The 202,420-nt window shown below is 43.9% G+C and overlaps 2 protein-coding genes across 6 annotated transcripts; both read right to left on the bottom strand.

Annotated features, from left to right (window-relative positions):
• Nucleotides 1-41,586: 41,586 nt before the first annotated feature.
• EIF1AX (eukaryotic translation initiation factor 1A X-linked) lies at nt 41,587-51,857 on the bottom strand. Its single transcript, XM_006266300.4, has 7 exons — nt 51,645-51,857; nt 49,751-49,834; nt 48,493-48,596; nt 45,685-45,735; nt 44,671-44,752; nt 44,451-44,542; nt 41,587-42,946 (listed from the first exon to the last, which is right to left on the bottom strand). The coding sequence occupies exons 1-7, from the start codon at nt 51,658-51,660 to the stop codon at nt 42,941-42,943; spliced, it is 435 nt and encodes a 144-aa protein (XP_006266362.1). The 5' UTR covers nt 51,661-51,857; the 3' UTR covers nt 41,587-42,940.
• A 13,740-nt stretch (nt 51,858-65,597) lies between these two features.
• RPS6KA3 (ribosomal protein S6 kinase A3) lies at nt 65,598-181,034 on the bottom strand. Of its 5 annotated transcripts, none has more exons than XM_014608245.3 (22): nt 181,012-181,034; nt 159,450-159,506; nt 132,397-132,513; nt 127,639-127,720; nt 121,666-121,746; nt 119,929-120,008; nt 117,087-117,193; nt 106,740-106,777; nt 106,235-106,377; nt 102,821-102,891; nt 98,425-98,513; nt 98,059-98,123; nt 97,859-97,961; nt 95,814-95,938; nt 92,962-93,087; nt 90,726-90,815; nt 84,940-85,098; nt 79,552-79,713; nt 79,256-79,332; nt 77,936-78,053; nt 75,043-75,183; nt 65,598-73,098 (listed from the first exon to the last, which is right to left on the bottom strand). In XM_014608245.3, the coding sequence occupies exons 1-22, from the start codon at nt 181,015-181,017 to the stop codon at nt 72,976-72,978; spliced, it is 2,160 nt and encodes a 719-aa protein (XP_014463731.1). In that variant the 5' UTR covers nt 181,018-181,034; the 3' UTR covers nt 65,598-72,975. The 5 variants fall into 5 exon arrangements, with proteins under 5 accessions (XP_014463731.1, XP_014463728.1, XP_014463729.1 ...); XM_014608242.3 differs by lacking the exon at nt 181,012-181,034 and adding an exon at nt 180,749-180,987; XM_014608243.3 differs by lacking the exon at nt 181,012-181,034 and adding an exon at nt 180,749-180,987 and having other exon boundaries at nt 92,962-93,084.
• Nucleotides 181,035-202,420: the final 21,386 nt, after the last annotated feature.

Raw genomic sequence — 202,420 nt, 5'->3', positions numbered from 1 at the left:
GATGGGCACAAGGGGTGAGACCTCAAGTCTAGAGGAGCAGCGGTTCTCAACCTTTTGATGCTCCCCTTGTTAGATGCAAGGTAGCTCTTGGCAAATGCCAGCTCTTAGCTTCTATTTGAGGTTTTTTTTACCCCATCAAAATAATAAGGTCATTTTTTCTGTTGCAAACAGCACAGATCACAGCAGGTCAGGACATATTTAACACTGTTAGCTCCTATTTGAAATGTCTGGGTTTATCTTGTGAACCATGTTTGCACATCAAACAGTGCTAACGTTGTGTGGCACCCCTGCAGCACTCTTGAAAGTATTGCAAGTTTCCCCAGGGTAGTGCGGCACCCTGGTTGAGAATCGCTGGTCTAGAGAGCTGAGCTACGCTGCCTCATAGCTTCACACCCAAAGGCAGGTTCTCTGGGGCCACATGTCTCTTGCCTGCTTCCTACACTGGTAATTGGGTATGTAGAATGAGCACGCCTGGGAAAACTACACCAGATACAGCTTCCAGTGAGGTCTTCATTTAACTCATTTTTCCAGCTGAGCAGACTGAGATACAAAAAGGTGAAATGACTTGCTGGAACTCCGCAACTACTAAGTTCTGTCATTACACTAGATGAGTAGATGTGATGCCCTTTCTAAATATTCCTCAGCTCCATTTGTTCTACTGTTTATGTTGCAGAGGGCGGGGAAGGTTTTTCCACTGTACTTACTCTATAGTGGCAGCACAATTGTTTTCTTCATCTATGTCAAAGCAGGCTCCAAAGACAATGAGGAAAATGGATGTGACGGGCTAGCTGGCAGCGACCTAGCCCAGGGATTTTGAAAGGGCAAAAGATGATTAGAGGACTTGGGATTCCCTTTCTTCACCAGTCAGGCCCCAGAGACTCACCTTCCATGTCCCCTGATTGGCCCCTTGGGTCACCAGAAGTGGGATAAAAGGGACAGCGCAGCTGATTAAAGGGAGACCAGTGAGGGACCACAAGGAAGGAGCTTCAAAGAGCTGGCAAGAGCTGAGCCAGCGGGGTGGAAGCAGTTGCCCCAGAAGAGCCTGAAGAAGCAGGACCTGCAGGCAGCACTGGGGTCCTCAGCAGCACGGTGTGTGGCCAGCAGGAGAGGCTTCCTGCTGGGCTCCAGGATCCCCTACCAGAGGCTGTGGCCAGCAGGAGAGGCTTCCCACTTCAGCAAGGATCTGAGCAGCGACCTGAGGGGTTCCCAGCCCTGCTTCCAGCTCCTCCAATCAGAGACCAGACAGCTCGAGGTGAGGCTGGGGCTCCAGGAAAGTCAAGACCCCTAGCAGCTTAGAGCAGTACCAGCATTGGTGACTGTATGGCAGTGTTTCTGCCTACCACGTGGGAGATCCAAATTCAAGTCCCAGCTTTGGTGACTTGGGGTGAGTGAGCTAACAAGGAAAAATTCTTCTTGCGGTGGAAAGGGGCTATTGTGTTTTTTCCCCCCCTTTCTCCCCTTCCAGGTACCTAGGCCCTATATTTCTTTGTCCTTTGACAATTGTATTGTGTGCCTTTTTATATTTCCCCAACCAATATTGCTCTAATGTTTGTGTTTTATATTTTGTTAACCCTGTCTTTTGTCAATGATTATAAGTGTCTAACCTTTGTAGAATCCTGCCCCTTGGGGCACTGTAGTGTCCGCTATACCCCCTGATTATGCCTGTTTATGTTCCCAATATTGTTCCCTCATTAAAAGGTATATGGTTAAGTCCCCAGTGGTGGTCTGGCTCTGCTCTATAGGGGGAGGAGAGTCCCTACACCTCCCACAGCACTGGTGCACCTGCTTTGACCTCTTTAATTGGAGAGGGGGTACCTTTTGGAGTACCGCCCAGGTTACACTGCATTTTTGAAATCTGCTGCTGCTTTTATTTCCCACTGGCACTTGCATGCTTGTAGTCAAGAGACAGGACTGAGCACTGCATGCTGGTAGCTCAGTTAGCACATCTGCTTTGCCTTGGGTATCTGTTTGCAACCAATTCCTGTGAAAGTTTAAGCAAGTTGTGGGACCTAAGGTCATGCGCAAGGTCAGAGGAAAACTGGTACTCTGCCACCCAGTCAAGCTGCTTGGAAACATCCCGCAGAGCTGAGATCGGAACCCAGTTCTCTCAGGCCTTCACCTCTACCTACAAGACCAGGCAGCCTCAAGTTTCAACTTCAGGGGATGTCTTTAGTCCTCCATCTGCCCTGTCCTGCCTTTTGACACTACAACTGTACTCTCCATATAATCTTATGCACACAAAACTACATGACACAGTGAGCAATGGACTTATTCTGCCAGTATCTGTTTTAGTAGTTGAGGATAGCTCTACAAATAAATTGCAATTTTTTTGCTATGTGTGATTTTTTTTTCCCCCCAGTTAGAACTTGTTTGCCAATTATTTTTCTTTGTACCCTCAAAAGATGGCCTCAGTTTTAATTTATACATCCTACTAAAAATTTAGTAGACAGAACTGTGATTTCCAACCATGTCTTTCTAGGGGCAAATGTAGCTGTTTCTGTAAATTAAGGTCTTTGGATTACAAGACCCTGATTTCCGTTGTTTATAACTCTGCCAATCCTAAACTGTTTAGGCTGAAGTTTTCCATGCTGCATGCCTCCTTCCGGCTTAATTATACTAGAAAGTCTCATCTCAAGAACAACATTCATTACTTCCCACTTCTAAGCATGTTCTCGTCTGATATTCAGCAGTACAGTGCTGCTCCTGTGAAAATGCACAGATTTGGCCAGCTCAAAAGCTTCTGAAAGTTCACAGTACATGCACACACTCTGTGGACATGTCTTAACATTTGACAACTAAATTCTCTAAAGAGTCTATCTGTACGGGCAAGGCTGCATGCCCTTGTACAAATCCTATCTGCATAGAGGATGAGCCTCTGAGTACTTGAACGTGCTGTAGCCCAGGGCTGCAAGACTTCTGCAATGGTCCCTCCTGATCTCCAGGGGCTAGTGTGGCACTGGAACTAAACTCCAAATTAACAAAGACACCTAAACTGTGCTCTTAATGAATGGTCCTCCTTTTAGTACCCAGGGAATGTGGAATAGGAGGGAAGAGCTGTTTCAAATGCAAAAGGATTTTTGGAATGGAGGATAAGATGCAGACCAGGAAGATAATGAGAGGAGGAACCTGGTAACACTGGGAGAAGAAGCCAACAGGTAGAAGACAAGTACAGGGGATCAGGAAGGATAGAAGTAGATGGGGTGGAGAAAACGTGGGTAGCCTCGGCTGGAGATGACAGCTGGGAAAGTGGGCCACAAAAAAAACAAGCGCTAAAAATTACAAAATGACTGGTTTAAGGTTTCCTGTGCAACCTTGATTGCCCTTTGTATTTTTACATTATGATATAGTCTTTAATTACATGATTATGCAATATTTTTCATGCCTCCATGCACAGGATGGAGGACTGTGTGATCATTAAAAAAAAAAAAAAAAAAAAAAAAATTGACTAGGTACTTTTAGCCAGATGTAAGTAACTCTTACAAGGGAAAGGCAGTTACATGGGGGAAGACAGTAAGTGGAAGCTTGCTTTAGGATCTCTTCCAAGACATGGAAAGCATCTTAGAAAGACAGACCTGCATAAGACTTATTGTTTTAAAAATCTTATTCTATTATGTTCTGCCGTGTTCCTACTGTTGAGCTTAAACAATATTTGATTTTATTTCTTGTCTCATCAATTTATTTACCACTGGTCATAAGCTCTGGAAGGGCAGGTGCCAAATCCAGTTAGACCTGTTTGAGTAAGCCTGGTAGAGTCATTGTAGCTCAGGACCCTGTCTATAACTGGGAGAATCACAAAAGTCCACTACAGAAGTACAGGTATGAGACTTGTGGAGGGTGCAAAGTGAATAGAGAGGATTCAGAGATGCTGATTTATCTGTAACTGAGACAGACATTAAAGTTAAGATTCAAGTCAAAAGAGTAAATTAATTGTAGGTGCAGTGCACAATTTAAAAAACCAAACTAAACCCGGGGGTCAGATTTTTCAGACTACTTAGCATTTTATTGTACTTTATATATTCTCTTGTACCTGCCAATGTTCTGCATTTTTCCCAGACAAAGACCAGATTATTCAAGTTGGGCATCCCTCTGTGAAAATTTTGGTTTAAGTAATATAGGCACTGTGTGGCACGGGCAGATATAGATTCCACTTCTCTAGGAGAACATTAAAATTAATTATAAAAATATCTTTTCTCTCCTGGCAATACTCTGGCTATGGACTTTTCTCTTGCAGTTAATGAAACAAGAAACTATAGACAACAGCATCACTCAGTACACAGTTCTTATTTTCCCCCCAATAATCTCCATCCTTTACATTGAATGAAGCTTGAGTCCTATGGAAAAAAATGGAACATGAGCAAATAGTTAAAGCTGTATCATAACACATACATTCAAGTAGACTGAATCAGGGTTGCCTGTGAAACTTAGTTTTAGGATCTCCCAACTTAAAAGCTCTTAGGCTGCAACCTTAAAGTTTTAGCCTTGTTTAAAAATAATAAGCTGTTGTGAAAAACACTTGTATGTACATTTTGTCATATTGAATGAAATAGTTTGAATGTTTGTAAAGGTTGCCCATTAGCCAGTTTCAGGAATAAGATAAGATTTATCTCCTTATCTAGTTCATTGTTTTGGGACTACATGCAAAAGATCCTGACTTCGCTTAAAGTCTTAATTTAAATTTCATCTTTTAGAAATCTTTTACAAAGAGAGCAAATATCCTGAATTCCAAGAGATCAAACCCTGAGGCCTTTTGACCAGGTTGGTAAGAAAAGGGCATTTGCAGTGATATGGAAGTTTCCCAAAGGTAATTTAAAATGCTCAACAAAGGTAAAAGAATCTGTTGAGTAAGATCCGAGCCCAAATTTGGGAGCAACCATATATTGAATAGGAGGAGCCCGCTGACGGCAACTCGCTCAATAAAAACGGTAACTTGCTGTCCCAATTTGGAGGTGACTATACTTGTAGAACAACGAAGGAAAAATCGCAAGTATAGCCCGGTTCAGACTGATCACCTGAAACTACCCTCTCCGTGAACACGAATCTCTTAGTTCACGCTGAAGCCGCGGAGCACCTGAAAAGGACTGAAGGAAGGGGACTTAGTCCTATCACTGCTGAGGCCAGCCTATTGAATTGTATTGCTGAGCCCATTTCATTGAACCGTACTACTGAGGCCAACCCATTGAATCGTACTACTGAGGAATGAAACCATATTTTGGTATTTGGCTTCTTGGAATTCTAGGATTGTAAGTATAATATGAAAAATGATAGTATTGATTCAAATTTAACTTTTAGTTGTAATTGTAGTTGTTTTTGTAACACTAATTCTTATAGTATTGTTTGGGAAGGAAGTGCATTCGGAGCATTGTTTCTGATATATGTAATTATTGTGTTTTTAATGTTTGTGGTGTTTCTTAAAGCTAAGCAGTGTTATATACGTAGCAAAGAGTTTTAAAATAAAATTGTGTTGTATAAATTAAGTGTGTAATCATTGTGAAATCGTGCAATCAGTTAACTACTCCCCCAGCCAGTGCATCAAAACGAATCAGTAAATTGTGTGGGATTTTCTCTATTCCATAACCCACTAGAGACACATTTAATAAACTTACATTTTGTCCCCATTGGTCTCCTTGAATCAGTAATGGAAAAAAGGCTATTCACTTCTCAAGCACTGAATCAATAAAAGTTTGTGCATGTATTATTGTATGAAAGGTCCCAATTTTCATCCAGATATGTGAAAATTGACAGAAAATGGATGGTGGTGTCAATAAAGGTAACATTACAAAAAACACTGGATGGGATTTTAAAAAGCATCCATGTGACTTGGAAGTACAGATTCTATTGACTTTCAAAAGGCTTCTACTCTTAGATCACTAAGGCTTTTCAACATTCGCCTATTAGCACAACTGGCACTCTTTGTCAACAATATTAGAAGAGAAGCCAGGGATTCAGTGCCTACAGAGACCAAATTACTAACTTTGTCTTCCAGCTAGAATTGGGACTTTTTGTTGGTTAGAACAATTAAGCTCAAAATACTTCTGCTCATGTTATATTTGCTGTGTATTTGTCATAAGCAGACAATTAATTCACCAGTAGTATCAACAAGTTACTTTTCATGAGTGCAAAAAATCACTTTTACAAAGAATTGTAATAAAGCGTATACAGTTTGGAGTGATCAACTCAAAACCTGAATACCTGGGTATGCTTATTTTTAACTTTGACAAAAACTATAGTAAGTTAATGTATGCATTCTCACAGGATATCAAGTTTGCTTTCCTGTATTGGACAAAAAGCTGATGTACCGAAAAGTTCAACAAGACACCAGGGACTGTGGAGAATGTGCATAGTTGTTTAATGAATCTTCAAGTGCCCTCCAGGTCTTACCACCACCTAATAGATTGTTATGGAGCTGTGGTGCTTTTGATAGGTTGGCACTGTTTAGGTCAAGCCCACAAAGTACTAGTGACAACATGAAGCTAGAATAAAGCTTGTCTTCTAATGTACACTTTATTATTAACTAAGCAGTATAAACACACTGAGCTGAGCCATGTACAAACATAAACAGGTCCTGCCTTAAAGATCATATCCAAGTCATATGTAGACAACATAGTTTAAACATGCCTCAAATATTTGGTAGAAGTCTACTGTCTTAATCAATGGCACATATAAATATATTTATCAAATTCCCTCACAAACATAATTTACTTCCCTTCTATTTTCTGTTTCTTCCTTATTTAATCACTAGATATCTGCACTTCACAAAACTTTTCCAGTTAATGGCCCCCAAAAGATAGACATAACAAGGTCCAGCTTTGTTGACAGTCTTACAGGTTCATGGGTTTTCAGGGGTTGCAGTGCATAAATTAGGTTTTGAAGAGCTTTGGATTACTTCAGATTCTGGAATTAAATTAGATTCTTTGCTACAACAGTAGGCAAAGAAGAGGCAAAAGCTCTCTTAGCTTTTCATGCTTTAACAGGATGTGACAGTCCTCAGCATTTGTGGGGAGAGGTAAGAGAAGAAAAGCCCTGCCTAGGAAGGAAGGAATGTTTGCCCTGCGGTCATAGAAACATTTTTTAGGTTTCTCATCACCATCTGCTGAAATGATTGATATTTGCCTGAAGGTTATTAAGCTGTTTGTAGTATTTTTAAATAACTGCACCAGAGTACTTTTTCAGGCAGAAGAATGCCATTTCCCTAAGCAGTACATCCATCCATGTAAAAAAGTCACAGAAAAGCCTTTTGGCTACTATAATATTCATATGTTATAGAAAACTTGATATGAATCTGTATCAGCAGAAAAAAATTAAATAAGAATTTCGCCTGGATTTTGGATAATATACATACATACCTGAATTGCACAAAAATGGTAAAATGGACTCATGCAATTGATCCAGTTTTTGGATTGGTTTGGTTCACATTTGTTTAATGTTATTAAACTGCCATGTTGTGATTAAGAATTTAACCTTTCATTAGATAAAAATAAGGAAGCCTATGACTACATGTAGGAATTTCTGCCTTGGTGCAAACCCTGGAGCTTATGGGGTACACATGCTCCCTGATGGAGAAATGGGACAGTCACAGTGGCTTGAATAATGCTGCTGAATTCACCTGACAAAGAAACGATGATCAAGTCAGAAGAGTTAAAAACAATTGTTAGATATGTGGAAAATACTTAAGACCTGATTCTGCAAAGACTTGTATATGTTTAATGCCTACTTGATGCATACAGTTGAACAAGATGTCTCAAACAACTCCTTCCAATGCTATTTCATGTTGATAGTTTACATACACAGATTTTCTGTGGTTTGATCACAACCCCAATCAAGTACATGAAAAGACATACTGTATTTACTCAAAGATAAGACAAAGAAATCCCCCCCATGCCCTCAGTCAGCATGGAAAAGCCCCTGTTCTTACAATCACATACAAGGAAACCTCATTAAATACACTATTATTAAACTACTGCCAAAGCAGCATATGCTCAGTAATGGAAACCAACTATGAAGTTGATTAAATGCAGCCAACACTCAGCAGGACTATAAAACACATGACCCATACTAGACAAACATAGTCATAGAAAACTTTTTGTGTGTGTGTAGTCTGTCATGGCAGGGTCCTGAAGGAGGGCTGTGGTCTCCTCAAGGCCCCCTTCCTGTGCCAAGTTGGCCCAAGGGCACCCTCAGATTCTCTCCTGCCACGTCTTTGATGTTCCAATATATTAAGGAGGCTGCCTTATGTTTTCTTGGACACGGTCCACTGTAACTTCTGGCCCTGTGGACTCCCAGACCCCTCGTGGGTCTTGTCCTGCAAACGGGTGCTTTGGGGCACCCTAGCCTTATGGGCTATGCGTGGCTCCAGCCACCCTTTTTACCATGCCCCAAGCCTCGCAGCTGGAATAGACGTTGTTCAGTCTCTCTCTCTGTCTCCGCTCCCTCTCTGGCACTCAGGCTCTCAGCAGCCCTGTCTCTCTCTCTCTCTCTTTCTGCACCCCTCTCTCGGGGCCTTCTCTGTAAAGCCGCCCCTCTCTCGGGGCTCTCCTACAATGCCACCCTCTCTCGGGGCTCTCCCACAATGCTGCCCTCTCTCCAGGGCCTCCTCAGTAAGGCTGCCCCCTCTCTGGGGATCACCATGCCCGCACTGGGGCTTCTCAGCAATGCCCCCTCTGGGGCTGGGGTCTATGCACCCCCAATGTTGCGCCATCACTGGCGCTCGGGTCCCCACACTAGTGTGAGTCCCCTGTGAGGCCTCCTCCAACCCCTAATAGCCTCACCCAAATCACCGGTGATAAACAACAACACAAATGCAAGCCCTTCGGCTATAACTTAAACTGAAGCCGCTTGGCGATAACAACATTCCAGCCTACCGGGAAAAACTCCATTCTGCAGCTGTGTCAGCTGCTGCTCCTTTGATTAGGCTTTTCCTCTCTTTCATGGCAGAGAGCTCCTTCCTCCTGGGCTGCTGGCAGTGAACTGCCTCTGGCCCCAGCTCCTAGAGTTTATAAGGGAGCCAGGCCCTGCCCCTTTCTGTCAGCTGACCGCTGGCAGGTGTGGGTCGCTTGCTGGTTCCAGTTACCCTGGCAACCAACAGCTGGGCTCCTTATTCACTGCTAGGGCTCTTTCTGTAGCAGTTTCCCCTCTTTAGGAGCAGGGCACCTAAGTGCCCTGCGACATAGTCCTTTAAAAACTGGGTGGATGTTCCCCCCATAGGGAACTAGCCCCAGGGCCAGAGGTATTGCAATAACTAGCCCTGATATCCCACTCTTGGTGTAATAAATGCTACCTTTGATCTCAACCAAAAAGGTCAAAATGCTGTTGAGAACCTTCTACATTTGGGGGGTGAGGAATATATATATCGATATATATATATAGATATAGATATATATATGTGTGTGTGTGTGTGTGTGTATATCTATATATATAGATATCTATATATATAGATATAACTGTACCTCTAACAACCTCTCAAGTGACCACTATGGTTTACTTGATAGACAAAAACACACTTTGACAGTTAAAATATTTTAGTCCCATTACAAAGTTTGCACTGTGTGCACGCACACACCCATCACCATTCTAATGCTTTCATTTGTTGTATTTGTCATCATCGTTGTCATCATCATCACTGTCCTCACTGTTATCCTCCTCATTGTTCTCTTCGGAGGGTTTGCTTCTGAATAGTCTGTCAGTCCCCTTTCCACTATATGAGGTCTGCCATCTCTTTCCTGTTATCCTCTTATGTGTTCCTGGTACATTTCACTCAGCCCCATTTTAATTGACTGTAGGGTCTGAGTGCCTGTTTGTAAGCAGGTTCCTGGCTTTCCACAGGGCATACCTGAAGCAGGAGATGAACTGGTCTAAGTGAATTGTTGGTGTCCCTTGCTGTTTGGTCAGTGCCCGTAGAGGACCGCTTCTCTGGTCAGAACTCTGAAATCTGTTACCACCAAGAGGAGTGCATGTATTTTCTTCAAAACCTCTCTAACATGTGGGCTGTCCCAGAAAAGATTGTTTCTGCCTGCCACCGGCAGGTTGGCCTCAAGTAGTTCAATGGACCTCTTTGACTTGTGGGGTTTTTTTCATGCTCATATGGGGAGTGCCCAGTGTGCTGTCTCCCAATTCAGGTTTCTGTGCTCCTTCTGCAGTTCCTTGTGGAAGATTTGCTCCTGGTTTTTTTGTTTGTGTGTTTGTTTTTTAAGAATTTGTTTTGTGTTTCAAGCTAAATCAGCCAAATCAATCCCAAATCCATGAGTAATTCAAGAACCATATGCGGTCCTCCTACTGGCAAACTTCCTTCACCCCCGACTCCCCGGGAGTTCATACCATTTGGTGGGCATCCTACATGCAGGCTAGACAGAGGTTTGGATGCCCCCTGAGTTTCACTCGCCCTCAGCTGTACAGCCACAGGAGCAAGCAAGGGAGGAGTCTCCCATTTCCATAAAGTGGGTATAAAGCCAAGATCTTCCCACTGGAAGTGAAAGTGGGAGGCTAACTATACATTACCTCTTCCTGAATACTACCCTTTGCCAAAAAAGCAGTTAGCCCCAGTGACTAGGAAAACCACCCTAGTGATCGTGGTGTTTCCCCTGCCAGGTCCTGTCACCACATAGTACAGCCTACCTCAATAAGATATATGGTAATGCTCATTGCACTCAGTCCCCCCACAATTCTGACACTTTAAAAGGTCATGTTGAGCCACTACACTGAATACGTTTCAACTTCCTCTTCATTTCCCACAGCTGAGCTGTGCCTTTCTTTCCTATTTCTAGTGATTCCCGTTTCTTCGCCAGCCTTAAATGGCTGGCACACATCACCAAACGGGGCTCTAAACAGTTCACCCAGAATCCCTCTGTCACCCCCTCTCTTAGCCTGTCACATATGATTAGTGTGGCCCTGCCCTCCATGAGGCAGAGCCTGACAAATTTACCCTACAAGTCATCTGCATATCAATTTGTGGAGCATTCCAGGGCTCATGACAAGAACACCCAGTTCCAGTCATGAGTGGGGGGCTAATTAGCACATGGATCCTTTGTGGGGATATCTGGAGTGCACATACATGCTGAGGAGTGCTAAGCTGTGGAGTCACTATGGCTTGAAATACTGTTGACTCTGCTGGAGCCCCCGCTCAATGAATTATATAATAAATCATGAGCCTTTTGGTTTTGGACTAATATCATGCATAGTATGTACTATATATAATAGGTACAAAAGCACTGCTTAAAAGTGTGTTTATGGAGCACCTGTGTTAATAATCTTGCAGCAGTTTAAAAAAAAACAAAACAAAAGGTAAAATGCAAGAATTCTGGATGAACTAAGTCTATGGGTATCCACAGTAATTTGCCCATATGCATTTTCCAGTATAACTAATTTTTTGTTCACATTTTATCCACGTCTCCAACTTTGTTTCACTTAAACTACTTCACAATTACTGGGGAAGCTCTTTAATAAAGACAGGATTTTTTCCCTCTATTGTAATTATTATTGGAAAATTTTGGTACAGCCTACCCTGAGATTATAACTATTTATTTCATAGAAAAATAGATTGAAAGCAACCTCAGGAGGTCATCTAGTCCAACCTCCTGCTCAAAACAGGACCAACCCCAACTGTATCATCCCAGTCAAGGTTTTGTTTAGCCGGATCTTAAAAACCTCCAAGAATGTAAAATCGACAACCTCTACGGCTAACCTGTTCCAGTGCTTACTACCCTCTTTATGAAAAAGTTTTTCCTTATATTTAACTTAAACTTCCCTTGCTGCAACTTGAGACCATTGCTCCTTGTTTTGTCATCTGCCACCACTGAGAACAGTCTAGCTCCATCCTCTTTGGAACCACCCTTCAGGGAGTTGAAGGCTGCCATTAAATCCCCTCTCAGTCTTCTCTTTTCCAGACTGAATAAGCCCAACTCTCTCAGCCTCTCCTATTCAGTCATGTGCCCAAGCCTCCTAATTATTTTTGTTGCCCTCTGCTGGACTCTTTCCAATTTGTCCACATCCTTTCTGTAGTTGAGGGCCCCAAACCGGACACAGTACTCCAGATGTGGCCTCACCAGTGCTGAATAGAGGGGAATAATCACTTCCCTTGATCCAGTGGAAATGCTCCTAACGCAGCCTAGTATGTCATTAGCCTTCTTGAAAACAAGGTCACACTGTTGGCTCATATTCAGCTTGTTGTCCACTGTAACCCCCAGGTCCTTTTCCTTTTCCCCAGGCTGTAGTGGTGCATGGGATTCTTCCATCCTAAGTGCAGGACTTTGAACTTGGCCTTGCTGAACCTCATGAGATTCTTTTTGACTCAATCGTCCAATTTCTCTAGGTCTCTGAATTCGAACCCTACTGTCCAGTGTATCTGCTACTCCCCCTAGTTTGGCATCATCCACAAACTTGCTGAGGGTGTACAGGGGGTGAGGACAGCAGATTGTGGCTCTGCCCCAGCCCTGACCCTGTGCTGTCACTACTCCAAGATCCGAGTCTCATTGGGTGCCACTTCCAGGTGCCACTGCCCCAAGATCCATCTCGCCCCTGGGTGCCACTCCCTGCCTGCCTGTGGTCCTAACCCAGCCACCTGGCCGAGTGCCCTGTCCATGCAGGTCCCACCCCTGGCAGTGGGTGCAGGGTGGAAAGGCCAGGGTGCCTGGGCAGCACACCATGTCCGGCAGCAGCAGCTGGAAGGAGCCACTGTCATTGGGGCTGCCGGGAAATAGATTCATAGATTCATAGATGTTAGGGTCAGAAGGGACCTCAACAGATCATCGAGTCTGACCCCCTGCATAATCTGTCGCCAGGACCCCTCAGCACGAGAGGTATGTTGCCTCCCTGGAGCAAAGATTCAGGATGTGACGGAGGTAATCCAGGCCAGGATCAAGCCCACCGATTATTACCCCATGGTCCTAGTCCATGTGGGTACTAATGATGCGGCCAGGAGAACCCCCGATCACCTGATGGTGGACTACAGTGCTCTGGGTGGCGTGCTGAAGGAGTTCGGTGCACAGGTGGTATTCTCTTCCATCCTACCAGTGAACGGACGCGGAAGACGGCAGGAGAACTGCATCCAAGAGACCAACTGGCGGCTTCGGCAGTGGTGTCTCAAGGCAGGCTTCGGCTTCCTGGACAACGACCCGCACATCACGACGAGGGACATGCTCAGCTGGGATGGGCTCACCTGTCCCCCAAAGGTAAGCGTGTGTTTTCTTCTAGGTTGGCAGATCTCCTCCGACGGGCTTTAAACTAGGCTCGTCAGGGGGAGGGGAAGATGAGGGCGGGGAAAGCTGTGGTCCACCAAACCATGTGGCACCCACAAGGACAGCCCAGCCTGAAGAAAGAGAGCATTGGGAACCTGAAAGCCATGGGGAGGCCAGCACTACGGCACAGGTAAGAAACGAGAAGGTAAGAATCAAAGGGCCCCTTGGGACTCGGAGCTGGGGGGCAGCAAAGGCACCAGTCGCAGGGCTCAAGTGCCTATATACTAATGCTAGGAGCATGGGAAACAAGCAGGATGAACTAGCGCTCCTGCTTGCACTAAACACCTATGACTTAGTGGGGCTAACGGAAACCTGGTGGGATTCATCCCATGACTGGGCAGTACATATTGAGGGCTATAGATTGTACAGAAAGGACAGGGTGGGGAAGAAAGGGGGAGGGGTTGTGCTCTATGTCAGTGAGCAATATACGTCAACCCTCATCAAGACGGAATCCAAGGATGAGGAAGTAGAAGGATTGTGGGTTAGGCTACACGGGGGGCAAGGAGAAAGGGATTTGGTGGTAGGGGTCTGCTACAGACCCCCACATCAAGGGGAAGAAAGAGATTCGGGGCTCCTGAGGCAGCTCTCGGAGACCATAAAAGCTAAAGAGGCGGTAGTCATGGGGGACCTAAACTACCCGGACATCTGCTGGGAGTCACAGACAGCAAAGTCCCACCTCTCACGCAGGTTTCTAACCTGTGTACAGGACCTCCACCTGACTCAGGAGGTACACGGTCCCACTAGGGGGAATGCCATACTGGATCTGGTATTGGCAACGGGAGATGACATGGTAGCGGACCTCCAGATCGGTAGCCATCTGGGGGACAGTGATCACCTAATAATAGAATTCACCATAAGACGGCGAGTGGGTAAGGTAACTAGTAGGGTGAAAGTGCTAGACTTTAGGAAAGCTGATTTCCATGAACTCAGGCGATTAGTCAAGGTCGCACTGCAGAGTAGGAGATTTGAAGAGATGGAAGCCCAAGAAGGGTGGCTGTGCCTTAAGGAAACGATCCTTCGGGCACAAAGCGAGACGATCCCTGAGCGAGGCAAAAGAGGGAAAGGGGCCAGGAGGCTTCCCTGGCTGACCAGAGAAATCCAGAGCAGCCTAAGGGACAAAAGGGGAGCACATAAAAAGTGGAAACAGGGAGAGATCACCAAAGATGAATATACCTCCTCTGCTCGTGCTTGTAGGGAGGCAGTTAGACGGGCCAAAGCTACCATGGAGCTGAGTATGGCAACCCAAGTAAAAGACAACAAGAAATTGTTTTTTAGATATATAGGGAGTAAAAGGAAGGCCCAGGGAGGAATAGGACCCCTGCTAAATGGGCAGAATCAATTGGTGACAGACAGGGGGGACAAGGCTGAACTCTTCAACGAGTTCTTTGCCTCAGTGTTCCTAAGTGAGGGGCACGACAAGTCTCTCACTGGGGTTGTAGAGAGGCAGCAGCAAGGCGCCAGACTTCCATGCGTAGACCCTGAAATGGTGCAGAGTCATTTGGAAGAACTGGATGCCTTTAAGTCGGCAGGCCCGGATGAGCTCCATCCAAGGGTGCTGAAGGCACTGGCCGACATCATTGCAGAGCCACTGGCGGGAATATTTGAAAGCTCGTGGTGCACGGGCCAAGTCCCGGAGGACTGGAAAAGGGCCAACGTGGTCCCCATTTTCAAAAAGGGGAGGAAGGAGGACCCGGGCAACTATAGACCAGTCAGTCTCACCTCCATCCTTGGCAAAGTCTTTGAAAAAATTATCAAGGCTCACATTTGTGAGAGCCCGGCAGGACAAATTATGCTGAGGGGAAATCAGCATGGGTTTGTGGCAGGCAGATCGTGCCTGACCAATCTAGTTTCTTTTTATGACCAGGTTACGAAATGCCTGGACACAGGAGGAGGGGTGGATGTCGTATACTTAGACTTCAGGAAGGCCTTCGATACGGTATCCCACCCCATACTGGTGAACAAATTAAGAGGCTGTGACTTGGATGACTACACAGTCCGGTGGGTGGCGAATTGGCTGGAGGGTCGCACCCAGAGAGTCATGGTGGATGGGTCGGTTTCGACCTGGAAGGGTGTGGGCAGTGGGGTCCCGCAGGGCTCGGTCCTTGGACCGATACTCTTTAATGTCTTCATCAGTGACTTGAATGAGGGAGTGAAATGTACTCTGTCCAAGTTTGCAGAGGACACAAAGCTATGGGGAGATGTGGACACGCCGGAGGGCAGGGAACAGCTGCAAGCAGATCTGGACAGGTTGGACAAGTGGGCAGAAAACAACAGAATGCAGTTCAACAAGGAGAAATGCAAAGTGCTGCACCTAGGGAGGAAGAATGTCCAGCACACCTACAGCCTAGGGAATGACCTGCTGGGTGGCACGGAAGTGGAAAGGGATCTTGGAGTCCTAGTGGACTCCAAGATGAACATGAGTCGGCAGTGTGACGAAGCCATCAAAAAAGCCAATGGCACTTTATTGTGCATCAGCAGATGCATGACGAATAGGTCCAAGGAGGTGATACTTCCCCTCTATCAGGTGCTGGTCAGACTGCAGTTGGAGTACTGCGTGCAATTCTGGGCGCTGCAATTCAAGAGGGATGCGGATAACCTGGAGAGGGTCCAGAGAAGGGCCACTCTTATGGTTAAGGGCCTGAAGACCAAGCCCTACGAGGAGAGAATAGAGAAACTGGACCTTTTCAGCCTCTGCAAGAGAAGGTTGAGAGGCAACCTTGTGGCTGCCTATAAGTTCATCACGGGGGCACAGAAGGGAATTGGTGAGTATTTATTCACCAAGGCGCCCCCGGGGGTTACAAGAAAGAATGGCCACAAGCTAGCAGAGAGCAGGTTTAGATTGGACATTAGGAGGAACTTCTTCACAGTTCGAGTGGCCAGGGTCTGGAACGGGCTCCCAAGGGAGGTGGTGCTCTCCCCTACCCTGGGGGTCTTCAAGAAGAGGTTAGATGAGCATCTAGCTGGGGTCATCTAGACCCAGCACTCTTTCCTGCTTATGCAGGGGGTCGGACTCGATGATCTATTGAGGTCCCTTCCGACCCTAACATCTATGAATCTATGAATCTATAAGCAGGAAAGAGTGCTGGGTCTAGATGACCCCAGCTAGATACTCATCTAACCTCCTCTTGAAGACCCCCAGGGTAGGGGAGAGCACCACCTCCCTTGGGAGCCCGTTCCAGACCCTGGCCACTCTAACTGTGAAGAAGTTCCTCCTAATGTCCAATCTAAATCTGCTCTCTGCTAGCTTGTGGCCATTATTTCTTGTAACCCCTGGGGGCGCCTTGGTGAATAAATACTCACCAATTCCCTTCTGTGCCCCCGTGATGAACTCAGCACCATCTCAGGGTCTACGCATGGTAGTCTGGCGCCTTGCTGCTGCCTCTCTACAACCCCAGTGAGAGACTTGTCGTGCCCCTCACTTAGGAACACTGAGGCAAAGAACTCGTTGAAGAGTTCAGCCTTGTCCCCCCTGTCCGTCACCAATTGTTTCTGACCATTTAGCAGGGGTCCTATTCCTCCCTGGGCCTTCCTTTTACTCCCTATATATCTAAAAAACAATTTCTTGTTGTCTTTTACTTGGGTTGCCATCCTCAGCTCCATGGTAGCTTTGGCCCGTCTAACTGCCTCCCTACAAGCACGAGCAGAGGAGGTATATTCATCTTTGGTGATCTCTCCCTGTTTCCACTTTTTATGTGCTCCCCTTTTGTCCCTTAGGCTGCCCTGGATTTCTCTGGTCAGCCAGGGAAGCCTCCTGGCCCCTTTCCCTCTTTTGTCTCGCTCGGGGATCGTCTTGCTTTGTGCCCGAAGGATCGTTTCCTTAAGGCACAGCCACCCTTCTTGGGCTCCCATCACTTCAAAACTCCTACTCTGCAGTGCATCCTTGACTAATCGCCTGAGTTCATGGAAATCAGCTTTCCTAAAGTCTAGCACTTTCACCCTACTAGTTACCTTACCCACTCGAATAGAGTCCAGCCATTACACCACTCCAGCCCCACTGCACACCTGGGGCAGTGGGGCCAGCTGCATGTTCCATGGCCTGGGTTACTCCTTGTACCTGGACCAGGCAGGACCAAAGGTCATTCTGTAGGCTGGACAAAATCCATCAGCAGGTCGGATCCAGCCCACAGACCATATTTTGCCCACCCCTGTGTTCTTACCAAGTAAGATAATGTTCTTACCATGTATCTGAGGTATTACTTGTGCACCATGTGGATGGATATATAGAATGAGCATCTTTGCAGTATGAGAGCTATAAACTAATACTGAGTATTTAGTTATCATGACCTGGGCACAGATAGTCTGGATCAGTGGCCCGAGTCAAAATACAGGGTCTAAGCCAGAACCTATGTCCAAAGAGTGAACCGAGGGTTGGGAGCCAAAGATTCATACCAGAGAAAGATAACTGTTGAGAAGACTAGGCAGCCTTCAGAGCAGGAATTGGGACAGGAGCTGGAGACAAGATTGGACCTAAATGAGGTCACTCAATGCCTAGAAGAGATGTGCTGAACAGAAGTTTGCCAAAATTCCACTCAAATCTTTTTATGACCAAGGAGCAGGTAGAGCAGGTTTCCTGTAGGGCTTGGCCTTGCCTAGTTACATCATGCTAGAAGTATTATGCAGATGTTTGTTCATTATGCTAATAGGGGAGTTAAGAAGCTAGCATTACCATTGAGATATTAAGGTGTCTAAGGCCAGGTGTGAGCCATTAACCTTCTTCTTTGGGATACGAAAGTCATGGGAATACCTCCCAGGCTCCAGTAGCACCTCCTCTGCTTCCTGAGATCTTCTTGGTATATCCTAAAGACCAAAGTCATGCTGACTGTTTCATAGCTGTAGCATGGAACATTGTATATATGCCAGCATCCAGAACAGCCGGTAAGCAAGTGGAATGTTCTAGGTATGATGGTCCAGGAAATATGTAAGAAGGAAGGGGTTTTGAAAGTAAGTGGGTAGTCAGTTATTTCTCCCTGAGAGTAAACTTCTTTTTGTCTCAGTGTTCCTTTGAAAGTTTGTTTGAGATATTAGCTAAACTGAGAAAAGTTATCTGGAAAATATACCAGTCAGAATTAGCTGCTTACCTGGATGGTAGCTCACAAATACAGCATGTGGCTGTGCTACCTGTTTGCAACTCTAGGTAAGACAGAAACACTGAAGTGGCAGACATGTGGGAGGTGCCAGAAAGCATGACGCCTATGAGGTTGTCTACACTGCTTGCACACTGTGCCCATAACTAGGGGTGTATCCAGCTCGAGGAGGCAGTCAGTCAGTTTCATGGGGAGATTGCAGGGCAAGCTGCCATTTTTGTGGGCTGATCATGGCAAGGCCCCCTCCCCTGTATGCCTTGCCGCTGATTGGTTATGAGGGTTGTCCATCAGACAGCCCTACCCCTTGCTGCTGATTGGTTTTGAGGGTTGTCCGTCATGTGGAGAGGGATGGGGACACATGACAGGCAATCCTCTCAGCTAATCAGTGATGAGGCGTCGGGGCAGCAGCCCTCTTGGGCTCCCCTTTGTGCTGGCTGCTTCCTACCCTGCTTCCCCCCCAGCAGGCTGCACAGGTGTCCCTCAGTACCGTGAGAACTGCTGGCTCTCTCTGGAGAGCCAGCAATTTATTTTTGGTAATTTTTTTTTTCTTGAGGATTTCGTGGATATCACCCAATTTCACGGTCAAAGCTGGATTTTGCAATTTCTATGAAATATGCAAAATTACAATTTTGGTAGATCCCTACCTATTGCCTTGCCTTGAAACACACCCTACTTGGTTGCTTCTGCTCAACACATGCCATATCTCAGAAATAAAGCAGTGGAGGCAACTCAGAGTAACCTCAAAAATGTGCCGAGCACTGTCCTCAGGCTGTCCATCTCAGGCTTACTTCTTGGCATTACATCAAGAGTGGATCCATGTGGATAATCACTCAAAGAACTTTCTTTTCTCATCCTTGAAATTGCTTTGGAAGATCTGACCTGTAGAAGCATCTCCCTAGGACAGTGGTTTGCAATCTGTGGTCCATGGACTCTTGGGGGTTGGCAGATTAATTTAAGGGGGTCCACGAAAGATGACTATTATCAATCAAAAGTATGTGAATGCCCACATTTATGTTTCAAAGGGGTCCGCACCTCCATTTGAAATGTTAAAATGGTCCACACCTCCATTCAAAATTTTTTAGGGGTCCAAAAATGAAAAAAGGTTGAAAACCACTGCCCTAGGAGGACTGAGTACTAATTAAAAGGAGGTTTGAAGGACTTTCCTTCCAGGAATGAACATCTAAGCTGGCTGCAGATTGAACAATGTTTTGAAAAAAGCCCTAAGTAAATAGTCAAATTCTAATATCCCAACCCGAAGCAGGTATACCTTTCAGTTTTTCTGGTGCTAAGACTCCCTACAACCTTCAACAGGCTGGGATTAGTACACCTTTCCTGTGATTCCTTAGCCCTCTCAATTTTTCCTTAAAGCTATCTAACAACTGAAATAACTGAAACCACAGATAATAGCCCTTTCCAACCTATGGAGTCTGATCTCTCTTGGCAAATCTGAAGGTCAGAAAAAGAAAATTTAGTGTAATAGATTGACTTAACTACAACTCTGACAGCTACTTTTGGAAGAAATTGAAGAGGATGGTCTCAAGATAATTCAATTTTAGTTTAATAAGGAGCCCCATCCTATGCTTAAGGCACTGTATCAACATACACAAAGTCTGTTCTCTTATGGAAATTAGTACATATATCTATCTATGTATCAAAATATCAAAATCAACTATGACAGCTGGAATCTCGCTTACTCTTCAAGCAAATGTAATGGAAATTAGAAAAAGCCAACTTCAAAAGAATGTAGTTGGAAAAAAGACATTTCTGAAGAAGTTCAAAGGAGTCCATAAACTGTAAGAACTACATTTAATTCCCATGGCTTGCACTGGGTATAAAAGTAGTCAATCCCCAAATGAAAAGGGATGAAAGAAAATCCTTGTACAATAATCCAGTCAGTTGCAGTCACTACCACATACATATACTTTTACTTCAGATAAAGAAAAAAACCCCACAACACTGATTTTTCTAAAAATGGTCTATGATCCTATGGTCAAATTAATTTTCCTCCCTGGTATGACCATTTCTTCACAAAACATTTCCACTTAAAGCACAGAATAGGCAATTTTGAAATCCTAACTAAATGGCTGAGGTTTTAGAAGCCAATTTGCTAGCTGAAGAACATCTAGCTATAAATGCCAAATCTGAGCTTTCCTCTGAGAGGAGAACTTGAATAAGTACTAGGAAAAAATGAGATTCTGGCTGGAGGGTGGGGCATGCCTTGTTTTACATCTTTCAGGATCAAAGACCAGAATATGTGACAAAGAGACCAGATATGTCTTGTGTTCACTGAATGTTAATCTTAGCTTTACTTGAGTGCTTTCTGTACTTTTGTTTAAGAAGAAAACAAGAACTCCCCCCTCCACCCAGAACAGGGGCACAGGAGGTAGCTGGATTCTTATAAAGCAAATCACTTATGCCCCTAATGAAAAGAGGAGTTTGGGGGTTTTGGAATCTTGGATCTGAAAGCTTTAGTCTCAATACTGCAGAACCATAGATGAGACTTTAAGGTAAATATATGCTATAGCACAACATATTGTCAGCACTAGGACATGGGCAGCCAGGCCAGGGGGCTGATCAGGATTACCAGGTTGGAGGACCCTAGCATCAAAACCAAAGTCAGTTCCAGCAAGACAAGTCACAAACTGAGCTGTGGGTGGTCTGCCTCATGGCAAGTGCAAGCAGAAAATCAGATATCATTTGGAAACCAGCATTCCAAATGAGCTGAATCATGAGGCAGAGGCAGTGGTAAATCAGAGCAGAGTTGGCAATGAAACGTCAGGTCTGGGATTGACAGGCAGAGGGAGTGTCTACGCGTTGCCCTATGGCAGGGGCAGGCAATTATTTCGGATGGAGGGCCACTTACCCAGTTTTGGCAAGCTGTCGAGGGCCTCATGGGCAGCCCTGCCCCTTCACAGGTGCCCCACCCCCTGGTCATCATCTTGGGACCAATGTCCCAATGTCTTTGGTCCCAAGACATTGGGACATTGGTCCCATGTCCCAGGGCCAGCACTGGTGGAGCCCAAAGTGTGTCACAGGCTGGCAGGGGTTTCTGGAGCCAGGTTAGGCTGCACCACCAGGGAAAGATGGGAGCTGGTCCAGCTCTATAGAGCCCCTGCTGGCCGGGACCCTGTACTCCTGCCGCCCTGCTCTGGGCCCCACTGGTGCTGGCTCCAGGACACCGGTGTGGGCCCCATGCACCCACTCATTCCCAGTGTCCCCCAGCCCCACAGTACTGGCATGGGGCAGCGTGCCTCCCCAACTCACCAGCAGAGAATGAGCTGGTGCTGATTACGGGGAAAAACAGCCCCTCACCCGCCCCATGGCCAGTGCTCACTGATGCAGCCGCTCGCAGCCCATGTAGGGCTGTCCTGAGCAGGCACAGGCAGCCCCAGGCAGGCTGTCAGCCTGGGCCCTGTGCCAGCTCCAGGCTCACCTGTCAGGGCTGCACATGGAGGCAGCAGCTGCAGCCCCCCCACTTGCCGCACCGGGCAGTGTTTGCCACTGCTGCCTCTGGGCTGCCCAGCGCGAGCTCCAGGCGGGCAGCAGCAGCAAATGCTGCCCAGTGCTGCAAGCCGGGGGGCCACAGCTGCTGCTGCTGCGTGCAGCCCCAATGGGTGAGGCTGGAGCTGGCACGGGGCCCAGGCTGGCAGCGGGGGGTAGGTTACAAGCTGATGCTGAGTGTGGGGGAAAAGCAGCCCCTCCCCCAACCCGTGCCCAGCGCCCCATGCTGCAGACGCTTGCAGACTCCCTGGGGCTGCCTGTGCCTGCTCAGGACAGCCCCACACAGGCTGCAGCACGGAGTGCCAGCCACAGGGCAAGCAAGGGGCCGCTTTTCCCCGGGCTCAGCTTTTCCCCAGGCTCCTCCCCTGCCTCCCCCTCCCTTACCTGAGTTTTTGGCACTGGTGCAGCCACATAGTCCCAGGCTGGGGGGGCCGGAACGGGTGGGCCCTGCTGTTGCGGGAGCCCACCAGGCTTCCCCTGGGTCCTACTCTTCTGGTTTCTCTCATTTTTTACAGGAACCAAGGATAGATTAATATTAATTTTCTAAATTTTTGAGGGGCCCCGTGGGCCACATCTGGTCCGCGGGCTGTATTTTGCCCACACCTGCCCTATGTTGATGTAGCGATGCACTCCAGGGACACATAGACATACAGTGGATGGTTTGAGGCAGCAGGAGCCTATTTGCTCAGATGGCTTCCTGTTTGCTGTGCAAGTCTTATATAGGTGGAAAGAACCAATCAACTACCAGAAGTCCTGGCCAATCAGGGGCCAGCAGTGGGAGGCCTTCTCAAAGAGGATCTTCTTCCCTGCTGCTCCACCTTTGTTGACCAGCTATGCTCCAGGATCTCATAGTTGTGTTCCACTTCTTTGAGAAGCAGGCACAGGGATGTAAAAATGTACTCCAAGTCATGCCTTTGTGAGAGTACTACTGTGACTGAAGTGTGTGATGTGTCCATTTCCATGATGAAGGTGGAGATCAGCTCTGGGTGGACCAGTACAGGACCTGAAATGAAGGCTTTCTTCAACTGTTCAAAGTCACTCTGGCCCTCTGTTGACAAATGGAAAGGCAATTTTTTTTTTAGAGCAAGTGAGTGAGGGGTGCTGGTAACTCTGCAAAGTTTGTAATTAGTCTCCTGTAGAAGTTAGCGAAACCCAGGAATCATTGTATTTCTCATCAAATGTGGAGCCACCCAGCCACAGACTAACTTCCCTTCTTGGGAGAGGGAAGGTCCATCTTGATGCCATCTGGAGATAGCACCAATCCCAGAAATCCCAATGGTAGTTTGATTGAAGACACACCACTTTTCTAATTTAGTATATAATCCATGCCAATGTAATCTGATTAGGATAGTATGGGCATATTAAGTGTGCTGCTCCAGGTTTTCTGAGAAGATAAGGATATCACCATTTAGGTAGGCCACTATGAATGAGTTAAATAGTTCTCATAATGCACTGGCAATCAGGTGCTGGAATGTCATCAGGGCATTGGTAAGGGCAAGTGACATGACCAAATAGCCAAAGTGACCATAACGTGTTCAGAAAACAGTTTTCTATTAGTCTCCAGACTGGAGACATACTAGGTTTTAGGCCCCACAGAGGTCCAGTTTGGTAAATATCTGAGCTTCCCGCAGCCAGTCCAGTAGTTCCAGAATTAGGAGCAGAGGATATTGGTTCCAGGTGGTAATTTGGTTGAGCTCCCAGTAATCTATGTAGAGGCAGAGACTTGCATCTTTTTTCTTTACAAACAGGACCAGTGACACAGCAGGTGAAGTGGATTTCCTAATGAACCCTTTAGCCAGGTTCTCTTGTAGGTAATCTCATAATGCAGCTAGGTCAGATTCTGACATGCCATATATTTAACCCATGGGTATCTTTGCCCCAGGTTGAACAGTCTTAATCCCAGTGGGTATCTGCATTGATTTTTTTCAAAGACATTTGCCATAGTCCCCATACTTGGAGAGGAGGCCTGTGATTGTCTCAGAAGGCTGCTCCACCCTTGATGTCAAGCCCCAGACACTCCAAAGGGAACTTCCTGGGCAACTGGTTCCTGGTCATCCAGCAATGTCACTGGCTGTATTCCAAGATAAAACTGACCGCTTGCAACTTCCATAGCACAAAAGGATTGCGAAAAGGTCAGACAGGGTATCCTAAGGATCAGGGGAAAATATGGGGAATGGATTATCTTGAAACTTAGCATTTCCCCATGTCCTTGAATATCCACTCCCAGTGGGACTGTCTCCTGGGTTACTGGTCTGAAGGACAGAAGTGACCCATCAATGCTCTCTAACAGGTCTGGAGTGGCTCATGAAGACTTGCATAGTTTGGGTAGTTTCCCCATCCAGGTAGCAATCTTTGGACCCTGAGTCAAGCAGGGCTGCCAACTCTGGGACTTCTGAGATGAGCCAGGGATGTACAACCACACAAACAATTACAACTCAGGATCTTCCACATGAGGCATTGAGTGGGCCTCACTGAACCCTGAGGCAGGGGGTAATGGGTGAATCCCAGACCTATCCTCCTCAGCAGGCCTGGGTCTTGGTGTTTCCTAAGTCCCCTTGGTTACGGACAGAACAGGAGGCAACGGAGTGCCTGGGCTCACTGCAATAAAGGCACTGATGGTGCTGGTGGCTCTACTCTCATTCCTTAGGGCTAAGCCCTTGACAATTCCCCTTCATCTGCATAGACTTGGAGCAGGTGCATTGAAGACGGTGGCATGGCACTGTAGCAGAAAGCCCCCTTTTCCTCTTGCCTGCATTTGCTCTCCCCTCTTTGGATATGTTTCTCCTCTTCTACCTTTTCTCCCTTCCTTTTTCTTTCAGTATAAGATAAGGAATTGTGTTTTAAAGTTTGTATGTGTGTATTTTGTATCTCCCCTTGTATTTTGGTATTTTTATCTATTTGTGTGCCATGGCATTACTTTTGTAGCTTATATTTTATACTCCTCACCTTTCAACTAAATGTGTTTAGTTTCAGAAGTAAGTTATATATTGTAACAATGTTAACAAGGGCAGGAATCAAACTGCTACTTCCCTGTATCAGGTGGGCCCCTGAAAGAGCGAGTGAATCAGTGATTGAAAGCGTGACACAGTAGCAGGCAGCTATTAACACCTAGGAAAACCGCAGATCAACCAACGGAAGAAATCAATAGAAGACAATGTAGCAACTGGGAATTCTCTAAATGTCACTGTTCAAGGGCTAGAAGCCCTGGTCTGAGTTAATCAATGCCAGAGACCAACTTTTGGGCTGAATATCTCCAGATAGACCGCTCCCAGAGCCCGATTCAAAATTCATCAACGGACTCCCAAACCTGAACATACATGCGGACGACCCCTGGGGCTGACAGATGCCATCCAGTAGCCACTGAGGGGGAAGTCCCATGAGGGTCAACGACCCTGGAATGGGCAAACCTGAAAACTAGGGAGTCACCACAGTCTGCCAAGGACAGATAAAAAGCAGTGAAAAGTGACCCTCAGCGGCACTCTCTTGATCTCCAACTTGACCAGCACCCGACCTGTTCAGCCAGAAGGACCAGCCGGCGACCCCCTTCTGGAAGATAACACCATGCTGAAAGAAGCCTCAACGGCAGACTCCAGCACCTGTGGGATAGGTATACCTGACTCTTGTAGCTCACTACTGTGTGTGTGCATGTGTGTGTGTGTGTGTGTGTGTGTGTGTGTGTGTGGGGACCAGCCCCAAGGTTTATGATTTAACTTCATTACCGTGCTTCAATCCACCTAATAAACCAGAATTTTAAGGATCCCAAGTTGGACATTTGTAGCCAACAACACAGGGGCCCAAAAGGTGGTGAACTCTTCTTCTCCTGTCTTCCTTTAGCCAGTTGTCAATTTGGATAACCAAGTCAGTAAAATGTTGAAGCTGGAGGGTGCCACTCTGTGGGCCAGCTCACTTTGACTTCCTCTCAATGGCCTCATCAGAACTGGTACAGCTTCTGGGCAGCTTTGTTCCAGTCTGTCACCTGTGTAGCAACAAAAGTGTGCTGCATAGGAAGCAACTGTGCCGAATCCCTGGCAGAGGTTCCTTTCTGCTGTTTGGGCACTCTAGGAACAGTCACATATGAAGAGACAGCCCCAAGAATCACTTCCCAGTCTATAAACATTGGGCTATTCTTTTCCAGTACAGGTTTCCCTTGCTTTATGTGGTACATGCATGCATGGAAAAAGGGGCATAACTCAAATTCCCATAAAGGGAACCCACTTTACAATGTAATAAATACAGATATGTTCCAAGACTTTGACTGCACTGACCCCCAGACCTATTTTTACCACTTTTACAAGACAATTTAGGTACTCACCAACAGCAGATAGGGGTAGGAGATAAGCTAGTGGGATGCTTAGAAGCCATAATGGGGACATGTTGCAGACAATGAGTGAGAAGCACAGATCCACACGAGACTATATTTTGGTACATGTCACTCCCACAGTGCACTGCACAAAGCAGCTGACTGCAGGCTTCTACCACACCAATCGCATAATATTTACCTTGCATATAACAAATTTTTGGTATAAAAAGGGTTATTGCATAAGAGAATTTGCACGTACAGAACCCGCGTAAGGTGAGGGTAACCTGTATGACAAAGGCCCAGTCCAGTGTGTCCCACATCAACAGACTGATAATGATAACCAGGGCAAACATTGCTTGGTCATTCGTATAAATATGGGGGAAGGTCAGCCTGATTTCATAGATTTCATAGACATTAGGGCTTGAAGGGACCTCGGAAGATCATCGAGTCCAGCCCCTCACCCGAAGGGCAGGAAGTCAGCTGGGGTCATAGGATCCCAGCAAGATAAGCATCCAATTTTATCTTGAAGGTGTTCAGTGTAGGTGCTTGAACAACCTCCGATGGCAGGCTATTTCAGACCTTGGAGGCTCGGACAGTAAAGAAATTCTTCCTTATGTCCAGCCTGAAATGGTCTTGCAGTAGTTTATAACCATTCAACCTCGTCATCCCTTGGGGCGCTCTGGTGAACAAACATTTCCCCAGATGCTGGTGGTCACCCCTGATAAACTTATAGGTGGCCATCAGATCACCCCTGAGCCTGCGCTTTTCCAGGCTAAAGAGCCCCTTAGCTCTCAGCCTGTCGTCTTAAGGTCTGTTTTCCTGACCTCTGATCATGCACGTGGCTCTCCTCTGGACTCTTGCAAGCTTCTCCACATCCTTTTTGAATTGTGGAGCCCAAAACTGGATGCAGTACTCCAGCTGCAGCCTTACCAAGGCCAAATACAAGGGGAGAGGGACATCCTGGGATTTGCTTGAGAAGCATCTATGGATGCAAGCCAGCATTTTGGTCACTTTACTAGCCGCAGCATCACATTGCAGGCTCATGTTCATCTTGCCCCTTTTATCTACTCGATCTCTCCTGTACAGGGTATAGCCATCTATACGCGCGGTCCAGTCATGGAAGGAGTCCCACCTGGTCTCCGTTATCCCTATGACATCATAATTATTTGTGTTAAGCAGGAGGACAAGTTCCTCCTGCTTATTCCCCAAGCTCCTGGCATTTGTGTACAGGCATGCAAGTGTCCCCTTGGGGGCCCTTGCCTTGCCCACAGATTGTACCAGGGCTGGGGCTGGGGTGGGCTCCCTTAAGTGCCTTGGCCCGCTGGCTTTGCAAGTGTTGCTCAGTGGGCCAGCAGTGGCGGTAGTCCCCACGCCTCCAAGTGGCCTTAGTTTAAAGCCCGGTGGAGCAGGTCAGCCAGTCTGGCTGAGAAGAGAGGTGGAGAGAGGTGGAGGCCATCTCTTCCCAGCAGCTTGCTGCCTCTCTCGCCAAAGAGCAGGCTGTGGTCATGGAAACCAAAACCTTCCAATGACACCAGCGTGGCAGTCTTTGGTTAACTACCTGGATCCAACTCTCCTTCTACAGCCTGTAGCCCAAGACTGGGAGGATTGAAGAGAACTGTGTCTGAACCTGAGCTTATCTGCTTATCTCCTCACACTTTGTTTATCTCCTGACACCTCACAACACCCTTTAAAAGTTTAAAGGATCTCATGGCACCCTAATTGAGACTCACTGGTTTAAGAGCAGAGAGAACCCTATTGCCAGTTACTTCTGTTCCTCTTCCTGATCTTAAGTAGTGTGCCTAGTTATGTGTTGTGAACCAGCCAGCCAGGTCCCAAGGATGAAGGTGGAGCCACAGGCATTGACAGAGGTCTTAGACATTAGGACTGTGCGAAGCTTCGGTCTCTGATTTGATTCAGCGGAAATGCGGCACGGTTCAGTGGCTGAATCTGAATCAAATCAGAGGATCCTTTAATCTTGCCAAATCAAATTGGAACCCTCCAAATCGATTTGGAGAGATTTGGACATAGAGACAGCTTTAAATGTTTTTTCTACATACCTCTAGGTAGCAGGGGCTCATGAATGCTGCAATGCTAGGGTGGATGGAGCATCCCATGGGAGCATGAGGGGCTCCCCAGCACTCTCATCAGCAGACCCAGAAGTGCTTCTGGTCTACTTCCAGATCCACTGGGGAGTGCGCTGGAACCTGCCCCCTGCACCTCTCTAGTTTGGCGACTGGTGCCTCCTGGGTTCGGGGGGGTGGGGCACCTGGGGTTCCCCCCGTGGCTGATCGCTGAGCTGGGGGAACACAGAGGCGACTTTGGTCTACCCTCCACACCAGTGTGTTCCCTGGCAGACCTGGAAGTGGACTGGAAGCATGAATGGCACGTGCCCCCAGCAGCTGGCGGGGCACGGCTGTGTTGGCAGTGGTGGGAGCGCAGCAGCGGGAGCCCGGCGGCAGTAAGCTGGGAGCTCCTACAGATGCTGCCAGCACTGTTGGCGGTACAGGTGGGGGCAGGGGTGGTGAGCACCAATCAGGGGTTGACGACCACCTGCAGGTGCCACTGGCAGCGTCAGCCAGGGGCAATCACGGATCGCCCACAGACGCTGCCGGTGGTGTCAGCGGTGGGGTGGTGAGTAGCGACCACCTGCAGGTGCCGCTGACAGTGTCAGTGGTGCCTTTTTGCAGGGGGTGCACTGCCACACTCGGGGGGTGCACGTGCACCCGCATGCACCCCCTACGTGTCGCCCCTGACCAGAAGTACTTTCGGTTCACTTCCAGGTTTGCCGCCAAGCACATGGAGTGTCCCCCCACACTCCTGTGGGGTGCTCCATCTGCCCCAGCATCGTAGTGTTCACAAGCTGCACCTGCTACCTCAAGCTATGTAGAAAAAACTTTTAAAGATGTGTCCGTGTCCAAATCGCTGATTCTCTGAATCAGCATCGAATCTTCAGATTTGGATTTGACCGAATTGAATCAGGGACAATGATCCGAATCAACGAATCAAATCACTGTCCCTGATTCGGACCAAATCCAAATCGAATAGGGCCCACTTTGCACACCCCTATTAGGCATACTTTGCCCAGCCCCTGGGAGTTCCAAGTGGGTGTTGGGCTGTGGCTTGGGATAAGAGGCTGCTGTGCTGGTCAGGGCTTGAGGATGCAAGCTTGACAGACATGGATGTTCTTACATCTAGCAACCCACAGAAGAATGTTTCTTCTTAAGTCAATGGTCATGCTGACCTGCTACAGACGGCATTTTCAGAATACCTGCTTTTTGAAACCTAAGTGATTTTTGTTGTCCTGTTAGTAAACCTATGTCAACCATCACACTGATGGCAAGCTCTAAAACTTGCTTCAATGAACCAAATTAACTTTCACATTACACTTAGTATTGCTAGTCAGAGCAACCAAGATAAAAATGGCTGAAGATGGGGATAGAGTTAGTTGCATGGACGCTTGGTGTGGAGAAGAGCAGAACTGAAGGTGATTGCATGATGTTGGTATGTTTGGATTTGGAGTGCCTGAATTTGTGGTTGATATGAACAGCCCTCCTCACACTTCTCTTTTTGAAAAGCCCTGTGACTTGTAAGGAAAGGCAAGGAAAGAGATACCTACAAATGGGGAACATATAATTTTAGGAGGAATATTTACTAATAGCATGCATTACTCTGCAGCAGAAAACATGAGGGAGCTGAAGCGATAACTACCTGTAAGAGGTTAATACTGGTGTTAGACACACTAAACTTGGCTGTTTTATTAACTCTGACCTTTCATTAAAAGAATAAGCTATGAAGACAGGCTTGCCAGAACAAACTAAATGCACGTTTGTCCTGCTAACATACCCTTGCACAAACAGTCTGTAATATGAACAACAGGGTTACGTGGTCACTATCTAATCCCACTCAACTAAAGGGAGCTGTCACCTGCAATGGCTTCATTTAAACAGTGAAGCCATATCAACAGTAGGGATTTTTACAAAAATAAAACAGAAAATCTGCCACTTTGTTCCTCATTCAGCTCACTGGACATTAAAAATCATTAGAAAATCTGAGTTTAGGCAAGGCTCTTGTGGCATCTGGTGTTTTTAATACCTTGTCAAAGAAGAACCTAGGCAGAACATAGCATTGCAGCTAAGTAAACTGGGTGCAGTCATTGTTTTTATGGGGGATATTATAATTTATGGGGTCAGACTGCAGCCTCTAATCCCAGTCTTGCTTCAGATGGAGGATGTATGGTGGATCATTGTACCTGCCACTGGTTCCTGTTACTTCCCTCTTTCCTACAGGAAGAAACCATGCTGTTCAATGTATCATAAAACAAAGGAAAAAATTGTATAGGAGCAAGGGTTGATGGTTGTAATGTTACAGAAATGGCTGTAATGCTGCAGTGGCTAATAAGATTAGCAGCTATTTGTGTGCAAAGGATTTAGCTTAAAGCTTTGGAGCCATAGCCCTGACAAGACATAGCATATATAAACACAGTCCTTAAAGGCTTTACTAGAAACACCTCTGGACCAGTCAACAGGTGATGGCATCCTATGATATCATCCTCTTACTGAGTTGGGTGCAGTGAGGACTTATATCTCCACACTGTAAAATAACTGTAGTGCTTTTCTTTTGCAATTCTCTTATGTTAGTTTAGCATGGCAACCAGATGGCATAAAATATCTTCAGACTTAGCTTTTAGCAAAGCAAATAGCTTTCCTATGGTGAATATTTTCCATATTCTCTTTATTCATTCTACCTCATTTGGCAAGGTTACCCATTTCCAGGCTCTGGCTTTCACACTGACAGATGCTGAGCTAAGATGGATGTATAGAGATATGTAGTAATATGTAGAGATATGTAGCAATACATAGCTGAAAGCTTGGGAACTGTGTCAGGAAGGAAACCTTTGGGTGAAAGTGGCTGCCACAAGCCAGTTATTGTGCAAATATTTTTCCCAACAGATCTCCAATAGGCCTGTGTGAAGCAGCAAGTATTCGCTCTGGATTTGGATTTGGTTGATTCAGAGGGACAGAGATTCAATTTGGTGATTCGAATCATCGTCCCGATTCAATTCGGCCAATTCGGATTCGGAGATTCGGCCATAGACTATAATGGGGAATCACTGAAATACCTATAACTTTGTCATTTTTTTTTTGCAGATTCAGATGAAAACAGCAGAGATGGTAGCCCCTTCTGAGGGCATGAAGTCTGCCAAGTTTCAAGGAGATACATGCAGGGGTTTCTGTGAAAGTGCCGCTCAAACTGTTGAAAGCAAAACTCACATCACTTGTGTGTGTTAAGGCAGAGTGGGATGAAAACAGCAGGGAAAACAGCCCCTTCTGAGGGCATGAGACATGCCAGGTTTCAGGCAGAGCGGTGCAGGGGTTTCTGAGAAAGTTCTGAAAGCAAGGTTCCGAAAGCAAATAAAAAATGCAAAGAGGTGTGGAGTGAGGAGGGTGGCACTCCATCTGCTCATGGAGCTTGGGGGACCCCAGCAGCAGGAGGTTCACCTTCAGGAACACTGGCGATACATAGGTGGTGCATACGGGTGCACACGCACCCCCTGAGATTGGCTGCCACCACTGCCGGCCACTCAACACTCACCACCCCCCTCGCTGCTGACTCTGCCACGGCTGCCTGTGGGCAGTCCTTGCTTGGGCTGCCCTCGCTATCACCATGGCTGCCTGCGGGTGGTCCCTGCTCGCTGCCGCCACACCACCACTGCCGCCACCTGTGGGCAGTCGCTGTGTCCCCCCAGCCTTGGGAGACATGAGGCATTCATGTTCAGGAGCAACAGCTGCTCCACCAAACAAAAATCCAAGGTGGTGTGGTGGGGTGTCACAACATCCCCAGCAATGCTGAACACCCTCTCACTTGAAACACTGGTCAGTGGAGAGGACAGGTATTCCTGGGCAACCATGGCCAGATCCTGCCACACCTGGTTGCAGGTTGCCCAATAGGCCAAGGGGTCACAGTCCAGCAGCTTCATGTCCTCGGTGAGATAGGTAGCCACTGAGGCCTCTGCACTACCTGCCTGATGGTGGGTCTGGTGCCTCTGGACCCCAACATTGCAGCCATGCCCTTGGCCCACATTGGCAGCAGGTGTGGTGGAGGAGATTGGCTCATGGTTGGAGTGCTGGCATGGGAAAGTGGATCCCCTTCTTCCCCGTCCCCCCGCCTCTGCCCTTCTGCCTCTCTGACTCTGTTTACCAGCACCTCCATCCAGTGATCGAAAACCCAGCTGCTGCAAAACCCTCGATTCATCCTTGGGTCACACATGCCCACCATCACATGGACTGTATTGGACCGTAATGGATCCAGCGATTTTTTGATGCCTTCCTTCAGCTGTTTCACCAGTGCCTGCACCACTGGTGAAAGCGGCTTGCCTCATCCAGGAACAGTGATCACCTGGAACTTCTCCATTTTATTCTCAAGCTCCTTCACTACAGGGATCACCTGGCTAAGGAGCAACACCAGTGCTAAGGCTCTTGGTAGCCTTGAGGAACAGCTTAAGGACCACCAAGATCTGGGAGATGGTATCCCACACCCAGACCCCAGAGCCTGAAAAAGTGTCAGGCAACCCCCACAGCTGAGAGACAGAGGCTCCGTCTGGGTGGAGCCCAGAACCATAGGATCTGTCTGGGAAGAGGCCTCTGAGGAGCCAGAGTGGGGGGCTGCAGACCCCAAGGGGTGTGGCATGCATCCATCTGCATTTTACTGGTGGTAGCCTGGCTAACTGTGGCTACCTACCATGGGGTGCACTGGCAGGGCAGCGGGCCCTCCTGCTCACCCTCCCACGCAAACTCCGTGCTAACTCGCATGCCAGGCAGACAAGTGCGCCTATTTGCAAGGCCTGTTCATGAGGCTCCAGTTGTGTGGCTCCCTGGGGGCTGGGCAAAGTAGGAGCCGGGGGGGCGTGTCCCTCCTTGGCTTCGATTCAACTGCCCTGCAGCTGACTGGGTCAGGGTCCCTCCCTCCTTGCCACGGACCCCACCTACCTCCTGGGCCCACGGCAGACTTCCTGGGCTAAGGGTTTGGGGTGGCAGATTGCCCCCTCAATCCCCCTCAGGATGGAGTCTCCCAGAACAAACTTTTTGCATTTTGTCTTAGAGAGAACCGGGGTGGTAGGTACAGTTGAACCTGCGTTGCCTATCAGAGCTGGCAACTTAGCAGGCTCTGCTGGGGCTGCAAGAGGTTCACATCTGTTGCAAAACTCCAGTGGGGTGGGGACCTTGGTGCGGTGGGTCTTGGGGCCCTTGACTACCTTGGTCCAACCCCTTGGCTGGACAGCATGGGAAGTCTCCAAGTCCTACCTTGTCCTGGAAGGTGACCTTGGTCTACCCTCCACCTCCAGGGGGTGCAGGGCCTGGTAGTAGGAGTCTATCTCCCGCTCACCATCCCTGATGGCGTGCAGTCTCTGGACTGCGGCCTGGAGCTCCTCCAGCTGGCACTCCAGAGACCCCAAAAGGGAGCAGACCTCACAAGGGAAGGTGGCTATGCTTCTGAATTGCTTTGGAGGCTTCCGATTTGATTCAGACCTTTTAGTGGGCTCCCCAATTCGATTCGGATTGAGAGATTTGGCCGCTGAATCAGGCTGAATTTCCTCCAAATTGAATTCAGCTACCGAAGCTTCGCACAGCTCTAATATTCAAATACTCTACATAAAGGGGCAGTTCAATGGAATATGTATGAAGGTATCTTTTTGCACCCCTCCCAGCATAACTCAGAATATGCTTTGGGTATGATGTTTAGATGGAATGAAATAAGTCATAGTTTCATAGTTGGTAGGGCTGGAAGGGACCTGAGCAGATCATCAAGTCCAAACCCCTGCCATGGCAGGAAAAAGTACTGGGGGTCAAACGACCCTGGCAAGGTGTTTGTCTAACCTGTTCATTTTGGCATCAATGATCCCAAGGTCCTTTTCTGCCTCTGCACTGATGAGAAGGGAGTTCCCCAGCCTGTAGGTATGCTGCTGGTTCTTTCTCCCCACGTGCAGTCCCTTGCACTTGTCAGTGTTGAAACCCATCCTGTTCTCATCTGCCCACCCCTGTAACCTGTCTAGGTACGATTGCAGCCTATTCCTCCCTTCTAGTATGCCCACATCCCCGCACATCTTAGTGTTGTCTGCAAATTTGAACAGGGTGCTTTTTACTCCCTTGTCCAAGTCGCTGATGAAGATGTTGAACAGCGCGGGTCCGAGGACCGAGCCCTGGGGGACCCCACTGCCCACATCCCTCCAGGTCAAAAATGACCCATCCACCACCACTCTCTGGGTGTGGCCCCTCAGCCAGTTAGCGACCCATTTGACTGTGTAGGTGTTGACACCACAATTCCCAAGTTTTTTAATGAGAATGGGGTGAGAGACTGTGTCAAAGGCCTTCCTGAAGTCCAGAAAGACTACGTCCACTGCTGCCCCTGCGTCTAAGGATTTTGTGACCCGGTCATAGAAGGCCACCAGGTTGGTCTGACAGGACCTGCCTCTAATGAACCCATGTTGGTTGCCCCTAAGCATAACCTCCCTTGCTGGCCCCTCGTGGACGTGCGCCAGGATAATTCTCTCAAAAAGCTTACCCAGGATCGAGGTAAGACTAGCTGACCTATAGTTTCCTGGGTCCTCCTTCCTCTTTTTTTTGAAAATGGGGACCATATTGGCCCTTTTCCAGTCCTTTGGCACCACACCAGAGCACCACGAGTGCTCGTAAAGCCGTGCCAGGTGTCCCGCAATGACCTCTGCCAATTCCCTCAGTGTTCTGGGGTGGAGATCGTCAGGACCAGCTGATTTAAATATGTCCAGTCCCTCCAGAAGTTCCCTGACTAGGTGCTCACTGACTCTAGGCCTGGGAGCGCCTCCCCTGGGGCCTGAGGGGGTCCCGGTGGATGGGCTGATCCGGTCCCTGCTCAGGAAAATGGAGGCAAAGAAATTGTTAAATAGGTTAGCTTTGTCGTCTGGTGTGACAACCAGATTTCCTAGCATGTCTTGCAGAGGCCCCTTGTTACCCGGTACCTTCTTTTTGCCCCCTGTGTATTTAAGGAAGAACTTCTTGTTGTCCTTGATCCAGGTAACTAGTCCCAGTTCCATCTCCGCCTTGGCCTTCCTGACCACCCCCCTCCAGCCGCGAGCAACCAAGGTATAGTCCTCCCTGGTGATGGCCCCTCCCTTCCATTGGGTGTACACCTCCCTTTTAGCTAGGAGACGTTCCCGTATGCTTTTGGTGAGCCATGGGGGCTTTTGCGCCCTCTTGCCTGCTTTGATCCTTGTTGGGATTACCTCCCTTTGGGCTTGGAGGATTGTCTCCTTAAGGAACGACCACTCTTCTTGGACACCTGACTCCCCTCCCCTCCGGGACCTCAGTACTTCCCCAACCATTCTCCTTACCTCATTGAAGTCTGCCCTCCTGAAGTCCAGGGCTGCTGCCTTGCTGCAGGCTTTTGCCACCTTGCGCTGGATGAATTCCAGCAGGCGATGATCGCTGTTGCCCAGGTGGTGGAGCACCTGCAGCCCCCCCACGAGGTCATCGCCTGTGGCCAGCACCAGGTCCAAAAAGGCATCTCCCCTGGTGGGGCTGTGCACCTCCTGAGTTAGATGGAGGTTCTGTATTTCGGCTAGGAACCTACGTGAGCGGTCAGACCTGGCTCTCTGCTCTTCCCAACAGATGTCTGGAAAGTTCAGGTCCCCCATGATGACCACGTCTTTTGACCTAACTACCTCTGTGAGCTGACTTAAGAATTCCCGGTCTAGCTCTTCCCCTTGGTTGGGCGGTCTGTAGTAGACCCCCACCGTTAAGTCCCTTTCCCCTTGACTTCCTTGTGTTCTAACCCAGAGCACTTCAGTGTGCCCCTCCTCTGACCCAGTGCTACTTGATGAGGATGTGTATTCCTCCTTGATGTAGAGCGCCACACCCCCACCTTTCCTCCCTGTCCTGTCCCTCCTGTACAGCCTATAGCCCTTGATATTCACCGCCCAGTCATGCGTTGCATCCCACCGTGTTTCTGTGAGCCCCACTATGTCTGGCTTGGTGTCATCCAGCAGGAGGGTAAGTTCTTCCTGCTTGTTCCCCATACTGCAAGCATTTGTGTAGAGGCATTTGAGGCCTCCTGAAGATGTGTGCACTGTCCCCTAATCTGAGTACTGCCCAGGCCCCTGTTGCTTACCTGGGTATTCATTCTGCTCATCGTCGGTCTAGGCAGGGCTGTTCTTGTGGGTGTCGCTTGGTTTAGTGGTCCAAGGCTTCCTCCGCCCTCATCCAGTGCAGTAATTTGACCAGACTTTCTTATTGCCAAAGAGGAGGCGGCAGAATGCGAGTGTTCGTTTCAATCTCCACTTCTGAGAGTTCTGTATCTAAATCTCACTCCCAGTTTTTAATGTATGTAGCTTTGGAGGGTTTTTTGCTTAATTTAAACATAAAGTTATCCTAATGAACAGTAGTAATATTGTGGCCTTCCATAGGAGCTTGAAGTTTACTTTGTGCACTGAAAGAATTGTCACAGCAAATGTTATCTACACTGATAGAAGGCATAAATAGGAAATCAAATTGTCAGCCTATAAACAGAAAAAATGTTGATTCCATGATGACAATGATTCTCAGGTAGGATGAAATACCTACCAAAGCCCCTTAAGAAACCTGGTAGTTCATGGGTAAGGGAAAACTACATGGTCTAGAATTGGTAGAGAAAAACTGGATACCAAATGCAAGCAAAATGGACTAAATGAGTCTTGAGGTCTTTATGTATTTGAGGCATCTCCATCTTTACTAGTGATAGACTCTGCTGAGATGACTAAAATGGAAAGCATTTCTGGTCAGTATTGTATGCAGCTCTAACATTCCTTTTTTAAATTAAAATTTTTGCACATTAGGAGAGGAAGCCTTTTCCAAATAGGTCAGACAGTTCCCATGATATGAAATGAAAAGGCATAGAGTCAAGTTAAAGAATTCTCCTATTGTCCTGACTGATCAAGTCCAGGAAAGAGAAATATGAGAGGACATGTAGCTAGGTTTCTCAAGTCTGGAATAAAAGGCTGCAGCAACATTGCAGAGCTTTGCTAACAGCAACTATGCCACATAGCTACATTACTGGAGACCCCTAGTGGAGATGCCCTATATGCCAGTGGAGTTTTTTAACTGGTATGGCAACGTCTAGCCAAGGACTGTTGGCCTAGCTACATTAAGGAGCATGATTTTTCCCCCACATTTCTACCCAACAGAGATATGCCAGCAGAATGTTGTAGTAGAGAATCAGAAGGGCATCCGCTTTTGAACTGGGATTTCCATCCTAGAGTTGAAGATTTTGTTTTCTTGTTATAGCTGGCGTGGCTTTATGGTTGTAAACAGATCAGTATAGGAAATATCACATTGCTCAAACACTGACCTGATAAAAGAGTCCTTCAGAGACCATTAATGGCTCCCAGGGAAATGGCCAAGTGGTTTGTCACTGTTACAAAAACCTGCCAGATGAATTACTGAAATTTGCATGCATGCCAAATCTATAGGACAATGGCTTCACTGCATAACTGGGTTGTTCTGGAATCTCCTTGCTCACATAAAATATTGCATTGCCTATCATTAATTGCATGACAGGAGTAAGAAAATTTGTGTAACTCAGGTGAACTGTCCTGGTCTCTAAAATGTCTCCTCTTTGAACTACCTGTCAGAACCCATTGTTCATATGCCTATAGTACAGTGGAGAATTCCATACTTTGATACAGAAGGCACAGTCTGTACCTAGAAGAAGTTCCTGCCAAATCGCAGCTTCTTTGCACGGTGGAGTTTTCTGCTGCAGAGGAGAACCCCGGGTGCAAAAGAGTTCCCGCCAATTCGTAGCTTTTTTTGCAGGGTGCATTTCTGAGCTGCAGAGAGGAAATGCACGTTGCAGGCAGTTCCCGCCGTTTGTATTTAAATTTGAGTCCCGCACTTGGCTAGTTCTAAATTATTCACACGTGGCGGCCAGCAATTGGCTTGCTAGCCATATAAGAGGTTGAAGCAGTTTCCGCCCAAGTTGGAGAACTCCACACGCACCTCGTGGAGAGCTCTGAGCATGCTGTGGAGCCTAGCAAACTCTGCGTGTGTCTTAGAGAAGAACTTAGCAGCCTGATCAACCACTAAGGACTCCCCGTCACCAACCCAAGGGGGTCTAGCACACCCCCACCCGAGACGTAAGACGACTGCCGGCTCGAACACCCCAAACACATTTGCAGACCGACAAACGAATTCTGTAATTTCTGCCCGACCCCTGTACCTGTTGCAACTGTAATCGAAGCAAGGTTCTGACCTGCACTGTACGAGCAGTGTAAGTAAAGCAATCTATTTGTTAAATCAATATGCTTGAGTACCTGACTCCACTCCAAGCGTCACAAGTACCCACCCGCCAACTAGGGCTCCTAAAGCCCCGAACCCCGCGCCGCGGCTCTCGGCAGCGACACTACCAAACTGGTAAATGTACTTCTCACACCATCAATGAAGCAACACTTGATGTGAACTGTACAGGAAGCAAAGAAAAAGAAACACTTTCACGTACCTGTTTTTGGTTCTTAACTGTTGACTGATGCTAGATTGTCTTGGATTTGAATTTGCATATTTATTCAGAGATGGAAAGCAGGCATCACTGAGTCTCATGAAGGTAGTTTTACATTGGACTGCACAATGGCAATACATTCATAAGGCAACATATCTCAAGAAATACACATTTTTCCTCACTATTAGAAGACCCTATGCCAAGTCACTGGTGGTCATGTCATCCAGCCCTGGGTCCAGAAATTTGGCAGTGGGGGAATGGTGGCAGCATTAATTGCTGCTCTGCTGTTGCCAGATTTCCAGACCTGTGGGGAGTCCCCTGGGCTGGATGATATGGCCAGGATACACTGGGGACTGGTATGTGGAGTCACTCCACAACTGGATCTGGCATACAGGGTCAGGCTGGATCTGGGGTGCAGGATCAGACCAGCATGCAGCCAAAACCAGGGCTAGGTTGCACGCGAGATGGGACGGCTATGCACATCTGGATACAGCATGCTGGATCATACCCTGCATATGGACTCTGCTCTGCAGATCCCACTCATTTGACCTCCAGGGCTGGAAGGTTGAGTGACAGCATCATGCAAAGGTGGGCTGTCAAGCCTTCAGCATAGTACAATGCATGAGGAATATGATAAATTCCATTTTTGAGTTATAGTCATGTGAGATTTGGTCTTATCTTCAAGCTCAAGGACAACAGTAAGATTTACTAAATACTGCATGTGCTTTACCAGACTTGAATTTCCCTGTACCAAACACTAAGATATGGGTATGCTGTGATGTCCTATTTCCCAAGATATGCTACCACTGCAAGCAGACACTTTGTGGAACTTTTTGGGATTGCTGGTAATCACCAAAACAGTATTCTGAATCGGTAATATGCGTTTCTGACCACAAACTCCAGAGCAAGCCCACATGCAGAGATGCTTCCAGTTGGTTAAGATCCCTGCAGTATCAGATCCTACGCACAAAAGTCTGAGGGAGCAAGGAGCATTGAAAGTCTAAGCACTGGTTCTTTAAAGGCACAAAGGAAACCAATTACAGCCTTGAAGTACCATTTTACTTCTTGTAAACATTTTAATTGAGGACCGCCTTGTAGAGAAGCGATACAAAGAATTATCCCTTCTGTGCTGTAAAGAAGGCATAAAGGCTAGAGTGCTTCTTAGAAGGAACAGAAGAGTTAATGGCTGAAGAAGTTGGCAGGGCATCAAAGCTGAGAATCATTCAGAATAAAAATCAACCGACTCCTTATCGGAAGTAGGCCTCAAACTTACAGGTGTAATTAGGCCTCTCTACATTCTCCCCCACACATCTGGAAGTGGCAGTGCAGAAAATACTTTTTTCTTTACTGTGCCCTTTTTCTAGATATAAGGAACACTGCCCTAGACTAAACTGAGACCTGAATAAACCTCTCTATTGTATGCTTAAGGTTCAAATCGTCCTCAGTAGATAAATCTACAAATTAGCTGTTCGTCTACTCAGGGTAATCATACAACTTGACCATGATTATTGCCAGTAGGTATGACCGGATAACCCGACTTGCTGGATAGGTCTCATGAACTCTGGTGCATTGTGCACACCTGGGACTGGTTGAAGGTTGGGGGAGCAAAACTGCATAGGTGACATAAGCTAGCAGAGACAGAAACTAACCATGCTTTTTTCTGCATTTGCTTGCCATGGTGTATGCTGTGAAATAAGAATGGTCCTGAGAAGGATTACCCATGCTGTGCACAAACTTCTTTGTTCATCCTCTTGAAGAAAAGCTTCTATTTTATTTAGTGGAAGATAGCTAATATGCTGAACTAAAGCAGCAGACAAATCTAAAGTTAAATTGCAGAGCTTTTAGGAGAAAAAAAATGCAAACAACAGTGGCACCTACTATTGTAAGAACAAGTAAGACTGGGAGAAATATCAGAAGAGCATTCTACTGCTAGTGACTGACAGGTCAGACTTCCTACCTGCAAGCTGAAGTAGTTGTGTAACTTCCAACAATGACAATATCATGACACACTTGTGCAAAATGTACACATTTCAAAATATGCTTGGCCTCTTCAGTTAAATGCACAAATGGAAGATTTAATCCATCTTCTCTAACATTAATACCAACATTTTAATGGTTGCACAATCCAGCAAATTCATCATCAGTTGTTATGAAAAAAAACCCAAAACAAAACAAAAAACGCACAGCCCAGGCAAACACAGGACTCATGTAGTATGAGCTTTCAGCATCATCCTTCTGGCCAAATTTTAAGGCCAGTCATCTTTACGGCTTCTCAAAGTTCCTTAGGCACTCAAGGGAAGTGGTTTAAAGAGGGAAATGGTTTTAAAAAAATCTACTAGAGATCCTATGAAACTTAATTCATAAATCAGATCCTGCAGCCTACAAGTGAATACACAGCTCAGCCGAACAGAGCAGGAAGTTTGTAAACAATGCATGCCTGTTTCCAAATCTCAGAAGGTGTAAGTTTCTCTATACATTTGTGAACATGAAATAAATTTTGCAGAGAAAAAAAAAAAAATGTATACTGAAAAAACATTCATTTCCTCTGAAGTAAGAGACCACTTCAGCAAAGAGATACTAGAAATCTATAATGCACTGGACATTGGGGAGGAAAGTATGATACTTCGGCCAAACATTCAGACAGCACTTGGAAAACCTTTAGGCTGTGGGTTAGTCAATTCAGTTTAGGTTAGAAGGTGTGTGCTAGGGCCCAGCAGCTGCTACCACTTTTCCTTGCAGCAGCATGGGGAAAGCACTTGGAGCCAGCACTTTTCCCCACGGTGGTAGGGAAAAGTGACTTCTGCTGGAGCCCCTTGCCAAGAAACAACTGAAGCCGACACCTGCGGGCCAGATCAAATGGCTCTGCAGGCAGGATCTGGCCCACCTGCTATAGCTTGCCAACCCCCTACTCCAGGAAAGTTTGGTCTGAATATTCAACCACTTTCAAAATGACTGTTTAAAACAACGAGACCAACTCTTCATGTTTTAAGCTTGTTTTCTCTATTGGGATAGTCACTTTACATCAACCTAATAGACTGTATAATGAATACAAGTGTCAAGAATCAAATTTATATGGCACAAAATAAAGAGTTAAATTCTCCATGTTATCTTGTCTTCAGAAATGTCAAATTCAAAATACATAATTAAAAAGACACAAACTAAGGCTACTACATGAAAATATTTGCATGATGATGTTAGTCTTTATTCAACTTCTTAGCTGTAACTCCTCCATTCAGAAGCTGGAGATAAGCTTTCCACTAGTTTGTCTCATTAGTTCTGGATAAAAAGATTATAATTTTTCAATTTATATTCAGTTATTCAATGTTTACACACTTTAATGTGATACCTTACAATGTATGGAACTTAAGATCAAAATAAAAATTTACTTTTAACATAACCTTTTTATAATGTAAAAATATTATATATATAATGTTTAACAAACCAAGGATGTGTAGCATTTATTTGGGTCAAGGAAAAAGTATTTTATGTATGTTTCAATACAAAAAAACCCCTCCACTAGCTGTTAAACTGTTAATATTTTGTATCAATATATCACTGCTAAAATCGAATGTCACCCAATGTTTAGCTTCTGCAACTATGGTGTAACTACTGTACTTACAAATACAGAAGAGTGATTAAAATGTGACAGTTTTAAACAACTGCAAATTTGAGATGCTGCTTGCTTTTTACATTTATTCCTCCCCACGTTGTGGCAAATTTACATCTTTGAAATAATGAGTGCTGAATTATCAAAAATCAGTATAAAAATAGCAGCATGCTAGTAAAACATGAAAAGCAGATCCATACATTATGGATTTAAATGCAGATTTCTGCCTTTCTTTTATATTATCAAAGTCTTTTCAAGGTAGCTTCAAGGCAAGGGGTATATGGCCAGACACTGCATAATATGCCTAGACACTAATCTGAGCTGGGTATTTAATCAAAATCCATAATTACAGGGTAAACAATTTTTATTTCAAAATTCAGGTTTAACTGGAAATGTAGTGATGAAAGCAGAAGAGGCAAGACCTTTACAGCAGATGTAACCGTGTCTTTCTTACACCCAGAGGAACAAGCTCTTATTTTTCAAAGAGCCTGCAGTTGTGGCATTTTATTTAACCTTTATGATAATCCAGCATTATCCATTTCTAAAGAAATATAAATACTTTAAAACAAACATTGAAAATAAATCCATTTGATGTAACAAACTACACTCATTATTGATACGTTTCAGTCTTCTTAAAAGAAAGGGACTTTACCCAAAAATCAAAATATCAATGTAGAACAATCCTTGGAGGAAAAAAGTTGGAATGTAAACCTCTTAGCCCAATTTAGATCTGCAAAAGAAAAAACAGAGAAACACCACGTTGAGAAATATTGTTCTGACCCTATGAAACAAGCAAACAAGTTTGTCTTCAAATGCATTGTAACGACTTCTTAGCTTAAAATGAAAATCCACAATAAACCCATTCCATAAGGGATTTTATTTTTTAATATTCAGTTTCTCTTACTGCTGTTAGCACATAAGCCACTGCCCCTTACCACCCACTTGATCATCAGGTTCCATGTCCCTGCACAGAAGTTAATAAGCAAGGGTTTCAACAAATCATCATTAGAAAACAACCAGACAAGGACTATGACTTTCCTGAGGACTAGGAAACAAATAAAACAAAAACCAACTAACCAAACAAAAAATTAAAAAGAAGAAAAATCAGGATTTAAGGGAAAATTCTAATTCAAACCATAAGCAGTTTAAGCTGTTACTGGCAAAGGGAATTACTTTAATTGTTCTTTATAAGCATGTTCCAGTGTGGAAATCACTAACTTTCTCACATTTACTGTGGACTTGAACCTATTTAAATCCTATTACAGACTTGCTGAATTAAGTAAAAATGCTTCAGCCATGCTGCTTTGTATGGTTTAATTCTGCTCTGATGCCTTGCTAGGGAACCTTGTTTTCTTGCCAATCTTGATGACTGATGCAGCACTTTCCTCGCTTCTGATACAATTCATTATTAATTCTTAGCAGTATTAGGTGTACTATTAATAGTTTCATTTACCACAGCTCCATTAGTTTACAAAAATGCAGCACACTGTTTTGTAGCATGTATGCATTTGGAAATTCAGATATTTTTATTTGGATATTTCTAAGGCGACGAATAAATACAGGTCACCAGTGAACATTACTGGAATAAAATTAATTGCTGAAGTTAGCTACACTGTAGCAATCAGATTTAACACTTAATTTGTTTCTTCCCATTAAAATGTTAAACCCCAACCTCTGATAGGTCTAAAGTTCTTTTTCAAGCAAAAGTCTGTAGCAAAAGTCAGAGTTACATTTGACATCCTCCAAATTTTCTAATTTAAGATGCCATGTAGTGGTTTGCAAGGAAGGTCGAACAGTTCAAGAGCTTAGATTATATAGGACTAATTTTGCAAACAGTGCACCTTCATATTTTAAATACCTAAAAATAAAAAGGCATAATACAACTGACTTTTTAGAATTTAAGTGATAGAAAATATGCAAGTTATGTTTTCTACTTAGAGCTTAAAATTAAAAGTACATTAATCTGTATGGAATAACTGCATGAATGCTTAAGATAAAACTGTTACATGGCCACAGACCAGAAGGTCTTTGTTAACATACCTTTTCATGGAACTGACGAAAGAGTGAGTGAATCCTGTTTTAATCAAAGGCTGGGCAGCCTTTAAGAATCATTATCTACCTTGGTTAAAAGCTTTCAAAGTTTTACCATATCACACTACCCAGATTAAGTATCAAAGCAGAGAATATCATCAGGGATGGGCAGCTCATGCTTAACATTACAATGTTTTACTTACATCATCAATATCTTCATCATCATCGCCAATATCATCAAACTGGATTTCATCATCATCACCAGGACCAAATGTGTCTGTTTCATTGATTTTAGCTAAAAAGCAAGACATTAAAGTAACAATTAGGAAGAGAGAGTTGATGTATACATTTAAAAAGAGGTCAGAGGGCTGTTGGGTACATTCACTCCCCATGTCTTTCAGTGTGATGTTGAAAGATTCTTACCATGCTCTGGAAGTTCTCCGTATGCCTTCAGACTTCTGGCTTCATCTGCATTATATTTTAGAATGACATCAGCCTTGTTATCCTAAGTAAGAGGTTGCTTAAATGTATTAGTCAGCATTGTAGAAAGGTTTCTGCCTCCTATAATTTCACAGGCTAGCAAGGTCTCTCTTATTTGAACAGTAGAAACTTATACTTTCTGAAACCCATTTCATTTTTATTAATGAAATGAAGAATAATGCGTCTAAACATATTCAACCTAAATCAGACTGAGTAGATCAGATCCTGACATGATCCTATTACACAGGCCATCTCTAAAAAAAAAAAAAAAAAGAAAATTTAAAGATTAAACATTCTAAATTGCTCTTCCTTCTTTTCTCCCTCCAGATACAACATCCACAACAACACGTTCTTAAGTCTTCTGTCAAAAAGGCACAGCTTTAAATGAATTATACAGTCACCCAAAGCACCCAATAGATTGCTACAACCATGTTGTATAGTAATGTTATTTTCATAATCCAGTGGGCCACAAAATTCACTGAAAATTTTGCAGTAAACATGTAAGTCTGAAAATCTATTTTTTACAAGACTTAAATTGTTACAATAGGAATTCAAACATGTGCAATGCAAAGAATACATCTAATTGCTGGTCCAGTAGCAGCTCTGAGAATGTGTCTTCTTAAAATGGTCTATTTGCCATTGAAAGGCATAAAAGCTATACACAAAGCAGCAAGCTGAAAAAGGAAGCATCCCAATGCCACTGAGTATTCTCTGCCACATACATAAGGAAGAGAGGAATAGAGGATTGAAGAAGTCATAACCTATTTATGATGGAATTTCTGTGCCACACAAGACATAATAAATATATTAAATGTTGTGTGTGGTACACTTAAGTATACTCTGGTACAATTAAATGGAAATCCACTCAGTGCTCTTTAGCAGACATTTACTAATAGTTAATGAATGCTGTGCACTATTAATTGTAACAGTTCAGTGGTAAACGCATAGAATTTTTACCTGGTAGTCTCTCAAGCCAACCAATATGATGTCAGATGTATTTATCCAAACCTGAAATCCAAAAATAGGAAAAATAATGCTGAACCATTCTAAACATTCACATCTTTCTGAGAATGAGCAGTTTAACAGTAGTAGTTTCACAGTATTCCCATGTCTAATGAAGAATACCAGCATAAACATAAGAGTATTCACATTTAGACAGCTAGTTTCAATATTAACATAAGACCCCCACTGCTGGTCGAAGTAAGTTACTCCAACATATCACAGAGCTATATAAAAAGTATGAATAAAAGCACTGAAAAGGGCTCTCACCTGATGGGTGGCTACTAAATGTTAAAGTTTGGTGAAGAAATCTAAACATCAAGCAATCATTCTATTGCTTAAATTCCACAAAGGATCAAGTGAAGAAAGAAAAAAAAAGAAAAAATGGATGAACTACTTAAGGGGAGAGGGAGTTGGGAATCTGAACTGGATTGTTTCTGGTAGGCCTTCATGTTAATTAGTAAAATATACATTAAGCATGTCAAGTCCTTATTGATTTCAGAGCTGTTATTTTTTTTGTAATTCCTATCAATACTGATATTTTGAGAATATATTCAAGCAAAAGTATTAAGAGGAGTGATTTTGTGCTTTAAAGATACTATTTTGTGCTCTGAAAGCCACATACATTTGTGTTTTCCATTTGGAGAACGTTAGATGAAAGAAAAAAAAAAGTTCAATTATTCACCTCTCCATTATTCCAGTAGCCTCAGATGTTTTGGAGGTCAGCAAAAAAAACCAAACCAAACCAAAAGTGCCTTATTAAGGTGAGGGAACTGTTAACTCAAGGCCCCCTATACTACTGCAATTCAAATTAAAATGCATTAATTTGTGTGAATACACTTACACTGCATAAATACTCAGGAATTATATTTATTGGAATCCTAGTATCTACTGTCACCCTATAATGTATTGTCCAGACTGGATGTTGGTACCATAACAGGAAGAGAAGCAAATAGTGGGTCACTTGCAGATAGGGTAGAGATCAACAACAGAGGCACCTGGTAGAGAGACATTGGCTTGAACCCATGTGGTAGGATGTCTCTCGCTCCTGGCTTAAACGAATTTTTCCAAAATAGAACACATACTAGAAGAACTCAGGGAACTGAATTTTGTGCGAAGGTTAGTGAACTGAAATATATAATATGACCTATGGATCATACCCCTTGCCAATAAAATATAAATTCATCTCCTGCCTCTGTAATGTGGCTTTGCAAGCCTGGCTGTCACACAGGAACCTTAAAGCCTGGAAAGAATCCTAAATTCTCACTGTTTGTGGATAGCAAGGTAGAACTGAAGCAGCAGTAGCCACTCCTTGAAACTGGTTTCTCTATTATGGAGCCTGTTCTAATATTTAGCAACCCTGTTGATAATGATGACAGTGCAAGTGGTGGTTGCCTCATTTCCATTGATCACATCTAGTTTCACTGCTCTGGAAAGTGGGGAGCACATCACACAAATCTTCCTTTTGCACAAAATCCATCACCCTCAATAATACTTGTACAGTAAAATCCATGTTAGAATTTAGAGCAAGTAGTCTTAAACCAGAATTTTAGTTCCCAGGACAAAGCTTCCAAAAGGAGCTCTTGCAGAATGTAAGCAGGCAGAAATTAATGAGCCCAACACATCCCCAGAAAGTTCTTAACTGCAGCACACAATTTCAGAGTGCTTCTGAACTGCTTGGATTCAATAACAGTTTCGTGAGATATAGTTCAGCTATTCTGACAAGAGGCTACCTACAAATAATTCATTTCACTATTACTGGTCCTTACAAGTGGAAATGGGTTTTCCTTATTGCTCAAATTTGCTTGAGCCATAAGAGACTTAACTTTTACTTTACTGTAAAGCATTAAGCTGCAAGACTGACCAGTCTTAACCAGACCAAAAAAACTGAACCGATCAAAGCCAAGATATAAGCCCAGATGCAGACAACTTCCATGTCAATATCAAGGATAGTACTTTAGAAACCCCTTGTTTAAAAGACTTAATTGGAAGTGCTGTTGAAGCTGGATGGTTTGGGGGCTGCCTACCTAGTTCCCAAAGAGTACAGCTATTTTGCAAGATAACCTTTGTAAGCATGCAGATTTTAGTGCACTTAAACGTGAAGCAAGGTTATATCTGTGCTGAGAGCAGCCACAACTGCCAAGCAAGATAATATGCACATCTGCATGCTTCTGCCAGTCCAGACTGGCTCAGATCAGCAGCTGTACTGCTACAATGTGGCATGTGCTCTAGGATAACACAAGATTTTGAGTGGACTCTGGCAGCCAGCTGAAGTCCAAATCCACTTGTGGTGGGGGGAGGGAGAGGGAGAGAGACTACTAATAGGGCAGAGTATTATGCCACTTCAGAAAGGCTGTGGGATGGAAGCAAAACAAATGCTTCTAATGCAGAGTAAACACAAGCCTTAACATTCACTATAGTGGTAGTACCATCTTCGAGATATTTATACAAAATAAAATGTAAAGCTTTTAATAAGCAAAAACACTTCCCTTGAAACTGATGCAGCATTAAAGAACCAGAAAATTAAACAGCTACAAGTATGTTTTAAAACATACTTACTACATGGATCTCTTGTCCAGGACAAAAAAAAAAAGAGTCTAATAAACTAAACTGTAAAAAACCTAACTGAAGGAATATTTTTTTACTTAACTGTATTCTTTCATTTTGAAGTGCAGTTGTAGCTGTAGCCACATAGATTTTCTTATGATTACATACCAAGCACAATGGACACTCATTTTATTTTCTAGTTAAGTGATATGGACTTACCTTTTTTCTCAACTTTCCTCTGATATGACATAACCTCTTTACACCATCAAAACATAATGCCTCCAATCTTCCATTTCCTAACATCTTGATCACCTGAGCATACTCTGTAAGAGATCACCCAAAATCTTCAAATTATTACTACAAGGTAATTGTATAAAAACAGGCAACAATTTATTTCATTATATTGTTAAGCAATTTCCACAGTGTAGACGGCTTCCAAAAAAAGTGACCGTAAAGAGAATTATTTTGTTTTCACCTTTTCAATTTCGTGGAAATATAAAATCTCAAGATCTAACATGAGCCCGGAACAGCCATAATCCAAGCTATCAGAGGGCAACTTCATAGCATTTTTCCAGTAATGCTTACCTATTATTATATTTATGCTTCATTTTCCCCAACTTATTTTAATTATACAGAGGCATATATTATTGTCACCCCGTGTGGACAATTTGCAAAGACTGATCCACCACTACCATTTCTACCCGAGTTGATAAAAGTCAAGCAGATTATCAGGGGACAGAAAATGCCACCTGCACAGCATCATTTCCTTATAATCTTTTCACGTACACCAAATGCTATCTTCAGGGAAATTTCTGTACTTAGATGGGTGTTGATGCTGGACCCCAGTGAAAAGAGTTTGCATACACCAGTTTTCAACTGATAAATCTGAGCATGCCCCTCTGCCCACCCTCTGACTGGGCTCTGCTGTCATGTTACCCCTTTCTCCAGTACAGCAGAGCATCAGTACTTTTGAGCATCTCTTGGATTATGAAAAGAATTTTTACATCCATTTCTCTCAGCTTCCACAGTTGTCTCCCCCTGTCTAGTAAGTAGCTCCGGCACTACATTCAATGTTGCTCCCGATTTACCCAAGCAATAAATACTTACCCTTTTCGAGTCACAAATAGCCAAACAGATCAGATTACTATATATAAAGTGCTCCAATGTACTACTTGTTACTTCAAAACCTAATTGAGTTCCTCCCCTCCTTGCCTAGGAGTTCCAAGGACTCTTTACCAGCATGGTACCTCTGGCCCAAGGTGGCTGGATGCTGCTTCCACCAGCACACCAATAATGACATTTATACCTAGCCTAAAAACTGGAACATTCATTTCCTGCGCACCCAAAATAATGTTGTGGATCTCCGACTCATCCAAATGAACTGTGGAAACACCCGATCTACCGCGTATAGGAACTTTCATTGTACGACACCTATAGCCTGAGACTGAAAACATTTACGACTCGAGCAGAATCTCACCTTGTCCATCTTCCTTGAACACCAATTCCCTTTTTTCTGATTCATTCTCATTCTTACCTCGTCGTCTGTTTTTACCTCCTTTGCCTAAACAGAAGGAAAAGACGTCAATAAACATGGTTCAGCAGCCCATCTAAGTGAGTGTCTCAGAAAACCAAAATGGAACCTTCTTTGATCTGTGTAAAACTAAGGATGTTTTCTCATTTTGCTTCTGCAACTTCAGGAGTACTTTTAACTCAGCCCCAAATAGACCCTGCTTGTTAAGAAATCAAACTAGGACAACTCAAACCGTGACAAAGTCAAAGAAACTGCCTGAAGGTAAAAGTGCAGGGAGTGAAAGGTAAGTTGCATCTTCCTTATAAAGGTGATGCGAAAGACGTGTTTCCCTTTGCGCTTTGAGTAGCCCTGCAAAGTCAGCAAAAAAAATAAAGGGGGGGGGGGGGGAAGAGACTGAAAATATTGTGTCCAGAGTCTGCAACACATCCCTACTCCATTACTGGTTGCTAGTCCCTGGAAGTGACAGGGCTGGGACACATGAAAAAATAATCCCATGGTGGTCAGGTGCAGGGGAGAGACTGAAGATTCATTCACACAAATACAAACCCCACTCATGGGCCTCAGAAAGACACAGGGGAATAACTGAGTGGCGATCCCTAGTCACTGTCCCTGCTATCCAGATTACAGGTAACCTTGTGGGTAGGCTACTGATAAGAGAGGCTGAAACAGATCTATAGCCCAACATTTTATTGCTTGCACTTTAAAACAAAAACAAACATTTATCCCACAGTCTATTTGCCTACTTGTGACAGCACAACATAGACTCTCACTTATACTGGCTGGGGAGACATGAAAGGAGAGAGGAAGGGGACATGGAGGTTGGCAGACAGTCTTCTTGAATGTTCTCAGCTCTCCAAATTCCCTTCCAGCCTACGCCCAATATTTAGAGAGAGCTGATTCTAATATTTTAATAAATGACCTCTGATTGCGTTAATTTAAATGTTTTTGTTGCACTGACACTTTGGGAACTGGACTGAACCCAGCTCTCATGAACTTGGAAGGTGTCAAACAGCTGGGACTTATATCCTTGGTCCTCTCCGATAGAGCCATTCTTCTTTTTACAAATGACTGAAACACCTTAAAAATAAATTATAGCAAAATAACATCTAATACATTTGATTATGTCAACTGCTACTACTGCTATTTTAAAATAAAGATCTTAAAACAGTAGTAAGCAGCGATGGATGGAACCAAACGGCCAGGGCATGGTGTGTGTAGATAATATTTAATACGTGCTCCTCCTTTATCGTGTCCCCTCTGTGGCCTCCTGCTTTGTTTAGCTTTGTTTAGACAAGACACGCGGATGAATAGCTTCCGTTACGTGGCCCACCAGGCTAGCTGTGACATCTGCAAAGTGTCATGTTGCTACGGCTCCTCACAAACGGGCTCTGGGGCCTGCTGCTTGGCCTAGGCCCCTCCAACACAGCCCGGCCAGGCACCCCCCTCATCCCTAGCCACCCCCGCAACGCCCTGGACCCCACTCCTCAAACCAACGGCCGCAACCGCTGGCGCCGTGACGTCACGGGGGCCCAGACCGTGAGGGGGGCTGGGGGGGCGGCCCCAGGGTTCGAAGCTGTAGTTAGAAGCGGCCAACGGGCCCGGGACAGGAGCGCGGTGCGGGCGGACAGACGGGCCCGGTCCCCTCCGCCAACACGTATGTGCGTGCGTGAGTGGGGGGGGGGGGGGGCGCATCCACAAGGCCGGAACGGGAAGAGCAACGACCCGGGCGGCGCAGGCGCCCTCAGCCCCGGGGAGCGTCTCTCTTCCCAGCGGCCCAGGCCGTGAGGCGGGACCCCGCCATACACGCAAGGCCGGGGCGTGGGGGGTGGGAAGGCCTCACCTTTATTCTTGGGCATGGCGGCGGCGGCCGCGGGTCGGCGCGAACGGGGAGAAGCGGGCTCGGGGCCGGGGGGCGGCGGCGCGCAACTAGCTCACAGGTCGGCTAGGGGCGGTGGGCGCCGGGACGTCGGTGAGCTGCGGCGGAGCGAGGAAGCTGCGGGTGCCTCACGCGCGTTCCAGCCTCGCGCTGCCTTGGCTGGGCTCCGCCTGACGCTCGCGCGGCCCCTGTCGGCCGGCGGCCTTCACTGCGCCCCTCCGCTGGGAGGGGGCGGGGGCGGGGGCGGGGCTCGGCAGGGGCAAGTGCGGCCAGGTGGGTTCTGCCTAGGGGAAGGAGGCCGGTTTGGAATCTCTCCGGGGCTGCAAGCTTCCTTTCTCCCCCTACCCTGCGGCTGCTTCATTGGGGCTACGTTAAGGATCATGCGTGTACAATGTTTTCAACCCTTGTACGATCAGTAATAGGAAAAAAGTGTTCAAAACGTAGGAATCAGAAGTCGTGGTAGAGGTGATACCTTTAATCAGACAGACTAGATTTTTGCAAAAAAATGTCTTTAATTGCAAGCTTTTTTTTGTTTTTTTGCTTTGTTTTTTGTTTCTTTTTGCAAGATATCACCTCTATCATGAGTTCCAATTCATGTGGTGTCTAAACCGGTACAGCTACAACCTGGAAACCTGACAAAATGTAGGATTATTTTTTGAGGCAGCTCATTGATGCGGCACGTGCAAAGCCCAAGTCATTGTTAGGGAGTCTTAGCTGACTTCTGGATTTCTTTTTTTTAATTTAAGTTTTCTGTATTCCAAGCCAAATTAGCCAAAACAAATTCCGCATCTGAGAGTCAGTACAGAACCATAAGTGGTCCTACTACTGGCAAACATCCTCCACCCCCATCTGGGGCTTCATGTGTTCCCAAAATCTTTGGCAGGCATCCTACTTGCAGGCCCAAACCCAGAGGCTTGGGGTTCAGATGCCCCTGAGTTTGGATTACCCCCAGCCATAGGGATGCAGGAGCAAGCTAGGGAGGAGTCTCCCATTTCCATAAAGTGGGTATAAAGTCAAAGTTAGCTATGCATTACCTATGCAGGTACTATCCCATGCCAGCAGAGCAGTCTTCCCCAGGTGTAACTAGGAAGCCACTATAATTAATGATCATGGTATTTTCCCTGCTAGGCAAACATAAGACTTCACCTGATCCAAGCTCGGGAACCAGCAGCGGGAAGGAGAGGAGCCAGGCACACGTGTGTCCCGCATGCACTTGTGCCCCCTTAACCAACTGACTGACCGGAGGCGGCGGTGGCGGCAGCAGCAGAGGAATCAGCAGCGGGGGCAGCAACAGCTGATCCCCTGAAGGTAAGTGGGGTGGAGGGACCCGGCGCAGCTGAGCCGGATCCGGAGGGGAAGCCCCCCGGGTCCCATATAGCTGAGCCGGTAGGGAGCCGCGCTCCCGAGCCGCGCAGCGCGAACAGAGCGCGCAAACAGGCGCACTCTGTGAGAGCGCACTGGCGTTTGCGCAGGCGTTCACCCAGACTGAGCCCATGGGGGAGCTGATGTCCCCCTACCACCTGGCCTGTGGGGGGGCCGGGGGGGCAGAGATTGGGGGCCCCCACACCTGTCCGGCAGGTGCCCATTTTGGGGCTCTGGAGGTGCAGGTGAGGGAGCTCCGGGAGGAGGTTAGCAGGCTGAGGGGGATCAGGGAGGCGGAGGATGAAATTGACAGATATTTCCTTTCCCTGCAGGACCAGGCGCGGAAGGAAGAAGCAGCCCGGGGAATGCCCTCCGCAGCAGGGTGGCAGACGGTCACAGCCAGGACCGGAGCAGCTCGCAGAGAATCGGTACCAGCTTCTCCAGTTCGACTGGAGAACAGGTATGAGGCCCTGGTGATCCTGCAGGAGATGGAAGGGGAGGAGGAAACCCTTGGGCAGGAAGAAACACCACATTCTTCACACTCCGAACAGATCAAGAGATCCAAGAGGACCCAGAGGAGGAGGCGACGAGTGCTCGTCATAGGCGACTCCATCCTGAGAGGTATGGAAGGATCCATCTGTCGCCAGGACCCCTCAGCACAAGAGGTATGCTGCCTCCCTGGAGCAAAGATTCGGGATGTGATGGAGGTAATCCAGGCCAGGATCAAGCCCACCAATTACTACCCCATGGTCCTAGTCCATGTGGGTACTAATGATGCGGCCAGGAGAACCCCTGATCACCTGATGGCAGACTACAGTGCTCTGGGTGGCGTGCTGAAGGAGTTCGGTGCACAGGTGGTATTCTCTTCCATCCTACCAGTGAACGGACGTGGAAGACGGCAGGAGAACTGCATCCGAGAGACCAACTGGCGGCTTCGGCAGTGGTGTCTCAAGGCAGGCTTCGGCTTCCTGGACAACGACCCGCACATCACGACGAGGGACATGCTCAGCTGGGATGGGCTTCACCTGTCCCCCAAAGGTAAGCGTGTGTTTTCTTCTAGGTTGGCAGATCTCCTCCGGCGGGCTTTAAACTAGGCTCGTCGGGGGGAGGGGAAGATGAGGGCGGGGAAAGCTGTGGACCACCAAACCATGTGGCACCCACAAGGACAGCCCAGCCTGAAGAAAGAGAGCATTGGGAACCTGAAAGCCATGGGGAGGCCAGCACTACGGCACAGGTAAGAAACGAGAAGGTAAGAATCAAAGGGCCCCTTGGGACTCGGAGCTGGGGGGCAGCAAAGGCACCAGTCGCAGGGCTCAAGTGCCTATATACTAATGCTAGGAGCATGGGAAACAAGCAGGATGAACTAGCGCTCCTGCTTGCACTAAACACCTATGACTTAGCGGGGCTAACGGAAACCTGATGGGATTCATCCCATGACTGGGCAGTACATATTGAGGGCTATAGATTGTACAGAAAGGACAGGGTGGGGAAGAAAGGGGGAGGGGTTGTGCTCTATGTCAGTGAGCAATATACGTCAACCCTCATCAAGACGGAATTCAAGGATGAGGAAGTAGAAGGATTGTGGGTTAGGCTACATGGGGGGCAAGGAGAAAGGGATTTGGTGGTAGGGGTCTGCTACAGACCCCCACATCAAGGGGAAGAAAGAGATTCGGGGCTCCTGAGGCAGCTCTCGGAGACCATAAAAGCTAAAGAGGCGGTAGTCATGGGGGACCTAAACTACCCGGACATCTGCTGGGAGTCACAGACAGCAAAGTCCCACCGCTCACGCAGGTTTCTAACCTGTGTACAGGACCTCCACCTGACTCAGGAGGTACACGGTCTCACTAGGGGGAATGCCATACTGGATCTGGTATTGGCAACGGGAGATGACATGGTAGTGGACCTCCAGATCGGTAGCCATCTGGGGGACAGTGATCACCTAATAATAGAATTCACCATAAGACGGCGAGTGGGTAAGGTAACTAGTAGGGTGAAAGTGCTAGACTTTAGGAAAGCTGATTTCCATGAACTCAGGCGATTAGTCAAGGTCGCACTGCAGAGTAGGAGATTTGAAGAGATGGAAGCCCAAGAAGGGTGGCTGTGCCTTAAGGAAATGATCCTTCGGGCACAAAGCGAGACGATCCCTGAGCGAGGCAAAAGAGGAAAAGGGGCCAGGAGGCTTCCCTGGCTGACCAGAGAAATCCAGAGCAGCATAAGGGACAAAAGGGGAGCACATAAAAAGTGGAAACAGGGAGAGATCACCAAAGATGAATATACCTCCTCTGCTCGTGCTTGTAGGGAGGCAGTTAGACGGGCCAAAGCTACCATGGAGCTGAGGATGGCAACTCAAGTAAAAGACAACAAGAAATTGTATTTTAGATATATAGGGAGTAAAAGGAAGGCCCAGGGAGGAATAGGACCCCTGCTAAATGGGCAGAAACAATTGGTGACAGACAGGGGGGACAAGGCTGAACTCCTCAATGAGTTCTTTGCCTCAGTGTTGCTAAGTGAGGGGCACGACAAGTCTCTCACTGGGGTTGTAGAGAGGCAGCAGCAAGGCGCCAGACTTCCATGCGTAGACCCTGAAATGGTGCAGAGTCATTTGGAAGAACTGGATGCCTTTAAGTCGGCAGGCCCGGATGAGCTCCATCTGAGGGTGCTGAAGGCACTGGCCGACATCATTGCAGAGCCATGATTACAGAGCCTAGCGGACTCCAAGATGAACATGAGTCGGCAGTGTGACGAAGCCATCAAAAAAGCCAATGGCACTTTATCGTGCATCAGCAGATGCATGACGAATAGGTCCAAGGAAGTGATACTTCCCCTCTATCGGGCGCTGGTCAGACCGCAGTTGGAGTACTGTGTGCAATTCTGGGCGCCGCAATTCAAGAGGGATGCGGATAACCTGGAGAGGGTCCAGAGAAGGGCCACTCGTATTGTTAAGGGCCTGCAGACCAAGCCCTACGAGGAGAGACTAGAGAAACTGGATCTTTTCAGCCTCCACAAGAGAAGGTTGAGAGGCAACCTTGTGGCTGCCTATAAGTTCATCACGGGGGCACAGAAGGGAATTGGTGAGTATTTATTCACCAAGGCACCCCCGGGGGTTACAAGAAATAATGGCCTCAAGCTAGCAGAGAGCAGATTTAGATTGGACATTAGGAAGAACTTCACAGTTCGAGTGGCCAGGGTCTGGAATGGGCTCCCAAGGGAGGTGGTGCTCTCCTCTACCCTGGGGGTCTTCAAGAGGAGGTTAGATGAGCATCTAGCTGGGGTCATCTAGAGCCAGCACTCTTTCCTGCTTATGCAGGGGGTCGGACTCGATCGTCTATTGAGGTCCCTTCCGACCCTAACATCTATGAATCTAAGAAGCTGACTTCTTGATTTGCTGTCAACCTTTCTTATGACTGCTTGTTTGGAAATAAAGGCAGGCTTCAACTTTGATGACCCAGTTCTCTCTCACTCGCTGGTGTCTTACAGGGAGCTATATAAAGTTAACAATAAGGCTTATTTGCATTTTTTTGCAAATTTTTTTCAGTGTAGGGTAGTTTTTCAGCAAATACGGTAATTTTGAGCTTCGAATATGATAATTTCATATTTAAGACCTGGCAATGCTGCGGGGCCCCCACCTGTGCTGCATCCTGCCATGGTGCTGGCACCTAGCTGTAGGCTTGGCCCTGGGGCTGAGGTGGTAGCAGCCCCCAGTATGTGTGCACTGCCTGCCTGCCCTCAGACATGGGGCACCTGGGTGTGGGACTCTGCCTATGGGCAGCGACAGAAGCTGTGGGTGGCACAGCTGTGCTCCCAAGTCAGTGTATGAGCCTGGGGCATTGAGGAGCCCCAGCCAGTGGGCAGGAGTCATGTGTCACTGCCTGGCTAATAGGGCTGCCCCGCATGCAAAGAGCAAAGAAGCATCAGCCAAGAGGTGCATCCCCTTCTGCATACTCGGGCTCTCTCCTGATTGTGCATCCACTGCTCTCTCTTTTCAGTCAGACATATGCACTTTTTCTTAAATCACAGCCTGCTTTAGTGGGTGTGACGTTAGTCAGTAGGGTTAATGATCAAGGTTATTTAGATCCACTTACTCCAGTAGTGCCCAACCTTTTCACCCCTTCCAAGTTATGCCCAGTTTGGTCCTGATTTGATCCAGGGCAGCAGGGCTGTTCTCCCAAGTCACTGCCTGAGCATGGGGCGTTGAGTAGCCCCAACTAGTGGCCAGGGGCATGTGTCTGCCTGGATGGGGGGAATGGCACCCACACCAGGTACCAGTTTGGTCCATGGGCCTGATCTGGCACACAAGGCGACTGTGGCCAGGAGGCCATCCTGGGGCATGGCAACCACCTCCTTGGGGCCCAATCCCAGCATGCAACAATGTCCTGCCTAGGGCCCAATCTTGGTACACGGTAGCTACCTTCCCCAGGGCCTGATCTAGCTGTGTGGGTACTGGAAATTTGGCAGCAGTGGCAGTGTTAATTGCCACCAAAATTTGGGCCTGTAGGGAGCCCCAGAAGCCATGTGACATGTTGTGTTAGTCTGAAGTCAAGAAGAAAGTACTTTATAGACTAACTAAAGTACACTGTGTACCACTGTCTATTAACCCCTGATACTTACAGAGAGAAGGCAGCAAATTCACGGTGGGAGTGGGGTGCGCAGCAGCTCCTTTAATTGTGCAGGCTCCCCTGTGCGCCCCGCACCCATTGATTGGTGGAGGGACCCTGTTACTTGCCACTCACTCCTGATTGGGAGGCAAAAACCAGTTTTAAATATGCCACCATTTTTGCTGCTTGCTGCTAATTGGCCCAGGGGCCCTGGCAACCCCACTGTCTATTGCTGACCACCTGGGAGGCAAAAACAGCACCATATTTAAAACCAAGGTTTTCAGCTCCCTAGTGATCAGGAGTGAGGGAGGGAGGGCACATAGGGAAACCTGCAAAATAAAAGGAGTCACTGCACAGCTGTAGGTCCCTAATTATAGGGCTGTAATTTGGTATAGGAAGCTGAGGTAGGGATAGCTGCTGGAGAGTAAGCAGTCAGGAAAAGCTAAAGGTAGGGGCTATGAGTTACTGCTTGAAAGCTAGTGCAGGGCCAGTGGTAAAAATTGGGCAGAGCTCCAGGTGGGTTTAGAAGGCAATAACTGCAGCTCAGTTGCTCAAACTACAGCACATGGGAGGAGCTACTTATTAAACATCTCTGTGACAGATCAGAAGAGTGTGTGAGCAGAAGAGGTGGAGCTTAGGGGAATATAAACCCAGCTCCTGAGCCAGAACTGACCCTAGCAGGGAGAAGAGTGTCTGGTACTCTGGGCTGCTAGAGGGTGAGTCTAAAGGCAAGCTCAAGCACCTGGGAGAGTTGGAGGGAGCAGCAACTCTAATGGTGGATTAAGAGTTTGCAGGGTTCTGTTGCTTGCAAGTTTGTTAGGCATTTCTGAGGCCTGGGATAGGTTGAAGGGTGGTTGAAAGCCATGAAAGGACATCCTAGGGGGGTGTACCTGACAGATATGGTTTGTGGAGGTTGGTAGGCTTGTAAAGGCAGGGTAGCTGCTAGTGAAGCAGTGGGGATTCTAGTTAGCAGGCCTAAGGCCTGGGCTAGATCACTGAATAAGGGTTAGTCAGTGTCCCTGAGCAAGAGATGGCACAGAGGTGCAAGGGAGGGAGATAAGTGGGGCCCAGAGTTAAATGAGCTAGTTTCTTTAGTACTGAAAGGAAAAGGAGGAACTTGAGTTATGGAGCCAAGCCTGATTATGTACAGGGCCAGGAGATTCATTTTGCTGACCAGCTGGGTCATTCTGCTGACTCTCACTGGTTTCTGATGACAGCCTTCCCAATTGCATAATCATTTAACCACGAAGGCATGGCATGCAAAAGAGCAGGGTGCTACCTTGGGAGACTATAGTGGAGAAAATGGGACAAGTGAGGCTGCTAGGGGGTACTACCACCATCTTTGAAGGTGGAGCCTGTTGCAGAGAGAGAAGTATATGTAACAAGCTTTTGTGGGCTGAACCTCGCATCATCAGATGCTAGCTGCTCTTTCTGTCTCTTCTATTGGCAAAAGCCATATGAAGAACTAAATTAAGACAACATTAAAATAGTGTAGCATTCAGGAGATCAGAAATATGGCAGATCTAGTTGTTTACCCCCTATTTTTGCCCTCTTGCCTGTGTGAAATCATATGGCAGTTTGTAATTAGGTGATCATTTATTCTCACATAAAGTAAGTTAATGTTTTAGCACAGGCAAGTATCTGGAGAATGTTTAAGAGCAATACAGATAAATTAAAAGCTGTTACATATAGGAATTACAGCTCTTGCTTGAAACTGGTTTACAGTTGAATTTTGGAACAGGACAGTGCCAGAGAACACTGAAATGGGTTGTTTTAAAAGGTATGTACAAAGTGACTGATTAAAAGTTAATGTATCTTCCATCATCCAAACTTGAGTCAAAATTCCTTCTGGGACCATCTTCCTCTTTGCCATGCTGAAAATGTTGCAGTCCTCTTCTCTTGTATGTATGTTACATTTTGGTGGCATGGAAGCACCTCTCAAGGCTTTAAGTGTGTTTTCCAGAATTACAAACTACTTAAGAGGGGTGTTGCAACTAGATGTAGAGATTAGAATAGGGTAACTTGTAGCAACCTTTTTGTGGTTTTAAAGACATGTTGAAAAGTAGTAGGGTACTAGATAGAAATAAAAATGTACGTGGTGCTAGGATACCTTATTCATAGATGTTAGGATTGGAAGGGACCTCAGTAGATCGAGTCTGACTCCCTGCCCTGGGCAGGAAAGAGCACTGGGGTCAGATGACCCCAGCTAGATGCTTGTCCAGTCTCCTTTTGAAGGCCCCCAAGGTAAGGGAGACCACCTTGGAAGCCCATTCCAGATTCTGGCAATCCTTACTGTGAAGTTCTTTTTAATATCCAACTTAAATCTGCTCTCTTGTCAATTTGTGGCCATTGTTCCTAGTTACTCCAGGTGGTGCCCTACCTAATAGAGCATCTCCTATTCCCTCTGCTCTCCCCTGATGAATTTATAGGCAGTCACAAGATCACCTCTCAGCCTTCTCCTGTGAAGGCTGAAGAGATCTAGGTCCCTCAGTCTCTCCTTGTAGGGCCTTGCCTGCAGGCCTCTGACCATATGAGTGGCCCTCCTCTGAACCCTCTCGAGATTCTCCGCATCCCTCTTGAAGTGTGGCACCCAAAACTGGATGTAGGACTCCAACTGTGGCCTGACCAGTGCTACATAGAGGGGAAGCATCACCTTCCTGGACCTGGTTATTGGTTATGTGCAGATGAGGTTTGCATGCTTCAGAAATTGCTACTTTAAAAAAATGTTAAATGGGTCATCTCATCTTTGCTTGGAGATAATTTTTACAAAACAAAACAAACTACCCCCACCCCAGATCTTCTTAGTAACAAGTAGGGAGTATAGGAGAGTAGGGGCAGTACTGTAAGGAGGCTAGGCCAGAACCCTGGACCCAGCCAGTCCCTATCAAGAGAGCAGGGTAAGTCATCCCTGGAACAAGTGCCACCTTGTCTGGGCTAAGGCAAAAGTTCTTGCTCCTGACCCTCTGTGTGCTTCTGTCTTCTGGTTTTAATTCTTGCCTTGGACTTTGGTAAGTGCCTTGGCATTCCCTGATTCTAGTTCCTCGCTTGTGATTCTGATTTGACCTCAGCTCTTGCTGTTGGCTTCTGATCTCAGTTAACACTTGGCTTACCTTGTCTTTGGCTTCATCTTCTGCTTCTGGCTTGTCCTGACATCAGCTATGGTTCCCAAATGCAGTGCTAATGCCAGACCTCTCTAGACGACCTCTGGCTTTTGGGGAAACTAATCTGGGCTGCACCTGTGTTTTGTGACTAGGCAATACTGCCCATATCTCAGTTACTCACAAGTACTCATTAGCAATAGATTTACTCCTTTATAAATAAACTGTTACTGACAACTAAAATGTCTTGAAAAGAAGAATTTTACTTGTGTGAAATTTTGAAATGCTGGAAAACATGCAGTCCAAATTGGAACAAAGACTTTACAATTTGGAAGTTTCCTTTAGCATGAAGATAGAATTCTATCAGAACCATCAAAAAGCTTGTTCTAATTAAAGTAAAAATTATAATACATCCATAACCTCCTATACAGTTATGCACCCTGCAGCTTCCATAGGTTGTGTGCCTTGCATATGCCAGTGTCTCCTTGCAGCCTTCAGTTACTTTCCACAAGATCCATGGGTTTTATTCCCTCCTTCCCCTCATGTTTTAGAAACTCCGTTCCCCCTCCCCCTTAATTTTCCTCACCACAGTTTCTTCACAACCACCATTCCCCTAATCTGTGTCTTCCAGTCTCTTTACTTAACAGGTACTGCCTGTGTACCTGTTCTCTGTTTTCCCCTGTAACAGGGCATCCAGAATCCTTTTATGGCAGAGGGTTTGGTAGTAACTCTCTCTCCCTTTCTGTTTATATGAGAATCACCCCTTCTCCCTCCATAAGGGAGGTCAGGTGCTTTGTGTCCTCGCTGTTCCTCCCTTTTCCTCCAATGCCAAGTCTATGGATCTTGGAGGATTTTCAGATAGATTATATGGAATGGGAATCATTTTACTTATGTCCGATGAGGTTCTGAATGAAAATTCTTGTTCTTACTTAAAGGGACCAAAAGTCACTGTCTTCAAGAAATAGTCTACTCGGAAAACTCAATCATAATTGCATCCAAAAACATTGAGCTGTTGCTTCGGCTTCCCATTACCTCAGTAATTTCAAGAACTTGGTATTAATGTCAGGAAATAGAAAGTATTTATGCTGCTGAGACAATATTCATAGATGTTAGGGTCGGAAGGGACCTCAATAGATCATTGAGTCCGACCCCCTGCATAGGCAGGAAAGAGTGCTGGGTCTAGATGACCCCAGCTAGATGCATATACAACCTCCTCTTGAAGACCCCCAGGGTAGGGGAGAGCACCACGTCCCTTGAGAGCCTGTTCCAGACCTTGGTCACTCGAACTGTGAAGAAGTTCTTCCTAATGTCCAGCCTAAATCTGCTCTCTGCTAGCTTGTGGCCATTATTTCTTGTAACCCCCGGGGGCGCCTTGGTGAGTAAAACCTCACCAATTCCCTTCTGTGCCCCCGTGATGAACTTATAGGCAGCCACAAGGTCGCCTCTCAACCTTCTCTTGCGGAGGCTGAAAAGGTCCAGTTTCTCTAGTCTCTCCTCGTAGGGCTTGGCCTGCAAGCCCTTAACCATAGTAGTGGCCCTTCTCTGGACCCTCTCCAGGTTATCCACATCCCTCTTGAAGTGCGGTGCACAGAATTGCATGCAGTATTCCAACTGCGGTCTGACCAGCGCCCGATAGAGGGGAAGTATCACCTCTTTGGATCTATTATCATGCATCAGCAGATGCATGACGAAAGTGCCATTAGCTTTTCTGATGGCTTTGTCACACTGCCGGCTCAGGTTCATCTTGGAGTCCACTAGGACTCCAAGATCCCTTTCCACCTCTGTGCCACCCAGCTGGTCATTCCCTAGGCTGTAGGTGTGCTGGACATTTTTCCTCCCTAGGTGCAGCACTTTGCATTTCTCCTTGTTGAACTGCATTCTGTTGTTTTCTGCCCACTTGTCCAACCTGTCCAGATCTGCTTGCAGCTGTTCCCTGCCCTCCAGCGTGTCCACTCCCCCCCCCCCCCCCCCCCCCCCAGTTTTGTGTCATCCGCAAACTTGGACAGAGTACACTTCACTCCCTTGTCCAAGTCGCTGATGAAGACATTAAAGAGTATCGGTCCAAGGACCGAGCCCTGCGGGACCCCGCTGCCCACACCGTTCCAGGTCGAAACCGACCCATCCACCACAACTCTCTGGGTGCGACCATCTAGCCAATTCGCCACCCACCAGACTGTGTAGTCATCCAAGTCACAGCCTCTTAACTTGTTCACCAGTATGGGGTGGGATACTGTATCAAAGGCCTTCCTGAAGTCTAAGTATACGACATCCACCCCTACTCCTGTGTCCAGGCGTTTCATAACCTGGTCATAAAAAGAGACTAGTTGGGCATGATCTGCCTGCTACGAAGCCGTGCTGGTTTCGCCTCAGCATAATTTGTCCTGCTGGGCTCTCGCAAATGTGAGCCTTGATCATTTTTTTTCAAAGACTTTGCCAAGGATGGAGGTGAGACTGACTGGCCTATACTTGCCTGGGTCCTCCTTCCTCCCCTGTTTGAAAATGGGGACCACATTTGCCCTTTTCCAGTCCTCCGGGACTTGGCCTGTGCGCCACGAGCGTTCAAATATTCCTGCCAGTGGCTGTGCAATGACGTTGGCTAGTGCCTTCAGCACCCTCGGATGGAGCTCATCTGGGCCTGCCGACTTAAAGGCATCCAGTTCCTCCAAGTGACTCTGCACCATCTCAGGGTCTACGCATGGAAGTCTGGCGCCTTGCTGCTGCCTCTCTACAACCCCAGTGAGAGACTTGTCGTGCCCCTCTCTTAGAAACACTGAGGCAAAGAACTCGTTGAGGAGTTCAGCCTTGTCCCCCCTGTCCGTCACCAATTGCTTCTGCCCACTTAGTAGGGGTCCTTTTTCTCCCTGGGCCTTCCTTTTACTCCCTATATATCTAAAAAAACAATTTCTTGTTGTCTTTTACTTGGGTTGCCATCCTCAGCTCCATGGTAGCTTTGGCCCGTCTAACTGCCTCCCTACAAGTGCGAGATGTCTTTTCTTGATGCACATTATGCTAGAATTGACTGGGACGCATACTGTGCAAACTAATTCAAAGTTTTGTGTGCAGGCACTGACAAGATGTAATGTTGATGGGGGATAACTGCACTGCTGCTGCTGGCTCTGACTGGGCTGCACCCCCATGGTCAGTGCAGAAATCACATCACTGCCCTCACTGCTACTGGGTCCTGGCTCTGGATGGGCTGCAGCCCTGTAGGACCCTAGGCCTCACTGTCAGTGCAGAAATCTGGGGAGATGTGCCTTCCCAGACACATCACCAATGTGTGCAGGTATCCATTTATTTGCAGCAATTTGTTGGATTGGGACCTAAATCACTAATGGTATCAAACTTTACATGTGCAAGCAATTGTTCCAAGGCCCTGTTAATTCTGTCCATCTGCTGTTCTGACTGTTCCAAAGGCTACTGTGTCTTTGTGTTAATTCCGGTCTCTTGAGGCAATAACTGCACTTGAGACTTCTTTCACAAGAAATTTAAAAAATATATTCCACGTATTCTCCATCTTAATGGCAATTCTTGCTGTTTTACACACAAGCATTCTACAAACTTCTTTAACATTTTTTCACTGTAACTGTTATTGTCTTTCTATATTGCAAGACTGAAAGGGAAGACTGCCCTATATCTCACTTTAGTCTTATTACTTTGTGAGCTCAGACTGCTGATACTTTTGTAAGAGCAAGCATGACACGTGCATGTATTATTTCTACTTACATTTCATCCTTCACTTCTATGTTTTCCAAGTTTCCACAGGCTTGAAACAAATGAATGTACCTACATATCTGTGTCTCAAGTGTCTGTCAAATTTCAGTGTGCCAAACCTTCCCTTGTGGTTTCAATTTATTTAATACTACAACACTTTAAATTAGATCAGGGCTGTACAACTTCAGTGTAGCAAGGGGTTGCTTGCAATGTTCATACCACACAGACCATACTGAACAGGGGCTGGCTTCCAGGATCTATTTCTCTGCCCTTGCTTCCCCACCCCACAGCAGTGTCAGCAGTGTATAGCCACTCAGGATACCCTCTGCTGTGTGGGCTGCATGTGTGACATGTAGCCCCTACCCCTTGCTGCACAGGCCACATGTGGTCCTTCCCCTGCCACATAGTAGTGGGATGCAGCTGTAGGGGCCCACAGGCCACCAGCTTGAACAGCCCTACCTCAGATAAACAAATGAGGTTCTTGCCCTTTGAAGTCTACAATTTATGGTATATCTATGCTGCAAAAAAGAAAACTTGTGTTCTTAGTTTGCATTGATTAACTTGAGTTAGTTGTCATCACTGGTATTTTAATATGAAAATCACTGGTTTGGGTGCTTTTAGGTGAAGCCCAAATGGGAACCTGAAGCTGACCCTGACCGAACCCAACCCAAAGTATTTGCCTTTCCTCTTATTCTGAGCAGTGAGCTTTTTTTCTGTTAGTAGCTAGATTGCATAACTCCAGTCCTTCAGCCATAGCGATTTCAACTGGGCTCTATACCTGCATAGGCCGCTCATATTAAAAAAAAAAAAAAAAAAAAAGCTGTAGCACTGGAACCTAACTAAAAGATGATTTTAGTAGTCTCACTGTTGCTTGACCTGGACTTCTCTCAAATTTCTTGCATTTTTAGTAGAGATAAATGACCCTTTGTAACTGAGACCCGTCGTATTTTAACTTCAGTTTGGTTTGACCTTAAATAAAGATCAATAGACTAGATACAGTTTAAAAAAAAAAAATTTCTACCTATTAGTTAGCTTCCTAGTATTTTACGTAGAACAATGATGATGATGTTTCAGTCGGGAACCGTGAAGTAAGCTTTTTAATGGATGGATAACACTCCCCCTCCCCAAAATAAACCCTGCAATCTTGTTCGTATGTTTGAAAGTTTATTCATTGTATAAATTTCAATTTCTGTTGAAGACTACAAAACCTGCCATTTGACAGGGATACAAGCAATGATATCTTTCCAGGACTGTTCATAGTTACATCAGAAACAGTTTAGATTATACATTAATAGCATGATTGGGAAATTTCCTAGCTCAGATTCAGAATAACACAATCATTTTAAGATATTCAGTACTATTTAACCTTTTTATTAGCATTTCAGTTGCATGACAGCAGTGCCTAGCATCTAACAGATGCTATTTTAATTCTGTCTGTCAAAAGGTACAAGTCCATTGATTTCCTGGTACAGTACCTTAGACTTGCTTACATGCCATGCTGAGAAAACTTGTACAGTATAAAGAATGATTGTACAGAACTGTAGAAAAATATTTTATCTATGATTTTTTTTGTAATTTTTTAAAAATTGTTTTAAGTAGATTTCCCCCAACCCCTTCTAGATTGCAAAATAATTACATCCCTCATGAATACACCTTCCCTTTGATTAGGTCAAGAGTATCAAGATAAAGCTAATCATTTACATCATTTTCTTGAGTGAAGATACTTCCATTAACCATTGCTGCTTACCATGACATACTTTGAAACCTTTCTGTCCAATACCAGAAAACAGAGCTTTAGTTGGCATACTACATTTACAAAAACAACACAAAGACCTTTTTTTATCTTTATGTCCTTGCCTCATATTTAAAAGAAAAAAGTTTTAAATACTTCAAGTGAAAAATTCAGAATAAGTTTTGTTCAGTACTATAGTGATTATGAATTGAGATCTTCATCCTTACTATAGTCCAAACTAACAGGGAGTATTGCAGCTAATCCCCCTTCCTGTTTGTGTTTTCAGCACAGTAACTTGTAACTATACTCTGACAAACAAACTATTAACTCTTATTTGCAGTTTTGCATTTGTTCCCTTTTTCCATGAGCCTCTATTCCAGTTGCTTGCTGTGTTCAACTGACCAAGAAGCAGCAGAGTAGTGAAAATTTATTCTGTGGTGCATATTTTCTATTTAAAGGAGCTGAGCTTCAAAGCAGCAGTTTATTTTTTTTAAAACTTAGTTCCCAATGACTGCACTTAAGAAACTATACCAAAATTATGGGAAGCACTAGATGTGGATCTGTGAATGAGACCAGCACATTTGACCAAAAATTCAGCATGCCTGAGTATGTGTTAAAATAAAATTGCTTTGTCTTGAAGTTCATGTTATTTGGACAGAATTATACAACTTAACAGCACATCTTTAAACATGTCAAACCTAAATTAGGAGTAGATAACTTTTGGCATGTGTGCCACAGGTATCCTTTTGTATGTGAGACATAGCAGATGGGGGAGGGGACAGGTAGGGCAGAAAGCAGAGCAGTAGACTGACCAGGGGATGCAAGTAGGACTTGAGATAATGGCCTAGTTCGTGGCCAATAAGGTTGGCTCCCACTGGCCTAAGTGACAGACCACTTACATGTGTGCCTGCTTGTGTAAACACACAGCAGATTGCAGGAACTGCATTGGTATATACAAAATATTCTGATCTCATTCCTTCCCAATACCCTCAGCTCAGAGATACTGACAAGGGAGAAAGAAGCAAATCCTTTTATAAAAAAGGCAAACCCAATGAAATTGATGGACTAGAAAAATTTCTGACCGTTCACAGTGAAGAGGAGGAAAATGTTTGTTCCTTGTATGACTATTCATGAACATGTGGGGAGTTGTTTTTTTAAAAACAATTTTGCTGCTACTGGAGGAGTACCAGAGCATGGGCAAAGCTCTTCCTTACCTTTTTAATTTCCTTCTATGCAATGGCTAGGTAAAGCTTGTGGAATTCCTTTCCACAGGAGGTGGTAGAGGCAGATAGCACAGCCTGGTTCAAAAAAGGATTGGATAAACTCATGGATGAAGTAGTAGTAGGCATGTCTGTCTCATAAGACAATAGAATTATGCAGTGAGAGAGCAGCTCACTGAACATCATTCTCAGTTTACAATAAAGTGAAGCTGGAGTGACCTCTCCAGAGTGTAAAAGCCTGAACAGTGTATACAAAGACACTGAGCTGCCCCCATACTAGTGTCCCCCTCTTGGCCTTGCTGGTTTAGTCCAAAGGAAAGGCAGGTGCCAGTATGTTTGGAACCAGTTTTGATAAATCTGTTAATAGCCATTGCACAGAATGGGAGGAAGTCTTTCTTCTGGCATCTCTGCACCAATAATGGTGGATGACAGGGTGGGTAATTACACTAGATCGATCCAGTTCAATGCTCTCCCTCTGCCATCCACTTCTAACACTGTCTGAGACAGGATTCTGGGCCAGATGGACTATTGGTCTGACCCGAGTTATTAAGCTCTTTCTGTGGCAAATAAGTGAGGATTTCGAGTTGTTTGTTTGTTTTTTTGGACTGAGGAAATCTTTTTTTAAGGGTAAAAGATAGAGCACATACACGTACAAGAACGTTCCCTGTAGCCCCCAGAATTAATATCTATTCAATGGCTGCCTATGATTGCAGTGTACTAGAATCTATGACTCAAGTGGTACTTTGCAGCTGTATGTTCCTCTGGTTTACAGGTGAAGATATGAAGGAATAGAGGCACACCTTAAAGACCAAAATCACCACTTATGAATGACTTAAGGCGCTTATTAGTCTAATACTCTGTCCTACGTATGTTGCAGAGGATGATATGCTACTGCAATTTACACCTGCTGGCTATGAATATAAAGGGAATTTCTGTCTGATCTCAGCTGCTGAAAATCTTAGGACCTGAAGCCCTGGCCTTTTTTTTTTTAAATAGGATTCTTAGAACAGTATTTCTAGAATTATCTACCACACGGCCAAATATAATGAAAGACTGACCTTAACCATCAAAATTAAAAGCAGGTACTAAAAGGCAAGGGTTATCAATTTTTGAGACTCATTTGTATTTAATGATAGACCTGAAAGATAAGAAACTGGACTAGCAAGTATCCAAGTAAGCCGCACTGGTACCAGTCAGCATCAAAAAGAGAATGGATTTTTTTCACCTTGTATTAATGATGTTAGTAGATGACTATCACCACAGTAAGAGACAGACAGTACTCATTATTAGGGCACTGGAAGTAAAAACAAACAAACAAAAAACCCTCTTAAAATAATTAAAAAATCCTAGTTCCTTTTAGGATAAGTAGTGAAACATCCAAGAAACCTATTTAGCTTTTTGAAATCTGCAATATGAACCCCTTACTTGAGATTTACTTCCTACAAATAAAAAATATGCAACTCCTTTTATAGAGAAGTACTCTCACTACAGCCAGGATAAAAGTTTGAGATCTTAATTCTTTAGTATCCTTCCCACCTGTAAAGAGCTCAGCACTATGGCAAGTTATTAAGGATTAGAACACCTCAGATTTCAAAGAAAATAACAAGATAGACTGATTTTGCAGGGTTACACAAGCATCCTATCTGAACCTTGACTATTAGGGTCAGGTAACATAAATTACCATTCCCTCAAACAGCAGCTAAGTAAAGATCATCATCTTCCCCACCCCCCCACCCCCACAATGAGTGCTGTCACCATTATTTCCTTGCCCCTCCTATTTTCTGATTAGAAGACTATTTGATGGCTTAATTACCAACTTGGCCTCTGTGATTAGTATTACTGTTAATTTCCAGAACTAACTAATTAAAGTTCTTTCCCTTTTCAAATCCTTTATTTCTGTTCCTTTTTTTTGTCTCCCAAAATTTTACCACAACCAGGTAGGCTGTCTTTCCTCTTTCGGTCTGTTGTGCTGTAACAGACAAGCTGTTATTTCCAACACCGCCCCACAATTGCCTAAGTGGCCAATCATTTAACTAATATTCTAAGCAGCTTGCAAAAACCTGTTTTTTGCTTGCCAAGAAATAGGTGAAAGCTTCATGCCAAACGAAGGTCCTATGTTCAAAAGGAACATTAACAGAATCATAGAAAAATAAGGCTGGAAGGGACTTCTCTACAGGTCATCTTGTTCAACCTCCTGCCTGAGGCAAGAAACTCCTTATCCAACTATCTCAGCCAAATCCTTGTCTAATACTACACAGGCAGCCCTGCCCCACAGTCCATGAAGAAAAGTGCCCTATCCTGACACTGATAAAACAGGGGGACCATGGAGGCCAACATCCTGCTACTGTATGGGTTGTGAAAATACACTCAAGACCCAAGGAACAGGGCTACATCACTTGCTTCAGAGGAAGACAACCCACCCCCCAAAGTCTTTATCAATCTGACGATAGCATAAGATTCCTTCCTGACCCCAGATGTGGTGACCAGTCTGACCCTGAGACAGGGACAAGACCCTCTAGGTAGGATTTTAGTTCCAGCATTAGCACTGGCACTCCCCAATCCCAAACTTCAGCTGCAAGCACCCAATGCTTCTGAGAAAGGTGACCCCTCCCCCACCTGCCCAAACACGTAGCAAAGGGAAAGGAAAAAAAATCTTTTCCTGCTCCATGTGGCAACCAGCAAAGCCCAGAAGCATGCAGAAATACCCAGAACCATAGCATTGGCATAGCTACTCTTAGATCATCCCTGACCAATGTTTATCTATCATCATCTTGAACACCTGCTGTAGCCAGTAGGGCACACACAATCCTCTGGCATGCATCAATTGATGCATCTCCAGCAAAGCCAAGGAGGTGATTCTTCCACTCTACTCAGCACTGGTGAGACCAGAGCTGGAGTACTACATCCAGTTCTGGACACCACATTTCAACAAGGACATGGACAAGCTTGACAGAGTCCAAAGAAGAGATACTGGTATGATCAGTCTTGCATGGCAAGCCATACGAGGAAAGGCCGAGGGATCTAGGGCTCTTCAGCCTGAAGAAAAGAAGGCTGAGGGGATCTGGTAGCAGCTTACTGCTACACTAGGGGAGTACATCAAGGGCTCAGTGAGCAACTGCTCACCAGGGCACCTGATGGAAAAACTAGGAGTAATGGCCACAAACTCCTGGAAGACCAATTCAGGCTCAACCTTAGGAAAAAACTTCTTCACAGTCAGGGTGTCTAGCCTGTGGAATAAGCTCCTCCCAGAGGTGGTACAATCACCTACCCTGGAAATCATAAAGAGGAGACTGGCCAGTCACCTTTGCTGGGGTCACCCAAACCCCCATTATCTTTCCCGTTTGGTGCAGAGGGATGGACCTGATGATTTTCCGAGGTCCCTTCCAGCCCCTTCCAATCTGTGAACCTCCAGTTAGGGGTGCTCAATTCTGGCCTGCAGGCAAGATCCAGCCCACAGTGCCATGTCATCTGGCTTGTAGAGCTCCCCATGGGTCCAAAAATTCAGTGATAGGGGATTGTTAATTGCTGTTCTCCTGTTAATTGCATTGTTAATTGCTATTCTCCTGCTGCCAAATTTCCCAACAAATGGGGAGCTCCACAGGCCAGACAGTATGACCCTGCATGCTAGATCAGGTGCGCAAGGTGCCACATCCTGGAATACAGGTCTAGGCAGGGCTTGTGTGGGGCCCAATCTAGGCATAAAAAGGCCAGATGAGGTTGTGGGGGGTCCTACTACAGGCATGTCAGACTGGGCAGAGATAACACAGACCCAATCTTGCCCATGCCACTTATCTGACCTACAGGACCAAAAGGCTGGGCACCACTGCCTCCAACAATGAAGATTTCTCAACTTCCATAGGCAGTCTTTTTTATAGCATCACTTTTCTAACAAAAATCATTCAAAGGAATCCACGTTTCATAAAATACAGACAGCTTCATCCTCTTAAGTCTCACAGAAAAAATTTTAACTTTAGACAAACTAGCATATTAACAGCTAACACAAGTTAGTTAATCTGGAACTATGCACTTGCTCATTTCTTGCTTTCTGAACTGTAATTTTCATAGAAAGTGTGAACCAAGATCCACATTTAGTAACTTTGTCATAATGGGCATCTCACACAGGGAAGTCAGTTATTCCCTCCACGGAGGGAGCAGGAGAGGGAATGGGATAGTAGCAAATTCTAGCCTGAGTTAAATTATCCTTCTATTGGGGCAAATGCTGCTTGCAGCTCAGCTATGTACCTTGAATCATAGAAGCTACACTCATAAGGCCAATAATTTGTGTCTCCCAACGTCAAGCTAAGAGTCTGGCTTCCTCTGGGGAACAGTAGGGATTCTGTCTTGGCTTCTCAGTCAGGCTAGTTTCATTCTACCAGAATTGAGCAATACTATTTTAAGGGCACATGGACTGCCAGTGAAAGGTCCAAAAAAATCCCACTAGATGATTTGAATGATTCTTGCTGATTCTGCTTCAAGCTGAACTAGGAGTTATCAATGAACAGATGAGATGGAATTTAAACTTGATTTCTGTAAGCTGCTGTGCTTTACTTCAAGCTTCATTATTATCTTTCATCTCTGATGCCCTACATATTGTTCAGTCATTGGCAACTTAACCAAACCCAAAACATTCAGCATTAGACATTACCGGCCAGTTACAAGAATGGAATGCTGCCTTGTGTGCCCCCGACTACAACTATTTTGCATGGAAAAGTATTTAACGATGATTCCTGAGTGAATCCAGTCAACAGGTGGGAAAAACAGGGACAGAAAAGGCAAAGGGGTGTGCAGCAAGTTACTTTTTTTCCATGGTGCATTGCCCATCACATGTATGCGACAGTTAAATTTAACAATAGCTTTGTTTCTCGTAATGCGACTTCAGAAACATGGACATGTAGAAAAGACATATAGGCAAGGAAAAAAATACGTATTTGTAGTATTACATTCAATAGCTGTTTTAACAGTCAGGCTTCTTTTAGAGCTGTCCAACAATACTGATTAATCCAGGTGAATGGTTTAACCAGATTTAATTGTCAAAATGAATAATAAAATCTAAGTAAAACAAGGCATGTATACATTAAAGAAAACAGTACAGAAATGTACTGCTTATGAACTGTTTACAAAAAACATACAAAATGTTGGATGGCACAAAGTATACAGTGCTATATAAACAGATTGTTTAAGCTAAGTGCTTAACATAAACTGTCCATTTCTATGTGTAACAAAGAATATTTTAGGGAACAAGAAATATTTCTTATAAAAATAATGCTATACGGTGCAGAGTGCTTTATTCAGTGTATTTTTATGACAGAGGTGGCATTCATAATTCTTGTTTATTCAATCAGTGAACAAGTCCCATTTTCATCATGTTTCCACTTTTCACTCCATCCAAAGCTCCACTAAGGTCAGTAACTTGCCATCAAAAGTTTAAAGCGAGAATAGATGAAAGCAGTAGCAGCAGCATTATAGGTACCAGCTGGGACAGTGTGCTTGCAGGTATCTGTCAGATATGTGCTACCTGTCTCCATGATTTGTGCTATCATCTTATACCATGGTACCAAGTATCTGGTTGAGGTCATTTCACAGGGCTGTTGAGGTAATTTTTTTTATACCTCTTCGCTGAGCGAGAGTAGAACGGCCTACTGGCTCCAGAACTGGTGACTGATTGCGGTTCAAAGCAGAATACGTGGCTGCCATTGCTCCCTATAAATCAGATGGCAGGGACAAAACAGAAACAACGCACCGCCATTAACTTACAAACATTTAAGGGACTGTAACAGTGAACAGCATAGAGATTTTAAACAAGTTTTAACTTCCAACTGTTTTCTATAGGTTAAAGAGATTGGGCCCGACTTGCCCTAGTATTACTGGCAACCCCTGCTTAATGCGGTTTCAGTTAGCGCTATTTCGCTATAGTGCCGATTTAAGATTGATACCCGATTCCACTGAGCGCTCAGCTAGTTTCGCTATAGTGCTCAGTGGAATCAGGGAGTTTCAGCAAGTGGGTGGGGAGAAGCAGTGGTGGCGGTGGCAGCAGCAGCGAGTGGGGGGGCAGGCATGAGGGCCCAGGATGGGGCAGGAGCCTGGGCCCAGGCTGGCACAGGGTGCTGGAGCAGGGAAGGGGGTGGGGAGAAGCAGTGGCAACAGGGGAGGAGTGCAGGGCCCCAGCCAGTGCCCGGGGCCAGGGTTGGCAGCAGGAGCACCAGTGCCCAGGCTGGCACATGGTGCCGGAGTGGGCAGGGGGTGGGGAGAGGTGGCAGCGACAGAGGCGAGGAGCACGGGGCCTACGCCGGTGCCCGGGCCAGAGCCAGGGCCAGTGGAAGCCTGTGCCCAAAGTGGGGTGGTAGGAGCCCACGCTGGTACCCGGGGCCCGTGCCCAGAGCTTGGTGGCAGGAGCTCCAGTGCCCAGGCTGGCAAGTGGGGCTGGAGAGGCTGGTGGGCAGGCAAAGGGGGTGGGGAGAGGTGGCAGTAGTGAGAAGTGGCGAGTGGGGGGGGGTGGGCTTGAGTGTTGGACCCATGCCAGTTCCCAGGGCCATGACAAGCAGGAGTCCAGAGTGGGGCAGCAGGGGCATAGGCCCAGGTTGGCATGTGTGACTGGAGTGCTGGTAGGCAGGCAGGGGAGTGGAGAGAGGTGGTGGTGGCAGGGTGGGCAGTAACTAATTCATCTCTATTTACATTAATTTCTATGGGGAAATGGGTTTTGCTTGGCGCAGTTCCGCTTAATGCTCAGTTTTCTGGAGCCAATTAAGAGCACTAAGTGGGGGTTGCCTGTAGTTCAATAATTATTAAAGCATGATGCACGTGTCCTTTTTTACAATGTAAACAAACAAACAATTAAGACAACTTTGGCATGATTTTTGTTAAGGTCAGCAGGTGCAATTTATATATGCCAAAATTAAAATGTGCTTTAATTAATTTTCAGAGGTATAAAGAAAGAATGAAATCCCACTAGTGGTGTGTCCTCCTTTAGGATTTAACTATTTCTTGTTTTCATTATGAATTCTCAAAAATATTTCTTTGCAAATTATAATCTGCAGCTGGTATCTGAAGTGGATCCTTTACTTTTGATCCACTTTGTGGTGAAAGCTTGTGTTCCACATTGACCCAGTGTCATTTAATACAAAAAATAACTATTATAAGAGGGATCATACAAAGTCACCATCACACTTGGTCTTTAAACATTTTTGGCATAGTGTATGGTAAAGTATGGAGATCTCCAATTGCACCCAACAGGATAAAAAAATGGGTTGGGAGTGGGGAAGAGAAGCTGTGAGGGCTGAAGAAGAGTGGGGAATGCACACAAAAGTGGTCTTTATATTTCTAGCTACCTTCAGGTCTGACTCTTTCATAAGCCTTCCCTACAAGTTCCTTATTTCCCTTTTTCCAAAAAAGAATCCTAGTATTCAATTTGCATCCCACAAAACGTTTAAACTGATAGCAGCACTCCACATTTTTCAAACAGAAAAGACACATTCTTTGATAGGGTCTCTTGAAGTCCTTACTATTAGGGACATCACAGGTGCACATTACAGTTTCATGCACTGTATTTACTGAACTCAGAACTGGTATTTAGAACAAAATTGATTTTGTGTCTAATTTTGTTTACAACTAATCCTGGCTAAATAATCTGAACAAGCTTTTATTTACCTTCACCAAATGTGGGGCATCCTGTCTGTTTAGTTGGTACTGAGGCAACTGGTCACAGTGAACTATCCAAGGGTGTCTAAGAACCTGAGCAGCAGTCAATCTTTGATGTGGATCAACATGGAGCATCTTTGAAACCAAGTCCTGTCAACAATGCAGGAGCTGTTAATTCAAATCAACATTAAGAGAAAAAAACACCCACAAAAAACCCCAACTTGCAGTACTACTGCTTTTCAGAGCATTAAAATTAATTGAGTTTAAAATTCAAGATCTGAAGAAATGTATTTGCAGATACCAACAATTTAAACAAATCTCCAGACCATCTCTGGAAGTGACTGAAATGTTACTCCAGTTAACTCAAGACCCATTGAAGAACTTAAAAACAAGCAATCTTTGGAAGAGGAGGATACAGTGAACTTTAAAAAAGGCAAGGAAATAAACTTTTAACACTGGGAAAATTGCTGGTGGAAAAATGTATTGGTGATCTCAAACACTATCGAGACATTGGGGCACCTAGCAACAGCATGGAAACAGTTACTTAAAAAAAAAAGGAAAAAGAAAAGGAGAAAAAAAGGAGGGAGAGAGAAAGAGAGAAAAAGAGAAAGAAAACACACAATATCCCTCATCCCTCTCAAATTTGAAACAATAACACAATTGCATAGTTACACAATTTTAGATACAGTCCAGGTTTCCGGTACAAGTAGCTGGATTGGCAGCAAAGAAAAATGCAGCTACTTGTTCAGTAGGACAGGCAGCTTTGTGGGCCAATCAGTATAACATCATTTTGAAGGAAATAGTTTTTATTCTGAAATTAAAATTCACAGTCTGTATCCAGATGAGTCTGGCCATGCAATATGTGGCACTGCAGATGTATCTGCTGTACCACATACCAAATGTTCAGTTGTTCTCTGCACTGCAAGGGAACAGTGAACAGTGCGGAGGGTTTTTTGACCCAGTGATATCCAAGGGTCAAAAAAACCCACGGGGAAAAAAAAGCGGAGCGGTGCACATGGTGGCAGTGTGCACCACCTGAAGCCAGAGCCTGGCTGGCAGGAGTTGCACTCTGCTGTTTGCCAGGCTCCGCGCAGCATTGGGTAAGGCTGCTTGGGCCAGCCCAGTGCTGGCCCCAGCCTCCCCTACCCTGCCCAGGGTAACCTGCTGCATGCCAGAGCATGTGTGGCACAGGCATTCCCCAGAGACGAACAGTGGCAGCACAAGGTGCTCTGCTGCTAGTTATCCCAGGGTTATCAAATGTCCACGCATGTCTGGATATGGCCATAGAAGCCCACAGTGTATTAAAGGCGAGGAGAGGGATGAAGATCATGATATTTTTATACAGAGTTCTAATTAGCTATCATAAAAGTAGCATTCTGGTGCAAGTGGTTATAAACAATGCTCCCTGACCTAGTAAGTCCTAAAAAATTAAAGAGTTTGTGGACCCTCTTCCCACCCTTCCTCCTCCTGTATATCTAGCTGTAAAAGACAAGACTTTGCTATTATTTAGCCCCAATATGAACAAGTTCTCTAGAAGATGGGGGCAGGCTGTGGCTCCTCCAACTTTCAGACTACTCTTGGTTTTCCAGGCAAGAGTTATATGCTTAGAAAACCCCAAATAAGTTACAAAAACAGGTCACCAAGGACAGGGGTGTCAAACATGGCTCACGGACTGGATCCAGGTTCGTAATGCTGCACAATCTGGCTTGTGAGTCTCTGGACCAACTCTATGCACTGGTCCCGACCATGTGCTACCTGCAGTACTGGTTTCAGGGGGTTGGTTAGGGGCATAGATTGGGATGCAGACTGCACATGGCCTGTCCCTCTCCTCCCCCCATGCTGTGTGCAACACTGGATCCAGCATGTGTACAGCCCACATCTTCCTGCTGGCCCTGCTACTGTATGCACAGCACTAGATTCAGCCTGCACACTGGGCAGTGCATGCCCTGTGCTGGCCTCACTGATACATGCTCAGCGCTCTGGGCCTGAATGCTGCTTGAAGTGCATGGGCTGGACCTGGAAACATGGGTGCTCAGTACCAGCCCAACTACTATCTAGCCCATGAGACTGGTTGAGTTTGACACCCCTGACCTACTACAACAGCTATAAGTTATCAGTATTTTAATAGTTCATTATTCAAATAGAATGAAATTAGGATGCAAAAAATCAAGATTAAATGTATGGTCCATTTACTGCAACTAAGATTTCATATTCCCTAGAACAAAAGAATCAGCTTAACAGCTGCTTCATTTCCTCAGAATCTGCTCTGGGAAACTGGCAAGAGGATAATCACTTCAGCCCATCCCCCCACCCCTTGTTTATTAATACTACACACAAAGAATGGTAGTCCTAAAAGTACCTGAGAGAATAAGATGCCAACACCCAGGGAGCTCAACAGAACCCATGTAGCTGTTTTCCTTAAGTACTTTTGAAAAATACCACTTAGAAACCTCTTGAATTATTCAATCATTCAATTTTCATATCCAAGGATTAGGGTATTTGAAATCTATTGTAACATGCTCTTTTGGGTAACATGAATGATTTTAGAAATCATGCTTTTATATTAGTTTGGTTATAGTATTGCAGAAGAGAAAAAAAAATGTTTTGCAGACCAGAAGAAGAATGCTGGGAGAACAGACTACAAATTTCAAACAAAAGATACATAGGGGGAAAAAAAACATGTTCAAAGTGTGGTATAAACTATACTTATTTTCTCTTCCTACATTCAAATGAAATTGAAAATAACAATTACTAGATGAAAATCTACACACACGAAGGATAAGTAACCTTCATTAATATCTGTATCCTTTAAGATAAACAATTTTTAGAATGTGTGCACACAAAATACTTTTGCAAAATGTTTGCATACATTCTGTATACAAAGGAAAAAAAATGTACTTGCCTTAGCTGTATCTGATACTGAATTCCAGTAGCCCCCACTGAGAGAGAACTTCCCACTACCTATTCGTGCCAAAATCTCTTCTGGGGTATCATCAGGACCATTTGCAAAAGGAGTGTAACTAATTAATCAAAAGATTTCAGAGCTTTAAGATCTGTTCCAGTTGAGGTCCAATCTGTATTTCACATTTAAATCACAATTGCCAGTAGTTTCAAAATAATGATAAAAGTAACAGACACCAACTACAGTGGCATTTAATATAGACTGTAAAAACCTCCAAGTTGTATGTAATTGTTGAAGATGCATCATAGTTTGAGATTAAGAGCCTGTTCTTTCTTTCACTGTATGTCCTTTGAGTATAAGTATAGGCCAATTCAGAATCAGAGCTGCAAAGACTGTCCCTCTCTTAATGCTTTTAATGTCCTTTTTAAAGGACACTGATTAGTACAAAAGTTTGTACATTCTGGTTAAATGAAAGAACAAAATGTGTGCAAGAACATGGTAACTGATGACTTGATGACTGACCTGCAAAGGAACAAAATACTAACCTGGCACTAGATGAAAGCACAGACAGGGAAGCCATCAACCTTAAATAATTTCCCTTGTTCAATTCCTCATGTCTGCTGCTGAGCTAGCAAAATATACTAAAGCACAACAAAGAATGAAAATAACTTTTTTAAAAACGTGTATGGCTTGCCAGTTTTAGCTGAGATGAATGTGTTGCCGCACACAATTTAAGACTGATAACATTTTAGATTTACCATGTTACAGCCTGCATACAGGTTACATTTGTAATTATTACTCATTTAATTTGACTTTTTCATCCTTTTATGCAAATCATTTACATTGCATATATCATTCTAACTACATGTCAGATTATTTGATGACTACTGATTCTTGAGAGCTATCAAAGCTCAGAGCATCATGATTATATTTTTAAACTACATATATTCCCTCCAGTACAGCACTATCCTTAATTAATTAAACTTCTTGCAGCACAAAAGCTATTTCAAATAGAACAATGTATCCAAGTTCTTTCCTTTTCTTCATATCCTATTTTTATTCTTAAATCGCCACGAGGCAGAAGATATTCCACTGCTGGAAACTGTTCAAGTCTTATGCAAGTCAGACAAACTCAGATATTTATTTTGTATAAATTACTAAAAAAAAGGCGAGTGCTGGGCTCACCCTTACCACTGAAACCAGAGGGAAGTACTGATCATGTACAGGGAACACTAGCATTCTGCAGCATTGAATCAATATTTTGTGCACTTACATGCATTTACCTCAACAATGCTTTTACCGTAATATCTGCTAACTTACCCAGTGAGCATAGTATAAAGCAGAACACCGAGACTCCATATATCACAGGCAGCATCATACCCTTGTCTTTTTAAAACCTGTCAAAAACAAGTAATTATGAAAGTAGCCCAACCTTTTCTGTAGTAATTAATTAGTGTTCCTTATTGTATTTCCTTGAAGATGACAAATACTTTAAGTTTCAAAAGCTTAATCTATTGATAATTTTACCAATTACACCATAATAACCCTTTAGCATGCCTAAATGATGAAAAACCATCAAGTAACGTGAAAGCATATACCCACAATTTCATATTTACCTCTGGAGCCACAAAATTGGCTGTGTAACATGGAGTCATCAAAAGACCATTTTCTGCTCGTAGTTGTTTTGCAAAACCAAAATCACAAATTCGAATTGATTCTGGATTACCAGATTCATCAACATAAAGAATGTTGCTAGGTTTCAGGTCTCTGTGAACAACCTAAATAAAAACACAAACATTAAAAAAAAAATATGGCAGTACTTTTTTATGCTTCTATTACAAACATCTATCTATTCCACTGCTTAGTTTATTTTTAAACTGCCATGACCATGGACTATAAAAAGATGATGATGCTTCTACTATCAACTGCAGCATTCTAACATGCAATACTATTGATTACCTGGAATACCAGAATGAAGACTTAGGAGTTCATTTTGTAAAGAGGACAATACTGTACAAGGCTTTACTGGGCACTTGGAAAATGAAAGAAAACACTTGACCTGTACAATAAATGCAGTTCTTCTAACTCCAGAATACCCAATTCAAACTATGTATAACCATATTCAACTCCTGGTACATGTATTCCATGCACCATTCAAATAAGTCGCATTTTAGGAACAATATTTCCAGTACTCAAGAGCTGCATGAATCCTTGCTATCAGTCTGGCTTTCTGAAATCGAACGCTTAAAATTCCTGTTCTCCTGAAGCAACTTTTCTAAACAAACAAACAAAAAAAATCAGTTTGTTCTAATTCAGAAAATCCTAATCTACTAATGACATCTAGTGATTTGATGTCCTAAAATGGATAGCTTGCAAAGAAATAGCATTTTGGACCAAAGAGACTTTTACATTATTACCCTTTTATACCATTTTTTTCCCCGTTAGCAGTAGCGGTCACCATCAACGAGCCTGGTATTGAAGGCAGAGAGAAAATTTCTGGTCCAGAATATTCCTTCTAGTGAGGAGGGTTTTAAACAAGGTTCACCAGGAATGGAAACAAAAGCCAAGAGATGAGTAAAGAGCCAGGGGATTTGGAGAAAAATACCATAAGGGGAAGCAATAGCAGAAGCCTTAGCAAACTTCTTGGAAGAAGACAGGGCAATCAGTTGATACCTGAAATGTTTATACACAAATGCAAGAAGCAGAGGGGATTACATAGGAAGAATTTGAGATCTTAGTACAATCACAGAATTATGAGGTAAATGGAATACAGAAATGTGGTGGGATAGCACAGCTATCCCACCACAGGAGGAACCTGTTGAGAATGTGAAGGTGGAAGGTAACTTGGATGGCCACAAAATGATACGAGTTTCAAGATCCTAATGGGGATGAAGGAAGGAGAGCAGCAGAATAAGAGTGCTAGACTTGAGAAAAAAAAACAGACTTTAGCAAACTCAGGGAACTGGTGGGAAGGCTCTACTGGGAAACAAGAGAGAGGAAAAGGAATCCAGGAACACTGCCTGTACATCAAGGAGGCCCTCTTAAGGAGCAGGAGCAAGCTATCCCAATGTGACACAAAAACGGGAAGCATAACAAGAGGCCAGCCTCGCTATGCAGCAAATCTCTTCAATAGACTGATATTCAAAAGGAATCCTGAAAGATAAAATAAAAAAAAACAAACTAGGTCATAGAACTAGGGAAAAGCATAGGAGTATTGCATGGATGTGGAAAGAGAAAATTAGGAAGGTTAAGGCATGACTTGAGATGCAACTGGCAAGGGATGTTAAATAGCAATAAAAATGTTTTTTTACAAATATATCAAAAGTAAGAGGAAAATCAAAGAAACCATAGGTCTCTTATGGAATGCAGAATGCAATCTAGTTATAGATCGGTGTCAGCAATGTTTTGGGCCACAGTGCCAAAAACACCCCAACCTCAACTTGTAAGATGTTGGCATGTAAGATGCGGCTCCTCTGCCATCTGCCCCTTGCCAACAAGAGCCTAATTTCTTGTTGTGGCAGCACAGCCCCACCCCCTACCCCATCATCTGCTCAGATGTGCGCACGCACCCACTGCCAGCAACGAATTGGGACAGGGCTCTGCAGACCTCGGTGCAGTGGCTTGCACCTCCCCTTGCCACAGTTGGCCTGGGCTCTGCCACCCACCATGGAGCCTAGGCTGCTTGTAGCAAGCAGCAGAGGGGCTGCAAGCAGGTGCAGAGAGGTCTGCAGAGCCCTGGCTCAGCTCATTACTAGTGGCCGGTGCACATACACATTAGGGCAGACAGCAATGCTGTGAAGGGCCCGATCCTTGTGGCAGTGCAGCTTTGGCCCCCTTCCTGCCATCTGCCCCAAGGCGTGCATGTCAAGTCAAGCAAAGCATCTTCACTTGCCATGCTGCCAACCCTTGTTACAGATGATGCAGAGAAGGCTGAAGGTTTCCCCCTGCCCCCTTCAGTCTTCACAAATAGGGGCAGCTAGCAGACTAAGAGTACAGTAAATTGGTAGCAAAGATAGGGAAGGCAACAAACACCCTAGAGTAATGGCAGAACAGGTTAGAGCAACCTTTTTAGACTCTAGGCACCCATTGAAAAATGCCAGCTCTTAGTTTTCACTCATTTTTTGATTATAGAAAAAAGAGAGAGAGCGAGCAGTTTCTGTTGCAAAGATGTCAGAAAGACCACAGGAGGTCAGAACGCTTGTAATGCTCTTGATTCCTGTTTGAAATCTCTAGGTTTATCTTGTGAATCATGTCTACACACCTAATACCACTAACATTGGGTGGCAGCACATGGCACCTCTGAAAGAATGTCAAGACACCCCAAGATGCTGTGGCAGCCTAGTTCATAAACACTGAATTAGGAATTACTTAGAAACGCTCGATGCTTTCAAATTGATAGGGCCAGATAAAGGCATTGGATACTGAAAGCAAGTGGCTGAGGTAAATTTCAGCTATTACACTGTTCTCTTTGAGATCTCATGAAGGCTGGCTGAATGACTGGAAAAAGGGCAAATATTGTGAACATCTTTAAGGGAAGGAGGAGGATTTAGGGTAAAACAGGCCAGTCAGACTTATCTTGATACCTGGAAAGATCATGAAGCAGGCCCTCAAGGAATCTACTGTGAAGCACCTAGAGGAGAACAATTTGATCAGGAACAGCCAGCATGAATTCACCAAGAGCAAGTCATGCCTGACCAACCTGATATCCTTCTGTAAGGTCACAGGCTCTGTCAATGAGGGGGTAAGTGGAGAAAGAGGGAGGGAGTAGTGGATATGGTACACGTTGGCTGTAGCATGGCTTGACACAGGTCTACCATAACATCCTCATCAACAAGCTACAGAAATACAGGTTAGAGGAAAGTGCTGCAAAAGGTGGATATACAACTGTTCGATTATTGTATTCAACAAGTAGTCACCAACGGCTTAATATCTAGTTGGGAGGAGGTATCAAAAAGGGCTCCCCAGGAGTCTGTCCTAGGTCCAGTATTGTTCAATATCTTTATTAATGATTTGAGTAATGGGACTGAGTGCACGCTTAGCAAATCAGTAGATGATACCAAGTTGGAAGGAGCTGCAAACACTGCAGGGCAGAGCTAGGAGCCAGAACAGACTGACTGAAAAAAATAATCCACAATCAATCACATACACTTCAACAAGGACAAGTGCAAAGTCCTGTGTTTGGGGGACAAAAACTAGGCACAAATACAGATCAGGCAATGAGGAGTTAGGGAGCAGTACTGCAGAGAAGGGCCTCGTGTTACAGTAGACCATAAACTGAATGTAAGCCAACTGTGTGCTCTTATTGCAAAACAGCCAACAGCACAGTGGGTTGTAACAACAGGAGTGTCTCTTGGAAATCAAAAAATGTGATTCTTCTGCACTGCTTGGCACAGATAAGGCCTCACCTGGAATATTTTGTCTGGTTTTGGGTCCCACCTTTCAAAAAGGCTGTGGGCAATTTGGAAAGAATCCAGCACACAGCAACAAAAATGATTAAGGGCCTGGGAAGCATGGGAATGATTAAGGGCCTGGGAAGCAAGACTGATGTGGAAAGGCTGAAAGAGTTAGGGCTATTTAGTCTGGAGAAGAGAAGAGCGAGGTGGAATTTGAAGACAATCTTCAAACGCCTAATGGATGATTACAGAGAGGGGCTTTTCTCTGGCTGTAAGGGACAGAGCTAGAAGCAATGGCCTCAAGCTGCAGCAGGGGAAATTTCAGTTAGAGATTAGGAGAGATTTACTCATTAGGAGGGTGGTCAGACATTGGGACAGAATACCTAGAGAAATTGTGGAATCTCCATCCCTGGAAATTTTCAAGAGCAGGCTGGGCAGACAACCGCAGGCTGGGGTGGTTTAGTCAGGGTCAATCTCAATCCTGCCTTGAGCAGGAGGTTTTGAGCTCTACTTTCCTACGATCCCAGGATCTCTTATACGTCCATCTTTTTTAAAATAGGATAATCACAGAAAGCAGATGCCACGTACATGTGGCAGGAACTATAAGGATCTCACATTAACAGGGAAAGTCATATGGACTAGCATAATAGGTAGAATGTCCAATTTGCATTAGGAAATTCCAACAGAACCTACAGGGAATCATCAAGCCTTACTGGATGATTCCCAATATTTTTTGGGGTTGCAGGAGGGATCACTGCTTTATCTGGAGAAGAGGATATGATTGCTGATTTAGCTAAAATCTCCACATCTGGGTAGCATTTGCTTAGTGTCTAGATTCATGACAGTGAAGACTCCTGATGAGTAAGGGAGAAGGGTCTCTCTCCAGAAAGTGCTATGACAACAGGACATTTCAAATGGTAAACCTCCTCCCCCTGTACTCCAGTAAGGCCAGGCTGGGATGTTATAAAATTGAGAATGTAATATTAGGTGTACTCTGAAAACTCCTAAAAGATCTGGATTTTGATAACAGTCTTCAAATACTTGAGTAGTGATTATGAAGAGGATGCAAATGGACTATACTTTGTGATAAGAGGGACAAGGGACAAAGATCTTAAATTGCAGTTAATGCATTTTAGGTTGGATATTAGATGAAATTCTTACTGTAAGAATGGTGAAGCACTGGAAAAAGGCTATGCAGAGAGGTTGTGAAATCCTCAGTCTTAGAAGTTTAAGAGCAGATTAAACAAATACTTGAATGAGATGGTTTAGTCAGGGATAATCCTGCCTCAAACAAGAGGTTAGACTAGATGAACTCCTGAGGTCCTTTCCAGCCTTAATTTTCTATTATTTAATGAAATACATTTCCTTCAGATATTAGACTTTTGTTCATTATCAATCCACTTGAGCAATATATGGGGAGTTCCACAGTTTGAGAAAAACTTTGGTGCAGAGTATATCTTTTCTATCAAGTATTTATTGCACTACGGAAGTATTTATTTATTATGGAAGAATTCAGCCACATGCAAATTTATCTATTAAAAGAACAAGGGTGTTTCAGTATGCATTTGGAAAAGCATTTCTAAAATAGATTTCTATCAGCAGAACACTTACCCCTTGTGCATGGAGGTATTCAACAGTTTTTGTTATTGTGAGGAGGACAGCACTGGCTTCCCGCTCTGAAAAAAATTTCTGTCTAAGAATTTTGTCCAGCAGTTCTCCTCCTTTCATGAGTTCTGTTACCAGATATACATATTTTCCATCATCGTATACCTGTAATAGTTGGAATAATAACATGCAAAGCTTTTTTATAATTAAAAAAACCTTGTTATTCTCAAGTGTAAAAAGGTAAAAAACCCTTATCAGCTGTATTAATTCTCAAATTACCATTCCTCAAAAAATTCTACTGAAAACTTTAATTTTCACTTTAAGAACAAAGCATTCGTGTCCAAAGAGTATAGTAATTGAAGGGAAACTGTAAAAGGCAAAGAACATGTGATCATCAGGACCAGGATTACTTCAAATGGCTTTTTGGATACTATTTCAGCTAGGTTCTGATGCAGAATTCTACCTGGCAATGTTCTTTCTGGAAAAGAAATGTTACTTTGTACATATAGCTTATTCTGAGTCTACTGAAATCAATATTAAGATTTCATCCTGTAGTTTTAAATTATGAAAAACTGCTTAAGTGCCACATTGCTTTTTATTTTTTAATTTAGTCAGCTTATGCTGGTAAAAATAATAAAGTTCTTCTCCTTATCCACCAGAGGGAGCTACAATCTGTAAATGGGATAAAAAAATTTTTTTTCAAAGTAATGTCTAAAATAGTGCTTCTCATCCAGAGTGCTGCAGTATAGGCACCACCACTACCATCTGTGCCCTGGGAAGTGCGTAGTACATGTGTAGAGGTAGGAGCCTCATTAGGGTTCTCTGATAACCCTAAAGCGGACAGGAAAGCTGGTTTGTGCTGCAGCCCTCCGTAGTCCAGTCCCCTCGCTCCTCCCAGAGAAATATGCAGGACAGTTCTACCTGCTCAGTTTACCTGTTTGAGACACTATTCAGGGTCAGACAGGGAAGGGTTACAGCACAAACCTGTTCTCTTGCCTGTTTTGGGTTAGGAGACAGAAAGGTGCAAGCGCATGTGCCACAGCCCTTCCCGAGCTGGCTGTGCAGCAGGTGCATGAGACATATCTACCAGACAGCACCTGTAACGTCTAGCTGTGATGCAACACTGAAGCAGCACCAACAGTGGTTCTCAAGAAGGGATGCTGCAAAAATTCAAAAAGATGCTGGGGAGAGTGCCCCAACTAGAAGGTTGAGAGCCACTAAAAAGCAATTATATTTTCAATTAATAACAACACACCAAGTTTCAATTTCTAAACCAAGGCAGATTTTAACTCATCCAGTGCTCAACTCCAACTCTTTTATGGTTTTTTTACACATACTAGAGTGTTCTTCAGAATCAAGAGAAAGGGCTAAACAGCCATAAGTCACACAACAAGCCTTTGATTTTATAAGAAACAAATTACAGATTTCTACATTCCCGGAGAGAGCAGAGGGGATTTAATTATTAACTCTTCCTTGTGATTTCCTGAAATAAGTAATTCAATTAACTAAAATAGTATCCTTAACCAAGAAGCTGTTCAGATATTTTAATGTTATAAAAGCATAACAAAGAAATAGTACTGGACAGTAGGTTAATAGTTTTACACATCTGAAACCGATGCTCAACAATTCTAGGCATGCTCACACTAATTCAGGTAAAACATATGACAGAAGTATAATTTATTACACTCTGAATTGAACTTAATCAAATGTTGAAGGTGGACGTTTAAGCAACAGTTTAGTAACTGTTACCTCTGATATCCCCTCTGCTACTTTATGTCTAAAGAGACTTTTAGATCTTTAGTGGCTTTACCAATTTAGCCTTCCATTCCCAGAAAGTAGCTTCTATTGAAAAACGCTGTTGAGCTATCTTTCATAGTCAGGAATATACTGGGATGGAAACTGAAGAAGCCCCAAGACATGGTGGTCACAAGAAAAATTCTAAGGATGCTGACTGTAGGGAGGCAAGCCTTTACTAGAAAGGCTTTTTGGTTTCCAATTAGAAATATTCAGGGTGCCGAAGCAGTAACTCATATTTCTTATACTGTACATCTTTTGGGTTGAATAATGACAGACCTATTAGGACCCAAGGTCAGAATGGACCACTGACACCTCTTTGGGAGTAACCAAACAATTCTGGTACAAGTCACTCCAACACTAAAACACAGTAAACTGGGGGCAGAGAAGGAGGTAGCAGTGATCTCCACCTTGCAATACACAAAGTGTGCTTCTGGGAAAGGACTAAAATGTATAGTCCTGATGATGACATAGTATAGATCAGGGGTGGGCAAAATACGGCCCGCAGGCCGGATCCAACCCGCAAGGCCATTCTATCCAGCCCGTGGGTCTCCTAAAAAATTTAGAAAGTTAATATTTCTCTGCCTGTGGTTCCTGTCATTTTTGACAGGAACCAAGGGCAGTAGGACCCAGGAGAACCCCATCAGGCTCCCAAAACAGCAGGGCCCCCCAGCCCCGCCCCCCTCAGCCCATAGCCCCAGGAGGGGCTTCTGGCCTGGGACCATGCGGCTGCACCACACTGGAACCACAGGTAAGGGGGAAGGTGGTGGGGAAGGGCAGGGAAGGACCCCAGGCAGGGAAGGAGCCCGGGGAAAAAAGTGGCCTGGGGAAAAGCTGAGTGCGGGTGGGTGAGGGGCCAGACAGCCCCGCACAGGTGGTGAGTGGCTGCAGAGCAGGGCACTGGCCACAGGGCAGGCAAGGGGCCGCTTTCCTCCCTCCCCACACACAGCTTTTTCCCGGGCTCCTTCCTGGCACGGAGGAAAGCAGCCCTTCCTTGCCCCGTAGCCAGCGCTCCCTACTGCAGCCACTTGCAGCCCGCGTAAGGTTGTCTGGAGCAGGCACAGGCAGCCCCATGCAGGCTGCGAGTGGCTACAGTGCAGGGCACCAGGCACAGGGTGGGTGAGGGGCTGCTTTTCCCCACCTGCACTCAGCACCACTTTGTAATCCAGCCCCACTACTAGCCTGGGCCCTGTGCAGCTCTGGGCTCGCCCGTTGGGGCTGCGCACAGTGATGGCAGCTGCAGCCCCCTTGCTTGCTGCACCAGGCAGCATTTGCCACTGCCGCCTCTGGGCGGCCCTGCTCATGCTTTAGGCGGGCAGCAGCAGCCAACACTGGGGCCGCAGCTGCTGCCGTCACGCACAACCCTGATGGGCAGGCCTGGAGCTGGCATGGAGCCCAGGTTGGCAGTGGGGCGGGTTACAAGCTGGTGCTGAGCGCAGGGGAAAAGTGGCCCTTCACTCGCGCTGTGGCTGGCGCCCTGTGCTGCAGCTGCTTGCAGCCTGTATGGGGCTGCCTGTGCCTGCTCCAGGCAGCCCCATGTGGGCTGCGAGCGACTGCAGCAGGGAGCGCCAGCCACGAGGCAGGCAAGGGGCTGCTTTTCCCTGTGCTCAGCACCAACTTCTTCCCTGCTGGCGAGCAGGGGGTCAGGGCTGTGCACTGCCCCCCGCCTGTACAGCGGTGCTGCAGGGCGCTAGGTGTGAGTGGGCGTGGAGCCAGTGGGAGCACAGGGCCCACACCGGTGTCCTAGGGCCAGTGCCGGCGAGGCCCAGAGCATGGTGGCAAGACTGTGGGGTCCTAGTCAGCAGGGGCTCTATGGGGCCAGGCCAGCTCCCCCCCTTTCCCTGCTGGTGCAGCCCAGCCCAGCTCCACAGACCTCTGCCAGCCTGTGCCATGCTCTGGGCCCCACCGGTGCTAGCCCTGGGACATGGGACCAATGTCCCAATGTCTTGGGACCAAAGACACTGGGACATTGGTCCCAAGATGGTGACCAGGGGGTGGGGCACCTGTCAAGGGGCAGGGCTACGCCTGTGGCCCTTGACAGCCTGCCAAAACTGGGTAAGCAGCCCTCCACCCAAAATAATTGCCCGCCTCTGGTATATATCTTACAATGGGGACACCTGATGACATAGTAAAAATCCTACACTGGGGATGAACTTCACTCAGAACTTGTAGTGCCAGGGAGTTCAAGATGCAATCAGATATCTGTGTAGTTCAGACTTTGTGGAAATGGTTACCTGTTGTACTCAAGAATTGGAGGTCTCCAGCAACAAGTCAGTGGTACCTAACCTTTTTTTTTTTTTTTTTTTTTTAAGCTCTCTCCTCACCCCCCTCAATCCAGCCATGCAGCAACAGCTCTGCTGGTGGGCCTAATCTGGCTAGGCAAGGCTCCAAAACTAGGTGGTGAGGAAGTGATGACAGTGCTAACTGCTTTCACTCCCCTGCTGCCAAATTTTGATTTGTGGGGAGACCAGCAGGCCAGATGTCATGGCTCAATGGGCTGAATTTGGCCAGTGGACTGTGGGTTGAGCACCCCTGAAATAAAATAAACCATGTTTGATCTCTTTGGGGCCAGAAAGACTACTTATGAGATGAGAAATTAATTATTCCAATGGTGTTCAGGTATATCTGATCTTCCTTTCCAAGTCTATCAGCTTACCAGAACTTAGCATTTGTGCTAAGGTATCTCTGTCCTACATCTTTCATAACTTTTTTTCTTCTTATGCAGTCTACTGTTGTGCAGTGATGATCTGATATTCAGAAGTCTACAGCCTGATTAATTTCTGTACAAACACTTTAAGAAGATGCAGAGAAGTGATGATTAGTGAGGTCAAGGGATACTATTCCTCCTCAGCTGAATTATTTTTGGGTACTGTCCAGGAGAAATATTTTGGGAAATGTACTGTCTGATAAATACTGAATTAACAGCGATGTGTTCATAACATTAAGTCACTTCTTATCAAATGCTTTCTATAGAAAGCCATGTATCAACTGCATCATCTGCACAGGCCATGCCTTTATGTTTTCTCCATAACTTTGAAACAGATGCACTTCCTTCTGACCATATGGTTTAAATACTGTAGCTCCTCCCTCTTAAAAGGCTTCCAGTATGGTTACACAGTAATGTTTACTTTGGTCAAACCACAGTAGATGCATTTTACTGATCCAGGAGGCTGTGAGAGCATACCTATTCCAAATGCCATCTGTGGCATTATGCATAAGAGATGGTGGTTATGCCTTTGCTAGGGTGGAGCATGGGATAACAACAACTTGTACAGAAGTTGCAATTAGTGTTGGGATCAAAGTTAATCCATCTTTTCCCCACTTTTAAAAAGTTTCTAACTCTAAAATTTTTCTTTCATCTCTCTTTAAAAAAAAAAAAAATCACACCGTAGCATTTCTTTTCATTAAGATTGTTATTAATAATGTTATGCTGAATGCCTCCACGTGCCTTTTAAGTGAAGTGCCTTAGAAGTGGAAGTTATTCTTGAGTATTTCAGTTTTCCATTGGTAGGGATCTCCATAAATCGCACCAAAAGTACCCCTGCAGCAGCTTATTTAGTATTTTCATTTTGCCACTGGTCTCCCTCCCCCTCCACCAACTGGTGGATGGACCCCGCAGGCTGGGCTGGGCTGCTTGCTGCCGTTTTAATATGCCACATTTTTTGCTTTCCCACCAACAGCAACAAATGCCTCAGCTGATGGGGCCCGTCCACCAGTCAGGGGAAAGGGGGTGGAGGAAAGGGGAAGGAGAAGAGGGAAGCAGCAAATTGAAAACGTTAAAAGGAGCTGCTGCAGGGTGACTATCTGGTGTGATTTATGGAGATCCCTACCTATTGGATATTGGTATTATGACTTTTGAAATGACACCATTTTACTTCATTATATACACAAGATGATTGAAGATGCACCTAAACAAATATTTTCCCCTGTGCTAGAGACCCAAAAGTGAAAATGCTATTATGATGCTTTCAAAAGATGCATTTTCTGTGCCTACTTACATCTTTTAGAGTAATAATATTTGGATGCTGTCCATAGCGGAGTAGGATTTCAATTTCTTCTGTTGGATCTCTTTTACTCTTGTCAATAATCTAAAAGACCAAAACAGATTTAAAAGAATAAATACTTTATTAACAGTAAAGAATACAGTATATGTTCTTTTGTAGAAATATACAATACAAACTTATAACAGAATTCTCTATTTAGTATAAAGGTGACAGGAGTTTTGGTTACAATACAGCCTTTTTCCCAAAATCCTAGATGGCAGGGTAGAAAAAGATCTTTTGTAAAACAAAAAAGGGGGAAAAAAAGCTCTCAGGTAGACAAGATGATGGTTGATAATGATAATGCTTGTTAGGTCATGAAAATTAACACAAGGTTAATGGTAAATAAGATTTCAACTATCCCTGATTTAATAGAGCCTAAGCTCCCTGACTTTGCATGTAACTCTCAATCTTGGTTTAAATACTATGCAACTGGTTTTTGTTATATTGGTCTCCAACCATGCCCTCCCATCAACAGGAACCAAAGTGAATCAATGAAGACAGCAAGGAAACTAAAAAAAGAAAATTCTGTGATTCAGAGTTGGTTCAGTTAAGCATTCTAAGCCCCTGAAAGACATTCATTTAGATGTGCCATGGGATATGATCCCCAATCCCAACAAAAGTACACTCCTGACATGGCACCCACATTTGGCAGGTGGCACAATTTTGGGATTGGGGATCAGATCCTAAGTGCGCCCTATCTTACATACAGTGCAGAGGGAGCCCAGGCTTATCATCATGACTGCAATTAAAATTACTTAATAATCATGATTATAAGCTGGGGTTCCCCCTGCACCAGCAAGTTGAAAGTGAGGTGCCCATGGGTCTGGGGTTGGGATGAGTATCAGCTTATTATCAGCCTAGCAGGAACTGCACTTGGGCCAGTTCCAGATGCCAGTGCAGTCCTCAGCCTGAGCCAACATTCAGCTGATTGTCAGCCTGGCCAGATGTTCAATTTCAGATGCCATATAAACCAGCCATAAAATTGTTCCACATTATAATGTGGAACCAACTTTATGGCTAGTTTGTCATTTTATGTCACCTTAAAGTGAATGCATGTATAGCACTCTTGTTATTTATGCTGCAATTAACATGTTATGAAAGACGTGAAGTCAGGCCCTTGTATTATCTCATAAAACCATAACTTTTCTGACCAAAACCATTTCCCTCTTCCTATGAAGATAGGCTATTCACATCTGATACAACAAAAAATAGTTAATGAATTCCCTTCTGACATCTGCAACTGAAGCCAACAAGCTGCTTTCTTTGTGTTGCAATGTTTTCTTTCTTCCTCCCCTATAAGTTGTGTGGTTTCCCCTTAATGCCTAATCCATCTTTTTATCTACCTTTTCCCCTTCAGAAGTGCTGAAGCCCCTCTTACAACCCTAAATACTCAAGCATCCGCCTCAATTTCTCACTGATGCTCGGAATTCCAACAACAACAACAACAACAACAAAAGTAAATTCCTTCAAATAACAGTTTAAAAATGCCTACCAAATTGTGTCCCTGATTCACCAAGAGGCAAGATCTTCCCATTAATACCGGTAATTTTTATTTTTATCCTTTATTCCCCATCATTAAAAAAAAATCCAGTGAACTGATAACAGCAATTTTTAAGGCTTTTTAACACACTAATGGCATTTACATAGTAATGGTTTTAACGAGTAAGAGTGAAGAAAGGAATCTAGACTCTAGAAAAATAATATAAAATTGGTACTACACAAACAGTACTTCTAGAAACATTATTCTATCTGATCATTTTATATCTACTTACTTATTTCCATTTTGGAACTAACAAACTTACCTAGTATATATACACTATTTAAAAATAGTGTTCTGTCATGCAAACTCTTTGGGATATAATTCCTCCTGAAGCATGCACGCATCTTCCAAGTTAACCACATACTTCAAGGGGAGAGGACTGCTCCCTTCTTTAAGTTGTTTAAAACAGTGGTTTTCAAGCTTCCATAAGACATGGAACCTTTTCATATCACTGCTGCCATGGTATCCCTACCTGTATCCTCAAAACTGATGTGGAGCCATGTGACCTGGCCCAGCAATGGTGGCACACTGCCTCCTGGCCTGCTCTACCATTACCCACAATCTCTTTGCAGAACCCCTGACGACATACCATGAAACCCCAGGGTTGCACAGAACACTGTTTGAAAACCTCTGTTTTCACAAGATGGTTACCTTAACTGCGTATTCCATGTTTGTAGCTTTATGTATACATCTCTTGCAGACAGAATAGGAGCCAACCCCAATGTCTTCTTTTACTTCATATCCATCAGTAAACTGAATGCTGTTCCTGTGCAACTGCTACCAAAATAATATTATCAATTGATGAATACTCACACAAGACTTTCCTTTACATATGGCAGTGGTTTTCAGCCGTTTTAGACTAAAGACACCTCCCAGAAGATACCTTCTCCTAGCTTTCACCCATTTCTTGACTAAAGAAAAATAGAGCAATGCTTGTTGCACAGAACTTGGAAAGATGACAATAGGTCAAAATACTTATGGATATATTAATTCCCATTTCAAATCTCTGGGTTTCTCTTTTGAGCCATGTGTAAGTGTCTTCACATGAAACAGTGCTAATATTGTTGCATATTACAGCACCCCTAAAATGATCTTGTGGCACCCCAGGGTATCACAGCACCCTGGCCGAGAATCACTGACATAGAACAAGTTTTCCATTTCCTATTGATTAACAGGTCTTGTTTCATCTAAAAATTTCAAAAGCTCATTACCTTTTATAATACGTTTCAAACAAAATCAGTATTTACTATTTTTCTTGGAAGCTGTTTGACAGTACTACTACATTTATGTTTATTGCTCTCTATTAATATAAAGGACAATATGTGAAACAAAGATTAGAAATCTTTTTATGATAAAAATACCACTGTTTCTAGTCTCATCTGAAAAAGTGTGGGCATAAAATAAGTTCAATTTCTTTGAAAGTGAAGTGCTTACTGTGGGAAATTCAGAAACAATGGATACAACTGGTATCACTCAGAACTGCAAGCTTGAATAGGAATGGGAATAACAAGATCCTTGTAGTCTGGGATAAAGAGCTGGAGAAGAGACTGATGCGTCAGCCTGTTTTGCATTGGAAAAGAAATGGTGTTCTGATGCAAGAAAACAGTTAGTGGGGGGTTGTACAAAGGATGCATATCATTAGCAGGAAGCCATCTGGGTATTCTGCAGGCACGAAAAGAGGAAACAGGAGTGAGGAAGTGGCTGACAGTGCAGAGGAAAGGGAGCAGAAAAGTTCTGCAAAATTTTTTGAGGAGGAGGAATGTATACAAAGTAAGAAATCCACTGGCAAATCTGTGCAGGGAAGACGCAGTACTGCAAACTGCAGAAACTGGGAGATATTCAGGACTAACAGGCAAAACATACATTAGAATGTTCTACAACTAAATATTCCTTTAGAAAATTGACTATTCAAATTTAATTTGATAATCCAACCAACTCAGCACCTTAAGTAGGTAGTTTGTTCAAATAAACCTATGTATACTAAATATATTAATAAAAAAGATTTAGCTAGGCAGAGAACAAAAGAGCTGTTCACATTTTGTTTAAATCGCCTTTCAAGTGTCATACATTTTCAGATGCTTGCAAGGTGTCATTGCAATCAAAATATAAACAAAATCAGTGACAGACTATCATTTTGGTATTTTCTATGCCATGGAAAAGAGGCTTTTCAACTATTAGAGAGAGGCTTTCCTTCACACATGGAAAATATGGTAGCAGAGGTATGTGATAGAACTGAAATTTTTACTTGGACCTTATACTTTTATAGTTCCCTATACTAGTTCCCTGAACCTCATTGTTTAGGACTTTTTTTCCATACACTCTCCAGTCATGAAGTGCCTTCTTACATCAACCTTTATATATTTATATATAAATAAATATATTTTATATTTAAAATATATATTTTACTCTACTCCCCTCCCCAGCAACTTGATGTCATCCTTTCCCATGTCACAGAAGGCTGGTACTTAACTAGTGCTTTATTGTCCACAAATATATAGTAGTAATAACAACACAGCATATCTTTGGCTAATGGAATTTGTGAACTCACAACTATGTGAGAGTTCTAATTCTATTCAGAAACCAAAAGTTCCCATGTACACAGTGATGCCAGGTCAGCTGCTGACCACAGAAGTCTTCAAGCAGTACTACCTATTAGCACAGCTCCTTAATGTGTGGGTTAAAAAGAAAGAAGTATATGCACAAAACATCTTTGTACCCAATTTACCAGTTTAACATACTGCAGTCTAAGTCACCCATATGTTTGCATTTTGCAGTCATATTTCAGATGTTTTTGCTGAATGATATTAGAACAACATACCTTATAGAACAGAAAAAATGATCCAAGTGCCACTTGGTTTTACATTCTCTTTATTTTTTTCTTTATAAATGTTTTAAGGGTGGTTAAAGTTACTAGTTATTGGGCAGTAGCATCGGCACACGGTTTTTTTTAGTGATGCTTACTACGCAGTAGCCTAATACTACTGCACAGCAGCATATTAGCATGGTTTTTGCCTGACACACTACTGCGCAGTGTTATTAGGCAACTGCGCATTAAGCATCTTGTTTACATGTGCCCAGCATGTCTCAGATAGCAAAACAACCAACCATCTTCAACAGTTAAAACCTACATCTACAGGTAAAAGCAATAGGGTGCAGGGTTGTGAAAGGTTTTTGTTCCTGACTGAAGTTCTCATGACACTTCCTGAAAACCCCACCACCTGTCATGGTCTAGTCTGTGTTGGATTTTTTTCTTTAAGAGATCTGGATTTTACTGGCTTGGATTCAAAGGTTTGATGTGTGATCTATTTTGAACACTGATGAGTATCAGGCTTATCTAAATGCACTCCACTATTAATATCAGACAATTCTTGTCAGGTGTTTCAGGAACTCAATTATGAAAAGGAAGACTAAAAAGTAAAATCCTATTTTATGCAAAGAACAAGTTATTTAAAAGAACTGGTCTTCCATCCTTATGTTGTTCATTCTTAAGCAAAAGTATTCACCTGAACAATTGAATGCACTCCCACGGTCTGCATTCCCTGGCTTTCATCATCTGATGCAATAGCTACAAAACTGAAACCCCGAAAAAGCTGATGTGCATTAGCACTAGGTGGAATACCAGGTGAATCTGAAACACAAAGATGTCAGCAAGAAAAACTTATTCAAAAACTTATTCAATTCAAAAGCAACAAACTAACAAATAATTAGAATGTCTAGGAAGAAAAATTATGGTTTTTATGCTAATTTCCAATATTGGAAGAGATTTTTTCTTCCTCTATAAACTAGTATGGAAAGTGATATCCACATAGTGTTTTGTACCTTAAATATACAAACTTAGCAGTGACAAGGTGCTGTTAATATCACCCTGCAAGCTACATCAATTCCTTTAAAAGCATTGATTCTTATTCCTAGAACATAATTTATGCCTTTTTAAAAGGGTTGTAGTATTCCTGTTTTTCTAGAAAATACGTGTTATGCTCCAGGATGTGTATCTTCACAGGTAAACATGCATGGTTTGATAATAATTTAGACTCTAATTAACAAGAATACATATTCATAACAGTCTACCCCTCTCCCTGTATAAAAAAACCCCAGAAGCTGACCAAACTGCAAAACATTTTGCATACTATGCCTGGCAGACAAAGTCATAGCCATGAATTAAAGAGGACACTACAAAACTGCAAGTACAAAGTTGAAGTTTTCCATTAGACCCCTGATTTCTAAACTAAAATTATAATCTACATATGTGTGGTAAACTATGCTTCCCCCAAGTAGTCTCACTGGGCTAGTCCCCACGAGCACACACGCAGTCAGTGATGCCATAAAAGAGTGCACATGCACATGTTCACGGTGTTGCTAATTTGCAGTGTGGTGGGTATTTTTTGACACCAGGAGATCCCAGTGCAAAAAAAGAACTGTCACAACCCCCCCCCTGCCAAAAAACATGGCACAGCATATGGTGTCAGAAAGGGAGACTGGATGGCCAGAGCCATGCTCTGGTTGCCAGCCAGGCTCCGAATGCTCAGATTGCTGCTGCAGCTCCGGGCAGTCTGTACATGGTTAAGTAGGGACAATCAAAAAGCCCACAAGCTAAATCTATTCAATTTTTGCAGGTTAGTTTAAGCTGTGAACCAACAAGCAAGTGAACAGACACTCACTTTTGATTCCAGAGATATAGCCATGTATTTGTAGCAGCCCAGACCAGAAGCTGTGGGTGGAGGGGGGCGAGGGAGAGGGCACAGCTACAGCATGCCTCCCTGCTTGGCTAGAGCAGACAGCTTGGGTCAAGTCTAGCCTACCCACCCTGCTAGGGGGTTTGTGGGGGTGGTGCAAAACATCCTGGGAGTTAACTTGAATCTGGAGGGGATCTGGGACAGAAGTTCAATAAACCAATTTAACCTAAATCAGTTAAGTCTGATATTACATCCATCCAGGTTTATCTTAGACCTGTTTCAGCCATTCTGAAACCAGTCTACGTGTTCTGAACTTTTGTTGTGTTCCAGATTTGAATCAGTTTCTGATCACTTACATGGTTTGTGTAATTTCTGTCCCTGGCCCATATGATTGCTTCTGTGGGTGAAGGTCCAGGTGCTTCTAGGCCCAGACTCTACAAGCAGTTATGGTATGCCTGTTTCTACAGCCAATGGCTCACCAGGGAGTGATGTGGCTAGCATTACATTCAGCAGCCTTCAAGTCCCCCAACCAAGTCACCAAATACCCATTTAGAGCTCAGTCAACAGGGAGGGAGAGCCTTTGGAGTCTGGAATGGAGCTCTAATTCATATTTCTAGAGCTGTAATAAGAGACCTTAATCATTCTGCTACCAGACCCTTTGTCCCTGTAGAATTATTATCAATGACAGGGAAAAAAGACAAGACAGTTCTTCCTTCCTTTAGAATACAGCTGGGAGAAAAACTAGTAAAAAATCTAAGTTACAATAAAAATGGAGGTTTTGTACACTTATTTGCTCAGAAATTGAATGCGATAGGGTTGAGATTATAGGTAATTAAAAATAGCTGAAATATTACTTCCTGAATGGTTAAAATTACCTTTTGGTGTTTTTGCTGTGAATTCAGGATCAAAATAAAATGTATCCTCTGGTCTACCAGTTGCAGGTTTAAAAGGTGGATGAATTTCTCTCCTGTACAATTTCTAAAGAGAAGGTAGGGGTTAGAGTGCCTAGAAAAAATTTTGTAACTTGCAGTATAAGCTTCCTCAAAAGAAAAGTATTTAATGTAAAAGTACTCACATTCCAGTCTATTGTAGAGAAAAATGAATGTCTCTTAATTTCTTCGACTCCATCTGGACCTGCCCCTGTTACATAAACAAGCTGAGAATTAATCTTCACATCAACTAAACACTAATTTATATAATTTCTTATTTTCACTGCATTTATTTTAGAAGTTTAAATTGTATAAAAATTGTTGAAATCATCAGCAATTTGACACTATTGTCACGATATTGGTACACACAAATGCATTTTACACCCTCCCCCCCCCCCCAAAAAAAAAAGAAAAGAAAGGAAAAGAAAAGAAAAGAAACAAACCTAAAGACTTACATAGTTAAGATTAAAAAGTCACTTAGGTAGTTTAAAGCCTTCCATTTAATACTTTACCTAATCTGTTTGCAGGGTTTCTCTTGAAGAGCATTCGGAGAAGACTCTGAGCCTCAGGGCTTAAAAACTGGGGCATTCCAAGTTTGGCTCTACACAACAAAAAACATTAATAGGATATAGACATTAAGACAGTGGGGGCCAACCTTTTAGACAGGTGTGCCACAAATTAAGCCTTCCTGAGTGCTACTCAGACCTGCTTCCCCTGCTGCTCTGCTTTCTGCTCCCTGCCTGATCTTATCTTCTTTTCTCCCAGACCTGTGCTCCCTGCACAGTCTGCTGTGCTGCCTGCCCTCTCCCCGATCTGCTGTATGCCACATACACAGGCTGCCTGTGGTACTCGTGCCTCCGGTTGGCCACCCCTGCTGAAGTACGTGGTTTCCCCACCCCCACTCCCTACCTAATACTTCACCATATCTATATCAGGCAAGCTAACATCATTGAAAATTTGGCTTCAGGCACCAGAAACAGAACAAAAGTGCTGTCAGTCATGTAGATATGCAACATCAAAATCTGCCCAGTAGTTCTGCAGTGTAGTATTTCTAGTACATGGCTTGCAACTGAAGCAGTGGCTGAGGTGATGGGAAATGAATCCGGGATGGTGAAAAGGCTTACAACTTGGATTGTTATCAGCATTTTACAGCCTACTTTTTAACCAAACAATACCAAATAAGCAATGCTGAAATAAACAGAGAAGCAGTATTGGCAAGGAGTTTGCTTTAAGAAAAGCACCACAATTTGGGATGCAGATGAAATATCCTTGCAATACAGCTGAGGAACCACTAATCTTAATTATAAGGATGCATCTTTCAGGAGCTGATTAACTTAAGTCACTAAATCTCTCATCACCCTGTCCACTGAAGATGCTGGCAAAAACCTCTTCTTCCTCTACTGACTCTTAAAAAGATCAGTAGAGTGCTTGTGGGAATGCCCTACCATCAACACCCCTGTCGATCATACATCCTTACACATGCATTTTCTACCTAGTAGCCTAATTAAGCCTTTCCTACTCCCCTTCTACTATCACTTGATGTCAATTCTACTCATGGCTGAACAAAGTATATACAGTATATCCTCATAAATCTGGTATGCTCGGGACCGAGCACTTGCCAGAAATTTGAAAATGCCAGATCTTTGAAACCAGTGCAGTGGCTGGTCATGGAGCAGAACGGGTAGCAGCAGCTGGTTCCGGAGCAGCAGCCGGTTCCGGAGCAGCAGCCATACACAGAGCAGTGGCGTGGGGTGGTGAATGGCTGTGGCAGCCACCATGTGCAAGCTTTCCCCACCGTGTTCAGGAGGGCAGGGGGGAGTGGTGGCTGGTCCCAGAGCATTGGGGGGGAATGCCAAATTTTTGATAATTCCAGATTTTTGGTGTCCAGATTCATGAGGTTATTCTGTAGTAAGAAATTGGAAACTGCTTATTGGTGGCTGCTATAGCACAACTGTGTGCCCTTATTTTAACACAACGGACTAGACAACCAGATGTTGTGTGATTATACCAGAAGATAAACACAAACAAACAAACTCCTTTGTTAAAATACAATTATACAAAACAGCTCCTCAAAAAATAGGATGCAACTCAGATGTCAGCAAGAAAGGTTGACTGGTTTGGAAAGTTTTAGATCTATGGCTAAAGCATAAACCTACATGAACTTCCAGAAATGCGATTCAGCAGACAAAAAGAGCAAATCCAGAAGTAAAACTTCCTGCTCCATTAAAAGTATTCCTGCAATACTCCTTACTGCAGTAACTAGGACCATCATGGTTTGTTCTCTTTTCTGATGCAGGATTTTGGAAATCCTGGCCATTTCATGTAGCAAAAAGCATGAGAGACTACTATGGCCTAAAAGTCTGTGTTACACAGCTACATGAATGACAGCAATTTGGTTTACTTCTGATGGGTAGGCACAAATCCTGTTCAAAAGCATCTCTCTTCTGGAGAGTAAGATAGATGCATAAAAAAATTCCTTTCATTGCTACAACTTATGATTTATCAAGATGACAAAAAACCTCTATTTTAGGTAGGAAACAGAAAATAAACCAAAACCTCTCTTCATCCTGCTTTTACAAACTAAGGGCATTTATACACATACATTTGTCTGCTCTGACGCACTGGATCTCAAGTGCATCAGAGCAGTCTTGATTAAATTGAGTCTGCCCTGCATGTGAGCTGATGTGCCCGGTGCTGTAGCATACATGGGTATAAACAGCAAAATGTGTGTGAGCGCTAAGAAAGTGGCAGTAGTGCAGTGGTGTTCTTTTGAACTGAAACACCTTTGATGCATTTTAGTTCAAAAGTGCACTGCCACCATTTTCTCAGCACTGACGTGCATTTTGCCACCTATACAAATGCATTCACTGCATGAACCGCAGCACTGGGCACTTTTAAAAGCTGTTAAAAATGCCCAGTGCTGCAGTGCAACCATGTGTGCAAATGCCCTAAGAGTCCATGCAAATAAAAGAGTATTTGTAGGAACAGGGCATTTTGGGGAATGAAAAAGTGAAGTGAAGCACTACAACTCCAATAATGCCCAGTGAAAAATGTATGTTGAACACCTCAGGCTCTGTAACAGTATAAGGTTCTACGAGTATTGTGCAGATGAAATTATAAGAATTTACTAATATAAAGTAAAAGACAGATGTTGCTATCTAACAATTTGTGAGGTGAACCAAAATGCGATTTTGGCAGGATTTTGTGTTTTGCTGAGGTTCTACAGTTTTCATTTGTGTATTCTATTCACAAAAAATATAATAATTTATTTATACTTCATTTACAACTAATAAAAAGTTACCATTGACAATTACTTGCAAAACTTATATAATGCAGCTTTTGTTTTTACATCAAACCTTTTATACAGCTATACCAATAAAATACAATTATACATTTGAAATTAAAATGTAGATGGTGAGAAAGAGGAATACACAGAGGAGGAGAGAATGTGCTCAAATGAGATTTGGGGGGGGAAAAAAAAAAAAAGTCAGTTAATTAGAGAAACAAATAGACCATTTCATATGGCAAGAGCACAGAGAAGGTGTTTGTAACTAACCGTGTTGGGGACTGAGAGGCATTCCATGCAAGTAAGTACAGAAAAGGAAGTAAAAGATATGCGGCTTGCAAGCCGAAGGCAGACAAATTCATAGGTCTTAAAAACAAAGAGGAAGTTGGAACTAGCTTCCTGAAATGAATAGGGAAGCAGCAGAGTGGTCTAAGGCTGGTCACATAGGTTGTGCTTCTTGTATTTATGAATTAGCCAGCAACAGTCTACACTTGCTTGACAGTTAAAACTGAGAAGCCATAACAACTAGAATGTTGTTATTCAATGTGGAGTTGAGACTGTGGCATAACTTGATACAAATAACCATAGTCACAGATATAAAAGATGAGGGAGGAAAAAGGAAGTTCAAGGCCAAAGTTATGCAGAATGAAAGCAAATAGGAGAGCTGAATCAGCCAGAGAAAGAAAATAGGTAAAAGTGCATTTATTGATGCTCCTCTTGTCTAAGGCACTCATTTAAAGGAATCTAAAAGAGAAGCCATAATAAAATAGGCTGTCTGCGGACAATTAAAGCCATCTATAGTTACAGCTTGGTTCAACTTAAGTGATTTAAAACCGTACAGACAGATAGCATGACAAAAGAGGTGAAAAACAATTAAAAGGATCAACGATATATAAATGATCCCATAGAGGAGACAGGTGTTAGTCGAAGTGAAATCATGGTTTGATGTGTAGGAATGGAATCATGAGGAAACCAGACACCTGCATAAGGACAGTTCAGAAAGAGGAAGGGTTTCCCCCATCTCCTAGTGACAATTAATTTGAGGAGAATGAGAAGGGAACAGGGAGCCCTCATCAGAAGAAATAAAACCATTGACTATGTAGAAGAGAGCAATTTCCACACTATAACTAAAGCAAAACTCATACCGAAAATAGTCGAGGGTGAGCAAGGTGACTCTCAAGGTTAGAGACAGCTCAGAAGGGCCTAGGGAATAAACTAAGGAGGATGCAGAGTTTAACAAGTCAGGGAAAATGCCAGGAGATAGCAACTCAGTTTTTTAGAAAACTGAGTCACCAAAATGTACAGGGAGCAAAAAACGGTTTTGAGAAGTCCAATGTAAGAACTAGGAGGACAAATCTGGTGAGATCACAGGGCTGGAGAATATAGTTACAGAAATAAAAGACATACCAGATTAGAAGGATGAAACGATTCTTTGCTCAACACAGGGAAGGAGTAGAAGAAAGGACAAATTAGATAGGTGGGAAAGAATTAATAGCATGGAGTAGGGAGTGAGGATTTACCAGTACCTTTGGAAATGAGGGAAGAGTAGAAATTAGATATTGCAGCCCGGAGGGCATCCCTGTAGAATACCTGATGAGATATATAAATAAGAGTGTACTCACTTGAGAATCATAGTCATGGTTTCTTTTCTGTCTTTCCCTTGGAAAGGTAGAGTACCAGTGAGCATTTCAAACTGTATAGAGTAAAACTTTCATCAATTACATTAAAAGACCTGGACAAAACCTAATTATTGACAAAGCTACTTAGCAGCCTAGCTTTTTAAAGGTCATGCACGTCAACAATTAAGCTTCTGCAAAGCAATTTCTTGTAGCACAGATTTTAATTAACGTGAACATCTGGTAGCCTACTGTCTGTTCTTAAGGCCAAAAGCGTTTCCTTTATTACTCTGTGTTTAGAACCTTTCGATTTTTTTTTTTTTTTTTTTTAAGAGTTCACCTTCCAGAACATAATTTTCTATATGCCATTTCTACTTAAATACAATGATTCTGAAAGTTTGAGCAAAACCATCTTAGTTCACAAAACAAGGTTATTGCTCAGTTTTTTTCAAAATCTATACGTTTAAAGGATGGTAAAAGTGAGCTCTATCATGTAAATTTGTTGTTATAAATATATTTAAGTGAAGATATGAATGATTTAAAAGTGGTTAATGTATATGGCTTGTAGGAATGTAACCAACTCTAAGGGCTCACATAAAAAGCTGCACTGTGCATGCATGCAATGCAATATTGCACCAGTTACCTTTACTGTTCTACTCTGAAACTGACCTTGTAAAAATGGCACCTTCATAGGAAATGCATGTTTCACATATTGCAACATAGTATAGAGATATCTGAGTTGCTTTTGAAAAAGATAGCTTTTATATCTGGAGCCATCTAGATACAGTAGTACATAGCTCTGCCCAGGCTAATTTACCCTTCCTTTGACTTCAGAAGCAACAAAAAATTTACTGTGAAATGTTTTAATAAAATCTCATGGTTGTACATTAAAAAAGTCAGGAGATAATAAATGTTAAATGTGAACAGCCATGTTAATATGGATATACTGTATACATATAGTTCTGAAAAAAGAGTGTATACATGAACCAAGTGAACAGTAATGATGACTACATATTCAACCACAATAGTCAGACAAAATGTGCAAGCACAATTGCCCTCAGTTTGTACAACCCATGCCTAATACACAGCTTTTTATAAAGATTATAGTACAAAACAAAAAGTATAAGACGTTGCCAATTTCATATGGTTGCTGAAGCTTAAGTTTTCTCTTTCTTCATTTTTTTGAAAACAATATATTTAACTAATCATTCATTTAAAATCCCCCCTCCCATTTAATATAATGCTAACACATATGAACTGAATTTTTCCTCACTTTGATATATTTCATTACACATTTCATAAAGCTGTGGTGAAGACAGCTCGAATCTAAGACTACACTTTAAATATATGTGATTTTAATGGTACAGTATGAAGCTAAAAACAGACACTGGATTTTTCTCCAGGGACAAAGCCTTTTATTCTGGGATCCTATAGATGTACAAGCCTACTGTCCCACTTCAGTTATCCCTGAAATATCTGAAATACCACTTTTTCCCCTCAGGACAATTGGAACCAATTCTAGTTTATTGCCATTTCAGATGGCAGTGTAAAAGACTCTCCTGTGCCTGCTTGTTTTAGATGCATCCCAAAGCCAGGGACAATCAGAGCTAGGATAAACACAAAAACTTTTATCCTGTGATATATTATTCAAACTGAACTACATTTGTGACAGTAAGAAGAGAAAGTAAACTGCGTGATGCAACAAATTCTCTTGTTATTTATTTTCAATCTGCACCACTTGAAAAATCAGTAAGCCTTTTGCTGATTAGTATTATGATACTGTATAAAATGTCTGTATCCTTTAACCCATGACCAAAAAACTACACAGAACTATGAACAGCAACTACTTTGTATATTTTTGGCCTGTTTTAAAAAAATACTAATAGCAATAGTTGGCTATTTTTAGCATTCCTAAATTCAACCCCAGAGCCAAGTACAGTACTAAGTGAAATTCAGCCATGTTTTTGCTTCTTAATGGCTTCTATTTCTAACAACTCGGTTTACACACAAAATATTTTTTTATTCTTGTAATTACCAGTTCTTGAAACTCAACCTGTAATCTTGAAACTAAGTTTTGTTTCTATTCCATTATGGGTGCTAAAGATCCTGTAATCATATTTTAAGTAATTTTTTGACAATGTGCAAACCAGCAAACTGTTCAATGTCACTTATGCTTACAATGAAAAGTGTGACAAATATGTATTCTTTCAGTAGGACATACAAATGAGCATCTAAAAGAGTAATACCAGCATTAGTCTGTGATCAGGTGCCATTTATACGCAATCATTTTTCAGATGGCAACAGCATGTTGAACAATTTAAAGGTGTCTGGGCATATTTTCAGACATACTGAGTGCCCTTACCAGATCACAAGGCACATACAGAGACTATACTGTTAAAATTACACAGGTTTTGCAGAAGCATTAAAACAGATCTTCCATTTTAAAAAGTGTTATCTTAGTGTTAAAAAACTACACACAGATCTAAAATATAATTTATTTAGCATTGTTAAAAATGCCAAATCAGTCATTTTTAAAAAATAAATTTGTTGTAAATATTAAAAATGACACAGCACAATAAAAGCTGCTTTTTGAAGAAATGACCCATGAATGGTTTGAGAAACAACTGAAAGTGTAAACAGTTAAGTAAGTTTAAATGATCTTGCTATGTGAAAACAAAATAGCTGTCATTTGTTCCTCTACCAGTCTGAAACTGAGGCAGAGAAAACATTCAGAAAAGTTTAGCCGTTACATTTTTTAAGATTGAATTAAACTTTAGAATATGAATATGAATTTTATTTTCTGTTTAAAAATAAGTTTTTCTAAATGTTTAATTTTTTCTTACAGTCTCAGTTAACTTTCAAAACCCCCCACCAACATATGAATAATATTCTAATCAAGCAAAGAAAGAAAGGTGTGGAATAGTATCAGTGATGATCTGGTCCATGCTTCTGGCCCCAGCTGTGCAGTATTGCTAATTACCAATACCTTCACGTGACTGGTTTAGCCCAATGTTTCTCAAACTGAAATAAGCATGCTCCTTGGGGTGTGCAAGGAACTTCTAGAAGGCACATGAGGGAAGAATAGGAAAGCAGAAGGGAAAAGAGAAATATAAATGGACAAAACTGAAGGGAAAAAATGACAGATAGCTACAATTTTTCTTAGATTTCTGGAGAGTTTAGTGTGGTTGTAGAGACAATATACCTTTTTTAAAAAACTATCCAGAACTAGGAATCATTGGTATATAATGCAGTGTAACAAACTTAAGAGGGGCACACAGCCCCAAAAAGTTTGAGAACCAGTGGTTTAGCCAGTCATAACCCACTCCCTTAGTCCATTTTAATCCCAATTTATTACTATTTGATTTTAACCACGCTTTCCTTAAAGCAGCATAACATTACTACCGTTTACCAGAAACCTACCATTAAAACACCAAAAGACCACCAGTCGGCACTCTGTGTATGGCCTCGTCGATTAACTACTTCTGGGGCCATATATTCTACTGTCCCACAGAAGGAGTAGGCTTTCTTTTCATGATCAATGGACTCTTTGCTTAAGCCAAAATCTGGAAAATATCATAATATAAAAAGTATGTCTCATATTTTAAAAAAAGGCAACTTTTGTATTTACCGAGACTTAAGAATATAAAACAAACTCTGCAAATTTCTTCATGTTGTGAAGGATCCATATAAATTGCCTTTATTTTTTATTTTAATATTTACATATTCATGTAATATTTAAATATCATCATCTCAGATATTCCAAGTTAAATAACACCATTTGCTTTCCTGGTATTTAATTACTTCCAACAGAAAATAAAATATGGGTTTTATTCTTCATTTTAAAAAGCCAAATCCAGCCAGTTGCTCTGAATTAAGAACTCTTGATAAAATGGAGCTTAAAATAAAGGAATTTATCCTTACTCACCTGTCAATTTGATGTGTCCTTCTTCATCAAGCAGTATGCTAAAAAAAGAAAAATAAAAAAAATAGGGAAATGCTGTTTTGAAAACTCTTATAACCTTGTTTTGTTTTTTTTTAAATGTACTAGTCAAATAAACCTAAAGTAAGATGCATTAATGAAAACATGGAAAAAACTGTAAGAGGAAAGCTTAGGATTTAATTTTTTAAAATACTGGTCTTAAGACATGAATTCATAGATTCATAGATGTTAGGGTCGGAAGGGACCTCAATAGATCATCGAGTCCGACCCCCTGCATAAGCAGGAAAGAGTGCTGGGTCTAGATGACCCCAGCTAGATGCTCATCTAACCTCCTCTTGAAGACCCCCAGGGTAGGGGAGAGCACCACCTCCCTTGGGAGCCCGTTCCAGACCTTGGCCACTCGAACTGTGAAGAAGTTCTTCCTAATGTCCAATCTAAATCTGCTCTCTGCTAGCTTGTGGCCATTGTTTCTTGTAACCCCCGGGGGCACCTTAGTGAATAAATACTCACCAATTCCCTTCTGTGCCCCCGTGATAAACTTAAAGGCAGCCACAAGGTTGCCTCTCAATCTTCTCTTGCGGAGTCTGAAAAGGTCCAGTTTCTCTAGTCTCTCCTCGTAGGGCTTGGTCTGCAGGCCCTTGACCACACGAGCTGCCCTTCTCTGGACCCTCTCCAGGTTACCCGCATCCTTCTTGAAGTGTGGCGCCCAGAATTGCACGCAGTACTCCAACTGCGGTCTGACCAGCGCCCGATAGAGGGGAAGTATCACCTCCTTGGACCTATTTGTCATGCATCTGCTGATGCACAATAAAGTGCCACTGGCTTTTCTGATGGCTTCGTCACACTGCCGGCTCATGTTCATCTTGGAGTCCACTAGGACTCCAAGATCCCTTTCCACCTCTGTGCCACCCAGCAGGTCATTCCCTAGACTGTAGGTATGCTGGACATTTTTCCTCCCTAGGTGCAGCACTTTGCATTTCTCCTTGTTGAACTGCATCCTGTTGTTTTCTGCCCACTTGTCCAACCTGTCCAGGTCTGCCTGCAGCTGTTCCCTGCCCTCCGGCGTGTCCACATCTCCCCATAGCTTTGTGTCATCTGCAAACTTGGACAGAGTACATCTGACTCCTTCGTCCAAGTCACTGATGAAGACATTAAAGAGTATCGGTCCAAGGACCGAGCCCTGCGGGACCCCACTGCCCACACCCTTCCAGGTCGAGACCGACCCATCCACCACGACTCTCTGGGTGCGACCCTCTAGCCAATTCGCCACCCACCGGACTGTGTAGTCATCCACATCACAGCCTCTTAACTTGTTCACCAGTATGGGGTGGGATACGACATCCACCCCTCCTCCTGTGTCCAGGCGTTTCGTAACCTGGTCATAGAAAGAGACTAGATTGGTCAGGCACGATCTGCCCGCCACAAACCCGTGCTGGTTTCCCCTCAGCATAATTTGTCCTGCCGGGCTCTCACAAATGTGAGCCTTGATAATTTTTTCAAAGACTTTACCAAGGATGGAGGTGAGACTGACTGGCCTATAGTTGCCCGGGTCCTCCTTCCTCCCCTTTTTGAAAATGGGGACCACGTTAGCCCTTTTCCAGTCCTCCGGGACTTGGCCCGTGCGCCATGAGCATTCGAATATTCCCGCCAGTGGCTCTGCAATGATGTCGGCCAGTGCCTTCAGCACCCTCGGATGGAGCTCATCTGGGCCTGCCGACTTAAAGGCATCCAGTTCTTCCAAGTGACTCTGCACCACCTCAGGATCTACGTATGGAAGTCTGGCGCCTTGCTGCTGCCTCTCTACAACCCCAGTGAGAGATCTGTTGTGCCCCTCACTTAGGAACACTGAGGCAAAGAACTCGTTGAGTTCAGCCTTGTCCCCCCTGTCTGTCACCAATTGTTTCTGCCCATTTAGCAGGGATCCTATTCCTCCCTGGGCCTTCCTTTTACTCCCAATATATCTGAAAAACAATTTCTTGTTGTCTTTTACTTGGGTTGCCATCCTCAGCTCCATGGTAGCTTTGGCCCGTCTAACTGCCTCCCTACAAGCACGAGCAGAGGAGGTATATTCATCTTTAGTGATCTCACCTTGTTTCCACTTTTTATGTGCTCCCCTTTTGGCCCTCAGGCTGCCCTGGATTTCTCATGATTTCTCAAATTAACATGAATTTGTTTTGTGATTCTTTTATGCTTGTGCTTAGGCAAGGCAGTGTGCAGAATCAGAACCAAGGGAACTTTCATTTCTCAAACTTTTTATACAAAATCATACCTACATAAAAAAAACAAAACAAAGTTCCTGGCTGGATTCTCCAGCTCCCCAACCTTCCCCCCAGCTCTTCCCGGGTAGGCCCCCAGATGATGCGGGATGACAGCAGGCTGCCGCTGCCAGCTAGGGATGGCAGCGGCTTTGGGCTATTTCCCCAGCTGGCAACAGCAGCCAGCTGAAACCCCGCACGCAGATCTGGGGGCCTGCAACCCCCAGGAGGGCTGCAGGGATGTGCCAGACTCCTGCTGAGGGGTGCAGGCCCCTGGATCTACACACAGGATGACAGCAGGCTGCTGCTGCTGGCTGGGACCGGCACTGGGCGCAGCCCATGCTGAGCACCAAGAAGACTGGTGCTGGCAATGGCTGCAGCCATCAGCGGCAGTCTGCTGTCACCCTGCACACAAATCTGGGGCCTGCGCCTCCCATAAGGGCTATGCCAGTCTCCCTCCCAGAGGCGTGGGCTGCTAGATCTGCATGTGGGATGACAGCATGCTGCCACTGATGGCTTGGGCCAGCGTCAGCACCTGAGCCTGTCTGGTGCAGCCTGCGCTGAGAAGAACCCAGTGCTGGCGCTGGCCCCAGCCTGCTGTCATCCCGCATGCAGATCTGGGGGCCTGCACCCCTGGGAGGGATCTGGCACATCCCCGCAGCCCTCCCAGGGAACATGACCCCCAGATCTGCATGCAGGATGACAGCAGGCTGCTGCTGCTGGCTACAGCCAGTGGCAGCACCAGTCTTCCCAGCGTTTGGCATGGGCTGCGCTGAGCACTGGTTCCAGCCAGCAGCATGCTGTCATCCCATGCGCAGATCTGGGAGCGTGTGTGTCCCCTGGAGTCTGACACAGCTCCACAGCCCTCCCAAGGGGTGTGGGCCCCCAGATCTGTGCACAGGGTGACAGCAGGCTGCCACTGCCGGCTGGGGCCAGTGCCAGTACTGGGTTCTTCCCAGCGCTCGGCACTGGCTGCGCTGGGCAGACTTTGGTGCTAGTGCTGGCCCCAGCTGGCAGCGGCAGCCTGCTGTCATTGCACACGCAGATGCAGGGGGCAACTCCCTGGGCAGAGTTCAGCATAGCCCTGCAGCCCTCTTGGGGGGTGTGGGCGCCAGACCTGTGCGCTGGATGACAGCATGGTGCCACTGCCAGCAAGTGATATGTGTTTTGCTTTGAACAGTTTGAGGTGCAGCTTCCCAGAAACCCCTGCACCTATCTCCTTGAAACTTGGCAGGCATCATGCCATCAGAAGGGGCTACCATCCCTGCACTTTCCATCTGAATCAGGCAAGAAATGACAAAGATATAGGCATTTTCATGATTCTGCATTATAGCCTATGGGCGAAACATCGATATAGCGAAGCAGCTTCAACGAAACAGAACAGTGCTTCAAAACAGCGAAATAAAACGCTGTCCCTTCAAAATGGCGAAACAGAAGTCAAAATGAAATGGTACTATTTTGCACAGCCCTAGTACACACATATGTTAAATATGTTATTTACCTAGTTATCTACCTTTGGGTTCAACAGGAGCAGTAACAATTTCATGTGTTATGGCTCAGTCCTTAAATCCTAAACTTAAAGCAGGGTCCGACTGCCATCACCTTGCAGACTTTCGTTGGACTTGAGCCTGCCATAATGTATGGAGTGGCTCTCCTGAAACACTCAGGATCCTTAACAACCCCTGAATTCAGGATCAGTCTCTTCAGTTCATCCAAACTTTCTAAATAATTTTGACCTTTGCTAGGCAGCTCCAAGTCAGATGCATCAAAACTTAACAATAACAGTAGGGATCTGTGAAGAATTTATGCAGATAATTGATAAGGATTTTTACGAAAAACATGCTGAATATGCAGGGGTCCCTCTCCTATTTTGGTTATTAATAAATAGGACCTATTTTTAATGGAAACAGAAAAGAGATCCTTAATATTTTTGTTCTTTTTTTTTGGCAAACAGGTTTTCATCACTCCTTTATTTCTAACGGTTCATAAAATTAATGCAGTTTAAAACTCATTTACTTCCTTGGTTGCTCACCAGTCCTGTGGAGTTCAGCGCAGCTTCAAAAATATGGTTTATATATGTAACTGTGCTGCTTGTGGAAGTGGCTGCTTGCCATGCTCCAATTGTAAATAAAAACCATCACATGTAATCTAAAAATATTTTAGAAAAAATCTCTTTCAGAATGAGCTTGGTGCATTTTTAAATTACTCATAAAAAGTTCATCTGCCTGAACTCTTCATAATTTGATACATTTTCAACTAAATCATACTTGTATAGGCATGAAACGCCACTGGGAAATGCCAGAATTGAATAATTAACGCGCCCTATGATACCTGCTGCACCAGCGCTGATTGGGATAGTTGCAAACAGAAAGAGACCGCAAGGTTTGCTTTGGAAGTATAAGCTTTCATTTAAAGGAAAAAAAAGAAAAAAGAAAAAAAAAACAACTCCATGTGAATGAAACAAATTAACAGCTTAAGCGTGGAAGAAAAATGTTAAAAAGAAGAAAGAATCCCAAGTACATTCTACAAGTAAGACTGTCCTAAGCACAATGCCTTTCAACAATGAGTAGTTTAAAGAATAAACTGTGAAAAAAAACTGTACTGAAAAGCTGGCTCTTGCAGATGATCCTGATTTAATAGAATAAAAAACATTTTTGGCTTAGAGAAAATATCTTCAAGTATACCAGTTAAGTCTACGATATAAACTGAATCTCTGGGGCAGTTCTCTCTCAAAACAGGAAGGAATTCTCTTTTCTTTTTTAAAAGGAAAGTCAAAGACAGGCCTACTAAAAGAAACATCAGGAACAGCATATGTATTCAATTGTACAAAGCACAAAAAGAATATGTATGGGCAGTCAGGCTTCCAATGTGTAGTCCTTCTAAAGCAGCAATAGCTCTTTTTATTAGGAGTCCCCCCGGTGTCACAGTTTAGAGCCACAGCTTAAGGTATTAAGTAGTTCAAATATTTCCCTATAATATTACCAAAAAGTCAATCTATCATACAGACAGACCATCTGCATATCTTGGTTAAAAGTCCCTCTACAGTTCTGAAATGCCTTTGAATTCTGTTAGCCAAAATAATTTGACGTGTTTAAATTTTACTACCCGACTGCTTCACAATCTCTCAAAGAATCTCTCTCATCGCATATTCACTCTACATTAACTGGTCTTTAGGTGTTTCTTATATGCCTTTGAAATATTTTAATGCATCGCAAGTACTTTTTGAGTACTGAGATGTAGAAAAAAAATGAAAGCTACAGTTGGCCTGGGCAACAAGAAAATTATCCATACCAATGGCAGAATAAGTGGGAAAATATTTTGAACAAAAGTGTAAAGAACCACCATGCCTTCATTACATATAGTTTGTGAATGCAATATTCTCAAGTAGCAAATTACAGATAGTATCCCAGGGTGGATTATTCACAGTAGCTTTAATCCACAGCAGTATTTTAAAGAATCATTTTGTATGAAGCTGCCAACCCTCTAAATATCTACTATGGTAATATATTATGGTCTTAAATATAAGATTTGCTGCATCATGAAGCTTGTGGAAAAGCTAGTCAAACTCTTCCTGAAGAATTTGAGTAAGGAGAAGAGATACTCTTTGTATTCTGTCGTTTTACCCAGACCAGGAGAGTACCTACTGGAACACCCTCGAGCAGTAAAACACTGTCCATGAGAACACTTATTTCACAGTTTGAGTGGTTCCCAGAAAAGCTTCAGAGCTCAGAAACAGAAGAATCTAAAGCATTACCCAAAACAGGAACCAGCTACCTGCATCCATTCCCAGAAGAGTGCTGTAGACCCAAACTCTCGAATGGTTTGCTTGACTTCAGTTACCCCTTCCTCTAAAGAACTACTATGCCAAGCTGGATTCCTACATTAGCCTTGGAGGAAAACTGATGATTTTATCCAAAGAAATAAACTAATTTTTATTTTGGATGAAAAAGTACAGCAAACAACAATTCTGAGATGCTGCCTTTTGGTCCTTTCAAAAAGTCCCGATATAGACAAAGAGGTGACCTGCTTGTCTCCGATTTTAAAGGTGTGCTGCCACAGCCACATTAGCTAGAAAAGACTTGTGATGTAGAAATAGGAGAAGTATAATACTGAACTTCCCTGAGTAAAAAATGAAACTACTTTTGCTCTTTGGCACCAACAGATGTGCAGCAAGACATTCTTTGCATCATTGGAAGCAACTGTTCAGTTTAGGATCACTGCCTGGGTGAGATTCTGTCAAACTACCTACAGTCAGAGAAGTTCAGCTGATGTGAGCAATTCAATTAAATCATTTGGGTAAGTGGCCACACATTGCTTCTTATCACTTTGTCCCAGAGAACATTCTTGCTACAGGAGAAAAGAATAACCTAGGACAGGGGTGTCAAACTGAAAAGTTGGCAGTAGGCCTGTGCAAATCAGCAAGTATTTGCTTTGGATTTGGATTCAGCTGATTCAGAAGGACAGCAGTTTGATTTAGTGATTTGAATTGCTGTCCCAATTCGATTTGGCTGGTTTGGACTCAGAGATTCAGCCTTGATTTGGAAATTTGGCCATAGCCTATAATGAGGAAATCACTAAAATAACTTTGTCATTTTTTTGCAGATTTGGATGAAAACTGCAGGGATAGTAGCCCCTTCTGAGGGCATGAAGCCTGCCAAGTTTCAAGAGATAGGTGCAGGGGGTTCTGTGAAAGTGCACCTCAACGTTCTGAAAGCAAGTTAAAAAAGCAAATAGGTGTGGAGTGAGGAGGCTGGCGCTCACTCCGTCTGCAAATGAAGCTTGAGGAACCTCAGGAGCAGGAGGTTCACCTTCAGGAACACCAGCTGCTCCACCAAACCGGGATCCAAGGAGATGTGGTGGGGTGTCACAACATCCCCAGCAATGCTGAACACCCTCCTCCTTGGTACACTGGTTGGAGGACAGGACAGATGTTCCTGGGCAACAGTGGCCAGATCCTGCCATACCTGGCTGCAGGTTGCCCAATAGGTTAAGGGGTCGTAGTGCAGCAGCTTCACGTCCTTGGTGAGATAGGTAGCCACCGAGGCCTCCATGCTAACTGCCTGATGGTGGGCTCTGGTGCCTCTGGACCCCAATATTGCAGCCATACCCTTGGCCAACATTGGCAGTGGCTGTGGTAGAGGAAACTGGCTCATAGTTGGAGTGCTGGCATGGGAAAGTAGATCCCCCGCTGAGGCGCTCGGTGGCCTTGAGGAATGGCTTGAGGACCACCAAGATCTGGGATTGTATCCCACTCCATTTTGTTAAGGGGACAATGATACCAATTTCCCCGACCAAGGCCATCTCATGGATGGCCTTCTGTTGCTTGACCAGCCTTTGCAGTATCAGGTATGTGGAGGTCCACCTAGTCTCCACATCCTGTATGATTTTGTGCTGCGGGATTCTCAGCTCTGCCCGTTTGTCCTACAGCACCCTGCCCTCCTTGATGCCTCGGTGGAAGTAGCCTGGCACCTGCCTGCATTGGTGACATACAGGGGGTGCACATGCACCCCCTGAGATTAGCTGTGCATCCCCTGGAAGCACCAACTGCGAAACCAGAAGTGCCGATGGAAGCCAGTGGTGGTTCCAGGCTCAGCGATTGGCTGCTGGGGGACACCCCCGCCCCATCGGTGATCTAGTGCCTCCCCCAGACTTGGGAGGCACCAGTCACCCGTGCCTTCCTGCATTTTGAAATGAACTGGCTGATAGTGATGATACCATCACCAGGAGTCCTGTCCCCTTCTAAGGCATCCCTAACAATGAGGTGGAACTTGTGTGCCACACAGCCAACTCTGTTGGCATCACATATCGCCCTGCCCATTTTGGCCCCGTTGTTGGTGACCATGAACCTGAAGGTGAGTTCGCCCTGCCCAACGAGCCACCCCTGCACTATATGGTTCATGGCCACCATGATCTCCCTTGCCATGTGGAACCCATCCATCACCTCCGCTTGAAGGAAAGCCCACTGATGCCCTGACTGATTGCACCGGTGTCCAGTGAGGGAGAGGTAGGCATGATCTCCACCCCAGCTGCTCCAGATGTCCGAGGTGAAGTGAAGTGCAAGGCCACCTGCAGACGTGCCTTGCACAGCTCTTCCCTCAAGTACTCCCTGCATGCCTCACACAGAAAGGACACCACCGTCCTGCTAAAGATGGTGTGTGCAGGCACTTGGTATGACGGGGACACAAGTGCCATGAGCCACCTGAACCCTGGATGCTCAAAGGAGAAGGGGTGGCCATCCAGAACAAGCTTCTCCCCAGTGCTCTGGGTGACCTCGCTCACTTTTAGAACACGCCCCCACTTTGTCTCCGCCTTCCCCCCACCGGTCCACGGTGGCCTGCTTCTGCTTCTTGGGGACGAGGGCTTTGGAGCGAGAGGGGGACTTCCCTTTGGACACATTCCCGCTGGTGCCAGGCTGAGGAGGAAGAAGGGCAAGGGGGTGCTGCCTCCTGAGATGCTGCAGCATCGCCGTGGTGGTGAAGCGTTTCACCTCCACGCCCTGGCTGATCTGCCTTCAGCAGTGCTGGCAAGCAGCATACCTGCCACTTCAAAATGATCCCACACTACACTACCCACACGCTTCTGGGTTGAGGGTGAGGATCCTGCCTTATCCCCCCTCTTCACCAGGCAGAGGCACAACAACAGGAGGAGCTGAGCCACCTGCCCCCACAACTTCCTCTGATGTGCCTTCCAGAAAGAGACCTGCCTTTAGGGGAACTCTGAGGGGTGTGGAGCACAAACTCAGATTCCCCCTCCTTCCCCAGAATTTCCTCCACTATGGCCCATAGCTCCTCTGCTTCCAGATCCAGCTCCTCCTTTGACACTGGAAGGCTTACACTGGGAACTGAAATAGGGTTGGAGAATGTCATGTTGCTGCTGGTTAGTGGTGGTGGTGCAGGCGCAGGCACTGCTACCACTTCCTTGCTCCCACTAGCAGCAGAAGACTCATTGCTGCCAGGAAAGAGGGTGTGTCTATGTTTGGGGTGGAAGGAACTTGCAGCTCTCCCTCTGCCCCCTCTCCCTCCCCTGCCAGAAGACCTGGCACTTGCCTTTCCAGCACGCTTCATAATGTTTGGTGTCCTGCAAAGTGTGTACATGTGCGTGTAACATATGTTGTGCTTTCCTGCACAGTGATGACACGCTGTCAGGGAAAACAGATTTATTTTTGTAGGGGGAAAGAATCAAGACAGACTAACAAGAACAAATAAGAGGATTTGGGGGGGGAACAATGAGTTTAAAGGAATGAATAGGGATAACAATAGCAATTGTAGGCAAGGGTAAGTAGGAAAGGATTGGATACAACTTACAAGAAGAGAGACTACCTAGCAAGAGACTAAGCCTTTCAGATGCTGCTGCTCCAAGAGACAATTCACCAAAGGCACAGATCACTTCAGACACAGAGAAACACCACAGTCATTGGCTAGCTACAGATGTCAATATCAGAGCAGCCTTCCCCCGCCCCCAGCCTTTTCCATATATGGAAGATCACCCCCTCCCCTTCCCTCTTACCAGTTTGTTTGCTGCAAGCCTTCTGAATCTCTGAATTGATTCAGAGGCTTCCGATTCGATTTGGACCTTTTAATGGGTCTCCCAATTTGATTCAGATTCGGAGATTCAGCCGCCCAATCTCCTCAGAATTGGCTACTGAAGCTTCGCGCAGTCCTAGTTGGCAGGCCAGATCCAGACCGGAAGGCTTCTCACTGCAGCTGCCAGAGCCACTGTGCTGACCTGACCAGCATGCCAGGAAAAACGCCACTGCCATTCACAATCCCCACCCCACCCCAATTGATGATTTGTGTTCCCAGTGACAATCCAAACTGGAATTGCAGTAGATAAAGGTAGAGATGGCTCCACAGAAATGGAACAGTCCAGCATAGAGGAAACAGGCAATGTATGTCCAAGTATAACATACATAATAAATGCTTTAAAAAAAAATACAACCCACCACTTAAAAAAAAAAGTGATCTCTAAAGTCTCTAGCTTTGAAAGACTAGCCATATAGTAAGTGGTACTTAATATTTTAGAACTGCTATTTAAACAAGAATTAAGTACATTCCATTTACTAAAAAAAAATTCTTACTTTTCTGGTTTTAGGTCCCTGTATATTATTCCAAGACTATGTAGATGATCTAATGCAAGTGCTAATTCAGCCAAGTAGAATTTAACATCTTCTTCTGTGAACATCACCTGAAAAAAGAAAAATAATGTATTTTATTAATCCAAGCATACAAATTCCAATGCGCATCATCTGAAAGAGATATGAGTCTAGCAGAGCACTCTTCCCCCTAATGGGACTTCAGTTATTCTGATAAAATACCATCATTTCAAATTGTTGGACTGAACAAAATTTGTATAGTTTTCTTTTAGTGTATACTGTGTATTTCTCTATGTATAAAATGACACTTCCTGAAACAGAAGATGGCAAAGAAGAATGGCAAATCAACATAGTAAGGTGGAACGCTGCTATCATTTTAAATAAGAATTTAGGAGGGAAGGATATAATACCTTTTTCATAGAGCAGAGTTAAGGGAAAGTTCAATGTCAGGAGCCTGAATCTTACCTCATTAACTTTGTGATGCTACTACTAGAGGTGCACCAATATATTGGTTGCATATCGGACTGGCATCAATAACAGGAAAATTAACATTATTGACAACCGGCTTTTTTGACTGATAATTAGGGCTGTGCGAAACAGCTACGTTGCGATTCGGTTTCGGATTCGGCCATTACGGAGGGACAGTGATTTGTTTCAGCGTGTCGGGTCACTGTTCTGTTTTGATACGGCCAAATCTGTTTCAGAGTTTCAGCACTGTTTCAGTGATTCGAAACGCAGGCTACAATGGGGAAAATCACTAAAATGCCTATAACTTTGTCATTCCTTGCCTGATTTGGATGAAAACTGCAGGGATGGTAGCACCTTCAGGGGGCACGAAGCTTGCCAAGTTTCAAGAAGCTAGGTGCAGGGGTTCTGTGAAACTGCACCTCAAACTGATCAAAGCAAAACTTGTATCACTTGCCGGCAGCAGCAGCATGCTGTCATCCTGTGCACAGATCTGGGGGTCCATGCCTGCCAGGAGGGCTGCACTGCTGTACCAGAGTCCTCCTGGGGCGCATGGGTCCCCGGATCTGCGTGCAGGATGACAGCAGGCTGCCACTGCTGGCTGGGACTGAGTGCCAGGAAGACTGGTGCTGCTGCTGTTCCCAACTGGCAGCAGCAGCATGCTGTCATCCCACATGCAGATCTGGGGGCCCGTGCCTGCCAAGAGGGTTGCCGGGCCGTGCCAGACTCCTCCCAGGGGGCATGCCCCTCCGGATCTGTGTGGTATGACAGCAGGCTACTGTTCCTCCCTCACAGCACTGGGATTGGAAGGCATCTCAGGGACAGATTGCAGACACTGGCCAGCTACAGATGTCAATATCAGAGCAGTCCACCCCCCCCTTCTCCCTCCCTCCTCTTAGTTTGTTTCCCTCCAAGCCCAGCTCTGAAACTCTGAAATGTTCCAAAACGTTTTGGATGGTTTAGTTTCATTTCGAAGAGGTTTTAGAGCCTTCCATTTAATTTCAGATTTGGTGTTTCAGGTGCTGAACAGGCTAAAACACCTCCAAAACAAAACTGCTGCTGAAGTTTCACGCAGCCCTACTGATAACGTCATTGATAAATGCCATGCACAGCTGCAGCATGCACATGGCCAGGAATGCAGCTGGGGGGGGAGAGAAGAGAGAGAAGGAGCATGGGGATGGCAGATTGAGGCCCCCATGGTGAAGGAAGGAGTGGAGCAGGGGCAGGTGCTACCCAGCCAGGGCAGTAAATGCAACCCCAGGGCAGGGAGCAGGACAGAGCCGCAGTCAGCTTGCTCAGGGAGTGTGGGAGTAGCAGCTCTCCACTGTTGTACACACCCCTGGGGAGGCATGTGCCTCCTGGATTTGTGCGTGGGGTGAGGGTTGGCTGCCTGCTGTGGGCTCAGGGCCAGGGGCTGCACTCAGGGCAGGTGGGGGCAGCACTTGGAGGGGTGGATATGGGGAAACTTTGGGGTGGCTATAGCCCTCCAAGACTACCCTAGCACCACCCCTGCTTGGGGCACTCACTCTGGTGCCTTTCCTTTGGGAGCCCCCTGCTGCAGGGTGGGCAGGGGACGCAAGGCCAGGACAGGGCTCCTGAGGGAAAGGCAGCAGAGCAAGTACCCCAAGCAGGGGCAGTGCTAGAGGACACTTGGAGGGCTATAACCACCCCAAAATTCCCTGTAGCCCCCCTCCCAGTGCCACCGCTGCCCGCCCTGTAACAATAGGATCATATGCACTGGATTCTTTAGAAACCCAGTATCTGTAAAACTGCTGAAGATGGAGAAGCCACTGATGAGAAGGTAATATAGTGCAGTGCAAGCACAAAACAATGAAATAACTTCTTTGAGATGTGAATGGTTAATGTTTCGTTTCAGAGGCAATATCTGAATAAGAGTAATGGGATAATTCATACTTTCCAGTGTTTATTTTAGGCCATCTACAAAGAGACGCCACTGCATGAGTTGCATACTTTGAAACATTTGTTTCTTAAATAGACTGGCAAAAATAAGAGTCTAGGAGCAACATGGGTAAACTGCCTGCCTGCTTGTGCCATCTCTTAAATTATACAACAACAATCTGACAACAGGACTGCCAACAGGCAATAGAAGATCCTGGATTTAAAATATTTTTAAAGTATGCTTAAATTTTGAATAGAGGCAAGGGTTGTTTTTTTGGGTGATATCTTTTATTGGAATAATTACACGGTTGGGATAAAGTTAGATGAGCTTTGACTGCAAGGCATTTTTCATCAGGTCCTCATGGGGAATTAAAAATATTATTCATGCAGGGATTTATCTAGTTTACCAATATAGGTAACTTAAACACCATGTTAAATATGCTTGGCGTAAATAACTGTTTACCTCTTTGGATAAGCGTGTAAACAAGTCTCCTCCCCTGAGAAAATCCAGAATAAGATACAGCTTCCCTTCTGTTTGAAAAGCTGTAAAGACCCATTAAAACATTTTTATTAAGCAGTTTTTCCAAGTTATCTTTCTATTATGAACAAAAGAACAAGTTTATCAGAATTTACTGTTGTTTCTATATCCAAAAAGATTTTCTACCCATGGTGGATGATGGTAATTTAAAACATTAAAAGACAGTTCACAGTACCATAGCAAGAAAGTTTGGTGCCCTGGACAAACCCGCAGTGGCAACCCACCCTGGCCCTGCACACAGATCCAGGGAGCATGTGCCCCCCCACCATGCTTGCTTGGGAGTGCACACAGTGGCAGGAACTGCCCTCCCCCCATCCCTGCGCCCCCTTGGACAAGCTGCTTGTGGCTCCATCTTATGCCCTGCCCTGGCTAGGCAGCACCTGTTGGCACCCCTTCACTTTGGTACTAGAGGCAGTTGCCCTGCTCACCCCTCCCCCCTTGCTATGGTACTGACAGCTCAGCTTACCTAAAAATGAGTGCGTCATATCAGAAGAAAAAATAAAGGCAGATCACCAACGAAAATCCCTTTTCTTGATAATAAAACTCTAGTTTGTGAAACAGCAGACTAATAAATTATATGCATAGTTGTTTTGGATATTTCTGGATATTCAGTTTTATAAGAAGATCTAGTACTGTACAGTTATCATACAAGGAGAGTTCTGGAAGCTACATAAATTAAGCAATTTAAAGTTGGAACAGGCAAAGAACTGAAGTAGGCTATAGTGAATAATCCAATCTTGAAAGGGATATTATCAACTTAAAAATCACACGTCTGAACATTCAGAGTATACTATTTTAAATCAAGCCTACAATTACCAAAACTGAAAGATTAGAAAAGAAGAAGAAACAAACTACAAGTGAAACTCCCTTTTTCAGTTTACTTTGTACTGTTAACAACAGATGCTGTATACCAGTCAGGGCCTACCATTTTGATAAGCATGCCACAAATTAGCCCTCCATCCCCACAGTGTGCTACCCCTATCCCTTCACCTGCCCAATCAGCTGCTCTGCTTTCATCTTACTTCCCTGAGCTCCCCATCTACTGCTCTGCTTTCTGCCTTATCTGCCACTGCGCTGCTTGCTTGTCCCTTCCCTGGTATACCAAGAGCCACACACAGACTTCTCATGCCACCTGTGGTACGTGGCACAGGTTGAACCCTCCTAGTCATTTTCAGTACTTCCTCTGAACATGTTATGGTCCAATCTAGTTACTGCTGCAATCAACAGGAACCTTTACTAACTCACAGGAATGGAACCCAATCCTTTGGTTCATAATGGTCTTCAGAGAGCAAGTCCTGGATAAGAAAGCATTTTAAAAAGCAGAATCACTGGTAGCCAAAGGATAGAGAATGAACTCTTTTTACAGAACTACCTAAATTTTAATTGATGATTGTTACACTTATGAAATAATGGGCTACACCACATTTTGCAAAGACTTGTGCACATGTTTAACAATACACCCAGTGATTTGTCTGATCAAGTTTAAAGCGACTATTAAACTTATGTAAAAGCTAAACACATGCAATAAGGCTTTGCAGGATCAGGGTTTAGATAACCAACTGATTTCTATGATTTTTCTGAACACATACTTGAGTGGCAGATAGACAAGATTTCTTATTAACAATATGTATGACAAACATTGCATTTTTTTATAAAACTTACCATAATGTAACTTGACAATGAAAGGATGATTAACTTCCACTAAGATGTCACGTTCCATTTTAGTCCGAACCCGATCTCGAACTGTAAAAAAGGCAATGAACATAAACTAGGGTTCATATTGTGGGCAAACTTCCTCCCTACCACATTATTTTGCCAATTTCTTTTGTACATTTTGGCTTTATTATTGTAACTTTCTGTAGTTCCATAAAATCCTTACAGAGCAGATTTGTGACTGTCGTGAACTTCAAAATATACATAGTTTTTTTAAAAAGTCTTTATAAACATTGATTTACAAGAAGAAAACAAGGTAGCGGAATTAGGGATGTGAATGGTTAAATGATTAATTATTTAACCAATAAGGCCACTGATAATTGGTTATAGCTTACCAATTATCATTTAGAGCAGGGTGAGGCACAGGCCAGCAGGGCAGCGGGTGTGTGTGTGGGGGAAGGGGATGGGAAGGGAAGCCTCACAGTACCCCAGCAGGAACTGGAAAGCAGCAGGGCAGGCAGGAAGGAAGGAGGAAAGGAGGAGTGAGGAGGAGGGAAGGGGGACTAGTACCTATAGCTAGGCTCTGTAGACTACAATGTAGCTGCTTGTAGTCTCCCTACCACCTACCAGGAGCAGCCCAGGCTGCTCGCAGCAGGGAGCGGGGATTGCTGCAAGCGGCAGCACCGGGTTCTGTGAAGCCTAGCTATTAGGTACTAGGTCCCCCCCCCCCACTCCCCCCCCCCTCCCCGCCCCACTCTGCTCTTCACAAGTAAATCAGCTCAGCTCCCTCTGGGAGCCATACCAATTAACTGTTTAACCACTGTAATTACAACAAGTTATAAGGATATTTTTTTAAACAGTATTTACATCCCTAAGAGAAACAAGAATGAACTTACACTACACCAATATAAACACCTTTATACCATTACAAAGTCGTTCTTATTTATTTTGTTTTGCAACCTATGGTAAAAAGGGCACCCACCAAATGTTTTGGGCATCCTTACAATTTTAGAAATATCTGCCAAAATAAGATAGATAAAGCTTCATATTTGAAGTTTCTCACTATCTAGAATACGGATAGGGAGGGGCCTACCAAATTCACGGAGTGGGCTGTGCAGCAGCTCCTCTCATCTTGAAGGTTCCCCTGCATGCCCCACCGCTGACTGGTGGAGGGGCCTGGCTGCTTGCTTCTGAGCAGTAGGGAGGTAAAAACTGCAGTTTAAAATATGGTGCTTTTTTGCCGACGGTTTGTGAGGGGTTGGGGTTGCCTGGCAACCCTGTTATCTATTGCTGACTGGCCAGGAGGCAAAAACAGCACCATATTTAAAACTGTGATTTGCACTTCCCCACTGACTGGGAGTAGGGGGAGGGGGCAGAGGGAGCATGTAGCAGAGCTTACCCAGGCAGTGGGGTCTGTGGCTGTCCCTGTGGTGCTCCACATGTAGCCAAGCCCCACTTGGAGCAGCCCATGCCACGCTTCAGCCTGCATCCACCGGCCTGGCCCTGGCCAGCGCGCACATCTTCCAGTAGGGCTGCTCCTAGTGTGGCTGCAGCTACATGGATGGTGGTCTGCTCCCCTTGCCTCCAGCTGCCTTCTACCTACTTTGCCCGCCCAGCACCATGAGTAGCCACCTCCAGGCACCAGCTGGAGTGTGATACAGCCTGCCTTGGGCAGGGCTCGGCTCTATGTGACGCACCACAGGGGCAGCCACAGACCGCACTGCCTGGCCGAGCTCTGCTGCATGTGACCCCTGCCCCTTCCACCTACTCCTGATGAGCAGGGAGGCAACAGTTATATAAATAAGTGGTGTTTTTGCTGCCTGACCAGTCAGTAACAGACCTGTGGCTGCCAGGGCCCCTCAGCCAACCAGCGATGAGTGGTAAAAAGGGCAGTTAAAACTGATTTTTGCCTCTCTGCTGCTCAGGAGCAAGCAGCGGGCCCCCTCTACCAATCAGTGGGGGGCAGGGGGTACACAGGGGAACCTTCAAGATTAGGAGCCACTGCATAGCCCACTCCTGCTGTGAATTTGGTAGGTCCCTACAGAAAGGATTAGATACAACCATTACACCTTTCACAGGATGAGTGAACCACGGGTTTTTGTTTGTTTATCTTGTCTTACACTTTTCTGACCCTGCCAATAATATAGAAACACATGAAAAAAGGTGACCAACAATTACCATTTATCTACTAAGCTACCAAGTTTTTATATCCTCATTGAATAGATTACTGAAAGTTCAGTGCACTTAATTATGGGCTATTGAGCTCAGAAAAAATTTCTATATTTCAAGTTTGACCTTTACATCAGGAATCCCCAAAAAGGTCACAAAAGTTATTTGTGGGATTGCGTCTGTTCAAGCACACAGCTTTCTACTTCAGTTTTTTTTTTTTTTTTTTTTATATATAAAATAAGCCTATAGGATTGGTGTAGCTCTATCTCCCACTCATGGGTAAGTACTGAAAGATGATAAAAGCCATCCTTCAATAAAAAAAAAAGGAGTGCTGATTAGTAAGCTGGACTCCGTCTTAGACCGGTATTCCTGAGCCTACTCCAAACACCAATAGGTTGGGCATGTTAAAATAAATTCATTCTGGTTTCTAAAACTGCACCCCTGTTAAAAAGTTCTCTCCTATACACTATATTTGAGAGAAGTAAAACTGTTTGCAATTAGCAAGCAGCCTTAAAGGATATCATTATCACCGATTTTGGATTAAGAGATGCTTCCAAAAAAAAAAAAAAAAAAAGATGCAATACAGCTAAAGTACACTACCTAAGCAAAATTAACTTTGTTTGAAATGCTGACATTAAAACAAGTTACAAGATGTCACTGGGATACAAGATTGATTGATTTCATATTTTCAGCCAGAAGGGAATACCTTATTTATCTGTAAGTATGCTTCTTTTAAGATATCAACTGAGTCGCTTTCAAGACTCTTACAATTAAAATACAGAAGTTTTACAACTGTGGCAACCTCTAGAAAAAGTGGTACATTGTACCCCTTGCCATTTGGTTAAGGTTAACATCTTAATGCTGCAAAGTGTAATTTCTGGGCAACACCAGCATTTTTTTTAAATTTTGCATAATGACTTCTCAGTCTATGTCTAGAGACAGAAAATCTCAATACACTGGTTAGCAGACACTGCTTTGTTCGTATTTTGAACCTTAACATTAAATTGAATATCAAAAGACCTTGTTTACATACAAAAAATTTTACTTAATTTAAGAAATCAGTTTAGTTCAATCAGCTGGCTCTCCACGTGGTCTCTAGCTTTCACGTCAGCTCTGGGCAATGTACCAAAGCCAAAGACCCATCATCTTGGTGGCACTGTCACTACAGAACTCAAGAAAACCTGGGCCTTCACTCCCGGAGATGTGCCGTTTACCAGAAAACAGTGCACTATCAAAGTCCTACGTCTACTGTTCTCAGGCTAGGCTTTGGCTAATGTTTTGAAATACAGGCAAGTTTTTGTCAATTCCTGTGCTGGTTCTCACAAAGCTCCTGCTGCATCATGGCTCTTGCTTTTGAGAAGTGTCCCTAGCAGACATTAATATCATGGCATGATTGGAATCCGAGGAATTTCAAGCCTCTCTCGCCAAAATCATGCATTTGCCATATGAGGTGTGTATAATAGATGCACTACATTTAGATGGGATGTAATATTCCACAGATCTGAACTGCATGACAACTGGAGCTCAGTGATTTCAGGTATCAGGCAGGGGGCAGCTGTGCTTTAGACCCTGGGGCTGCCCCATGCCCCACTCTGATGCTCAGCTAAGTGTTCAGATTGGGTATGGGACAGTCCCAGGTCCCAGTTCAAGACATGAGGTTATTCCCTGCCTGATCCTGGTGCCTGGAGGGTTGGGATCTTGGACACCAGGGCTGTCCTGTGCCCAATTATAATATTCAGCTGAGCTTCAGGATGGGGCACTGGGCAGGCCTGAGTCCCAGCTTGGGGAAACATGGCACACACTCAATTTAAGGCATGATACAAGACAGCTGCAATAATACTGCACATTAAATATGGAACATCTTCGTGGCTGGTTTGCCATTTGTCTGCACCTTCAATTGACTAAACATGTAGCATATTATAATTTATGGGCAATTAACATGTTAATCACACCATAAATGTCTGCCAGGACCTGGGAGAGAAGTCTATTGCTTGCTGTTTAAATTCCCCTTACCTCCACAAAGCAGGATGTGAATAAAGCCAACTACCCCACTGAAGGCTACAGGCATATAGGAGAATCCAAGATTATCAAAGTTACCTAATGGCTTTAAAATGGGTGGAAACTAAGTTCTAAATGTTGTGAAGACTTAACTGGAGTTACCAGAGGAACAATATCCTTTGTACCACAGAACCAATTTTAAATGTTAACGTAACAATTCATTCAAACACTCAATATTTACCAGTTTCAGCAAAAAGGAGAAAGTCAGTTGAAAGCTCTTACAAAGCCATGATTGAAAACAATGAAATAAATTGAGGCGCAAGGTAGAAATACACTTGGAGAAAAGGACATTATACAGTCTTTTATTTTTCATCTTACACTTGCTCAATTCTTAAGCGTCAGAATCTATGACAGTTTACATCTAAGTACGACTTATTTTCAACTGAGTTATGCTATTCTGTTTTTATTTCTTCTGGCAACAACTGCAGAATCTGAAACAAAAATACAACCTGATACTCCACATAAAACATACCCACATCTTTTATTAAAGAAAAGGAAAGGAAAATAAATGCTTCCTTGAAATTTTGGCCACAACAGCAAAATAGTTTTTTTTATAGGCATCTTATACAAACACTAAGACAAAAAACAAATCAGAAAAATATTGGGCTATACATAACATAGAAACTCAATTTAAAAAAAAATCTAAATGCAATTGTTTTAACAAAATTTGTTTGTACTCCCATGCAGAAATAATGCCATTCTTCATGAACCCTTCTATTTAACCTCTAACAAAAGCTATATTAAAAGTAATAGTGAAGGATGCATACACATCAACAGAAAACCAAGAAAATTCAGAGTCAAGGTTCAAAACATAAAATCATCTCTCAAAATGTTCATATGTCTGGGAGGATACCAGTTACTTGGCTCTTAATATACACCACAGTAATCAAATCCCTACTTTAAATACTGATCTTAAACTATAAACCAAAAGTACCCTCTCAGTAATACAAAACACAGTAGCTAGAAAGAAGGTTATATAGTACTGAGATTTTCACCCTTTTCCTGAAGATTACTGTGACTGTGTATGAAGAACACCTGGGAAAAAGGAAACAAAAATAGCTTCTCTTCATATAAAACCACACGTATCTATTCCTGAAATTCTTTTTTCCCCCAGGAAGAGTGTGTTCAAAGAACCTCACTTGGTTTAATTCAAAACAAACAGGTGACAAAATAGATTTTTAAACATTATACCCAAAACTGGGTAGGAACTCTGAGCCACTTTAGGCAAAAGGTATGAATTTTATACACAAAGCTACATAGCATTTGGAGAGGAAAAAAAATATACAGCCATGTTAAATGACTAAGTTGTCAGCACCAAATTAATGGAGCAAAAATAGTGATGAAACATGGTTACTGTTGGGACAGTATTAACAAGCAGAAGGCCAAGACTTCCATTATAATTATCTTTATTTTTTTTCTTTTTTTATACAAATACTGGATTTCATTAGAATTTTTTTAAAATCCTTGGTAGCCAATAAAGTAATCACAGTAAGTTAACCTGAATTTTCCACAGAATGAAACCTGTTCTTAAAAAACAATATGAATGTAGTATCTTCAGGCATCAAATACAATATAAATATAATATAAAGCCAGCATTTTTAAAGCCTATTTTTGTAAAAGAGGACAAAAATAGACTCTGTTCAATAAGGTCCTTATAAGCAGTGATTCAAAACAGTGGTCTGAAAAACATTTTTTTTTAAAGTTTGGCACAACATATATCACCTTTCAGAAATATCTACTTTAACTATCACTTACCTTTCAGCGTGGCCTTTCTTAAAACCTTCATTGCATAAAGTTGTCTAGCATCCGACCCTGAGATTTTTTTGACAAGAAATACCTGTGTTTAACACATTAAAAAGTTCTTAATGAAAATAAAGCTAAATCAGGTAACTAAACTTCAGCATACAATTTAATAGCAACAGATTAATTTTGTTGAGATAACTGTTAATTACAAAAATAGTTCCATCGATTGTAATTGACCATTCAACTTTGTCCACTTTTATACAGTTTGTATAAACTGAACACAAGTTTCTCTGTGTCCCTTTACATGTGTCCCATTTTAACGTTTTACAGTTCTGGTTGCCTAAAGGGTTGACACTACAAGCATTTTAAAACAAAAATTAAATATTCATAAACATATTAGGAACAAATGTTTCCAATTATTTAGTTGGTCTAATAAAAGATATCACATCTACCCAAAGAACCTCATCTGTCCATTAGAAACAATAAATTAAATCTGGTGACCATATTTTTCTTGGAATTGCTCTAAATGCTTCTCTAAATTGTTTAATATTTTACTGAAATTTGTGAGAAGTTAACATAATGAAAACAACTACAAAACAACTGTGCAATGTACCATGGATAAGCTGAAGTGTTAATCCACTCCTGTACAACTCTCGTCTTGCTTGGTTGCGACTGCCCCAGCCTCACACCCTTGTCAGAGCCCCTCCCCCACCATGTAGAACAGGGGTGGGAAAGATGCTGTCTGCCAGGCCATTCTATCCGGCCCGCAGAGCCCCTAAAAAATTTCGAAAATTAATATTTATCTGCCCTGGCTGCCTGTCATGTGGCCCTCAATGGCTTGCCAAAACTCAGTAGGAGGCCCTCTGCCCGAAATAACTGCCTGTCCCAGATGTAGACCCTAGTGGGGGGAAGAGGAGTGATCCATTCCTCCCTCTGCCTACCCCCTGTGCCATCGCCAGCAGCAGAGTTAGGAAGCAGAAGCTTTGCTGCTTCAGCTCTGTGATAGGCTGGGGGCATGGCCATGTGGCTCAGCCAGAGCAGACAAGCTAGGGTAAAGACTAGCCTGTCTGCCTGCCAGGGAAGTGGTGGTGGTGGGGTGGGGTTAGCAAAACATCCGAGGATTCAAGGGTTACGTTCCTGACACAAGTTAGGTCACATATCTGGAACAGAAGTTTGATAGACCGATCTAACCTAAAGTGATTACATCTGATACAACATCCATTCAGGTCTACCTTAAACTAGATTCTGCCATTTTGAAACCAGTCTACCTGCACTGAACTTCTGTTCTGTTACAGGTTTAGATCAGTTTACGATCACTGATTTATGCATCATTTCTGTCCTTAGCCTCCATGTTTAGTGAAAATAAGTCAAATATATGGGTTTTTTTATGTTGGTATTCACTTGAAACTATGCATTAACCAGATGTTGAGAGGTCAAAGGAGGTTTTGCACGACTGTTTAAGGAAGCAAATTTAATTCCTGTGGAACATACTTTTGGGTCCAAATTCTTTTATCGCATTAATCAATCTGTATTATTAGAGCAGTAAAGTTTAGAATCAACTGATTATTTAAAATGCTAGTTACTCTCTCTTCACATTAAAAAGTCCCGGGTACACTTTTGTCTAATTTTCTCTTTCTAGTATTAGGGGGTAAGGATTCTCCCGCTGACATTAAGGAGGATCTCTATCTCATTTTTCTAAAACATGACTCAAAAAATACTGGGGGACTAAGTTCAATTATAACAACAAAAATGAAGGAGTTGAGTTTATCACTGTGTTAACCTTCAAGTTCTTTATCCCAAGTGACTCAACTCTATCCTGCTATTAGATTTTCACATAACAAATTGGGTTGGACTTGTTCATAAAGTCAAACATATCAGAAAGAATCCCAGGGTTGGTGCCCACACCAGCATCTCAGTACTGTTTGTGTTTTGTACAATGGGATTCCAATCTTGGTAGAGTTTCTATATGCTGCTATACACGCAAGTATTAACAATCTGACCCTGAAGCTAGACTTTCAGTTTTAGCTGCACATACCAATCATTTATATTGATTTAGAGGCCTTGTTAAGAATTGAAGCCAAGAAATTGTGCTTAACCTACAAAAATGATCTTTCTACTCTCATGTTTCTTTAAGAAGCATTTATTTGGAGGATGGCTGATTAAAAGAACTTAGTGTCTTGGGATATGGACAAATATACATTTTAAGGGAATTCAAGAGAAGAGGAAGAGCTGCTATTCAGATTATTACACATGTAGCAATACAATAGTGGCAAAAAGAGCTTCAACTTTAACCCTGACTTACCCAAGGTCAAAGTTAGTTCAAATGTAGCTCATTTATATCAGTATTGGATCACATGTTCCTAAATTACAGCATAACAGTTACCACACCAATGATTTTTAAACAGGGTGCCATGGCACCCAAGGATACCATGAGTTCCTTTTAGGGTGCTGTGGGACACTGTGCAACATTAGCACTGATAGGTGTGCAAACACCTACACATGATTTTCAAGATAAACCCAGAGATTTCCAACAGGAAGACATAGCTTCTAATCTAACATCTTTCGACTGCTGTGCCACTTGAATTCTTTGCAACAAAAGAACTGCTGTATTGTTTTTTCTGTAATCAAGAAACAAGTGAAAGCTTAGAGCTGGCATTTTTTGACGTGTGCCTTGAGTCTAAGAAGGTTGAGAAGCACTGTAATATGGGCTCCCAAGTAGCAGCTTTCCTCTTCCTTTTGAAACTGCTTCAGTTGTGTTTGTCCAAACCTTCTATTAATTTGGTTAGGTATGGACAGGATGTCCTTAACTCAGTGAAGAGTGGTAGTAACTTTGGGTCAGATCCAGTTCAGTTTCTGAGGTGCTTACATTTAGGCAATGGAACATCCAAAACCTGTGTCCCACAGCAGCAATCCAAATTTAACCTAATGCATATACCTAAGCTCCCCATACAGCAGTGAGATTTAATTATTCTGAACAGCAATATAAATCTGACTGGGCTCAGGGACACAGGTGTTCTATACAGAGAATAGAGAGAGTTTGTGCCTCCAGAGGAAGGTCAATAGGAAACATTAAGCAAAAGGGGTACATTCAAATTCTTCGAAGCAAAGATGCCTGAACTCATCCTGCATGGCAAGTAAATAAGAGCACCCAATGTGCAAGAGCTCCTGCTCCCACTTCTGAGGGTAGGTAAGTCGTACTAACTGATCAGTGGTAGCAGTACTTCCTACTTTTGCCCAATAGCCTTATAGTTAGAGCACTCGCCCAGCAAGTGAGGCTTGGCTTTGAGGCTGTGCAGGGAAAATCCCCTAACTAAGGGGTTGGCAACCTACAGTCTGGATCTAGCTTGCAAAGAGACAGGATCCAGCTCATCTTTTAAGAACAGCTGGCTAATCCCTTGCTTCCACCCAATCCAGGCCATGTTTTACTGATGGCTGGCTGATCCTGGCTGCTGCTCCAGTCCTCTATCCCAGTGGTTCTTGACATCATTAGACTCAAGGACCATCTTGTTAAAGAGAAGGAAAATAGAGCTTTTTTTTCCTGTTACAAGGAACTCAGAAAGACTACAATAGGGCAGAAAGTTTTTGACACTACAGATTCTTATTTGAAATCTCAGGGTTTACCTTATGAATATTATGTAGGTGTTTGCATTCCACATCACCCTTAAAAGGATCTTGTGGTACCCCAGGGCACTGCAGTACTCTGGTTGAGAACCACTGCTCCATGAGGAGGCTGCTCTCACCCCCCCCAATCCCTGCAGCATCTGCTCATTAATGCTGGGAAATCAGCCACTCCAAATACTTGCTTGCAACAGTGACCAGAGGCTGCAGTGGGGGAAGGGAGGGGAGGCATGAAAAGTCCTTTGCAAAGATGAGCTAAAATTGGCAGCTGTAGATCTGCTGCCCATGGTGACAACTGGGTTGCAAGGGAAGGCCTGCCTTTATAAAAAGGCTTCTGCCCCTGCCATAAGTACTACAGCTAGAGAATAGTTTGAGTGGGAGCAGCCCCTCTCTCCCATTGAAGTTAAACCACTCCGCAACTATGAAGAGTCATGGGACCAAAAGAATAAGGGAGAAGGAAGATGCCTCTGTAGCCATGGGAGAAGAATGTTATGGGTTATTTTTATTTTTTAAACCAATAGCTGTAATGAAACAACATAAAAAGGTTCCTCAAAACAGAGACTGGAAAGCCCTTCCAGATGGGCTACTGTAGACTGAGAGGTAGGCCTTATACCCTAATAGCAGAGTTGAGTTGTCAAATCTATAGCTCTCTATAAAATTAATTATGGACAAGTCTATACTGACAAAAGACATTCTAAGAAACATCTCAATATATCCTGGCACACCTACTCCAAGACTGCTGTGCTTTTAAAGTGCTGCTGAACGTTGAGCAAACTGTCTCAGGCCTGCTTATTGATGCATGCTGACTGCTCAAAAGCCAGCTACATTGCATCCATCTAAGGTATAGTGGGTATGCCATGCTTCACTAAGGTACTCCTTAGCTCAGCCTCTGGCTGGTGCAGACATGCCTTAAGGGTCCTTTCGAGGTCTGCATAGTAACAGAACCCAAAAAGTGATTTACAGATTTCAAGAAAATGTCGGACACAATGAGGGTTCTTGGCAGCTTATTTTAAAAAGGTGTCTGAATCTGTAACTGTACTTGAATGGAAACATACAACTACTCCAAATATTTTACCTTTATTGCTGTCCAATTTCAGGTCTTCTGAATATCCTTTTTATAACCCTCTACAGAAATCTATACATCAGACCTACCTTTCCAAAAGATCCTTGTCCTAGTACTTTAAGAAGTTCAAACTGTGAAGGGTCTGCTTTCTCATGTCCTTCCTTTACATGATGGGTTATTGCTATTTCTTTGATAGTGCCTTCTTCCTAGTATGGAAAAACATAAGAAAAAAAAGCTACAGATTAATGTCAAACCTTCCCAAAAGTTTGATTTAGTTACAAACCTCAGACACAAATTAACCAGCAACAGAAAAAAAAAAAAAAAAGGTTTACAATTAGATCTAACCTGGTGTATTTTGCAAGTAACAGCAATGTTATGTAATTCTACGGACAGTATCTCTGTGCCTAAAGGATGCAGAAATATGTATCAAGACAACATACTAAACAAAACATGCCATGCTGAGATTTTGAGGAATATTTTTGACAAGAAAGATTTGGACTACGTTTTTTGAGAAACTGAATCATCTAAATACAAGTTCAATAACACTCGCATTAATAACAAATTAACAACGAGACAGTTTGACATTTTTTGTTAGTGAATACTGAATTCGGAAGCAAAAATGATCACAATCTGTCTTGCTAAAGGAAGATACGCATCTGAAAATTTTAATAGTTTACATAGAAGTCATCTCAGAGAACCAACTAATCAGTACTCATAACTACGGTATTTTAGGTGTTAGTTTTAGTTGTTCAGGTTAAAATATCTAAGAAAAATGCACTGGGGCTCATTGTGCTCTACTATAACATTCAATACATCAGTCTAGCAAAGTTGAAACTTATCTAATAAATGTTTCAATACCAACAAAGCAAGACAGAAATTGAGTGTAATTGCCTTTGGGAGCAACAAATTTCTACTCAGTAGCATGGTATGTCTAGCTCACTATTTTCCATTTTAAGAGTTTTGACAAGTAAAAGGTGAGAGTGTTCTTCATCCATGAAAATAATCCTTTCTTGAAAAGCTGTTTAAATTACAAATGCTCAAATACAAATCTGTTAGTCTGAAAAACTGTTGGTGGAATACGAAGAGGAGTACAGAAGTGATACGAGAACATTTTTTAGCAACAATAATCATTAACTACATTAACTACATTCTACTTTTGCCTAATTATGAGGAATATTTTTATTATATACTTTAAATCAATTTAAGAAGTACTTTGAGATACCTTATTAAGCAACTTCATGATCCCCTGAATTGTTCATTACTGTAGCTATAAAGCACTATTTATTGTCAATACAACTATAATTTTCATTAGTTTCATAGATGTTTAGGGTTAGAAGGTACCTCAGTAGAGTGAGTCCGGCTCTCTGCCCTGGGCAGGAAAGAGTGCTGGGGTCAGACCCCAGCTAGGTGCTTATCTAGTCTCTTCTTAAAGACCTCCAAGATAGGGGAGAGCACCACCTCCTGTGGAAGTCCATGCCAGATTCTGGCAACCCTTGCTGTCATTTTTGTTTGTTTATGAAAATATTTATGTAACTTAGTAGTAAATACAATATAAATTAAGAAAATAAACCATGTAGATATTTAATTTACCAGAAATGAAGCTAAAATAAATCAATGACTATGGATTAATGACAACTGGATCAGATTTAGCCAACTGTTCGCCCTCCTTAATGATCTCCTGAACCTGTGGTCTTCTGATGAACCTCTTAATGGTTTTTCTTCTGTAATCCTGTTTTGAACTGATATTTAGTGAATAAACCCCAAAATTCGATATATATTTGTTACAACAAAGGATGTTTCATAACGTCACTGTGGTGTGGACATCATTAAAAGGAGTATGACTTACTGCTTCTACCATACTGCAAGTTTTATCACAGCATTATGAAAGGGTAAATTGACCTAGATGGGATTCTTGGAACTATGCCATCCTACATGTCCCATGGTAAAATTGTTGCCATTTTAAGCTGTCTTTGGTCTGTAAAAGCTTTTAAGTTCTTACATTAACTGTGGCATATATTTCTAATATTTATATAACTGTTTTCATAAAAATAAGCTTCCCCCTTGCTTGATTTGATGACAAGCAATTCTAAGTAAGGCTAAAACAAAAATAATTGGGTTGTTTTTTTGGTCTCAATCATTTAAAATCTAGTGAGCGCAAGAGACCACACAACATAAAAATATCAATGATTATAACCATTGTTTGGGGTTTTGAAGCATACTTTGGCAGAGACTGTGTGCATCCCTGTAGCATGTGATACATATGGATCTGAGCATACTTTACTTAATCCATTCCCTCCACCAGTGCAGTAGTCTTGGTCACTAGTGGCACATTACATCATCCTGTCACTAATTCTGATTGCCTCACAAGGGGAGGGAATCTTAGAAGAGGTGGTATTTTCTGCTGAAATCAGGCCAGGGGAACTTTAAAAAAAAAAAAAAAAAAATGTTTTCAGTCATGCAAGGTACCATTTAAAAAATATTTTTTTAAAATCTCCCTAAGGCCCCCAGTTTTGTCATCTGTAGAACTGTAGAGGACTTGAGAAATCCAGGGTGGGTCAGTCCTGCAAGCAGCAAAGTTTATTTTCTTTCCGCATCTAAGAAGGAGAATATGCCATAGTTCAGACTGTCTAGTATGGAAGAAACCTTATAGTACTGCAGATATGGCTACTAATGAATTCAAGTAAAGGCAAGAACCTGAAGTCTAAAGGCCTAAAAAAGCTTAAAGCCTGACTTTCAGAAGTCATACTAAACTACTTTAAGGCAAGTGCTGCCTGAGCAGTTAACAATTCTTCCAATTTTTTTTCTCTTTGAAAAGCGTTACCTTTGCCAACTACTTTTCATTTAGAAATGTCTCTAAATATTCTAGAAGACTGTTCAATGATGCCACAAAACCAGATGGAAAAAAAAAGGATAATCCACTTTTACACACTAACTGGGTGTCACATTAAAAAATGACAGTTCACTTAGTATTCTATGGACAGTTAAAAAGTTCTGGAGTCCACAATGAAGCTAACTGTATTGTAAAAATGGAGAGGAGTTGAGTGGATTTCCTTTATTTCTCTTTTTGCAACCTGAAAGGGGTTCTCCATACATTAGGGAAGGCTACTTTACTTCGATGGAGACCTGGTTGTCCCCATGGTTGCTTGTGCTGGCAACTGCCTTTGCCTTTACAAGCAGGATAATTCTGTCCTCTCACACACCACAGGAAGAAAAATGACCTCCATGTCAGAAAAAGAACTTCAATGAATGACCTGAAGTTTTCTTCACCATCACATTAAGCTTTCATATACAACAACAGCAAAATTATTAACTTAAAAAAAAAAGATAGAGTGAAGCTTTTGCAAGGCTCTCTATACCAACAGGTCTTGTTAGGTGGTGGGGGTAAAGGGGAGGGAGAAAATAAACCAATCCTCCAAAAATTCTGGAGCAATTCTGGCAGCTTCTCTTTAAAGGAAAGAGAAATATGAACCTCTTGAGTACACTTGGAACAAACAGATGACTAAAACAAGTTACCCAAGTTCATTAATTTCGTAGTAAATTAGCCAAAGATTCTTCTGAGAATGCACCCTACAAATTAAAATAAAAACCTCTTGAAGTAAGTAGAACAACTGATGAGGAAGGACGGAAGGATGTGTGTGCACATGCGTGCAAGTGTGTGCACAAGTCCTTTCTTTCCATTTCACACCCTGGAAATATATCAGAGGTCTTTACTCATCCGGTAGATAAGAAGCTATTAATGGAGAATGATAGCATCCTGTTATATCTCAAAACAGCGTGTTCTTTAGTAGCAAAACAGTTAAATATTTTAAACTATTTAAATAGTCACAAGTTAGGAGTTTATATCCTAAAGATCCATCCATCAATTTTCATTAGGGAAATAATTTGGATATACACCATGGAAGATCCTAACTAGTTAAAAAAGGCAGCATCTTTATTTAGACCGTTTTTGAGACAATAATACTAGTTAGTCTTGCCTAGGTGAACCTGGGAATGATACCAATAATTCAAGTTACCTAACACTTCCTGCTTTAAATCCCTGTTTCCAATTGTTTATATTCTTGGCCAAGCTAAGTGTCCATGCTAAAGGTTTCCAAGTTGGGTGTCCTCTGTATGCCAAACTGTTTTGGAACATTGGTTTAAAAGGTTCAGCTGTCTTAAGAATGAGGTGCTGGGGGGGGGGGGGGGGGGAGGAAAAAAAAAGGGGGGAAAAAAAGTGTTGCATAATATTAAACAAACAAAAAATTCTCACATCAGGATAAACTTTTTGCCTCCCACCTCTGGAGTAACAGGAAGGTGAGACCACTGTCAGAGATGTGCTTTTTGCCTTGCTCAGGAAAATATTCCTAAATTTGTCCAAACACATGAAAATTAATTTTTGCATACTTGGAAAACTGTTAAGCATCTGGGAGGGTCAGGCTCTCCAAGAACAGCATCTGTACTGAGCAGTCTCTTCCTAGCATGGTACTCAGTCATCTAAAGTTTTGACAGTCTTTTTCCTGTTCTGATGCATTTCATATTAAGGTCGGGATCTAGTCTACCCAATTATTAATGTGCAAGAATCAGAAATGAACATGTTTCTGCCATTAATTTTCCCCTATTTATTTTGGGGGAAAAACAAAACCCAATACCAATCATCCTTCAGCCAATGTTTACGCGAAGACCACTTAAGGAAACTAGTGCTCAACTACAGACATCTCTTCTAAGCACCGCTCACCATATACATATGTGTACATACTGGTTAAGGAAACTGGAGGGGATTGGGGTAGCGCAGGCACTAAGGCACACAGTTTATAGCTCAGAGGTTGCAAGTTTAAGGTCATAACAGAAGCGCTCACAGCACAGGCCTGTCAGTCCAATGAATATGCAAATTATGCTAAATACCTTGTTACAAGGACATGAAAAAGGAAAGGGAAGAATGGAAGTTAAAAACTTTTAAGCTGTCATATAAAATACTGTTATGCACAAATATTAACATTCATATAAGAACTAGCATCACAGTAACTTAAAATTTCAGTTTACCAGCTTCACTGTTTGAGTATACTTCTCTCACTATACTGAAATAAAACATCTACAGACACACTGTGAAACCTGTCTAAGACAGAATCACACAGGACTAAGAAAAAGTTCCAGGTTAAACATCTTACAGGTGGAGCTTTCAAGCCCCTCTTTTTCCAGTTCACACTCTTTGTCCTGTCCCAGCCTCTCTGATCCATGATTTCTCAATCAGCACTCAGCTCAGGTCCTCTACTGTGTGCTCTCTGCTGTGTCCTAACTCCTGTGCTCCCTGATTTCTCTCAACTATTTCCAGCCTCTCCACTCTGCTCACCATGCATGTACAGGCACTCCTCACTTAACGACCAAGTTCCGTTCCTGCGACTAGGTTGTTAAGCGAATTGGTCAATTAGCGAGGAGCCACCTCTTGATACTGCATGCCTTGGCTTGAGACACCGCACTGCCGTTTCCACAATACGTTTCATACAATACCGACTGCTCGGAGAGCTGGTCGTAAGTCCGCGCGGTCGTTAAACAGGTAGGTCGTTAAGTGAGGAGTACCTGTACACACAATAGGTAAATTCTTTCCCCCATACACAAATTCTACAAATGGACACCAAGTTTCATTTTCATTTCTGCATTTGTTTTCGGCTTATACAAACTAAACACACAATTCCCTATCATGTATACTGGGACCACAGACATTTTCTAGCTTGAGCAGAGGGGTCAAAACGTGGTTTTTACAGGTTCCATCTTAGATGGATCTCTCTGTAGTAGATAATATGGGCGGGGGGAGAGGTGGGAAGGAAAATCACAGCTGCTTTAAGAAAAGGAAATATTTTATTGCCATGTTAATTAAACAGACCCATACTTAATAAACCGTCTTGCAATTTTTGCTTACAAGGCTGAAGCGATCACAGCTAAACATCCTTTACTACTGATTTGACCAATAAATTTTATCACTATATTTATTTTTTACTGTCTTAATTGCGGACCTATGCACAACAATTTTTAGAGATTCATGACCTGATTTATCACAATATTTGTACAGATTTCCCTTGATTTATGCTGTACATGCATTCCTGGAGAACAGAGCATAAACTGAATTTGCATAAAGCGAACCCACTTTACAATGTAACAAATAGGGATAGGTTCCCATGGTGGTGAGGCAGGGAGGGAGGGAGGGAGGCTGGGACTAGGGAAAGGGGGGGGGGGGGGGAAGAGAGAAGGTGCTACTCCCGGTGCTGCACAAGGCAGCAAAGCAGAGGGAACAGAGCAGCACTCACCCCAGCCCCAGCCAGGCTGCACTGTGCTCTGCCTGCCCCCACTCACCTCTGCTCCTGGGCTGAGCCATGCCCTGGTGCAGGCAGCCGGCATCGGACGCTCCTGCGGCTGCTGCAGCCGGGGCCGGGTTGAGTGGGGCCGTGGACCTTTCCCCTCCCCCAACAGACTTACCTGCTTGGGCAGGGGGATCTATACTGATCGCATAAGAGAGAATTCGCATATAAATCGAGCAAAACTTGTACTTGATTATGTTAATTCTAGGATTAGAAATAATTATTTTATAATGGCTGATCCTATTTTATTATTATATTTGCATTTCTGTTATTTTTGTTTAAAGTTACATTGTTTTTGGGAGCATCACTTTCAGCCAGAATCCTGAATAAACTGAAATTGAAAACTGAATAAGGGCTTAAAGAATGACACAAACAAAAGAAGAGATGGATACACTGTTTTTTGTAATAAAACAATGTTTCCATTTTTTACACAAATACAGCATACTGCTTGGTTTCAAATCCAACTTTGAGAAGTTTGTGGTCTGTTCTTCAAAAACGTCAGTGTCACTTTTAGGTATTTAAGTCACTAATGTGATCTGATTCCACTTAACACAGCAGCCAAAAAGTCACTAAGATACCTACATTTCTTAGACATCTACCTCAACTTCAGCTTTGCTAGGATTCAATTTTTTTTTTTGGTAACAGTAACTCTAAGTCCCAAGCTCTTTAGATGGAGAAAAACTACATAAAGGAAGTTGGTGTGATGCTGACCACCTTTTCTCCAGGAGCCTTGGCCCAAAAAGGCAAAGACCTGGATTTAAGCCCTCCTTACCCTGATGTTTTAACCCAAACCTATTTTCCTGCAAAGTGTCTTAACCAGTAGTCTATGATCTAGGGCAGAGAGCATCCTACACATCCCTCAGGTTTGGACCACTGGATAGAAAGTGATGAAAGTCCCTGGGGCCCAAAAGAGTGGAGTTTGACTTGGCAGACCCATGAGGAAAGTACTCGAGATGGAAGAACCCATAAGATCTAGTTCCTGTTGCATATATATCAAGGGTCTCTTTTCTGGGTATGCAGTTAAAAATTTAGTCATTTCTCAACTTGAACTATAATAAACTAAATTAGTTCCTTATTAAAAAGCTGGTTTTCCAAACTTCTATTTAGTCTTTACAGGTTTCACCATCTTTTTTGAACTGCCAACACCAGAACTGGCCACATTATTGCAACAATGATCACACTTCTACTGTATACAAAGGTAACGCCAACTCATCTTCTAACCAATGTTTCCCTGCTTCGACATGGAAGGATCACATCTGGTGTTTCAGTTACTCATTATGAGCTCAATTTCACTTTATCATCTAACATATACCTACAGAGTCCTTTGTTCCTAAATAAAAGGCCTTGAATGTAACTGTATTACAACACATAATGAAACCAGCTTACATGATCCAGATGGCTCTTTACAAGTGAGCAGTCATTTACCACTGTACCAAGCATTTTGATTTTTAAACCTGTTTAGCAGAAGTGAATATTAATAGACTAAGATCTCTCCAGACCCCACCAGAAACTCTTCTACTGGATTCCACTTATTTTGAAATTGCTCTTGAAGTCTGCCACGTTTATGCAGTTTCTATAAAGCTGTATTTACACTTTTATATAGGACAACTTTTAAGTACAAATTCCAGGATCGCAATTTAGGAACCCTCATCCTATTTTGGCATATCTAACATCCATTTATTTCTACGTGAACAGAAGCTACAAAATCAAAAGACAAGACGCAGCTCTTTGCTAGCTTTGTTTTCAACAACAAAAAAAGAAAAGAAAACGCAGATTTATACAAGGTTATTGTGTTATTTGATGGAAACAGGAAAATAGTGAAAATTACTAAATAATAGAATAAATAATTTGGCAGCCCTGAAACACCACTTATTTTCTACAAGTGTTGATAGGGTAGTGGCAAAAGAAGGAAGCAAGTTCACGATGTTCTTAACTTAGGCTCATCCACACATCCATTTAATATAACAATGAGATCTGATTTCCCCCCCCCATCCTAATAATTGTGCCTCCTGCCAGTCACATAGTATTATTATGAACGTACTGAAAAGGCAAATGCATGATTTTTGTGGAAACTAAATTTGGATGGAGTCTGGGAAAAAGTGTGAGCTCCACGCTTTTGGTGGGCTTGTGGAAAAAAACAAAAAAACCCCAAACCCCCTTAACTGGCAAGCAGAGAAACCTGGCAGCCTTGGGGCACAGGGGAGGGGCTGAAGGCAGTATGAGGTGTGGTGACAGGGTGTGGGCAGAGCCAGCCTTAGGGGGTGACAGCGCCACAAGGTCCTGATAGCTAGCTGGCAGTATCCAGGGGTGCAAGAGCAGGTACAGTGTGTAGCAGCCAGGGAGATGCAGGAGGAACTGTCCCTGCTGCCAGGAACCTCAATGTCTGAGTCCAGTGGGGCATGGAACTGCCAAGCCAGAGGCAGAACCCAGGCACCTGTGGGCTGTGCTCTGCTATAGGTAGGTGGTGCATCCTGGCTGCCCCGTCTGTCTGTTAGGGAGGGTGCATGGAAGTACCCTGTGGCAAACGTTCCCTTTGGCTCCCTGCCCCTGCCCCCCTCAAGACTTTTCTGCTTGCAGGTAAGTTCCTCCCCTCCCTTCTTCAGTGAACCAGCCAAAAGCACTGAGCCCACTGTGGCAGAATGCCATCTCTGTCTCTCCCCAAACTCTGCTACAAGGTGGGGACCAATCTGACAATTTGGTTACCATGGTCACTGCAGAAAGCAGACACCCCTGGCTCCATCGGCTTCAGATAACCCTGACTTGTAACCTGAGCTGGATACATTCTTGAGGAAGGGGAATTCTGCTCCCTCTGGCTACGTGACTGGCCTCACACACCTGGGTGGGGGCTTAAACTCCCTATTGTTCTAAGCAATGTCGTCATGACTGGGAGGGGCCTAGAGACCCTGCCAATCTATCCGGCAACCAGAGATGCATTTCAAATTGGTTGGCTGGCAGCCAACAGTTGCTGGCCTTCATTGGATCAGGTAAATAAGGTCATATGGTCTGTATAAGTTAAGGACTGCCCAGGAGACAGGGCAGCAGCTATGATGAGCACTCTCAGAGAATCTGGACCATCTAAAACTAGATCATCAGTCCATTGTGACAACCTTGTCCAGGGCAGCTCTGGCCAGACATGAGGCATCAGAAGCTCTTGAGAAGGAGGGGGGGGGGGGGGGAAAAGAGTGGTAAAGAGGTGAAGAGTTTCCCCCATTAAGGACTTTATACCCTGCTTCTGATCCCCTGTGCCTAGCAGCCCAGCAGGGAAGATGCCTCAGTAGTGACCTTTAAAGCTCCCTGTGTGCAAAGACCCATGATATGAGGCATGGGCACCTGCGGAGCTCACCAGCTGCCTTTGCCCCATACCACAAAGTGGCTCCTGCAGCTGTGCAACAAAGGTCCCAGCACCCCAGCTGACACTTCCACAGGTGCCCTGGGAACTTAAAGCAGTGGTACAGCTGGAGCACCCAGCTGTATGCCTGCTTTTTAAAGGTCCTGGGTGCAGTAATCCTGACACTGGGGAAATGCTCCCTGATGGTTTGGCTTATGGTGCCTCCCATCTCCCCTTTGCATCTGAAGACTAGACAGGGTACCAGGTACAAAACCTAATGCTGACCCCAACCTGATGCCACTGCTTGAGAAAGGAATGGCTGTGTCCTAGACCCTGGGGTTGCTCCACGCCAGATATCCATGTTCAGCTGAACACTGGGATTTATCATGGAACAACTGTGACATGCCTACACATTCAAATGAAGGTGCGATAATAAGTGAGCCACAAAGATGTTCAATATAACATATGGAAAAAATCTTTGTGGCTTATCTGCTATATTATCTCCACCATAAATTGGCTTTAATATGTGGCCGGGTTACTATTTAATTAACACCTTAATCGTGCCTCAGATATAATGTATGTCAGGGCCCTTACACAGCCAACTTGCTTTTACAACCTCTTGAGGTTGGTCAAATAAAACAAAATATTCATATACACCAGCAAATTGACCTCCTCTGTCAGTTTACACTATTCCCCATTGTGATCTGGACATGCAGCCAGGAAAGCTGAAGAAAACCAGTCAGTCTCACGGTGATGCTCTTGGTGAAGGCAGGACTGGAGTGGCCAGTTCTGTTGTAGCACAGCTCTAATGGGGTAATTTGTCAATTAAAACTTCAGGTCTCTCAAAAGGTGATGTGATGGTACAGTCAGGAAATTTTTTCAATGCTTGTGTATTCTTCATCACTAGATGAAATATAAGTAGGGACCTACTTAACTTACAAGGCTGCCCCCCAATTTCACGGGAAGAATGCAGGCCTAGGCAGCCATTTTTGCAGACAGTGCATGGTGGGCCCCCCACACCTCTCACTGGCCGATGGGCCCCAGTGGCCCTGCCCCTCATTGCTGACTGGCTGCAAGGGCTGTCATGCAGCCCCACTCATCACCACTGATTGAAAAGCATTTTCTTTTTAGTAAAGAGTGTAGAATTACTTCCTCAGATCATTACTTGGGACTGTGGCATTGCTAGAACTTGCCCTTTGCTTTTTCTTTCCTTTTTTTATCACTTTCATTATTAAAAGTTTAATTGTATATTACTTGCTAAGGGTGTATTTCTGTATCCTTTATTAAAAATACAGTATATTAAATAATTATTAATCAGTTAGTAAAAGGCAATGATTTAGAAAGCTGATATTTAACCAAGCACATTTAAAGGGCTTGCCAGTGAAGTTACACAAAAGTTTGGGTACACTATTGTTAAAGACAGTAAGCTTACTGGATCATATTAAGTGATTTTAAAAGGATGACTCAATGTTGGCACAGCTCCTTGACTCATATACATAATTTCCTTTTCCTCCCCTCCCTACGTCCGGAAGTCTCCTCAATGCACTTGCTTTCTGTAAGTTGTTACAAATGTTAGCACTGAAGTTATTTGTCCTATCTACAGAAATACATTCTCTACAAATTATGTAAAAGGAAGCAAGCTTGTGGAGTGCAAGACAATAATTTTCATGTGACGGGACAATTTAAAAAAAAAGAATCAGATTACACAAAATTTAGAGAAAGTGTAGTAGTGGTACTGTTTTATATTTATATTTTTAAAATCTCAACCCTTTTCCACAGTTTCCATAATTTAATTAAACAAAAACCTTGCATTTCAGAAGACTTTACAGCTTAAGAACATTTAATAGATTCTTATGACTTCTGAAAACATTGCTAGGTATTATAAATTGTGATATAATGTCTAGGTAAAAATCCCTGTCAGTTGACCTCAACATCTAAAATTCTATCCAAAAAAGTAAAAAAAGAAAGAAAAAGATAAACAACAGAAAGTGTTTACACAATTGTTTTAAAAATTCAGTGAGAACAACTGCTTTTGAAGTATGCATTCCCATGCAGTTTTTGAAAAGATAAAGGATATGCAACTGTCAGCAAAATTACCAAAAAAACCACAACCCAGCAATAAAATTTTACTGGAGTGAACACTCAGAATATGGTAATGGTGTGGCAAAAAAGGAAAAGAAAAAAGGACAGGAAAAAAGAAAGGCTTACTTCAGTGATATTCTCCAGTTGACAATGCCTGTGAACTAATGCACATGTATATTTGGCATAATTTATTTGACTAAATTAATCTGTGCAACATTTTAAATTTATCAAAATACTTAAATACTACACAGGGATGCAATGGTAGTACATTTAAAAATATTTTAACATCCTATCAATCCAAAATATGCAAATCCTATCCAAATGTAAAATTTATCTAATAGCTTTCTGCTCTCTCAATATTAGCATATGTACACATTTTAAATTAGCTGCATTGTTTTATATGCCTTTCAATTTTACTTGAACATTTCAGTTACAGAATTAAAACTCAGATTTCCACCTTACCCCAATTACAATTACTCTAATTTAATTTTCTGTTTACTGATCTATAAAAATACACCATTTTGAGTAAGCTATTACCCTAAACTAATTTTTCAAACTCAAGAGCTTTTGTCAACTAACTAGTGAAAAAGGTAGCAATATGAACGTTCGTTTCAGCTAAGAAAAAAGCATTTTGCTACTGAACATATTTGTATGTGATACTGCATACATATTATAAAAAAAGATCTTGTGTAAGTATTAGGGGAGAGCATCCATCTGTCCAAGAATTTTCTTACAAAAATATATTTAAGTAGCCCTTTTAAACTGTGTAAAAAAAGGTATCCAAACTATATAATTTTTGAAATCCAACTCTTAAGCAACAGTTATCTTTTAAGACAGTTTTTTTTTTAAATCTGTTATGTGTATCATTACCTATAAACACAAAAGTGAACTGTTCCTAATAAGCTGTCAACTAACAATTCAAGTATTTGTAAACTTCAATTTTTCAGTTCATCTAGAAGCTTATAAAAACATATAGTTACACTAGAAAAACTATCCATAAAATAACACTAATCACAAGCGCAGATTTTAGTGTTGAACAGGAACTAAAACCTTCTCAAAGTCTTTAAATTTAACAGGACATCTACATTTTTAAAAATATGAATATTTAGGGAAAATTAAAATATGACAAGTATTGATTAAAAGTATAGTTCACAAAACATGAAAAGATTACGATTGCTCCAAAAATCGTTTAAGCCAAAACATAAGAAACAATGCTTACCTGAATACAGCGAATACGTAAAGCCAGAAACTTAAACATGGCTAGGAGGCCATGGTATTTAATTTTTCTGACCAAGCAATCATAAGTCTGACAGGGAAGACCGAGCCCTAGAGCTCTTGCTGCTACCAGCTGTTCCGGCAATTAGACAGTTTCCTGTCAGGCAAGTCAGAGACTGCAAAAAAGAGGCCTGTTTTTTTTTTTCCTGTGGTAAAACAAGGAAAAACTGGAAAGCAATAGTGCTCACATAGCTGATACTACAGACTATCAGCACAGGAAACCTAAGCAGATTGTTTGATAACATCCGCAACAGAGTGCTTGTAACTTACTCCCTGCTCCCAGGAAGAGTGGACAAGTCAGAAGTCAAGTTACTAAGCAACATATCCGCTGTTATGGAAAACAATAATTTATTTACTTCGATATTTGTACTTTCTGATTTTTAGTCTAAACCAGGAATAGGCAACCCCTGGCATGCATGTCAGTATGACATGCAAAGGCATTTTGCTCAGCACTCATGCCTCAGGGAAAGGGTCGGGCCTGTGCTGCGAACAGAGATCAGGCCCCTCTCTGCTCCCTCGCCACCCACCCCTGGCACACCGACATCTTACAAGTCGAGGCTGTGGGTATTTTTGGCATTCTGCTAAAAAATATTGCCAACCCCTAGTCTAAACAGATATTAGGAATATCTTAAAGATGGTCAAGCAGAACATGCTGGAACACCATGTGCTTATGTATATGAATACAAGCATTCAAAGTATCCGAGAGAACTCTACAACTTCCGTTGTCCCAGTGAAACACACACTGGTGGAGCACTGTACAAGTGTTATAGGGCCTGGCTGGATGCTCTGTAAACAGCCTGCACCAGGGGGTCCCTGTGCACTCATCCAACATGGTTTCCAGGCTCCCCCATCTGCCTGGAGATAGCTGACCAAGGGCACAGGTCATGGCTGTCTGACTTGCTGCCTCAGGAGACCACGCTCCCTTCCCCATAATACCCGCTTCCTTATGTCTGCTGTCTTTTCAAACCGGTCAACTTCCCCACCAGATGCCCAAAATGAATTCCTATCCTTCTAGCACGAGCTCACAGACCCAGTTCCAGCACAAGTCAGGTGAGCATGGGACTGGATTCAGGTCTGAGGGTGAAGGGGGAGGTTGGAGGCTCCAGGAACAGAGCAGGGTGGGGTTTGTGACAGTGATACTCAACCCATGGGGCCTTATCTAGAACACAAGGCTGGGGCCACAGGCTGGACTAGCCCTGTACCAGTCATCTGGCCTGCTGACTTTGGTCATCTGGTCAGCATACTTTTGCCCTGCACCTGGGACTTCCAAATAACAGCAGCCAGCACCCCAAGGAGAACAGCACTGACCAGCACCCCAGGCAGATGTCATAGGATTCATAGATCTTAGGGTCAGAAAGGACCTCAATAGATCATCGAATCCGACCCCCTGCATAGGCAGGAAAGAGTGCTGGGTCTAGATGACCCCAGCAAGATGCCTATCTAACCTCCTCTAGAAGACCCCCAGGGTAGGGGAGAGCACCACCTCCCTTGGGAGCCCGTTCCAGACCCTGGCCACTCGAACTGTGAAGAAGTTCTTCCTAATGTCCAATCTAAATCTGCTCTCTGCTAGCTTATGGCCATTATTTCTTGTAACCCCCAGGGGCACCTTGGTGAGTAAAGCCTCACCAATTCCCTTCTGTGCCCCCACGATGAACTTATAGGCAGCCACAAGGTCGCCTCTCAACCTTCTGTTGCGGAGGCTGAAGAGGTCCAGGTGCCCTAGTCTCTCCTCATAGGGCTTGGGCCTGCAAGCCCTTAACCATACGTGTGGCCCTTCTCCGGACCCTCTCCAGGTTATCCACATCCCTCTTGAAGTGCGGCGCCCAAAATTGCATGCAGTACTCCAACTGCGGTCTGACCAGTGCCCGATAGAGGGGAAGCATCACCTCCTTGGTTCTGTTCATCATGCATCTGCTGATGCACGATAAAGTGCCATTGGCTTTTCTGATGACTTCGTCACACTGACGACTCATGTTCATCTTGGAGTCAACTAGGACTCCAAGATCCCTTTTCGCTTCTGTGCCTCCAAGCAGGTCATTTCCTAGGCAGTAGGCATGCTGGACATACCCTGCCTAACCTATCCTGCTAGGCAGTAGGTATGCTAGGACATGTCCTGCCTAACCAAGCTTAGTGGGCCCTGGCCGCAGTGGCAGAGCTCCTGAGCATGGTGCTGCTGGAGTGGCCCAAGCCCTGACTCTCGCTGGAACACTGGCTGCCACCACTGGAAGCCCTGGCTCTGGTCACTGTGGTGGGATTTGCCCACGGTGCTGCTCGTGCTGCTAATGCCTAGATATAGACTGCTGCCATGGCAACTCAGGGTGCTGCTCAGGTTGGCAGTGTCCAGCTCCCACCATATATGGCTGTTTCTGTGGGAAGCCCCACCACCACAGCTCCAACCCCAGCTTTGGCAGCAGTGCAGGAGCTGATGGAACTGCCCGCACCCCAGCAAAAGCCAAAGGTCTGGCTGCCACCGTGGGAGGCTCTGCTACAGAGAAAACTGAAGCTCTGGCCAGTGTCAAAGCCTCAACACCTCACTCAGAACCCTGGCTCTGGCTACAAGTTTCTGCCTGCAGTGCTGCTCTGGCTGCAGTGGTTCAGTCTCTCAAGCACACTCACACTATCCCTGCAAGAGGTGGGGGGGAAGCTGGAGGCCACTCTACTAGAAGCCATTCCTACCACACTGAAGGTGGCAGAAGTTTCTATCAGAGATGCTACTTTTAGTCTGGTAGAAACTGCAGCTCCATCAGTAGAAATGGAACATTTGTATGCACCTATTTGTTGGTAGGGGATGGGATGACAAAAGTGACAGCCACATGTGCCGAGCACATGGCTCTCTCTGACACTGTGGTCTAAATAAAAACTTCAGAGTCATGTAATGGACCCTGTAAACTGCTTGCACATGGGAAGGTTCTTTGAAACAATATCCAATGAATCAGATGATAGGGACCTAACTAGACTAAGGATGAGGGTGAATATAGTTATTATTTAGATCCAAACGATTATCTTACACACAAACACAATGCCCTTTAAAAATAGTGTACTGTGCTGTTTTTAAGCAATGTAATCAGTTTTGAATGCTTTAAAACCTTTAAACTTCATTGAAGGTTTCACTCTAATTTTACCCAATTTATTCTTTGGCATAAAGAATTTTAAATTTCGTTTTAACATATCTAGAACTGAAAGTATTACTGATCTGATGTTTGAGTACAAGCGTAACTATACAACTCTATTCAATGATTCATATTTAGCACTGTTCTTAATAAAAGCAATAGATGAAAATGCACTCATGTAGCGCTACTGAACTATGTTTACATGATGTTGCATTTCCTCAAAAGAATGAAAAACCCCAAACTTCAACTGAAAGCATGCATTAAATATTCAACAACGGAAAATGCAAAAATAATTTGCTATAAGCAGATAACATTTCTGTCATTCTTCCCAGACAAAATAATTAAAAATCCAAACCTTACTCATACTCACAGTGCTAAAACATTTGTTTCAATCATTAGTCACCTCCTAATCTGTATGCAGTATGATAATCTCTTTGGTCTTCCGATTCCTGTGTTGTTCTTTCCTACGCAAGACAACTGATAAAATTCTTTCAAATATAGCCAGAGCACAATGCTTTCCTCTTCAAAACCCTCCTACCTCACTAAGCCAACAGACAAAACTTGGGTAAGATCTCCCTCTGTGTACACAGGCTTAATGAACTCACTGTTTGTTCCCATGACTACTTTTGCCACTAGAGTATATCACTTTCTTTTCTCCATCCCATTGGGAGATCCATCTCCAGGTAAGCACTAAGAGGCCTGATAGACATCAGGACAGGGGGGTACCAAGGGCACCCATCGGAGGACTTAAATGTCTCTACACTAATGTTGGGAGCATGGGGAACAAGAAGGAGGAACTTGCACTCCTGTTTGCAAGCAACAACTCTGACCTGAATGGACTAAATGAAATGTGGTGGGACCCTACTTATGATTAGGCAGTAGGCATTTAGGGTTACAGGTTGTACAGATATGATAGAGTGGGGAAAAAAAGTGGGAGGTGTTGCTCTCCATGTTAAGGAATGATATACATCCTCTATAATCAAGATGGGATCAGAGGAGGGCCAAACCGAGGTACTGTGGGTCAGGATACAAGGGGGCCAGGGGGAAAGGGACTTGGTAGTGGGGGGTGGGAGTCTACTACAGACCACCACACCAGGAGGATGAGCTAGACCTAGATCTTACAAGTTGAGGTTGTGGGTATTTTTGGCATTCTGCTAAAAAATATTGCTGACCCCTGATCTGAAAAGATACTGGGAATATCTTAAAGAAAGTCAAGCAGAACATGCTGGAAACACCATGTGCTTATGTATATGAATACAAGCATTCAAAGTATCCGAGAGAACTTTACAACTTCTGTTGTCCCAGTGAAACACACACTGGTAGAGCACTGCACAATTCTCCAGACAGCTCTCAGAGGCCGTAGGGTTGAGAGATATGGTTGTCATGGGTGACCTAAACTACCCTAACATCTGCTGGGAGAAGCAGTCAGCCAAGTCTAACCGCTCACGTAGGTTCTTAACCTGCATTCACTATCCAGCGAAGGGTGGGTAAACTAATCAGCATGGCTGAAGTGCTAGACTTCAGAAAGCCTAGATTTAGTGTGCTCAGGAGATTAGTCAGTGAGGTGTTAAAGCTCAAGAGCATTGGCAAAATGGGGGTCCAGGCAGGGTGGTTGTTCCTCAAGGGAGCAATCCCCTACAGGCACAGGAGATAATCCCTTTGTGCATAAAAGGGGGCAAAGGGGCCAAGAAGCCCTCTTGGCTGAACAGAGAAGTCCAGGAAACCCTAAGGGCAAAGGAAGAGGTATACAGGCTGTGGAAATGGGGGGTGGCTATCAAGGAGGAGTATACCGTCCTTGGCTTGCACTTGCAGGGAATCAGTTAGGAAGACCAAAGCAGGATTACAATTTAGGCTGGTGACAAAAATTAAGGACAACAAAAAGTCCTTCAGGTATATAGGGAGCAAAAGGAAGATGCAGGGTAGCATAGGACCCCTACAGGACAAACTAGGACAAATAGTGACAGAGAGGGGGGACAAAGCTGAGCTCCTCAATCAGTTCTTTACATCTGTATTCCTAGACACAGACCAAGACAAATCTCCCAACTGGATCATATGTAGACGCAGGAGGGACACCAACCCACCAACTGTTAGCGCAGACTTAGTGAATGGGCACTTAGAGGGGCTGGATGTGTTCAAATCAGCGGGCCCGGATGAACTTCATCCAAGGGTGCTGAAGGAACTGGCCAGTGTCATAGCAGAGCCGCTGGCATGGCTGTTCGAGCACTCATGCTGCTCCGATCAGGTCCCAGAGGACTGGAAAAGGGCCAATGTGGTCCCTATTTTCAAGAAGTGGGGGAGGGAGGAACCAGGAAACTATAGGCCAATTAGTCTCACCTCTATCCTTGGGAAAACTGGAAAAAATCATTAAGGATTCAATTTGTGGGAGCCCAGCAAGGGAAATAATGCTGAAAGGAAATCAGCACGGATTCACTGCAGGTAGATCCTGCCTAACCTTGTTTCTTTTTATGACCAGGTCACAAAATGCTTAGATGCAGGTAGATGTCATCTACCTAGACTTTAAGAAGGCCTTCGATATGGTATCTCATTCTGTTCTTGTACATAAACTGATAGGTTGTGATCTAGATGATTACATGGTCAGGTGGGTGGCAAACTGGCTTAGGGGTTGCACCCAGAGAGTGCAGGTGGATGGGTTGATATCAACCTGGAAAGATGAGGGCAGTGGAGTCCCACAAGGCTCAGGACCTAGACTGGTGTTTTTCAATGTCTTCGTCAGTGACTTGGATGAGGGCGTGGAGAGCACCCTGTCCAACTCTGCAGATGATATCAAATTATGGGACAAAGTTAACACACCAAAGGGTAGGGAACAGATCCAGGCGGATCTGGACAGGTTGGAAAAGAGTGGGCCAAATGAAATAGGATGCAGTTCAAAAAAGACCTGTACAAAGTGCTACACTTGGGCAAAAAGAACCACCACCACTGTTACAGGCTGGAGGATGACCTTCTCAGCAGCAGAAAGGGATCTTGGAGTCATAACTGACTCCAAGATGAACATGAGTCGTCAATGTGACAAAGTGATCAACAAGGATAACTGCACTTCATCATGCAGTAGCAGATGCAAGGTGAACAGGTCCAGGGAGGGGATGCTTCCCCCTATGCGGCACTGATCAGGCCACAGTTGGAGTACTGTGCCCAGTTTTGGGTGCCACACTTCAAGAGGGATGCAGAGACTCTTGAGAAGGTTCAGAGGAGGGCCACTCATATGGTCAGAGGCCTGCAGCCAAGGCCCTACGAGGAGAGACTGAGGGACCTAGATCTCTTCAGCCTCTGTAGACCTCTAAACTTTGATGCCCACAATTCTAAGCTTTTTGACTCAATGAGCTGCATTTCAAACTCTTCAAAACACCCATCCACTGAAATACAGACAAATTCCAAGTCACTTTTGCTGAAGTTTTCTGGTTTAATTAGAAAAGAAAACATTGGATCAGATCGCTGGAGATCTTGAAATTTGTCAGAAAATTCTGATTCCAGTTCTTGCATGTACATTCCAATCTCATCGACACTGACAGTGCAACATGTCAATAGGTCTTTTATATGTTGAAGTAGCGGAAAGTTGAAGTTTGAATATCCCGAGAAAAAGCTGCTAGTTTTGCAAGAAACACCTTCCAGATTTCATAAAGATCCAGAACCGTTTGCCAAGCACCCTGGAGATGGAGGTTGAGTTCGTTTAGGTGAACAGTGATGTCGGTTAGGAACATGAGCTCACACAGCCATTTGTCATCATCCAGTTGGGGGAAGCTTTGTCCTTTTTCCGACAAAAAGGCTTTGATTGCATCGAAACAAAGTGCATCAAAACCTTACCACAACTTAGCCACAACATGTTGCTGTGAAGTGGAAGGTCGCTATAAGCACCGTTCATCTCTTCTAACAGTGCTTGAAGCTGTTTGTTAGTCAAAGCAGATCTAACAACAAGGAAATTCACAATTCGCACCGCTGTATTCATCACATTACTAAACTCTGAATTAGAAACTTTAGCGCACAGGTTTTCTTGATGGATGATACAGTGAAATTTGATAGCCGGGTGGCTGAAATGATCTTCAGGTAACTTTATAAACCCCTTCTGTTTTCTGACCGTGGCAGGAACACCATCTGTTGTCTCACAAAATATTTTTCTGATGTCGATGCCTTGTTCTTGAAAACGGTTTACAAAAGTTTCCACAATATCTTTCCCCTTTGTTGTACCACGCAGGGGTTTTAGGCAACAAAGTTCCTCTCAGATTTCATCAGAAGCACAGTATCTTGCAACAACTGCCAAACGTGGAACGTCATTTATATCCATGCTCTCATGAAGAGCGATGCTAAACACCGCTGTGTCTTTTAATGCAGTTGTCTGCTTTTCGTTTATGTTTTCTGCCATTTCACTCGCATGTCTTTCAAATGTTCTGGCAGAGACGGGCTGTTCTTTTATTCTAGATAGGATCATGTCTTTATTTGGCAAGTCATTGAACAAAACCTCCGAACTGCTGAGGAAAGCTTCTTTTAAATATTCCCCGTCTGTAAATGGCTTTCTGTTTTTTGCAGTGCACTGTGCAATTTTGTAACTTCCTTCTGTGGCTTGATTTTTACTTACACTTAAGTGTTTAAAAACATTGATTTGCTTCTTGCATCCTGCTACTGCCTTTCTGATCGATTCAATTGTGTCTGCTTCGTCAAGGAAGTTTCACTCGTGCTTCGTTTGAAAATGCTGTTGAACACTTGACGCGAGACAAACAACACTTGCAAAACAAAGCACAAACAGCACAGTCCTTCTTTTGAATATATACAAATTCGTCTGTCCGAGAAGGCTGAAACGAATGTACATCTAACTTTGCATTCTTAGGAGCTGACATTTTGTCAAACGTACCCTTCAACTTCAAAGGAAAAAAAAATCATGACAGACGGTGGCGCTGGACACCTCCTGGACTAGGACTGTCGGCAGTGCCAGGCTGGGATCAGGAAGGAATGGTTTCTCACAGTTTCATAGTTGGTAGGGTCGGAAGGGACCTGAGCAGATCATCAAGTCTGACTGCCTGCCATGGGCAGGAAAGAATGCTGGGGTCAAACAGCTCTAGCAAGGTGATTATCTAGCCTCCTTTTGAAGACCCCCAGGGTAGGAGCGAGAACCACTTCCCTTGGAAGTTGGTTCCAGATCCTAGCCACCCTGACTGTAAAGTAGTGCCTCCTGATATCTAGCCTGAATCTACTCTCCGTCAACTTATGGCCATTATTCCTCATTACTCCTAGTAGTATTTGGGGGAACAGGGACTCTCCCATAGCCCGCTGGTCCCCCTTGGTCAATTTGTAGATGGCCACAAGACCCCTCTCAGCCTCCTCTTTGGAGGCTGAACAGGTTCAGGTCCCGTAGCCTCCACTCATCGGGTCTGCCTTGCTGCCCCCTGATCTTGTGGGTGGCCCTCCTCTGGACCCTCTTGAAGTTGTCCACATCCCTCCTGAAGTGCGGTGGCCAGAACTGGATGCAGTACTCCAACTGCGGCCTGACCAGTGTTGCATAGATGGGAAGGATCACCTACTTGGACCTGCTCGTGGTGCATCTGTGGATGCATGACAAGGTACCGTCAGCCTTCCTGACCATGTCTCCACACTGGCAGCCCATGTTCATTTTGGAATCAATAATGACACCAAGATCCTTTTCTGCCTCTGTGCTGGTCAGAATGGTAGGGACTGCTAGAGTATTTGCCTTCTTCTATAGCAGGGGACTTGGCCCTCTTCCTTGAAGCTTTCTGTATTTTAATAATCCTTGTAGTGGCAGGACAGTGGGAGCTCCCATCCCCTGGCATGGGACTGGGGCCCGAGCCAGGCTGGGGACAGCAACAGCACCGGGATGGGCCTGGGGCCCGAGGAGGGCTGAGGCTGGTGGCGGTGGCAGGATGGGCCTTGGGCCGGTGGCAGTACCAGGATGGGGCTGGGGTCGGTGATAGCACCCAGCTGGGGCTGAGGCTGTTGGTAGTGCCAGGATGAGGCTCAGGCCCGTGCAGGGCTGAGGCCGGCAGCAGCACCCAGGTGGGGCCAGCAGCAGACCCAGATGGGTCTGAAGTCATCAGCAGCACCAGGATGGGGCTGGGGCCAGGGCCCACACAGGCCTGAGGCCGGCGGTGGTGCCTGACTGCAGCTGAGGGTATTGGCAGTGCTGGGATAGGGATGGGGCAGGTGGTGGGGCCAGGCTGGGGGCTGAGCAGGGCTAGGGCCGGTGGTGGCACCCAGCTGTGGTTAGGGCCATCAGCAGCGCCAGGATGGGGCCGAGGCTTGTGCAGGGCTGCGGCCAGCGGCAGTGCTGGGCTCTTCCTGGGCTGAGGCCAGCAGCGTGCACCCAGATCTGCATGCGGGATCTATACACGGCTCTTCCCGCCCCTTGCCGCAGGAGGCAGTCTGCGTGCCAATCAAAATCATATCAAAGAAGTCCCAGATGGCACTTGTGCCATAGGTTGCTGACCCCTGCATTAGACACATGCAACCATGATGGACCCTGCTACTCAGGAAAATCTTCAGGCATACAAGGGATGAGCGAGCACATGAACACAGAGAAAATACTGTGCTTTAAGCACCTCATCGAACTAGAGCTTATCAGGTAGATTATTACTAGATCTCTTTCCCACACCCTCATTTTTTGTGCATGTGAACAGACATGGGGAAATATCAATAGAAGCTTGTGCCATGAAAACTGAAATCTCTATAGCATGAGGGAGTCATTTTTTAAAATGCTCTTCAGTTAACTGGAAACACAAATAGAGTGTAAACTAAATTTTAAGAGTAACAAAGTCACAATCATGGTGTTAATGTAATCCAAGTCTGAAAAGAACCCTCTCCTCAACAGCTGAAAGGAAGAACTGCAGAATATGCAAATAAGCTAGTCCTCATAATGAAATATAGTTACAAGATCTAAGCAAGCCAAACAATTAGATGTCATAGGTCTTCAATCTGATGATGTTTAACTTTCAGTTACCATTCACTTTTTATGTGGTACATAAAGTGGCTGCATTTTACCATAGTATCAGAGACCTAAATAATTTCAGATTAACTAAAAGCTGTGCAGTATGCTATATGTCATAAGTATATAAAATGTATGGCATAGTATAGTAAAGTATAAAGTAACATATAGTATCACAATAAGTAGAGGTGCACTGATATATCAGTCCAATATCAGGTTGGCACTGATACAAAAAAAATTGATTGTATCAGAAATCAGCCTGATGGGACTGATAAATGTGCGTGCATGTGTGCAGCCACAGCACAGCATGCAGGCAGTGAGGAGCACAGCCTCGCAGCTTGGAGAGCTGCATGCAGCTGGAAAGTCTGTTGTGGCAGAAGGGGAAGAGGGAGGGAAGAGGGGTAGATCAAGGCAACTGCGGTGAAGGAGGAGGAGGGCAGAGGCATGGGTGGGGTGGAGCCATGGTTCATCCAGGGGCGGCTCCTGCCACTGTGCACCCCAGAAGGGCATGGGGGCACGTGTCCCCGGATCGGGGGGGAAGTGGGGGCTGTGCTGCAGCTGCGGGCTGGGGCTAGGACTGTACTGGGCTCTTCCCAGCACATGGGGGGAGGGGGGTTGGGATGGGCCTATGCTCAAGGTGGGCAGTGGTGCTGGGCCTTAGCCCACAGCTGCAGCCCGTCTAGTGCAGATCCAGGGTCCCGTGCCCCTGCCCCCCTTGTGCCCTCCCAGGGTGCACTCAGTGGTGGGTGCTACCCCCAGCTTGCCCCCCCCCCCCCCCCCCCCCCAGCTGGACAGTGCCTGCCCCAGCCCCTCTCCCTGCCTCACTGCAGAGGCCTTGATATGCACCACCCCCCATGCCCCTTCCCTCCCCTTCCACCACAATAGACTTACCAGCTACATGAAGCTGTATCAGAAATCAAATAGGTATCAGCCAATATGCCTCCTTAAAAACTGGCTATTGGTATTGGTCCCCAAAATCTCTATCAGTGCACCCCTAACAGTAAGTCTAAGGGGAGACATTCACAGGAGTTCCATGTTAGAAGACATCCATGAAACAAAATACCTTTGCTGCAGCATTTGTTTTCATACCTGTTATTAGAAGTTACACATACTTACCTCAAGAGAATTATTCTGAATTGGCCAGAAAACACTGGACATTTAATCACGAAGCACAACTCTAAGGACTGATTTTTCTTCTTCTCCAGTGAACAAGAAATTAATTTAAAGTAATGGATACCATCATTTTTTCAATAAGGGAAAAGTCTAAAAGATTACCATGATCCATCCTGATTGAAGGCAGGCAGTTATCGCCTTAAACTATATTTGCCTTTCAATCTTACCACCTCATGAGCAAAACAGAGTCGGATACATACACTCTATTCAATGAAAATCACCGAGTATTTTTTATGTATTCCATAAGTACATAAACTTATTTTTCTACTTCACTAAAAAAGGCCATACAGGTATTTTAGGTCATGCATAAGGTTTTACCTTGTTATTTACATGCCAGATTTGTTCAGGGCCACTTATGATACATGACCAGGGGTCAGCAACATTTTCTGGTGGTGGGCCGTACTGACCCAATTCAGGTTGAAGGTAAGTCCAGAGTACTGGACCACTTGCCTCTGCTGCCCAGCTGTGGTATGGTATGGGTTAAGTGCCTGGCTATGGCTCAGTGCAGCACACATGCAAAGCCCCTCACCTCCAAACATTACTCAAGTCCCCACTCTGCAGGCCAGATCCAGTGAATCTGGCCTATGGGCCATAAATTGTCAACCCCTGCACTAGGCCATGTTTTAACTGAATGACCATTTATCTGATGGTTTATATTTTGCATATGTGCCATATCTGCTAATTAATTGTCATATGCGTGTAGTATAGCATACTAGTTTTATTGCAAGGAGACTACCAAGGTGGCTACATTATGATTTCAAATTCTCCTAAATTTGACCTGAATCCACAAAGATGTAGGTGATACTCTTTGACTCTCCAGACAGAAACAGTAACTCAGCTGTGAATATCCATTTCCTTAGATAAAAAATAGCAAGTTAAAAATGTTACTATTTCATTGCTGATAGTTTCTCTTACAAGCTGATCACAGGCAATACCTACTGGGCAAGGTGACCATATGTCCTGGATTGGGCTCAGGACAAACCTGTATTTTGGAGGCTCAACATCTCAGCCACTGGAGAAAACTGAAGTAAAAATCCCGGATTGGCAGAAACCTGCCCCTACGTGTAGCTCTCGAGTCGGAAGCCATGAAGGTTCCTGCCAACCTGAGACTTTTGTTTCAATTTTCTCCAGGGAGTCCAGCCAATGGGCTGCTCCCTGGACCAGACCCCGCTGGGCTGCAAGTAACATCACTTGCACACTGGATCCAGGGTCAGAAGAGGGGTACACATGGGAAGCTGCAGGGTCGGGGGGGGTGTGCATGTTTATGTATGTGCACGCTCCCCCCCAGTGCTCATCCTATCCCAGATGTCCCTCAAATATTATGGTCATCCTACTATTGGGAGATACCACACCTCCCAAATAACAAAAAGTATAAAATTAGGGTCTCAATACCTTTCGGCTGAACTAATCATCCTGCTACCTATGAGAAATTACACCTTCTGGATCAGTTTCCCCACATGTCATTATATTGCAAATATAAATGCTGCAATAAAAATGAAAAAAAAAATGAAAGTGTGACAAAAGTAAACCGAACATCAAAATTACCATAAGAAATGCTTTTAATGCGCTGTTCAATTTTTACATCAAGTCACTTAGTTTTTCAGGTACCTGAAGTTGTGGCTGAATTAGTCTTAACAGTGCAAAAGAACTCAAAGCTTTAAATCTAAAAATTGGAAAAAAATTAAAAGCAGATGGCAGCATTGTTTAAACTAACTGATGGCTCTTTGTTCAATTCTAGAAATCATGTTACCATCTCAAAAGCTGAAGTCCCACACAGAAAAAAAGTAATGAGAAAAAAAAAAATCAATTGTACTTTAAGATCAAACCAAAAATCTCCTATCAAAATAGAGAATTTTAAGAAGCGGTATATTTGTATTTTAATTTTATGCCATCAAATATAGTTTTAGTTAGCAGAAGCTTTCCTGAAAGAAGCTATTTGAAGGTGACTGAATCAAGTACAGTAAAAAGTTCTGAATCTGGTAGTTGTGTAGTCATCAACTCTTGCAAGAGAAATTTGATAATGCAAGAGTTCCTTAGACAAATGTTCTAAGACAATGGGACAAAAAGAATCAATAACTGCAAACTGAAGCTAGATAAAAAGGCAGATAAGACAAATTAACAGTGAGGGTTAACTACCCACTGGAATTGCTTATGAAGGGTTGGCTATGCTTAGTTCACCATCACTGTAAGTGTATAAAAATCAAGGTCAGATTATTTTCCTAAAAATGTGTCCTAGGTCAAACAGGAATTAATTCAGGAAAATTCTATGGCCTGTGTTAACCTGGAAAATCAGAATAGCTAACAGCAGTCCTTTTAGCCTTGTGACCTATACATCTTGTTCCTTGTCTATTGACATGATATGTTGCTCTGGTGTCACCTGTCAGCACCTGAACTGCTGATCCCTAAAGGAAAGGCAGGAAAGCCTTAGCTGACTCCAAAGTGGCCCAGCCCTGCTTGAGGGAGGCATGGCCAGACCCTAAACCAGCTGGAGGAGTGGGGAGGGGAAAGGCATGTCCCAGCTTAACCTGGGCTGGGGGTGGAGGTCAGTTGGGGTGGCCCAGCCGAGATCCAGAAGCAGGTATGAGTTTCCCAGACAATTTCTACACTATACACCTCTGTTCTCCACAGAAAACCCTGCACACTAAAAAAATAAATAAAAATCAAAACATTAAACTGTACACTATCAAAGCTGTATCTAACAAACAAAGGATACTGTACTGAATCAGTTAGTTAGCGAGGAAGAAATTTTTCATATACATAGGAACTTGGACATAATATAGCTCTAGTTGACACAAGGTTTACAATAGAGAAGTTACAGAGCAGAGGGCCCCTAATTCCAGTGACCAGAAACCATGCCCCAAAGCTAAGCTATTTATACTTATATTTGCTATATTTTACTTACAGTTTGAAGATTGATATCTTCTTCTCCCATGGGTTCATCAACAATTTGCTGTCCATTCTGTAACAAACGTAGCAAAGACACAGCAAGTTACTACAACTGCTGAATTCAGTTAAAGCAGAGAGAAATAGATGTATCAAATACTCTGGCATACCCCACTATCACTTTGACATCAGAGCTCTAGTCTATGAAACCTATTTCTTGGTTCAAATACAATGATCTATGAGGTAAGCATGTTGCTGGCACTAGAGAGCAACACCCAAGCACTTCCATATAGTACAACAGAACCAATATATATATTTTTTATTAACACATTGATTTTCCAAGCCTAACTGCCATTCATCAAGTCATCATCACTGAAGATCTTACAAAGTAGAATTACATGCTGAATTTTAGATCATAATTTTAAACAAGCCACAAATAGGAACAGAAAAAACAAAAATCTTCAGGGACAAAAGGTCATAACACTGAACTGATACAACCGTTTCACATTTCCCAAGAGCAAATGCAAGCAGTGCATATTTCTATATTCAGCAGGTACTTAATGGGTCACTGGTAAACTGCTAAAGCTCTTTGCTTTACAACTTGGATTGGACAACTCATGTCCTTGGATTATAAAGATGAAAATATCTGCTTGCCTGTGCCTTCAAACTTGGAATTCATCATGCAGGGTAAAATCCAGAACACATTCAAGCAGGAAATGCTGTTTTAAAATTAGCTTTTTTTTTTTTGGGGGGGGGGGGGGGGGAAGGGATGTTGTTTTCTGAAGTTGAGGCATCTCAGATGCATTTTTCTTCAAGGATTTAGAGGCATTTTATTTACAGCCACAAAAATAAAAAGATTTAGTAAGTTAGAGGAAAAGCATTCTCCCCTCTCTCCCACACAGCAAGTACTGCAGAGTATGCAATATGGTTATCTCAAGTTTTCTAGCAGCTGCTAAAGCCTGACTGAAACAATGAAACAATTTCACAATACTTTTAAAGCAAACAGTAGTCACTTAAGTGCTCCATTTATACTGGAGGCAAAAATTGAAAAATCCACATGCTTACTTAGTAACAGGGAGTGAACAGCTTTCCCTTAAGAGTGCTTGAGACCAAAGCCTTCAATTTCTGCGATCTTTAAATTGCATCTTTAAAAGGAAGTTCCTAGTCCTTAGGATTGGAGGGTAATCTAAACAATAACTGAACAGACGCCGACTGATGCAATACTGTACTGAACCAGTAAACAGGCAGCATCTTTGCTAAGCAGCAACAGAACAAGATTAAAGACTGTTCTGGTTTGTTTCACCCTTGTTCGCAATGCTGTAGACATCAAAACCATTTGGAGGAATGTTATGTGATACTGTTAGGGAAAACCCTGAGCAGGTACTATAATTAATCTAATGTAGGAGCATGACCCCTTACCTGTCCCCTCCTTCCTCTCCTACCTAAGGTAAGCGAAGACTAGAGTAGTGGCCCCTGTATATCCTTACAGCAGCCTAGATGCTTCTGAAGGAATTGGGGAGACTTCTTTTCTATTAGAGTTAGTAGGTTCCAAGAGGAGGAACATGCTTTTAGACTGGGCTTAGAGCAGGGGTGGGTAAAATATGGCCCGCAGGCCAGATCTAGCCCGTGAGCCCATTCTATCCCTCCCCTCCCCTGCCCGGCCCCACCCCCACAGCCAGAAACCCAAGCAGGGGCTTCTGGCCTGGGACCACGTGGCTGCACCATGCCTGAAACTCAGGTAAGGGGGCGCGCAGAGGAAAGTGGCCCCTTGCCCACTCAGTGCCCCGCTTGCAGCCTGCATGTGGCTGCCTGTGCCTGCTCCAGACAGCCCTGCATGGGCTACCAGCGGCTGCAGCAGAGAGTGCTGGCCACGGGGCAGGGAAGGGAGTGCTTTTCTCTGCGCGCACACCCCTCACCCCCGTGCTCAGCTTTTCCCTGGGCTCCTTCCCAGCGCAGAGGAAAGTGACCCCTCCCCTGGCCGGCATTCCCTGCTGCAACTGCTCGCAGCCTGCATGGGGCTGTCTGGAGCAGGCACAGGCAGCCCCAGGCAGGCTGCAGCGCAGGGCACCGGGTGGGGAGGAGCCGCTTTTCCCACCCCCTGCGCTCAGCACCACCTTGTAACCCAGCCCCACTGCTAAATTAGGCCCCACGCTGGCCCTGGGCTCACCCGTGGGACTGCGCGTGACAACAACAGCTGCAGCCCCCCTGCTTGCCGCTTTGTGGAGTGTTTTCCATGGCTGCCTATGGGCTGCCCAGCGCACAAGCCAACGCTGCCTGGTGTGGTAAGCGGGGTGGGGCGGGGGGGTGGCCGCAGCTGCTGCGCACAACCCTGATGGGCAAGCTCGGAGAAAAGCAGCCCCTCGCTCCCCCCGTGTCTGGCACCCCACGCTGTCACTGCTTGCAGCCCATAGGGCTGCCTGTGCTGGCTCCAGACAGCCCCATGTGGGCTGCGAGTGCCTGAAGCAGGGAGCACTGGCCATGGGGCGGGCAAGGGGGTTGCTTTTCCCTGCACTCAGCACCAGCTTCTTCCCTGCCAGCGAGCAGGGGGTTAGGGCTGTGAGCTGCCTTCCACCTGTACCGCGGGGGTGGGGGGCACTGGGAACGAGTGAGCGGGAAGCCAGAGCACGGCGGCAGAAGTGCGGGGTCCCGGGCAGCAGGGGCTCTATGGAGCTGGTCCAGCTTCCCCCTCTCCTGCTGGTGCAGCCCAGCTTGGCTCCACAGACCCCTGCCAGCCTGTGTCCCACTTTGGGCCCCACGGGTGCTGGCCCTGGGACATTGGTCCCAAGATGGTGATCAGGTGGGGCTACCCAAGTGGCCCTAGACTGCCTGCCAAAACTGGGTAAATGGCCCTCCGCCCAAAATAATTGCCTGCCCCTGCCCCACACCCTCTGGATGAGTCATAGCACTGCTCCGTGCCTGCCCTGCCCTAGCTGGACAGTGCCTAACCTAGCCCTACTACTTCACTCACTGCGGGCACCTTGAACTGCCCCTCATGCTCCTTCTCTTCCCCCGTCCTCTTCCACCACAACAGATTTACAAGCTGCACGCAGCTCTCCAAGCTGCCAGGCTGTGGTCCTCACCGCCTATGTGCTATGCTGAAGCTGCATGCGTGAACGGGCATTTATTGGCCAAATTATTGGCCACATACACCGATTTCTGATAGTCAATTTTCTTTATATTGGTACTGCTCCAATATTGAACTGATGCATCAGTGCACCTCTAATTCCAACCCTGTTTAAGTGTTTGGGGGAGGGGGAGAGGAATGTGGGGGAATCTGTCTAAATTAGAGGTGCTCAACCTCTAGCCTGCAGAGCTGTTACATCTGGCCTGTGGGGCTTCCCAGGGATTAGGAACAGTGGCCACCCTCACCAGCTGCCAAATTCCCATGTCCCCTCCCCATCAGCACAGCCAGATGAGCCTGGCCCTGCCCCCCACAACAGGGCTGGATCAAGGCCAGGTTGCTCCCTAGTCTGCTGCACATGGCCAGATGCGGCTGTGCCTGCTCTGGGTGCTGGATCAGAGCCACTGGCCACATGCAGCCTGTGGAAGGATGGGACACTGCCCATCCAGTTCACCAAGAGAAAAGGTTGAGCACCGCTAATCTGAACTATCCTAGGCAAGTATTTATCTAAACTATTCTTTAAAATTTCCAAGAATGGCAGTTCTACAACTTTTCCAAGTAACCTGTTCCAGTGCTTAATTAATCACTCATAGCTATTCTTAATATACAACCTAAATTTCCCTTGCTACCTTGTCATGTCCCCTGCAGCCAGAGGGAAGTCTACCATCATCCTCACCGTCTACTATATTGCCTGTGCAGTGTAATATGATTCCAAATCACCTCAGCTTCTATCCACTTTTAACAAATACAACCCCCCCCCCCAAAAAAAAACAAAAAAAAACTGACATGAGTAAAGGACAATAATTTTGGTGAGTAACTCTGAATTCTACTTTAAGGGCTGCCTAAACATGGCTTTTTCCTTTCTCCCTCTTTGACATTATTGAGCAGAAGTGAACTAGTTAATGATCTTAAACTTACAAAAATGAACACCAGGTAATCACAATTAGTTCAAGAACTCGTACCAAAGAATTTATTAAATTTCCTTTCTGCTGTTATGGACACTTTCTTTAACAGTTCGTCATGAAAGCTGTTTTACTGCACGGAAGTTCGGAAGAAAATTACTGGCTGACCTGATATTTTGTCCCAAGTGAAAACCCAAGGCTATTTTAGGAAACAGTTTTGGGTGAGGAAGTAGGACCATCATTTGGCAGATGGTAAATCAGTTGAAGTGTCAGTTGTAACAGCCTACAGCTCACCAACTCTATATACAGATATTCCACTGAGCAATGCAGTCTAAATGCATGACAACTCAGTGGTTTAAATTTGACAGACTATCATATTTAAAAGTCAAATTGGAGTAAGGACTCAAATAGAAGTAGACCTCCTTTACAAAGTAGTTTGCTACTGAATGAAGAAAAAGTATACTGCCCTGCAGTGGCTTATAAGAATCTGCTATCATGGCCAAATGCTCCTAGATAGATAATCTAGCATTTGGCAAGAGAATGGAACCAGGCTAATGCTTCCCTATAGCACAATAGGTGAATAATAGCCATTTCAATTAGTATACCAGCCTCTCTGAATGTTTCCTAGGTTTTAAAAGCAATTTTACAAATTCCAAGTGCAAAGAAGAATAACACACAAAAGTGCCAATATTCAGGCTATCAGCTGAAGAGTTTGATTAGAAGCAGGATCTATTTCTTGTAGATCTATGGAAATTTCGTCTTTTATTCTGGGGAAGGTGGTACTAATGGAGACAGTCCTCCTAACAACCCCCAAAATTAGAAGGCCAGATGGCAAAGTAATGACAGAGGACAAATAATTTTGTTCTCATGAACACCCCAAACTGTACTGTGCTGCAGTGGTTTGCTATGATCTGTAAGGGCATACTTTTGCTACAAAGTTACTATGTGCCATAACTGAATTAGTTATACCTTACAGGGCAGGCTTCAAGAAAACTCTCCTTGTCAGCTGTTAATATGACTTCTTTTGTACATATAAGCTATGCATGACAACAAATTAGGGCTGTTAGCCCTCCAGAGCCTTCCCAAAATTCTCCTAGAATCCTTCCCCAATCTTCTTTTCTAGCCATCTTCTTATTCCAGCATGCAGACCAAGAACCAGCCTCACTTTACAAGCCAGGTCAGTATTCAAACCACAATGTGCACAGATGCCAGTACGATAGATAGCATTCAGCAACTAGACCATTCCAGTCCCAATCCAGAGCAGTAATTTGAAAATAGGGGCCCAAGACAAAGCCTGATCTGATTGTTGGGTGTCACCCTTTGGCAAACAAGACAATTTCTGGCATAAATTTAGCAAGAATCATGATTTTGGAAGCAATAAGTGGAAAAGGAGAAGCCCTCTGTTTAACACGTGACAGACCGTTCTAAAAGTTATTCAGCTTTGTTTTCATTTTTGGCAACTAAAAGCATTAAACATCATCCTTCTTGCTAACTGTAATGCTGCAGGAGTTGCCCAGTGAGCAAAACTCCCAAATGCCTGCATAGGGAAGATCCTACTTCTTACTAATGGAGCAGCAGTAGACATTTAACATACAACTCTTTAAAAACAACCCGCCAAACAAACAAACAAACAAACAAACCAACCCCCCCCAGAAAAAAATCATTGAAACATACAAATAAGGAAAACTGAAGTGAAAGAAAATGAAAGAACTGGCAGCTTAAGCAAATGATTCCCAACCAGGTACCCAGGCACCCAACAAAAGTAGGTGCGAGGAAGTAAGCAGATGAGTGCAGGCTCAAGCTCTCCTTGCCTGGCTCCTCTTCAAGGAGGTAAGCACTGTAATAAACTATTTTTTTAAATGAGGTACCACTCCATTCACAATAGTTATGGAGGCGTGCACCAAGTCTGATAAGGGTTGCTTGTGTCTAAAGAGTTTGAGAACTACTGGCTTAAGAAGAAGAAAGATTTTATAGAAGTGTTTATACATGCGTATCATTTGCCATCAACACCAAATCACACGTGCATACCACAAACAGGTACATTAAAATTACAGACACAGAATTATGTTGCAGATATCTCCAAGTTTGTCCATACCACAAGATTACTTCTAAAGTAATAGTATAGAGAAGGGAAAGTCATGAGGAAAATGAGCCACATAAAATGACATTGTTTTATCCTTGCACAAAAAAATAAGCTAGCATTCTGAAGTCTGTGATGACTAAATTATGAGGCAGGAGGGACCTGAGCTGACCTGGATGCTCTGTGGCAAGGGGAAAAAGGGATGACACCTGGGTTGCCCACACTGCATGAATGATGGGGGAGCGCAGGGCTGTTGACACAGTATGCAACAGGCAAGCCAGGCTGCCCATGCTGCACACAACAGCAGCGGAGGGAGCTGCTCACATAACATGCCTGCCCAGGAGCAAGGTAAAGCTGCATGCATAATCGGGTGACAGTGTCATGTAGCCATGTCAAGTGGACTGCCAAGACTCACTGACATCTGAATGGGTCTGTTGGCATATTACTCCGGATAAGCTCAAGGGGTGTTTGAGTGGAAAAAAATTTTGCTCAAACATCTCTGTACAGGACTGGAGTTTGGAACAGGGCAGCATAAAAAAGAATGCTATTAGAGGCATGGGAGAGGAAGACATACCAACTTGGGAAAGCTTCAAAGAGACGGAAGAAGATTTGGTTAAAGGAAGAGAGAAGAAACAGGTTTGCCTTTGTAATACAGAAGGATTCAGTTGAGTTGAGGTTAGAGATTAGCATAAAAGGGTCCTGGACTAGTGGTGTTCAACCTATGGCCTTCTGAAGTCATGTCATCTGGCCCATGAGGTTCGCTATGGATTCAGAAGTGTGGTGGCCTCCATGGCCCTGTGCATAAGATCTGGCCGACATGCTGATCATATGCTGGATCAGGCCCACAACTGGCCCCATACCACTTACACAACCACAGGCTGGATACTACTGTCCTAGACAGGCCACAAGTATCTGCTCTCCAGACCAGCCAGCTGCCTAAATTTACCCTTGCAGCTGTTCCCCTGCCTTTCTGCAGCAAGAGTATGCATAGATGCAACAGTGCATCAGGCTCTGCATTACAGGGTAGTGCCATACACGGGATGGACAGGTGGCACAGCACAACTTCATACCACTGATCTCTGTGTCATATCAGAACTTCATGGGCCAGATCGGGCCATAGATCACTGATCCGTGGTCTATATTGTTCCTTTATCCTATCTCCAAGAACAGCCAGTTTCAAAAGTAAAGTGCAAGGCACCTGCAGGAAGATTAGAGCATTACAGATCCACAAAGGTTTATTCTTACCCCCAAATTCTATTAGCACTCCCCTTATGCCATGAAATAAGAGCGTAGCTTTATAAAAATAAACCTACCAAATATCACAATGCATTTCACTACCCACTTAGCTGGGTATTTTAAAATCACAGCGATCCTCTTATTCAACAAATTGATTTTCATTGATTCATAGATGTTAGGGTCGGACAGGACCTCAGTAAATCACCAAGTCCGACCCCTTGCCCTGGGCAAGAAAGAGTGCTGGGGTCAGATGACTCCAGCTAGATGCTTGTCCCATCTCCTCTTGAAGACCCCCAAGGTAGGGGAGAGCACCACCTCCCTTGGAAGCCCATTCCAGATTCTGAAAACCCTTACTGTGAAGAAGTTCTTTCTAATGTCCAACCTAAATCTGCTCTCTGTCAATTTGTGGCCACTATTCCTAGTTACTCCAGTGGGTGCCCTACTAAATAGAGCATCTCCTATTCCCTGCTGCCCTCCCCTGATGAATTTATAGGCAGCCACAAGATCATCTCTCAGCCTTCTGCTGCAAGGGCTGAAGAGATCTAGGTCCCTCAGTCTCTCCTTGTAGGGCCTTAGCTGCAGGTCTCTGACCATACGAGCGGCCCTCCTCTGAACCCTCTCGAGATTCTCCGCATCCCTCTTGAAGTGCAGAGCCCAAAACTGGATGCAGTACTCCAACTGTGGCCTGACCAGTGCCGCATAGAGGGAAGCATCATCTCCCTGGACCTGTTCATCATGCATCTGCTAATGCATGATAAAGCATGGTTAGCCTTGTTGATCACTTCGTTACATTGACGACTCATGTTCATCTTGGAGTCAACTATGACTCCAGGATCCCTTTCCGCTGCTGTGCTGCTGAAAAGGGCATCCCCCAGCCTGTAAGTGTGTTGGTGATTCTTTTTGCCTAGGTGCAGCACTTTGCACTTGTCTTTTTGAACTGCAATTTTGTGCTTGTACATTTTTTACTTAACACATTTGTATTTCTTTTATTAATATTTGTTGCCTTTCAGCTTCATGAAACTTTCCCCCAGCATATCACAGGATAAGGCAATAGAAGGTCCCCCATTTACTCCATCAGAAAGTTGTAAATATACAGTACATTTTAACATCCTTTCTTAGTCCTCTTCTCTCTGAAGGGCCAGTCCTAATCTCTATTTATTTGTGTAAATATTAACTTGCTCTCAATTTTAATCTAAAAAATTTTACCATATCACTTTCTTCCCCCCTCAATTTCCTGCTTCATCTTTGTTTAGAGGTCAAGGGTGCCTGTAGACACGCCAGCAGGATGCTCAGATGCGCTGTAATTACAGCATGCTGGAGCAGATTCAATTAACTGAGTCTGCTGGACAGTGCAAATCTCCAGCCAGCCTCCAGGTCTCGTGCATCAGCATCCCCACACTTCAAACTGGTCATGGGGGCACTTTAACTAAAGCTCGTTCAACAAACTTTAACTAAAGTACCCTCACCGCCATTTTGAAGAGTGGGGATGCAGATAGATAAGACTGCTGCCCATGCTTTAGAGTGGCTCTTGGAGACACTCTAATTAAAGTGCTGCCCCCCCAAGCACATGTAAAAACACCCCTGGATACTAAGTGACACTATTCAGTATGCTTAAGGACCTTCTGTACCAAATATTTAACTTCCTCACTTTTGACAGGCTTCCTCATTTATCTGCAATCCCCATGTGAAAGTTTAGTCACCATCGGCTTTTGGTACAATTCTTCTCCTAGCAATGCTTAGCTTATTTTCTGGCCATTACTATTTGGTTCAATTATGTTACTTAGTCCTCAACTCATCTATTAGCAGCAAGGTTTTACATAGTCTATGACGGGGATTGGCAACGTTTTTGGGCCGAGTGCCAAAACATGCACAATCACAACTTGTAAAATGGTAGTGTACTGGGGCAGATGTGGCAAGGGAGCTGCAAGGCGCCCAATCCTTGTTGTGGCAGAGCAGCCCCGAGGTGCACATGCCAAGCAAAATGCCTTTGTGTACCATGATCTGGCACCTGTGTCAGGGGGGTGCTGCCCCCTGTACTACGAGATTTGCCATTCAATCCACCTCTACTGGCACAATTGTGCTAACCCCCCACCCCAGCAAAAAAAACAACAAAAAAACCACAGCACTGCCTTTTAAGCACGTAGATGACATGAAACCACTACTGAAAAGTACAGACTATCCCTTCACCTCAATGGGATGTTAACCCCAATAATTAAAGATCAAATTTAAAGTGTCAGTGATAATACTTATTTAACTGTAGTTCGTTTTAGCAGATACCACCAGCTAAAATGCGTCAATCATAGCTCCCAAATACCTTTTACTTCTTAGCTCAACTGACAAAACTTATAGTTCACAATGACAAGTCAGTCTAACACCACTATCAATTGTCAACTATATTTTTTTAACATTCTGAAAGCTGAAACTGTGGAAGTACTATAAAAATGTTTAATTTCAAAATTCACCACTGTTCTGTTTCCACTATTTATTTTCCATGATTTATTCATTAATATTCTAATCCTACACATGTCTGAGAACCTTCAGCTCTCATTGATTTCACTAAGCTTGGAGGACACAAAGCATCTCACAGGATGAGGCCCCAAAACCCTCCTTCATTTAAGTGAAACTGCAACAGAACTTTTGTTTTTTCTCAACAGGGAACCACAAATTATGATATCTTTGTAGAAGATTTTAGATCCAGTTTGCGGCATATTAGGAAGGGGCTAAAAGTACAATATTTAATAATAGTCTCTCCTGTTGCGTGATCTAGAACAGGATCAATCTTTTGGGCAGGCATGACAAATCTACCCTGTATCCTCTTCCAGTGCCACACCTAACCCTTTCCTTTGCCCAGTCTGCCACTCCATTTTCTGCTTCCTTACCTGTACTCTCAATCCGACTTGCTGCTCTGCTTTATGCTCCCTGTCCTATCTGCCACTGCTACCCATCCTCTCCCTCTGATCTGCCACATGCCCCACAGAGGATGCCCAGGCCACTTGCAACACTCAGGCCACAGGGTGGCCACCCCGATCTAGAAAAAGGATGGCCAACTTGTGGCAAACCTGCTATACTTGACATGGGCAGTTTCTGTGTGAGCTCTGGGCATTTAGTAAAGGAAGGCACTAGAATGGAGACAGAGAAGCTCAAGGAAGACAGGAAAATGCTATGAAAGGAGGTGTCACCATGCCCCTGTTACCTTAAGAGGGAATGAAGGCAGAACTAGGTGGCTGCAAAAAATTCTGACAGCTGAACTGGTGCTAGCTGAGGAGTAATTGGCGACAGGAAGGAGTTAGAACTCAACTCCAAGGTAGTAACATACGGCCAGCCACTTGCCTATAGCTAATAGGAACAGGACAGAAGGCTGAACTCCAAGCAACCTTTTTGAGTGATGACTGTGGCAGGGCTGCTTGGCTAATGAGAAACTCCTGGACTCAGTGAAAAGCAATGGTCATGGGACCAGACAGGGTTGAGCCTAGGGCTCTACATGCATGGTTCCTGTGTATTTCTCTCCCGTGTCCCATGCCTTTTGGGATCAGGACACAGGAGAGAAAGGAGCTCTCTAAAAACTGCTGTGAAGCTGTTCTTGTCAGCATTGGAGGAGTCCGTAGGAGTTAAGGGGAATTTTGTGAGTAACCTAAATGAGACTGGCGTTGCTGGGCTGGGGCCAGCCAGCAAACAAAAAGACCTAAGCTAGTGGTGGAAGTAGGGAGAGCCTCAGGGAAAAGCAAACCCCCAGGATCCAAGGAAGTACTGACTGTCAGTCATGAGACATTGGATGATTAGTAAGGGGTAAGCAAAGGCCACCAGGGGCTCCTGAGAACTGCGCAGGAGGGTACCACACCACATAGAATGGAGGGTAGCTGATGGCAGGCATATGAGCACAGGGGTTACTTTTAGAGACAGGGCTAGGGGCTCAGTGAAACTGAGGTAGAGCTGACAGGAAGGGTCCCAGAGCCTCATACAAAGCGGGTGAATGCCCAGGAGAAACAGTGCTAAGTGAGAGGCAGGCTCTGGATAATTGTACCAAGGATGAAGAAGCCCTGAGGACTGTGTTGAGAAACAGTGCTGGAGACAAAGAATTGTAGAAAAATTAGGGTTGGAGGGAACCTCAGGAAGTCGTCCTGCCTGCTCAAAGCAGGACCATCCCCAACTAGATCATGCCAGCCAAAGCTTTGTCTAGCTGGGTCTTAGAACCTCCAAGGATGGAGCTTCCACCACCTCTCTGGGTAACCTGTTCCAGTGTTTTACTACCCTCCTAGTGAGAAAATTCTTCCTAATAGCTAACCTAAACTTCCCTTGCTGCTGCAACTTGAGACTGTTACTCCTTGTTCTGTCATCTACCACCAGAGAACAGTCTAGCTCCATCCTCTTTCGAACCTAAAGGTAGTTGAAGGCTGGTATCAAATCCACCCTCAGTCTTCTCTTCTGCATCCCCATTCCCTCAGCCTCTCCTCGTAAGTCATGTTTCCCAGCCACCAAACCATTTTTGTTGCCCTCCGCTGGACTCTCTCCAACTTGTCCACATCCTTTCGGGGGGGGGGGGGGGGGGGGTCCAAGAACTGAACTCAGTACTCCAGATGTGGCCTCACCAGTGCTGAATAGAGGAATAATCACTTCCCTTTACCTGCTGGCAACACTCCTACCAATGCAGCCCAGTATGCCATTAGCCTTCTTGGCAACAAGGGCTCACTGCTGGCTCATATTCAGCTTATTGTCCACTGTAACCCCCAGCTCCTTTTCTGCAGAGCTGCTGCCCCGTCAGTCAGCCCCCAGGCTGTACCAGTGTATAGGACTGTTTCAGCCTAAGTGCAGGACTTTGCACTTGTCTTTGCTGACCCTCATTAGATTCCTCTTAGCTCAATCCTCCAATTTGTCTAGGTCACTCTGAAGCCTAGCCCTACCCTCCAGTGTCATCTGCAAACTTGCTGAGGGTGCACTCTGCCATCTTCCAGGTAGCTGATGAAGACATTGAACAAAATTGGCTCCAAGACTGACCCCTCAGGCACTACACTTGATACCGGCTGCCAACCAGACATCGAGCCATTGATTACTACCCTGAGCCTGATGCTCCAGCCAGTTTTCTATCCACTTTACAGTCCATTCATCGAGCCATTACTTCTTTAGCTTGCCTGCAAGGATGTTGTGGGCAACCATATCAAAAGCCTTGCTCAAGGTACACCACATCCACTGCTCTCCCTGCAGCCACAGAGCCAGTCATCTCATCATAGAAGGCAATCAGGTGTGTCAGGCAGGACTTGCCCTTGGTGAATCCATGCTGACTGTTCCTAATCACCTTCTTCTCCTCCAAGTGCTTAGAAATGGATTCCTTGAGGACTTGCTCCATGAATTTTCCAGAATGACTGGTCTGTAGTTCTCTGGTTCCTCCCTTTTCGCTTTTTTAAATATAGGCACTATGTTTGCCCTTTTCCAGTCATCCAGGACCTCTCCTGATTGTCATGAGTTTTCAAAGACAAGGGTCAATGGCTCTCCAATCTCATTAGCTAACTCCCTCAGCACCCTCGGGTGTTTCTCATCCAGCCCCATGGACTTGTATATGTCCAGCTTTTCTAAACAGTCCCTAACCTGTTCTTTCACCACTGTTGGCTGCTCATCACCTCCCCAAATTGTGTTGCCAGGTGCAGTAGTCTGGGAACTGACCTTGCTTGTGAAGACCAATGCAAAAAAAGGCATCGAGTAATTCAGCTTTTCCGACATCCTGTCACAAGGTTGCCTCTGCCATTCAGTAAGGGACCCACACTTTCCCTGATCCCCCTCTTGCTACCAACATAACTTGTAGAGACTTTTCTTGTTACCCTTCACATCCCTTGCTAGCTGCAACTGAAATCTGCAATTGCGCTCTGGCCTTCCTGACTTCATCCCTGTATGCCCAAGCAATGCTTTAATATTCCTCTCTAGTTATTTGTCCAAGTTTCCACTTCTTCTAAGTTTCCTTTTTGTGATGTAGTTTGCTGAAGAATTCCCTGCTGAGCCAAGCTGGTCTTCTGCCATACTTGCTAGTCCTTCTTCACATCAGAATGGTTTGTTCTTGTACTCTCAGTAACGCTTCCTTAAAGTATAGCCAGCTCTCCTGAAATCCGTTTCCCATCATACTGGCTTCCCAGGGGATCCTTCCCAGGAGTTCCTTAAGTGAGTCAAAGTCTACTTTTTTGAAGTCCTGGGTCCTTACTCTGCTGCTCTCCATTCTTCCTTTCCTCAGGATCCTGAACTCAATCATCATCTCACGGTCACTGCTGCCCAAGTTGCCATCCACTGCTACATTACTCATCAATTCTTCCCCATTTGTGAGCACTAGGTCAAGAAGAACATGGCCCTTAGTTGGCCACTCCACCACTTGCACCAGGAAGTTGACCCCAACACTCTCCAAAAACTTCTTAGATTGCCTGAACACTGCTGTATTGCCCTCTCAGCAGATGCCATATTGATTGAAGTCCCCCATGAGAACCAGGGCTTGTGAATGGGAAACTTCTGGTAGCTGTTTGAAGAAAGCCTCATCTACCACTTCCTCCTGGTCTGGTGGTCTATAGCAGACACCCATCTCAACATCACCCGTCTTGCTCTCCCCTCTAACCTTAACACAGAGACTTTCAACAGGCCTGTCTACAGTTTCATACTGGAGCTCTGAGCAAGCATATAGCTCTTCTATGTTAAGTGCAACTCTTCTTTTTTTTCTCCCCTGCCTGTTCTTCCTGAACAGTTTGTACTCATCCATGACGGTGCTCCAGTCATGTGAGCTATCCCACCAAATCACTTTTATTCCAATCATGTCATAGTGCTGTGTCTGTGCAAGGACTTCCAGTTCTTCCTTCCTGTTTCCCAGTCTCTGTGCATTTGTGTACAGGCACCTGAGCTAAGTAAATCGATTGCCCTGATTTCTCAGGAAGTATGAGAACACCTCCCCTGTTGTCTTCTCTTGCCTGCTCTTTCTCCAGGTCTCCTGCTCCCCCAACTTACCTCAGGGCTCTGGTCTCCATCTCACAGCAAACCTGCTTTAAAGCCCTGAACACTAGGTTAGCAAGCCTATCTGCAAAGACAGTTGTCTCTCTCTGTTAGATGGATCCCATTTCTTCCCAGCAATCCTTCTTTTTGGAACAACATCCCATGGTCAAAGCAGCCAAAGCCCTGCTGGTAACACCACCTGTACAGCCAGGTATTGAGCTGCAGAATGCACCTGAGCTACATACTACCAAGAGCAAAGACAACCTTCCTTGGCTGTGCAGCCACCACTGAATTCAGGGCTTTGCATCCTTGCTAGCCATATAAAACTGCAGTGGTTGCAGGTCCAGGCTGACACCTCTTGCAGTAGAGCACTGTTCCCACTCTACTTCACACAGACTAGAGGCTCAGGCCCCCTGCCTCAGTTCTAATATCCCTGGGTGCACCCCCACATGCAGGGGACTGCACTTGGAGTGGCAGAAATAGTAGCACTGCAAATTTACGCTGCTACTTTTCGCTAAAGCACATGCCCCTGCACGTGCGCTTTGGTGTGGGGCAATTTGCCCGGCTTCAGGCAAACTGCCCTTTCTTTGTTCCTTCTGGCTCTGGGAATACTGGAGGAGCTGGGGTGCAACTAAGGGAGTGGAGACACTGCTTGGAAGCCAGTGTCTCCCTGTAGGACCAAGCCTACACGTCTGCTGGCACACACTCCTGTTGCACGTGTTGCACTTTTTTTTCTTGTCTTTATTTTTTCCTACTAGGATTTCCTGGTAGCAAAATTTGCAGCATGTCATACTGATATACAAACAGGGGCATTTTTTCGTTAACTGTATCTCAAATCAGACATCAGAAATCAGCCCAAACACCTGCCATTTCATTACGTTATAAGCAACTAAGAAGAGAATCTCAGAATGGGAAGCTCCAGACAACTTTGAGAGAAAAGCTCTGCCCATCATCATCATTCATGTTCAGATAGCCTTTTGTCTTCCTACAATCTATATTTTTATCCCTAGAGATTCAACTTCAAAGACAGTATCCCACTGATTCTTCAGTATTACAATTCAGAAATGCCAGTTATACCACAATCCTATTCAATTACCAAGCTCTGCAGTTTCATCCTTTTGCTTTCAAGCAAAACGGGTACATGGGCTTCTATTTCTGTTTGCCTCTGTTGCTCAGGATTCCTGAGTAGCATTTGATTTGGGTAATGTAACAAGTAAGTGTGCGCGAAACAGGCTGTATTTGATTCGGAATCGGCCCAAATTAGGAACAGTGATTTAATTAATTGATTTGGATTACTGTCCCGATTCAATTCAGCTGACTCTGAATCTGAAGATTCAATGCTGCTTTGGAGAATTGGTGATCGGCCACAGACACAGCTACATACCTCAAGGTATCAGGCGTGGCTTGTGACTGCTGCAACGGTGGGTGGATGGAGAGTCCCACAGGAGTGCGGGGGAGCTTCTGGTCCACTTCGGGGCATGCTGGGGACCCCCGCGCTCCTGTAAGATGCTTCATTCGCCCCACATCTCAGCATTCACGAGCCACCTGGTACCTTGAGGAATGTAGAAAAAACATTTAAAGCTGTGTCTATGTCCAAATGGTTGAATCTTTCTGAATCAATTCAGAGGGTTCCGATTCAATTTGGAGAAATTAAAGGGCCTCCTGATTTGGATTCAGAGATTCGGCCACCGAACTGGGCTGAATCGCTGCCAAACCGAATCAGCGATTGAAGCTTCGCACAGCCCTAGTAACGAGGTATCAGACTGAGGGTTAACACAGAAATAGCCCCGTCTTCTGCATTCTACAGAGGATTCAAAACAAAGACTAGGGATACAACAGTGGACCACATTCAATCGGCAAATTTTAGTGAGGGGAGGAAGAGCAGCACCTTTCATTTTAAATGAAAAAGGAATTTTTTATATGCTGTTTTGGGGGGTATTTTAATATGGCTAATAGGTCAGATATCTAATAAATCAAATAGACTATTCAGCATGTTATCAATTATAGCCAGTCAGTACTAAACATTAATGGTGCAATAGACCAGAGCTACCAAAACAAAGAAGCTTGTCTCTAAAAATTAACTTTCACAGCCATAAGAGCCATAAAGCCAAGGCCGTGATTGAAAGTCAAGCCATTTTACTGCATAGTTAAAAACAGAATTAAATACTGATTCTACAAACCTTATGTAGAAACCACTCAACTTTAAAGTACATGAACATTCCCAATGAAGTCAAGGGAACTGCTTATGATTACAGTGTTTACAGAACTGGGGCCTGGAAGTGACCAAAATAGCCCTGGCCAGTAAATTTAGTCATCTGGTTAGAAGATGTATGATGAGGTTTGCAAGCCTGCATTTAGGTTACTGAAAAATTATGACCGAACAAACTGAAAAGGAGGCATATTTTCCCAAAATAGATTAACTGTAGTCTCAAATATATCAGACTATTTATCAGAAAATAAATAGTACCATAATTGTGACAGATTTAGAGCTGTCATTGTGCTAGGGGCACTAGCCTGGATCTCTAGAACTGAACTCTGATCTCCAGAATTGTCTTTGTATGCGACTCTGAACAAGTCAGTTACCCTTTATTTCTCCACTTTACAGATGCGTCAGGAAGCATGCATGTTTGCCACTCTAACATAAGGCTAAATATGCATCTGGATCAGGGGTCGGCAAGCTTCAGAATGATGGCCAGAAATAGCACAGCTCTGCCTGAAGTTAGGTTGGCTCTGCCTACACAGCCACTACCAGTTCACTGCTGATGTCCATGGAATCCAGCTACTACTAACCACTGCAGAATCCCATTGCTGCCAAAATGCCAGTTATCTGGGCTTCACATGTCAGATGAAATTGCTTGGTGGGCTAGTTCTGGCCCACAAGACATGGGATGCTGACCCCTGACCTAGATGGACTTTTAAATACCACCCAACTAAATTCCAGGGCTAGGGGTTTAAGACTTTCTATACCAGGATCCCAGAGCCACAAACCTAGCTATGCTGTATTAAACTTCTTCAAATGAAAACTGTTCTTCAGTTAGTATGACAGATCACAGTCACAGCAAAGAAAAATATTCCTGTAAACAGCTCAGAATACCATCTATTTCATGCTGGAAATCAATCTGGGAAGAAAAATACTACTTAGGAACTTTAAGGCAGTTAAACATTGACAAATTTAAAACTACCTGTGTTACACTGTAACTAAGGGAGTAATTTGATAAACCCTATTTTGTATTCTGCATATGAAAGAGAATCATGGTACTACAAAGTGTACAATAATGTTAGTAAATTAAAAAACAGAAGAATGAAATCACTTGCATGAAATACTAAATGGATGGCAGATTTTATGTTTACCAAAAATTTGGTTAATTGAAACAGGACTTTTTACCCCTTACCACCCAAGTAAAATTACAGTAAAGTGCTTCAGTATTTTTCTTTCCAGATGAGTATATTTCCTAAACCAGCATTCACATAGCTATGACATCTGTTTTACTGATAGAATCAAAATCCATAAGCCTTTCTTCAACAAGCTCATCTCACTGGAATAGATGTATACTATATATTATGCATCAGATTACTGATGTATAATATACAGAAAATTATTATAATAAAGTGAAGCGAACCACACTAAAAGAAGTTTCATTTGACATAAATCTGTATGCAAGAAGCAAACTCCACAAATATCACATGGGAACAAACTTCTAGAGCTATGGTAAATGTACTGACAACAGTGTTTTGAAAACCCTTAGTATCATACCCAGCTGGTAAAGTATTGAATAACCTTCAAAGTTAACAGACACATTTCATTTAGACAATTCTACTGATATTTTCTGTCCTTTCCCCTGCTTTAAGTTGTGTTGCAGATGTGATGTCTGTTCCTTCAGCTTATTCCCCAGAAGTACACCATATGCAAAATAAGTTCAGAGGTAATTACACCCAGAACATGACTACTTCAGATGGCAATCCTGTCATCAATCCCAGACCCAATCCTGTCAGTGCATTGAATCAACCTTGCTTTCAGCACGACCAAATTTCAAGTTAAAGACACGCACAAATATTAGCAAGACAGAGCCATAAGCACCAGAACCACACCATACCAGGTACATCTTTAACATAACAATGCTATGACTGTTCCTCTTCATCTCAGTTGCTTTAGTATTCATAACCTCAGTGACACACACAGCTAGACACACAAACCCATATTTAAACCCCTGATGTTGGCTAGTAAAGACCAATGCTAGAAGCATAATGTTTCTGAAAAAATAAGGTTTCTAAAATATGAACTTACATGCCTATAGTTATATGCCAATATTTGAAGTTTTTTACCACTTTGCCTATTTCACACATGCAGCATCTGCACTATAAACCCTGCTTTTTAAGACAGATACCAGTTAAGGAACTTGAGGCAAAACCTAAGGTGATGTCAATTATCACAGCTTTGAAGGCTAATGGGACTATACTGATTTGCAACAATGGAGAACATTTAGTATACCAAATTATTTCTAATAGCGCTTCTTTAAAAATTGCTACCCCAGAATTTCATATCATATAGCCGCCAAGACCATAAACAAGATCAGTGCGCCCTGCTTTATTACTTGCTGTAGAAAAAAAATCAACCTAGGAGTTCATCTTTGATACTGTATAAATTTATGCTTGTATTGCAAGCTTTTTCAGTTGTATATATTTCCTCTTAGAAGAAGAACCACTATCCACAGTAATGGTATAATTTAAAGCAAGAGAAAGGTCTGCTATTACTAATTCATTGGAACAGCACCTTGGCCTGCATGAATCAGTTTATACCGCAGGGACCTCTATCAGTACAAATGTCCAGACCTGAATACTTTAGGACTTAGTGCATCTCTATGAAATAGTAAGTTTATTGAGACATCAGTGGTGTTTTACAAAAGTTGTTAATGAGAGAGTTCATGTACCTCTACAGAGGCCAAATCATAATGTTGCTCCACAGGGGCCAAAAATCTACCACAAGTTTGTAGAGGCATACAGCTCAGGCAGGATCAAAAATTCATGGACAATAAATCTATTAATAGCTGTTAAACAGAGCAGTCAGAGATGGATCCTCTGGCATCTCTAAACCAAGGATGGTGGATGCTAGGGAGTGTGATGAATAGGGCATGGATCACTCTAGATATGCCCAGTTCATTCTTCCTCTAAAGCAGCATTACTCAAAAGGGGTCACAAGAATATATGAAAGGGTCATGAACAAACTTTAAAAATTATTTTCCTTTAAAGGAGAAAAGTGTGAATAATGGTGGCATTCCCCTTGCAGGCTGCCAGAGTTATAGCCTGCAAAGGGCTGCTTGGGGCCCCCACCCCACCCCCTTGCCCCACACACTGGGGGGCTGGGGCTAGTGGGTCAGGAGTGAGAAGCACTAGGTCGGGACAGGCCATTGATATTTACAAATGGGTCCTGGTACAACAAAAAAAAGGTTGAAAACCGCTGCTCTAAAGGAGTGGCTCCCAACCCTGCTACACTTGAGGCAACCCTCATAGCTTCAAGAATTTTGCAGCACACCATTTCAAAAACTAGTGTATTTATTACAGTGTTTATGTCCTTGCAGCAGGGCCATGCAATCGAGGTGGGGGGAACAGCCACGCAGGGAGGGCCTCAGCCTGCCCTTACCTGCTTATCTTCCTATACTTCCTGTGGCACCTGGGGTTGACAACTACTGCTCTAAGGCATCAGCTTTTGCCAGTGTTGGAGACAGGCTAGTGGCCTAGTATGGCACTTCTTATGTTTTTCACGTAGAAGCCTTGACCATGGCTCTGATGCTGCAATTAGAAGTGCACAGTGCCCCTGATAAAGGTTAATTTGTGGGAACTGAAAACATGGAGTAAGTATTTAGGTCACTGGTTGAGGTCCTTGATTAACCTGAGCATTTGGAAAATCAATCAATCAATCAATCAAGTCAAGAAACAGCAGGATATACTGAATTCAAGGAATTGTTACAGGCATTTTCTATTAAAAAAAGAGAAGAATGTCAAATCTTTAAAAACAGAGCATATTTTGAATTTAGGATTGAGGATGTGGGCAAGTTCTAGAAACAACTCTTACAAAAGGATACATTTGTACATATACACACACATGTATGTACGTATATACATACAAGTCTTGACAATTAATATAATATGAAATTACGGGGTAGCAATTTTAAAAGATGGAATACTAGAAATAAATTTAGTATACTAAATCTTCTCCATTGTTGCAAATCAGTATAGTCCCATTGGCCTTTAAAACTGATTTTATATACATGTACATATTACGTGTGTGTGTAGATATATAATGTATCCTTTTGTAAAAGTTTTATTACACACACACACACACACACACACACACACTTGGTTTAATAAAAGATATCAGATTCACCCAAAGAACCTTGTTCTCCTTTTGCAAGGTGCGTTTCTAAAATATGCCCACAAATTTCACATATATGCTAGAGGCAAACTGGTTTCCAGTCAAAAGGACCACCCTACACGAGGGAGATTAAAACGACTCTTCACCAACTCTAAGTCTTCACCAGACATAAAGAGCGGTTTCCCCAGCGCTCCCAGCAGTTACCTTTCAGCTGGAAAATTTTACCCCACTCCCGTGCGGGGAGAAAACACCCCGAGAGTGACAGACAGGTACTTTAAACTAGGCTTGAGAAACGGGAACAGCAGATCCGCCTGCCAGCCAACGAAGCCGTCTCCTCTGAAGTAACCCAAGGACAGCGGCGAGCCGGGGGAGAAACCTCTCCCCAGCCTCCCGAGCCGGAAGGGCTTGGAGCGCCGCCAAGTCTGGGCGCGAGGCAGAATAGGGGCACCTCCAGCGCCGCCCGGCCCCGGCCCCGGCCCCAGCCCCAGCCCCGCGGCTTCACGTTACTAAGTCCGCGCGGCCCCACTCCCCACGGGCTGGCGGCAAGGGGCGCTCCCCCTCGTCCGGCGCGGGGGCCCGGCGGGAAGTGCGGGCGCAGGGTCAAGAGAAAGAGGAGGGGAGCGGGACACACACGGACACAAGGGGGGGGCGGTACCTCGGCTCCGCTCTCGGCCGCGCTCTCCACAGCCATCTTCTGCCAGGGGTCCGCCAGCTGCGCCAGCGGCATCTTCCCGCCCGCCCGCGCGCCCCGGCTCCCAACCGGCCGAGCACGAAGACACGGCAGGGGAGGAGCGGGCAAGACCGCGGGCTGCCCCGGCCCCGGCTGCGGGTCCCACTGCTACCGCCGCGTCCCGCTCCTGCCAGGCAGAGCCGCCCTCCCCCCGCACCGCTTCCGCTCCCGCTCCCGCTCCCGCTCACCAACATGGCGCCCGGGCCATACCTGCCCGTCAAACCGAGGCTGTGCACGTCAGCAGCGGGGCGGGGCTGTAGCGGCCAATCCGCGACGCCGGCAGGTAGCGGGGGGCGGAGTCAGTGGCGGGCAGTAGGGGGGCGGGGGGAGTTCCGTTCCTGCGTGGGCGGGGGTGGGGGGAGGGGCCCGGGGCGTCCTGTGGGGGCGGGGAGAGGCGTTGCTGGCTGTGTGCACACCGCTCGCGCAGGGTCCGAGTGTGTCCGGTTCCGCCCAGCCCCGCCTGGGGCGGTCCTTAAAGTCGCCTGGTAGTTGTTACTCCTAGTCAGTCCGGTTGGGCAAAAGACAGGCAGCCTGCCGGACGTTGCCTCTCCTCAAGTCATTTGTGGGCCATCAGAGTTGCCACTACCCTTAGGCTACTGTGACACCCCTCCAGCACTCCCCTTACACTATCATGACACCCCTCTAATGCTACCATGACACTACCATGACACCCCTCTGCCACCTCCCTTATGCTACCATCACACCCCTCCAACACTACCATGATGATACCATGACCCCCCTCCGACACCACCCTTAACACTACCGTGACACCCCTTGGAAGCTACCATGACACCCCTCTAACACCACACTTTCAGAGAAAAAAGCGTTAAAACTCCCAGCATTAGCGCAGCCTAAGCCTATGCTCAGAGGCATGTAGGTAGGGGGGCACAGACAGCAGCCTTGCCTTGTCCAAACGGAGCACTAGAGATATTTCCATTTGCTGACTGTGTTTCTTTCTCTGTGGCCCAATTTGCTGATGTGAGCCCACAACTGGGTGGAGTAGCCAGATCCATAAGGGGCACAGCTAGAGCCCCAGGTCAGCTGTGAACTTCTCTGCCTGCCGTCATTGTGGGGAGTGGATGTTTTTGGTCAGCCTTTGCAGGGAGCAAGTCAGTCAGACCCCTTGTGTTGCTTCTGAGTGACTGGTTCTTACCTCCACAAGATTTCCTCAGGAAAGCTAATGGCTCCTCTGCACAGTGAAGCTTACTGGGACTAAGGGAGGGCATAGGTTTGAAGTGAAGTAGCTCTTCCTGGTTAATTCCCTGTGTGGGTCCTCTTCTTTTCTGGAAAAGGCACCTCTATAAAGTAAGTCCATCAGGAATAGCTTCCTGTGTAAAAGACCCCTTTGGTGCCTGTAATCCTCCTCTTGGGCTAAAACACACAACTGGGTTGATTTGTATCAGAGTATTTTTGTGCCAGGTCAGATCCAAACATGATAGTCAACCAAACTCAATGTCCAGCATTAAGTGCCTGAGAAGTGTCCGAATTAGAACTTTGCCTGAGAACAATCGTGGCTAATTGCCATTGATTCCCATTTAAGCCTCCTGTGTAAATGACTGTCCCCAAGCCTGCTTTGATGTCAGTCATATCTCTGATGACTCAGCCCCTGATTAAATCAGTCCTGTGTTTCTAGGCTTTGCAAACTTTGTTCAGCACTTCTACTAACTGTGCTTTGGCTGACAGTAACAGACACATCTGTGATCATGTAGCACTTGTAGCCAATTCATACACCTTTGCTTACACATCTATGCTCTTCTGCACAACCAGTGCAGAAAATCCTAATATAGACAACCTAGAAATTCCTAGACTCTCCTTAGACAGCTTGCATACTCAGCCAAAGCTTAGGCAAATGTAAGAGGAAGAGACAAGAAGGGGTTTTTAAGAGAAGAGTCAAGTGAAAAATATTGTGCAGTTAGAGTAAAGGAAGGACTGGGAGGAAAAGATATCACTAGATAGAAGGAAATGGTGATTACTGATTAGGCAAATAAAGGGGAGGGAAATGAGAGTAATGACAAGTAATTTTTAAAAGAAAAAAATGCTTTGAACGACAATTTGATCAACAATATTACACTTTAACTAGTAGTTTATTTCCAGCAAGTTCAAGTTATTTAAAAGTCTTCCCAGATTTTCATAGGGTGTAGGGAATGGATGTCACACATGTTTTATCCCCTGACTATCAACTTCAGCTTAAAATAATCTTTGACTTTTAGCTGATTATGCGGCCTGATATGACCATACTGAGTATAATGTGCTTACACTTCTATTTGGTAGCATTTTTCAAATGCTTTGCCTTCACACACAAGTAAGTGACTATGGAAAGGTCTAAAGCAGACAAGAATTAGATTATTTTTGTTAACGAACAAAACCCTTATTTCTGCCTAGAACCCTGCTTTTAGAATAGGAAGAGACTGACTCTGGCCAACTATTGCTCTGAAGTACAGGATAAGGTAATGGAAAAGAGAAATAAATCACTAATGTTTGACAGTAATTAAGCTTAGGTACATCATGAGGAATGTTTCTTAGAAACTGACCAGAACACTAACAATCTCAAGCCTTCCTTTTTAAGGTTGGCTACTGGAACAGTGAGTAGACTGTTGAAATATAGAGTGATTGTAAATATCTTTGAAACACAAATAAATACTTCCCATCTCCAGGGTGAGATAACACCTGTATCTTCAAAAAGCGAGCAAACTCCTCCCTCCCTAGTTTTAAATGTATTATTGAAAGGCATTTCTTTTCCTATATACTGGAATAATTTGGTTTATTACAGCTACTTTATTTATACTGGTGTAAATATTTATTTATACTGGTGTAAATACTTTATTTATACTGGAAATCCACAGCCACACAGCAGAGAATTCCAACCCATGAGAGAAAAGTTAGCAGGAGCTACAGCTGCCACCTCAGCTCATATGTGGTGAAACCTAAAAAAAACCCAACCCCTCTTTCAGGCTGATCAACTAGCAAAGACTATCTTGCCATGTAGAGTTGACAGTCTCCTATACACTTTGGCATTTCCCCTCTTCCATTGGCATCTGGCCTAAACTGAGCTCACAATTTGAAGGAGGTCTGGGTAGGAGGAAGGAGAGGGAGGAGAGTAGCATGTCTAGTCAGTTGTGTCCTAAGACAGTGGTTTACCAACATGTTTACTTTTTTCTATGCTTTGTGAATCCAGAAGAAAAAAGACAAAGAACAGGATATCAAGTACTAATGGGTATAACAGCAATAAACAATACAGAACTATATATCATGCCTTGATTGTTTTCTCACAAGATCAGTGCAACAACAGCCATTTAAACCATCACCTTACCTCATTACTGTTGGTCCAGTTCTTGATGCAAAAATCTGCAACAGCATTGTATTCACACAGACCATTTTTATAAAGTATATTCAGTTGCCATTTCATTTGAACACATTTCTGTCCACCCATTCTTTGCAATTTTAAGGCAGAAAGTACAACTAACTACCACTATTTGCAAGTTTATGAGACTGAAATTACCTGCTGCAACAACAAACAAGAAGCAGAATGATGTAAGTCACATTCTCTACCTACCTCATCTCCCTCCCTTGTATAATTTAGGTACTTTATTTTGACATAGAGGCGTTCACAAGTATTATGTAGAAAATACCATGGAATGGAAATGGTAGTATTCTGGTACGGTTACCTTCATGTAAGAAACATTAATTGCAACGTGATGTAAAGTACCAAGTCTTCACCATTTTTGGTACTTCAGCCATAGTAAAGCTACAATGCCATCTTGCACTGAGGGTAGGCAGTGACTTGCTAGATGGCTCACTTGTCTATTTCTACTCTTGCAGATGAAGGAGTGGGACCTAACTGATGGTCAGTGACACAGAATACTGCAGTAAGGCAGTATTGACACTTTGGTGATGTTTAGTGCTACATCTGCTATGAATAGGGTGGTTTGTATTCTCATTTATAGTAATATTTTAAACAAAACCAATGAGCATAATAGTTACATATAAATTCAAGGAGGTCTTTGTTGGAAAACTCTAGCCGTACCTCCAAGGAGGAAGAGAGAGACTGGGATGAAATTATAGTTTCATTACAGTCAAAGGCAAAACTTCAGGTTATTGCACCCTGGTTAGAAGCCTGCCTCCACTGAGCATAGTGCTACATTTATAAAACACTTCTTGACTCTCTCACAAGGCTGTTAAAGAGAATATATTTTTGGGGGTTCCTGTGATAATATTTGGGAAAATACATTAAAAAATATAAATAGAAAAGTTCCTCCAGTATTTATAGAGTAATCACTCAAACTTACTTTTTTATAAAGCATATAGTACTACACTAGATGCAACTGTAGTTGCACTACAGTTCATACTCCATCATAACTTACAGCTTCGTAAGTGTAAGACAGGAAGAAGTAAATAAATTACAATACTAAATAAATTTCAGTTGTTCAGATATTGCAACTGGAGTGATGTATAGTGAATTCAAATATCTTTCAATGGTTTTTATTATCTCAGGCAAGAAACTCTTGATAGAATTTAAATGTACAGAAATTATCATTCCATAGTCTGTGGATGAAAGCTGGGAATAAATTTGTTTCTATGGGAAAAATGCTAAAAGGATTGAAGTGGAAGTTGACAATAGACTCTATTAGATTTACACTGTTTGGGGAAGTCTGTCTTACTCTCAGGACACCTTGATTCAATTCTTATGCACAGTTGTCCTTTGTGATATGAGGCAAGTCATTATTTTTTTTCTTAACCCAGTTTCTCATTTACATTAAAGCTGCTTTAGGCTGCTCTTAACAGTGTGTCTTGAAGTGAGAGTTAGAGGGATTTAAATTTATGCTGTCACAGCAGTTTTTAGGGGCCTTGGTGGAAATGAGAATTAGTCTCTCTTTGTGCCTCAGTTCTAAGGTGGATACAATGGGGATGATACTTCCCTGTCTCATAGGGATGTTGCAAGGTTATGGTTATTAACGTTTGGAAAGTTGTCAGAAACCTCAGCGATGAGGAGCAGCAAGCAGAATCTTGGTGCTGAAAGGCAGATCCTCAATTTGAAACCCATGACATTAAATTACAGCTGGGTGTATCCATCCCTGTATCTATTCACTCAGCTTTGAAAACAAGGTTATAGCTGCACTAAAATGACTCAGGTTTGAAATGAACATCACTTGTAACTGACAATATAAAAAGATGAAAGTATTTATACACTTCTGCTAAAGAATACTTGTACTGTTATACACCTCTTGACAGAATTGCATTGGAATGTGGGCAGATGTGCCTAGAGTAGGCTATATGGATATTTCTCTTTTTCTCTCATTCCCCTCTCCACTGAATTTCTTTTAATGGTTACTTTTCTATGAAATTCTGATTATGTTAATATATGAAAATGTGGTATGATAACTAGAAGGATACTCCTAAAGTATACCTATAATAAAAACATGGTGCCTGACTCACCACTGAGTTTTTCTAGTTTTTACTGATGTAAAGACATTAGATCACATGGACTTGTAAATGCTGGCACAGAACTGGAATGATTCATGATGGTTTGGGCCCCATGATATTTATTGGTTTGAAATTTTATCTGTGGTCAAGCAACTAGCAGGAAACATCCTGCCTGTGGTTTCTATATCCCAAATGGAAATATGCAGCTCAATAAAATATAGGCTCAGCACAGCATACCTGTCTCTAGCACATGTCTCCTTTCTGTACATGGGTAGGTCAAATGTGTATACCTAGTGGTGGAATTTATTTTCTCTCTTTAGTAAGTATTTAAGGAGAGTGCTAAGGAGAGTAATTTTAATATTGTTTTTGGTAACTTTGTTATGTGGGAACCTGTTGAAAACAAAGTAGAAGTCATCTCACAGGCTCAGTGAAAAGAAAAAACATTGAGAAACTCATTAACATTTGCACCTTAGTATTTTAAGTTATGATACCCTTTATTTTTCTGTTATTACAAAGAGTTATACAAGCACTGAAAGATCTCAGTGTGAAGTGTTACAGGTTATACTTAGATCATCCTAAATCTTGGAATATTATGTGATTGTTAGTTAGAACGTACTGTGGGCACTCGTATATTAAGAGTTAATACTGTTTTTTTGCGTGCACAACTCTGACTTACCACTAGAGGGCTGATGAGCAGGGGTGTGGTTAGGAGCCAGGACACTGGGGCTCTGTCCCTGCTTGGGGGTGGAGGGCAGGGGTGCTGGAAGCAGTGTATCCTAGGATGCCGAAGCACTGCAAATTGCCCGTTTTACCTCTGTGGAACAGACTACCTTTCAGAGTGCGCTTAGCATAAGCTAACAAGCTTTAGCATGTAGATGCTTCCATTTTAAGTGCTCTTAGTGTGGTCAAAGTGTGCAGTTTAATTTCACCCTCAGTTAGAATTGGGGCTTCTTTATGCTATCTACTATACAAATATTTTGTGCATTAGAAAAAAAAAACTTACAGAGAACTCAAGCTGAAAAAAGATTAGGAAAAGAATGTGAGAATAAATTAACATGATAATAAATTGGCTGATTAATTACTGACTGCTGCAGGGAGCAAAGGCCACAGCCCTGCATTCACTCCACCTCAATCTTGGGTTTCTAGGTACCCATTCACACACTAAGGGGTTTTAAAATAATATTCTGTCTCCCTCAAATGCATCCACTTGAGTTTGATACAGTAAATTCTTACAAATTCCATTTTCTTGGACTTTCCAGGCTTTTCCTTCCATAATAGGGTCCACTTCTCTCCTAAAAGAATTTATCTTCTGTTCCTGCCCTAAGACTTGGACCAGTTTGAGGGCAGTTACCCTCCAGGTCTTCTCATATTCCTAGTTTCTGGGCTCAAGTTCTTTCTTCCATTGGAACAGTCTCTTCACAATCATTCTCCTTGTGAGTGTACTTTTGATCTGGAAGGATTTCTTAGTCCACTGCCTCCATTCTGATGCCACCTAAGGATATTTTACTTGACTAAGCTAATATGACATAGAGTTAAGTTCTCCTGGATACAGAGTAACAGTATCCAGGAAGTATGAATGCCCAGGAGACAGTCTGGTGAAGCCAGAAGGCATTTCTGATTCTGGGTAGCAGAGCAAGAGTAGGCCAGCTATTGTTACTTCTTACTGTAAATAGTAGCATATAAATTGTAATAAAGAATTGCTCCACATTGCAAGCCTCCAGCTATTACAGCTAATAGCTGTCCTTCACAATGGTTAATAAGCCCTTGGCCCCCCATTCTTACACTGGTGCACTTAGTTCTTCTAGAACTACCTATTATTAAAGTGGCCATATCTTGGAACACATTTGCTTAGTAGTCCCTCATGTTTCCAATCCCATATATATTGATATTGATATATTGAATATTGATCTGGCATTGATAGATCCTTTCCCTGAAAAAAGATCTCTTGATCTTTTTATCTTTGGCTGTACATCAGAGTAGTTATATTCACCCTGTTGATGCTCCTCCTGAATCACACCTAGAGTGTGAGCAGGTACTGCAAAGCTTATAGCAGCCATTCTCTTCACTTTCTGCAAGTATTTGAACTGCATCTCTTTGGTGCACAGGACTGACTGGGAGTCAGATACTTATATCCAAGCTGTTGTACTACATCAGATCCCTCCTACACCTGTTTCATCCCTTCTTTGTTAGCTCTCCATTTTCTCAGCTATATTTCTGATCTGTTTTCAAGCTCTGCGGGTTGCACAATATGCTTTTGTCTCGTGGTATAAGGGGAAGTGGAGATTCTTGTGTTGTTGGTCCTTCCGCTTTAGGAGGAAGAGGAAGCAGTGTAAGTGAAAAATGGAAGGCTGAGAAAGACTTGTTAGAGAATGAAGAGATATAAGACGGAAAGAAAAAAAAAGAAGCCAAGTCTATAGGACATAAATTAAGTTGATTTAACTTGGGGAATGAATAATGTATTAATTCTACATGAGGTGTTTGGAGGAAACACCAAGTTAAATAAGTTAAAGGTCAGTGCATTAACATGGATAAGTCATAGTTGGTTTGTGTAGCTGCTAGATAAATAAATCCATATTTCATTTCTCAGTGTCACTGCATAGTGATTAGTGGAAGGAATGTGCAACTAGTGTCTCATTCAATGAATTATCCTGCAGGTGGTATTTCTTACATCCTCAGCTGATGTTTGCAGTAAGAAGCAAGTTTTCAAGATACACTAACAGAGATGCCGAGTACATGGGGGCCTGAGAGCCCTGGCCCCCCTTGGGAAGAGGGCTGCCACCTGAAATGTGTAAAATTTCCACATGTTCATCATCTTAGGTGCCCCCTGGCAAAAATAAAAATTGATGCCTATGCACACTGGGATCTACAAGTTAATTGACAATCTTAGGTATTAAATCCCTATAGTCAGTGGCAGGGCCTAAAACTAACCATTAGAGTCCTTTTTTTGCAGGTGATTCATTTCCCAGCTATATTGAAAGTTAATCTAACTTTTAAAAAGCAGTCTTTTAGAAATCACTGGCTTCACCAAGATTGAGTTTTGTTTTTTCTTGAAGAAGTCTAATATTTCTATGTTCTGCATTATGTCCAGCAAATTGCTGGGAGAAAAGGTGTGGCAGTGGCCTTTAGCTCAGAGTTGACTATTTTCCTAAAATAATCCCATATTACATTTCTTTGTGCTTACTAGAATATTGATTGCTAATTATGTTGTTTTGGAGAGAGCACAAGTTGGAATGACATGGCCGTCACCTGAAGGTTTTGAACTGATCTGTTATAATGGCTCTTTACTTAGTATTGTCACTGTGGCAGCTTGATGTTTTTTATCCATTTGCGGCTTGAAAACTGACTTATGTCTGTGTTTCAAAGGTTGGCCAATTTAGGCGACATCTCTATTTTTAATATTCACCACAGTGACTATTGCTTCTAGCAGGTTAAAGGTTGATTTCTTTAGTGGGTTTATACCTCCTTGGAATTCCCACTAGCAGTTTCCCTCTAGTCAGCCTCTTTTCAGTCCTCATTACCTTTGATACGTTTGCTGTCTATGACACAGGTGATCATTTCTTTCTTGACATTTTAACTTCTGTGAGCATTATGATGGTTTTATATAGGCCTTTTTCCTTTTTCTGCCTTCTCATTCACAGTGGAAAAACTCATCCTAGACTCCTGTCACCTATACCTTTTCCTCCCACCCCCACATCATGCTCTTGTAAACTCATGTAACTTCTTATATTTCAGCTGCAAAATTCTAGTACCAATGCCCAAACTATTACCTGTGTTGTAGTGGTGGCAAGAAGCGGGCACAGCAACACCTATTCTGTCAGCACACTGTAGGCATTTCCAAACTGGACCTGCTAATCTCTTTTTCTCTCTGTCTGTCTCTCTTCAGCTCTCTCCCTCCTTCTTCTCCTCCCACCCCTGCAACTTCCCCCTTTCTCAGCTGACTAGGTCACTCTCATTCCATTCTGCTTTCTATTCATCTTCATGGCTCAGCAGAACTGTGCTCTGGAATATTTCATTGTTCTTATTTCATCCGTCATTTTTTCTTGTTCTCTAAATCTCTTCTGCTCTTTGTTTCATAAATACGCTCCTTGTCACCTACCTTTTTTAACCTCAGGCCTTTGTTCATACCATCCCTATGCTTGGAGACTCCCACCTAACAAACACCCAGTTTTCTCTAAACCCAATACATTTCATACAGTTGTTTTGCATTGGCTTTATATTCTGCATCGCAATGGTTTACTTCCAGAATTTTTTGTGAGTTAGTAAATTCTTCAAGACAAGGATTTTGTATGATATTATAATTCATCTTTTGGTTCCAACACCCAACAGAATTGTGTAGATATGGAACTAGATAGTATGTTGCATTTTGGGTCTTTCAAACTGAGCACTCAAAAGCTGACAGACCCCAAAATGGAGTGTCTATTTTTGATTACTTTGAGCAATGGGTCAAATTCTTCATGGCTGTAGGTAGGTTCAACCACTGGCAATGCATAGGGGACACATGATGGTGCTCATGCACCCCCTGAGATTGCTGGTGCACCCCCTGACTGGCTGCACTCGCTGTCAGCAGGATCAGCCATGGGGGGGATCACCCCTGGTCGCTGACTGGTTGGGGGGGATGTGCCCCCTGACTAAGGTAGCACTAGTCGCCCATGGACTCAACTCCATCAACGTCAGTGAAGTTGTGCCCACTTACACCAAAACTAAACTTTACCTGGCTCTTAAATTTTACTGTTTAGTTTCCTCTTGAAATCAAAACAAGCTTTATTCAGCTCATCATCTTTAAGCAGTTATTTTTATGCATGTTACAATGAATTGTAGATATCTAAAATGGTAGAATGGCATAGCAAATACATCAACTGATAAGAATCAGAAACAGTAGTTTGTCCTCCTATCTTTTAAGCTGGTCCTTTACTAACAGTATCTCACTACTGTGGAGAGTGAAAATAACTCCACTTTTAATGATGTCATCACTATTAGAAGTGTATTGTCAGCTTAATTTGTTTTCTCTCCTCAGCAGTGGAAATAGAATCTCACTGCTGACTCACTTGCTAGACTTGAAAAAAAGTAGTATGTTTATTTTATATATATTTGGCTGTGATAATGGTGATGTTTTAAATATATTACATGTTCATCTCATTTATTGGTGCTAATGTTTATATTGGAAAAAACTAGCATGTGGGCTTTCAGTGAGCTCTCCTTTGTAACTGGAAAAGGATATGGTCAAAAGTATGAACATATGAGATTGTTGCAAGGTTTTCCTGTGGGAACACATTTTTTTCTCTCTCACCATAAGTTGCAGAGCACTAGCTGGGTCACACAAGAGTGGCTGGTAGATTATATCCCAGGCACGCAACAATCCATTGTCCTCATCTACCTCTGTCTTTTCCTGATTTGCCCTCTAGTTTCCCTCCATGCTGTATGTATGAAGGCTTGCAGAGCACTGTACTGTTAAGGGTGTATAGGCCCATCTCATCCTGCTTCTCTCCATGCCACGAAATTGCATTGGTTGCACTATCTTCAGGGCCGGTGCTTGGCCATGAAGGTAGGAGAGGACTCCCCTGGACACACATAATATTTTTTGGTGTTTACATTAAAGTTTCTACATCCAACTCTTAAAAATAAGGCATGCCTTCATGTACTGAAGTAATAAATTATTGGAAGATAATTCCTGAACACATCTCCTAAGCTTAACCTTTATCACTATCATTCTTTTTCCGTGCATGAAGGCAAATTTCTTAGCTGATGGCAAATTAGTGGAGATCCATTAGAAGATATGACCTTGCATCTGTTCCCAGTTCTCATGAGAAAAGTGGCTCAAATAAATTCCAAATGTAACGGTAATGCATACATGAGGGGGATGAATAACTAAATATTTATAGCTAAGGAAAAAATACACACAAGAAATGAAAAAGGTACAGATTGTTTCAGCTGTGCAGTCTTCCTGAGGATGTTTAAGTATCAGTAAATGCTTTAGTTTCAGTTTATTTTTCTATACCTCTTAAAAGTTATTTAATATAAGATCTAATTTTATTACCTGCTGTTTGCTTGTTTGTTGTTTTTAATTCATCACCGCCACAAACTTACTGTTTTTTCACCTTTTTGTTAGGATGCAGGACAATGCAGTAAAAGTTCCTACTGAAGAATTTCAAGTTCTCACTGGACTGGATGAATTGTTTTTTTTGTTGTTTCTTACTCTTTCTAATCACAGACTTTGGCATGAATTCTAATTATATATTGTATAATCTATTGTATATATATGTAGGAAAAAACAACACAACATTCTAGAAACTGATGTTACAACATTGACAAAATCTTTTATTGCCCTTTCCCCCTTGTGAAATCAGTATCCATTGTAGAATAACTCATTATAAAAAAATTGCTGACATAAATGACATTTTATTTAAATAAAAAGCACATGGGAAGATATTGCAGGAATTATTTAAAACAAAGGGCCCAATTTGCCACCCATTGAGGTCTTAGGCAAAACTCCAGCACATACCAATGGGGCCAGGACTGGAGTAAAGCTTTATTTTCCACTCAGGTATGGTGATGTTTATTCAGGTACTGATTGTCCCAAAACTATCCTACAATTCCTAATCTGTTTAGTTGCAGAGAAGAAGGTGCCATCAAAATAGCCATTTAGTAAGGATCCATATTTTCCTGTATATAACACACCATACATGGGTGACTGGTGCCTCCTGAGTCAGGGAGGATACATGCCCTGCCCAGCGGCCAGTCAGAGGCTAGGGGTATCTGAAAGTGCTAATGGTGCTCCCGGAAGTGCAAGCGGTGCTTCTCCTGGCACCTCCACCCCCTGGCTGGCACTTGCATGGGGACGCCAGCGCTCCCACCTGCCCCCCTGCCCATCTCCTAAGCGGGGAGTGGAGCTGAGCCTGATCATTGTTCTGCTCCCTGTGAGTCCTGTGTAGATTTAACTTACACTTTTCCCCATAACAAGCAAAAGCTGTCCTTAGCCTATTTCTTACTATTTCTTCAGCAGCTGTTTTTTGGGAAAACAACTATAGGTTTTATGTGAGAAAACATGGTACTTAAAAGGGAAGGTCTCTGCCTTCAGCAGCAAAGACTCATTCCATGGGCAGTATTGTGTAGGGTAGAGAGTACTTGATTCCTGACTATGTAGAACAGTTGTTCCTAAGCTGGAATGGGTCTGGCCCTGGACTGACAATGTCTCCTGCCCAACTCATTCTCTGGCTCCTAACTTTTTAAGCACTAGCCACTAATGGTCAATTCCCACTGTTATCCCACCTGCCACATCTTTGAAGTTGTAATTTCATAAGGAGGGTGCCCCAGGAGGCAGATGAGGGTTCTGGGATAGCGCCTTGTCTGAGCTGAGGCCTTTCCTGGCCTTAGCCCTCTTTAATTTAGCTGGACTCTGCTGCCCAAGGTCCACCGTACCGATACCCTGGATTCTCAGGCCTCAGCTCCCATTGGGCCCTTGCTCATTCTAGGCCTATGCCCCATCCGTTTTTGCTGCCAGGCACACAACAATCCTCCTTCTGAAACATTTGGGTTTTGCCCCATGCAGCCCACTGGGTCCCTGATACTGGCATTCTGTCCTGGGTGCCCCTACAGCACCCTGTGTTTTCCAGTCTGCTCCTTATAGCCATACCCAGTCCTCCAGCATAAATGTAAATAAAAACATGAGCACCCACTCCTAAACACAAAGTTCCCTGGTCCAGGTTAACTTCACCCTGAGGTAGTTCTAACACAAAGGTTCAAGGCACTTATCTCTTGTGCATTGAAATGCAGGTTTTTTTTCACCCTTCTATGGCACAGAATACTCCCTTGGTAAGCCTTCTGTACTGGCTCTGCCCTGGAGCTCTGCCCCTTCTGGGCCGGCCCTAGGCTTATGAGCTTCTCCTTGGGTCAGCTGGCCCTAGGCCTGCCAATCGCCATCTGCACCTGGAGCAGGTGGCCATTTTCTTTCAGGCCCCTCCATTATAAGCCTGCTCAGGGGGCTGGAGATGCTCAGGGCCTGCACTCCCTTGCCCTCTCAGTAATGGGGCAGGGTCCCCATAACATAAGCCCTTCCAGCACTAGCAGAAAAGATCTGCTGTCATCCTATTCAGTAGGATGTAGTAGAAGAGGTAGGGATTTGTTACCTATTACAGAAATGAGTTTTACTTCTCAGTTCCCTACACTTCACTTGAAGTCCACTTACTTGGACAAAGTAAATATCACCATTCTGCATATCAGTTTCTATCAAGATCATTGCTACACACAGCTTTAGAATTATGAACCATTATTCAGTGAATTTAATTTAAGTGGAAAATAACACTTTAATCTGTTACACAAAATCATTGGGCCAAATTCTGAAGTTCTTGGCTAAAATACTCACTGAGGTTAATTAGAATTTTCCTAACTGAGGACCTCAGAATTTTTGTTTCATTGTTAAGTTGTGTTGACAGCTACAGAGGAGCTTCAGGACAAATACTTTGACTCTTTATGAAGAGATTATGCTTTCAAAGATAAGCACAATGGAACTATATTTTTCTGATTAAAAAAACCTCTCCTAAATAAAACCCCTCTTGCTACATCTGAAACTAATACTGAATGATGTGAACCATCACCATCTTGTTATTCATATCTCCTTGTATCATAACAGTATATTGGAAAATTTCATAGGTATATATTATCTCTCAATTATAAGGTTTTATATTATATAAATGAAAATAATCAAATCATTTAGAGAGAACTTTTTAGGCATCAGTTTTGTCCCCTTGAGCTAAAACTGCTGTAGAGAAGAAGGGAAAAAACTGATCTGTAACCCTTTAAGAGGCAAAATTTTAAGTTCAAGACTAGTGCATCTGATAATGTAATCACTAATCAGCATTCATAAGCAGCTGATGTGATGAAATGTTATCTGGCTACGCAAATGAAAGTAATATCATATTGTGATTACTGCTTGCATGATTAAAGGGGCAGGGCACTGGGGTATGCCTGCCCCTTTAATCATGCAAGCAGTCATAGAGGAGGCTTGCAGGTGGCAGAGGGGGCTGATTGGAGAGTCACCTGACCAGCAGAGGGCTGGGCTGGAGCTATATAAGCCCAGGGCCTCAGCTGGCCAGGCAGTTCAGACCTAGGATCCTTGTAGTAAGGAGCTCCTGGCAGCATAGTAGCAGGGCTCCTGAAGTTGTAGTGAATAGGATAAACCACTCTGCAATCCTGCAAACCAGGAGAAGCTTACCTGGACAGTGGAAGACTGAGTTGGCAAAGGGCCTTTATTTGTGTTACCCAACTCAGAAAGAGTTGGAGTGTTTACTAGAGTGCTAAGATACTTTTATTTTGTGCACTGGTGGTTTAGCTTGGAGTCCTGCTAAGGCTAACTCCAGGCCTACTCTGAGAACTGGTGGCCCAGGAGGGGCTGAGAGTTAGGCTCAGCAGAGAATGGAGCACAGGAGGAGGCCCATGAGCACAGTGAAGGGTTAAGGCTTGGACTAGCAGGTCCATGAGCTCAGAGAAGGGCAAACAGTCAGACCAGAGGGTTCACGAGTTTAGGAGAAGCTGTGAACTGGACCAGGGAGTGCTAGAGCCCAGAGAAGGGGTAGAAGTCAGATGAGAGGGTCCCTGAGCCCATAGAGAAGGGGCTGAGTGTGGGACCAGAGTATAAGAACCCAGAGTATAAGAACTGTGTATGGGTCCAGGAGTTTCAAGAGCCCTGAGAGAGGACTGAGTATTCAACCAGAGAGCCCAGGAGCCCAGGAAACAGTTCTGTGTGTGACCTGAGGATGCTGGAACCCAGAGGCAGGCTGTGCAGGTAATCAGGGGTCTGAAAGCCCAGAGAGAAGGGCAGAAAGTAGTGAGGAACCTGGAAAGGGGCTAAATAGAAAGCACATCAGGTGACATCATAGAATGATAACACCTGAAAGGTGTAGGGTATGGTGGAAGGGTGGAAGGGAGCCTTAAGGCTATGGATGCCCTGTGCAGGCATGTGCACACTGAGAAGGCCTACTGGGACTGAAGGCTGAGTTGAGACAAGTGGGGGTCCAAGAGGGATCTGGTGGTGATTTGTATTGATGCTGGCTCACTCCAAGGCCTGTGGGCAGCCTCCTTTATTTAACCTTTAAATAAGAACAAGGCATGGCAGGAAAGTGATTAAGGGATGTTTACCATAGGGACTAAGCCGGGCAGGAGCCGCCCTGGCCACTCCTGTTGTGTGGACCTGCCACACATGTGTACTATGGTAAAACAATCCATGCACATTCCAAGGTTTGGTAACAATTTCTCTCACAGGGAGTCTAGTTTGTAAAAACTACAAAATGTTCTATATAGTTGTAATAGTTTATTTTCCAGTTATAGCAGCAGTTAGATTAGACTTACCATTCATTTATATTCCCAGTTTTTGAGAGAGGACAAGAATCACTCGTGAAGCTCAAATATTTTTCAGGCAGTGAATAGTAGATATTAAAAATCTCTTGTTTTTAGAATGTGCTGTTTTATAACAAAGAGCTTGCAAAATCTAATACAGAAAGAACTAGCATAATTTTATACAGACACTAAAGCCTGAAATGCAAGGTCTGATAAATAAGGGTAAGATGGAGTTCATCTTTTATCCTACAAAGATTTTTAAATGGATTCTTATCAAGTGTGCTTCCTAACTTCACATACACTTGTGTAATTTTCTCAGACAAAAACATTTGGTTCTGCAGTCCAACAAAAGGCTTGATCCTGAGGGACTGACCCAGGCAAACCTAATGGGTGTTTTGCTTGATTAATTGTTAAATAAACATTAAGTTCAGAAACTGTGCCAAAAATAATAACTACAAAACAATAAATAAACCATTCTTCACTGTTAGTCCTAGCGGATACTAATGTTGGTAAACAAATTGAGAGAGACTTCACCTAAGGAGATGGTATTCAAAAGAAACAAGGATGACACAGAAAGTAACTGAATAACATGCAAGATAGCCTTTCAGCCAACAGTGGAGATGGATAATTTTTAAATAAACTGAAAAAAGATTAGTGTCTACAATGTAATTGTAAAATGTTGTATTAGTGATGCTTATTTGATCAGATTATCAAATAAAATATCTTTCACCTTTATAAAGGTACAGTATATTGTTCAAACTCTTATTTTAAAAGATTGGAGAAACAAATTAACAGTGAACACATTCACTTTTAATTCTCTCTGGAATAGATAAACATACATACAAACAAAAAGCGTTATATTATGCTTATGAAAGAAGTATCCACAGCAGAGAGACTGTCTGCTTTGCACAGGAGAATATCTGTAACAGTAGATGATGGACAAAGTTACAAACATGGATACCAAATCAAACCTTTAATGGAATATTTCCAGAGCTGCTGAACTGCTTCAGAGCCACACACTTTGATAGGAGCCTCATCTCTGTATCTGACCCACAATATGTACACTCATTTGGAAGTTTGTAGAGATTATGTGCTCTTTACATGCAAACCGTGCAGAGGAAAGTACAGCAAAAAGGAGCTGGACTTGACACTTTGTCTTGAGAGAGAATTTAATATTGGTGCTAATTGCATTGTTCTAAAAATGTGAGACTTCATTACAGTTATTGTTCCTAACCCAAAACCAGTTAGATTTAGTGTCTTTCACAATGCATAGCCCCAATCCTCAGCCGTCAGAGACTACATTCATACAAAAGGCTGTAATCAAAGATTCACCAGAATTAAATACAATGCTGGTATTATAATCTTCATCTAGCACTCAGAATGTAATTGCTCCAGATGGATGCATTGGCTATGATAAACTAAAAATTATAGCACTCAGTTTTATGAAATGAAACCCTTTGTAAAAAGTTATCTAATATCCTCTTCTTAAATAAAAAAGACCCTTTTTATTTAAAACAGAAAGTCAGGATTTAATCAAGGTTAAAAAAAAGGCAATAATTTTTTAGTGCATTTCCAGCAGTAGTTTAACATTACCAACAAACTGAAGGCGGCAAAATTATGAAAATGTGACAAACATTATCCCTGGCAAAGTTACTGAGATGTAAAATGTACTTTTTACAGTTCTTATAAATATATGTAGGCTAGAAGAGCTAACTGAAAGAAGTTATTTGGACACTTGTTGGGACTCTGCCTAAATGCAGATTTAAAAAAAGTGTGAACAAAAAGTGTTCAGCATTTGAAAGCTAGGAGAAAAAATCCCCCCACAATTTTTCTGTCATTTTTTCACTTTGACAGCAGGTTTAACTGCTGAAACTGTTAAGGTTTAAATTTGGTTTGGGAGTAGCCCTCATTCAGAAGCAGAGAGGAACTTCGTTACAGAAGAATTTGGTGAATTTGATCAAGTTATGAATGTCTGAAAAGTACTTGTTGAGCTGTGCTCTCATGCTAAATGTTCATCTAAGATTATTTTTTTACATGCAAGGTATTTTGTTATTAGGTGTACAGTGAATTTTGTAGTTGAGGGAATAGTTGTAAACTGTCCCTGTAACCCAAAAATAGAAGAAAGAAAAATGATTCTCTCCTGCACTGAGGTAATCTTATATGGGGTCCCTGAAAGCTGGCAAAGAACTTTTTTCAACTATTTAGCTGGTGTAATAAAATATATCACATCTACCAAAGAACCTTGCCTGCCTTTATAACAGCATATGTTTTAGCTGTCCACCAGAGCTAAATTCTGGAGCTACTACTCACTCTCCTATTTCCAAGTTGCTTGCTTTCTATTTAGACCTTACTAGATTACAGGAGATCAGGTTTTGCAGCACTGATACTTTAGGACAGCAAACAGAGTTCTCCTAAGTTCTAATTCAGTTGCTTCTGGTTTGTCCAGCATGACTTATTTTAGAACAGCTAGACTTTGTTTATATACTGGATGGGTGTTCCTATTTTGGTTTAAGAATACTTTATTCCAAAATATTTTACTCCATTTTGAATGTGAAATGTAATCTACTGGTAATTCAAAATTTTTTGTCCAGTTTTTCTGGACAAGAACAAATACATTCTGGAATAGGTATTCTGCTTTATTGATGTATTCCACTGATATAGCATTAAGCTGCTCCCAAGTCCCCTCTCAGCCTTCTCTTTTTTAAGCTGAAAAGACCCAAATTCCTCAGTCTTTCCTTGTATGGTTTGCTTTGCAAGTCTCTGATCATACAGGTGGCTCTTCTCTAGACTCTCTTAAGCTTTTCCACATCCTTGTTGAAGTGCGGCACCCAGAACTGGAAGCAGTACTCCAGCTGCAGTCTCACCAATGCTGAGTAAAGTGGAAGAATCACTTCCTTGGTTTTGCTTGAGATACATCGCTTGGTGCATGCCAGAGTATTGTTTGCCTTGCTGGCTACAGCATCGCACTGACAGTTCATATTCATATTATAGTCTATTATTATCCCTAGGTCCCTTTCAGTCATGGTGCTAGTAGGTTTGGTGCCCCTGAGCCTGTAAGTATGTTGGTTTAACTAGCTGGCCTCCTCATCAGGTCTTTGCTGCCTGCCCTGCTCCTGGGGTAACTGCCCTCTTCGCTTTCCTGCCACACCTTGATGGAAAAGTGTAAGAGTTGTTACTAAGGTGGGACGCTACCCATTACTTGCCCTGCTGAAAAGGGCCTAATATCTGCTCCAACCTCCCCTCCACAGGTCCCATGCCTCACAGATGTTACTCTGGTGTTACTTTTCCAGCCTATGACTGGAATAAAGTGGGCACACAGTTGTAGCTCTTCTCTACAGCCCCAGAAGGCCACACACATGCTGCCCCTCTCTCACTGGGGTTCCACTCACTCCACTGGCTCTCACCCAGCCTCTTTCATCCTGCCCTCTTTCAGGGCCCCACACATCCTGCCTGGCCTCACCCGGCTTCAGGCATAGCTTTCCTTGCCTCAGTCAGCCCCAGCACAGTCTGTTGGGTGTCTCCTGCTACCCTCACCTGAGTGTTGACTGAACAATTCTACAGCTATAGGCCTATTTCACTCCTGGCCCCTCGCTGGACCACTATGCCCCCACTGTGCCTCCTCATTTGCCCAAGCTCATGGGGCCACTCAAATCATTGCCCCTCTCTCTCATGGTCTCACTACTCATTACTCCTCTCTCACTCATGCCCCCAGGCTTTCCCCTGCTACCTGAGCGCAGCCCCAGGTCCCTCCTCCAGCCTGAGCTCTGCCTCAGGGCTCCCCCTGCTCATCAGAACACCACCAGGGATGTGAGACTGGGGTTATAAGGTGCCCCAACCTGCCTTTCACTGGGGAGGTACCTGGCCTGGCATTTCCTGGGGGCTCCCACACCACTAGGAACCCCACCAGACCACCCTTCCCCAGCAGATTGCAGTTTTACGTCTCACCCAGGGCAAGGGGCCACCTCCACCCCATACCCCTGCTCTTACTTCCTGATTATGGCCAGAGCAGCCTCTCAGCCTGATGTTACCTCCTTCCTCCTGCAGCAAAGTGCAGCCCAGCTTATATCCCTGGGTCCAAAATGGCTGCCCTCCTCAGGCACCTGGCTGCTGCCTGTTTTCTGCCCTTAAAGTGGCAGGCACCAAAGGTGCCCTGCCACAGTTAGAGATTGTTTGCCCCCTAAATGGAGCACTTCACATTGTTGAACTTTATCTAGTTCCGATCTGCCCAACTTGCCAGCCTCTCTGGCATAAAGGGAAAAGAAGAAGCATTAAGAGTAACACTGGGGACAAGGCTGCCACTCTGTAACAGGCTGGTCTTTTAGGGCCGGGCCTCAGTGCCAGCTGCCCACCTGTTCAAGGCTAAACCACTGCTTCACTCATCTGCCACACCTTGATAAAAGTAATATGAATGTTATTTCTAAGGTGGGAAGCTGCTCATTGCTCGACCTCCTGATAACAAGGGCCTAAGTACACTGTCACTGGTAGGTGTTGTAAGGTTTTGGTCCCCTCTTTGTCAGCGCCTTGCACCCCAGCGACATCAGGGTGAGATCCGGTTTCGGTGCCACCTAGATGGTTCAGTCGCTGCTCCTTCTCTCCTGACACGTCTTTGATGTTGTTGTTGGGGAGGCAGTTCCCTGTCGGTGACCCGAAGGGGTCTCAGCCCTGGGGTGTCTTCGTGGGGCTCCAAACCTCCCCTTTACCCCACCCTTACCACGTCCTCAGCCTGGGTAGGTGTTGCTCCGTGCAGGTCTTCCCACACTGCCTGCCCTCAAAGGGTTAGGTCTTCCTGGCCGTTAATATTCAGGGGTGCATCCCTTGTCTTCAGGTCAGCTTCCTCTCTCCTGGGAAATTAAACCTGCCCCATCTGGAGCCAAACTGTAACTCAACTGAAAATGACTGGCTTCTGCCAGTGGGCTCCCAAGAGTCTCTCTCTCTCAGGGCTATCAGTCCCTTGGGGAGACTCATCTATGCCCTTTACGTTAGTAGGCATGGGTACAGGCAACTGCCCTGTGCCCAGCCTCTACTGGCTCTTCTGGCATCACCTCCCTGGGGCCCGGCTGACCTGTGGTCCAGTTGTCCTGGTCCTTCCAGCTGGCGTCATCTACTTCCCCCTTTTGGGGTCTCGTGATCCCCCATGCTCTGCCTGCTGCAGGGCTGCCTGGGGATGCCTGTGGGCCTGAGTAACCATCCCCAACCATGGTGTCTGAGCTCCTGGTCGGAGGCCCTATGCTCCCCAGTGGTGTCCCTTGAGGCTGCTGCCCCTCAGTAGGGCTCCCTTGCCCCTGCTAGCCCCCAAGGCTGCCCTCTGCCTCACCCATCTGGGTCCTCTGGCAGGCACCTAGCTCCTTCTTGGGATGGCTGGAGTTGGAGCCTACTGGCTCCGCAGCCAACGTCTCCTAGCTGGTGTTCTGCTCCTCGGTGCCAGCTCTGCTGGATCCCCAGCTGCCTTTTGAGCAGCCCATCCTGCTCAGGAGCCTTGCTGATACGCAGGCTCAGGCAGCTGCAGAACTACCGAGCCTGTGTTGACGTCTCCTGCTGCCACTCATCCCAGCTCCTAGGATAAGCACCGGGGCATGTCGGGCAAGGGTCTGGGCCACATTGGGGGGGCTTTTGCCTCTCCTTTCACATACACACTATGACCTTCCCTTACATATGTCCCATGCCTCACAGCTGTTTTGATGTCATATCCAGTATTTCCATATTGTCAATTCCAGTATTTCTGTCACATCCCATACTTCCATATTATCCCATCCAATATATCTGTTTCCCCAAGTCAGTGGTTCTGGCTGTCACTCAGGCCACTTGTCTTTACCACTTTCAACTGGGCCACTCTATACACTCGGCCCC

This window comes from Alligator mississippiensis, chromosome 1 (assembly GCF_030867095.1).
Source record: "Alligator mississippiensis isolate rAllMis1 chromosome 1, rAllMis1, whole genome shotgun sequence".
Taxonomy (NCBI): domain Eukaryota; kingdom Metazoa; phylum Chordata; order Crocodylia; family Alligatoridae; genus Alligator; species Alligator mississippiensis.
Note: the sequence above shows the minus strand (reverse complement) of the source record. Positions and strands in the feature narration are given on the sequence as shown.

What these genes read in the sequence shown, in the direction of transcription:
- EIF1AX (XM_006266300.4), bottom strand. An exon ending in GAGGAAAGTTGAGAAAAAAG is followed by an intron (nt 45,736 to 48,492) that starts GTAAGTCCATAT and finishes TTTGGATTTCAG; the next exon opens with GTTTGGATAAATACATCTGA. An exon ending in TTGGCTTGAGAGACTACCAG is followed by an intron (nt 44,753 to 45,684) that starts GTAAAAATTCTA and finishes CCTCTTACTTAG; the next exon opens with GATAACAAGGCTGATGTCAT.
- RPS6KA3 (XM_014608242.3), bottom strand. Translation starts at nt 180,820, where the DNA reads ATGCCGCTGGCGCAGCTGGCGGACCCCTGGCAGAAGATGGCTGTGGAG. An exon ending in AAGATATCAATCTTCAAACT is followed by an intron (nt 132,514 to 159,449) that starts GTAAGTAAAATA and finishes TTTCCATACTAG; the next exon opens with GAAGAAGGCACTATCAAAGA. An exon ending in AAGAAAGGCCACGCTGAAAG is followed by an intron (nt 121,747 to 127,638) that starts GTAAGTGATAGT and finishes CCTTTTTTACAG; the next exon opens with TTCGAGATCGGGTTCGGACT.